Consider the following 213,163-nt stretch of genomic DNA (forward strand, 5'->3'; position numbering starts at 1 on the left):
AAACCAGAGTGACATCCCCCAACAAACTGGTTTCATCCTTGACAGTGATGATGTAATAGGCATGGTATCACATATTAATACTTTACACCCATACGCCCGCTGATGGCTGTTATACACGTATTGTTTGGTGGTGTCTTTTTCATCGAACAAAATATATTTGAAATAATTTAAACCATGGAAATAATGCAGAATAGCAAAGTATCAGTATTTGTACACTTGGTCTATATGGGCATGGGCTGATCCAGCCTTTTGATGCACTTTTGTCATTTTTATTTTCGGGTGGGTCATGATGGGCGGATCCAGCCATTTTTAAGCGGACGGAGGTGTCACTTTGTACATTTAGTCACGAGGGTGGGCGGGTCATTCACATTGTACACGTTGGCTGGGGTGAGAGGGTGATGGTGAATTTTAAGGAGTTGCATATACAATGTGAATGATTCCACCTAAAATTAACGTTCAAAGTAAATGTCCATCACTGCTTGTTATGTACACATTCAATCCCCCCCACCCCCTCCCCCTCCCCCTCCCTGAATATGCGTTCAAAAAGGATGAGCCGCTCTTACACACACTATCCATAAATTATGAACGACGGCCCCAGTACAGCCTATGTTAAAAATATGTAGGTCTGTCAGTATGGGAGAAACAATATGGTCCTCTGTTTGGACAAATAATATTATATTAATACGGGGTAGCAATTGCATCAGTCCAACGCGTGGCGTTCCTGTTGTGCTCTCTTGAAACCAACGCGGCCTTGGCCGCGAAAGAGTTCTGCATCTGGGCTTGCATAGTGTACACGTGGATTCGTTTGACTAGTGCCCGTCTACAAGGAGCTGATCGAGCGTAGTCGGTCGTTGAACCACGTAAAGGAGAACCTGTGTACTTATTGTTTGCCACGGAATGCACAGCGTGGTTCCCAGGTAGCAAGCACAGCGTGGTTCCCAGGTAGCAAGCACAGCATACCCGGGAACCAGCTGTGGGAGACTATATATAGATTAGATGTTGTAGATTATCCCTGGGTGTATGTGTGGAGGACGGATCACGTGGTGTTAAGCGTGGCCTTGAGAAGATGATCTTGACATCAGTCAGGTGACAACGCATATTATCGTGTCACCGCCGTCTGTGGCTTCACCGATATATGTCAAATCGCATGGAGCTGAAGAGAGGCCATTCACGTGGGCATAGTATTATATAATGCTGGCTGAAAACATATGCGGATCCAGAAAAAGGGTGCGCACCCCAACCTTTGTCTTGAAATTATGTTAAATGAAATTCGGGTTAAGGTTAAGTGCAGCCTCCATTCCTTCGTGGCGACCAACTGCATGCCATCGTGTCAATCACTGTGAGCAACTGAATGTATTGACGAGTACCATATGGCTCTAATTGTATATCGATCAAACGGAAGTGTTTTGCTTACAGTCTGTCTGGGAATGCACAATAGAAAAGCGACGTCAGATGGGAGTGCCTAGTACGTAACATGACGTGACGTTAGACTGCTCAATGCGCAACATGACGTAACATTAGACTGCACAATGCGTAACATGACGCGAATTAGACTGCACAATGTGTAACACGACGTAACATTAGACTACACAATGCGTAACATGACGTCGACGTAACATTAGGCTGCACAATGCGTAACATGACGTAACATTAGGCTGCACAATGCGTAACATGACGTGACGTTAGACTGCACAATGCGTAACACGACGTAACATTAGACTACACAATGCGTAACATGACGCGACGTTAGACTACACAATGCGTAACACGACGTAACATTAGACTACACAATGCATAACATGACGTAACGTTAGACTACACGATGCGTAACACGACGTATCATTAGACTACACGATGCATAACATGACGTGACGTTAAACTGCACAATGCGTGACATGACGTGACGTAAGAATGCACATTACGAGACGTTAGACTGTACAATGCGTAACATGACGTGACGTTAGACTGCACAATGCGTAACATGACGTGACGTTAAACTGCACAATGCGTGACATGACGTGACGTAAGAATGCACATTACGAGACGTTAGACTGTACAATGCGTAACATGACGTAATGTTAAACTGCACAATGCGAGACACGACGTGACGTTAGACTGCACATTACGAGACGTTAGGCTGCACAATGCGTAACATGACGTGACGTTAAACTGCACAATGCGTAACATGACGTGACGTTAGACTGCACAATGCGTAACATGACGTGACGTTAGACTGCACAATGCGTAACACGACGTAACATTAGACTGCACAATGCGTAACACGACGTGACGTTAAACTGCACAATGCGTAACATGACGTGACGTTAGACTGCACAATGCGTAACATGACGTGACGTTAAACTGCACAATGCGTAACACGACGTGACGTTAGACTGCACAATGCGTAACACGAGTGGCCTGTGGCTGCATAATACACAAGCACGGCGTGATATGGATGACCACAATACGTAGCACTGAAAGACATGGGAGTACACAATACGTAACCAACGTGACATTGGAGTACACAATAGGTAACATGGGATTGCAAATATGTAACACGACCTGATATGAGAGAGCACTGAATGTCAGCCAACCCAAACTGGTGCGTAGATTCTGCTGTTTATGCACAGGTGCAGTGTTTGTGAATGCATGCTCCTCCTCACAGTGCATCTTTAAGGGTACGTGACGGAATTACACGTAGAGCAATATTGGTATTACGGAATGTGGAGCTAGAGCTGCATGTATATGTACTAACGAAGGTCTTTCTCATACGCTACAGTTAAAACTTACGGCAAGAGACCTATTTCACGGCTTGTTTTTCAGGCTAGTACTTGGCATGCATAATGTTTGTATTTGTGTAACGCCGCACTCCTGCAACAACGTTCCAGCTATACAACTGAATTCTTTAAGGAATCGAATCTGTAAAAGACAATCCAGTGTTTGAAATCATGAGCATAGATCTGCACAATTGGGGTACGATGCCGTGTACCATACAAGTCAGCTAATCTGCATGATCACCTGATCGTGATAGTTGCCAAAGGATAAGTGGATTTAACTGGACAAAATAAATCGTACAGCTGGCCTAAATCAAGACAATTACGCTCCTGACAACAGCTCGTAATCAGTGGGGAAAAGTATTCTTTACTTGTACGGAATACCCGTGAAAATCTGGACTAGAACTGATCTGCAGGGTTGACGTATGTCATCGATTCCCAATTGCTTAGATTTGTACTCATGCTGTTGATCACTGGTCCAGATTCAAAATACACAGACCGATCGAGAATAAAACGAGCGTCGTCAAAACGAAACAGTACAAAATGCTAGCGATCATCCCCGGTGTTCCAGGCCCTTGTGCCCCTCTACCACTACCCGCTTTCAATAAAACATGGTTCAGTGTGTTTACGAGCTGAGAGAAAAAATCATATCATTTGTAATGAACATCATACAATGGTATTTCAATTCATTTACAATAGATACAAAATACATTCAACTTGGTAGTGATTCCTTTGTATGTTACTAAAGTAATGATTGTCTTTCTCGTCGGAGACCCGTGAAGGACCTGGGTAGAATAGGCCTTCATCAACCCATGCTTGCTATTAAGGCGTCTATTAGGCGTCTATGCTTATCGGAGAAGGCGACTAACTGAATCGGGTGGTCAGGCTCGCTGACTTGGTTGACACGCGTCATCAGTTCCCAACTGCGCAGATCCGTGCTCATGTTGTTGATCACTGGATTGTCTGGTCCATACTCGATTATTTACAGACCGCCGCCATATAGCTGGAACATAAAACTAAACTCACTCACTCATTTTTTCGTCTGACAAAATGCTGTTTTCAACATGGTCGCTATGCCGGAATTCGGTGAATAATGACAAGAAACGATTCCGTGACCAACATACCATTTCCTCGATGATATATATTCTAATCATTTCGGCACCATAATTCTAGACAGTATATATTCCAAAACAGAGTCATTCTTGCGGATATGGAAACATTAGAGTTACAATAAAAGCATACTAAACCATTCTGCAGTTTTACAACGCACCTGTACTGAGTATGAAATGTTCACAATATATTGAATCGTACGTGCACATTTACTTCTCAGTTGCTTCTCAGAAATAATAGTCATCATTGTAGGCCCCATTCATGCAAAAATGAATATATCCGAGTTCGAAACAACTAAAACTGCACGCGCTGTCTTGAGTGAGAGAGAACGTGCTTAATCCCACTTAAGACACGCCACCCAAACTGATGCCCACCATTTTCATTGAGTGAAAAGGGGTTGATGATAACAAGACAAAAACTGAACGCGGTATCTGGGACAACCAAGGGACACACCCCCTTCCCGACGGTGGGGTAGCCTAGTGGTTAAAGGGTTCGTTCGTCACGTCAAAGAGCCAGGTCACCGTTCCTGTACACGATTGTAGTGTGACAGCTGTCGCAAATCTGTTTAAAAGAATGACAGTTACGATAATCCTCGCGTTTGTCAGGTGGAACGTGGCCCAGGTTTGTTTCCTCACCCGATTAGTGCCTCATGACATAATGCATTCAAGTAATGGATGTTGCATGATTTAAAGTGACTGTAAAGTATATATTAGCCGAATACTTTTCTGTGTGGTCAGTATCATATGCACGTATCAGGAATACAATTTTTAGGAATGCTGCAACATCTGTGTCGACCCTGCGAGAAAGAGGCCCCAAAAATTATGACATCGAGACTGTAGCACTATTACTTGTGTACAACCCATTCCATTAGGCTGGTTAGCCTAATGGTTGAATCGTTCGCTCGTCCTGCCAAAGACCCGGTTTCGATTCCCCACATGGGTACAATGTTTCAAACCCACTCCTGACGTTCCACGCCGTGATGTTGCTGGAAAATTGCTAAAAGCGGTTTAAAACTTAACTCACTTACTATTTAACTCTTATGAGACTGACTCCGACGTTTTGACTCCTCTTTAATTTATATTTCGGCACACAAAGGGCCACTGGTCTGGGCCCACTTGCACAAAGCGATCTTAGCGCTACAATGATTGTAGCTCCCATTCTCCAATATTGGCTTAAGAGAGCCGTAGCGCTAAGGTCGCTTTGTGCAAGTGGGCCCTGAATTGTATTACAGACATTATAAGTTAACAGGTATTTATTTACTAGAGCCTAATATGTTTTCCTATGTGACACTGTATAGGTACTCGACAAACATTGACAGACGACTTCTCTGATATCTTTTCTTAATTATGCAACTTCAGTTTTCATTTATATGTCATCATGTTGCCAGCCATTGTCCTTATTATCTGTGGTCCTATTGCTTACATGTTTAAGTGCAGAAATACATGTGCTACCAAGATAGTTTCGATGACTCACTGCAGATAACTGTAGAACCCATTCGTAACTACTCGCGTCATTCCGGCAAGCCGGATGGCAATTTCTTCTAGGCCACGGAAAGTGACGAGTAGGTACGAATGCTGTAGAACCACAGCCATGCGATACTGATGCATTTGGGATTGCGTGCACATTGCACTTGATCACGTGATTCATTTGATTCCAACAGAAACGCGTCCGGCATAACATAGCTAGCTCACAGCCATGCAGCTTCCATAACAAACACACCCCGTAAACAGCATTGGGCATAATAGAAAGATGAAGGTTAGTCCTTGGTACATTCGTTTCAAGATCCGCCCAATACTCCTCCAAATGTATCTTCAGGGTCGCCAAACATGCCCATCAACAAATGGTCAGTTAGTTGTTTAAATCTACACTCAGCATGACAGTTTGGTTGGTTGGCTTGTTCTTTAACGCCGTACTCAACAATATTCCAGCTAAATGGGGTTGTTTTGCGAATAATCGGGTCTGGACCAGACAAACCAGTGATGAGCCTCGATCTACGCAATTGGGATACTTGTGTCAGCCAAGTCAGGGAGATCGGGTGGTCAGACCCGATCCCAATCCAACAACATGGACCTTTGCTCATAATAGTAATCACTAGATTGTCTGTTCCAGATTTCATTTTCACATCCGGAATATAGTTGAGCTGAACGAAACTCTGTACCAAGATGTGAGCGTTAACAAAGACACCCGATACAGTTGTCGTTACATGGAAAACTATGAAAGTCCCGAAAATATTACCCACCCTCTACCTAGACTGGTACTCTGCCTATGCTACGCTCAGCAAGCTGGCTACACACTTGTAACCCTCTATCCTGTGTGGAATTTGGTCAGCGTCTTTTTGTGTAATGGCACGGCGTATTGCCGTGCAAAGTGGTACCTCGCTACCATGGTAACATGGCAGGATGTGACGTGCAGCGAATACTAAACAATCAGTGTGCCACCCTTTTTGCAACCACCGGAATGATGACAACAGAAAAAAATATAAAAACGATTCAAGGTCACACACTCCGAATTCCTCGGACTGTCACTGACGGTGTTTCCGCACCGAACGAAGTTCCCCCGATGAGTTAACGCTGGTACATTGTCGGGGGGATCTTCAGCGGAAATGGTCACCAGCTGTTGTGAAAATTGCAAGGACGATTCGAGTCGCTGAAACCATGATCTCCTTGTACTTAGAACATTTGCGCAGTTGGTTTGGCGAGAAGCAGGTCACGATGACATGTGTTGTTGATGCGTTCTGATTCACGGTCATAGAGCTCAGAATACATACAGATGCTGCACATAATGAAACTGATGAGGTTTCGTCGTGATCAGGTAACTGATGGGGCTTGGACCGTTGAAAACAAAGGGATAGAGTAGGTTGCTTGAATGGTGTTTTACGCCGCAATCAGTAATATCCCACCTATATGGCGGCGGGGTGTAAATAATCGGGTCTGGACCAGACCAGACGACCAAGTAATCAATAGCATGAGCATCGATCTAAGGAGTAGGGAAGCTATGACATATGTCGACAAGGTCAGCGGTCGACCACATGACCCCTGTAGTCGCCTCCTGCGACAAGCATGGGTGTGTGAAGACCAGTTCTCACAAGGATCTTCACGGGTAAGATAGAGTTGGCCTGGGGCCAAAGTGAGGACTTTGCTGTTTATTCGTGTGTACTTTAACATCGTATTCAGCGCTAAATCATTGAGTCTGGATCTGTGGTAATATTATGAGTCAAGATTTAATAGGACTTTCACTTTCACCATAAAGTTTCTCCCTGTTCTATCCATTTCGAAGAAGCATCGAAGGACAAGCATGGGTTGCTGGAGACCTATTCAAACACGGAATCCACAAGGATCCAAAGATTCGGCATTGAATGAATGAGTTGGTGGGCGAGTGAGAGAATGAGTTGGTGGGCGAGTGAGAGAATGAGTTGGTGGGCGAGTGAGATTGAACTTCAGGTTATCACCAATGCTCTGTATCCGTGCACCAACCCGAGCTAATTTGTTTAAAACATGCTGTTTTCATTAAACAGTCACATATTCCCAAACAAATATGTTTTATATAGTTACACAAATAAATTCTCCTAATACATGTCTGTTGCTCCTTTCGCTAAGACTGGAAGCATACCATTAATGTGACGAGGCCTGGGGCATAGTGTTCTTTGACCGTTCTGTTTTTAGGAGTATAGCATTATAAACATACCTGAGCATGTTGTACACTGGGTTGTTATTTCCCATGACCCATAACCTGTGAGTGTTAACGTTTATATTATTTAAGCCACATTGCGGTTGTGTCACGCCGACATTTGTCCTACTTCCCAACACGATACTCCCATCAACACGCCCTAAAAAGATTCCTCTTTATCTATCGTGATATTTTTGCTATCGAACCATCTCTTGCACGTGGAAGACACATACCAAATAGCGTTCTTAGTTGTAACTGGTCTGTCGCTAGTATAGGTCATATTTTTCGTCATCCATGGAAATTAGGGCATGTGACAAAAATGATAAAATAAAACCATTTACATTTACAAACCGTTTTTTTCGCCATTTTTAGCAATATTCCAGCAATATCATGGCGGTGGACACCAGAAACAGGCTTCACACATTGTACCCATGCGGGAAATCGAAGTCGGGTCTTCGGCGTGACGAGCAAACGCTTAGATCACCCCATCGTCCACCATTTAGCGCTGACCTCTATACGCATACAAATAAGGGATATTATAACCCTGGATAGCCTAGAGGGTAAATAGTTATAAGACTTCACCCATGGATACAGGGGAAACTTTAAAAAGTTGTTATTCATCAAACTGTGACTCTATATGCTATATTACACAACATCCCTATAAAGTTACAAATGTAATTGGTGTTCATTCAGGCTGAAGATGGACTTTCTAATAGATTTAGATTTATATGAAAATAATTTCCGCTCATTAATTTCGTAATCCAGCAAGCAATGTGATGGTGCAGTGATAATATCTGTTGCCAAAAGACGCCAATGATATTTATAGGGAAAGAAATGAGGCAAGCTTTCAACCCTTCAGTTGACACGATTGCGTCAGATGAGTGCACACTGCCTCTCCTGTTTGTCACAGGTGTTCATACCGGTGAATCATACGTCTTACGATATAAGGTGCACGTGCGCAGGTATTTTTTTTTCACGATCTCGGATTACAATTTTGCACTGAACTAACACGTATTATGTCCGCAGGTATTTTCACAAACTGGTTGTTGTGTGCACGAAATACCTCCAGCCATCATCAGCAAGGATATACAAGCTGTGATTTCACTTAAGAGCAAAAATATATCTGAGCGTCGGTGTGTTTTGCGTATGTGTGTTTTACTTGCGTCGTATATTTGGAGTTTAAATGTATTTTGTAAAATGCAAGGGAGGTGCATATAACGATGTTGTTGGAGGGACATTTGCAGCTCGACATGTCTCTATGTTGACCAATGACTGGTCAAATAAGCAATGTACGGATGTGGAGTCTTTTCAGTTATACACAAAGTAAAGGAAATCATCGCAAGAAAAACTACAAACAAACAAGACACAAAGACATTATTCGCTATTACCCAAAAGATATATCCTGCCTACAGTTTAGATATGCCCTTTGTCCAAGTAATCACAACTGATGTTATAACACTGCTGGGTGCTCAAGCTCAAAATAGAGACAAGCATCCCGTCAAACGTTATTCATATGCATGAGTGCATGTTGCACGTGCATTTCATGCTTGGATGGGTGTACAGAACGTGCTGGTGAAAAGTAGGGCGCCACGTTGACGATTGTAATATTCCTGAAAGTTTTCCTTTTGCACATAGGGCACGTACGCATTCCGCATCTTGAGTCACGTGCATAAGAACCGTGCTGTAAGATTACAGTGCCGCAAAACGAGAACGTACTCAGTGCACGTCTCTTGTTTCTTTGATTCCTTGCGTATATACTCAAAGGCGATAAATAGTGACATACAAAACACGACAATCGGTCAGAAGAATATTCTCCGTGAACGGAATTCTATCACCCTGAAAAGCTGAGTGAGTATGGTTTTACGCCGCTTTTAGAAATATTTAAGCAGTAACACAACGGGGCACACCAGAAATGAGCTTCATACATTGTACCCATGCAGAATCCAACCCTTTATACTGAAAGAACAATGTATGAGTGAGTGACTATGGTTTTACGCCGCTTTCAGCTATATTACACCAATATCACAACTGAGGACACCAGAAACTGGCTTCTCACATTCTAGCCATGGGGGAATCGAACCCCGGTGAACGCTTTAACCACTAGGCTACCCCACCATGCCATCCATATCAGAAGTGGGCTTTGCATATTCTACGCATGTGGGAAATTGATCCGGATCTACGGCTTCATATAAGCGAACCAAATCACCAGCGGTCAAACAGCGCCATGCATTCTTCCGTGGTAGGACGTATTTCCTTTCATTCTGCTTTTTTTGAAACTTAAATTATATCAAAACTGCGTGGTCGCAGTCTCTAAATAAGAAAACAGCTGGGTCAAACAAATAAGGCATTGGTAGTATGGAGAACGTCGCATGTCTTCGAGGTACCAAGACACGGTATCAAATTGCTAGAGGTCAGTCCCAATTTTGCATCCCCGGAGTGATATTTATGACCAAGTTCCGACTTTTTACCAACTTTGTTTCATTGATAGTAGTCGTACCTTGAGACACGTATTACGTAAACAGAAACCTGCCTCAGAGGGCGGATATATCTACACTGTATTGTGGTCAGTGTCTGTTCGAGTCTGTGACTCTGAATATATCGGACCTCAGGATATAACTGGCATCTTACCCCACTACATAAAAGTGTCTGTCGAGCGCTTGCTTCAAGCGAATGAGGCTTGCATTGGTACCTATTTTAAGCGACGCAGGATTTTCATTTCATGTGAGGTCCTTGATGTGTTAATCGCCAATATATACAATGCTAGCATGGTGTCCAAAACATATATTGTGACTATAGTTTAGATCACGTGTTAAGTTTCGTACCCTGGTCCTCCTGTCACAAAGCACTAAGGTGATCGTAAGTCACCAGGGTAATCTTAGTGCAATGTTAAAGAATGGGAGTTAAGGTTAACCTTAGTAAAGGTTGTTTCGCAACAAGAACCCCTGTTCTGAATGAACTTCAACCTCAGCGCCTCCTGTCACAAAGAACCAAGTCACTAAGATAACCTTTGTTCAATGTTAAAGAATCCGAGTGTCGGTTAACCTTAGTAAAAGCTGTTTCGAGATAGATATGATAGGCCGAAATGAGTCGACGTTAAAAGTGACTACGAACATTTTTGCACTTATATAACGACACAATACGTTAATGACTGATAGAACTAGTCATGACTAAGGCCGTTTTATAGAGTTAGCACACAGTGACATCACGCTGTTAAACACACCCTACTCCAGACACATTATACTCCAACACAAAGTATTTCTTTATTCCCGTTATGTAGTGGACAAGACAGCATAGTAATAACAAGTCCCATTGTTAATGACTTAATGTGGACAATGTTAAGGAATAATCCACCGCCCTGGTATCATCGGATAGATGCTCCTCGGAGATGGGTTGACGTCGAAACCAGTGGGTAAATGTTTAAGATGACAAATACTGACAGCTTAATGCTTGAGTCGAGTTTTCGCTTACTTTGTTCCGATCACTACACAAGTGTATTTCTGTGCAGCAGTTATCGAGAGCGAATAGTGAGAAAAAACTCATAAAAAGTGTGGAAATGTCGGTACACTTTATAATCAATTCATGATACAAGACCATTGTTTGGAAACGTGTTTGGGTTGCTAGGAAACACCAATCACATGACTGGTGTTGGTTGGTTTGTTAGTTGGTTGTTTAACGGTGGACGTGAATATGGCAGCGGCCTGCAAATAATTGGGTCTGAACCAGACAATCCGGTGATAAATAGCATGGGCATCAATCTATGCAACTTGGATACGATGACATGATTGCTTCCACCATGTCAGCAAGCCAGACCATCCGAACCCGTTACTCGCATCTTACGACAAGCACGGGTAACTCTGAATGGAGACCAGTTGCTAACAGCGTCGGATCCAATTAATTCCCTCCCTCTAATACCCAAATAAAGCCGGAAACTGGTAAACACGTGACTTTTATCTCCTAATTCTAACCTTAATTTTCACGGGTCAAAGGACAAGTCAGCTGAATTCCGATTCACCTTTATCTTTGAAGTATAAACGTCATTCTTTCAAAATAAAATTGAGTTGCCACAACGTCTCAACAGTGTGTCAGTGTCCCATCTAAAGCTGTGCTGCAGTGACGCTGATAGTCTGTCGTACAGACGCTGAAGTATAAATATCCAAGAAAGCTCACGCAAGTCTAGAAAATGTGGCAAGTCTAGATTTCCACAGCTTCTGAAAATGAAGAAAGTCCCAGGGCTCCATTTCATTATATTATTTTTTTCACTATGAACGTTTTTTCAGTAAAAATATGTTCATTTCAGAGACTAGCTGTTAGTCTATGGCGCTGAAACAAATATATTTTTCATCGGCTGAATGAAGGCTTTCTGTTAGAAGAGAATTCATTCCAGGAACGTTAATTATTTCGGTTGAGCATTTCTAAACACATGTAAAACTCGTCCAATCGTCACGCCGAAGACCCGGGTTCAATTCCACAAGTGGCACGATGTTCAAAACCCATTTCCGGTATTCCCCGCCGTGATATTGCTAAAAGCAATGTAAAACTAAACTCATTCACTCACTTAGAAGTACAGCTCTGTTTCCGCAATGGTTAATGCGTTCGCTCGTCACGTCAAATGCCCAGGTTCGATTCCCCTACTTGTACAATCTGTAAAGCCCGTTTCTGGTGTCCCCGCCGTGTAACTGGCATTTTGCTGAAAGGGTGAAAAAAAATTCTCACAATACCAGTGAAGGTAGACGCGATGATGTTCCGTCACCTTTATCTCATATTATCTAGGCCCAACATGCTATATGCTGTTTCCACAAACAGTCGATGTTAATCGTTAAAGACATGTTTAGAGGAAAGATACGACGCAGTGTTTAACCACCTCTAACATGTAACCGTGGTGAAGCAGGACCCGCGAAGATCCCGGTTAGACTTGATCTTCAGTAGTCCATGCTTATCCTAAAAGGCGACTAACGGGATCGGGTGGTCAGGCTCCCTGGCCTGGTTGACATTGTCTTCGTATCCAAACTACGTAGATTGATGCTCATACTGTTAATCACTGGATTGTCTGGTCCAGACAGACTGCCGCCACGTAGCTATAATATTGCTGAATGCGGCGTAAAACTAAACACACTTTTTTTGCTTTGTTCTTGTACATTGTTGTGTCCTTTTATTCAGACTTTTGTTAAATAGATACTGTATGAAGTGTATTACATTATATACACATAGAAAATGTATTGCGCAACCCGGTATTTTTCTTAATAATCGTCTTTTTGTTTGGCGTTTTGTCTGTGATAGGACTCAATGTGTATGTATTCTCGACTAACTGGGGAGACTGCAGCGCCACATTGTGATCTCATTCTATCAGATATCCACTAAACAAAGGAACATCAAGAAAATTCACCTGAGACTACAGTTGCTTCGTGTGCTTCAGTGCACTGCATTCCTGTCATCCATTATATATCAAAAGTGGTTATTCAAGCCCAAATGTACAAGCAATCTGCATTTCAACTTGCACAAGATATGTTGACGACAATGACGAATTCAGAAAAGATCTTTTCAGACGTTTATGTGAAGGGCAAGGTCGAAAAAGGACGCACAATTACGTGCTGACACGAATGGCCGTGTGGCGTTGTTACAGTTATGGCTCAGGGCCTAGATTTTCGAAACTCTTACCGCCAAGAGAAACCTAGGCCCTGAACTAGTGTTTAGTTTGTCGTAAGAGGCAGTTAACGGGATCAGGGAAGGAAGCGCGGTGATTTCTTTCGTGCAGGCATTGAATCCTGACTGCGAATTTAAGATCAGTGCTCATGGTGTTAACCGCTGCATTGTTCAGATAGGATAATTTACACAACTGTCACATAACTGGAGTGGTGTTTAGAGCATTGTTACACGACAAACAACTTCCCCGGCATTCATCCAGCGTCATATACTTCAGAGTTAGATAATAGAGAAGAATAATAGATTTTAGCTTCACGCCGCTTTCAGCAATATTCCAGCAATATTAAGGCGAGGAACACCAGAAATGGGCTTCACATATTGTACCTATGTCGGGAGTCGAACCCGGGTCATCGACGTGACGAGCGAAAGCTTTAAACACAAGGTCTACCTGCCGTCCCCGGTTATATAATAACTTCCATGAAGATCTACATATGTATTTAAATTAAACTTATAGATAGCCTAGGTACCTTAATATTAAGTGTCTAGCAAGGTGCTTGGTAGAACGAACACCAGAGGAGCAGATATGTTAGAGCTTGAGATGGTTTTTAGAATATCTTGTCCCTTGAGTAGGGCGATCGTAGGCATGGCTGAGTTGGAAATATAAAGCTTAAGGTATATTTACTGTAGCCCTAATATAAACATGACGGCTGTCTATTAATAGTAATGTTCTTCCGTCATCTGCGTGGAAATCTAATCACGAATTTCCCAGTTCATGCCTGGATGACGGAGCCATTAGTCATGCCCTACGTCGGATGTACCACAAAATTTCCACAACTCGAGGAAATTTTATAGCATGTGTGACGTGCGGTAATACAGGATAATATTTCCATAGACCTGTCGGTACGCAGGATTGGATACAGCTCTTCCAGAAAAAGGGGTCAGGGTGGGGTGGGGTGGGGTGTGTGTGTGTGTCTGTGTGTGTACGTGCGTGCGTGCGTGCGTGTGTGTGACACACTTCACTTTTCATCCGAGTTTCTTTGGTTAAATAACAAAATTTCGCCCATGTTACGCATAACTGAATGGCTTAAAATTAACCCAATCGCCAAACTATTTATAGCGTACATTAATATGGCCCGCCACGCCCTGTATTACTGGGTGTGTTTATTGCGCCTCTTATTCCACCGCGACATAAAACCAGAGACCAGAGTGACAGGCCATCGCCATCAATTAATTTGCCCTGTCGATGAAACAGCTGCGTATACAGTGTGTTGACACAGAGGAGAGGCTGTGCAATGGCAATATTCGCCGATGCATGTATTGACCGAAATTCGTACGACGGAGCGTCATGCGGCGCAAGCGCTGCCAACCAGCAGAACCTGTCAGGGATTGCGTCATGCATACGAAGCACTGCGCAACTCCTTTGTTGTTCATTCTTCAAGGGGAATACCCGATAAAACCATATGGCCGACAGCAGGGACCGTGCACTGTAATTATGGCTTTCCCCAGCAGGAGTCCTGGAAAAAATATTTCAAGGCTAAATAACTTAGGAAAGTCGTTATGATATTCTACTCTAAAGAGGTTAAAAAACAATTTAACATGCTTTCGTGTGAGTACAGTTAATCTTACCCATTTCTTTCATATTACTACATTTAATCTTTAATTCCATGTTTCCAGATTCTTTCACATAACCATAATCGATTTCATGAAATACAGATTAATTAAATTAGCATAAAAGAATTAAATTAGCATGAAAGAATTGGGTGGTCTTTAACTTCTTTTGAGCGGTAAGTTGGTGTGAGAGGTTTTGTTTGCTTCAAGGCTTGACTAGGGATCGTATCTTAAGTAGTGTAGACAGTTCTACTTTATGGGTATATCATAATGAGGTGTCTACAAGCAACGCAGCAGGGCCATGCTTGAACCACTTACACGAGAAGAGTGGAACACTTACCCTAGTTCTTAAAAGTCAAAACGTTTTGTTTGTTCGCATTCAGCAAACTTCCAGTTCTATGACGGCGGTCTGTAAATAATCTAGTATGGACCTGCCAATCCAGTGATTGACATCATAAACATGGATCGATTTACACAAATGAGATAACATGACATATGTCAACCAAGTCAGCGAGCCTGACAACCCAGTTCCTCGCACAACGTTCACTTTTCAAACCTAACGAAAATGTGTGCCTGAAAAATAACTCGGCATATAGGGGGTTAACACCCCCGTCAGCGATGTTCCCGACTTACACTCCGGCGGCTTGTGAATATGGAATTTGAGAACAGGCAAACTGGTGACTGTAAGCATGAGTGACGAAACAAGGAGGCAGAGTTTTGATTGAAATATTTGTGGAGTCGTAGAACTGAGGACAGACATAGCCATTCTGGCCCTGGCGTATCAATTAGTCACTGAAGTAACGTGTGAAAAGAGCATTACCTCTGAAGTCAGTCTTGGAGTGACACTGAATGGTTTTTCGAGTGAGTGAGCGAGTGACTTAGTGCCATGCTCAGCAATCTTCCAGCTATGTGGTTGTGGTCTGTAAACTATCGAATCTATGAAAGGCGACTGTGCTTGTCATAAGAATTCTAACGGGATCGGGTGGTCAGACTCGCTGACTTGTTTGACACGCCATCGGTTCCCAATTGCGCAGATCGATGCTCATGTTGTTGGTCGCTGGATTGTCTGGTCCAGATTCGATTATTTACAGACCGCCGCCATATAGCTGGAATATTGCTGAGAGCGACGTTAAATTAGCGTCACTCACTCAATCACTCACTCGAGTCTGTAGCAGACAATCCCATGATCGACAGCACGAGCATTGATCTGCACAACTGAGATACGATGACATGTGTCAACTAAGTCAGCGAGCCTCACAATCCGATCCCGTTAGACGCCTCTAACAATGTGTCTTCGAACAGCATGTCAGCATTCATGCTTTACGAACATGCCATAAATAAACGAGTGTCTTATTTCAACCGAAAGAATATCTGCTTTCAAACGTTATTCTTAGCGAACGTATCCTTTATAATTAAATAGGAAAAAGTTCCGCGTGTGGCTTTTAGAATGGTCATGCTCAAATGTAAAAATTTAAGTCTCAACTGAATAACAATGAACTTCTCAGATCTAAATAGTCAATACACGCATCGTCATAGCCTTGAACAAGTCTCTGCGGTAAGAAGTAATAGTTCAAATGATAATTTCTAAATAAATAATAAATAACAAACTCGGGTCCATGTGCCTTATTCTAAACTTAAGTACAACCTTGGTGAGTGAGTGAGTTTAGGTTTACGCCTCTTTTTAGCAATATTCCAGCAATACCACAGCCGTGGACACCAGAAAATGGGCTTCACACATTGTACCTATGTGGGGAATCGAACCCGGTTCTTCGGCGTGACGAGCGAACGCTATATCCACTAGGCTACCCCACCGACCCCAGCACAATCTTGGAGCATGGCTAACATCTTCACCTCTGTCGACGTTCCTGATATAGGAGAGCGCTTAACCATTAATGCAATGTTAGTGCTGTCCTGTTCAGAGAGAGAAGACGTGAGATTGGTCTTTGGTGAAACCCATAACACCCGTACAGCAGGCCTTGTTTAATATTCAGATAAATCTGGGAGCGAGATCTACCACCAGAGGCTTTTGTCCGCCCCCATGGTACTGTGTTGTGAAGCTTTAGACTCACGGTCCACATGTGCCCACGTTCATGTGCGAAACATCAAAGGGAACCAGTCTTCTGATGTAGGTTATACTGGACTTCACTAACAGTCAAATCGTTAATGCTGGAATTAAGAAAGAAATGGATTAGTCACTTAAAATCGTGGTGTGGGGTCTGTGGGATGTGTTTGTGCTGTAAGAAGTGCTCACACTCCGGAGAAGGGTTGGGCGTGTGCACACTTTTTTCAACTGTTTTCACGGGTCATGTAATACGCGTTCAAAACAAAAGAGGGGTGCGCACCCCTGCACCCACTTCTGGATCCGCCTATGCCGTATTTTCCCCCATTTTGAATATAACGTCGTTTAAAGAAATTTTATTTCTGATCTGGCAATTTGTATTCTAAATCATAGACAAGAACCCTTGCCTCAAAGCAAACTCTGCAGAATCTACAATTTGTTCAGGCAAAAAGAAGTGAAAAACGCAAAAAAAGATAAACTTATCTGTAGAATTGATTCTGTGCTGCACTGATGGACCCGTGTTACTTAATGTAGCACTAGTGTATGTTCTGAGGATTCAGTCAACAGGGCTCTCTGGGAGACCATGGCACAGTTACACAATGAATGGACCAGGTTCAGCATTGTTAATTCATGATATCTCCAGGAAGCCATTGATCCTCTTCATGTTGATCTTACAGACTGCACATAGTTTGAAGAAAGTGAAAAAAATGGCTTTTGAAACTTTTGAAGCCTGACCGCAGGAAACGAATCTTCAATATGAAGTGCATGTCCCTTTAACTTATTTGTTTGAAATTAGTTGCATGGCAACCACTTGTACACCAGATCATATATTAATGAGAAACAGAAGCAAGTTGCATGACTTTTCCATGGTATCCCTAGGGAGTAAGTCAGTTAAGTTTTATGTCGCTTTTACCAATATTGGAGTTATTTTCATGGTGGGGACACCAGAACTGGGCTTCACACATTGTACCCATGTGGGGAATCAACCAGTGTCAGAGCTAACACTATAACCACTAGGCTACCTCACTGCCCTGTAATGCTAAGGGGTAACAAAAATGAGACGTTTCATTTGTTAGCATACGGTAGTAGGATGACAGTGGTCTGTTAATATCAAGTCGGGGTCTGACAATGCAGTGGTTGACATCATGAGCATCAATGTGTGCCATGACCAGACAGTGATAGCATGCAACAACAACTTGATCCTGGTTAAGCAAGCAAGTCAGTATGCCTGCCCTTTCATACTGGACACTCATTACAGTTTTACACTGGGCTACACCAGTAGTCAAATGTATAATTCATAACATAAAGGTGCTAATATGATAAAAGTCTGGTTTCTAAAGGGTTTCCACGTTTCTGAAATTCAGTGGGTACAGAGGTTCTGCAAGGTCTCTAACTTGCCCCTTCCCTTTTGGGCCAGTCAGTGAGTATGGTACTATGCAGCTTTAACAATATTCCAGCAATATCATGGTGGGGAACAGCAAAAATGTGCTCATGTGGAGAATGGAACCCCGATCTTGCCCATGAATTGCCAATGCTTTATCCACTAGGCTCATCACCGCCCTTCTGGACCGGAACCTTAAGTTGCGTTACTGTTTAAACATCAAGTCCAAGCAGCAATAACATAAGGGTAATTTGAGCAGTGAATTTATTACCTTTTATTAATCCAAATATTACAAAAAATGTCTGCCAATTCCTGCTCATGAAATGAAGGATAATATACAAACATTTCTGAAAAGTATCCATGCAAACAAATACTAGCAAACAAGGATAAGTTGAACACAGAACTGACAACTGACCTTTATTAGCATGTATGAGTGCTGCCTACTGGCGCTTGCCATTGTGAGCATGGAGGCAAAAGGTTGTTTGCGATGAAGTGTAGTTGCCACACCAAACATGCGAAAGTCTTATGAGCAAGGAGTGTCCAGTTACGCGCAGTATCAATTTCATCGTCATGCACTGCACGAGCAATAGCCTACATCTGCTCTACCTTTCACAAACCAAAGGGGTTTGCTCATTGCCGAGCACCATCTACGCCTTCTCTGGGCCTGCCCAACTTATCCCTGTTTGCCAGTACATCAATATTGTTGAAAGACAACAACATGGCTATTGCTGGATAAAAATATATATTTATTTAATAATGTTTTGTTCATCAAACCAGTTTTGTGTTGATCACAGGTTAAAGGCCCATACATTGTACACTCATAACTCATGAAATATGTACACAAAACAAGGTTTGTACACAAAACACAATCTTCTATACAACCCATTATGCATAAATTAAATTAACAATGACTTCATTACTTCAGTAAAAAGACATTACAAATCATACAAAAGCTACTCAGGGGATAAAAAAATTTGATACTTGTGGAAATATTTGTTTCAGAGTCAACAATAGTATGGACAGGTGTTGAATAATTAAAACTGTTTGTATATAATCATAGGCATAGATTGCCTTCCAGGTTATTGGTTCAGAATCATTCAAAATATTTCCTTGCTTTTTAAGAGTTGCACATCAGTGATTGTGTACTGAATATAAACAAATATGTTTGCAAATAAGCAAGGTTGCTTTGTAAACATGTGGAACAGCTGAGCAAATAATGATATTCATCCTGTGAACACTAGACTACTAAACATACGTAGATGTCAAATGCATAGAAGGAATGTTGAATGACTATGGGCTATAAAGCTGTTCAAGCAGTTTGAGTGAGTGAGTATGAGTGGTTTTACACCACTTTTAGCAATAATCCAGCAATATCCTGTTGGGAGACACCAGAAATCGGCTTCACACATTGTACCCATGTGAGGAATCGAACCCTGGTCTTCAGCGTGACAGGGTTTAACCACTAGGCTACCCTATTGCCAAGCAGTTTCACTATGGATTAAGGACATAATTCCATCAGCCTGTTGGATCTAAATAGCTGGTTGAAAAAATTGGACCTAATATTCATTAAAGGTGGATAACATAGATTTTTTGCCTTAGAGAGCTGTGCAGTTTTCAACGGTCACTGTTTTCACATCTCACAGCTGTGTAGCCCATTTTCAACACAATGTTACATCAAAAAAAAGCTGTATTTTATTCACTGAGAATTTTTACGTCAATTTAGCAAACTGGATACTAATGCCCTACACTAATAACAGAATTATGATCTTTAACCAGCACACACTTTTGGTAGAGCGAGTGAAAGAATATGTTTTACGCCTTTTTTAGCAATATATTTCACCATTGGAACACCTGAAATGAACTTCACATATTGCGCTATGTGGGGAATTGAACCTGTCTTCAGTGTGATGAGTAAACACTTTAACCACTAGGCTACCCGCTCTGCTCCACACAGACTTTTGAATTGTGTGCTACAAACTTAATCATACTTGACTTTAATTACACTGTTCACTTTCAAGATTTATCTTGAAATATGTCCCAATAATACAACCAACTGACCTTACCAGAAAAAGAGCCAACTGTGAACTTAGTATTGCTGTACATGCATAGCATAGATAGGGAGGACATTTGTTTGGGCTGACAGTTACCTGGACCATATTGGATATACATGAGTGAACGAGTGAGTGAGATAAGTTTAATGCCCCTTCAGACAGTATTCCAGGCTTGTCAGCTTCAAGAGAGAAAAGCCTGATGCGATGCATGTCACAGATATTTACCACGATGGTGCTGACAAACCTTCAAGGCGAACCAGCTTTAGAACTCAGAATCACAGGGTTTTGATGTCCGAGTAGGACACGATGCTGCACGGCGAATTGCAGAGCCTTGTATGACCCAACAAGCATCAGGAAAAATAAATCAACCTCGTAATAATAGGAAAGTGAGAAAGAATAACAGTATGGATGAACAACACTTTGATTACAGTGTGAGTGATGCTTAGGTCTAAGTTCTAATACCATTATCAAGCAATCACTTGCTCTCCTTCGTTACTGCTCAAACTTCTAAATGCATCTCAAAGACGTTATGTGAAAATAAACAACAAAACAGACAGAGATTATGAGCATCATGTTTTCAGTTGGCTACAGGGTCTCAAACTGACACTGTTGCAAGGTAAGACCGTCAAAAACATCTAGTCCAAGACTAAGCACCTCAATGAACAACAGGTATGACCAGAATCTAAAAACGTCTGCCCAGTTTAACACTGGACAGCAAAAATATTTAGAAATAATTTTTTTGCGTGTTTATGACCAATTTGTGAACCATATCAGTTAATGTATGTTCACCTCTCATGACTGTCAGTTAAAGTACCTGCAACCAACAAATCACCAGGATAAAACAATGAGAGTCAAGAAGTCCAACAGCACCCGCCTCATCCATAATCATGTACTTCTTCAATAAATATTTCCTATACACTTCCTGGCTATTTAGAGCATACCATGTTTGATTAAGATGAGAATAGCAGAAGTTTGGCAAGGGAATGACAACCATCTTGTATTGTTGGCAATATCTTTATTTCCACTGTTAGGATGTGCAGTACAGATGCGGGGACAATCGTTTTACATACCTAAAACACTGGCACCTGCATGGTAACATCTAATCAGTGTAAAAAAATGAAAACAACATCTATACAATTATTTACAACTGCCACTCCTCTGTCGATATCATTTAAGTAAGATCTTAGTTCTTGCTACTGCCAAAACAATGATCTGAGCACATCCCAGTGCAAATCAACTCAGAACGACCTATCACAAACTTTGACTAGCCAATGAAATGCTTAATAAGAAATAAGACACAAGCCAATCAGATCGCAGCTTTCCTAGGCTTTCCAGCACTTGTTTCAAACAGGCTACTTCTAATCTGACAAAGTATTCATTGCATAATTGGAATCTGTAACAGGAAAAGAAGCAGAATGAATGCCATAAAGGTCACTCTGACTTTACCCACAATTCTATGTCCACAAGTCATTGTTTAGCAGCAGCAGCTAATATCTGACTTGTACAGGGATTTATTCCACAGCTTGGGTGTTCTGTTCAAGAACTGCTAATCCATTTTCTCATTATACAAACAGGATAATTAGAGTGCAGGATAAATACCTTTCTTCTACATGCACAGTACCAAAATAGAATGTTATAGGAACCACTTTGTGGATCCCAATAAAACATGGAGCCCTATACAAGTGCAGTTATGCTGTTTCAAACACTCGTTATGAAACATACTCAACAGGAAGTCCACACTTCATAAAACATATTCTACAAGCATACATATACCAATACCAGCAGACAACAGAAAACTTCACATAATATTTGCGGACTGGATAGGACTTTCCAAATTACTGTGTAATTAATAGCATGATTATGAATGCTGAATTGTCAGATGGAAGAAATGCACTGATATAAGTTATGTTCCAGATTACTGTGTAATTAATAACATGATCATGAATGCTGAATTGTCAGATGAAAGAGATGCTGTGGCATCAATTAGTAATAGAGAAAAGTACCGTTTATATTTCTGTTTGAAAATCATGCCCCACAGCAGACATTCAGTTCTTGTAACTACTGCGTGACAAGTATTAGATGAGTGACGACCTGAAAAATGACCCCAATTTGCATACAAGGGAACACTCTCCAGAACATTCCATTTTGAAACAAGAGGGAAATAAGTTGTCGTCTAAATACGGAACAGTTCAATTTCCTTAAGTCATGATGGCGTTTTGCTAAACTAATCTCTCTACGAGACGTGTTCAACAGTAGCGGTATTGATTTCACGCCACGGTCAGCGTGTATTGCATGTGCTTAATCGCCAATCTACCTGAAGCAACCAAGTGTATTCGTCCAGATTACATGCCCCGCCTGCTTGTCAAAAATGCGTTTACTACCCTGGCTCATCTAATACTTGTCAAGTACTAACACTAAGTGAATGTTTTTGCTGCTATACTATTTCTGCTGAAGTGGATGTTCTCACATATGGTATTGCAGCTCTTTTTGGTATGCCCAGAGACCAGGTACCGATGCATGGTCTCTGGTATGCTCAAAGTGAAATCATAATACAGAAAGACAGCCTGTCTAACCAAACTATGTTTTCCGCCCCCTAGATCTAGCCCAACTTAGCACCTTTTAGTCAGGTACTTAGCGAGACAGAAGCATGCATAGGTTATCCATAGAATCCACCATCTCACCGGGGCTACATTTCAGTTAAAATGGTGCCACATATTGATATCACATACTTTCATAGGTTGTTAGTCTAAAATATACCCAGCAGAATCTTAAAGAAATTATCGCATCTGTGACTAACATCTAGTCTCATATTTTACAGTAAAAAGGTTCCTAAAGTACAAAAATGGTTAATAAAATATAAGAAAGGAACCCCAAGACTTTCATCAGTCATCACAGGATGACACCTATCCAGCAAACCATTTAAATGGTCAGTGAAACCGATTCAGTTGCTTCTAAACGGATTCTTCCAGTTTCTTTGGCTCTGTTCAGCTCTCAGAGATTTCTGTACGATACTTCTGGTGATGCTTCCTTTCTGTAGGATCCTACACAACAACCCCTTCAGCATTACTTTTGGAGACCATAAAATAATTTAAGCATATTAATTTTGGAAGTGTATTGACAAATGCAACCGATCCTGGCTCTACATCACTTCCAGATACCAACCTGGTCTACTAAGACTACTGTGAGTAACAACAGTAAAAAGATAATTTGCCAATCATCCTAACAAGAATAACAAATATGATCTACAGATCTAAAAGGCACAATCATAGAACATATCCATATTATGTCACAGTCAACAATGGTTTGAACATTTTCAGATTTCAGGATTAATTTCATCATGAACTAGGCAGCTTGAAGGTCAAGACCCAAACTCGGTGGTGTCGGCAGTGATGGGCTTGAACTCGTACTCTCCTCGGCCATCCATTTTCAAGTAGTACTGGAACAAGAAAACATAAGATAGTATCAGGTGAGGGTGAATTTGACTTTACACTCAAGTGGTATATGTTTATTAAACATATACTTTATACTGAAGAGTGAGTGAGTCTAGTTTTACCCTGTATTTAGTAATTTTACAGATATTTCAAGGCGAGGGACACCAGAAAAGGACTTCACACATTGTGCCCATGTAGGGAATCGAACCTGGACCTTTGGTATGACGAGCAAATGCTTTAAACACTAGGCTACCCCACCACCCCTCAGACTTAAGAACAACATGTAGGCCAATTCCAACACTCCTCTTCTGGGTGCCAGAGAGACCCTGGAGGGTTTTACACTCAGGAGATAAACATCATATGTTGGCCATTTTGCAGGTGTTTGTGAGTATTTGAAGTACATGAACTAATTTGGAACCAATGGCATTACCTGAAGGTTTCAGATGAAATGTTCCTGTTCTTCAAATACTCAATAACACCCTGAATTTGGCCAACACATGTCGACATTATAAACACAAAAGTAAGCCAAAAGACCCACATGGGTTTTACTATCTCCACTCATTTACATCCAGTACGGGTACAGCAGTGAAGTGTCATCAGCTGGTCGTTTCAGGTGGTTCCCTTTATAGTAGAACTGCTCATTTGTGACGTCATTCTGATTTTATGTCACAATATGATTTGAATGACGTCACCACTGCTGATGACACAACAATACACTTGTGAGCCATATTTCTGTCAATACACAGCAAACAGTCTTGCAATTAAATACAATTCGATCATGCTTTTCATCCAATCTGATTACAGAACATGACTTTTGGTTTACAACGTTAGTTATGCAAAAGTGTTCTCCTTTACTAGTTAGTGTCAATATTTACACCCAGTAAGGGTACATATTGTCTAGAAGATGATCTCACCTCATGGTGTTTCCACAGGGACTTTCTGTGTGACACAGTGAAGAGTGTGATGCCCACCTGGAACAAAGGGATAGTGAGTGAGTGAGTTTAGTTTTTCGCTGCACTCAGTAATAATCCAGCTACATGGCAGAGGTATGTAAATATTGAATACGGACCAGTCAGCATGAGCATCGATCTAAACAACTTGCATACGATGACATGTCATCAAGTCATCGAATCTGACCATCCAAGCCAGATTACTTAAATAATACCGTGTCACATTTTTCAGTATGGCTCCCTTGGCGGCCATATTGAAAACTTCAGAAAAACACATGCACTTGAACAATGTCAGCACTGGCATTTGAAAATTGAGTTTTATTGGGTCAGTGGTTTCTGAGGTGTTCACTTTGCAAGATGGAGAAGCAGGCCACACCATAAGCAAGTAAGGTGAGATGTTCTTAGCCAGGGGATCTAGGTCACTGGCTCACAAGGATTGGGTCCAAGACACAATATCAACTAGGAGTGACTATTGTTTTCTTTCAGAAATATTCTGGGTGGGAAGTGGGGCAGTGGAGTGAAGAGGGGCGCAAATTTACCTTTACCCATGTACCCATGTGAAGAATTGACTACAGGTGTTTGGTATGACGAGCCATTAAGCAGTCAGCTTGGACATACAGACAAACTAATCGAGAAAAAGCAGAGGTGCCAACTCAAATCAAGAGTTAAGCTTTAATTTCACAGACCAGTTTTGTGTGAACAAACAAAGGGAACAGTCAGTGGTTAAATCATTCCGATCATCATTTTCCACCGGTACACAACAAATGGGTCAAATCGTAAAAGGAATAAACTCAACTTCAGATTTCTGATAGACAGTTTTGCTAAAACCACATTTGCTAATTGTAATGACCTCAGTTCAAATATGTCATTAAGTCTGATCAGTGGAAGGTAAGTCTGAAAATGTATTTTATCAACAAAAATATGTATGTTTTTGTCAATATATACGAATTCTAATGAATTTCTAGTGCAATCATAATGGCATAGTTTGAGGCTAAAATTCATAGCGACTACAATAAAATCGTACAGGTTGGCATCTCTTCATAGGGTAAGCAAACAGGCAGATAATCAGGAACTAACACTATCCGAAAGGTAGGAAGGTAAAGTCTATTATTGAATGATCAGTTTACGTAGTTAATTTAAAAGTTCACATATGAAAAAACATTTCCATAACTGAAACAATTGCATGTATTGCTGCAGTATCCTGCAGTCATGCTTGAAATTGAATTGCAGGTGACTGATCCAAAACATCATAATGAGGATTTTCATTATCAATTGTATCCAATGACACCTGATCCAACAGAGCGATTAGAATTTCAGTGCTTAATCAATGACCCACTAAACATTCCACTGCTGGCTTATCTCTATGCTTTTAACCGTTATGCCTTCTGTGCATACAGTGTACAAAATTATATCGTTTGAGTGAGTGAGTGAGTTTAGCTTTACGCCGTGTTTAGTAATATCACAGCGAGGGATACCAGAAATGAGCTTCACATATTGCACCCCTTTGGAGAATCGAACCCTGATCTTTGGCATGAGAAGGAACTAGTTTAACCACTAGGCTGCCCAATCACCCTTTATATTAGGTGAGAGAACATTATTTAACTGGACAGTGAGCGATAATCCAGTTATATCACAGCTGCCTGTAAGTGTTGGTCGAATTTGTTAGTCTGGTGTTAAGCACCGAACTCAGTGATATTCCTGCTGTATGGTAGCAGTCTTTGAAAAAGACATGTCAACCAAGTCAGCGAGCCTGACAACCTGATCCTGTTAGTTGACTCTTATAAGCGGGGGAGACAGTTTAGTTTTATGCAGAACTCAGCAATATTCCAGCTATATGACGACGATGTGTAAATAATTGAGTCTGGACCAGGCACTCCAGTGATCAACATCATGAGCATCGATCAATGCAATTGGATACGATGACATGTGAACCAAGTCAGTGAGCCTGATGTTGTTACTGTTAGTTACCTCGTATGAAGAGCATGGGCTGCTAAAGACCAAATGTAAGTGAGATTTAGCCTTGGTTTCGGACACATGGGAATGACTGCACCAATATAAGTGACAGAGAAAAGAAACTACCTCTCTTGAGTGGTTGTACATGTAGCCCTCCACGTCCACACTGACGGCACTTGTACACTCATCCAGGATTGCAAACTGTGGCTTGTGGTAGAACAGTCGGGCCATCTGGAAGCAATATTAACATTTATCACTGTATTACTATTGTAGGATATTTATACAGTGCACATATCCCTGCAACTAGTGCTTGCTCAAGGTGCTGGTATTTGTTTCCCTCAATCATTGGATGTCAATCTCAACATCACATCCTACTATCAATCTCAACTCCCTGGGCAGTATACAACTCTTGCTGCCACTAGGCTAACCAAGATATACACATGGCCAATACAAACATCATCTACCTACATTAATAATCAATAAAACTGGTCTAATTTTACATACACCCTACCTTGAGCTGTACATGTGAACTTGAGTGGTTCAAATGTTGATTCTAATTGGAAAGTCTTAAACCCTTCAGAAATGTCAAGCAATTGTTTAAACACATTCTCTATTCTGAGTTCATGACTTGTTAAAAGTTTGTTAAGATTTTGCTAAAGAAAAGTAAAATCTACTTTTAAAGGAATTGAGCAAGTTCAGTTTCATGCCCCTTTCAGCAATATTCCAGTGGTGAAATAAGAACCCGAGGTTTGCCACAATGACCAAACACTTCACTACAACTCTGCTCAACAACCTTGACTGATGTAACAAAATTCAACACATACAACATGGCTGCACTTACTGCTATTCTCTGCTTCTCCCCACCACTCAGCACATCCATCCAGTCCTGTCATCAACAAGAAAACAAAGAATAAGCAAAAAATTAAGAATTATCAGTCCTGAATGAATGAAGTGTGCAAACTTTTCACAATGAAATAACACCATTTCTGATGATTCCCTCACAGAAGGCCACATCAGGTGATCTGTGAGCAAATTTGGAGCACAAACTCTAAGTGAAGTATGCAATGCTTTGCTAATCAGATATCAGCCTCATAAAACAATTTAGGTTTCTTACCTTTCCACATTGGGAGATTTTTTTATTTTAACAAGAATGTAGATCAGAATTTGTGAAGTAAAAGTAACCAATTTTGAAAAAAAAGTAAAAATTCTTTCTTGAATTTGCCATAAAACTGAACTGTCAGACATACATCAACATCTCCAAGCATGACATGTGAAATGGTAAAATCTGATGTGTTCAAATGAAAGCTGAATGCTCTCTTTTTCTACGATGCATTCTATATCAAGTACTCAATGTCTTTACAGAACACATGCAGTTCTAGATTTCCATGTCTGTGACACTCAAGTATTTTTACTGTCCATCACCGACAAGTTTTACTCTTCAAAATGTTTTCATTTTTGATCACATGAACTGTTTTCATCACGATATGGCTGAGATATTGACGATGTGACGTTAAATATTAATTCACTCAGTCACTAAATTTCCATATAGTATCACATAAATCTAATAATTACACCTTTACAAAACATAATGTCTGCCCATGCTGCATTTTCACTGACCTGTATGGAGTTCCAGCCTCCTTCTCTGTCCTGGATGTAGCCGAGCTGGACCTGAAACACAGACACACTGGTGGAGAAGAGACTAAGAGGGTTGATGGATTTGTTTTCCTTACTTTGGGTTATTCATATATTACTCTCCAGTGAAAAATACTGCAGCGTCATGTTTCTAAAGCAATATTACACTAGTGCAGTACCTCTAGACGGATGATGTCATAATGCTTCACAGTTATGATGTCACTATGCTAAAACCTCTGTCACAATGTGCTTGACTCGTGGAAAGCTGAGAGACATCACACTGTTGGCAGTTTCTGTCAATTTATGTTTGAGAATAATATAGAGAATACTGACTCACTTCCATGAAATTTTTAGTAAACTTGTGAAATATGTAGTATCAGTCTTGCTTTCGCTCAGTTGATACCAAATCATTAACTCATTTAATAAGAATGGAATTACATGGAAGTGAGTTAGGTATCCTTCATTAATCCTACACTCAGCAACATTCCAGCAATATAAGCATCGATCTATGCAATTTTCATATGATGACGAGTCAACCAAGACAGCAAGTCTGGCCACCCTATCCTGTTATTTGCCTCTTATGACAAGTGTGTGTTGGTGAAGATCTTCACAGATGTGTCCCAGATCTTCACTAGGATGGAGTGAGTTGGGTGTTTCAGTAATATTGCAGAATTTCACTATGATATAGTAAGAACGCCAGCAGTGATACAAGACTATAAGCACAAGAATGGTGTACACAAACCAGGAACTACAATCTAGTATCAGCACACACAGATTCCTGGAGGGACTTGACAATGAATTGTGGTGTCTCTAAAAACTGGTCCAGAAGATTCCCAATGAATAAGGCAATGCTATGTGGTTTGCACAACAGATGCTCGTGTCGTGGAGAGGATTATGCCAAGATCGTTAAGTTGAACGTCAAAATCAACTTTCAGTCGACTTGTAGAAAAAACATTAAAGAACTGGTAGGTGTCATGAGTGGCAGTCGATAGGCCAATCACCTATGATAATGTTTAGATGAAGTTTTAATTGCATGTGATGGTAGCGTAGCAATAAGCAAAGCAGGCGGGTGGGATACACTGAAGTGTCCAGCCTTGTCTAGATATATTGTACTGTGAAGCGTTTCAAGTCAGGGTCATCTAAAAATTTACAATTTTTTTTTAAAAATCTTTAATCCTTACAATGACATGAGCACCTGTGGTTTACATGTCACAACAGAGTAACTATAGTAATCTCAATCAAATAAGATGGACCTGGCCTATGGATTGTTTTGGCTGTACATGTTACCTTGCATCTGTTATTACAGAATACACTAACCACTGAACTACGAAAAGATAATGATAAAACACCATACACTAATCATTTAGGCATAAGATCAAACAAAATGGTCTTCTTCATGGTTGCAATCAATGCATCAGTACACTGATATTGACAAAAATATGGTGAGCTCTGTCAACAAGCAGCCCCAGATATAGCCTTCACCTTGCTCAGGATCTCAGCAAGGTCACTGTCCTTGACCCCTTTCCTCAGCTGGTCAGTGTGTGTGTCAGGGTAGATGACCTGGTCTCGCAGTGTTCCCACTGTCATGTATGGCCGCTACAAACAATATCATCAATGGTATATATTCATAGGAATACAACGAATATACTATGTGGTGAATGTGATATGCATAGCAAATATTTAGTATGCAAATAATTATTGACAAATACAATGTTATAGTTCAGTGATTGATGAACAATATGGAACGCCCCTATTGACAGTGTTAATTCGTCATAGCAGTGACCATAGATATCACGACACTCAAATTTGGTTTGAAATAGTTATAGCTGACACTACCATGTGCGGCCTTGGCAAACTCACATAACATGCACTTCTGCAAAGCAATTCCATTCTTGCATACCTCAGTTTGAAAAAGGACGTAAGGTTTGAGTAAAACATGCTACCTTAAAAATCGTAAATATTTGTTAATATTTGGTTCTGATGACCTTGAAAAACAAACTGAATTCATGTAAAGCTATGATTCAATTCACTGAATATGCGAGTGAATCATAACAGCTTTAGTATATACTCTCTCCATTTTCCAAACCAACATGGAAATTGTACTCTTAAAACTTGGTAGTTGCTTCAAGTCTTAAAAAACATATTTACTTGTCTGCTAACTAACTGAGAATAGAAATTATTGTACCAGTTAATGATAATCCTGAAAGACAGCACAGTCATGGTTCAATGACAGGAATTACAAGGAAAACAGTGATTGGTATCATGATGAACTATCCACACTGATGACAAACACTGACATGCTATGAACCTGTCATTGACTCTACTCATCAACCCATAAATTCACCTTCTCTTATTACTAGCACAGATTTCTGAAACCCTCACAAGATATGCAAGTTCTAAATGTCTGCTGGATCCCTCAAAACAAAAGCAGATTCACAAGAGTTCATGAGCTACTGTCACTTCAAGGACACAGGAGCTCTGTCCTCACAATGTCAAGCAGAGGCCATGTTTAATAGTGACATAAACATCACAAGCCTTGAAAGAAATGGGCAGTCAACCATTCAGAGCAATGGCAATAAAACTGATTCTCTAGAACCAAAACAAACCTTACCAAGGACATGCAACAAGTGATTCAAACCTTAGTGTCATTCCTCTTTGTTCTAGCTAAGGACCGTTCATAATGTATGGCTGTATAAAGAAAGTGAAGGTGAAACGCCTACATAAACTAACACAACCACACACATACACATAAACACACACACAAACATACCCCCACCGTGACACACCTACCCAAACAAACACATACCTACACCTACAGCTCCCCAACCCCCACCCCCACCTAAACACACATCTACCTACCTACACCTACACACACACCCCTTTCACACACACTATCTACACACACACCTACACTTACAGACACACCTATACACAAGCACACACCCACAAAAACACACACACACACACCTCTACTGGTAATAAATAATGAACAGTCCCTTACCAGCAACTACATTTAATGTGTTCAAGAACACATTGGACAAATTTACTGTATGGGTCCTGTGAATTTTCATTGGGTTAGAAATCTATCTGACTTTGAAACACTATTCAAGAACACTACATAGAGGTTGCTGGTGACAAGTGTGACAAACAACCACTGACCATAAACTTTCCAGCTTGTATGAAAACAGGTTTATGAGTCAGAATTATGCAGTTATTTAAAGCACATGAAAATCTCAACAAAACATGACAATACATCTGCTAGCATGATTACCCGTAGGTGAAACATATTTATATACACCAGGTTTATATATTGGAAATGATTACCTGTAGGTGAAACATATTTATATACACCAGGTTTATATATTGGAAATGATTACCTGTAGGTGAAACATATTTATATACACCAGGTTTATATATTGGAAATGATTACCTGTAGGTGAAACATATTTATATACACCAGGTTTATATATTGGAAATGATTACCTGTAGGTGAAACATATTCATATACACCAGGTTTATATATTGGAAATGATTACCTGTAGGTGAAACATATTTATATACACCAGGTTTATATATTGGAAATGATTACCTGTAGGTGAAACATATTTATATACACCAGGTTTATATATTGGAAATATGAAAGTTACTTAATGCACACGACAAATATGATCTCACCTGAGGGACGTAGAACAGTTTGCCCTTTTCTGGCTTGGTGAGGGTTCCACCAAACAATGGCCATAGCTGCAAGGACAACAATCAACATTAGTCAACACATCACAATGAAACTGGGTTAGTGAGTGACTGAGAATGCCTCATAAAAACATGTTTACATGGACATCCATGTCATAACAAGACAGCTGTTTATCATAGGCTGAAAAACAAAAACTAGTGTTTCCTAATAAAAGTGAGTTTAATTTTACGGTGCTTGTAGCAATATTTCAGCAATACTAAAGCAATGTGGGGAATCGAACCTGGGTCCTCAGAGTGACGAGCTTATGCCTTATCCACTAGGCTACCCCCCTGCATCTTTTCCTTTTAAAAGTGACAAAACCATTTCCTTATCTCCAATGCTAAGATTCAGACTATATAATAAACATTGTTGTCATGATTCACGAGCAAACAGTGTTGATACAATACGATCGGTATGTCTGTGGTGGCACCAATTTAAATTACATGCAAAACCAAAGTATTTGACAATTATAATCAGATTCATAATTCATTTTTCTAGACATATAAAAATGATGGGAACATGACATGCCTGAACATTTTTATCGATTTTTATAACTCTTTACATATTCAGCAACTGAAAATACTCTAAACCTTGAAATGTCAGTTTTGACTTGTACGTTAAATGATGGGTGTGTTAAAATTTAATGTCACCTCTGCCATATTTCCGCCATAAAGTGATGAGAAAAGTACTACATATATAATAAACATAAGCATTGTCACTAAGGTGACATAATCCCCCGTTGTATATAATCAAATCAAACTCAAAAAATAATGAAAGAGAACGTCATAGTTTAAGATGAAGTAAAATGTCAACAAAAACATTACTCTTAAACTCTCTTGACATCTTGCACTGTAGTTGTTCAAACACAAAAATATTTTGAGGAGTCACCTAGACCTTGACCAGTGTATGAAATGCCTAAAAAACACAGTTGCTGTGACCTTGAAAATTAACTGAAGGTCACCAAAACAGACTGGGCCCTGCACCTTCCCTAGGTAAAGCTTGATGTTGTACAGGAAGTAAATCCAGTGAACAGTTCTTGAGATATCTCATTGACAAGGTAAAACGCTAAAGTCACCTTGTGACCTTGAGATGAAGGTCAAGGTCACCAAACCTGACTGAGTCCCTTCTTGTACTGTGATAAACCTAGATACCATATATGAAAAGAATCTAGTCAACAGCTCTTAAGATATTCCAATCCATACATATGTATGGACAAAAATGGTGTCCAAAATTAGCTATTAAATGTAAAAATACAATACAATATGAAAATGGGCTATAGGTCACCAACAGCTGAAGGTAGATCACCATACTAGGTACCACAGGGACTAACAGTGCCTTTGCTGCCTGCATGGACTCTAGGTGGATTTACACCATTCCTTCAGCCACTGGTGATTATAGGACAAATTTATCTGAATACTGCACTAAAAAATCTGGTAAGCTTAAATTCAACTTTGAAACTTTTGGGACTTAGGTACCCTAATTAAATGATGACATAACAGGCCATGTAAAGGCCACAGACAATATCGAGTTTCTGCATATCAGCCTTAGTACAGAACCACAAACCTTGTGTAACCTTGATAAAACCTGAGGCACTGCCCCTCAAAGGGTCAAAAGTGACTGTTTTGTTTTACTTACTATGTCAAATATTTTAGATAGCAAAGTCTGTTATTGAAAACAGAATGTAAAAAATAGTTTAACACTATATGAGGTTGTCTGCGTTGCTTTCCGCACACATGACAATGGAATGTTACAGTGATTTGTTTGCTGTTGTTTATCACTGCACTGCAATATTCCAGCTATATGGCTTTAGTCTGTAAATAATTGAGTCTAGACCAGACAATGCAGAAAATCAATAGAATAAGCACTGATGTATGCAGCTGGAATACAATGTGTAAGCCATGTCAGTGACCTGTCCACCCGATCCCATTATCACCTCTTGAAGCAAGCATGGCCGGGTTGCTGAAGGCCAGTTCTAACTGGGATCTTCATGAATGTTGTGAGCAATCATCAACCGTTGTATGTATATGATAAATAAACCAAGTCAGCAAGCCTGGCCACATGATCCATTGGTAGCCTCTGATGACAAGCACCTGTTAGTGATCTTGGAAGCATTATCAAAGTAAGTCTGGCCAAATCATGATCAAACTCACTTGACATAAGATTTTGAAGACCCAGATCACAGATGCATCAATTACCTTTAAAGGCAGTAAAATCAATACCTTACTGAATCTAATTAAACTGAGTCAGAATCGATATGCCAACATTTGCTGACATATATGAAAAATGCCAATTTGATTTGTGAGAAATATATGGAGGATTATCCTGTGCCAAGTCAGAAAGACTGAAAATAGAGATTATTGATATACTAATTAATTAACGACATACAACAAACACCGTCAATATCACCAACTGAGGATACACTTTTGGCAGTGGTTAATATTGCCATGTTATTCATACTGAGGACCTGCAAGTTTTTCAATAAGTGATAATACGAGTGTAGGTGTTTAGTTATTGAAAGCCTATTACCTCGCCAAGGATTCTGAACAGAGAGCTCTTGCCACAACCATTCGGTCCACATACCAGGATGTTCATTCCTGACCGCACCTGAAACCACAACACAAGAATAAGTGTGAGCGAGTATGGTTTTACACTACTTTTAGTCATATTCCAGCAATATCAAAATGGATGACACCACAAATGAGCTTCACACCCTGTACCCATGTGGAAAAATTTGTTTTATTTTATTTTATTTTATATTTATAGATTTTCATATGGCGCCAATATCCAGATCACCTGCTCAAAAGCGCTTTGCTTCTTTGCTTTCCCCTCAATCATTGGCAGTCACTCTCAAATGGCACAATTGTCAATCTCATAAAACTCTTGCTGCCACTAGGCACATCGAGTTTATTGTGGCTCTCTCATCCTAACCAGGTACCCAATTCACAGCTGGGTGGACTGGGACACATAGTCACAGCATTTTGTCCAAGTTTACTACATGTTGCTGTACCTGCAACAAGGTGTTTGCATGCATTCATGTGTCCACCATCTGGTCATATAACAACAGATTCGTCGGTTCTTTTAAGTGGACAGGGTTGTCTACTGCACACTAGGGATTGTGACAACACTGAAAGAGTCTGCACACAAAGCTGACTCCAAGATTTTCACACCCCACACAGGTGGGCTCTATTCCGTCACCTCAAGCTCCCTATCAACATGTTGTAACTCAATAGTTTTTCAGAGACTTGTGAATGTCGTACTTCTATGAAACCTTTTTCAATCAGAGTCTTGAGTCGTACGTTAATGTTAATGTATGGCACTTATGACTATCTTAGCACTAAGAGGGCTTAAAAAATCTGTGGGTTTCCCTACCGCTGCATGTGACACTACATTCAGCATCAGGCATGGCAAGGACACTTTGACTTTCATGATAGAAGAGGATTGGAGACATTTGATGTCCCTAATGAAATCTACTGACAAGATTTTTCTTATGTACCCCTAATGTGGGCCAGATGTACTTTAGAGAAATTTGACACAGACCTTAGTATACTAAATGATTAGCATACTCTCCAATTTTGTGAAACCAGACAAAGTTTCATCTGAAGGAAAAGCCTGGGCCTAGATTTTGGAAGCTCTGGAGATATAAACCTTAGTATGCCAAATTATTACCATTCACTGCCCTTTTTGTGAAACCAGACAAAGTTTCATTTGAGGGAAAAGCCTGGGCTTAGATTTTGGATGCTCTCTTAGCGCTAAGATAGTCATAAGTTAATGTATGTCTCTTATGACTATCTTAGCAATACGAAAACTTTGAAAATCCAAGCCCTGACCTTCTACACCATCCCCTCCCAAGAGTGAATACTGTTTATTCAAAGTATCCACTTTCTCTAAATGTGAGTGAGTGAGTGAGTTTAGTTTTACGCCGCTTTTTAGCAATATTCCAGCAATATCACAGCGGGGGACACCAGAAAATAGGCTTCACACATTGTGCCCATGTGGGGAATTGAACCCGGGTCTTCGGCGTGACGAGCGAACACTTTAACCATTAGGCTACGCCACCGTCCCTCTTTCTCTAAATGAGTGAGTGAGTGAGTATGGTTTAAGCTGCTTTAAGCAATATTCCAGAAATATCACAGCAGGGTACACCAGATATTGGCTTCACACATTGTACCCATTTGGGGAATCGAACTTGGGTCTTTGGTGTGATGAGTGAACACATTAACAACTAGGCTACCCCACTGCCATCACAAACAGAAGAATAGATGTTGGATTGTGAAGCTCACACAACAAGCAGATGAATAAAGCCTCCAGTTTCTGTTTAGCTGGGTTAGTCATTAAAACAAATCTACCATTAATTGTCACATGTGTCTGAGTCACGTTGTATTATACCATTTGTCATGGCTGACAGCACCATTCTATCAGAAATGATATCACCACTGATGCAACCTAATTCCATTACCATAATGCTTTTCATAAATCACGAGGCAGCAGCTGGTCTATTCCTTTCTGCATTGTATTACCTAACATCATCATCCATTTCAGAATAACAGCATTCTACAAGTTACAGCTACACAGGACTCCAATAACTGCGACTTAGCATTAAAGGGGGAGAAATGACTGCTGTATCATTCAGATCAACAAGACTGCAGTGATTCAATGAAGTGTTTTCTAATGTCATCCAGTAAATAATCCTTGAGTGAGTGAGTGAGTGAGTGAGTGAGTGAGTGAGTGAGTGAGTGAGTGAGTGTTAGCAATATTCCAGCAGTATCATGGGTGGGGGGGTCAACAGGAATGGGCTTCACACAATGCCCCAAAGTGGGAAATCGAACCCAGATCTTCATCGTGATGAGCAAATGCTCTAACCAGTAGGCTACCCCTCTGCTTTCTTCTCACCTAGATATGCAGGCTCTGAATACCATTAACGTATATGAATGTTACCACGTTATCGTATATGCCTTTAGTTCATTCTGATTCATAATATTTTGGAATGGATGATAAACACAATGAATATAACAAATAGGCTAAAGCAGACATAACATACCAAACCAATAACAAAATATATTTACCTTCATCACATTTTCCATTGTCTGTTTGTACATGTGTGACAACAGTTTCAAAAAGTTACGTTTAAAATAAAGATGGACCCTATCTTCTTGTTCTATTGTTGTTTAAATCTCTGAATCCCCTAAAATGTCAACTGTTTATATAATGTTCATGACAAATACAGCTTGACTTTTCCTATTTTCAAACAACGGTGTTCATATAACGACTTGAATAAATGTGGTTTTGCATCAGTGTAGCCCCCTTGAATATTTTGTTGAAGTCGACAAAGTATATCAGCAACTCCATCCTCACATAACAAACAACAGTTCCGCTCTATTTAGCCAGCAAGCCCGTAAACCCAGTTTCTTTTATCCTTGCCAAACTCATTCATCTGTGAACATAAATATAAATAAGTGTGTAAACAAGCTCGGTCTTGACAACCAGCTCATTCCAGATTGGACTGGTGACACATGCATTTCATTCCATAATGAGACCTAAATATATCTCTGTCATGGCATTCTCATTCATTGGCTCAGCAAAATAAACACATTCAAGCAAGGAGCTAGGTCAACAGTGTTGCCCTTGCCTGACCTCGCCTGACCTCTCCTGACCCTTCATAAGAACATGTCAGTATGGCCTCTGGGTGGAGCTGAGTCCATGAGCAGACTGAAGGTCGTTTCATCCAGGCTCTGCAGCCTACATTGTCCCAGGCCAACCTGCCATCCCTTTCAGGTCAATATGGGTCTAGGGCTCTCTGACATCTGCCCTTGTCACTAATGGGTTGGTGTGTACTGACACCTCTTTCCAGACCAGTCCATGTTTTGTGAGGGGAGGAGAGTTTGACATATTGATTGTCACTCATATTTCAACCTGTAAAGCAGGAGGGAAGCTGATACTTGATGCTGACATCCCTATACAACTTAAATCAGAGATTTCACATGTCACTGGAATTTTCTGTCATTTGTACCAAACACACAAATCAAATCTATTTAATGAGAAAGATAGAGGAGACACTAATTAACCAGCCAGAGTTGATATCAGTGTTTATGGTGACATATGGTTTCACCTCCCTCCAAGGGATAAAACTTGTCATCAGTATATATACATATATTTCTGTTCCTCCTGAGTGGTGTCAATGGTTATCAAATCACTAAACTTTTATATCAGTTTTAGTTTTGTCTTGACTAAATGTGTAAGTAAATAAGCCAGAGTTTTATGACGAAATCTAACAGACAGTGTAAGCGTGACACCATGTGCAGACTGCGTCAACTCCTTCACAGACATAAATTGCTTATTCAACAATCAACTATAATGCTCAGGACAGACTTGCACAAAGGTATCTCGCAGTCTTACCTCTCTTACCTCTCTCAGTCCTTAGACAGTCTGAGCAAACTCAGGCTCCATATTATTCATTATACAGCTACACTCTATAGCAGTGTATGGCATAGATAGCAGTGTAACATATAATACTAACTTTACTTTGACCAAGTCCTAGACTGTTTGTCAAACTGGACAAGAGAGAGGGCCCAAATTTTTCATTAGCAGACATATTATTGAAGACATGTTGAAGACACTCTAAATATTCTAATATGGGCCAGACAAACCAGTGATCAAGCTGTGAGCTACATTGAACATTGTGCAAGCATGTGCAGTCCATAGAATGAAAAGGTCAATCATTTAATCCATTAAGTTACTCTCACAATCAGGAAAGCCTGAAGTAATAAAGGCCTTGGATGCTTGGATTGGCAAAAGCATGATTTAACACTGGTTTGGTTTTGTTCAACAACACTTTGAACTTTTTTTGTGTTACATCATGGTGTGAGATCATAAAATGCTATGAAAGTCAGACGTGAGACAGGTCTGGAACATTTATGATTTTAGTGAAACCTACGAGAACGGTCATGGAGCTAACAAAGCTAGACTTATTTGTCAAAGTGAATCAGCGACCACGTCTTCTGTAAAAGTGTGTTCTCATGATGTGCTGGGGCAGTGGGTTAGCCAAGAGGTGTAAGTATTTGCTTATCATGCCAAAGATCTGGGTTCGATTTGCCGCATGGGTACAATGTGTGAGCCCCACTTCTGGTGTCCCTCTGTGTGATATTGCTGGAATTAATATTGCTAGAAGTGGTCTAAAACTAAACTCACTCGCTCATGGTGTGACCTGAGGCAACAGCTTGTACCAACCCTTGTAGTAATAATATAGCTCACAAACATGTTTTAATTAGTATATAACTTGTATCTCCTGAGATTTAAATGAATGACTCAGTAATATTTCAAAGGCATTCTTGGGACAAGTACAAGCTTATGAAGCATGCTTTTTCTTATCTACTTAGCCCAAGTTTATTCAGTTGTGGCTGTGATATGAAGGAGACACAAACAAGCTTTCACCAAGAATTAAAACAAGTTCTGTGTCTTATGAGTGAGTGAGTTTAGTTTTGAGCTGCACTTAGCAATAATCCAGCTATATCTCAGCAGTCTGAAAATAATCGTGTCGGGACCAGACAATCCAGTGATCAACTGCATGAGCATCAATCTGCATAACTGGGAACCAACAACATGTGCCAACCAAGTCAGCAAACACAACCACCCGATCCTGTTAGTTGCTCTATGGCTCTTCAGTTGGCTGCAACAAATATGATGCAACTAGCAAAGGGATGTTGCAACTGTTTTGCATGCTACAAGTTGTTTCTTTAAGTCATACAAACATCTGACAAGACTAAATTCTTCACATCAAATTTCATTTCTGTAGGCAATATGGACATCCTTACCCCAGTGATGAACCAATTCAAGTTCTAGAGAAATTACTGGAATCTGTTGAGTCAATATGTTGGTTGGTAGGTTTGTGGCTTAAGGTCACATCCAGCAATATTCCATCTATACAGTGGCAGTTTAGACCAAACTATTCAGTGATCAACATCATGAGCATCATTCAAAACAACTGGGATACAATGAAATGTGCCAACCAAGTCAACAAGCCTGACCACCCGATCGTTTTGGTCACCTATTAAGTAGAATCAATGAGTCCTGCTGGACACTGTTCTGAACGGGGATCCTTATATGTTGAATACGGTACACTGTTAATCAGAATAAAAAACTTTTGATAGACACTGACTGGAACATGAGCTTCCATAACGCCGACTTTGTTCCCACTGTCTAACCCATTGAAACAGTTTTCATTACTGTCTAGACATGTAAATTCATGCAAATCTTATCACAACTATTTCATAAGCACATCGGATGACGTATAGCATGGCCCACTTGTCAAATGTAGAGTGCAAGGCAGTATATAATACATAATTATGCTTGGGATGAAGATTGTAGTGATAACAACAGGATAGAAGTTGATGATGACAATCCAGATCTATATTGGTTTGAATTTTTATGATTTGACTCAATTTCACCAATTAATGTAAGATATTATGATCCCTGTTCCATCATGGACAGAGTACCATGAACAGTCAATGTCATGGTGAGGGAATGACAGGGATCCTCCATCAAGCCACCTCCTCATCTTATGCATGATTATTGCATGTTCATTTTTCACACTTTCATCATCAAAATGATGCAATAACCATGCAAATAAATCAGAGGGTCATGTGGTAAATTTACCTAACACAATCAGTCAGTTTGTTCATTTAATTTGTATGTCAAATGGAATTTGTCTTTTCTGTCCCAACCTTAGCAGCATTATGTGAGTGAGTGAGTTCAGTTTTATGCCACTTTTTGCAATATTCCAGCAATATCACTGTTCAGGACTCCAGAAATGGGTTTCACACATTGTACTCCTGGGGAATTGAACCTGGGACTTCAGCCTGATGAACGAATGCATTAACCACTAGGCTACCCCACTGACATAAAGTAATGCTTTAGTTTATCAATAGCTGAAGAATGCTTTGCAGATCGGGGCAAAGGATACAAACGTGTAAAACAAGTATTAATAAGTTTGTCTGGTCTAATCATACTACTGATCAGTCTATGTCCAATCTGATCCGTCTGTGTAAGTGATGGGCTGTGTGTTACAATATGATGCCAGGGGGTTTATGCTGGTATATCAGGTTCCCCAACACCAGGAACACAATGGCCACTTAAAGGCAGCTCAACTCAAGGTCACATCTCACTTTAACCAATGCCAGGTATGTGATCTGCATGACATACTGAATGGTTAAATGCCACACTTTTTTAATTAAGTCTAAGTGCCCTGAAACCAATCATTGTTAAATTTGGAACAGATGAGAGGTACCTCCAGTTGCCTAAGTCTCTAATGTAATAATTAACAGATTAAATGATAATTTCAAAAACATATAAGTACACCTCTGACAGACTGGCATCCTTAAATGGTCCGGAATTATGATTCAAACTGATGATTAGTCTATTAGAAATCTATTAGCTTGTCAGCTGGTGAAGGCAAGCCAAACATAGGAGAGCCACTTGTTAGCAAAAACTGACACTGGTGTATATGGATCAACAATCTGTGATGCGTATCTTGCATCATGTATCTTGTGACAAGGAAGTTATTCAAAGTCTGTGCACAACATCAGATGCAATTACAGCTGTGTGACTTGCATCTGCAGATTTGACTGATTTTTGGAACTCATGAAGAGCTGTTAGAAAGCATCCTCAGTTACTGTAAACCATTAAATTAAACCATCGCTGAATAGATAGATTCGTCAACCCCAAGCTGAAAATGCATGATGAAAATAATAAATTTTTTCCTGCCTTTGAAATATAACAACTAATAACACAAGAACACAAAATCTGCTGACTTAAAATTACATGACATAATTTTTTACTTCATCAGTTTGTTTAAATAATATTATTTGCTCTTTCTGTAAATTCAAATTTTACAGCTTAATCTCATTTCTGTGAAATTAAAAGCAGGAAGTTAAAAAAATATTGGCACATTTGATAATAAAATTGTTGTTTCCACTCCTGTAATGAAATTTCCATGGCAAAGTACTACAATAAATATGGGTCATTTTACTGATGCGAATAATGAACAATCACAACACATTTCATTACTTTCAGTTTTAAAAGTAGGATGAACTAAAAAGATCAATAATTGGAAATATAGTATATGAGAAGAATTATTAATGATTACTGACATGAAACTTGGATTATCGATATTGTCTTACATAAACAATTGTGATGAAGCAAAGTTGTTTTAACGCACACAGTGCGGACATGTGAGGTGACATGAAATGGAGTTTAACATGGTACTTAAGATCACATATACTCAAGGAGGGAACAAATCTATAAATCATTCACTGACATCATCATACATAAAACCCCATCATTAGAACTACTCATTTCCACATTTAATTACCTAAAATCAACCTTTCTGACAACAGTGCACAATTCTCTCCCTTGAACGAAATTCCAACCAATCAGTGGGGTGCGCCTCAGTGATGTAATATGAGGTTTTTTAACCAAGCAGTTGGTTGCTGTAGTATTCATGTACATAATCTTGGTTACAGGTTTGTCTAAACCTGCAGTCATGACAATTATTTTGAAAAATGAAAAGTTCATGTTTCCACAATCTGTCATTTAATTTTGTCACTTAATTTTGTCACTTAATTTTGTCATCTACTTCGCTTACCTGCCAAGATACAACTTGTTTTCATAGTTCATAGATGATTCTGTCAAAATCACTTGATGTCATTATGGTTATAAATCGTTCTGTTACAAAAGGTGTCATGCAAAATAGTTTTGGTCATGATTCAAAACATATTTAACTAAGAGTAGGAAGCAGTTTTGATCTTTTAACTTGAAAACAAACCATAATCTAATTGATTCTCAAACTGACTTTACAGGGTGAAACCATGATTTTTTATAATAAAATAGCTGTGCCCTATCAGGAACATCTGTCAGTCTGAGACTAAGCACTATTGGTAGTGAAAAATAATAATCTGCTGGTAGTGAAAATCTGCATTTGATTGCTAGACAATATGATTTTGCCTATAACATAACAGTTTCCCTCTTGGAAGCTAGGTGGTTGTAGGTACATTCTACCATGGCTATGTGAAATGCGTGAATTTGATTGGTCAATCCATAAAAGTAGACACTATCAATTTCGATTGAAAATGCGCCTGTTTTCATGGCGAACGTATACAACACTGCCGGACTACTTCCGCTTGACCACCAACATGGCGGATGTAAACATCGTAGACGCGCTTGATGTCGGTATATTTTCAGTCGGCAGTTTTGCAGACGTATATGCCCCAGACCTGGACGAATTTGATGATGATGATGATGATGAGTTTGACTCAATCCTGGCAAACCTAACCAATTCAGGTGAATTGATCCCCGAAACCTTAATATAACAACATTTTGGATATAAATCAGTTTGAAAGAGTCGTCTGCTAAGAGATCAGTCTGAGAAAAACATCTCTCTTTTTTAAATATTTGTAAATATTTCGTTACAACATAACATAAGTACGTAATCATTTTCAACCTCGTTTATTCTCAGAAATAACAGAAAGTGCCATACCAGGACAGAATAAATATGCACCTAAGGATGAAGAAACAACTGTTAGCGATGGGAACATAAACATGGGTAGGAAGTAATGGAAGTAATGAAAAACATAACAGTCCGGAACTATTAAAAAAACGAAAACAACTTATTATAAGATTTTACGAGCTTTGTTTACAATGTTAAAATGGGGCCTGCAAATTAGTGCAATGGGCCAGCTGATTAAGATAGCCAACACAATAGATCTACACTTGTATCTCGTGAATGTGTTATAGTGTCTACTTCAGGACAGCCATGTCCAAATATTTCTACTGACCAAAAACTATGTGGCCAGGCTATATGATATTTAGCTATTATTATTCAGTCTGCAATCTTGATCTTTATCACTACCGCAGAGTACATTGTTTTGTCAGCTACCTTGTTCCTCTTTGTCACTTCCATTAATTACGGTATATGACATTTATGGCCTTTATTGGTCATCCCCCTTGGCTGTGTCTGTCATCACATCAGCTGTAGAAGGAAGTGCTATTAGCTTCTCTATCTGTCCATTGTTGAATCTTTGCCTGTCTATTGTTGTTAAAAACTATATATATGTATGCTCACATCTGTACTGTACGTGAGAGATGAGAAGTGAGATGTGAGTGTGGAGACCGGCATTCCGACTGTCTTTGTGGGGACGACCGCGAGCAGGATTATGCCGCTCGCAGGAAAGGCCCTGGGGTTTGAGCTGGAAGTCCGCTCACCTCATTCATGTATACTTGTTTGTCATGTCTCTTGAAACCAACTAAAGAAGTTTGAACAACTAAACCATGACTTCATGTTCATCATGGTATTCATCATTTCGTCAAAGTATTGCATGTATATAATCACGTCAATCACATATCACGCCGATGACTACATCCACCCGTTGACAAATGGATTGGGTTTTTTTCTTTGTTATTTTCTTTCAAAATAAAAACCCAGTAAATTATTCCCACAGACACAAGAGATGAGAGACAAACAACTTTTGGGGAAAGCCGCTGCCGCTTCGCAACAATTGATGAAGCTAACTTGGACTCCATTTTTTTGGATGGCCGACCCAAATCAACCCTACAGACAACACACTGGGGTGTTAGGACTTTTCAACGTGAGCGCAAAAGTCATAAAAAAACATGCACTAAACCTTGTCTCGAAAACAGAATAATACGATTATTTCCTCCTTAATTGTGAGAGAACCTCCTACCATATAAGCTTCAACTTGCAATATTATTGACACTTTGACTAATACCTCGATCTCTTCCCAGGCAGAAATCCTTCTCCTGTTACAATTTGTGACATGCAAAATCCTTTTGGTTATCAATCATAGTAAGTAGTTTTGATTTTTTAACTCAATGAAAACAAATCTAAATAGCATCTTCTATCTTGCAAGCAAGGCAGGTGTCCAACCACATGATTTAACCACCTTGATGCTATTTTTTCAGGCGCACATTTTCATAAGGTTTGAAAAGTGAACGTTGTGCCAGACGTGCTCTTGTGTGGTCCTGGATCTGCGTATGGCTATAAAAGGACACAGACATGTAGAATGTTTAATTTCCTATCAGTTGGTATCAATATAACTGTTGTCCAAAACGTCTGTATGAGTTAAAAAACAGTAAATTTCTCCGTTTTTTACTGTGCACCAATAAAAGCACTCAGTTTTTTAAGATTTGTCATCTTTACAAAAAGTGTGAGATAAGAGAACAACATAAGTGTATACCAAATGAATTTATGCGCTAATGCATATTGTCACATGCTCAACATTAAAAACGCCCCGCAATAAATGTCAAAAATGGACATCAAACATCGACAAAGAGGTCATGCACATATAAAGACAAGGAGGCATAACTCTGCTATGCTTTACATTAGGTCAATGTGACTCAGATCACATGGGAGAATTTGCTGTGGATACGGAGAATATGTTTTGGTTGTTTTGTTCACAGTGAATTAAACTATTCCAATCCAAACTTCCCCAAAGAGAGCAGATAACCCTTGGTAGTTTCACAGTATATAAGAAAAGATGCCAATGTACTACATGAGAAAGCAGGTTATAGCAACTTGATGCCCCTTTCTGATACATACGTTAGTTATTCGATTCTCATGTTCTTCAGTTTTTGTGTTTTGACTAATTTTGCATCATTTTTAAGGGAGTAACGGCCATATCTTCAAACATAATGAAAATACTGTAAATATTACAACAATGTAGCTGATATCATGGCATGTTTTGTCCATTTTGTCACGTAGGAAAAAGACGACACTGGATTGCTGATAAACATATATCTCACCTATTAATAAATTGCCATTGAATGTGTAAAAGAATTCAATGCTCTTTATAAAACATAAAACAAATGGTTTTACCATTTAAATGGTGTCCTGAATATATCAACAATTAGACAGTTTTACTACGTACTTTATTGTGGCATCAATTGAGCGTAAATGAAAAATAATATTTCACAACACCTGAATTTATCTTTTTTTCATTATAGGATATTTATATCTCAACTCCCAGGGGAGTATACAACTCTTGCTGCCACAAGTTTTATTGTGGCTCTCACATCCTAACGAGGTACCCAATTCATAGCTGGGTGGACTGGGACACATAGCCACAGTAATTTACTGCATGTTTACTGCATGTTGCTGTACCCGCAACTACGTGTATGCTCATGTCCATGTGGCCACTATCTGGTCACCTACCAACGGATTCGTGGGTTCTTTTGAGTGCACAGTGTTGTGTACTGAACACTTGGAGTTGTGACAACACAGAAAGAGTCTGCAAAGTTGACTCCAAGGTAATTACACCTGGTCACACCTGGGCTCGATCCCAACCTCGATGGATCACTAGCCTTGCCTGGCGCTTTAGCCAGCTCGCCAACCGCACCCCTGAATATTCATTAAATATTAATAAATATTAAACTTTTCTTCTTATGATTGTGTATTTCTTTCTCTTCATTAGTATGCAATGAAAGGTATAGAGAGATCACTTCTTCAATACGGAACTATTAGAATACGGACGCAAGGTTTGTCCAAATTAAGACATGACCTAGTTTATATATTTGTAAACAATTTTCGTACAAATATTGTTTGAGTTAGATATCCTGCCATCACAATATGTTTTAATAAAATTTGAATTGATTGTATTATCAAAAAACACAGATAATGGATCATAAAACATTTTTGACAACCACACACACCTGGTCATTGAATTTTCATAATTGTTTTGTTACAAAATGCATAAATCATTTTCATTAATATTATCAGTTTTACTTATAAGGTTGAATTAAATCGCTGTTTATTAACCTGTTCATATGAAACTGCACATTTTTTAATATTGTACATCACAAGACCAAAAGTACATGTTGTAGTAATGACTGCATGTGATATCATATCACTTGTGTAAAGGCCTAAAATGTGGTATACTACACTAAATGTGTCAATTTCCAATGTAAATATTATTCAAAATATCAAAAACATTTACAGAATAAAAATGCATACACTTTATCCACATGTGATATAATGTTGAACAAGGATATATGTAGATATTGAATTTATTTTTATGAAAAATATCTGAACGATACGCAAAACATACATCATAATACTGAGAGTGCAATCGGAATGATAATGATATGGCCATTGTGTTTATTCTTGTTCAACTGACCTTCACCTCAAAAAATTGCCTAATATGTGCAACAATATTAACATGTGACGTCACTACCGATGACGATTTCTTTCAAAACGGCAGCATTGCTGACAAGGGTATACAGGATTTTTCAAGGACTTGTCCCTTGATTCAAAGATCGTTTACACATAAATATGAGATGTAAGTAATCAGAATGCTTCTGATGTTATATGTTTTTTACCAATCACATTGTAAATAACAGAAGAAGCTAGAAATGTTGATAAGTACTGTTCTCGCTTTGCATGATTTTGCGTCAGTCATGGTGTCACGCTGCACGGAAACTTTGTGTCTTTTGATTTATCAAATGATTGCGTTGTATCTATTTTTAATATGCTATTTCTTGCTACAATACTCTTCCCTGCAATACAGCATATAATGCTGTGAAACACAATTTTGTACAGTGTGAAAGTGTGAAAAGTGGCGACATTTACGATGAAGCATATTTTGAAAGGTAATTTTATGCACTTGGTCCGAGGTAATAGTGGATGGTATCAAGAAACAGGGAATTATCCACAGAATTAAAAACTGTGAAGTATTTATATGTGCATGATACATTTAGAATTTTGCTGGACTTCAAAGTGAGGGTAGAAGAGGAAGGACATACATGTCCCTGTGGCATGGGGTTAATATGTTCAGGCTTCCACAACGTTCGCCTCGCACTTACAAACAACATATTTAGCATGAACTGAGGGGTCCCGTGGAAATTTGTGCATGGTGACACTATCACCCGACACCTGGAAGCATCTGATGGCAACACAGCAATGCAGCATGTCTTTGTTGAGGTCGAGAAATCAGCAAATTGACGAGCTTGTTACACATTTTATACCACTAACTGAAAATCCTTACTCATATGATGTCACTGCAGGGCTCTGGCGACAGAGTTACGTAACCTGTCTGTGGTTTCATTGGCGGGCAAGAGTGAAAGAAGCAACTTTTGGGCAACTTTTTATCACTAGTTATTAATTAACTGAGCATTTTATAAGAAACATATTGGTGTTCTGCTTAAAACTAACCACAAGTCTTTCATATGTAATCGTTAAAAGAGTACAAAAAATGTGCGTTTATTGGAATATCTCTCTCATATGACATCGTGCATGTGTGTGTATATGTGGCTGCTTGTACTAGTCAAGACCCAAGCTGGTTTTCTAGTGATAGTTCACTGAGGCTGATAGTTCACCAGGCTGCAGTTCAGTACGAATTTATATTCCACTATGACACATCATACTGACTCCAAGCTGAACAGTCTTTTTACCCATTAATACTGGGCACCAGGCAGGCACCAGCAAGTACCATATTTTAATGTGTTTTGGTATGACATGGATAGCGACGAAACCCACAACCTTTCACTCTACATGCAGACTTTGGAGGCAGTTTCTGACATGTACGCAGTGTTCTAAAGTGCTGATGAAAAATAAATTCAGTTCTGCTCGTGACAAGAAGAGTGACAGACCAGCATGAATCAGACTCTGTGTAATGAAGTGTGATATATATCTGTCCACAATTCCATTTCTAATTCAGAATAATGTAGATATCACTTTAACCTCCTGCTCCAAATACGTGTCCACCAACCCAACTGTTCTAGTCAGCCTGGCTGTGAATTAAAATGAAGTTAATCCCACATCATAAATACTTGAATAATATGAGAAATATGAATCCATGTGACACCATGCATGATAATAATAATAATAATATGGCCATTATTGCTCACTGTGCAAATATACTGTGAACCTTGTCTAAACCAGCACGGCACAGGACCAAAATAAAATGTCTGTTTAGGCAAGGTGCTGGTGCAAAAAAATTTTTGCTGGTTTTGACAGTGTGCTGGATAAGACAGGTGCATCAGTGAGCAGGTAGATCCTGAGGAAATCTAGACTTGCTTCTATTTAGGGCTTCAGTACTACAGAAAAGGGATAGGCTGTGGGGAAAATAATGTGATTCAGTGTGTGTATAAATCATATGGACTTCTTGTTCCTATCAAAATTATTTCTATTCAGTGACTAATTAAGTCAAACAATTTCAGGGAAAGAATTTTTTTGCACAGTGCCATAGGGCACATGATAGATAATGTGTACCTTGGTGAAGGTAAGTGCACCCATACTGTCTATTGTACACTTGTACTATCAACTTATGTAGACATGCCCCTTCAAGGAATAAAATTACTATACACAAATGGGTTTAGCATTCAGTACAGCCTTGGAGCAAGACTATGTCTGATGATCCAAAATTAAATAAAAACGTCGGAACAATCAGGTAAATTCAAGTTTGTTTATAAATAACCAGTAAACATCATGTAATGAATACATAATGACAAGAATGAGTGAGTGGGTGAGTTTAGTTTTACGTCACACTCGGCAATATTCCAGCTATATGGCAGTGGTCTGCAAATAATCCAAGTCTGGACCAGACAATCCAGTGATCAACAGCATAAGCATCGATCTGCACAACTGAGAACCGATGACACGTGTTAACCTAGTCAGCGAGCCTGACCACCCGATCCTATTAGTTGCCTCTTATGACAAGCATAGTTGCCTTTCATGGCAAGCATGAGTTGCTGAGACCTATTCTACCCCAGACCTTCACGGTTCCACAATGGCAAGAGAGAGCGTAACTCTATACACAATATATGTTACAACTTTTGAACTTGATTACCTGATCACTATCCTGACTGCAAGAATAGTTCCGCTTCATATTCCTTGACTCATAAACCACAAACCATATCATCATTTTAAACAGGATTTCCTGCTATGCTCACAGGCAGTCAAAATGACCAAACCCATGCTAAGTTGTGAGTTTGAGAATGCCAGAGATCAACAGTTTCATGGGGTGAAAAAACTCAGGCTTTGAATCATTTGTGCTGGTCAGATTTATCTCATTTTCCATGAAACCAATCATGGTGAATATCATATCATAAGTTTAGTCATATTTCACCTGTGCCATTTCAATATTTACTGGCATGCAAATTAGGCACTGTTTCAATTCTTGAATATGCATACCTTTCAGATTACTGTTAAATGCAACAGTCCAGATGAATCACAGCAGATTTGTAAATAGTTCAGTCCCATGTGTGGTGGGGTAAAGCTTCCTCATGTCACAATGAAGACCCGGGTTCAATTCCCTATGTGGGTACAATATGTGATGCCCATTTCTGGTGTCCCTGCTGTGACATAGCTGGAATATTGCTAAAAGTGGCATAAAACAATACTTACTCACTCATCATGTAGATCAACCATTCATTCTCTAGCATCTTGACAGTTTGTGATGTCCAGTGCTTACACAGAAGCATGATGGTTGGGTCCACTACGTTACGAGCCTAAAGGTTCTCTCATGACCAGCATGGTTTGCTGGGGCCAATTCCAAAATAGTATAACCCACAATGTGTCAACAGTTACACTACAACAAAGTCATTGGAAACTACAGAGTTTAACCGATAAAAAGCAACGAAAAGCGATCACTTCATCACTAGACCCACATATGTGCATTTAGGTGTCTGTGGACCATCATCCTAACCCATGTCTGTGGACCATCACCCTAACCCATGTCTGTGAACCATCACCCTAACCCATGTCTGTGGATCATCACCCTAACCAATGTCTGTGAACCATCACCATAACCCATGTCTGTGGACTATCACCCTAACCTTGGTCTGTGGACCATCACCCTAGCCCATGCCTGTGAACCATCACCCTAACCCATGTCTGTGGACCATCACCCTAACCCATGTCTGTGGACCATCACCCTAACCAATGTCTGTGAACCACCACCCTAACCCATGTCTGTGAACCATCACCATAACCCATGTCTGTGAACCAGTACCCTAGCCCATGTCTGTGAACCATCACCATAACCAATGTCTGTGAACCACCACCCTAACCCATGTCTGTGAACCATCACCATAACCCGTGTCTGTGAACCATCACCCTAGCCCATGCCTGTGAACCATCACCCTAACCCATGTCTGTGGACCATCACCATAACCAATGTCTGTGAACCACCACCCTAACCCATGTCTGTGAACCATCACCATAACCCGTGTCTGTGAACCATCACCCTAGCCCATGCCTGTGAACCATCACCATAACCCATGTCTGTGGACCATCACCCTAGCCCATGTCTGTGGACCATCACCCTAGCCCATGTCTGTGAACCATCACCCTAACCAATGTCTGTGGACCATCACCCTAGCCCATGCCTGTGAACCAACACCATAACCCATGTCTGTGAACCATCACCCTAGCCCATGCCTGTGAACCATCACCCTAACCCATGTCTGTGGACCATCACCCTAACCCATGTCTGTGAACCATCACCATAACCCATGTCTGTGAACGATCACCCTAACCCATGTCTGTGAACCATCACCATAACCCATGTCTGTGAACGATCACCCTAACCAATGTCTGTGAACCATCACCCTAACCCATGTCTGTGGACCATCACCATAACCCATGTCTGTGAACCATCACCCTAACCCATATCTGTGGACCATCACCATAACCATGATAACCCATGTCTGTGAACCATCACCCTAACCCATGTCTGTGGACCATCACCCTAACCCATGTCTGTGGACCATCACCCTAACCAATGTCTGTGAACCATCACCCTAACCCATATCTGTGGACTATCATTCTAACCAATGGCTTTGGCATTTAAAGCAAAAGCTGAAAACACTAGGCTTCTGCATCATGATGCACTTGTGCTGCTGCTACTGCGATTGCTGCTACCAATGCTGCTGCTGATGATGATGATGAGGCAGTTATCGGTTCTGTATCAGAGCACTGATACACAAGTCAAGCATGTCAACTTCAAAGGATTCATACAGTCACAGCACACAGTCTCATTACCATTATAACTGTAATGGAATGTGGTTCCTCTTTCAGTTGTACTAAGACAACCTTGCCAATTCCAGTGCACTAAAAAACCTCATTAATACACATTCCCCTACTGAATAAACATTGGCTCCCAGCTGCTGGTGGCTATGGAATTATAACTTATATTGCCTGGTATTAACAAAATGATAATTATAGCATCATGACTGGGCTATGCAGAAATCACTTCCATGTTGCGCTTTCAAAGTTGCATTGTAATATTTTTCACAACTTGTAATAAATAACAACAAACACAAAGCTTAAAATATTTTTTACAAAATGATTGAAAGAGTAGGATGAAAAGTAAGAACTTTGTCAATCAGAAAACTAATTTCTGAGAGAAACAAAATGTTAAAAAGATACAGAAACAAATAATTCAAGTTAACCGAATACAGCTAATAAACGTAAGTTTCGCTTCACATAAAAATCGTCCAGAAGGTGGGGTTTCCGGATATGTGGGGTCTGAGTAAACGGGGTTCGACTGTACATTCAATGACAAGAAGTATCAATGATCATCAGTATGAAAATTATGTCATTCATAACACATAAACTATTGTGATGAATAAACTTTTCATCAACCACACAGTACAAGCAGTTCAGGGTGCTGAGTTTGTTTTGTTGATATTCCATGTATTAATAATCACCACTCACTTGTGATGTGAAATACACTGATTTCTTTCAGATTTTTTGGTACTTTTGCCCAAAGATACTTCTCTGATATTTATCAAAAGCTAACCAAAAAGGTGCATCAATGAGATGTAATGTCCATAATACACTGTAATACAACAGACTCTACATTCTAAGCATATCTGTAATTGCTGGTCATGATTGTGAAATGAAAAGGCAACAACATTCTGACAGAGAATTAATAATTTCTTCACATTCTCAGTCTCAGTATTTCACCCATAGATACTTCCCCGATACTTGTTGTCACGAGAGTGTATTTTCTGTAAATTGTATTTTCGATTAAGTAATAATGACTCTTCGGGTCACAATGTTTAAAGTTTTGAGTGATTGTTATTATTGGTCACATAACTGTTCCGTGCTTTTGGTACTTTGGCAGCAGGTTTTATAGTAGCACTCTTGACTAAGAGTTTTATTAATTGTGCATACTTCAGGGAGCCTACCAGAAGATCCTACATTGATGGCGATGGTCACAAAGTGCTTGAAAGTTCAGGAATTAGTAACTTTATATATAAAGGCTGGCTGTCGTGTTGACAACAAGGACACGCACAGATGAACTTGAGTATATAAATCTGCCTGCTTCTGTCAATGCTTCACCTACATAACTGCTGTCCGACCGCTCGCTGAGTTACATTCAGTAAAACTGTTTCTCACACCAAAGCTTCAGTGAGCTGACATTATATTTGTGAATTACTTTAGAATTGACTCAGTGGTATTGTGCATGAAACCTCAATTGTGTACCTTTGCATCTTGCTGTTTTTGCAGAATACAAATTATTGAAAATATCAGACTTCTCAGTGTTGTATTTGGTTGGTTCTGAGGGGATTTCTTATACCTTTTGTCACAGCAAATTATTCACCATAACATTATTGATAATCAATTGTTATTGATTATCATTCTCTATGTCATACAATAGTAAATATCTGGCATGAAAATCATGGGGTCCATGTTAGAATCTTAAAATAATCACCAACAAAATACATTGTGGCAGAATCCAAGTGAGTGAGCGAGTTTCAGTTTTATGCCGCTTTTAGCAATATTCCAGCCATGTCATGGCGGTGGACAGCAGAAATGGGCTTCACACACTGTACCCATGAAGGGAATTGAACCCAGGATTTCAACCCTGACAAGCAGACGCCTAAACCACTAGGCTACCCCACCATCCCAGAAGAATCCCAGGATGGCTCCTTCATGACAGAACATCTATTTGTACCAATACATTGTTCAGCTAAATCCCAAAAGCTATTTACCTTTAGTGTTTGACAAAACCGGTTTGTCACTCAGGTAATATCTAATTTGAAAGTTAACTCTTGATTAGAGACAGATGATTTACCTTTAGAGACTGTCCAAATAAGAGTTTAGAGACTACCAATAATACCTACCTTTAGCATGACATTATCATCATTTGACTGTCCTATCAAGCTCTTTCTGCAGTGCTAAAGTCTTAAATGAAATAAGTCTAGATTTCCTCAGGGTAAGGTTCTGAATCTCTGGTCTCCCTTGGGCTCCTTCTCTGGGTTTGTTTGTTTGCTACTATCACAATTATACATATTCAAGTGACTTTCACGTCAAGTGTTTCCCATGATGCAGAGAACCTGCATATTTAACTCCAAAAAACATGTCCATGACTCCCTCTCATGACACCCAGGAGTCATGATGACTCCAAACATTTTATGCTAAGGGCAAACACTGACTAAAGTTGACTCCCAAAACATGTCCATGACTCCCTCTCATGACACCCAGGAGTCATGATGACTCCACACTTTTTATGCTATGGGCAAACACTGATTAAAGTTGACTCCCAAAACGTCCATGACTCCCTCTCATGACACCCAAGAGTCATGATGACTCCAAACATTTTATGCTAAGGGCAAACACTGACTAAAGTTGACTCCCAAAACGTCCATGACTCCCTCTCATGACACCCAAGAGTCATGATGACTCCGAACATTTTATGCTAAGGGCAAACACTGATTAAAGTTGACTCCCAAAACGTCCATGACTCCCTCTCATGACACCCAAGAGTCATGATGACTCCGAACATTTTATGCTAAGGGCAAACACTGATTAAAGTTGACTCCCAAAACGTCCATGACTCCCTCTCATGACACCCAAGAGTCATGATGACTCCAAACATTTTATGCTAAGGGCAAACACTGATTAAAGTTGACTCCCAAAACATGTCCATAACTCCCACTCATGACAACAGGGTGTCAAATTGACTGCTAAATTTATGCCTTGGGGACACACATGGCAAACTAAATATGACAACACATGTTGTTGATATTTTAAAACTTCCCAAACTCATGTTTTCAGACATCAAACACTTTTGTGTCATTTGAGCAATGTCATTTTGTAAACATCACATGACAACGTCCTTGACTGTGATTGCTTGTGTCTGAATAAAACAAGTTTGACAACAGTTCACACATTAAAGTCAAGTTTGACAAAACTTTGATGGAAAAGTTAGGGAGAGTAAAGACTGATCCTATTTCTTGACAATAGTTTGACAACTCTACAATTGCTGCAGGTGGGAAATCTACCTCGCAAGTAACAGCCTCACACAGCAGCTGACTATACAGTCACTTGATAACTTGTTTGTAATCAGTATCAACTCTATTGGTAACTAACGTTGACCCGTTTCATAAGAAGACTATAAAGTATCCTGTGTTTCATAAGCATCTCAGGTTTACTCGAGTGGTGTACAATGATATCTGATATGTACACATGACATGTTACTGTTGTTAGTGATCGTCTTACAGCAATGCATAATAACATATCTGATTTATTCATTACAAGACTGTGGATGGGCTATTACCCAGAAGTGATATTTTTCTATGTATTATCAATCATGCATGATATCTTTCCAGATATTTATCAACATGACTGACAGAACGCTCTCATCACACACATGAACCCAATAAGGCAGAGAATAGATCACAAACGACTACACCATGTTTGTTCTAAGTTTGACATACACTGTCATTGTTTCCTACTGCAATGTGGAACACACACTGTGCAGCAGATCATGAACAGAATGCATTCTAAGCACTCTGTCTTAACGTCCTTTCTCTCCTTTTTCAGTTACAAACACCCAAGTGACCCGTGAAGGTACCGAGGTAGAATAGGCCTTCAGCAACCCATGCTTGCCATAAACAGCAACTATGCTTGTCGTAAGAGACGACGAACAGTATCGGATGGTCAGGCTCACTGACTTGGTTGACACATGTCATTGGTTCCCAGTTGCGCAGATCGATGTTCATGTTGTTGGTCACTGGATTGTCTGGTCCAGACTCGATTATTTACAGACCGCCGCCATATAGCTGGAATATTGCTGAGTGCGGCGTAAAAGTAAACTCACTCACTCACTCACAAACACCCAAGTAAACTCAATGCAATGTATAGCTTGTCATGATGTATTGTAGTAGCATTTTGAGTAATCGGTCATTTCAAATTTGTTAGATTTCTTAAATCTTTAGTGCTCACAAAGACGTGAGGCCCGTGACTCTAACTGCACCAAACAGGGGATGCTGTAAGACTACCATGGTGTTTTCATCTATACCTTGTACACCCTTCACCATTCAAAATAATGAAAACTGTGCATGTCTTTATCAGGAGACACTAACACATTACTTGAGGACCCGTGAAGGTCCCGGGGTAGAATAGGCCTTCAGCAACCCATGCTTGTCATAAAAGGTGACTATGCTTGTCGTAAGAGGCGACTAACGGGATCAGGTGGTCAGACTAGCTGACTTGGTTGACACATGTCATCGGTTCCCCATTGCGCAGATCGATGCTCATGTTGTTGATCACTGGATTGTCTGGTCCAGACTCGATTATTTACAGACTGTCACCATATAGCTGGAATATTGCTAAGTGCGACGTAAAACTAAACTCACTCACTCACTCACTCACTTGAGCCAACCTGTGTGCAGACACTTTCCATTGTGTCACAACCCCTAGTGTACTGTGCACAACCCTGTGTCACTTTAAAGAACCCATGAATCTGTTGGTATATGGCCAGATGGTGGACACAAGACCACAAGCTAACACCTAGTTGCAGGTACAGCAACATGTAGTAAACTTGGACAAAGTACTGTGACTATGTGTCCCAGTCCACCCAGCTGTGAATTGGGTACCTGGTTAGGATGAGAGAGCCACAATAAACTCGGTGTGCCTAGTGGCAGCAAGAGCTGTACATTCTCTGGGGAGATGAGACTGATAATACAATGTGACATTGAGGTTGACATCCAGTGATTGAGGGAAACAAATACCAGCACCTTGAGCAAGCACTTGTTGCATGAATATGTGTCCTATATCAATATCCAGTAATAATAACATGGCCTACCTCAAACGTCAACTCTTTAACCAACACATCTCCATTTGGTGTCACAAGGGGGACTTTTTCAAATCTGAAACAGAACAGACATATGCATGGGAGTCTCAGCTTGTCAGGCACAAATCATGCAGAGCTGAAGCAAGAGACTGAGTGAGTGAGTTTAGTTTTACTATGCTGATTATGCCGATCACCGGATAGTCTGGTCCAGACATAATTATTAGAAGACCACTGCCATATAGTTGGAAATGTACAGAGTGTAACTTTAAACAGCAAACAAACAAAAACAAACTTACTTGATTATATGATCTTGAATGATGATCTTTCCGCTACCAGCTTTCAATGCTTTGTTATTCTCAAGAGCTGAAAAAATAACAAATTTTCAGATTCAAACTTATTTAACTATCAGCACACAAGTCCAAGCAAGTGAAAGAATACGTATTTGAACAGGATTTTATTCACACCATGGGGATCAGTTCATGGACTGCTCAGGCTATAGGTGCTGGTCACTTTGGCCACACAAACCAGCTTGGACATGGTGCAAACAAATCAAATACACATATGCCTGTAATTGTGGATTCAAACCCATTACAATGGGATAAAAAGTTAAACTCAATGAATAAGAAAGATATGACTCGTCAAGCAACAAAAGTAAAGGGAGATAATCCAATTCTTTGAAATGTAACCATTCATTATGTCCCAGTCAAGTGCACTTACAAGTAATTTACTGAAGCGAGTTTCATTTGTCACTGATGTTAGATAACAGTCTAGAATTTTTGGTTTCACCACTAAAAATATGCTAAGCTAAAGTGAAGGAAGTGTCACATCCATACACTGGCACTGAGATGTTTTAATTGGGCATGAATATCAAAACAGACCATTGAGAAGTATTATAGATAATAACCAGTAACACTACAAAGTTTAGATTCAAAACATATCCGTACATACTGAAAGGACGACTGAATCAACAGAGCCAAAAGTTATTATTTGTACAAAGAAAAATATCATGCCTTAGTTGGTCACAGCAATCAAATTTTGACAAAATTATAAGGAAATGATTGGATCTTACATACTGATACAGAACCCAGGGACTTCGACAGAAGTTTCAACCATTATACTAACTGAAAGTATCTACTGACTGAGCAGAACATGCCTGATGCTGGCTCACATACCTTGAGCTTGTTCTGTCGTCACCATTGTTCTCTCATAGTGTCCTCGGTTGAGATCATCCAACACTTTTATCAGCTGTGTCACTCTCGCTGTGAAACTGTAAATCATTCACAATCTCATTATAAAAACAGGTAATGGTGTAAAATGTGTTTCCAGCAAATTCATAGCAGTTTTCTGAAACTGAAATAAGGCTGTCTTAGAGGCAGCAACTGCTCATCACATAAACAAATGGAGGACATTTTCAGATGAAATCTACACATATTTAGTGCTAAGTGTGAAATTGAAATATTATAATCTATTTAATACTAATATTAACCATCACAAAATATGAGCAGACGTACAAAGTGGGCCATCAATGACAAGATCCAGACATGCTGTCTTATTCCTACTTCCCCATTAGAATACAACTTCATGGATGACAAGTTCTTGCTTAATGCATACAGCAATGTTTCAATGTAGATTCTTACACCATAATCAAGCCGAAAGTGAAAGATTGAGATTCTCACACCCTTATCAAGCTGTCACTGTCGGCTGAAAACAATGTAAGAATCTTATTGAAACACTGCTCTATGATAAACAAGAAGTTGTTATCCATAAAGTTGTATGTTTCATCTGTTACTCGTGAACTTCTAGTATGCTGTTCAGACAAGTCCACATTGGTATGTTTACATCCTTGAAATCTCCAGGGTACACATTACGATAAGTCTCCACTATACCCTGGATGCATCTACTGCTCGGCCCGAAAATTGTATTACCTCCTTTTGCTGACACTGCATTCTCACAGTAGCCAATCAGTTAAGTCGACGTTACAAGTGAACTTGCCAGTGTCAATGAAGATATCGGTCGCAGCTGCGAAGGTTTGTTCGCAGGGCAAGACAGATTTTGAGGAAATCATATAAAGACATTGATAGGTCTGAAAATTAAATAAATATATATGCAACTCCTGCCTCTTTCAGAGAACTTGGATAAAAAGCCAGCCAAGGGAGGTAATAAATTTATCAGGCTTACCTGTAGATGCATCCAGGGTATAGTGGAGATTCATTAGTAGGTGGGGATATCGAGGGCGGTATGTTTATTGCTCATGTTATACTCAACAGTGAAACAGCTATCTGGCAGCGGTCTGTTAACAATCTAATCTGGTCAACATAATAATGACTGATACCCTTATCAAAACAAAAGAGAAAAAAGGACACTGTATCTGGACACTGTATCTACCAGCTCCTATGCAATACAATCCAAACCACTAATTCTCCCCTCTTTCAACAAGAATGTGTTCCTAGGGACTGATTCTAACTTGGCATCTGCCACTCCATTCCAGATCTGCCTCCTCGTTAAACTGTCGTACTGACCCTGCTAGTCTGGTCATCTCTCTCCCGGCCAACACAATTCTTCCAATGGCCTCTGCCATCTTCACCAACATTCGGCCGCTCTTGTAGTAGTCCTGTAAAAAAACATCGAGTGCCTTCAATACAAGCTAACTTGGTCTGCTGAAGTATTCAGCCCTCTCTGACATCAGGTACCTTCAAATGTTAACAAGCGTTAATATAAATGGACACACTGACTGCCACCACAAGTACATGTCAGGCCCAGTTTGCCATTGACAAGTTATCAAACAATGCCAGATGTTTGTTTCTTGTGCCTGTTTTCCAAAATGTGAAACTTGTTTTGAAACACCACTAATGTAGCTACCAGATAATTCTTTATGACAAAATTTAACCAGAACTGATACTATTAATACACTTGTGAGAGGCAGTCAATGTGTTAAAACCCTGCAGGGCCATCCACAATCAGCATCCAGTCTCCATTCAGTCAACACATAACACAACTGACCTAAAGAAAGAGTAATGGTCAAGTCTCAAGCAGCATAGATGGATCCTGGCTATAATTGTGAACGCATATGTATTCTGATGAGACAAAGGTAATAATCAATTGTCCATGAGAAAATCGGGGGAAACAACGAGGAGGCAGTACTGAAGTCAAAACTCAGGCTTCAGTTTGTTTCAAGAAACTGGAGCCAGAACTTTATTTCTGATTTTGGATATATGATTTGTTTTGCCAACTTCAATGTTGTGTTGTTTGTGGTTTGTCATAAAGGTATCATAATTACTGGCTTGTCATCACAAATGTACCATTGTCACTGACTTGTTGTCATCACTGCTGATACTTGTGGCTTGTCAATATTGGGCTATTGTTATTGGTTTGTCGTCATTATTGCTTGTGGCTTGTCATTATTATTCCAATGTTACTAGTTTGTCATCATTATTGCTTGTGGCTTGTCAATATTGGGCTATTGTTATTGGTTTGTCATCATTATTGCTTGTGGCTTGTCAATATTGGGCTATTGTTATTGGTTTGTCATCATTATTGCTTGTGGCTTGTCAATATTGGGCTATTGTTATTGGTTTGTCATCATTATTGCTTGTGGCTTGTCAATATTGGGCTATTGTTATTGGTTTGTCATCACTAAATCAATGTTACATGCATGCTATTATCATTCCATCATTGTTACAGGGAAGAAAAGTATTGATATTAGGCCAATCAGTTTTCACAGCCAACTGAGGTCAAATCTTACCTCTAGTCTCTCACTGTGCGTGCTGTTGAGATGGCGTTTATGCGCCAGATTCAAGAATGGACGACTCACAACCCAGTAACCAACTACAGTGGCTATATCTGTAAGACAGAGAAACAACATCAGGCATCAAATCAAGACAATATAAACTCCACAAGACCAAAATAATGTAAATAATATCCAAAATTCAGAATCATCATTTTCGATTTGTTTGAAGAGGAAATAGTGATTGGTCTTAACCTTCTTCTCTACAGCACAACCACCAATTTCAAAGTCAAACTTGTTGTCAAGGAAACCATAAAAATACAATTCACAGGAAACCCTCAAAAGGCCCTGTAGGGATCATATTAAAACATGGCAAACATGTGCATCAGGTCTGGGAGATCTGGTCCAGACAAGATGGCATCCTCGAAGCCACTGCCAAAGTCATGCTTCCATGGAAACCACAAAAAATAAAATTCACATATGGGTCTAACCCCCAAAGGGCACATCTAGGGATCATGCTTGACATATGTACCACATTTGGTTAAGCTATCACAAACAGTTGTAGGAGATATGCTTCAGACAAAGTACTGCGGACACACGGACGGACAAAAGGAACTTGTTTCTATATCCCCCTACAACTTCATTGTTGCGGGAGATAACAACCACTGTTTGGATGAAAGATTCCCAGTTTAGGCCACAATGTGAAAAATAGTTAGTAGCTAGAAGTCCTGAAATATATCTTTAAGCCATGTAAGCACGTTTAGCTTTGGAGTGAGTATTGTTTTACACCACTTTTAGCAATATTCCACCAATATCACATAGGGGACACCTGAAATGGGCTTCACACAGTGTACCCATTAAACACTTCAACCACTAGGCTACCCCACCACCCGTCTTTGAAAGCCCATCCCAGTGCTGAAAAATAAATCCTAACCCCATGTTGTGGGAACTGTGGCAGCCATGACAGACTGTCAACAACCACACCAGCCAAACATCCTACGTTCACAAATGAAGTTAACTAAAATATTACCCAGTATCAGGCAACTAGGTGTTTTACAGAACTGACTAAATTTCTCATGTTCAACTTCAAACTGACAATTTCAAGGAAGTTAAACAAGGAAAAACTTACATTTTGCAACGACACTGTCAACAAAACCCATTTGTAGTCTGAAGAAAATGAAGTAGCGCAAATGGGATATCTGAAATTACAAAACATATGTTAAGTTTTATTGCATATGATGCAGTGTCCTATGCATTAGTATGTTTTCATAGCATGATCAAATCCAAGAAATTTGAACAGAGAATGCCTATATAATACCACATTGGCAGGCTATCGTCAGTCTTGCATTGTCACAGGCCTTTATCATCCAAAACTGTGTTGAACAGGAAATATTGCTTCGTTTTGACACTAGATTTTGATCAATGTCCAAACAATGCTATGACTTCATGAACTTGATGACGTCACAATGCCATGACATTACTTCACTTGAAGTCTAATGGCAGTACTCAATTCAGAAATTTCTTTGAAAACTAAAGAAGAATGAGGTGCTCTATTCAGCAAGCATGGCTCTTCTCAAGAGATGTCTCATGGGACTGGGTGGTCAGGCTGGCTGACTTGATTGATACATGTCATCATATCCCAACTGCAAAACTTGATGCTCATAATGTCAATCACTGGAATATAAGTTCAACCTTTGATTATCTACAGAGTGATGGAATAGCACAGAGATGGAATACTGTTCAAATATACCACACTTCTATCATCAGTTAACATACCATATCAAATGCATCAATTATACGCACCAATTTCTGGAACGTTGCAAGAATGATGAACCTTTCTCTATGGTTTCCTTGATAGAATGCTATTTCTTCACTGGAATGGAAAAAAAACCACACAAATTTTAAACAATATTATGTAATCCTCTTGGAAGGTATGCTTCAACTGTAAACAATAGTCGACCAGTGAGTGAGTGAGTGTGGTTTTACGCCGCTTTTAGCAATATTCCAGCAATATCACGGCGGGGCACACCAGAAAATGGGCTTCACACATTGTACCCAAGTGGGGAATCAAACCCGGGTTTTCGGCGTGACGAGCAAATGCTTTAACCACTAGGCTACCCCACCGCCCCAATATTCGACCAGACACTGCTACAGTGTAATATATACTTGAGAGATCATACTGAAAGAGGACATACAATACAATACAAGGGAAGCAGCTCCATACTGGGTCACGAATCTGTAGCGATACATTTCACTTACAACATAAAGTTGTCAATATTGTACTTTCAAATGTCTAAAATGCTACTAGAGTAGCCTAAACAAGAAAGCATTTCATAAACCTGAAGTGTGGTTCTCACTATATATCAGGTCATCTCTTGTTTTCCCAGAATAACCGCATCTGAGGTTTTTGCTCCATTGGTAAGACCTCTTCTCGGGTTTTACTGTTTGTATGTATATTTTCCTAACTCTATATGAACATCAACATTCAAATGATATATGAGTGTTTGAAATGAACTGAAAGATGTCATTTAAGATCAAGTTCAAAGTGCAAATGTTTTCCCAAGCAAGACTGGAACTGTGACTCTCAGATAGCAGGCAGACACTCTACCACACAGCCACCGGGCCGACAAAAGAAGTGGGGTTGATTTATCTATTTATAGCTACTGTCATTAAATTGATTTTACTCACGCTTCAATTATTGTTTTGTAGCTTCGTTAAATGATCATCAACGTTGTAATTATCCATCACTGACAGTATATATGTTAGAGAAAACACTTCTCCAAGGTTTTTGAAGACAATGTAAACCCATTGTAGTCCCTCCCCATCCAGTTTTTCCCATGTTGGGGGAACACGATACACATGAAATTAGTAGGCTGGACGTGTGGGAGTGAGAGAGAAGCTGATTTCAAGAGTATATGTGTGAAAGGAATCAATCCAGTAAATGGGTCCAGGTATATGACAGTCCCAGTATGGAACAGAACAAGGTGTACGACAATCCTGGTATAGAACAGGTCCAGGTATATGACAATCCTGGTATAGAACAGGTCCAGGTAAACAACAGTCATTGTACAGAAGAGATGCAGGTATACGACAGTCCTTGTATAGAACAGATCCAGGTATACGACAGTCCATGTATAGAACAGGTCCAGGTATACAACAGGTCTGGGTATAGGACACTCAGGTCCAGGTATAGGACAGGTTCTGGGTATAGGACAAGTGCTGGTTTAAGGCAGAGCTGGGTATAGGGCAGGTCCGGGTGTATGGCAGGTCTATATATGGAAAAGGTACGTATATGTATGTATATATATATGTGCGTGAAAGGTATGGAAATCTGTCCAGGAAATGGGAACAGGTATGAGACAGGTGCAAGCAATGGGAATGGGCTCAAGGTCGTAACATATTAACATATTCACCTGTTTGTGATGAGTCTTGAATTGACATATCTATATTCCCCTTCTAACTTCTGTTCTTGGACTGTGAGACGTCCAATAGGTCTCCGCAGCCTGGGAAATAAAACAAATATGAAACAATGACTAGAATTCAACATTAAATATCAATAATCTTAAATGACATGTGCAACAAACATATTCTGGAAAATAACCAAATCTTCAACATATGTAAGTGCATTTGCCTAAAAAATATTTCTTGTTAGCTATTTCAAAATCTTCAAGTAGTGAGAAACTTTCTTCATGAGGCTTCTAGTGAACTTTTACCCCATGAAGCCCTGAGTTTGAATATGATCAACCACACAAATCTGACTTTGATTGTCGTCCAGTGGATACTGGATGCTGCTCCAAGATGTCAACATGATCAAGATGTGCCCAAATTCCATCTTTGACATAAGTTAACACACATTATCGCTAAAATGGATAGAATTATCATTAAAACAACCGCACGTTATCAGAAATGAGCGGTCCACTGTAACTTGATAATGCCCACAAAATGCTTAACGACGGGCCATTATCAAGCCCGTTGTTAGGTGACGTCATAAGTAGCTCAGCTTTTGAAGTTCATCACCTACGGCTTGTTTGAATTTGGGTTCTTTATTGACCATATGTCTGGCTCACATTCGTCACATGTGCTTGTGCCATTATGCACTTTCCTGCCTGTGCCAACCATAACCATTGTACTATAAATGACGACATACAGTAATGAAAATATCGACTTGAAGTCTAACGTTGTTGATCACGGAAAACAATGGCGACTGGTAGTATGAGCAGAGGTCAAGGTCGAATGTTGTCACTCTCAATAGTGACATCATCTGTGTTGTTCTATGACGTGCCTATGTTTGTAAAATGTGTGTCAGTGACCTCCGTCGTTTTGTTGTTGGCAGTAAATGCTTCTAAACCGATGCCGCTGTTTTTATTCTTATTTTATTAAAAATTCTATTCATTTTAGCTATAATAACGGTAACGCTATTTTTCAGGGCATTATCATTTGCTGAATCCCTCGGTATTTTCAACTGCCCTCCTTCGTCGGTTAATGACAGACTTCAGGCTTCTGCAAATGATAATGCCCTGAAAAATAGCGTTACCCTTATATTATTCAACTAGAATAAATAAGAAGTAATGCATCAAGAACCAAAGAGCTCATACCGTGTAAGAATCATGCCAGATACTGCCAGATAGCCCAACATGTATGCAGGACCCTGAAACATACATTCAACACATAACACTAACATCATACAAGTTCAAAGGAATTCTTATTGCTTTGTGAAATGATCAAGCTAACTCCATGCAAGTATTTCTGTTCTGTAACATTACTGACTAGTTCGAAGCAAGAGTCTAACAGTTCTTTCAGTTAAGCTTGGGTGATAAATGTCCATTAACTTGAATAACCTAAGAACCATTTTCAGACAAGTACACATGAACATTTGTGGCCACAATATTCTTTTCTTAAAGCCTTTTGAAATTTAGGAGCAACACAATATGAAGTAATGTAGACCACATATGCCTATATACACAGTATTTATGATGAAGCTGTCACTTGCCTGAGGTCCAATAGATCCAGTCAGCTTGAAGGTGTACAAAACCACATCTAGGACAGGCTGCACAGAAACAGATCATCAGGTGTGGTATTCAGTCAAAACATACCTCACATGAAAAACATGGAGTTTGACTCTACTGGGACTTTCATATTTTATCAAACTTTTCAATGTATTTAGAATGAAATTCATCATGCATGACAGAGAGTGGGAATGAGTGAGGAAATGTGTGAGCATAGTTTATTGCAAAAGTTAGCTCTGCTCTAATCTGTCACACTGTCGTTGAACCATATTATTTTCCAGACTGACTAGCTCTCTCTGCAATGCTAAAGAGTGTCGACATACATCAAATTTCAACCTGCAAATTAAATCATTACCAATTGTTGAACATAAAATCTTATTTGGAAGGACACAGAGTTTAGTGCAAGTGGATAGTGGTCTGATGTAAAGTTACATAACATTCTAAGACATTTGTCACAGAAATGTTAACCAGTAACGACAACAAATAAATAACAACAACAAATATTTCTTTCAACACAAGAGATGCTGTCAAAATCAAACAGTTAGGAGGAGATAACTCTATGACGTATTTGACTGCTAGCCAGTAGCAGTAACAAAATGTCTCACACCTATTATGGGATTCAAACCACAGACCTTCTGATCCCAAGTCTGATGCCTTGTCCACACAACCAAAGAGGTTAAGCCCATTAATAATTTGACAAAGTAAGGATGTCAACTGTGGGATGTCTCCATGGCCTCATACATAACTTGCATATCAGCCAGGGGTTTAGCAGTTAATAAAACTAAAACTATCATGGTTATCTACTTGTTTTGCATAAATACAACAGTTTGATAATATCAGAATAGTCTACCTTGCTCAGGTTGGAGTACAGCTCAGCCACTGAGTCACAGAATTTCTCTACATCCTGCGTCAGAAGTTGATCAGCATTGGAAATCCTGTTGTCAAGGTTACTCATCTTGTAGAAGGTAAACCCTCTGGAAATGAAGGAGTGAGTTTAGTTTTATGCCGTTTTTAGCAATATTCCAGCAATATCATGGTGGGCGACACCTGAAATGGGCTTCATACATTATGCCCATGTGGAGAATCGAACCTGGACCTTCGGCATGACAAGCAAATACTTTAACCATCAGGTCATTCCACGACCCCTTCTGGAAATGAAGGAGTTGTTGAAATGGTTCAGGGCAAAAAACTTTAGCATATCTTATCTAACTAAATTTTTAATTAGAACTGAAGTAATGTCTGACACTATTCCTTGCTTGAATGGACACAGAAAAATTAATTAGGAAATGTTAATAACTTAAAAGCCGAACATTTCCCATTTTAAGAGTAAGACATTCAATTTATTCTGTCAGATTTTTTCAAATAATCTGTATAATTTAAGACTTAATACTGTGGAAGAATTTGATATCAATTTGATTATGACAATGTGGCTCCACACATCCAGTTGTTATTATCTTGGTACAACACGGGCTAACAATCTAAGGTTGTGTCAGCTGTGTGATCCCAAATGGAAACGTCAAAAGGGCCATATGAAAGTCAAAGGGGCTGCAAACTCGTAGTCAAAAGGGTCCCATATGAAATCCAAAGGGGCTGCAAACTCCTACTCAAAAGGGTCCCACATGAAAGTCAACGAGGCTGCAAACTGCTAGTCAAAAGAGCCATATGAAAGTCAAAGGGGCTGCAAACTCCTAGTCAAAAGGGCCATATGAAAGTCAAAGGGGCTGCAAACTCCTATTCAAAAGGGCCATATGAAAGTCAAAGGGGCTGCAAACTCCTATTCAAAAGGGTCCCATATGAAAGTCAAAAGGGGCTGCAAACTCCTAGTCAAAAGGGTCCCATATGAAATAATAACAACATTCTTTTTTTGAAAAATTATTTGACAAGGGGTTTGCAGTCTTTCAACTTTCTTGCAGTTCTTTTGATTTTTCGGTTTTTGGGCTCTTTGCAAAACTACTTAAATCTGTACAACTGATCACAATCATGACAATCTTGCTTTTGAAATACAACTGCTACGGCCAAATTTGTCATCTATTATAACCCCCAGTGGTAACTCACTTGAGGTAACTGTCATAAAGATGATGGGTCAGTCTGGAGCGGAACCGAACCTTCAGTTCATTAAGCCCGTACTGAAATCACACAGAAGATAATCATGAGGAATTTGTGATACTGATGTTTAGTACTGTCAAATAAAATGCATGATATCTAAAACAATAGTGTTAGATTTCCATCATCCAAGCATATCCAAAATAGTCTTCTTATATACATACATATTTTATATCAATATCTTTATATTTTATACATATTGATATTAGTGTTATTTCACAGATGGAGGCTTGTCATAAAGAACCAGTGAGCCTATTCTTGGAATATTCATAGAGCTAATTCTCAACTGCTGACACCAAAAGAAAAGAATTCTTAGGACAAACTTTTCTCAAAACTATCTTATCGTGTTCACAAACCTCAGCATGATGAAAGAAACTCTTTTGAGGTTCTTTTGTCTCAAAAGGAGATTTAGTAGGTTTCCCACTGACATCACAAGCACAATCAACACATCCATTTTTAATCTGCAGATTTCTTATATCTATGTATTTGTAAGGCTAAGAATGTTTCAACAATAGGACAGTAGAAGTAAGTATTTGCAAAGAAAGGTTTTAAGAAGTTCTTAGGCCTTATATACTATATTAGATTAGTGCACAATGTCCAAGACATTGAGACCATTGCCTGACAATTGAGACCTTTAAGTCACCTCTTACAACAAACACAGGTCATCAGGGAAACAATTCAGGAATTCGAAAATCACCATGGTAACAAATGAATGGGACAAACATTAAGAACACAGCAACTTGATAAATTGTTTAACATTTTACAAAAATATTGTAAATTATAAAACCAATACTAACCTTCAGACAATTATTCACAGTTGATATCTGAAACAAATTTACATCATAAATTGAAACCATTGATAAAATTAACTATACAGATGAAATGGGAACATTTCTTCAGTTATATACTTCATAAGCATTAGGAAGAGATACTGTGTAATGCAATGAAATATGAACACTGGTCTTGTGGAGAATCAAGGGGAAATTAGTGGTCCCCAGCCACAAGTACAATGATCCTAACATGACCTCGCTTATCCTTAGTTTCATTCCAGACAGGAAACAAAAAAGGAATCCAACCTATGTGTAGTATGACTTAGCAAGTCTACACCACCTCACCTTAAGGCTTATGTCCTTGAAGTGTTCCAGAACTGCTCTGAATATAACATTTTTCAAAGGTTTATACTTTTATTTGTGAGTCGGTCTACTTTGTCTACTACTGGTAATGCAAAATAATGTTAAAAATCAATCCAGAAAGTTAACATCACTACTGACATTGCTATGCTCTCTGATAAAAAAACATGTCAACTGAAAATCTCAGAAATTCAGAAGAAAACCAGAAACCTACAAAGTGTCATAATGACAGGTATGAATTTTGGATAATTATACAATAGCATATAATTGAAAGTAAGCGCAGTCATGTCTTGCTAAAAGGAATTCCTGAGCCCTGAAGGTATCTGTTGGGGGTGAGCATGAGAGGCGGCTTGGCCTCTTTATGACGGTAGTCGTCTGGGCAGGCCTCCCTTATGAACATTGTTAAATTTTGCCTGAAATATGCATTTTCTGAGAATACATAACCAGATAATACTTAACTCAAATAAACATATTTCCATGGCTACTGAACAAAATTCTTTCAAACATTCTACATTTATAAACATTCTTGTATTTTCTAAAAAATCAGAGTTTTTTATACACAAATCAAAGAGTGGATTTTGTGACTGAAAATCACGTTTACTCCTCCAAAATCAGAGTGTTTGTTATCTCTGGTATCTCAATCATAACTTACAGCAGGCATAGCATAAACAAACTGCAGCAGATGTTTCTTGAACAGTTCCATATTTCTTCCAATGATTGCACTGAAATGAGACAAAAATCAATACAATCAAAGGACCTCTGCACAGGATGATTGCTATATTTGTGTTTGACGCACCAACTTAGTCAGTGGACTGAAGTAATGCTGCTCTCTAACGAGGGAGTAAAGATCAGACCAATTTGATGGGACCCACAACAATGGGTAGCTGCTCACATTGCTAACAAACCGACAAAACTATACAGAAGGGGTGACTATCGAGGGGAGACAAGTACAGTGCTCTCTGTTTAATTTGGACCAGCTTGGGATTGACTAAAAAGTCCGAATTAGACAGCAGTCCGAGTTACACAGAAATTTCCAATATCAATGAGATCGCGAGGCTATCTAGATACTTACAAATACAGCACATACACCAATGTTTCTTGTAGATAGTATATAGTGTTATTGATTGGAATTGTCTATTTCATTGTCAAATGATCAGTAAACCAATTATCTGTTCGATCAGTGCACCAGTGCAAGGTAAATAAGTGTTCACCGATAGACAAAATATACTATGCAATCAACAGGTTGTTTATTCAATGGTTACTGGCTACGCAGACTTCCTGCTCAGTCCAGATCATAAAGCAATGTTTTCACGTGTTACTACCTTTTCGGGCCGACACTTCGGTCTGAAATCCGAAATAATGAAAGTCCAAGATACAGAGCTTTTTCATTGTGACAAAGAAGGATGATGTCGGGTCTGTAAGTTCAGTGGGATATATACAGCAATCCAAAAGAGTCAGAGCTGAATAGAGTGCACTGTTCTGCAATAGCGAGAATCTGTTGCAACATACTGTTGTGACTACTGCGATAGTTTTTTCTCCTTGAATTGTCTCACTTGAAGTCATTTCCCAAATGTATGTATAGTTTTTATAAAATAAAAACAAGCTGAGGTCTCTTTCAGTCAAGTTTCAGTCTCTTTCAACAACTGACAAGAAACTGAAAACCCAGATAAAGTTTGTTCAAGTGGTAACAGGGCCAGATAACTCTATATCAAAGTGAACGAATCTGGCACTATTTTGAACTGCACATAACAGAAGTCAGTTACTAAACTATTGATAGTCAAGATCAAAATTCAACATATTCTTGAAAGGTATGAAAATATCTTAAACTATCATCATTAAAACATGTGTATTGATGCGTATTTGAAATCTTTATGACACACCTTTCTATTGCTGTACCATTCTGTATCATCCACACATCAGCATATGTCCGAGCTATCAGGGAAAGAGCCACCATCAGCATATACCAAGCCTGTAATATATCAAGAACATCACAATCACTTCCTTCAGTATGTATTTCCCTGATCTGAAAATTTACCTCAAATTTAGCAAATATCAAATAGATATATGAAGCTTTATCAGGCGGTAGTCACTGTTTCTAGTGATTGTCAGATGAGCGCTGGTAAAATGTTGAGTAGAATTAAAGTTACCTCCCTTGGTTATTGACAGTTGTAGCTTTATCAGATGATAGATGACTGACCAATTCACTACTTTTCACTTTATGGTCACACACAAGATGCATGAAATGACAGGTACCTGAATAATCACCCACAGTAGGATATCACCAAACCAGTTGTGTTTGTGCAATCCTCCAATGTAGGCTTGTCACCAAATTTGAAGACATTGAGATATCAAGCTAACAAGAGTTTGAAGAGTGGTCAAAGAATCATGGTGACATTGAAAATAAGGTCAAGGTCTACCAAATTGACCGGTGTCTGCATAATTCCCCAATGTAGACTGTCACCAAATGTGAAGACATTGGGTATAATAGTTCCTGAGATGTCACGTTAACAAGAGTTTGAAAAGCGGTCAGTCATGATGGCCAAGGTCAACTAAATCAACTGGTGTCTGCGTAATCATCCACTGTAGGCTGACAGCAAATTTGAAGACATCAGGTACAACAGTTCATGACATATCGTGTTAACAAGAATCAGGAAGTACTGACATACAGACGCTGCTGAACACATAGTTCCCCGTTCCGCGTTGCAGCAGGGAACTGCAAATGGGCTTCACACATTTGTACCATGAGGGGAATGGAAGCCAAGAGAAACATGATGCTGATGACAGGCCTTCCATGACTTGACAACCAGCTATCTGGGTCCCGTTTCACAAAACACTCGTAAGCCTAAGAACTCGTAATTATGCTCGTAGCCATTGTACCTCCTATACTGTAACACAGGAGCTACGGATGCTACGAGAAAAGTTACGAGATCTTAGACTTACGAGAGCTTTGTGAAATGGGGCCCTGATTTGTAAATACAGACTAAATACCTTTCTTAAAAGAATGAATTACTTCAAGGTCCCAGCACTATTCAAGAATCCACAACAGAAACTGGCTTATTTCTAGAAAATCTACATTGATAAAATTCTTAATTTTTATGAACATGCAGCCATTAATTACTTGCTCAGAAACTTCTGCCATTTATTCTAGCTATGGTACTTTTTGTTTTCAGTGTAAACACAGAGACAGCAAGCTGTAAATACATTGTATAATCTAGTTTAGTATCCATCTTAAATTTAAATGGGGTACGATGGCATGCAGTGAACAAGTCACAAACCTGACCATCCCACCCCTTAAACGCCTTTTATGACAAGCATGGGTTGATGAAAACCAAATCTGACCTGAACCTTCACGGGCTCTCTCTTGTTAACTTGTTTACATCACAGACAATTACTAAATTAATCACTGCTGTCTTACCTCTGGCGTGAACCATCCTGGGATGAGAATTTTCAAAATGTGCATCAGCCTCCTGTGAAATGAAAAGTCAGTGATGTGTAAGTTTGTTTTAACACACTTTTTAACCACGTCAGTGAATCTGACCACCCGATCCCATTAGTCACCTGTTATGACCAACATGGGTTAAAAAACGTGGTGGCAGAGTGGGTTAGGCAGCTGACATTGTGTGAATAAGGGCCTGACTCTGAGAGTGTGGGTTTGAATCCCTGATGGTACTCAACCCAACAAAAGTACTAGAATCTGTACTTCACAGAGGCAGTGCAATCCCTGATACAGTATTAGAAATTAACACTCGCCCCAAGGATTGAGGCAAGTAGAAGTTTGTGTGGGAAAATTAGAACCATGCTCTTGGTCACCCATTGGGTGACATTGCTGACAAGGATGTGTGTCATTGATGATTAAAAACATAGAAAGATAGTTTCCACCCGTATCCCTTCTTCTGATGACTGATATAAAGCCTCACCATAATCATTTACATGTGTTTGCCTCACTAAAGTTGGTTAATACAAAATGAATTCTTACTGCATCATTTTTTTAAACTGGGTAAGTAGAAAACAGGTTGGGTCAGATTTTATGTCTACTGGCCTAAAGATCCTGTCTGAAAATAAGGCTAATTTCAATCACTGCAAATATAACAAGTTACACCTAGCAATAGCCATCATTTCCACAGTGAGTGAATCAACAACAGAAAAATGTCATCTGTGCTGCAGGTTTATCACAACAGTCTGTGAACAATCCAGCTTAAGCAAGGAGAATCAGTGAACCATACCACAAGCATGTATTCAGTCACAATAACATCCAAGTTATCCCCCTTGGATTCAGAAAGGGCAGGGTAACTTAGTTCAAAAGGCCAGTTCATAATCCAAAAGGGCATGTTTTGAAAAATAACAACATAAAATGTTATAACAAAAAAATTTAAATCAAATTTTCTGGGCATATTTATTACTCTCCTCTCACATAAATTTACTGATTCAAATGTCAATTTCGAAATCATTATCAATACAATCTCATATCTCTTCCAGAAAGGGAGAGAATTCCACCATTGAAAAAATCCACAAAGTACACATGGGTATTTGTAAAATCAAGCATTGCAAAAAGAAATCAGACAGGTACTGAAGTGACAACGGCAGGGCACAAAAAACATCAAAAACAAAAGGCAGTGCTGATGTGCCCAGAGCAAACAATATACTTGCTGTGTTGGTGGATCGTGAATCTTTCCCTATTTACTGACCTGGAGGTCCTACTATGGCCCACAGGGATGTTCTTAATATTACATAGCTATAGGTTACTATGGCAGCATTTGTTTCTTATTTAACACCACAGTCAGCAACATTCCAAACCATTTGACAGAAGGGCAAGACAATCTGACATCATCAGCACTGATCTACACAAGTGGGATACAATGGCATACGTTAACCAAGTCAGTGATCCTGATCCCATTTGTCACCTCATTTGATAAGAATGGACTGGCCAAAACCAGTTCTTGCACTGGACCTTATACCTTTGCAAGGTGGGATGCCTCTGAAGATTTCATATCAACGTTAACTGAACAACTTTGGCATACCAGCAATCTGGTTCTTCCTAATTATGTCCATGCTTTTCAGCAATACATATTCATCATATTAACGATTAAGTATTTAACTGAAGAGTTGTGTGTCCATGGCCAACATCATCCCAGCCTTTCCTACCAATGAGTGAAAGAGTAAGTACGATGATTTTATGCCGCTTTTAGCAATATGACAACAAATCACCTGGAATGGACCACACATTATTCCCATGTAAGGAATCAAACCTGGGACTTCAGCATGATGAGCACACGCTTTAACCACTAGGCTATCCCACTGCCCTCTCCCCACATGTTGTGGTATATATGTGATAAATGCTCTAAGAAGTGGCATTACATAAAACTTGCTCGTATCTGTTGACACAAAAACATTATATTTTTCAAACACCAACACACCTTTACACACCCTACCCCCACCCCACCCCTGCTTGTTCTGTATCAAATAGACATAAATTTCCTCAATGTCCAGAATATGGTCCCTCCACTCAATATGGAGGAGTATTTCATAATTTTCAATGCCAGCTGTATGTAACCATGGCAACATATGATTCACATCCCCAAAGACTTTCTATGCTAATTATTTGTTCCTATTTAAAATTAATGGTTGAATAGAATGCAATCTTGTCAAGTAAAATATGGCTAATTCTAACAATCACTACACACAAGAGTTTCGACATACACTAAATCCATTAGGAATGCATCACCTTATCATCATCAATCAAGGAGTCTTCAAACTGAATGTAGAACTGAGCTTCAAGTAATCTCACTTTGACAGATAAACATGATGCACACGGACAAGTGCATCCATGTGTGATCATGTGACCCACCAATTGCCGAAAATGACCTTTTCACTAGCAAATCATGTGAAAGTGAAGAAAAAATGGTGGTTCCACAACAGAACATCTTTCAACTGTGTACCAAAATCACCTCTAAATTTTGAACAGCACCACATTGTTGACTTCACATAATGCCATGCTTATCAGCCATTGACAAAAAAAAAATGTTTGGTCTACTGGTCAAGTGGCCAGAATGTTTGACTGTCACAATTAAAAAATCGTCAGACTATGACAGGAACTATGATAAACCATCTTGACCATGCCCTGGACTTCCACATGTCACAACCCCTGCCCATGATCACTACATCTCTTCATTCATTTGATGAACAGGTTCAAGCCAGAACTCACTACCATTTGTGGAAGAAGGGATTTAATCAGTCCTAAGATGTTCCTGACATTGCCCGTGTGAAAGTTTTGTTTGATGTTCTATCAGTGGTATCATTTATTTATGGTTGAACCTTTCTTGTATTTTCATCTTGAGTGACTTTTTCTGTGTCAGTAGGGACAAGTTGTTTTCTTCATTTATCAGGCCAGAACAATTTCTTGTTTTATGGATCTGCCTGTCATATTTCTTTTCAAAAAGAAAACAAATTCATTAATCCCCAACCACTCCACTCCCCAAAATAGAAAAACTTCAATCTTTTTATTGATCCAGAATATAAAATTACATGGAAAATTTATTTTAGAAGGTTTATAAAATACACTTCATAAATTGCCAAAACTAAAATACTTTCAGAATATGAAAGGAATAATACTGTTATAGGTGAAGTTTTAGGTACATTTTTTCCCTCCTGCCTTTAGGTTTTCCGAGGACAAAAAATCCATAATACATGAAATAAAACTGGTCTGGCCTCAGGTAGATAAAACACTTCTGTTGCGTTTCGAATGGACTTCAGTATATTTCCCTCATTTCATTAACCAGCAGCAATGAAGAAGTCATAAACTATCATGAAACATCACCACCATATGTTCACTTCTTTGTACAAATATATTCAACAGAGAATTGAATGAAATTAATCAACATGTGAATTGTGCAGTGGATTACCTACCTGAGAAACACTCCATCGACTGCAGCTTTTTCCTTTTTCTGGCCATGCTGAAACATAATCATAGTTCAAAGTACACACAGACTAAAAAACTGAAGCAAAGACATGTTCAGTCTTTCTGAACATACAATATTGGCAGTATCATAGGTTACAATTATAAATCAGATTTTCAGAGTGCCGACAATTTTGAAAAATCAGATTCTGCATGCAGTACAATATTGATACAATCTATGCAAAGAAAATATGTTCTGGCTCCACACTGACATGCAATAATCAGATTTTAGCATGGTAAGTTTATTAATTACAATGAAATTTAGAAAGGACACTGAAACCATGGAAATCTTCTGTTACTTACATAAAGGTACTAACACACTTTTATCACCTTAAAAGTTTACTATAAATCAGGTTCACTAAGTGTGATGATAACAATGGCTCACACAACAAGCCTAATAAATTATGTAAAGTACTATATTAATTTCTTCTCATTGCAGCAAGTGGTCAATGTGACATGCCGAAGTTAAGTTTGTGAAGAAATCACATAATATTATTATGAACATATAATTGCTATCACCTTTGCTGCATCAACAAAATCAAATTAAGTATTTGTTTGGTGGGGTAACGTAAAGGTTAAAGTGCTGGCTTCTCATACAAAAGATCCAGCATTGATTCCCACATGGGTATAATGTGTGAAGCCCATTTCTTGTGTCCCCTACCATGATATTGCTGGAATATTGCAAAAGCAGCCCAAAATGATACTCACTCACTCTTACATTCATTTCACATAATATATTGGGATGAGGTCAAAACTATAACTATTGTGGCTTGTTACATCATTATATTTATATATAAGTATTTCATAAACCCTTCAATTTATAAATTTAACCTCCTATTGTCTAATATTAATGTTGAAATTATGAAACATGTTGCAATGTTTGTACAACGTGGGAGCCAATATCGTAACTTCATGGACCAGTGATACATGTACCATGGGCCAATACTGATGTTGAAATTATTAAATGTGCGGCAATATTTGTACTACATGTGAGCAAATATTGGAACTGTGGTCTATGATGTATGTACCATGGCCTGTACTAATGTTTGAATTATGAAACGTGCTACAATCATTGTACTATCTGCGAGAAGATACTTAAACTCTGTTGATCAATGATATATGTCTACTAATGTTAAAATTATGAAACCTATTGCACTGAGTGCACTATCTGCGAGCAAACTGAAATTGTGTGGGCAATACTGTATGCTAATACATTTACATTGTGGAACGTGTTAACCAAACTGGACAGTGACCAATGTACCATGAGCTGATGGCATACATGTGCCATTTCGCAAATAAACAAGTACTTACATCATTATGTAATTTACAGGACGAAAATGTTGGTAATCAGAAATATTATCCATATAACAATAACTTATGATTGAGAATGTGAAATTGTCTGCAATAACATCTTATACAAATACCTGCAATGAAACAAAGAATAAATTTACACACTCAGTATACTAATATATAGAAATATATGTTCATTCCTGGGCTGCTTCCAAACTACAGTTGATGGGTGATGATGATTTTTATGGAGTTGCATGTACTATGTGAGTAATCTCACACCCTACATCCGAAATTAATGTACAAAGTGACTCCCCATGCTTGTCATATACAAAATCAATGACCCATCCCCCAGGAATATGTGAACAAAGTTGATGACCCCCATACTTCCCCAGAACAAAATGGGTGACACCCCCATAAAATCATCATCACCTGTCCCCTAGTCGTAAATTAAGAATGGTCCCCTATGTCTCATTCTCTCTCAATAAGCTGAATTTATTACTTGGTCCCTAGCGATTCGACTCATCAGGATTTGACTATATGTTCATGCAGTTTTGGGTTGAAATCAGTGCATAAATGTGCACCAGCAATGTGAAATTTGATTATTGTGTTTATTTGGTTTAGATTCAGTTACTGAATCAAACATATATTGACATCAATAAGTATTTAGGAAACCAAAAGCAACCTTTATGGTCTGTATCAGTAACTGGACAAAGTTACAGTAAGCATATAATGGCTAATGTACAACTGAACAAATGCAGGCTCGTTAAAGGAACACTCATTACGGTTGGTAGCATTTGTGATTAGTTTGACGTAACCTTGATCAAGAAGATAAATATGGCATTTCTCATGTTCCACATCTCATTTTGCCCACAGTCTTAAAACATGTTATGGTCTGTTGGCCAGTGATTACATAACTATCAGCATGTGTCATACCCATGATTTGAAAGTGGACTCTCCCACTTCCAAGAAAAAAGTCAGTTTGCTTCTACAAATTTGTTATTCCTGCATCAATGCCAACGGTGGTAAGTGAAATGTCTTTCAAGAAAGCAAAGAATCTGATACAGGTGTCACGGGATGTGCTTGGAAGTCAGGAAAAGGCAACCGGATACATCTGTCCATTCACGAAACAGTGCAAAACATACAATTGTTGCCACAGACTGGGACACACAAAAAATGTTCCATCCATGTACTCTGTTTTGGCATCAGCAAGGATATCCAGCATCTCTGTGGTACTGGAGATCAAGGTCCTGTTGCCAGATCAAACAGCAGCGTTTAAGCAAAACAAAATTTGGCTTACACTACATCTACCCTTACACTTATCTATGATACACTTCCAGTGAGTGGCTACCTGTCTGACAACATGGAGTAGGTACTTATGACCATCATGCAGTACCTGTCTTCCTCCTCTCTGAGACAAAATGGAATCTGCTTTCTGTAGTTTAGCCATTGTGACTATCCATACTTCCCAAACTACCATTTTATAACGTTACAATGAGTTATAGAAATGAAATAAGAGAAGTGAGTTGTGAGTATTAGATAATTGAATCATATGTACTCAGGCCCCCCTAAGTAATTGAAGGAATTACAGCAAATTTGAAGGAATTGCATCTCAAATGTAAACAAACGCAGCCCACTCGCGAAACAATTGCAGCGATATCGGTAATTTAGCGGTAATAACAGAAATACATCGGCCCTATCGGAAGCAATGTCGGTAATACTGGAAACACGATCGGCCATCTTCGGAGATTTTTCGGTCGCGAGCGGAAACTCACGCAGCAAAACATGGCGTCGTTGGAAAAAGCACCCGTCTCGGTGAGATTTGTTTTTAGTTTCTACTATTACATTTTTATACTTATCCATCTTTGACCACCCGTGTTGAATGCGTTTAGGTATGAGGTGTTGTCGGGGCAATAGCTTATGTTTTTAGGAAAGGATAGTCACTCTAGGAGAGCGTCACAAGTCATGCCCCATAGTTTGTTTACATCTGAACATCGAAGTCGTGCCGATGATTACGAACGTGCGCCAGATATAACATCATTTTTTTTGTAAAATGTGTTTAAATTTGTCAATTGCACTTCGTAGCAAGAAAAATTATGGCTCATAAACTTCTTCATGGCGCACGTTCATGATGTTCGTAATCATCGGCACGACTTCGATGTTCAGATGTAAACAATCTCCAGGGGCATGACTTGTGACACTCTTCTGCAGTGACAATCTTTTCCTAAAAACATAAGCTATTACCCCGACAACACCTCATACCTAAACGCATTCAACACGGGTGGTCCAAGATGGATAAGTATGAAAATGTAATAGTAGGAACTAAAAACAAATCTCACCGAGACGGGTGCTTCTTCCAACGACGCCATGTTTTGCTGCGTGAGTTTCCGCTTGCGACCGAAAAATCTCCGAAGATGGCCGATCGTGTTTCCAGTATTACCGGCATTGCTTCCGATAGGGCCGATGTGTTTCTGTTATTACCGTTAAACTACCGATATCGCTGCAATTGTTTCGCGAGTGGGCTGCGTTTGTTTACATTTGAGATGCAATTCCTTCAAATTTGCTGTAATTCCTTCAATTACTTAGGGGGGCCTGGTACTGTCCATTTTATTTTAACTAAGTTGTAATTTCCTTTAGGCCTTCACTAAATTTCCTACTCCATTGAAGACCCCTATAACAACACTAAAACAAGATCACTTTGTCCACTATCTCAGAGATGTAGGGAATTAATGACTAATCCCAACCTTGTAGGGCCATCTCATTGTGAGAGTACGGGTGCATTGTCTTGCCTTAATTGACTTCCATTGCGTTTGTGGGCTGATTGAGATGTGGGTGAGTAGAGATGTGGACAAATGGAGACTAAACCAATAAATACATAGATGAACAAAACTGATACATGCTCTTCAAAACAAATGGTCATTTCCAGTACAGACTACAAATAATCTTACATGTCATCCATTACGCATTTATTCATAACCGATATCATATTTACAATTGCCAATAAACCCCTGTGGCACCTGTTACCAGATGTAAATTCAACATCATCAGACTAACTCTTGGTTTATCATGCTTATACACTAAGTGCCTACTCCACAGACTAACACCTAGACTCTGAAATGAACATATACCCACAAAAAAAGTCCATAACAAAAAATTCAAAATTATAATAAAAAGGGGTTCTGATACTTTCTTTATTTTCAGGAACCCTTGCGGTGCAATATTGCAGTCATGTGGTGATGTAATGGTGTGGTGGTCTGGCAGTGTAGTTTAGTAGTTGAAGTATTCGCTGTCAAGTCGAATATTTCAGCAATAATCTAGCAATATCCCGACCGGGGGGCAAGAGTAATGGATGTTTTCTGTAACTTTTCACAAGTATAATGTCAACTTACCTCGGATATAACAACTTTGATATCTGGCTGATTTCTGAAAGTGAAAAGAAGAGGAAAAATTAAAAACATGAGTCATAGTAAATATTTCAGTTTGTCTATTTCACATGTTTGAAACAATTTGATAATAACAAAACAATATGCTAATTTCTGACACAACCTAAACCTGTTTTCAATCATATGAACTATAGTTGTTACTATTCAAAGAATAAACCAAAAGGACAATATGAAGTGCCTAAAGCACCTAAAAACCATAGAAGTCATGTTAAGCACAACAAACTCACCTATACTGAAAGTTTGATCAGCTGAAAAATTATTCAAACATTATTGTACTGATAAGCAGTTGGAAAATGATTTCAAACCCCAACTGTCACATAAGATTCAGATTGTAATAGTCTGCTCATTCAAATTATTGGGCAGTTGGCCATGGTTACCATGACAAACATGTTTAGATGTTGATTGCAATAATGCTGGCTGTAACTTATAGACTGATGACACCACTGCTGGAATGATAAACATTAAATTGTAGCTTTAGAACTCCACAGTGATCTGACATGCACTAAAGTGAGTCAAAGTCCACCCTAGCAATGATCAGAAGTTGTAATGTGTAAAAGTGAGATGAGCCCAATGTCTTCCATAAACGGGAAGTTTATTGCAACAGAAAGAACAGTTTTCACCATAACCCCAACTTTATGTGTTAAGCAAAGTGACTCTGATCATTTGTTTTCACGGCTACTATGCCTAGTTATAAAGAATCTTTCTTTACTGTTTACTTTGTCATGAATCTGGCAGGGTGTTCTCCTCCAAAGCATTTTTTATTCAGTTTAAACCTTGACTAACAATATTTGATTCTTTTGGAACAGAAATAGACAAACGTAACTCCGTTGTGTCTAATCACTGTCGTTACACCTCAGTATTACGAGCAAGACATGACAGGCTTTCTAGTGATGGACCTTACAAACTACGTAACATTAAGCTGGGTCAACATGCCGGTTGCAGGTAGATCATTCGACCTGTCTTATCAAAACTGACGTCGCTTCGGCGACAAATCCTTCACATGAACCGATTTCAAAGTCCCCCAAGCAATACCACAATGCCGAATGTTTTAAAACCGACGCCGAACACGCATAGACAGACTTTCTGAGGCTACCAACACTGTCAAGACGACTAAGAGGCTTTTCCTGGACGACAGTGATCGGTCATCCATGCAAATATTGTCCACAAAATGTCATAGCTGAAATAATGACAAACTCTGATTCTACTTTACTCTCACCTTCTCGACTTCTTCAGGTTGGCATTTTTGTAGATAAGGTATATACCCACACCTATAGCCGTCACTATTGCCGAATTCCTTGGCGTGAGTTTACTGTGCACAGCCATGTTTTCCCCAGGTGAAGGTCAAAGTTTACTTCCGGTGTAAAGTACAATTCTCAGATCAGTCGATCAGTGACCCGAGAGTGACAAGTACTAGACCTATTATGAAACAACGTTAATCCAACAGTACATTTCGTTTTTTTTTCAATATGAGATGTTTTTTTCTAACTCAGAACCAGGAATGCTAACCAAGAAGACGATTTTTTTTCACGAGAGATGAATTCTTGCATTTTCAATGTTTCAAAGAAGGCGTTTTCACTGGACAGGTGACAGGGATGGAGGGCAGTAAGATTAGTGAAAATGACTCAGCGAAACAAGATTTCGCCAAAATTTATACAGACTTGGTGGGGAAGAGCGGACACGAAATAAAACAAAACTGACAGTTTTATTCCTTCACGTAAAACAGCTCTTTTATATCAATTGACAAGAAAAATGATTAAAAATGTGGACAGTATGGATTTGGGACTGGATATTACTGAGTACTGCGTTAAACAACAATCTCGGCGTTTGTATATTCCACCACTAAGTATTTTGACTTTGTGCTCATAAACATTATGACGTATTGAAAAGGTTCAGATGATTAACTATTTTGTTATTCAAAGTTGTATGCCGGTATTTATGACATCAGAGACCATATAATCTATTATATGGTCTCTGATGACATGTATACATTTATACTCATCACCACCAACCACTCATCGTTCAAACCTGTCGCATCCTCCCATTAAGAAACAATTCAACTTCTGAGTTGTATCAGCACCTCTGTGTGCGTGCGTGTGTAAGGGCGTGCACACAAATCACGAAGTTCAAAGGTTAATGGGTAATTAGTGCTCCTCAGGACAAAAACTATGATCAACCCCACCCCTTCTGGATCCCCGTGAATACTAGTAAGAAAAGGGGGTGCACACTCACTTTATTTTCATCCGGGTTTCAATCGTTATTTAACAAAATTTCGAGACAAAAAAGGGGTGGTGGTGTGTGTGTGTGTGTGTGTGTGTGTGTGTGTGTGTGTGTGTGTGTGTGTGTGTGTGTGTTTGGGGGGGGGGGCGGGGGGGGGGGGGGGGGGCGGTGCACACCCTGCTGCTTGTGGTATCCCTGAAGTTGGCGCGTTAGTTGTTAATCTGTACCAGGGTATCAAGGTGATGCGGGGAAGATTCGGGTTAGAAGTAGTCTTCAGCAACCCACCCGCCTAACGGGATCGGGTGGTCAGACTCGCTGACCATGTCATGGTGTCCCAGTTGCGTAGAACGATGCTCATGATACAGGACAAATTTTATGAATTGCAACTTCTTGAGTTTATTTTACGACAATCCGGGGCTTATCCTCGCCCCCTCATCAGGTTGGTTGAGCTGAACTGACTCATAATCCTGTTATAACGACTTATGATCTCAATGTAACGACTTTCAAAACTCGTAATGACTTTAAAATATCGATGAACGACTTTTTAATTAAAATCTCGTAATAACAACTTCTATATCACGTGATAATGTCCTTACATTTAATTAAACGTCCCTTTAAAATATCGATGACCGACTTTTTAATTGAAATCTCGTAATAACAACTTCTATATCACGTGATAATGTCCTTACATTTAATTAAACGTCCCTTTAAAATATCGATGAACGACATTTTAATTAAAATCTCGTAATAACAACTTCTATATCACGTGATAATGTCCTTACATTTAATTAAACGTCCTTTACGAGTTAGGGTGAAACAAAAATCAGGGTTACTCTATATAGGCTCCCTGATAAAATGTAAGGACACTTTCGTTAGTGTGTGGTGGTGTGATTTGAGCTGTGATACATTAGCGTAAGGTTCATCCTTAAATGAATTGTTCCTATATTTATATGCCAGTGTCCGCTTTTTAAAACGAGAGAAATACTTTCATTTCATTGTGCATTGTAGAGTCGGTTAACTAAATTTGCACAGTCTTGTTCTTTGAAAACAGTTTACTGCAAAGAAGTTCGTGCATCATGGGTTATTGCACATAGCCTGTTACTTCATACAGTATTAGGATGGTGGCTACAGTGGAAGCTGTCTAAACCGGCACTCATCTGGACTGTAGAAATAATCCAGTTTAGACAATGTGACGGATTGTAGTGCTAATGTCCTCTCTGCAGGTCTTCAGCTTATAAGTATTTACTGATACGTTTTACATTATGCTGGTTCAGGATGAAATTAGACCAATATTGGAAAAATACAAATTCGAATATGTCATGGTGTATGCAGATCATACTACGAAAAAATACGGTACTGACGTGGTGCTATTGTATGTCATATTGTTCCAGGAAATCATGCGGATGCATCTATTATTGTACAGAGAAATAGTAATGATGTATGTAGTATTGTACTGAAAGTAAAAGTGGTGTACATGTATGGAGAATCTCACCCGAGTGATTGTCAGTATAGCCCATTATTATATCATGTCGTTATTGTAATGGCACAATGAAGTCTTTGTGATATATAGTATTATAGTATTTTATTGACGATATATCGGCTCATTCTCAGAAAAGCGATATCACCGATGGACCCTGTTTTGGGGAGATAACTGTAGTTCAAAGACATAACACAGGTATATGTAGTTTTATACAAAGTCAAAAGACTGTCATGTTTAGATTTGTACAAAGACATAACACATGTCAATGTTGCATTGCAATGAGAAGAAAGACTCAGCACACATGAAGTCAAAGTAGTAGTAGTAATGGTAGTTCTTGGTCAAATGAAAATAATTCAGTATCAATGCCTGATAGGGTCTCAGTACATACACATCTCGTACCCTGGGGAACATGATATAGATACAGTTGGATATGGGAATGAAAATGTGATGCTATCTACAGCTACGGTCATATCGCCACGGGAAGTGAGTGTTGGAGAAAACCAGAAGAAATTAAAAACATTAAAAGTACTTTAGATGAAAAGTCGTTACTACGAGTTTTGGGAAAGACGTTATAACAAGATTTGAAAGTCGTTTTTACGAGATTATAAGTCGTTATAGTGAGATCCTTATTTTGGGGGAAACGCAGTTGTCCCTTCAGGAATTTCATATATAGTCTGGTTCATAATTATTGAGAATTTTTCTTCTTACTTTGAGCTATCCTATCACCTCAACTGATTCACTGATACTTAAAACTAAGTAATGGTATCAGGGAGGTAACTCATCTTTGCCTACTGAGTATAGTACAATTAGAGTTACCTCCCCTGAATTTGTAGCAGACGTCATTTTCCTCAGCACTGTCAACAATGTCTGCTGAAGATAAGAGAAGGTTGATTTTTGAGTTGTGTAATCAAGGAATTGATGATGTAAATACATTGGCAGAGAGAACAGGAACTCCTCTTTCTACTGTGTATAGGATTAGGAAGAATTTTAAAGAGGGAAAGGATTTGGGGCACCAGAAAGGAGCAGGGAGACCCAGAAAATTGGACTTCTCAGATCGCGTCCGCTGGGAATTTTAGCGTCTAAAAAGCAAAGGGCAAGCATCTCCAACATCAGGTATGAAATGATAGAAAGGGGATCAACAGTTGTATCAAAATCTACAGTTAGAAGAAATTTGATTGATCTTGGATGGGAGAAAAAGACTGGAATTCCTTCTCCTCTCATGAAACAAGAATATAAAGACAGGCGTGTTGAGTGGTGTTTGGCACATGATAACTTTGACAGGGAACATGTGATTTTTACTGATGAAAGCTCAATATGGGTATATCCCAATAATGTGAAAATATGGACAAAGTCTGCGTCAGCACCGTTGTATCGACGACCTAAATACAGCCCAAAGTTTCATGTATGGGGAGGGATATCCTTATTAGGAACGACCCCGCTGTGTGTGTTTGAGGGAAATCTGACAAGTCAACGCTACACTAACATATTAGATAATTTTCTCCTTCCAAGTGCACATGTGTTTTATGGAAATGACTGGATTTTGCAGCAAGATAATGATCCTAAACACACCGCAAAACATGCCAAGCAGTGGTTTCAGGAGAAAAATGTGACTGCATTACCATTTCCTGCATATAGTCCTGACTTAAATCTCATTGAGAACATTTGGGGGGTGATGAAGGAATGTGTGAATCAAAAGGGGTTCACAAAAATTGAAGACATGAAGAGAGAAGTGGTCCGATACTGGGACAGCATAACTCACGAGACACTAACCTCTCTGATAGGAAGTATGCCTACCCGTCTTAGACTGTGTCGTGAAGCTCAAGGAGACTTGATAAAATATTAAATTGTTACCTACACAACATGAAAAGGTCAGTTCACTTTCACAATACATTCAGTTTTATCTGATTTGTTCTCGTTTAATAATATGAAATGCTTTAGCTATTCTCAATAATTTTGAACCATACTGTATTACTATTACCGAGAAGAATAAAATATACGTTATGGATTCAAGCTTTCTTTAAAGTCTAGTTTCCGGTGTAAAATAATATAATTGCGTACTCAAACAAATTATTACACTTTTAAATACATCATGACATTTGGATAGGCGCGTGTTTATCCGTTGTTTTGTAGACGACATACAAAGGTGCTGCTAACGGACAGGGTTGACTTGGTACATTAACATTCATGAACGGGACACCTGTTCCAAGAACGATAACTCTGTTTGACCAAGGAGTTCTTCAGTGTTGAGAAACGCAAGCAGACTAACCCAAAATGGTGTAACATTCATGCTAACAAGGTAACTAATCCTTACCAAACGCTTGTTAACTACAATATGTTTATCGTATTCCACATACGAAACCAACGCATGTTCTGATAAAACGAACCACGATGCGTGAATTTTGCGTTTTTATCCTCGAAACTTTCGTACAAAAGGAAATGCTCTGTTGTTGACATGACCACGAATAGTGGACCTGTCCATTTCAATCGAGCGAAGGATTACATGGGCAGCATAAGTCCATTGTGCAACATTTATTTCTTGTCATCTTTTATGTCATGTTCTAAAAATTCCAAATCGGAGAAACCACACATTTAAAACAACAACAATATTTGTCACCAGCACAGAACAAAGAAATACTATCAGCTGATTATGATTGTCAATTTATATTAAAATAACTGATTAGGTCTTACATTGACTGAATCGAATTGTCGTGCGTGTTGCAGTGGTTGGCTTTAGTACATTGATATGTCAGTATTTGGTTTTGTATCATAAGTATGCAAAGATATTGCACATTTTTAGGACAAACATGTTTTGTTGTTGATAGTAATAATGAAGTACAAATCTTAAACAAGATAAAGAAATAACTGTCCATGCTTCTATGAACTTCTGTTTATCATTTTAGTAACTTCAAGTCAGTAAGAGTTCTGCCCGTACCCCCCACCCCAATCAAAAACCAATATTACAAACTGACATGCATGCTTCACCTTAAAGATACATTCAGTAAACTAGTGCAGGTATAGAAAAAACAAACTATTAATGAGCTTATTTCAGCGTTGGAATATTACATGGGGGAAGGTGGGAATATTCTACATAAAAAGAGGGGGATACAGATGGAACTCTTTCCATTAAGTCAAGCGCAAAAGAATCAATGGATGCAAATATGTTTTTGTTTCAACACTAACAATTGTAAAACAACAATCAGTATGTACGTGTATTTACACAGTTACATGCATGTAAGGCATATATTATGGCAGATACAATTAGGCTGTTAATGTGATTTTGTTTCATCACAGTTACGGACTGTTCAACATTGGATAATGCTACTTCATAAGATTCCAAATAGGTTTGCCGTTCAATGTTATAACATGTTAAAATGATGGATGATAATGGGAAAGAATGTTGGGTGTGTGATATATAAGAAATATTCTTTTTATGTCTGTTTTTTCCCTTGCTTTGATGTCTCAAGATGTTTGAATTGATAAAAGTTTAAAAGATTAAGTGACATATTTTCACAAAACTGACAATGTCAATATACCCTCATGATTTGTGTGTCATTCTGAAAAAATAAATTCATTACTTTTTTCTTAATAATATAACTGAGCTACAGGAATGGAGTTTAAGGTGAGCTTTTTGTAAATTACAAGTATCGTCACACAATGTTAAGCGTGTAATCTTAGAAAGAGGAATGTACATGATGAACATGATTGTTTTTGTCATTACTGTAATGACAGCTGTTGAGAATGAGTTTCATGTATTTTTCATTTCTAAAAACTATAAATTTCTTATAAACACAGGCCTTCCTGTGATCTCAACTGTGTACAAGATGATCAAGTAATAAAAAAGTGGATAAGCTTAAGACATATAAGAATTATATTGTCTGTTTCAAGGTTCCTAAAAGAGATTTTAATATGTGATTGTATATTTGTATTTCTATGTGAATGTACAATGTCAAAAAAACACAAATGTAGTATAGGTCATATGGCTGAAATTTTGAATAAAATAATCTGACTGTCTGATTTTGAATTGAACTATCTGCCAATTTGAGTAGGTAAAGAAATGGTTAGCAAGGCTTTGAAAAAATGTTCCTTATGAGAATAATGTAGAGTGGATCTTTACAAACTGATTTTGAAGGTCATTTAGCGTTTTTTTACATAAATGAGCTGACGTTATAAAAGCTTTCTAAATTGTGTAAGCATGGTACAAATATTGAAAGAAGTTTTAATTTGGTTGCCAACAAATCCAGTAACCATGACAACTGATCGGCAATTTGTCATTGTACACTGCATGAATTATAGACTGTGCCTTCAAGCAATAACCTTGTCTTAAAATGGAAATCTGTCAGTTTTGATGATTATATTTTGTGTAATGCCAAACAACTAAATGAGTTTTATTATTTGGATGTCTGTTTAACTAACATGATTCACTTTGGTTTGATGTTTTAGTATGATTGCACTGAATAGGTACTTGAAATGTACTGTTATATACACTTATGATGAACTGTCTTATAATATACTGAGAGATGTGAGGGAACTGGGATGTATTTGTGGGTCTTGGCCTCTTGCTATCTGATTTAGTTGAAATGCAGTTGAAATGCATGTAATTAAATACAGTAATTACAATACTAAAATTGATTGTAACTTTTAGGTTTTGATAACCATAGCTGTCTTTATAACAAATAGGGTTCAAAATGGATCTTAGGTGGTGAATGATTTATTGAAGAAGAGTCAAGATACGCTATCTTGGTAATCATAATAATTGGAATGCATTGTTGAATGTACTTGATTCCTTGAACGTCTTGAGTGATGTGTAACAAATAAGCTTGAATTATGCCTGTCACTGTCAGTAACCCTGATGAATGCAAGAATAAGGGACAGTTTGGTAACCTAGTAGTTAAAACATTTGATCATCACACCAAAGACACAGGTTTAATTCCTCACATGGGTGAAGTCTGTTATGGGTTACTGCACCCTGATGTTGGGACAGTATGGCTAAAGTAGCATAAAAGTGAACTCACTCATACTCATTCATGAATAATTATTTTTCAGTTTTTGATTATTTAAGTAATGCTTCAAGTTTTGTAACTCTGTAGGTTATGTCATATGGTATCTTCATCAATGACTATGAGCCTGTGGATTAATTTAAAAGAAATGTAATTTCATTTATAATTTAACAGTATCAATTTTTCATATAATACTAAAGAAATAATTCACACTGTGATTGTGAAGCATTTCTTGTTGACTTTTAGTGGTGTTTTTTTTGTACAGGAATGCTTTGACGCTATGGCATGTGCTGCCCCTATTGTCTCACCTTCTAAACCAGCCATCAGTGAGGTTATCAACGTGAAACTCTTTATTACCTCCTACACTGATGAGTTCTTCACTGAAAGGGAGATAATCAGGAAAGAGGTATGTATTTATATTTGTTTGTTTGTTGTTTAACACCATCCTCAGCAATATTCCGGCTGTATGAATGCAGTGTCTATATTATCAATATTTATCTGTTTAGGAAGTCAGCTAATGCATGTTGTAGGATTTGCAGTGATTTTCTTAAACTCTGCAAATTGTAAAATATGTTAAAACCATGTCTACCAATCTTCTTCATAATTACTAGCCAACAAATGTACATACTGTATTTCATCTTTTATAGTATTTTCTCCATTATCCAAAAGAGTTTCGATTAAAGGTCCAGGTTAGAATAGGTCTTCGGCAAACTGTGTTTGCCATAAAAGGTGACTGTGCTTGTCGTAAAAAGCGACTAACGGGATCGGGTGGTCAGACTCGCTGACTTGGTTGACACATGTCGTTGGTTCCCATTTGCGCAGTTCGATGTTCATGTTGTTGATCACTGGATCGTCTGTTCCAGACTCTATTATTTACGGACTGCCGCCATAGCTGGAATATTGCTGAGTGCGGTGTAAGACTAAACTCACTCACTCAAAAGAATTTCAAAAAGGGCATCGAGTAACTGATTTCCAAGTATCAAGTTATCCATGCATATGATTCTTAAAGGCACAGAGAGCACAGGAATTTCACTTAACTTCAGTGTACAATAAAATAAAAACAACCAAGTGTTGGTATCAATTATTGTATTCTTTGTACTGAAATTGTTTTGAGAACACTCTGAAAGAACTTGGTCTCATATTCTTCTGTTCTTTGTCAGAAGAGCAGGAAAAAGGGAAGGGCACAAAATAAAATGGGTAGGGTACTGCACCCTGCTAAAAATGAACAGGGAAAGCATTATTTGAATATGGATTACTGATCAAGAACACAGAAATTGACCGTATTATGTTTCAAACCTGTCCAAAATCATTAGCTAATTAAACATATATTTCCAGATACTTCCTGAAGTTCGAGCATGGTGTGAGCAAAAGAAACTAAACCTAATTGAGCATGCAGTCAAATGGGTAAGTAGACATGATCATTCTTGTTATCTAAATAGATGCTATTCTAATATCTATATAATGTTAATTTCAACATTGTGCTTGACTATGATATGAGTTTATCATGTTATTATCATTTAATCATGTTTAATGTAATGTTCAAATGCCAAAATATGTAAGAATATAATAGGTGGGTTTTTGTAGATAAATTCCTGAATATTGCGTCAGTTCTTCTACTTTGTCAGTATATCATGCATGTTATATAGAGGATCCAATGTGTTCACACAGTAGGCAAGTGAGTTTGAGTCTCTGTTCACCCAGCAGAAAATGGGTACCTGGTGGGATAAGTCATGTGACTATTAGGCCTACCTTTAGAATACAGAACCACAAACTTTAAAAACATGTCATAATGCCCTTTTACATAATTGTAGGTGATTAGGGTTAGGTTAGGGTTAGGGTGGGTTAGGATTATTGTTAGGTTAGGGTAGGTTAACATAACCCTAACGCCCTCATGAGATGTTGTGGTGCTGTATTGTAAAGGTCCTCCTATTAAGTACCTATTAGTCTTCTTGTGCTGCACAGGCAGCTTGGGTTATTGGGAGTAATACTATCTAGTTGTTTCCGCTTAGAGTGTGTCCCTGCGGCATGGAGTTCAGAGCGATATAAGTAGCCCGTAAATATATTCAAGGCATTCAGTTTACAATCCTAAGTATTAGACATGCCAGAATTTGCTGTTACTGAAAGTGTTTGTATTTTACTATTCAATAGGAGTTTGAAATGTACTGAAAGTGTTTGTATTTTACTATTCAGTAGGAGTTTGAAATGTATTCAAACTTCTTGTGCTTTCTATTTCTAATGTGATGTGTTGCCATTAATTTCAGGGGGGTCGGCACCCTGACCGCAGGGAAGTGTCGGAGCTGGAGAGAGCACAGACCAGCATTGAAAACTGTTACTACAACAATATCATGCCTCTCTTCATCAATATTACCAGGTAACGTTTTCCTGATGTCTGGAGGAAACATGTTGATAATGTTGTGAAAGTAAAGGTGTACCATCATTATTTCATGGAAACTTTTTGCACTTTGTGTCTTGCACAGTATGGATCAGTTCAAGGAGCAAAATTGCATGAATGGATCAGAGAGGCCACAGTCCTTTTGGAAACATACTAAGAAGTGATATTTTTTAACCCTTTTCAGGTTTTTGGATATTCAACATTGAGAAATGCAATTTCAGTAAGATAATATGATTAAATGGTTGCTGGGCAAAAATTGCAAAATAACAAAGTGTACCCCTCCTTAGTGCTGGAACTGTTGTGCTATGTATGGATCTTAATCACAGTCTGTCAAGTGTGGACTTTATTTTAAGTATTATGATCCAGAACTGCAAAAAGTTAGAGATACCGTTTTCACAACACAAGTGAATGTCACTACAAATTAAAATATTTTGGATCAGTATATATTCATATATATTTCAGTGAGTCCATTGGTTGGGTGCCTATGTGGGGGGAGTATGCTGATGAGGTGATAGAGGACTACATTGAAGCCTATGGCCTTCTTGTGGAAGACCTTCAAGTCCTGTATGGAGCTTACAGGGAGGATAATCTCAACTGTGAGTTACCTCCCCATCAATGTATATCTGTTTGATATTGTGTTTTGCTGTGATTTTTGCATGCATTTATTGCTAGTTGGTTCATGTGAATGTTTTAACACATTTAACCATTTGTTCCATATTTTTCAGCTATTTTTCTCATCAGAAATGATTCTTTTCTTGAATCTGTATGCGAGGATGAAAAGAAGTATTTTGTACAGAGGACCTCGGCATCAGAGAAAATTTGTGGACCGCATGACAAAATATCACAAAAATTTCCAGTAAGCTGCTTCTTTTATTATCTCATCAGTTGTAATTTGGGGAAGAAAGTTCCCCATGCATGTTATTGAAGTCCATCTAAAGTGAAGATTTTTGTCAACAATGTTTGACTAAGATGATTTATATCATAGTATCCATGGTATTTTAATTCCAGTGTTTGATAATGCTATATTTCAGAGTCATCGAATAAAGCACTATAAGTGTGAGTACAAAGGAACTGATCACAAGAAGAGACCTCAAATCAAACTAGCTGATGAGCTCAAACAAGAGGTAAGGGATAGATATTGATGTTAATGACGGGATAATATTGTTGATCATGCCTTCAGTCATTGGTTGCTTGTTCGGGTGTTGGTTGCTTGGTCAGGTGTGATATCCTCCCACTGACTCACTCACTCACTCACTCACTCACTCACTCACTCACTCACTCACTCACTCACTCACTCACTCACTCACTCACTCACTCACTCACTCACTCACTCCTGAAACAATGTGTAGCATGTGACTGGAAATGGTTTGTCAGGCTATCAACTTTCTGAAACTATGTATAATATGTGACTGGTATTGTCTTGTCTGATTATCAACTTTCTGAAACAGTGTATAGTATGTGACTGGTAATGTTCTGTCAGATTATCAACTTCCTGAAACTATGTATAATATGTGACTGGTATTGTCTTGTCTGATTATCGACGTCCTGAAACAGTGCGTAGCATGTGACTTGTAATGTTTTGTCTGATTATCGACTTTCTGGAACAGTGTGTAGCACATGACTAGTAATATCTTGTCACATTATCGACTTCCTGAAATAGTGTGACTTGTAATGTTTTGTCTGAATATCAACTTCCTGAAACTGAGTCTAGCATGTGACTGGTAATGTTTTGTCTGATTATCAACTTCTGAAACAATGTGTAGCATGTGACTGGTAAGGTCTTGTCTGATTATCAGCTTTATGAAACAGTGTGTTGCATGTGACTTGTAATGTTTTGTCTGATTATCGACTTCCAGAAACAATATGTTGCATGTGACTGGTCATGTCTTCTTGACAGATTATCGATTTCCTGAAGCAGCGGGTAGCATACGACTATTGCGGAGAGGAGCCCATGGTTTCCAACCACCCAGACAGCTTTGTGCACGCCGCACACAGGGACTTCCTCCACCAGAAGAGCCACATGGTGCTAGGGAGAAATGAGGTTGTTGTGAAGGTAATATTTTCAACTTGATACCCACATCTGTTCATTGATTTTGATTTGACCCAAGCATTGTTCAACTGATGATTAAATAACGTTTGAAAAAGCATGATTCAAATTTGAATGACTGTTACCTTTGTTCATTTCAGAATAAAGTCTATAAAATCTCATTCACATTTTTTTGAAGACATGCATGGTTTCTCGTGTAGTAAAACACTGTTGAAAGCAGTTTTTGTATTGAGTGAGTGAGTCACTTCACTTTTACTTGGACTTATATTCCAGCAATATCACAGTGCTGGACACCAGAAATGGGATTCACACAATGTACCCATATGGGTAATCAAACCCAGGTCTTTGGCATGAATGCTTTAAACACAGTGCTACCCCACTGTCCCATTTTCTATCACAAATACTGACTCCCAAGCTTATGACTGACGATGTATTGATCGCTTGTTGTACCTTAACATCCTTGATCATTGAATATGATCCATAGTATTGATTACCACACTTGACAACATCCTGAATATTTTGAAAAAATTTGACTCAAGTTACTACATAATGAAGGGACTCTTTAAAACACTCTGTCGTTTATTATTTCATTATTTTGATTAAACTTTTAACTATGATTTTATGTAAAATCAGGTGTTCTTTTATGTTTATACTGAGTATACTTGCATTTGTAACAGCTGATAAAAAGCTACGTACATTCACTGCTGATTAAGGAGTCTTATTTCCAAGATTGTAAAATTGATCCATATAATGTTTGTATAGGTTATATGAAAAAAAAACAAGTTGAAGTAGTTCCAGTCCCTTTTGATAGCTGACAATATCAAGTTTTGTAAGAGGTAACGGGCAGATAATTTTAAATCAGAGTGAACGAATCTGGTATTTCCTGTATTTTATGATGTGCATTTATCAACAGAAGTCAGTTGCTGAACCATCGATAGTCATATTTACTATTTCATTTCTGCTATCATTTGTTATCAGAGACACAACAATTGTAATCTATCGATAATGCATCGTTACATCCCTATTCATTTGTCTATTGCAGATTGAAGATTATATTTTACATGAAGACAAAGATGTGCCTTTGTTATTACTGGGAAGCCCAGGATGTGGCAAGTCATCCATTTTGTGTAAGGCGGCCGATGTCATCCTCACCAAGGTTGAAAAAGGAGAGATTCACGGGTAGGCCAGCGATTTCCAAACTTTTTTGTGTGTTTGTAACTAATCTTTGAAGGTTCTCTGTTTTCATGAACTTAGATCCTGACCAGATTATATGTAAAGATTTGTACAGGTAGATTTAGTTTGCTTTATTTAGTGTTAGTTTTTGCAAGCCATCATTTTTAACTGAAGAAGCAGCAAGCATAATCAGCTGGATCCTTAAATGCAGGATACCTCTGTTGCAGGGAGGGTGGCAAGGCATGGCATGTATTTTATCACTTTGTGGGGGCGGTGCCAGGCTCTACCTCTCTGGAACCCATGTTAAAGAGACTGCTGAGAGAAGTGGAGGCTGCCAAGGTGCGTTCATGGAACAATAATACCTTTGGGTTTCTCGATACTAAATTCGACTTATTGTCTAGTCATTCATATAGAATTCATTGGATGAAGATATCTTTTTTACGCAGTTTAAGTTAATTAAATCAGTTAAGTAAAATTTCATCAAATGGGTCCTTGGAGAAAAAAGTTAAACAGGGCATAATTTGGGATGGAGTAAAATTGGTAGTACTTTAAGGTAGCAGCAGAATGGAAGTGTGTAATCTGAAAGGCTTCACCTCAATGCAGTCATCTGGATTTATGAAGTTCAGGATTTACTAATCAGTAATTGGTTAGAAGTAATGTCCCCACAACTTCATAAAGACATTTCTAACAGCAATTGTCAGGAAGTAGTCCAAATTAACTGACTGCATATGAATGAGGTTGAACTGTATCTAAGGGTGTGTGTCAGCGCAATTTGGTTGTTTCAGGACTCCAGTAACATGCCGAAGGACTTGGATGCTACAGCACAGATGTGTTGTAGTGTGTTGTCTAATCCCAACACACGGCCTCTCATCATATTCATTGACGCTGTCAACCAGGTGAGTGAAAGAAACTGCTCCTCGCTTTGTATACGGTTAATTCACCATTGTATCATCTCAAGGAGACAATCAAGGAGTGTTGATGTGCTTCATGTACCAATATTAGTGCTAGCAGAAAGTTTGGTATCTATTTAGCTGATCATATTTGTCTCTGCTCCACTGAGGACATGAATATTCCAGCTGAGGTAATCAATGTCAAAGTGATGATTACCAGATATGATTGAGTTAGTGATTTGTAGTTAATAAGTGAGGATGAGTTTAGTTTTATGCTGCTTGTAGCAATATTCCAGTCATATGGCAGCAGTCTGTGAATAATCGAGTCTGGACCAGACAATGCAGTGATCAACAGCATGAGCACCAATGTGTCAGCCAAGTCAGCAAGCCTGACCACCTGATTATGTTAGTCGCTGCAGTTAATGCAGTATTGCTGTTAGTTTATGGTGTTACAGTTTACTGTAATACTGAAGCCCAAAGTGATGCACATGTTACTTATTTACTGCCTCACTGAACCCACAAGCTTTGGTATGATGATGACAACCCCACTTTGGGTTTGAACCCAAATTCAATCTGGGTTGCAACCCTTGAAAGTTTGGGTTAGAACTGATCTCTTCAGTAACCCATCATTGTCATAACGACTTGATTAACACATGTCATCTGTTCCCAGTTGATCATGTCGATTACTTGATGATTTACAGACCACCGCCATATAGCTCGATTATTGCTGAGTGCGGAATAATACTGAACTTGCTCACTCAATCTAGTTTATCTAAGGGACACAACCCTGCATAATCAATTCTAGTGCCTGAGATAACTTTGCCACTTCCCGTCACGATACGGCTGAAATATTGCCGATGTGACGTTAAATATTAACTCACTCACTCAGAATTTCAAGGTCAGAATGAAGGTGAATCATTTATTTTATAGGTATTAGTATCTTCCTGAATATTGACTGATACTGCTGTGTTAATATGTTGTCAATTTGTAACCTATACTTGGTTCAAATGTTCATTTCAGTTTGCTGAAGAGCAGGCAGCAAGAGTTTTAAGTTGGTTACCAAGGAAACTGGCTCCCCAAGTACGATGTATATTTTCAATGATAGACAATACAGATCATCATATGGCCTTGATGAGTAGGGAAACAAAACCTATTGAGCTCCACATCAAACCCCTCGACCATGCCTCTCGCCAGGTGGGTTCAGTGCTTGATAAGAGCTATATTCTTTAAGGTATTGCTCACAAATAACATCCATGTCTAGTGTAGAATATTTGTAGATATATGTAGATATTTTTCTCTTGATATTTTTGTTGGAATCTCACAGCATTTACAAAAGAATCTGTTGTACAAACTTGTTGGTGTTTGATTTATTAAATCTATTAAATCTACGTAAATCATAGTCATGGGGAACCCATTTTTATCTGCCATAAATTATTGTACCCTTGGTGTTACTTCGATGTTATCCTTTTACAGATTCTGCTTTGAATCTATCTGACTAATGTATTTCCCAATCCTTAAGACATATATATTGCTCACACTGCTCTTGTCATGGTTTTACAGATTTGATTTTTATCCCAACTTCATGTAATGTGGGGGGATATAGTCAATGCCTCGTCTGTCTCTCCATTTGTCTGCAATCATTTTGTTTCCTGAGCTTAACTCAAAAAACTGTTCCATATTTTTAGACCAAAATTAGTAGATGTATTAAACTCAACCTGTGGTTGTGCCTTTTGCTATTTACAGATTTTTGGCATTTTTATTTTTTTGTTTTCCATGGGAACGTTTTGGTCTTAGTCTAAAGGACGGAGTGTGCTTCATTTTCGGAGCAGAACTCAAAAAAACGTTCAGTATTTTTCTGCAAAACTTGGTAGATATCAATCAGAACCTAAAGTAGTGCCTTTTGTTATTTTTAATATATTAATTTCTCGTTTTCCAAGGAAATGTTTCAAACGTAGTCTCAAAAGGGAGAGGTGTGTTTAGTTCCGGAACTTGAAACTTCTTAATATCTATCTGCAAAGTTTTGCACATATGTGAGTCAGACCCCAAAGTGGTGCCTTTTGCTATTTACAAATTTTTTGCATTTTTATTTTTCCTAGTTTCGATGGAAACAATTCAGACTTGGTCTCAAAAGGGAGGGATGGGCTTCATTTCCTGTGCAGAACTCAAAAACCATTTGATATCATTCAGCAGGTCTTGGCAGATATATGAGACAGGTCTTGAAGTGCCTTTTGCTGTTTGCAGATATATGGTTGGGGATATAGTCGACGCCGCGTCTGTCTGTTCGTCTGCTTGCCCGTCCATAATCATTTTGTTTCTGGAGCATAACTCAGAAACTGTTCAATATTTTTAGACCAAACTTGAAAACCATTTCATATCTTTTGAACAGGTCTTGGCAGATGTATGAGACAGATCTTGAAGTGATGCCTTTTGCTGTTTACAGAAATGTGGCATTTATATTTTTAATGATTTCCATGGAAACGATTCAAACTTAGTCTAAAAAACAATAAGTAACTGTCAGATGATTTGTCCTTTCTAATATGTGGGGGCTGGGGGGATATGTCATTTTCTGTTGACTCTTGTATTTTTAATGATTTCCATGGAAATGATTTGAAGTTAGTCTAATAAAAACATCAAGTAACTGTCAGATGCTTTGTCCTTTCAAATATGTGGGGGCTGGGGGATATGTCATTTTCTGATGACTCTTTCTAAGTTGGGAAGAATGTCACAGATTTGATGTTTTTTGTTTTGAAGATTGGATTGGTTGTTATTTAAAAGAATTTGGTTGTCCTTGACCAGGAACCTTGCTACCATTGTCCGAAAAAGACCAGGCTCTCACAGTATTATTGCTAAAAGGATTGGGCAAGCCTTTTTATACTATCTAATTTAGCCTTCTACTATCTAATTTTAAAGCTTAGCAACCTGTCAGGCTTACACCCAAACATTTGCTCTCTACACACCTTTTCATTGTTTTTTGTGTATTAAATAGATACAGTACTTAGATACTTAGTACTTAGATACCTGTCTGTGGTTGTTTCAGAGCATGGTGTGTGAGATGTTGAGGCGCTATGACAAACGTCTTCCTGCGAGTCAGCTGGAGGAGCTGCTCAACAAGCAGTCCTCAGAGAACCCTCTGTGGCTCTCTGTGGCCTGTGAGGAGCTGAGCCTGTTGGAAGATGCTGACTTCATCTCACAAACTATTGTGGCACTACCTAATGGCCTTCTTAAGTGAGTTGTAGATGGTATTAGTGCATATTGATATTAAGATATCAGGGCCTCTTTTCACAAAGCAACCTTTACAGAGGTTAATCTTTGCTCCCATTCTTTAACATTGTACTAAGGTTACCTTAGTGACTTATGACCACCTCAGTACTTAGTGAAAGGAGGACCAGTTCAATGCTTAGGGGTAGTAATTAATAAGGTCTCATTTTACTGAAATGAGTAAAAATTCTTTGTGTTAGACTTTTCTGTTTGACAAAACATAAGTTTGGTTTGTGCTTTCTCTTTGTAATGGTAGGTGGAATATTGCAGTCTCAAGCAGTCTCAAAATTCTTAACCTGTGAAGGTAATAAGGTTGAAATCCAAATTTCATTCCAGTGTTGTGTGCAATTTAGTTATCAACTGCTTAAAAAAATATACAATTTCAAATTTGCATGTCCTACCAAAGAGTTCTGATAAGAATTATCCAGCCTTGTCATTTCGTGTTTTCAACATTTGTGCTTCAGCTGATTGTTACCTGTCTCTTGTATAAATATGGTGTCTCTTTCAGCCTGTTAGAGCATCTACTGACCAGGCTAGAACATGAAAATGGCGGGAATTTGCTAGTGGCCACCTTGTGTCTGCTGGAGGCGTCTGCTGCCGGACTGTTGGAGTGTGAACTCAGGGATATACTTGGAGATGAGGACTCTCTCATGCCGCCTTCACCTTATGACGAGAAAGGTTGTTTCAATTAGATTGATGTGATGGTCTGTACATTAGTAGAAGGGACACCTGTTAGCCAGTTGTTCAAAATGGGCTTCATACCCTCACTATGCAAGAAATGATTGATTGCTGGTTAAAAACTGAAATGGTGCAGTAGTTCAGATTAGGCATTTTTGTGAAACTTTACATTGCTATGTGATGCCATGAGCTAACTGACATACCATGAGATTGCAGACATGCCATTAGATGACTGACATAACATATAATAACTATCATACCATAGGATAACAATATGCCATGAGGTATGTTGCCATGCCATGAGATAACAATATGCCATGAGGTATGTTGCCATGCCATGAGATAACAATATGCCATGAGGTATGTTGCCATGCCATGAGATAACAATATGCCATGAGGTATGTTGCCATGCCATGAGATAACAATATGCCATGAGGTATGTTGCCATGCCATGAGATAACAATATGCCATGAGGTATGCCACCACATTGTTAACATACCTTGAGATAAATGTCAAGCTATAACAAAGCTGACATGGCATGAGATAACAGTCATACCATGAGATAACTGACATGTCATGAGATACATGATATGCCATGAGATAACTAGCATGCCATGAGATAATCATCATACAATGCGATGTCTGACCTGCCATGAAAAAACTGACATGCGACAAGCAATAAATGACATGCCATGAGATGTATTGACATGTGAATGAGATAACTGATATGCCATGAGAAAATTGACACCATGAAATAAATGACATGCATGTTTAGATAACACAGCTCATTCATCTGGTCATTCCTCCATTTCCCTCTGATCTGGAAATTTATTTGTCCTTATCAGAAATATTCTTGCTGTATCATGGTAGGTTGTACATTATTTAGTCCAGGCCAACCGGATTAGCGAATGATTTTAAGAACAGCACATTAAATGCTTTAGCAAACAAGTCACTGAGCCCAACCACTCCATGTGTTCAACATTTGAAACAAGCATGTGGAACTTGGGTTCCAGTTCTCAGTCACAATGAAAATGACATATGTTATCACGTGAGTGTTTTTTTGGATGGATAGTGTCCTGCATTAGGAGTAAACATTGTAGTAAACATTGTAGTTAGCAAGCCTTGTCGAGTTAAATACATAGTGTTTGTTTGATGCAGGATATTAACCATCCCAAAACACACAAGTGCGATAACCTATTTATCATACAATGTCATTCTTACTTTATAATTTAAAATAATGGGATTTCATTTGCCACAGATCATGAAACTAGACCTTGTGGGATGTTTTCACGTATCTATGATGTCACAAATGTGTGCATAGTAATATGTGACATCACAAGCTTGGTGATGCAATTTTCTATCGATCACTCATTTGACTGTGTTACATCATGTAGAAAGCTTTTGTGTCAAAGCACATATTGTTGTCAACAAATCTTAGCTTATGTTTGAAAAATAACAAAACACCTTGTGTGGTATTTCAGAAATTTTCAATTAACCTTTTCAACAACAAATACACTTTAATAAATTTTCTGGGATCAAAGCGCTGACAGTATCGTAACCACGGCTGTCAATCCGGTCATTATCACCGACCCTTGACTCCGTCTTTGTTTACACTGTGAAAGTAGTCCCAAATATTTGCATATGACCTATCTAATTTGCATTGATATCTGTATATGACCCCAGCTGATACCGAAAATATTAGTTGGCTTTATCCTGCCAAGAACACTATCCATTGTATCATAAAATAGGTATGGAAGGAAGATTTCCATTGTCTCTGTATGGTAATAGTTGTAATATTTGGTCTTGCAGAGGAGAAGGAGTGCTCAGAGAAGGAGAAGGTGAAGCAGAGGGGATCACTGTCAGACAGGAAGTGGATGCGGATCTTCTCCACACTACGTCCCTTCCTGCGTCCCTATGGTGACAGCAAGGAGGGACGCCTGGACTTCTACCACAGAGCTCTCAGCAAGGCGGTGAGGAAAAAGTAAGGTCTCTTCCTCGTTACTATTTGCATTACCCTTAACCCACACCTCCAAGCAATTAAATCTTTTCTTTTTAAATCTTGGTAATCTGACGGATACCTTATTCCTTTAATTGTCAAATATCACATATTCAGAGTGACAAAACGCAGAAAATAAGTCAAATGTATAAAGTTGAATTCTATAAAGTTGTTCCGGATGGGTTCAGGAGGTGGAAGAGCAAGGTTGCACTTTATGTTCCTGATAATGCACGGTACTGAGCACAATTTGCGACAGTTGCCCAGAAGCTGCATCCAGATCTTCCCAACCTTCAGTGTGTTTATTGGATGTGCGGACTTTGGTTGCAGGTACTTCCGCAAGGGAGAGGCAGAAGAGCGAGAGGACGTCCCGGTGCAGGAGGACGAGGACAACAATGAGGGGAGCTTGGAGCGTGAGGAAAAACCTGATGCCTTCTACTGGTGGCACAAGAAGCTGGCAGACTACTTTGAGACGGTCACTAACACAGACAGGAAGGTTGAGGTTGGCCTCATTTCATACCTTTCACCTAACTCGCTGGTGGTATAATATTGAGCTAACTTTATGGATAGCCACTTCTTCCATTTCTTTAGAGTGATGTTTAAATACAGATTCTTGTACCATTGACTGAAAAAAATCTGTACTGAAATGTCTCACTCTCAACATAGAAGGAGTTGATGGATCCATCAAGTTTGTTCGATACTGTATGTCCCAACTTCCAAAATGCCACTCGTAGAAATGTTTGGTGGTGTTACAATGATACAATGTTGCAATGTTACAGTGTTACAGTGTTACATATCTTGTCTTCTTGTAGGAGTATCCATACCATCTGGTGTGTTTGGATGACAAGTACCGTTTAGCTCAGTGTCTGTGTGATTGGGACATTTTCGACCAACTCTACAACGAGGAATACAGCTCTCAGCTGCTTGCCTATTGGAGAAAGGTCAGATTTGTAATGCCACAAGTCCTTTTCAATATAATTCACTTCTACAGGAATCTTATTTCAGAATTTAATAAGAGACCCAAAACATATGCAGTAATGATAAGTTGTTGATGGGGATCTCTTCTGGCAAACAATTCCAGTGTTATAGCTGCTTTCAGTCTCCTTCCTTTCAATTCCCTAGTGGAAGTCGTAATGCTGTGTAGCTAGATTCCTGTAAAATTATTTCTTAGTCAATAAGCCCTCTTTGTGCTGTGGTAATCTTAGCTCAAAAACATCAAGAAAGCATATGATTTACGTTTCGAACCTGTGGGTTTCTTTGTAACTGATTTTCTGACCAGAAAGTGAAGGATAAATGTTTTCCAAAATGTATCACCAAGAGATGAAATATTCGGTTATAATTTTAAGTAGTGAGCTATCTTTTCAGGTTGGTCCTTCGGCAGAGATGATATCGTATTATGAAACTGCCCTGTCCAAGTTTGAGGAGGATGAATCAGTCAATGAAGAGTCTGTGTCTATACAATACGAGAAAGTCTGTAGAGTCGTGTGAGTACTGTGTGCTTGTTACATGGCTACCATATAAAATAATAGCCTCAAGAAAGTCCTTCTACATCATGGCTTCTCAGATGTACTTGGTAGTACTTACGTACAGCTAATGTCTGGTGTCTTATTTCAGCAGGAATGTTTGACCGTTCGATTGGATTAAGACCATCGGATGTAAGAGATAACTAAGATATGATTGCAGTGACAGCAGTGTGTTACCTTGCCAATTGTGATTTCACCATCAGTCCATACACCTATTTAACCACACATCTACCTTCTCATCCACCTACCCTCCCATCCATCTACCATCCCACCCATCTACCTCCTCATCTACCTACCCTCCCGTCCATCTATCTCCTCATCCACCTACCCTCCCATCCATCTACCTTCTCATCCACCTACCCTCCCACCCACCTACCCTCCTATCCATCTACCCTCCCATCTATCTACCTCCTCATCTACCTACCCTCCCATCCATCTACGTCCTCATCCACCTACCCTTCCATCCATCTACCTCCTCATCCACCTACCCTCCCACCCACCCACCTACCTTGGCATCCACCTACCCTCCCACTCACACACCTACCTTGGCATCCACCTACCCACCCATCCATCTACTTCCTCATCCACCTACCCTCCCACCCATATACCTACCTTGGCATCCACCTGTCCTCTCACCCACACACCTACCTTGGCATCCACCTACCCACCCATCCATCTATCTCCTCATCCACCTACCCTCCCACCCACACACCTACCTTGGCATCCACCTGTCCTCCCACCCACACACCTACCTTGGCATCCACCTACCCACCCATCCTTCAACCTCCTCATCCACCTACCCTTCCATCCATCTACCTCCTCTTCCACCTACCCTCCCACCATCTACATTCTCATCCACCTACCCTCTTTACTCTCTTTACCTACTCATCCACCTACCCTCCCACCCATCTACATTCTCATCCACCTACCCTCTTTACTCTCTTTACCTACTCATCCACCTACCCTCCCACCCATCTACATTCTCATCCACCTGCCCTCTTTACTTTACCTACTAATCCAGCTACCCTCCCATCCATCTACCTACGCATCCACCTACCCTTTTTACCAACTCATCCACGTACCCTCCCACCCATCTACATTCTCATCCACTTACCCTCTTTACCTACTCAGCCACCTACACTCCCACCCATCTACCTACTCAGCCACCTACCCTCCCACCCATCTACCTACACATCTACCTACCCTCTTCACCTACTCACCCACCCACCCTCCCAGTATCTTCATCCTCATCCACCCACCCTCCCAATATCTTCCTCCTCATCCACCTACCCTCCTTCATCCACTCACTCACCTCCTCATCCACCCACCCTCCCAATATCTTCATCCTCATCCACCCACCCTCCCAATATCTTCCTCCTCATCCACCCACCCTCCCACTATCTTCCTCCTCATCCACCTATCCTTCCAATATGTTCCTCCTCATCCACCTTCCCTCCCTACATTTACCTTCATCCACCTAATTGCCCATGCCACCCACTCATCTGCTCACACATTTTCTGTATTTTTGCTTTGGAGGTAACATCTTGGAAATGTTGTACATTTGCTTTGCATAATAACTTGAGGAATTAGGGCAAGTAGAGGCTAAGTATTTGTACTTTGTAACACCCACTCTGAAACTCTTTGCCATAAAGATGTCATTGGTTTCTGTGAAGTTCTGCTGTCTGTTTCTTGATGGTTTTGCTGCAAAATATGACATGATGTTTCAGAGAAAAGTTCCTTTGAAATATCAGAACTGAGGTCCCTTGATGTGAATACATTGTGATGTGAACACATCTGTATGTGACAAGTAGACGAAAAAGTAGAAATACAGTGTACTCAATTCCTCTTTAAGAACCCATGAAGGTCCGGGGTAGAATAGGCCTTCAGCAACCCATGCTTGCTGTAAAAGGCGACTAACAGGATGGGGTGGTCAGGCTCGTTGACTTAGTTGACTCCTGTCATCGGTTCCTAATTGTGTAGATCGATGCTCATGCTGTTGATGGATTGTCTTGTCCAGACTCAATTATTTACAGACCACTGCCATATACCTGGAATATTGCTGAGTGCAGCATAAAACTAAACTCACTCACTCCTCTTCCAGAATTCAGGCAGGGAAACACTATGAAGCATTAGAGCTATTAAAAACAGCCATGAAGATAGAGGAAATAGAACTGGGAGCTCGGCCGCATCGCATGGTTGAGCTGTACGCCCTCATGGCTGAGATATATGATGAGGTAAGGTTTGTAGTGGAAGATGTGGAAGGGGAGATAGAAATAAGGTTTCTTGAAACATGTCAAAATCTATATGATATCATTAACAACTTGAATTTGTCAGTAAATCTTCTCCTTTATAACAAGAAAAAATAACTGGACATGCTGTGTGACAGGTGATCATTTTGGATCATTTTAGATATTTTTGAAAAAACATGTTTGTCATTCTCACCAGAACTGCTGATGGAATGAGCTGATGCTAGTGTGCTGATTATACCTTAATGTAAGGGAATCAAGTTTTTTCAAGTTGTCAGACTTTCAATATGTCTGTGTAAAAGGGTTTCACCAAATCAAGTTAGGCAATGGATGTCTTCTGTAGATGGGTGGGTTTGCTTTGAGTGGTGTTGGGGCAGTGCTCTCTCATCACCCTGAAGACGCAGATTTGATTCCCCACATGGGCACACTGTGTGAAGCCTATTTGTGGTATTGCTCAGAGTGATATTGCAGGAATACTGCTAAATGTAGCGTAGAACCATACTTACTCACTCACTTTTAGAGGTATCTGTGAATATAGCTTGTTGCAAGCATGGGTCCATAGGTTTTCATGCATTTAGACATGCAGAAATGAGGTATTAAGTGATATGCCAAGCTTTTCAAAGGCAAAGTCACTGACTCACTGACATGTTTGATTGGTTTGATGTGGGGCAAGTGCTCTCCATTTTCCATGTGTTTACAGAAACTGAAGCTGAATGACTTTGTATCTCCAAGTCAACTACCAGACCTCAGGAAAACCATATACTATGGGCGCAAGTCCATTACAATACGAAAAACACTACCTGGAACATATCATAAGGTGAGACGTCTAAAAGGAGGACTATGTAAAGCACCTGTCCTCACACTGGAAACCATTAGTCTCATTTTGGTAGTGCATTTACTCCAAGCAATTCCCGAGCTATATGTAAAACTTAAAGGTCCAGGGCCTAGATTTTTTACGCTCTCCTGGTGCTAAGATACTCATAAGTGCCACAAATTAACATTACTTTACGACTATCTTAGTGCTAAGAGAGCTTCGAAAAGGCCCTGCAAGATCGGAAGATGGAACAAAGTAAATAATCTCAGGCTACTATGTTTGTTTATAGTGCACACATCTTTCAATAAAACACATCAGTGTGGATGAGTTATGATGGGATATGTAGTTTTCTGTCTGCATGCTATCTTCAAAGCATTCATCAAAATAATATACTGAATCCCTTGAAAGGGTACACATTGTACATGGGTTTGCACTGTTTTCAAGAATATATGATCCATTTGCCATCCTAGAGTGAAGCCGAACTGGGAAATTCTGAAATTTAACCTCTCTCTTTCAATTCCTAGTTTAAGCTATCGATGAGTCTCATGAAGCTTGCGTTCAACATGGAGAGCTGGGAAGCATGTGGTGGGGGTCCTGAGCTGACAGGGAGTGAAGCACTGGCTGAGGGCAACAAGTACATTGACAAGGCACTGAAGATATTCCAGGAGCTCAATGACATGGGGCATTATGCTGAAGCCTTGATGACGAAGGGTGTGCTGGCACCGAGAGGCAGTATGGAACAGCTCAAGGTTCGTTGTACATGTAACTTCCTTCACAGGAAGCTTGAGTTGGCACTTCTTTGTTCATTCTTCTGTGTTGCAAAACCGTAAGTTCGTCACTCAGAAGTGAAGTCATGGAGATAGAAAACGATGACAACATATGAATGATTGCTGGGAATACCTGCAGAATTACTGATACAGCATAAATTAACATCACTCACTCACATATGAAAGATGTAGTTATCTGTAGCATATCAGTTGGATGATGGATGGATAGGTAGGTTTCTGGGTCAAAAATGGGTGGGTACTGGATCAGTGGATAGTGGTGTGGGGTCAGGGTGGATGGATGGTGTTGTGGATGGCTTGGACAAACAGATGAATGGAAATGTCAAGATTGGAGGTGTGAGAGTCAAGATGTTGTGACCATGTTTTGAATGTAAAGGCTCTTTGTAGACAACATTCATGATATATTTCCAGCTGTTTTTAAAATATTGTACCTTGTTAGTCATTACCTCTGTCTTATGTTGTGCCCACTATAAAGACCCTGCTGCACATAGTGATTACTGTGCTATGATAATAAAACCCTCTGTATTACAACGTGGACTTACTACAGTGGTAGCTCCAGGCTTTGTGAAACTGAGCCCAGAATTGTAACTTGTGGTTGGGGTCACTTGAGATATGACAACAAAGTAACATGATTAGAAAGTGATCTTACTACAAACACTTTGATGTCTTGATATCTTTGGACCTATGAAGGTGTGGGGTAGAATAGGTCTTCAGCAACCCAAAGGTGACTATGCTATGCTTGTCGTAAGAGGCGACTATTGCGATTGGATAGCCAGGCTTGCTGACTTGGTTGACACATGTCATTGGTTCCCATTTGTGCAGATCAGTGGTCATGCTGTTGATCACTGGATTGTCTGGTCCAGACTCAGTTGTTTACTGCGATATAGCTGGAATATTGCTGAGTGCAGTGTAAAACTAAATTCACTCACTTGATATTGTGAGGTAGCTACTTGATTTGGGTTTTTACTGGACCTTAGCACATAATTCATAAGTTGGCCAGACCAATTTCAGTTCTTGTTTTACGGATACGCCTGCCATATTTTTTCAAGAATAGGAAAACAAAAATTAATTTTCACTGCTCAAAAAATAAAATCCTAATGTTTTTTTTGGCTGAAAATGTAAACTCACAAGAAAATACTTTTTAGGTTGTTTTTTACCCATATTCACTTCATAAATTTCCAAAAGTAAAATACTTTGAGTATTTAGAAGGAATATTAGTTTGGTTGGAAACTTTATTTTTAATTTTTTTTCCTGCCTGCCTTTAGGTTCTCAGAGGACAAAAATCTGGAAAACAAGAAATAAAATTGGTCTGGCCTTAGGGCTGTTATTGAGTGCTGATAATCTGTGTTGCAGCTCTACAACCAGGCAATGGACCTGTGTATGCAGATGTACGGAGAATTCCACATCCTCACCTCTCGCCTCTACATCAACATCGGCATTGTGTATGAGGACAATAACGACTACAAGAAAGCCTATGAATATTTCAAGAAATGGGCACGTGTCAGTGAGGAGATTCTTGGACCTGATCACCCAAAAACATTACGAGCCAAAGGTGTACTACGAGAATCTCGGTACAAACGTATAGCACAGGAACTTGGCGAATGGGATGCTGAGGAACCTGAGCAGGATGGCATGGCGGACATCGAGGAGGAGGAAGAAGAAAATCCAGACACAGAACATAATTATGATGACACAGTCGGGCAGGTGGAGCTTGTTGTGAGCCGTGAAGATCTTCCATTGGACAGTTTTGTGGACAATGTTGCAAATGGCGAGGCCATTCATATCGCAGCAGAGTCAGGATTGAATGTTCTTGCTGAGGTGGATTCGGATGATAATAATGAGCTGTTGATGAACGGATATTTCGATGGAGAGGATCGAGAATCCATCAATGAGGAACACACAGATAGTGAGAATTTTTATGATGACAATTTTGAGGACTACGATGAGCAGTACATACTGCATGTGGATAATGGGCCTGTGATTGAAGAATTCAATGTTCATCTCGGGGATGATGATGATGATAACGATATTGTGGAACTTGCGTCACGGGAAATAGATGACTGTGACAACCGGTACGCGAGTGATGGGCGAGAGGATGATGATGATGATGTTGGACTGCACCACAGATACAACCGGTCCTGAAATGATGGGCTGATAGGTAGAAATGGTGTATTGTATGATATATTACATTTTTCAAACTGTATGTTAATGAAGAGACCATGAATAATGTAATACTATATGCTATTTTAAACCTTGTGTTATGGATATTATTTGTTACAGGCCTCATACCCAGCTAAATAATATTACTGCTTTCAGCTATACACTAAATTGGATGGAACTTTTAGGAATACTCATCACAGCATTTCAGGAGATGAGAGGCGATGATGTAGCCTAATGGTTAAAACATTTGCTTGTCACGCTGTAGCCCCAGGTTCTACTCCCAACATTGGCAAAATGTCACACAGTTCTGGTGTCCCCCACTGGATTATTGCAAGAATATTGCTAAAAGTGGTGTAAAATTAGATAATAGAAAGTAGATAAATATATCTACTTAAACGCTTGCTACATGTACAAAAACAAACAACACTTCTTGTGAATACAAGTAAGATGTTCACAGGTTGTATTGTTTTAAAGTGTGAATGTTAAAATATTCGTAGAATGGTTCTGTTTGTCACAAACTACTTTTTAAGTTTCATAACTGCCAGTTATTTCTGATATTATTGCACCTGTTGCATTTTTTGTTTAGGAAGTGGATGTTCTGTTTGACAGGTAATAAGTAGTTCTGGAATACCCATGGTTGAAAATCCTTTAGTGGGTTGGTGTTGGGACTATTGTCATAGTGATAGTTGTAATACTTAATGTATGCAGGGGGATACAAGAGATACATACACTTTGATACTTATCAAGATGACAGTATACTAGATTTGTGCTATGAGCATAATGAACTGTATATCATACTGAAGATTGGGGGCCTCTTGTAAAATGTAATGTATTTTGAAAGACACAGTTCAAAAGATAAGAGCATTCACTGCTTGGTTTGTTGATATCATTTTCAAGTAAACAATGGCATATGTAGGTGCATGAATGTTTGTTACTGGTAGATAAAATAGACTATGCTTGACACGAACACAAAGTAGGAAGTTAGTAGTTTGTGTTGTTTTAAAATATGAGCATCACAGTTTGGCAAGGTGTTTCTAGGTATTTGGTGTTTCATAACTGCCAGTAATTTTTGATATTATTGCACCTGCACTATATTTTGTTCTATTTACCAGGTAGAGAGTAACTATTGCTAGTAATATAAGGTATTGAATACTTTAATGCTGAAAAGTAATGCACATCATTACATGTTATACACTTGCTTAGAAATAACTGTATGGCATATATTTTGTTGATATTTCATTATGTACGAATTAAATGAAATAAAAAAAATCAGTACCCACAGTGATATTGATGGCATGGATTTAATGGTGTATGAAACAAGGCCTGTCTGACATCCTGTAACCTGTAAACTTTGGTCTGGGCTGACAACTTTTAGAAGTTTTTGTTTAATTTGGCCATTTAAATAGACAAATTATCACATTCAAATTGGCAGTTTTTCAAACTACTTCAAACTTAATTTTTAATGGTATTTGTGATTCTAAGGAGAGGTGCCATGAAAAGGTAATTCAGTGATTCTTATGAAAATGGTAATCTTTTCAAGGACAGTTATAAAATATGAACTATTAATGTTGAAAATGTAACTAAATTTAAAATAGGTATCGTAATAAGTATCGAACTGTGAAATGAATATCATAATCCGTATTGATTCATGAAACTTATGTATCACAACATCCCTGTATTCTGGATGATATATTATATCTTTCATCTTAGTTTCAGAACATAATGCATACATACATTGTATTTCTTTAACACTGGATTATGTCCCCTGCACGCATGGTTGGATATAAGTAATCTTTCTTGAACTTTCCCAGCTTGTATGCAACTTTAAGGATGAAAAGAACACAGGACATGATGTATTGGAGTTGTAAAAGCCTCTTAAAGGAGGAAAACCATTGCTTCAGTAGTGGTATGTGTACATTTGTAGTATATATCACTATAAAGTGATTACTTTTGTATTTGAAACAATTGTTTTATTCAGTACTATGTTTTGTGTGCCAAATACAATGTATAAAAAAGACTGTCTGGAAATGTGTATTTATGGCCCATCTAGAATACAGCTGGATTGTATAAATGACTGCAAAAATCACTTGAAAAGGGTTACAGTATTGATTCACGACAGCAGTTGCTCTCCAGAATATAAACATTTGTACATTTCAAATTATTATCTTTTTGATGTGCATGGTTAAGACAGTGTTATAGTTCTGTTGTTATGCACAAAGCGTAACTTGCTAACTTTTTTGTCAATCTCTTTTTGTTTATGGTCAGATATTATTTTGGTAGGGGTTGTGTTTATTTATCTGAATCAAAGGGTGGTAAGGGGTTGACAAAGCTGAATAGTGGATTTAGTTGTAGAGCAGGACAGTAAAATCGGTTTACAATTTCATTATGCTAATATATACTTCATAATCATTTAGTGAACTTGTAAAGAGCAGTAGGGGTTATACTTAAGAAGAATGGACTTCTGTCTGATTAGATATATTGAAGCGTAGCTAAGGGTCGAGAAAGCAGGGTCACACCCTATATTGGCTTCACTGGTACTGCTGTTAAATCTCTGTAGGTATCATTGTTTCAGATTACAGCATTCTTATTGGAATCAGATTATATACTTTTTTATTTTAAAAGTCGTTTGAAGTACTGTTTGTGTGAAGGTCCAACAATAACTCCACAGCACGTGCAGTCTGTGTAAACTTAGGCACAGTAATGCATGTATGTGTTACACTGCTCTGCTAATTATAACAGACCCTAGTGCATCGCTTTGGGGATAACAACATCTTTCTGATTGTATGAAAGTGTCAGGGGTTTTCTTAATGATAGGGGTGAAAGGGATGGGATAGCCTTTTTTTTCCGAAGCATTCACTTGTCAGGTTGAAATCTCCACATGGGTATAGTGTATGAAGCCCATTACTGGTGTCCCCACTATGATATTGTGAATCAGTGTACATTATTGCTTCAGTAAGCTGTATGGTAAATGTCTCAATGAAGGCCACATCAAATTATTTTTTAACTTTATATTTTCTCTTGATCATTTTGATCCAAGTGAAATCAACACTTGTTCATTTAAAAAATGGCAACTTTTATACCTTATGTGCTTCCACTGAAAAACATTTCAGCTTTGTCAATTTATTCTAATGCTATGATGTTCCCGAGATAAACATTTGGAATACGTACTGTTACGAGCAGTGCATCTTAGCAGATATTGAACTACTATCAAAATGAAATATTTCAACTTGAGAACAAAAATATAATTACCATTGTGATGTACTGCTGCTTACAAATGATTTTGTTGCCATATATGGTAAGTGCCCATTCATGCGATCATATTTTTGTGCAGTGAAACATATCAGAATATCTTATCAAAATGGCATCTCTTTGGTCAATACATTTTAAGGGGTGATTTTCTATGCACAGTCTGCTTACTTTAAAATTATAACCAAAATTGTCTTTAGGTAGAATGAACTGGACATTTGTACCGGAAGGGAAAATTGCTTGAGGTTGTCGTATGGACAAGTCTCATAGTTACATTGACTTTTGAAAGGACAGATGATAATTTAAACTTGACATAGATACTCAGGCAGTACTTCCTGGTTTAGTAACACTTCCGATTGTTCCAATGACATAACTTAGTAGTCATCTGAAGACGGTCAAGATATTTGATGTTAATATTATATGTTCATAAAATAATCTGTTATTTATTTTAATCAAAAACAAATAGTACCAAAATGTCTAATAGCAATATGAATTGTGAATTTTAAGGTGAGTTACAATGATCTATTGGTATGTGTATAACGTACATGCTTGTGACAAACTCATAGATGTAATGAACTAGGTTTTCTTTGGTTGTCCCAGCCACTGCCTCTATGTTTTAGTAAAAATATGTGTAATAGACAATGGTTATTGTGAACAAAAATTGGTTGTCTTTTTGAGTTTGTTATAACCATTGTTTTTTGGGGCTATAAATGCAATGATTCCCCAACTCTGTCTGGCAAAAACTGGCAGGAAAGACCAGATTTCTTTCCCAAGGTTTCCATGCCAACACTGTTCCTCCATTGTTCTGTGATACTGACAACAGCAATGGTGTGTTGTAGTGCTTTTTACAAGGACCTTGTGTGGAGCTCACCATCATATGACATAGGGCATATTTGCAAGGGTATGGCAGATGTTGTCACACAAAAAATGTTTCTGAGCTCTCATTTCTGGAGGCACTTGTTGGCTCCATTCTCTCACCAGCCATGCCTTCATTAACTTAGAATAATGACACCACCACTGCTGTGTGTATTCATGTGTGATGGTGGAGTATGGTTTACACAAATCAGTGAAGTATATGGTGACCTGAATCTTACTTGGGAATATTTTTGTGCATAGGTACAAAATCCAGATTATAAACCTTTCCACCATCACTTGCGTAATGTTGTTTTATTCTAAACAATAGGATAATATAAATTAAGTTTTTACTCTGGAAGTTTCACAAACAATTATATGATATTAAAAACAGACCTTAAGCCCAGAGATTGCCTTATGCTACAGTCTCAAGGATGCCACCAAGACCCAAAGACATTTTGTAATTGTGCTAACATCAGGGTTGTCTCCCCATTGACCAGTGGGTTCAGCTAAATGTTTAGTTAATATGTCAGTAGTTGTATGTGTATATGCAGAGATTGCACTGAGAAATCTGCTTACATGCTCTGATTTCACATATCAAATTTTAGATTATAATTTACAAGTGTGAAGAATTAAACTCATGATGATTATTAAGCAGCCTTCACACGGCAAATTGACAACCCATGTTGGTAAAGTTTATCAAACTTGTGTTTTCACATGTCAAGCACATGTTGTCAAACTTGTTGTCATTTGAGCACCATGCCTCTATCAGTGCAGTCACATGACAGTTTTGTTGACTGAGATTGATTGTTTCTGAACAAAATGAGTTTGACATCACTTCACTCGTCAAACTTGAGGTTGACAGCACCAAAAGTTTGATGGAAAGGTTCATGAGAATAGAGCGAGATCCTTTTTCCCAACAACAATGTGACAACACTGAAACTGGTATTGATTCCGAGTTGTTGGTATGTTCACACTCTGAAAACTCGAGTTTGACAACGTTAGTTTGCAGTGTGAAGGCTGCTTTGGGGATAGCAACATCTTTCTGATTGTATGAAAGTATCAGGGGTTTTCTTAATGATAGGGGTGAAAGGGTGGGATAGCTGATTGGTTGAAGCAGTCACTTGTCAGGTTGAAATCTCCACATGGGTACAGTGTATGAAGCCATTACTGGTGTCCCCACTATCATATTGCTGGAATATTACTAGTTGCAGTGGAGAGGTAAGAAGTGGCCTGAAACAAAACGTAATTAGTTTCATGACGTCATTGTATCTTATTCAAACAGCACCTTGACAGAAATTACTTAAATAATTTTGTATGTGCCAAATATGGTCATGACCTAGCATGAAAAGGGCAAAATGTCAACTTTAACCAAGTCATTTTTGTTGTAAGACCATTCTTAATCTTTTGATGTGTCATGTCCTCTTCACAACAATCTTTACGGATAACAATTTCATTTATTTTGTGAGTACTTATAGCCTGTTTATTTTTTTCTCAGTATTATTGAAGTAACTTATTCTTTCAGCTGTCAGTTTATTTGTTGATTTTGTTTCTGTAATCTATCTTTATGTGTTTTTGTTAAGTTAATCCCTACTTGCCTCATATGTTTGTATTTGTGTATATTTTTGTTAACTTATGATGCCTTGTAAATACACAGCACCTCAGCTGGGGCCGAGCTCCACCAATATGTTATATCATGAACCCATGTATTATATTAGTGTAAGATAATATCACTATGTGTTGCCTGCACAGCTGTGCTTCAAGTAACATGCAATAATGTTTGTTTTGTTTGTAGGCTGTGCTGACAGATAACCACTAATTTTTTTATTTTTTTAATTTTAGTAGCGTAGGATAAATATGGATTACCTCTTGTCTCCAGGGCCAGTTCCACAAGCGACCTTTGATCTACTTAGATCTACTACCAATGTGTATTTTTTGTTTTAACGTATTTTTTATTTTAACGTAAATCCATGCCTTGGCATTAGCTCATGTTGCTTGCAACACCAAGATCACTTTGAAGAACTTGGTTCAGGAACTCATGTTCTATCATAATGCCAGAGAACTTGTATTGATTATTTAAAACATAGTAATACAGTGGGCATACTGAATGTTTTTATCACAATTTCCTCATTAAGTGTCTTTTTTTAACACACTTACCAAAAGCATAAATTCAGTCTAAGTAAACTTAGTCTCAGTGTATTTCGTTACACTCCACCACTGAGTCTAACAAAACCTAGTAGAAGGTCGCGTCAGGTAACCTTTGAGCGACCAATGACCATCCAATCAAATGCAAGACGGTTAAATAGATTTAACCAATCAGACAACGGCTGTTATTTAGGGATCAGAAATATTCAAAACTGACACAGAACTCTCCACAAACAAAAATCTGCATATAACACAATTATTTGATCTGCAGTATATATGCTTTGGGGTTTCTGTTGACATGGTTACCATTAGCTAATATTTCCGCAAGATGACATCCTTGAATATTGCCCCAAACACCATTTTCAGCGACTGTTTACTCACCGTTGTCATGGTTGTACATAAGCCGTGTGCATCACCCGGAAGCGAGCGTAAGCTAAATACCATTCGGAATCGTTCGGGTACGAACCTTTTCGAGATAAAAAGTTCAAAAGGTATGTGCTAATGTCCACTTTCGCAATTCGGTAAGCTGTGTTCTGATTGGTCAATCTCAAAGGTTACCTGACGCGACCTCACATAAGGTTTTGTTAGACTCATTGGTGGAGTGTAATGAAAAATACTGAGACTAAGATTACTTAGACTGAGCATAAATTTTTCTTAGATAAATTTTGACACTTCTTCATAGCCAATGAAATCGATTGCACAGATGTAACTGAGCCAATCCAAATTTATGAGGCATGCCAAATGTGATATTTTTTGACAGGTAGGTTCAACTAGATTTCTAAAGAGATCCTTTTACAGGAGTTTACTTTACCAGATACGAAAATGGGACTTAGTTTTGAGATGGGTTGTCCTTATATAAGGGGATTTGTTAAAAGGATCACTTAAGTAAAGTAGAAGCTTTGTAAAGGCTGCATTGCACCGTGTTTGTGCCTGTTCTGTTGACAAGATGTATCCATTATTCATGTTTAGGATTTACATTGAATGAATTTGTATATCAATCCTGATGTATTATGTCAACTGCTAAACTGTTCATGCAAGTAGTATGTGTTTGTTCTCAATGCCAGTGTATAATATTAGCTGCAAAACTGTTTATACATGTAGTTTCTTGTTGTTAATGGATCAGACTGTCACTGATGTTTGTACTCTAGATTCTACATTCCCACTGTATATAGTTAAATGCTGTATAGATGCCCCACCCTGTTGCTGTATATAGTGAGGTTAGTCAATTGTGTTGATATCTTGGACTTGTCTCTGTGAGTAGTTGCAGAATTAATAGTGTCTTATTGTGATTAGTTGTATGGCAACATGCATCAGTCATGCAATTGTTGGAAATGTGACAAACTAGTAGAATCAGTGCCAGATATGATTGAAGAATGACAGAATTGTGATAATTCCTGATGTATGTTTATAAAATTTGCAAATAATATATTGATTATATGCCAAATATATATTTTTTACACACTAACTCAAAATTATAAAAGTAATCAAATATGTGTATGTCAAAATTGTCAATATATCCAAGCATGTGAATATGAAAATGAAAATTTATCATTTATACCTTTTCTTTTTTGTGGTACATATTTGAATACATAGACACGAAACGACCTAAAAAGTCCATTTTTTAAATTCAGAGGTCGCCATATGATTTGGGATGGTATCTTGTCTTAATCTTCCTGATGTTTAACACAAACAATATGCTGAAGAATCTGTCCATTATGAACAAGTGTGGTTATTACAGTGGTGGTGTTTGATCAATGTCTTCTGCATGATGCCCCTGTCAGTGCTCCTCTGTGTAAGACATAGGAAAATAATACTATACCACAAGAATAAGCTCACACTGAAGCCAATGATTAATTATCTAAGTGAAGATTAAGTTTCTTAAAGTAGTTTAAAATGTCTCAGAGATGCTTTCAATCAGAACTACTTCACTGAAGTACTGGTATCTTTGTTTACACAGTGAACTGGGTTTGCTGATGCTTTGAGCAGAGTTTCAGTTAGATCATGAATTGTCACTTTGAAATTGAGAAAGAATCCATGATTAGCAGATCCTGGTCCAAGAAAGGACATAACTCAGCAAACTGCAACCTTAGACTACCGGTTCCCTGGTGTCTTAAGTAGATTTGGTGGAAAATCTTTCTCACATAAATGTTGGTACAGGTATGTTTAGACTTGTTATAACAGCGGTATAAATCACTGTAACCCATGAAGATCCTGGTTAGAATTCAGCAACCCTTGCTTGTCGTACGAGGCATCTAAAATGATTGGGTGGTCAGGCTCACTGACTTGTTTGACATACATCACTGTATCCAAATTTCGTAAATCAATGGTCATGCTGTTGATCATTAGGTTGTCTGGTTCAAATTTGATTATTTACAGACAGCTGCCATGTAGCTGAAATATTGCTTAGTGAGGCATTAAACAACAAACCAACCAACCAACCAATTCACCATAATTTGTTGTCCAGAGTTGCATCCCATGTGCAAGCCAGAAACCTGTGATTGTCGGTCCGATTGTGGGTTTGCCCAGATGTTCTTAAGGGGCGTTTGCATCATACCGGTGATCATTGATTCGGCCAAGTGGTAAATGTTTTACACCTAATTGCTGACTTGCTGGGACACACCTGGGATCCACTTTGGGTCCACCTGGAATGCTGTTCAAAGCAGCGTTAAACCAAACTCACTCATTCATTCCTGACTAATCGGATAAATAATTACTTCTCACATTCAAATTTTACTCAAGATGTTATATTCATGATATACTCATTGAAACAAATAAGGAACCTCGTGAAAGTACAAGCTTAAGTGTTCCTTTATTCTTTTTCTGGTTTCTTTACAAGAAATCTATTGCACTATGTGTGAAATTCTTGAATAAAGGGACACTTGTACTTTCATGTGTTCCCTTATTCGTTTCCATGAGAATACTTAGAAAGACAATATGACTATGGTATGTATCAAAGTTTGACGGCACGGTTGTCATGGAATCAAATGATTGTCAATATATAGGGTTGGCTAATGTCAATAAAATTCTAAGGGATGTCTTTAACAAAGGTTGAATGGAGTGTTTTCCCATCAAATGACTTTTTTTGCAGATTGGTTCAGATAATTATGTTCATCATGGTATTGTAAGCATAAGCCAGAATTACACTGTATTCGGTTAATGTCACAGATAGTGAAGTAAATCATGTATTAAATGTGTTGTCCTGTCCGTATTATTTGATAGGAATTATATGTGAAGTTATTTGAGAGCCATAGTCTACACATATTGTTTGAGATATACCACAATGTCTGCAGTTATGTTTTGACCCTGTGTACAGAGCTTAACCACTGTGTGTATACGTCTGGCGATGGCCAAATATTGGTGTGCTTATCTGACCTGTGTGTGTACTGTGTGAAACATACATGTCTTCGTGCATGGCCGGAGTTCATGTCCGACTTGCACATATCAAATAAAATTTGAAATAATTCTGATATTGTTGGGTTGTTTCTTGACCCAGCACGAAAAGTATTCCAGCTAAACGACGCTGGTCTGTTAGTAAATAATCATGATATGTGTGTTCGTTTGCCATTATGAGCATCAATCTTTGCACCTGCAGATAAATATGAAGACCTATTCTCAACCTGATCTTCATACGTCTTTCGTGGAATTGGCGTCTGGATATTTCTCTAATCCTCATGGGTTTGTTGATGCCTTTTTTTCTAATCATTACCGAGGTTTGACGAAAGTACAGCCCAACAGAATGGGACACCTGTTGAAAATTCTAAAGATGTTTAGTATGCATTTATAGTCATAATGCATGACTTATAGCAATGGTTGTAAATAGTGTTCGGAATCGGAACGATTATGATCAAAATATGTACATTTTTATGTCATCACCAGTATTAAAGGTTTCCCCAGGTTTTTTCTAACTGATGTTAATTTAATGTAATTATTCTGTATATTTATACAGTATTTATCACCATATCTCATTATGTTCCCAATACATGCAAAATATATTCATAGACAGGTTATGTTAATATTTACTATAGTGATGAATACGAAACTATGAATACAACCCACATAGCTTTACGATGTTGAGTGCATGTAAAATCGTGAATATTTATCAAATTTCATGGATAGTTTACCTCACTCAAGCGTGTTGTACCACCACAAAATTTGTTACTGGTTATTAATCCTTTTTGTCAGTTGTTGGAACACCTCTGGGTATAGTTCTTAGAAATATAAATGACAATGATGTTGAAACAGGTCTTTTCACCGTTTTGATGAAACTCACAATCATTGGATTTGGGCAAATAATAAATTTGTATAATACATTTGTGGAGCACCTAATATCCACCTAAAAGATGCTCAGTGTTGCTTGCACAAAGCACAGATATTTTGACCCTGATTCACCCAAGTTGCCTGTGTGGTGGTAGTGGTAGAAAGTGAACAGTCAAATGACCATCTTATCCCACCAGGTACCCATTCACTGCTGGGTGGACAGAGGCAATTTTGAACAAACACACTTGCCTAAAGTGAGACCACATATGTTGCATGTGCTTCAATGAGGAAGTGGAAGAAACTTTCAGGTGTCATGTTGCCCAGCCAAAAAGACTCATTTTCAACGCATTTGTGAACAAGGCTTTATGTACATACAAATGCCACTATGATTGTGTAACTGTCTACCACAAATATTATGGTACCTTATTTGAGTGAAACCTTAATCCTAAAAAGCACTGAATGATGCATCCTTAATATCTCCAGAGTATACGGTCCAATGAATCACTATACCCTGGGTGCATCTACGGCTCAGTCCAAACATCTTATTACCTCTCTTCGGTGGTTCCACATTCTCACAGTAGCCAATCAGCTAAGGCGCTGTCACAACTGAACTTGTCAGTGTCAATAAAGATAGTGGCTGCAACTACAAAGGTATCTCAGATTTTAGGGGAAATCATAGACACATTTTAAAAAACATATGCAAGAACTCCTTCTGCCCCTTTCAGAGAACCTGTGCATGGTTCGTGTTGCCAAGTTTAATCAGTTCGATCATTTAAAAAGCAAAAGTGAGCTGTGATTGGTTTGCTCAACTTCCCAGCGTATACACCTGATTGGATAAGAAGCCAGCCAAGGCAGGTAATAAATTCATCGGGCTTAGCCGTAGATGCATCCAGGGTATAGTGGAGATTTATCAGAATGTTTTCCTTGGAGATATTGAGGATGTGACTGATGGTAATATCCCCACTTCATAAACAATTCTCATCATAAACATCACTCAAAATTCTTGACATAAAACCTTTATTTCCTTCTCATGAACTGTTGACAAAATATTCCTTTACAAAATTCTAATTTATATACAATCAAAAAGACTAATTCAGTTCAAACAAAAGAAGAGTTCTTTACAGGATGTCTTGTCTCAGGATTTATAGCCGGCAATGTCAGAAATACATTCCCATTTGTTTGGTTGATACACCAAAGAATGTTCGACTTTCACACAGATAATGACTCCAAAGGAGACCATTTGTACTGGTATTTCTGAGGCAGACACATCCACACATGTCCACAGTAAGAGTACTTTCTTTCACTGAAACAATCAATCTCAATTCTTACAAAACGATTGTGTCCATACGAGGTTGTATCTTATTTCTATGTTAACTTGATGTAAACATTCACAGACCTAATTTTACCTCTTGATTCATAAAGACTGACAAGAAAATATGGTGAAAAAATACTTTCACACATACTGCTTGGAAGTAAAAATCAAACACATTAGTCAGGATGTCAAAATTATAAAAACATTAAATTACAAAACCTGATTCATGAAAGTATTAATTGTCTCTGTTTATGTATACAAATCCCTTAAAATAAGTTAAACTAAATGCACATTTCATCACACCAGGACATTTCTTCGGTTGATTAAACTGTGATGACCCTCTGGTACAAAATAACACACAGCTGTCAGCATTCCCTAGAAAATGACCAACACTGAACTTTAAATAGAAATCACATTTCACACACTGACAACAATACAAAATTTCTAGGTTAAAAATATGTGGGTTGGTTTCTATCTGGGTATCATAATATTTTATCTTGCGTATCCATCCTGGACTTGTGTTGTACACTAACAGGGTCAGTAATGATGACAGAGTATGTTGACACTGGGATGAGAATGTACATTGGATAATGGAGTGATATCTTGTGCTGACTTCACCATGGAGGCTGCATGGGCTGGGGATTCTGGAGGTAGGACATCACAACTGCCGATATTGACAACCTGGAATGGGTTCATTACATCACTGACCATGTTAATTTAACTATCAAACTTTGGTGAAGAAACTGTCCGTTGGTGTTTCACTTTAAGGGATGCAACTCCGAACAGAAAATTACGGTGAACTGGTTGCTGGTTTGTTGTTCAATGCCACTCTCAGCACTATTCTAGCTATATGGTACTTATGCCTGCTTCTGTGACTTTTGACCAATGACACAAATTATAGCTGAACTGAGAAGCCACATTTCTGAATGGTTGCTTTATCTGTTCACCCCAATGTTCACACCACAGAAACAGCAAAAATCTATGGTTTATTTGATTAAAATTACCCCAAACAACATTAACTCAGTATATGATGTTCTGACGTGAGAAACATACCTCAATAACAAGAGTGCCTATCTAATTTATGAAATGTAAATTCTTTTCAGTTTTAACATAAAGCATTGACAGAGGTTATTTCATATTAAATATACCCTTAAATATCTTCTGAATGTCTATTTCATATTCACAATGATACTTACATAAAACTGCTCAACATTTGTTTTGTATCTTCTGACGTCCGAGAGTTGGCAAAACTGATGAAGGAACAATAAACTGCAACCCAGGCACACCATTTCAACTGAAAGTGATGACAAAACTTACATTATTACAAATACCACAACTTGCAAATAATCCATCTACACAGCAGCTACCTGCAAATACTCAAGCATGGGCCAGACAAACCAGTGATTGATACAATGAGCAATCTCTTACTGTTGAGATAAGGGTGGGTGAGTGAGGTGTTACCCGCCAGTTTTAGATATCTTCAGACCATATCAAAACGAGGACACCAGATATTGACTTCACATTGTAACCATGTGGGGAATCGAACCAGAGTTTTCGATGTGACAAGAGAACACCTTTACCACTGGGTTCCCCTACAGCCCTTGTCGAGATGCAAGATGAAGTGCAACAAGTAGTCAAGTCTATATGTAGCATATATGTCACTACACCAGTAATGAGCAAAGGTTCCTTGGAGCCCAATGACACTTGAAACTAGATGCAATTGTAAATGTTTAAAAAATCAGTAAAGAAAAAAGAAAATGATATATATATTGAATATACTCAAGTTCAAGTAACAGAAGTCTGAATGGATTTAAGTTTTTTAACACACTTTACACACCATTCAAAAGGAATGTGAACACATGATTATTATCTTAAATTGTAAAAAGCAAGTATCATCTGATTTCAAAACAACTTGAAAACACTAATTCCCATGGAGGAGATAGATCAGTGACTGACAGGATGAGCAATGTTCAACACAATCAGGGCACACTGACACACAATCTTGTCGCAAGAGTTTGCTTGTCAGCAGATAATGGGGTGCTTTTGACTATGATGTCAAATGAGCTGAAGGCTAAACCACAGGCACACTGTAGTGCAAATGGGGTTGCACAGCATAGAGAATATGGCAAGTCTTCTTATATGTGTGCGAAGCAAGCAAAGGTTGGAAACATACTTTCTTCACTTCGGATCACAAGATATTTTCCATGTCAAAATAAAATATTGCCACAATCAAAGGTTCACTCCCATTTCCCCACTTGGTTGTGCTCTCAGATTTCCGACCCCATGCTTAGTAAAAACTCACATGAAATATGTTTTATTCAACATTTTAAGCGCCACTCATGGTATTCAGATCGTTCTTGGCCTCAATTACCCCTGCCAGCTTCCGGTTAAACAGAGAATAAGCAGAAACTAAAAAGAAAAGCTACTGCCTAATTTTATCATAAACCTGTTGAAGTTTATTTGTCTTATCTGTCGTTGCTATTGTTAGCATTTTCGTAATATTTACGCTACATAAAAACACTTCTGGCGTAATGGGCGAATGAAGCAGGGGAGGTAATGACAACTATTCCATATGGAATAATACCCTTCTGCTCCTTCACTCCGTTGAACCGGAAGCTGGAAGGGGGAATGGAGGCAATGAACAGCATGATATACCACAAGTTGCACTTAAAATGTTGAATAAAGCATACTTCACAAGAGTAATTGTTCAGCATGGAGTTGGAAATGTGAGAGCACAACCTAGTGAAGACATGGGTCACTGGGTGTATACCTTTGATGGTGGCGATATTTTATTTTGACATGAAAAATATTTTTCGAACTGAAGCAAGGAAAGTATGTTGCCAACCTTTGCTCGCTTCGCTCACATGTAAGAAAATAGGTCATTTTCTCTATGCTGTGCAACCCATTTGCACTACAGTTTGCCTGTGGCTAAGCCTGTCACTAGTCCATTACCTTCATCATGAGCCCACACATACTGAAGATCATGCCCAACAGGTTCATGTAGTCTGGTGTTGGGTCTTCTGATGGAGTGCCTGATGCAGGAGGCTTGTATCTGACCATCGACAAAACAATAAACATGAAGAAATGGTAGCCCAGTGAAGAGATGACAACAATGATCAAAATGAATGATTAACTGTGTTAAAATCACAACACAGATTCAAAAGAAATTCTGAATTAGAATTATATAGATCAATGCAAGAAACTTTCAGCTTATGTTTAACACACTGATGCATTTGGAGAAAAAGTTTGTTGCTCAAGCCACTTTCTCATGTCAGAGAGTGGAAGAAAACATGATCATGATGATCCAAAAGAAATAACAAGTTATGTATTTTACCATAGAAGACCAACTGTGTTTAGAATGTTCTTTCTACTCAGATCTTAGACATGATAATGTCGGGCAGCAAGGAGCTCTGAGCAGAAGAGAGATTGGCTTCATTCAACAGCAGCACAATCATAAGGCTACCTAGGCTCTGACTTCTAATCTGACTGGCTTCTAATCTTAGTATTTAGATAGTATTTTGCAACCCCCCCATAAGCGAAAAAGATAAACATGATAAACACTTGGCTTCCAATAAGATGATGGCCAAAACCAGTCTGTACCATTCACCTCAGTTGTTTTGCCATTCAGAGCTCTGTGCATCAATTTGCTTTGAAAATCAAGCATGAATAAATGGAAATTACATCATGTGTGAATTGTAATCACATAAATTAGTTGATGCATTGTCACTTTAAACACGTATAATAACAGTCCTAAGAATTGCCTTTAAGAAATCATTGCATGAACTCCGAGGTGAAGCTATTAACAAATGTGAAACATATAACTTAATGGAAAGACTTTCACCTGCATCTCCCCTAAATTTTAACATTGAGAATAACATTCTCACAATGTCGTTTTTATGTGTTGGATATGTGATTTAGTATGTTAAGATACATTTAAAGAAACATTTTAAAACTCACTGTTATGTGATGAGGAATATATATTCAGGTGATATGATTTGCTAGAATGAAATTTAAGGGGGGATATGGGCAGAAGTCTTATCGGTTAAGGTAAGATCTACCCATAACCTCAGCTTATAAAAAAAATACATGCCTGTATTCTTAGGTATACAGGTAGAATGACTAAAAAGCATTTGGGTTACAGTCGGAAATCCTCCCTTTGTTACACTGAAGTACTGGAAATCTGATTCAAAAGATTGGAACAAAGACATGTATTATCAGTGTTATTTGAATTTTTAACTTCACTGGTCCTGGGGATACTGAGAAGATATTTAGTATCATTACAAGAGAGAATGAATATATCAAAGTGGAATTCATTTGCTAACAGATGTTTATGAACTGAAATTAAAGCAGACCAAGGACATGACAATAATAAGAGAAAAGATCTGCTGTTAGCATGACAAGACCAGAATATCAATAAACATGCAATGACCGCCCTAGCTAGCTTCAGAACCACACGCACGTACAGATGTTGAGATGGACATCGCCCGAAATTGTTCCCGGGGAGCCTGGGTTTCATTTACCTCACAATCTTATTAGGTCTCCTGGGGTCGTTGACATTATTAGTTCCTACGGTCGACATGGTTGGTATTTTGTTAAAAACAACTACAGGTGGCCCTTTAAACTAGATGAAAAGTGTACGGACACTCATTGAAGCCCTTCTGTATTTTCCCTGGTCGTGTCACGACGTAAAACCGGCTTACGGACGGACCAATCAACCGGACTATTCCTTACTCTATTTGTAATGTGTCAAAACTTGGACGATCATCCCGAAACGAACATTGATGCAGCATGACCTGAAAGCTTGTTTTATGTGCTGTAAACTAAAATAACGAAATACAGTTGAAACTAACTTGAACTAGATTCAAGTTCTTTTTACAGATTAGAAGCGTAATGTGAAATCTTTTGAAAAGTACCTTAATTTCCTTTAAAAAAGACTCTCTCTTATTTATGTTTATTCACTTCACACTTGTTCATTTGTTTATGGAGATCTGTGGGTGAACTCCCTACAAGAGATGCATACATATTTTGGGTGTTTTTTTTCATTATTGAATAAGTTAGATCGATTAAGGATTAAGTGTAATATGATATAAATACAGGAACTCCCCAGTCTTATTGAAATAAGACATTGTACCTGAAAATTTTTTGCGCAGAAAATATTTACATGCGAACAAGATTCATATACAGTCTTTATGTACATGTAAATGCTGTAATTTAAACAGAACAAGCACTGTTGCCATAATTTATCGATAATGTTAATTCAAAGAAATGGCTTTATAGAACATGAAATATTAAACATTATTTGCAGGTGGATAGTGCGAAAACATTTGTCACATAATTCCTTACTCTAACCTACACTGTAACGTCAAAAAAAGATGTTTGATGTAAACTAATATCAATTCTAAATTAGCACCACTTTCCATGTTTCCTTTTTACATTTTTGCTACTTCAGACTTGTTGTAATATGTTATTTATTAATTATATTTCCAAGTCCACATTCGTTTGTAATTTGATCTGGGAGCCTATTGTGCAGTTTACTTTTACATTATCCCATCGTGTGTTCCGGCTTTTAGGGCGAAGCTCTTTTGATTTAGAGATAAAATCATTGTATATTCTCCAACCAAATACATACATTGAGTAAATATTTAATCATGTCTGTTGTAACTTGTTGAAACCTAAATAAAAACAAGCGTGGAAGATGGGTGCTTAAGTATAAATTGCTTAGATATTAGTATATCATTAGATAAGCGCACAAACACCAGGAATATATATAGTTATAACTTGAGACTTTGGTTTGTATCTATGTGACAGCGATGGCCGCTCAAGAAGTCGACGCAGGCGGGATGAGTGAAAATGAGGAAGAGGTTTGTACAACGCATCTAGATTGATTTGTGCTTTGACTGTTCCGAATTTAATTGTAATAAACCACAGATGGTCCTGGGATGCTATGGTCTGTCAACTTTCACCCTGTTTTGTAACTGACAACAGTCGTGTGATCTGACAGCTATCGACTGAGGCTGTCACCAGCGAAACAATTGTTGTCAACGGAGAATCGAAAACAAAATCACAGAGAAAAAGCAACAACTTGGATGGTTCGCAACCTATGTCAGTAATGTTGCTTGTGACAGTTATACAAAGATATTCGTATTGCATGGTAGTTCTTCCTAAATTTTTATTCGAGAGGAAGGCTTGAAGTTGAGCCAGCAGAGAAGCAACCACAGCCCTGCTCGCCCCTCCCCCTGTACATTTGACAAACATCGTGCAAAATATGCACTTTTCAGCGTGATTGTCACATGTTTTTTCTCGATCATGAAAAATTATTTGATGCGAATTAATGTGCATTGTCCAATCTGTCTTGATGTACAAATGCCAAAGTGTAATATCAGTGTTTTGTTGGAACTGTTTGCCTATTATTTGGCAGCATTTTCTCTTTACTCATATTCATGACAAGGTACCACTTGAAAGTATCGTTCATCATTTCTTTTGAGATTTCATGATAAAAGTGGTTGCTAGCATTGTAACAGGGAACTTTTTTTTAATTCCATTTCAGTTCTCAGATACATTACTTATGGCATATAAGGCAATATATATCACATCCTTGAGGTATATAGAAATACAGGTATATAGATACATAGGACATCGTGTCAGTTTCTGTAGAGCATATATCATTACAGAAATAAGGTTAGCAAAAGTGAATATATTGTGAGGAGATTTGAAATATCCACTGATATTGTAAGAGCGCCTCAGTGCTCAGCGTAGAACATTGGGAAAATTTGTCCACTTCCTTATAAAGGGATCTAAATTATTACTTTTTCCTGGCTATACACTTTTTGGTTGTACATATATAGTATTCCCAGAAATTATTGAGAATCATGTTGCGTCATGTAACTCATTACGTTTATTAACTTCTGGCGTTTTACTTACATAAACATGTTAAAACATCATCCTTTTACAGTCTCAGTCTTGTTTTAGTGCTTTGTTAGACCTCCTCGCTCAGCAATGCATGCCTGAATACGCCTAGGCACACTACCCATCAAAGTTTGTAGGTAATCGTGTGACAGGGTATCTCAATATTGGACCACCTCGGCCTTCATATCTTCAATATTTCTCAGTCCCTTTTGGTTTATTCTGTCCTTCATGACTCCCCACACATTCTCAATTGGGTTTAGGTCTGGGCTGTAACTGGGCCAGTCTAAAACTTGAACATTTTCGCCCGACAACCACTGTTTTGTGTAGCGCGCAGTGTGTTTTGGGTCATTATCATGCTGGAAAACCCAATCATCTTCATACAATGTTTGTGCTGTCGGAAGAAGGTGACCATTTAGAATGTCAACGTATCTTTCTTTTGTCAAGTTTCCCGTGAAAACACACAATGGCGTCACTCCGCGAGCCGATATGCCACCCCACATGTGAAACTTCGGGCTATGTTTTGGTCGCTGGTAGATAGGTTTGACAGTATCTTTGGTCCAAAGTTTCACACAATTAGGGAAAAGCCAAACAGAACTTTCATCCGAAAAGAAAACATTATCCCAATCTTGATTTTCATGAGCCCGACACCAGTTTAAACGTTTTTCCTTTTGTGCATCTTTCATCAACGGCAAGGGAATTCCAATAATTTTCACCCAATTAAGTCTCTGTAATTCCTGCCTAACTGTTTCATTGCATACCTGAGGACTTCCTCTGCTAATCATTTCATTTCTGATGTTCTCAACACTTTTCAATTTGCCCAAGTCTTCGGCGATCCACAACACTGAATTTCCTAGGCCGACCTGCCCCTGCTTTGTGCTCTATCCCGGTTCCTGTTTGAATATTCTTCAAAGTTCTGTATACTGTAGACAGAGGAATGTCATGTCTACAAGCTAACACTGTAGCATCAGCCTCACCCCTTTCAAAATCATCTAGAATGAGCTTTCTTTTCTCTCTTGCTGTAAATTCTGCCATGTCAACACAGGAAGCCGTCTGCTCAGACAAGGGAGATAACTCTTGACGTAATGAGCTGCCTTCTAATCCTTCAAGAGTTGTCTCCCTTATTTAGTATGCTTAGTGCATAGTGAAAGCCCTTTTTCCAATCTTAGCATCATTAGAAAAAAAAACAAAGATTTTCTCAATAATTTCTGGGAACACTGTATCTTTTAGTAGTCAAAGAAATCTCTCAAAAGAGAGCTCATGTTGTTTAATATTTGAAACATAAATTAATGTTTTGGCTAGAAGTATAATATGATTTAGCATTTTATTGTTTGAGTATACTCCAAACATGATAGTAAAGTTTTTAAAAGAGACATTACACTGGAGTTGTGTTTTTAAAAATTGTTCTACACTGAGCTTAAAGTTTTGAACTAAGTCTCAGTAAAAGAATACATGTGATATTTCTTCTGAGATATTTTTACAGAGATTCTGTGCATTGGTATCCACTAACTTCATCCTCAATAGTTCCTTCTTTGTATAAATTGTTCTGTAGATATATTTGTATTGGAAATCTAACAGTTTACAATCACGTGTACATTTCCCTGTAGTATTTGAATACATCTCTCCAACTTATATCGTGTTGGAAGACAGTATTCCCATACTCAAGTACTTTAGGGGTATTGTGTTCTCAATCAATTTATCATAAAACTCCCTTGAACCTTTAACATCTGAGATCATAGCTTGGTATACATTATTAATGATCTAAACAGAGAATTGTGTTTCTTAAACGTTGTCTCCAGTTTACTGGAATGTTTTTTAACAAATGATGATAATCTAAGAAAGTTCTTCTTATTTTGTAAATCTGTCTTAGCTCATCAAAGCTGAAAAGACCATTTTCATTACGAATATCTCTGACATTATTTTTACTGCAATCAAACCAATTTTTTATCATGTTTGAGGATTTATAGAAATGATTTAACCAGAGTGGCTGAACCAAGATTTGGTCTAAGTCATCACTGTCAAAGGTGTGCTTTTCATACAATATTCTCGAAGCTGATAAAACATGTCTCCAATAAGGCTGTCATTGCCAGATAGGCAACCAACAGCATAAGAGCCATGTGAGTATAAGAGATTTGTTGTAAAGGTGTTGTTTGAAGTTTTCTATAAGTGTCATTTCAATGTTGACAATTTCAAAGCATTGAAGAAACATTAAATGTCAGCCACTCTGAGACCCCCATCCTTGTAGGGTCTAGTGATATTTGACCTTTTAATGTTATCATTTTTATTATTCCATATATATATATAGATTATTTTATTGAGTCAGTGCATCAATGCATGTTTATTTTGTTGAGTTCATCAATGCATGTTTTTGGTGGGTTAGGAAGTGCAGAGAAAATATGCACTAGAGTAGAGATTGCCAGAGTTTTGATAACGGTAATTTTCCCAATTAAAGTCAGCTTTCTCCTTTGCCAACTAGCGTGTAGGCGTTCAGAAGCATTCAGTGTTATTCCTAAGATTTCAAAATCACCACTGTGCTAGTCAAGGTAAAAGTCATTGACTAAAGTTATATTACTACCTGTCATTGAGCCTATTCAGATAGCTTTTGTCCTGTTTATATTCATTTTAAGTCCTGACATATGATAAAATTTATTCAGTGTTTCAATTACTTATTTGACCTTCTTGTTTCAAAGACAACATGACTTATACTTTCACTCATACATCTCCAAGGTATAAAACCTGTTTGATTCTCATGTACAATTGTATCTAATGTTGATTTGATACTGTTGGCTGTAAAAAGTACTTATTATTTTGTAAGGAGAGTTTAGTAATGAAACAGGTCGCCAGTTCCTTAGAAATTTCCTGTCTCTATTTGATTTAGGCAACCAAGTAATAATTCCCCCGTTCATTGTAATAGCTAAAGGTCACATGCAACAAAAAAAAAAAAAAAATAATTATAACACAGTTATATAAAATGCAAGGTATTATGTTTATGTTGCTATTTCCATGATTAATGTGGACTGTTCAGTGTTTTTCTGCACAGTGGGAAAGTTATCTTTGTATGCCTGATAGGGAGGTGTTTCACTGGCAAGTGATGTCTTTCCGCAAGTATCATACATGTCTGTTTGGCATGCATGTGATGTCTTACTCTTTGGATTATGCAGGTGTCTTTGATCGGCAAACAGTGTCTAACCCTAAGGATCACACAGATTTGTTTGATTGATAAGTGGTGTATTGTCCAGAGGAGCGTAAAGATGTGCATGATTAGCAAATGATGTTACACACTTAAGATCTGGTTACAAGTATGATCATGTATGATCTATGATCCCAGTTGCCCTTATGTTTCCGAGGTTGGCATCACCATTCCCATGCGTGAGGAATATTCAAAGTGATAAATGTAAAGAACCGTCATCAGATCAGGCTTTCTTCTAGTTTCAGAATGTTATTCGTGGGTATTGCTGGAATGCTTATGACACAGCAGTTGATAAAACCAAATCTCCTGATTTAACCACATGATCATGGTTGTGCTTGAGGAGTGAATGACTGTGTTTGGTTTTACAGCAACATCACAACGGGGAACACCAGAAATGGGCTTCACACATTGTACCCAAGTGGGGATTCAAACCCAGGTATTAGGAGTGACGAGCCAACGCTTTAACCACTAGGCTGCCCTCACATTGTACCCATGTGGGGATTCAAACCCGGGTATTAGGAGTGACGAGCCATTGCTTTAACCACTAGGCTACCCACAAATTGTGCCCATGTGGGGATTCAAACCTGGGTATTATGAGTGACGAGCCATCGCTTTAACCTCTATGCTACCCAACCGCCCCGACTCACTCTGAACATAAAAGCGCAACAGTGATGTGTGCAAGGGAAATGAAGCTAAGGTTGTCCTAAGACCATATACTATGAAAAATGTCTTAACTGACAATGCAGACATAAGATGCTTTAGTTCAATAATATGATACCATTTGTGTAATTACTATTTTATTCCATAACTATTGCATATTGGTATTTATGTTATGTTAGCGTGGACACTTTGGCCAAATGTGGAAAATGATAATATGTGATTGCTTCAGTTGATGTAAAGATGAAGATTTTGAAACATTGACATTGTTTGAAAGACTAACTTTTGCTGATGTTACAGAATATTGGTCTAACTTTTCATAACAGATAAATCAAAACCCGTGAAGATCCGAGCTAGAATTGATCTTCAGTAACCAATACTTCTTGTAAGAGGTGACTAACACGACTCTCTGGCTTGGCTTACACATGTCATCGGTTCCCACTTGCACAGATCAATGTTCAAGCTGTTGTTCACTGGATTTTCTGGTCCAGACACATTATTTATAGACTGCTGCCATGGAGCTGGAATAGTGTTGAGTGAGGCATAAAACTAAATTCACTCACTCAGATAAGTAAAAAGTCAAAATATGTTTACAAATAGAAGGCAGAGAAAGCCATGTAAATTGTTAGATTCAACCGTAGGCCCATCTATGAAATGAATCTTTGATGTTGATGAAGAAACACGATCATTATTAAAACTGTTGCAAACTCTGGGACATCACTTGTCAAGTTTTCTGTCTACTTTTTGATCTGAAAATTTGAAATAAGAGTATATTTGACCAGGTAGTGTCATTTTTGGTGACATACAATTTACATACATCAAGTTTTTCTTGATTATGTTGATTCTAAACCCATGATATTATTTATATTATTTTATATATCTAGTGTCCAACCAAAAAGTGAAAGTATATTGTATTTGTATCCAGTTACTGTTATATTTTGTAGCATAATATTTACATTCATCAAGTGTTTGTTGACGCTAAACCCATGATATATACTTTTGATAACAATATAATCAATAATTTATGAAAATTTTAGCTTACTAAACAGCTAGTTTACTTTACAGCTACTGTGATGTTGTATTTCATAGCAGTTTGTATATACTATGGATCACTCGCCATGTGCAGGTCATAGATATAGATATAGGATATTTATATAGCACACATATCCACACACTAGTGCATGCTCAAGGTGCTGGTATTTTTCCCTCGAACACTCGATGTCAATCTCAACAGCACACTGTATTTCAATCTCAACTCCCTGGGGAGTATACAACTCTAGCTGAAATCATAATTATAATACATCACATCACATCACATTTTGTTTCACACATCGCAGTACAGTGATAATCATCAGAGACTAATTTAGTCACAGAGTTCTCATGGCTTATTGCCCTTTGTCCTAGTATATAGGGACACAGTGTCATGGCCTGTTAACCAGTTCCCATTTAGTCACAAGAATATCAAATAAAAACAAATAGTTAATTTGATCATCATATTTATTATTACCATCATTGTTTATTATGTTATTATGTTTTGGTTTATGATTGACTGTGAATACCATGTGGTGCATCCATCTTGCATATGAGACTGTCTCACGAATTTGATTGATTAGTATGACAACTATTTGTGTAGATATTAAATTCTTTTCTGTTTGTTTCAGGCATTTGAAGATGCTACAGACAATTTCATCCTGTAAGTACCAGAATATTAGCTAAGAGTAAATGCAGTATAGATACTCAAATGGTTGCCTTTTGTGTTGACCATTAACTTTTGCATTAGGCCAGAAATACTGCTTGATACTCCCTAAAATCTGATTCACTCGCTTGCCATGCCAGCTCACTTTCAGCTTAACATTACTTAAGTTGGCTTGTTACCCAGTGTCCTATTATATTGGTATACAGTATCATGGCCTGTTACCATATGTCCTAGTAGATAGGTACACAGTATCATGGCCTGTTACCCTATGTCCTAGTATATAGGTACACAGTATCATGGCCTGTTACCCAGTGTCCTAGTAGATAGGTACACAGTGTTATGGATTGTTACCCAGTCTCCTGGTATACAGGTACAGAATGTCATGGCTTATTGCCCCATGTCCTAATACATTGGTACACAGTGTACACAGTGTCATGGGTTGTTACCCAGTGTCCTGGTAGATAGGTACACAGTGTCATGACTTGTTACCCTGTGTCCTGGTAGATAGGTGCAAAGTGTCATGACTTGTTACCCTGTGTCCTGGTAGATAGGTGCAAAGTGTCATGACTTGTTACCCTGTGTCCTGGTAGATAGGTGCAAAGTGTCATGGCTTGTTACTCGTTGGCCTAGTAGATAGGTACACAGTGTCATGTCTTGTTACCCAGGCCATGTTGGTGGGGTGCCCAGGTGAAAAAAGCATATGTATAATGTGTTGTACTAGTTCTTGTGTTCTTTGCCATAGTAATAGTAATACAGCCAGTTCTCGTTTATCCGACACTTGTGGTTACAGAAAAATATGTCAGATGAAGGATGTGCCGGATTAATGTATTTGTGTAAAAATATCAATGTTTACTTATGCATGTTGCATATGTATCTGAAACACTACATCTCAGTTATCTTCATCATATCTAAAAATATTCACAGTAATAAAAAAATAACAACAAAACATTCTTGTTATCATTTATTAGCATTCATAGATGGCATAACATACATATAAAATCATATAATCAGTCAGGTTCATATCTACATGCACATGAATGTCATAACTGCATTGGCACAGAACTCACGTTTGTTTCCACACATCAGCAGCCATTTTTACCCGCATGTTGAATGTGTTACTATTTTCTTACAACTGCTTCTACACTAGCATGTGGATATCTGGTGAACAATAATTTATAACTTTTAGAAAAAGACTTTGATGGTTTTTTGTTGTTCTGTTTTTTTCGGAGGTCTTCAGCAATTTAGTTTTCAAAGTTTCAAGGAAGTCGAGGTCACTAACATCAATCACATCCAAGTGCTGTGTCAGAAGTGTTTGCAATGTGTTCAATGATGTTTTGACCTCAGATAGCATGGCTTATTTCTTCATCTGCAGTAGGTCAGACAATCTTGATGATATCATCTTCCGTTCAGGCTTCCTCACTTGGCAGATTTGCATCATATTCCATGAATTCGCTGACAGGTGCATGTGCATCTGGGTAGAGCTTGTCAAGCATTCCTTGTAGATCTTTGAAATATTCAATCAGTTCATTTACGGGAACGATTAAATCGTCTCATTTTATTATGTTGTGTTTGTAAATAACAAATGTGATGTTCACTGACAACATTGTCAAGCAGCCCGTAAGACACACGTTAATTACCACCCATGTGTGATTGTTTGTTTACGGTTGGATTATCTGACAAGCTGTGTTGATTGTCAGATCACCGAATGTTTTTACAATGTATTTACAATAATCACTTGCCAGATTGGTATGCCGGAGGCAGAATGCAAGAATGTCGGATTAGCGAGGGTAATTCCTAATATTTGGTTGGATTAACGTGATTTTCGGATTATTGCTGTATTGCTGTAATATTACTAAGAACAACGGATGTTAAATCTACTCACTCAGGCTACAACATGGAAATATTGTCATATTACAGCTGAATAATTGCTAACACCAATACATATTCTGTTTATTCAGTCAAACAGAAACTTGATGTCAACATGGCTAATCATTTTGAATAACACCAACACATGAAACACCAGCTGACACAGAAAGACATCAGTTTACCTAAAGATGTAGCCAACTGTATACACATACACCACCTGCATCCATGTCTCCACCGGGCATGTTGTATCTGTTAAACCTTGTTGTGACTTTCTGGAAATTCATATCATACAAATTATCATAGTGGAATGGTGTCCAAAATGTTATGAGGGCTTAGATACTTCTACACGAATCCAGTTATCTTTAGTGAACTTGTGATCATGTTTGTGGCACAAGGATATTCAAGTTGGTGCCACAGTAGTCTGTCATACAGACCCTGAAGCAAATATATCCAAGAAAGCCCAGGCAAGTTTAGATTATGTGGCAAGTCTAGATTTCTGCACCTTCAGGAAAATGAAGAAATTTTCAGCATGTTCAGGGCTCTTTTTCGTTATATTATTTTTTTTAGTTTCTTTGCCATGAACCGTTTTCTGTAAAATATGTTCACTTCAGGGACTAGTTTAATGATGTCTAGTGCAACAGGTGGCTCAGTGCAGAATTGTGTTACTTGGGTGTGATGGAAACCAACAACAGTCAGTTCAAATCCATGTTTGTCCCGATGTTGTTTCCAGGTTGTCATCATCATACCTTATCTCACCTGTTTCTCCAAAGTGGCAGATGACTGAACTGCGTTACTTGTGGCGTTCCTGTCGCTGACATTTTGTGATATAACAGATATACAGTTTGAAATTCAAACTCCAGTCAAGTATCAGTCAGTTAGCATATCATCATGCTTGTTGCAAATGGAACAGTGGAAGCTAAATACAAACTGAAGTACGTTTTCATGAGGGTTGCAAAGATTATATATGTTTGTGAAAGACCATCTTTTTGTTCTTTGACTAGCTGTAGATTGATTTAAAGACTAGGGCCCCATTCCTGAAAGCAATCGTAGCGTTATGATAGTCGTAACTCCCATACTTTAAGTTTAACATAGACTTACGAGTGTCGTAGCTCAGTGATCACTTTTAGGAATGGGGCCCTGGAGATCTAATGACCCATGATCATTATACAGTCATGTGCTTTTTCAGACTCTACCAGTCTGTGAAATTAATCTTTTCAAAAACTAGTCGTCAAAGTTAGCAGCATGTCCTGTTTGAATAAAATGTTTACTGTTGACATATTTACATATTCATTCAGTCTTTAGTTCCAGTTATTTCGGACTGAAGCATTACGGTCAAATAGGGCTATTGTCATTGTATTTTGTATTTAATCTGAGCAGGGGGGATGCAACATAGCCAAGTGGTTAAGGCATTCGCTCATCACACTGATGATCTGTGCTCGATGCTCCTCATGGGTAGAATGTGTGAAGCCCCTTTCTGATGTCCCCACCGCCCATGACATTACTGGAATATTGCTAAAAATGGCGTAAAACGCGCTCCCTCTCACTCACTCCTCTGCACAGTGTAGTGCTTTTTGGTAAGAGAATTAGTTTTTAATTTTGATGTTTGGTTTACTCATCTCAGGCCCACTGGCGGTGGGCACTACAATTACTGTATCAAATAAATAATATTTATCCACCAATGCAAAGTTATGTGACAAACTGCTTCCAACCATTCTTCAAGAATCAAGAAATTGATGTAGCTTCCAATGTCTGTGAGTATTTGGATTGAACAAGACCAGTCTGACCTGAAAGCCTTTGCACCTTCACTGAAGGAGATCTTGAAACCATCAGTGCTATTGAATCATGATTATATTGACGTTATCCCACAGTAATTTGCCTGTAACTGCCAAGAGATCTCTGCGAGCCTGAGACATGTACAACTGCACCCTCTCGTCCCTCCAGGGGCACACTGTAGCCAACTACAAAGTGTATAGTATTTATGAAGTATTGATTCCAGTGGGGCGGTTCATCCACCGAGGTGCAGTATGCCCATCTGCTTCAGTGCTGACTTGGCGGCAAGGTTACCATGGAGTGTTCCGGGGACCACATGTAAGATCTTGTTTTGGAAGTACTTTGTCAGGGATATTGGACGATTGGCTTTTGTGGAAACATGGAAATTGTTGTTCCACTATTTCATTGGGATGTGTTTTGGTAACTTTATGAAGGCTGAGTTGATTACAGTGTGTACCAAGCAATTTTGGATGGTTGAAGCATAGTGCTTCTTATGGTATAGGAGGTTGTTATTTCTTGGATTTAAGAGTGGATCCTGCTGGTTGAGTATTGTGATTTGTTGTATGAAAGTAGTATTCGGTCAGAAAGGTATTTCCATGCAACTTTCAGTAGTTATTATCTTTTAATGTTATGGTGAAAACAGTTTCATCATCATCATCATCATCATCATCATCATCATTCAGCATGCTTATATTTTGAAGAGTGGGTGAGTAAGTTTAGTTTTACACTACGCTCAGCAATTATATTCCAGCTATAAGGCGGCAGTCTGTAATCTGTAAAATAATCTTGTCTAGACCAGACAATCCAGTGATTAACAACATGAGCATTGGTCTGCTCAAATGGGAACTGATTACATGTATCAATCAAGTCAGCGAGCCTGACTACCCAATCCCGTTAGTTGCCTCTTATGACAAGCATAGTCACATTTTATGGCATGCATGGATTGTTGAAGGCCTGTTCTACCCCAGACCTTCATGAGTCGCTTATATTTTGAAGTTCCACCTACTATAAATGCATCTGTATTCATTGAGGAATCTTGAAAATACATGGTCTAAAAAACCTTTTGCTGATTCTTGTGAACAGAATTTATAAACAAAAATTTAGTTTCCAGAGTAGATGTTAGAATGCACGAATGACCTCTCAGATGCTATGTGCATGTAATGAATTTCAGGAAGCTGCTGGTACCACATCCTTTATGTTCTCAGGAGACTTCATCTGGTTGTTGCCAGCTCATCAAGATAGGGTTTGTAGAATCAATTTGTTGATTAACACTATTCAGTCCAAAGCAAATGAAGCAATATGACCGGCCTATATATTGAGGCACATGAAAACATGCAGCACTTGTCCATCTCAGGAACAGTACTGTTGATGGCAGAATGTTAGAATTGACTGTGAAAGCTAGGTGATGGAGCTTTGTGCCATTTTGTTGTCAGCAGTTGTCATTTAGTTTTGGAGATATGGCCATTTTTTTTGTGCCAGATACTACATGTGTGTCATGTGAGCATTATAATGTATGAGATAGAAGTGTGTTTTCTTAAAGTGTATTTGAACAATTGTAGGATATGTATATTGATGATCCTGAATATGTTGGAAGAGTGATTACCGGGTCTGCAACAAATACACCATATGGCAAATAAAATATGTGTCACGGATAATGAGTAATGAATACGATAATTATTTACTAATCCAATATTATAGGTAAGTGATTGATGCACAATATAGAGCGCCAATAACCATTTATCTCATGCCTCTCAAATTTGGTATGGAATCGCTATTGTTGGCAGTAGAATGTGTGGCCTTTTCAAACTAACATGACTTGCGCTACTGCAAGGCCGTTATGTGATCTATTCTTGCTCATCTCACTTTGTAAAAGGACATAAGTGTTCAAGCATAACACACTTCTTCAAAAAAATTGTAGATATTTGTTAATACTTGGTTCTTGTGACCACAGATAATGAATTTAATTCATGAAGGGCTACGGTTCGATTCACCAAATATGCGAGTGAATGTAGCAGCCTACAGACAATTCCCTTTTCCTAGTGCCGATTTGCTTTACTCTCTTTGTTTGGATGAAGGTATGAAATTAATAATTATGCATCTTTTTCCATTAATTATGCTCATTTTTAGTGACACATATACAGGGATGAGAAATTTCCGCGGATCCGCGGAAATCCGCGTTTTTTTACATCCCCAGGGTCATTTTTCTGAAACGTCTAAATATATATACAGTGTTAATATTGATTTTAGAAGCCATATTTAGTGTGTAAAATGCCAAAATCCCAGGAGCTTCCGGGGGGCTTCGCCCCCCAGGGCCCCCAACCAGGCTCCGCCCTGGACCTGGCTAGACCCCCGACTAGTTTTCAGCTGTAAATGAAAATTTCCATTCTCATCCCTGCATATAATAGCGTTTGATATCTATTATTTTAGCTGGCTCTTGCTGGTGATATCAGGGATTTACTTCGAGTCCTGTATTTGAGGGTCCTTGGAACTCCTACTCTTAGTTGTAAGAGGTTCTGGACTGGAAAATGCGGGTTCTGGACACTCAAATATTATCAAGTTGGGATATTGTTGTAATTCATTTACTGTTATTGTATTGTGTATTATGATCATCACATTGTTACAATAATTAAGTTGCAGTAGATACCATAACCTGGCAGACTTAGTGATCGAAATAACGGCCTGCCCGACTGCCCGTGGCTGGTAAATTTTGAAATTGAAATTCTGTCCACCAGCCCTATTGTCTGGCTTAAATTTTTAAGGTTGACCTACTTTCAGTTCGCTCTCAGGACGATCATTCCATTTTAATTGTCATGTCATATTTTGTTTTAAGAAAGGTGAATGAAAACTACAAGCATATTCCATAATTATACATGAACAAATCTTCAGCCAGTGAAGATAGCAATAGGACACTAAAACTGGCTGGCTTAGTAAGCTATGCAATGATTGGTCATCTGCAGTCACATGGTTCAGTAAGAACCAACCAAAGAGAGGGTTGATTAATGGTGGGCAGGCAACTTTCAAGATGGTCAGGCAACATTTATGGGCCACCAGCCTGGTTGTCAGGTTGGGCTGAAAAATTATTTCAATCTCTGGGCAGACTCAATTATAACTTTTTGTTACTTGATCAATGTTTTTACAAAAAGTATTTTGATCCTTTCTGCATCCTTGTGGACACTCTAATCAATTTTGTTGCGTCCGTTGTCAATATTTATGAGTATACGAAGCAGGAATTTGTGTCCTGTAAATTCTTGTGGTAATGTTCATGGTGAAGTTCTGATATGCAGGTTGTTCCTGTTTGGTGTCGTCAAATAGATTCCAATGTGTGACAATACAGGAGCTGTGTAGACAACTATTTCTGTTGAGTTGGAGTGTCATAATGTCGGCAATGGCCTTATTTGATTTGTACTGCTCACTGCTTGACCTGACAGTTGTTTGTGACATTGAAACCTGCATCATCCTGAAAGGCAACAGGTGTCATGAACATCCCGGCAACTGAGGCTGCCAACAGCAGGAAGTCAGGTGACAGATGGGTCATTTTACTTGCTTCTCCAAAACTATGTGAATGACTTTCAGATGATTTGGATACAAACTTCTTTTATGCTGAGTTGTATTTTTGTCATCCTGTTGTTGTCCAAGCGTTTTGATGAATACGTACGTACTCTACTGCTTTCCACTGATGACTATTCTTTACATGTATACTGTGATAACTGATTTGTACTATGATGTTGACTCTGTCCTGTGACGTCTGCTTTTTTCTGTGATGACCGCTCTGTACTGTAATGTCTGCCCAGTGGTGTCATCTCTTTTCTTGTGATGTTGCCTTTTTTCTGTGATTTCAGCTCTTTTCTATGATGTCTGCTGTATACTGTAATGTCTGGCCTGTGATGTCAGCTCTTTTCTGCGATGTCAGCTCTTTTCTGTGATGTCAGCTCTTTCCTATGTTATCTGCCCTGTACTGTACTGTCTGTCCTGTGATGTCAGCTCTTTTCTATGATGTCGCTCTTTTCTATGATGTCAGCTCTGTATTGTAATGTCTGTCCCGGGATGTCAGCCCTTTTCTGTGTGTTAGAGCTCCAGATGAGACTTAGCTCATGTGGGTGCTGTACCCACTGTATGTTTTTGGAGTGGGTATTTTGTTTGTTGAGTGGGTATTTTATTTTCTGTTACCCACTGCTTTCAATTGTGTGGGCATTTCTGTGATTTTACACACCTGAGTTTATGTCATTAAGTTTACAAAGCAGGTATGTACTGCCTCATGTCATACCTAATCAAATCAACATAAATGTAACGGAAATGATTTCATAAAAAATCACTGATCTTAAACTGATAGTACAACACTAGTCCTATACTAACAGTACAACTTGACAGCAACCAGTGTCTTTTTCATTATGCAAGCGATTTTTATGAATATAATCTGTTCACACTTTTTAAAACTTTTTTGCGTTTCTAACATTTTAAATGCATAATTGGTACTCAAAAGTTATTCTCAGTGCATATTTTACCCTGATATGTAGCTTATCTGCGCCTCTGCTGCGTAGTTTTGATTTATACAGTTGCCATTGACTTCCAAGTTTGTCAGCAGCCCTGCTCAACATGTTTGTCTTCCTGGTGGTTGATTGAAGAGGCAAAGAGGCAGTGGAGAACTTCATGTGGACAGCTAGTTGAACAGCTCAGTGTTATCATAGTATTGATTACTTATAGCAATAGACGATGTTGTTGACAATTACATCTGGTGTGACATTTAAAGTTCTTTCAGAAACTTATTGATATTATATGACATTTAAAAGTGCAGTCAGATTTCTGTATTACTGTGTGACATTTGAAGTGAAGCCAGATTTCTGTATTACTGTGGAAATGAAGTCCGATTGCTGTATTACTGTGGAAATGAAGTCAGATTTCTGTATTACTATTTGACATTTGAAGTGAAGTCATATTTCTGCATTACTGTGTGACATTTGAAGCTAAGTCAGATTTCTGTTATTCTCTTTAAAACTAATTGTAACATAGTTAAAGTATTGTCAGAAATTGGAGGAAAAAAATGGTTTTAGGCTGTTACTCGGTATCCCTAAATGTACACAACTGCAAATAGGATATGTCGAAATAACTCACTTTGGCTCAGCCAGGTATGACAATGGACCGTTGGCTCACCTATCATGAATGCATATGCTGCGTACTGCCATAAGGAGCCATCTCAAAGGTCTTTTTTGCTTTGTCATGTGTATTGAATATGTATCATCTATTGATTAATTGATTGATCTTACTTGTCTTTCTTTCATAAAGTTTATCTTGATATAAGTAAGGTGTAGTATGATATCTGATAACCACAGGAAAACGTTGTATTAAATGTCTCAAAATCTATAAGTGGATAGATTGGATACTGGATACTATTTGTAAATTGTTATGACATGCCGTGTACTCAAACAGTTGAATGCCCTAAGGGATTATCATATATTACCTGATGTGTCTGATTCTGAGCCAACCAACATCTGCTACACCTGTCCTGGTTTTGCTTTTGAGATGCCCCCTCCTACCTGATTATTTTTATAGTGATAGTGAGACTCCATGGTAGCTACATGCTTAATAGACTCAGCATGGAAGTTATTATCTTTTAAGTCAGCTATCGTTTATTATGAAGGTAAATCTAATTTCAAAATGGTCATTTAAAAAGTGTCCATTGTAATACATCATCATCACACACTAATTTGCAGAACGACATGGTCTGCTCCACTTTGAAAAAGTCTGAATTGCTCATTTGTGTATTAGTTATCAGTAAAGTCCTTTTATTACATTTCTTTTCTCCCTACCACAGGATCTGTAGTTATGCTGAACTTAGTTTAACACATATGTCACACTTTCACATATCAATTGCATAAATTGTAGAGATAAATTTGAAACAAAACATTTTTTCTTATTTCCGATGATACTTTAATCAGAGTCTTACATTCTCCCCAGTTTAGAAATAATGCTAAATGAGAAGAGACCTTAAATGTCCTTGTCAAATTCTGCAGACGAACAAAACTTAACAAAATGTGAATGTTGATGTACCTGACGGTAGAAGACTTAAAAAACAATAGCATATGCACGATAATGCAGGATGTTATCTTTACAACCCACACCTGTGTATGTTCAATATGGCTGGTGCAGGGTGGCTTCAGTAACAGCTTGCACCTGGACAAGCAACAATGAATCCTAGAACATCTTATAGCTGATATTTTGTGTGTTTTAACTTGTAATAAGAGGCATAGGCGGATCCAGAAGGGATGCAGGGGTTCGCAGTCCCCTTTTGTCATGAAACTTTATCAGGTGTCCATTGAAACCATGAAAATGAAGTGTGCACCCCCGCTTTCGCAAGAGTGCATGTGCACCCCTCTCTCTCCAAATGCTGTATCTGCCCCTGAGTGGCTGGAAGTAACAAGGCTTGTTACAAGCATAAACATTTATGTATTCATTGATCGGGTATGTAGCAGTAATCATATCACTGAGATTGTTAAATAAAGGTAAGGCAAAATCAAAGTTAACAGAATCATTCATTATTATCATCATGAGGTCTGGTTCTGTTGAATGTTTCTGATAGTGGGTTGTTGGTTTGAAAACAAGTACATTTATGTTCCATTTTAGAATCAGTGACATCGTTTTATGGTGCAACCACAATTTTATTGGTGCAGCGAAGACCTATAAGCCAGGGTGTGCTCGCTTCAGATAAAAAATAATACCATTGCACCTGTAATGTCGGTCAAAAATCCCAGCACTTTATTGAACCAAGTTGGATATAACAATAGAGGTTTGTGCTGAAGATTGATCCATTAAACAAATATAAGTGTCTCAGTGTAACAAACAGTGTGATGATGCTCTGGTGACAATAAAATACAGATGCCATCATTGGTTGGTCCTAAATCATTCCTGGCCAAGTGAGTTGTCTGAAATGGCCCAAAGGACTCAGTGTCATATAACACAAGTGATTCTATTGGTCTGTGGTAGTAATGCTATAATTTGGATCGGATAATAACGCGCCCATGATGGCATTCGTGCTGAAGCTCTTACTGGTCCTTTTGGAAATGCTGCTCATGTTACACACATTTGTGTGTGAGGGTGATAGGTTGTATCTTGCCCACACATTTGTGTGTGAGGATGATAGGTTGCATCTTGCCCACACATTTGTGTGTGAGGGTGATAAGTTGTATCTTGCCCACACATTTGTGTGTGAGGGTGATAGGTTGTATCTTGCCCACACATTTGTGTGTGAGGGTGATAGGTTGTATCTTGCCCACACATTTGTATGTGAGGGTGGTATGTTGTATCTTGCCCACACATTTGTATGTGAGGGTGATAGGTTGTATCTTGCCCACACATTTGTATGTGAGGGTGGTATGTTGTATCTTGCCCACACATTTGTGTGTGAGGGTGATAGGTTGTATCTTGTCCACACATTTGTATGTGAGGGTGACATGTTGTATCTTGCCCACACATTTCTGTGTGAGGGTGATATGTTGTATCCTACCCACACATTTGGGGTGATTGTTTTCAAAATCTGTTCTGTTTGTTGTCGAATGGTTGGAGTTGTTACTTGTGGCTGCTTGTGGTGTTCCTGTCATTTTTCTAACTGACTGGCTTGTTTCTGATCCCAACAAAAATGGTTGGATAAAAATGCTCCTAAGCAGCCAGTGCTTATTGTGCGTGCACCTGTGAAGATAAGGTTTAGACTTATGTTTTAGTAACCCACACTAGTTGCAAAAGGCGACCAACAGGGTCTGGTGGTCAGGCTGACTGATTTGGTTGACAGATGACATTGTGTCCCAGTTGCATAGATCAGTACTCATTACTGGATTGTCTGGTTCAGATTCAATAACTCCCAGATTGCCACCAGCTGGAATATTGCTTGGTGTGACAACAAACCAACCATGTTTGTTGTGAGAGGGATTGGGTGGCCATACTTGGTTCATGCATATTATCACACACTTGCTGCTTAGATGAGTGCTCAGCTCTAAGCCAGTCATTGGCTTGTCTGGTCCACACTCAAATATTTCTGAGTGATCATCATATAGATTAAACATTGCTGACTGGTGTTAAGCATTAAACAAGCATGTTCTCTTTCTCATAGTGATGTTCATAATCTCTTTTGGTTTTGGATAAGTGCAATGAAACTGTTCAACATGTTTGTTTTTGAAGATTTTTTAAATATAACCAAGGAAGTTGTTCTTAATATCAAACTCTAGTTTATATATAGACAGACATTGATGATATTGATGGTCATGCTCTTAGTAATCGGTTGCTTGTTCTGCTGTTGATTCTCACTCACTCACTCACGCACTCACTCAGTCACTCACTCACTCAGTCACTCACTCACTCACTCACTCACTCACTCACACACACACACACACACACTCACTCACTCACTTACACACACACACCCACTCACTCACTACCTCACCTCACGTCATTGAGCATTGTTGTTTCAAACCAAACCTCCACTAGTCTAGAATTTTATCTCTAATTTTTTAGGACTATATGAAAATCAGTATAGTAGAAATGACATTTCCAGTATCGATTAATAGCATCTGTCTGCTTTCAAAAGAAAGGATTTACTAATCTGTACAGCGTGTTTGTGTGTAACAGTACCAGACTATAAGGATAATGCAGTGATTTATGGTTTCAGTCTAAATGTCAGAAACATCTTACCATTTACTGATTTGTGGGTGTTTACCAGACAAAAGGTTTCAAAGCCCAAACGATGTTATCATGCTTCTTGGAGTTGATGTTCATCTGACAATAAAAAACATTGGTCTACATATGACCTGAAGCTGTGAAGCCATGAATCTTAGATTTAAAAAAAAGTGTTGCAGAATGTTTTGTGTCAAACAAAATGGAGGGTTTTTTTTTTAGGGAAAGATGTAAATTTTGTATGTGTTTATATTGATGTGCTGATTTGCTATAAAATGGCACATAGCATGTATATTTTATTGTGTTAAAGTATCAAATGTTTCATCAATGTGTGATGGGAATATTTTATAAGGTTGAACAACCATGAAACTTTTAAGTAAAACAGTTCCCATGGTGAATGAGTTTCATTTATGTCTTCGTTTGCCCCATAAACAAGCATAGATGAAGCATCTATTGTGTGGCGTCAAGACACTTGTTCAGCACTGTTTTAAGTACCTTGCACTGTACGTTTGGGAATAGTGATTGTTTGAGTAGCCTAGGTTAAAAACACAGTATTAGGAATGATCAGCCCTTGCATCCTATTCACAATCAGTAAAGTCAAGACTAGATAATATACCTTCATCTCAGAGGTTGTTCAGGTCGTGCATTTATTTATGCACATTTGCCTCCCTTGAGTGTGCAAGGTTCCTAAGTCCATAGCATCAGTTGTCAGATTCACTCTGATTATATTCTTTAGCATGTCAGCTCCATACCTGTGCTTTCATGTGTCATGATCGGTAGTCATGCAATTTTTGTGGAAATAACGAAATGAATGACAGAAAGTGTTATGCTTTACCTTTTATACACCCAGAAACCTATAAAGTTTCCAAAATATATTTGTTTCATATGCTTCGTTCTGTTAAGAGATTTCCATGTATTCAAACCCATGAAAATCCAGGTTAGAATTGATCTTCAGCAACTCATGCTTGTCATAAGAGGCAACTAACAGGATCAGGTGGTCATTCTCAATGAATTGCTTGGCACATATTACCGTATCCCAGTTCTGTAGATCAGTGCTTATGCTGTTGATCACTGCATTGTCTGGTCCAGACTTGATTATTTACAGACTGCTGCCATATAACTGGAATATTGCTGAGTGCAGCATAAAACTTGTATTCAGGTTAGCTGCGGAATGTTACAGTTATGTTGTATATGTTTCATTTATTGTTTATTGTCACAGACATTACTGTCTCATCAGCTGTAGGTAATTGTTGATGCCATGATTGTGAACTTGAGCGGATAATGGAGTAAGCAATTCAGCTTTTCATCCATGGCATTTTGGACTTCAAGCTAGCTGTGCACAAGTTTTTGATATTAATGATGGATATGGTAATTGTAATTAAATTCTGATATTTCTTCCCAGAACCTGACATCCATTGATTCTAGACAGGTTTGTGGGGGTGTACTTGTGGTACACTGAGGCAACGAGGTAGCAAATTCAGAGAAATTGAAGATTTTAGTCTTGTCTGTTACATGTAATTCTCGGCTACATTGGATTTCTGCGGAAGTGGTGCGCACAATCAGATAATCATGTAACTAGACCTATCAGTCGATTTCAGCTTCTTACAAAATGAACATGGGGAGTTCCCAGGCCAGATTAGGTTCCCAGTGCCTCATTAACCTAAGTGGCTACTAAAATGAGTATTGAATGTCCACAATGGAAGTGAGTGGATGAGTTTCAGTGATTGCTGATGAAACATAGTGAAGGACAAAACACTCAAGCACCTTGGGACAATGGAAAATGTTTGCCTGTACAGGGCTCTGGATAAGGGCCGTATCGGTGTATGTAAGGATAAAGAATATGCACTATATTTAAGAAATAATTTATAAAGCGTAGCAGATACGCACCACGTCAATGGTGTACAGTGTTAAAATCATTTACAGACATATTTATCTGCAAAAGTATTATTTTATTGCTTATTGACCTGTTTACACAAGAGTGGCAATGTTGAGAGTGCATATATGAAATGAAACACAAGATTACTGATGCTCCATTAAATTCTATGCAGTACTCTAAATGGACTCTTCAAGTTTTTCTATTACCCTTACATTGAAAATCTTAGCAGTAATAAAAAATTATCAGAGCCCTGCTTTATCTTGATGTTAAACATTTGGGAGATCCCGGGATTCAAACATCTGTATATTTTAACACAATATGAGGTCCTTAGTATGGGCTAAAGTATTGAATAACTGCTTCCAGTGATTATACTGGAGACAAATTTTGGCAATTCTAAAATAGTGTTTCTCAGATTTTATATAAGATCCTTAACACTTTTTTAGACCTAAACCACCAGTTTGTGTCCTAGACTTATCTGCCATAATTAATAATTTAAAGGCTTGGCATAGTTGGGCATTTTCAAGTTATTAAACTTGAGCATGTTAAAAGACAGCTAGGAGCATGTGATTTCATCAGCATCTGCCACTCATATCCATAACTTTACCGAGATGTGGACGCAGCAATCAATAACTTTAAAGCTTTCATTATTATCACTGGTTCTGCTAGAGGTTAAATAACAATGTGATAATTCAATGATTCGCCATCGTTTGTCAATAATGACGACTCTCGAGGACTCCTGCATTGTAATCAGTTTTTAAAAGGATGTTCTACTGAAAGGCTGGTTTGGGGAAAAAAAGTACAAAGATTTATTTGTAGTTTGAGTTGTGGGAATGATTTGTGCAGGGATGGCTTGCTTAGTCGGCTAAACATATTGACCAGCTGGTAGCAGGACAAACACAGTGTGCAGTGGAGAGGTATTTCTGGTAACAGTTTCAATACAAACCTAGTCGAAACAGTTGGATTTTGCAAAGTTATTGCAGATGTTGATGACGTTTTCAGAGGATTTTTCAGCTGGTTGTTGTTTTGGTAGTCGCACTGACATGAGTTGAAAATCGTTCTGGCACCATGGATGGCAGGTCACCGTTCCGGCACCTGAGCTTTCTGTCTGGAGACGTACGACCCAAAACTACTGCTGGTTGGTAAGTTGAAAATGTAACTGAAGGCATGCTGTTGAGTAATTTCTGTTTTGGCTTCTGGTTTTCTTTCTGTATGAATACATTTGGTCACAAAGCATTTTACTTGATTGGTTGGTTCAGACTTTTGACTTGGTAGATGGCATTATTGCAGCACTGTAGTTGACATACCCAAAAGAAATTATCACATTAATAGGTACAAAATATATATTGTGGTACATTTGTATGTGCTTATTTGTTATTGTGTCTTTTGTGCATGAATTCAGCTTTAATGGCCCAAATTCTTTCAATTTGTTCAGTATAAAATGTGAGCATTGTCAGATATATCAGTCAGCCTTAGGTCTCTAAACCTTGCAGGACAACTTGTGGATGATATTTGCATATTTTGATCCATGAGACAGTGTTGGGTAGTTGCTTACATGATTTAATTAATTATTAATGAGGTTTTTAAATCAAGGGGATATTTGGGGCTTTGTGTTTGCTCCTGTCATAGTTCATTCCTGGGACTATATAAGTTTCTGCCTTCATTATGACACAGGCTCTGTTTTTTATTGCTGAATTTCAAACACTGAATATTTGTGTTCTTGTATTTTTTCTTTCTCCCTGTGCCTTTCTTTCTGCCTCTCCCTCTGCCTTTTTTCTTATTCTTTCCCTTTCTGTCACTATCTTCGCCTTCTCTCTCTCTCTTTCTCTACCTGTACCTCTCTCTGTCTCTACCTCTCTCTTTTTCTCTACCTCCACCTATCTTTCTGTACCTGTCTCTAAGCCTTTACCTCTCTCTACCTGTACCTCTCTGTCTCTACCTCTACCTCTATACCTCTTCCTCTCTACATCTCTCTCAGCCTCTACCTCCCTCTATGTCTACCTCTACCTCTCTGTCTCTCACACACACATACACACTCCCCCCACACCACCACCAAACAAAACAAAAGAAGACAAAGCAGAAAAAAACACACACCATTTCTCCCTCTCTCTCACTGTTAGACTCTCTTTCCGTATCAAGAACTCATCTAAGGGTTATTGCCCCCTGTGTTACTTGTCTGTGAGAGCTACTGTCACTGTTTTGTACATGTGTTCTGTTCAGTTTAGCTATTTCCCACCAGTGGACAAGCTTCAGTTTCAAAGGCTGTAGTTACGCTGGTCAGCTTTCAGTTATGTAGGAATGATAATTGTAACTCACATAATCAGCTTAGTTATCATGTGTCCTACATGGTAGTTTATACATATTTAAGTACATGATGTGATGTGCTGTGACTCATGTCAGTTAGCTTTGTGGTGCAGTGTTTAATTGTTAAAATGTTCAATTAAACCCTGAGGGGCAGAGGGGTGCTGACCAATTCAAAAATTAGACTTTGGCTCCTTGTGGTTCAGCATTTTCAGCTTGGGTAAGTATTCAAACAACATAAGCACCTGGAATGATTTGAACAAGATTATTTTACTCACTGGATTTAAAAGACAATTATGTACAGATATAGCAAAAAAACAAACTTGCTCGCTCACTCACTCACTCACTCACTCACTCACTCACTCACTCACTGCTCACACCAATTGATCTCCCTCATGGATGCACTTAACAGTGACATTACAGCAATTATTGGATACTGTTGTAGTGAAGACAAATGTAGAATTGTCTTCAATGTTTTCAGCATTAATGGAATTTTGGGGATTACCATGATTATTGGATACTGTTAAGTGAAGACTATTTTCGTATTGAATGCAATATTTCTTGCATTTATAGAGATATAATGCAAGAATGGTCTGCATGCTATGTCGGGTTCAGGATTATGTTTTAAAAGCTTTCAAGTTACCGGGACATGAAACAATGGCCTAAGAATTGGCAGATTGACAAAGTGTTGAAAAGGAAAATACACTGTATATTCCTTATCTTGCTGGTGGTTGTTTCAGCAAAGCGTTAATGACCCTTTCATTTGTGTTCCACATTTGTTCCTAGTGTGTAACTTAACATTTAGTTTGCAGAATTTCTGCCGCTTCTTAGCCATCCTGCCATATGGTGCTTTAAAGATGGTGGGTGATTTCAAATATTCAAGGTTTCATTAAACAGGGATTCATAAGCCAATATCTTGCACCGTTATTTCTAAGAAAGTGTGCAAAAATATACAATTATAGACTCTTGTAGAGGTTGACATTATAAGTTATCACATCATGTCTTGGGAAATACAGTGTTTTATCAGTCACGAGTAAGGTTACAAGGGACTAATCAAACGCCAAATTTCCCGTGACATGATGTGATAAGACATTTATCTAGTCATATGTTTTTACTAAATCAAAAGAAAACAATACACTTCGAATCGACATGGTTTTAGTAATGTGAGATGCCACATCTGATCTATTGACCTCAGTGCAGCACACATTACTAAAGACTTGGTGAAGCACACTTTTCTCACTTCATGTGGTCACTGAGACATGGCGGGATGATATGACTTTTCTACTTCCTGATCGAGGATCATGACGGGTGTACATGGTATTTTACCAGAGTCACGTAAACCAATCAAAACTCGACATTCTTACATGAGGCTAGATAACAGTTTATATTGACCTGTTGTTCACATAGTCTGCCTAGACAGCTATCCAGGTTTTGATAGATCCTGTATGTGCGACTATTGATGCTTGACAAAACCTCAATTTTTATTGGGTTGAGTTTGTTCTGAAAGAAACTAAAGCTATAGTAGCAGAGAAGTGAGTATACCATGATAATTTAATCCATTTCATTTTATTTGATCCCAGGTATGACTTCATATTGAATATACTATCTTTCTACTCCACTAAACATTCTTTAACAACAGTCAGTCAAGATCACTATAGCCCTGGTCAGGCGGTTTCATTATAAGAGTGGGGGTGCATTTTTTCATCCTAATTAGTCAGTTTTGTTTTTGTTGGTGAATGGAGACATAGGCGAATAGAGATGTAGACCATTGGAGACTAAACCATCCGAGAAAGGTAGGTGCATGTTGACTTGATGTGCAAATATGGAGTTAAAAGGGTATGTTTGCTTGTCGGGACCATGAGATATACGAAATATCAATGCATCCATATTGAGTTAAAAGGGTTCCAATAATGGTAAATAATGAAGGCTTTTGCTGGAACCAAGACATCATATCGAGACAACCGAGATATCGACTTATTAGAGTTTGACACAATGGTGTTCGACTGTAATTCATTAAACATCAAAGACAACTTTTAAGTAAGAAATCTTTACAGAGATGATATCAGTGAGAATATTTGGATGATTGTTCATCTAGCTACTTTATTACTGCCAAGAGTTGATGTTATAATTGATGGTCACATTACAATTATTAATAACTGGTCTTGGCATGAGAAACATGAATGTATTTGTCATGTTGTGATTACATACATGCATACTGTTATCAGATGCAGAAACAAGTGACTCAGGTACAGGATAGTTTTGAGGATTACATCAAACTCACAGTCAGTCCAAAAAAATCATGATCACTGAAGATAGGCAATGAGTTTTTCATCTCCCTATTAGGCTGAGCACAGGTCATATCACTGATGGCAATGGACATCATTTTCATGGTCTAAGTTTTCAGACTGGTGTTTCCTTTATGTTCTGTGACTGTCATAATATGCTGTGATGGTACCTGTGCAGAACCCAACATTTGGACAGTTGTAGCTGGTGAAATGGTGAAAGACCTGCTTTTGTGCTAACCATCGCCATCATGGAATAAGGCCAGTTGTGCCCAAGGGGAACTACATGATATAAACTTCCATTTTCCCTTTCTGAATTTGGTTGTGGAAAAGGTTTGGACAATTTATATTCAAGTGATGAATGTAATTGATGAAAGTCCTCCCTGGACATCTGGGATCATCTGTAAGATATAAACCATATAAGTGAACATACGTATATTTTGTTCACACTCAGGACAATGTCAGCTAAATACACTCTTCTAAAAAAGAAACTATACATTGGAAGTTCAGATGGATTTAATGAAAGTTAACAAATGTTAGGTCAACAAAATGAGGAAAATATGACAGCAAGGTCATGTCAGCATAAGACACAGCAAACAAAACCAACGTTAACGTCAAAGAAACACACATTATGCAGTCACATTGATGCCTGGGGTCAGTGAAAGTCAATAGCAGGTATGACCACCATAAGCGGTGATGACAGCATGACATCGCCTGCCCATAGATGCAATGAGGGTCCGAATCACAACCTGGGGTATGTTCTGCCACTCTTGTTGAAGCGCCAAGGAGAGTGCCTGGATTGTCTGAGGTGGTGGCTGTAGCTGACATACACAGTGGTCAAGCTCATCCCAGAGGTGCTCGATTGGGGATAAATCCGGCGAACGTGCAGGGCAGGGTAGAATAGGCACATTGTGTTGCTGCAAAAAGTCCGCAGCCGAGCGTTGTCATGCTGGAACTCACCGCCATTGACGTTGATGAATGGGACAACGTGTGGCTGCAGGATCTTGTCCCAGTAATGTACGCCAGTTAAAGCTCCTGCCATGCGAACAAGTGCTGTCCTACCACCATGTTGAATTCCTCCCCACACCATGACACTTCCTCCGCCAAAAGGATCAACATGCTGAATACAGTTTCTGGCGTAACGTTCGTTCCGACGTCGATACACTCGGGCACGTCCATCAGCATGCTTCAGCAGGAGCCCCGACTCGTCGGTGAATAAGACACGTCTCCATCTGGCCAGAGGCCACCTGACTCTTGGACAACACCACTGAAGACGTTGCTGGATATGACATGGCGTAAGGACGTTACGTCGAGCAGGCCACCTGGCGAAAATACCGGCTGCCCGCAGACTATTAAGGACAGTCTGATCAGAGATTCTGCACATACCCGGAATCTGTGAGTCTTGTGACGTTGCTGTAGTGAAGCGATCCTGTAGGTGTTGTACCCGGATGTACCGATCCTGAGCAGGTGTCGTTACTCTAGGTTGTCCTGACCTGGGTCTGTCACGGACATTACCAGTGTTGTTGTACCGTCTCCACAGGTTAGTGATGGTTAACCTTGTCACACCCATAGCCCTTGCTATTTGCTGCTGAGTATGGCCTGCTTGTAGACGTCCAATGGCGTTGTTCTGTTGTTGTTCTGTTAGACGTGGCATATTGATGGTTGCACTGTGGATTTTTGAAGTGTGTGACAGCAGTCATTGTTCTGCCCTTTTAAACCTTTTTGGCAGCGACATCTTCATGATTGTTCATGAAGATGTATGATGCACGTGCAATTCGCTATGGCTGTGTTTTGGCTAATCGTAAAGTTTGACGTGAGGACGTTATGCTTCGGCATCATTTGGTGGTTGGGTGATGATGTGGTAAAACAGCATGCCAACTTTCAAAACTGACAGTTACCTATGCCACAGAAATACCTTGTTTTTGCATTTTCACCATATTTATGTATCTAAAGTTTCTTTTTTTTGAAGAATATATATGCTGCAAATAATTTAATAGCAAGAGTTGCTTCCCTTACCATTACAAAGCAAAATGAGTGCCACGTCACAGTTTCCGGTTAAGTATCTTTCCAGAGTGTCACGATAATGTATAGCAAACCTAATATTTGAATTGAATATCACTATTTGAAAAGTTAACAATATCCTTTTCTTCTCTTACATTCGCCCTTGAGCCCGAGCACCATTCTCCAGATGATTTTTTGCTTTGTTTATTTCGGGTCAAGTAAACATACTTGTCATGAATGATCAGCATTTATGGTTATGGCCAAATTGTTTATATTCAAACCTGAGAGATTTACTCTTCCCAATATTCTGAAATGAAGCATGATGTCAACGAATACCTGAAATATGAAAACATGCATGTCTTATTTAGGAAATTTGTAAATTGATATTCAGTGTCTTATTTGTGTCGATTTTTATGCATGAATCCATAGTCTAGATCTAGTTGCCTTGATGCCATGTGTCCGTTAGGTTTAATTATTCACCTTATACTATAGTAGTGGGGAATTGGAGCTGCACACATAGTTCTAAAGCCTGGCCTGGCCATATCAGCCTCTGCAACAAGTGGGTAGTGTTTGATGTCAGAGCAACTGAAGAGATGTTGTCAAACTAAGTGAAGCATGGGATTCCATGTCTCAATATTGTAGGTATTTTCAAAAACAGTGAGGTTGCGACAGATGCAAACAAACCTTCTTGAATTTACATAATAATGTGATTCAAAATTAAATATGTAAATTGGTAAAACACGATTCAGGCCATGTTGGTTTCAAATTACATACTTGAAAAGAGGGTTTCCAACAGAAGTAAGTCCCTACCTCATGTCATGGATAATTTTGGCAGTTCAGTTTTAAACATGGAGACTTTTCAAATGTTTATACTACTTGTGTGTCTTTCCCTCTGATCCTGGTGAAATATCCCTGACAGGAAAGTTATGGAGAATCATTTTATTCATGCAGTTTTGTTTGGTGATTTACACTGTATTCAGCAATATTCCAATTAAGTGGCACTGCCTTTAGATAATTGAGGTTGGACCAGAAAATCCAGTGGTCAACAGAATGAGTATCAGTCTACACAACTGGAATACGCTGACGTGTTTCAACCAACTCGGTGAGCTTACAAGCCTGGGTTGCTTAAGACCAATTTTAACCTATATCGTCAGTTCAGGACCTTCCTTAGTCTGAAAGGAAGAAAGTCTCTGATTTGTGATGCCCAGACTATAGTTGAACAAGCACGTGTTATGTGGCCAATCCTCAGTAACACTCTAACAAATGAGTAAAGGCCATGAGGTATGTGTAGAGATGGTTAATAAAGTCATGTGAAAGCCATGCGGGCAATAATCAAGTCAGTGATGTCTGAGTAGAAATCATTCTTCTTGTGGTAAGTTATTGGCTACAGTGATAATCTCTTAGATTCCTTTTGATGAATAATCACCTGTCTGCTTCATCTCATAGCAGATGCTTGTAGGAAGACTAACTCTAGACTCTGGTTAGACCTTCAATGGAGCAGAACCTATGATGTCAGATGAACATTTAAATTGGGAACAATTGTAGACGTTCCTCTTGAAATTAATTGTGAAAATTTTGAAAACTCATTGCAAACAAAATCAGTACAATAGTAGCTGTTATTACAAGATTAGCAACACCAAGACACCAAAACAGACTGTTATTAAGATTAGGTCTTAGATCTCACTGCCACTAAACACTAAACCCTGGACATCAAATTATAGGTCAGAACAAGCTTTGGTGATCTTTAGAAGAGGGAAAAGACTAACCTGATGTTGACATTAATTAGCCAATCAGACAACAGTTTTCTTGAGCAAACTTAACAAAGTCTATTAGATGGCTGAGATTGTATTGCAGTATGTCCCGTTGGTAATAGAGAGCAATTGCAAATACCACAGAAGCACGAGACACACTATGACTGAATCATTTGTACTGCAGTTGTTGTCAGTAATGTTAGGCATTTTTAGGTTGGCATGAACTGAAAACACAACCAACTGTTACTTTCCCTGATCTGGTAATGGTAAGCCAAGATCTGATTGGTTAACTGGATTTGGCATGAAATGGAATGTCTTCAGATGTTTATTTTGTGTTACCATGAACTAAGATCTGTTGAGATTGCCTACAGTCTTTCTCGTCCTATGTCTCATTTTGCTTATGGTAACACTGATAGTGATGTTTTTCTTAAGAGTAAAAATTCTATGTACAGTTGGGCAGTTTTGTGTTTCAATATTTCACTACTTTGAAGTTTAGGAGGTAGGACAGAGGGCTTAGGATGAGTTGAAAGTGTTCAGGAAGGGTGTTTTATTCAGCATGGTGCAGAGCTCGAGATAATTTAGCTCATTGGGTACTGTACCAACTGTATTTTGTTTTTGAGTATTATGAATGTTGAGTTGGTATTTCATTTTCTGTTACCCACTGCTTTGAAGTTTTAAACCTTTTGTGTATCTAACATTTTAAATGTGTCATTGGTATGCAACAGTTATTTTTCAGTACATAATTGGACATTTTCTGTGCATATTTTACTCGGCTACGCAGCTTATCTGGACCTTTGTGAGTGGTCGCAGGTACAGAGGGGCTGGTTTGGGGTGGGAGGTAGTTTGGCTGAGTTAGAGATGCAAATGAGTGAGTCCATGATCATAGACATCTGAACACATTAAACTGGTTGTATTATTTTCCCTTGCAAAACTGAAAATATAAAAAGTATTATGTCTCTCAACAAAACAAAAAAATTCTACTTATTAGTGAGTGAGTGAGTTTACTTTTACGCCGCTTTTTAGCAATATTCCAGCAATATCATGGCGGGGGACACCAGAAAATGGGCTTCAGACATTGTACCCATGTTGGGAATCGAACCCGGGCCTTCGATGTGACGAGCCAACACTTTACCCACTAGGCTACCCCACCGCCTTCTGCTTATTAAGTCATAATTTGAAATAAGATTGGAACGTGCCATATGTTGAGTATATTTGGAAAATAATGCTAAAATGTTATATTTAAAAAGAAATTAAATATGACTTTTTCTTAACTTCAAAGGTATTTTAACATGTTGCTAAGACTAAGCAAATTAAAGTAAATTATGCATTACTTATCATCCTCTATATTGATACTGTTATCTTAGAAATTAATAGCTATTGCTATGTTAACACACATGAAAAAATATATGAATTTTTAATTGACATTTATAGTCAACTTTGGTCTGAATGTCTGCCTTTCAGCAAATAATCACTGTTAATGTTCTATTTCTAATTAGAGACTTACATAGATGAAAATATATAGCGACAGTTCATGACATGACGTTGTCTTGAAGCTTTACGGATGACTCAATGTTTACATCCATCCTTGGTATGAATGTGTTTATTTGTACAATAAACACAAACATTTTCAGCGCAGTAAATATGTTTCATATGCAAGGATCCTTACTCGGGGTTTTAAAATTCAGTATTCAGTCAAAATGTTGGTTAAATATGTATGCCAACATGAGGAATGGTGCTCCCAAGGTGTGAGGTTTTAAAACACTCAACCCTGTGGGCATTATCAGTTGGATAGGTTCTCAGCACTCTGTGATTGTCATGTGATCTATGAAAAAATGGTCACTTTTGTTTTGTTTTGTTTAAAGCTTATTCATCAATATTCCAACTATATGACAGTGACCTGTAAATAATCAGTGTATCTGGTCAAGACTTGTGTTTGGGGATGAACATCATAAAACCTGTATATTTCTGAAAGGTGACTTGAAATTCTTCAAAGGTATTTAGAAGTGAGTGTAGTAATACAAGGTAAATCATTTGGATAACCACTTCTCGATTAATTTTTCTAAAACATTTTGGATTTAATAATCTAGCCCCTTCATCAGGTATCCATGTTGTGAAAGATAATCAAGAAATTGTAATCCATAAGATTTGTCTTCGTTAGATACCAAATACTAATATGAAGGTATAGATACAGTAAGTTACAGTTATTAGAAGCTGAAAGGGGCCACTATCTGTTTATTTTATGCATTTTAAGTAAAATATACTGAAAGTGTGTGAGTCAAAAACAGACAAGTTTCTTATATCCCATTTGCATGATTATATACTACTTAGAAAAAACCAATAACATTACAGACGCCTTAGCAAGTCATTATACAGTTATGTTAAATGTGTAAAACTGGACATGTGTGATATAGATTTCAAAATGTGTCAGCCAGTTTATTGATTTTCTTCCCAAAGCCAATAGAAGCTTAATATTGCATCTTAGAAAACAGAAGAAAACTGTTATGTTATTGTAAAATGTAAAACTTAATTGTTTTTGTGTGATAGTCACTAAATATCATGGCAGTATTTTTGACAGAAACATAACCTTTAGTGACTTATTGAGAACATCTTTGAGTTGACTGCTCACTGATATATATGTCTTTGAGTAGACAAAAACACCTATATCTTAACTTCCTCTTCCAATACAGTTTTTATTGATTTCTTATGTTCACAGTGCTACTTAATTCAGCCAAACATGGTAAATGCTTGAATAAGTGAAAAGAACATCAAGTATGCTCAGGGATTTACATTGAGTCCTGTATTTGAGGGTCCCTGTGACTCATACTGACAGTTTTCAGCAGTCTTGGATTACAAAATGGGGGTCACTGACACTTATATATGTAATTAGTAATATTGTGTTTTAATTTTTTGTAATTCAGTTACTGGTATTGTATTGTGTATCATAACCCAGCTAGCAGCAAACTGAGAGGTAAGTTAATGATAGACAGATTTATTATAGCCTGAAAAGAACCACATAAACATTTACATTTTGACGTTGCATGCTGAACAACATTTACTTGTCTTACTAGTACTCAAAAAGCAAAAAAAATCCAACTGAACATGAAACAACAATTTCTTTGAATAACAGCTTGAATCCAAGAAGTGTAACAGTAAGAATACTAGTATATAAATATTATTGGTACTGGTGCAGATGCACTAATAGAATTTCTTGCAAGCATTGTCAATTTTTATGTGTATATGATGCAGGAATTTGCGTACTGTAAACATGGTAAATCCCTGATGCTTGTTTGTTCAGGCATGTCCAACCTACTTGAATATCCAGACTACTCAAATATGCTAAAACAAACTATCAAGGCAGTTGGTGAAATGCTTTTGTGTACATTACTGCTGTGGAAGGAAGCTTTTGTCTTTTTCAATGGAGAGTTTTCTTACAATAAGACATTACTATTACATTTAAGACATGTGCAACAAACAGTCTTAAATACCAATAATAATTCCAGTTGAAGACACATTGTGTCTAGTCAGTATATCTTGAACGGTTGCTGATTTGTGGTTCTATGACAGCTTTCTTTTTTTTTTTTTTTCAAAAAGTGACTTCCTGGAAAGGTTGCCTCAAGTATGCAGACTGGTCAAAACAAAGATTGTGACACCTAGCCGAAAATTGGATATTCATAACTTGTGTATCTTATGGGCATATATTGTCCCACCTAATGTATTGTTTTGTCTTTATATATATTAACCCTAAGTCAGAAAATTTGGTTTGATTGTTGTTTAACACTACTCTTAGCTATATTCCGGCTATATGGTGGCGGTCTGTGAAGAGTCGAGTCTGGGCCAGAAAATCCTTTGATCAACAACTTAAGCATTCATCTACAAATTTGGGAAACAATGACATGTGTCAGCGAGCGTAACTACTCAATCCTGTTACTCACCTCTTACAGCAGGCAAGGGCTCCAGAAGACTAATTCTAATGCAAATGTTCATTGGTCAGAGAACAGAAATGAATTGTTTCCTCTGCCCTGATGTAAGTCAAATTGGGGATGTTAAGGTTTTGACTCAGTGCAAAATCAGTGAAGATGAGAGATGTGCATATGATTGAGTTTCAAAATCATCATTGACAATGTGTGTTTGACAGCTGTGGTTGTTAGACAAACAGGAAACTCAAACAGATGGTTTGATCGTAGAAGAGGAAACTGCATCAAATTGTTGTTCTATGCTGTCACGAGGAAATATAAAGTTATATGGTTCATTATGCACTTACCAACTTCAGGAGTGTAGATCAAGCAATTAGTTATTGTCCTTGCTTGGAAAACAATCATCAGTAATTGATAGTTTACAGAGTTAATGCTCTTGCTTTATGTTTTTGGACAAAGCCCTCTGAGCCCCAAGTGACACAGATATTGTGGGAAACAGATATTGATAGAGAGATGACATTTGTATATATCAGTTACGCATAACCATGTAGTGATGTACAAAGGGTTGAAAATCATCATAAAAATTCATCTTTGACAGGTCTGGTCACTATTTAGTTGTTTGAACATGATGCAAATTTTTCTGCAACCATTATAGATAGCATTTGCAATATGTCATTAATTGCTGAATATGTTATTCAGTTTGTAGATATTAATTCCTAAGGCAGTTTTCAGAGTTACAGTCCCTCCTTGTTTTTGTAAAGCTTAAAACAGTGTAGGGAAAGAAAAGACCTCATGTACCTCTTGTCATATCTGCACAAAACAAGAATTTATATACCTCTTGTCATACCTTCATGAAACTCTGTATGTGTCAGACAAGTGTTGAACTGATGCCTTTGATGTTGAACTTAAGTAGTTTTTATCTTTGGCTTTTCGAGTGCAACAAGTTTAGATGATAGTGTGATTTTTTTATCTGATGTTTATGAGGCTCAGTTCCACAGACTAAAAAGACAACTGTGCTGTGATGCTATGTTGATGATATAACAGTGTTTGCATTAAAATATGATAAAAACATTCGAAATAAAATTTCGTGTGTGTGTTTTGGATGCATTGATTCTGATCTACTTAATTTTATAAAGTATCATAAAACAGCAGAAAAACAGCAGCATATGTAAAACAAAAACAAAAAATTTTGAAATGATTCAGGATTGCAATGAACATTTCACATGGAAATGATCTGGGCTACATATTGTAATCTTGTTTCTGCACGCACATTTTCTAAATTTACCACGTTCCGCGAACACTGATACAACTCAAGTCAGTGAACATAGTGTGCATTTTGTATTTGTAACACATTATTCAGATTGAACATCATGTTCTTAACTGTCAGATACCATGATCGACCATTGGAAGAGAATTACCAACTCATTTGGATCACAGGCATATGATGCATAGGGTAATATTACACTGGAAGCCCAGGTGTCAGTTTTATACTTGTCACTGTTCTTGTACAAGTATTGGCATTTATTCGTTTTCACCTGTCACCTTTGTGAAAAAAAATTGCTTTTATTCTGAGCATTTTAATTGTCCATTTTTGTGGGTCGCCATATGGAGATTGTGGTGAGAATAGGTCCCCTGAGTACTGCAGACTGTCAAGTGTCACAGAACTGACAAAATTGGGAATTTGGTGGTCAGTTATTTGGTGGAATGTATGTCTTCAGAACAAGATAGACAGTTGTAGCTCATGTTTCAAGTATCATTTAGACACATGTGAGACTATGCACATCTGTGACCAATGTCTCAACTGAATTTCCGGTATTCAGTGTGTATATCGTTTACATGGTATTTTCATAGCTCTGTAATATGTAATGCATTATGATACATAGACTTAACTTCCTATGCTGAATATGGTAATGTTCAGTGATAGGCTTTTGTACAAGACTACTGTGTATCCAGTCATGAAGCTCCTTTGTGTTATGTTGATTTGTGTTATGGGTACAATGTGTGAAGCCCATTTCTGGTGTTTACCTGTTGTGATATTGCTAGAATCTTGCTAAAACTGGTGTAAAACTACACTCACTCACTCTTCGTGTCATGGTCTATGTTTCACAGTTTTATGTGATGGCCATTTATAAATGGGTGATAAATATGTATTTTGTCACAGCTGGTTAATGATCAAAAATATTTGTTACATACATAAACATGAATATTGGAACTGAATATGTCAAGTATTCCTAAAGGCACAGAAAATGTCTTTGATCCTCTTGATTGCTGATTTTGATGATCTCATGCTTGATGCTTGGATCATAGATGCATTGTATAGCTGGCCTTCATGAAGGATGGATGTTAGGTGAGATCAAGGGGGTTTAATGTTTGTTGTTGCTATACAGCCATGTTCATGCACATGCTAGTTGCTACTCCACCGAGGTGCCATGCAACAGTTTTAACATGGATACCCCGCTCTGACACAGTGTTTTGTATTGGGAGACAGTCGGTCCCTGTTTTATCCCTCATAATGCACTTGTACTGTGGTGTAGTACAAGTGGGTTCAACGATGAAACTCCTTTATGGTATGCGGGTTGTTGTCTGGAATAAGTTCAGCCAAGAGTCTGAAGGTACAAGAAGCTAATCACGATTTTATTTACAGGAACAGAATAACAGTGTTAGCATAGTGGCTAGAGTAGCAATGTAGCATAGTGGCTAGAGAGTCAGTACAACTCTGTTGGTTGAGAGATGTAGTTATCATGTTGTGTGTTGAAAGCCTTCTGCCTAACATCTTCGTTTTATATCTGTTGAACTAAAACATAAACAATATAAAGAATATTAGTATCTATTGCTATCTGATTGGATGGAATGACCAGATAGAGAGCACTCAGGATATTGACAAGGGAAATCTGCTGTTGGAACTATGTTTTCAGAAATTGAACAGTTGTGAATGAACTTACTTTAGCATGTTCAGACATTACTGTCAATTAGAAATTATGCAAGCTTTGACATGCAGAAATTAGGGACTATGTAGGGACTGTCACTTTATCTTCAGTTTTATATGGGATAGTCTATCAAGATTAGTTTCAGATGTAGATTGATAAAGATGTTGATCAGGGGACACTGAGTGGGCTACACATCTCACTTTGTGTGCTGGCAATTAGATGCCTGACTCTGACAGTGTTGGTTCAAATCCCCAATGGAACTCAAAACTCAAAATACTAGAATTTGTACTTTACTAAGAAAATGTAATCCCAAGTGCAACATATGTTACATTTGACCTCTCTCTAATGGCATTGTGTAAACGCATAGGAGCAGGTGCATAACAGGCAAACAATTGGTAGACCTGATATTATTGAAAGGTCATTGATCAGCAAACAAACAAAAACACTTGTTCATTCACAGTATGATATGATATAGCTAGATCACTGCTGGCTGTGCACAACATTCACCCACTCACAAGAAGGGAAATATAGGCCATAGTGGTATACTGTGTTACATGTTTCCAGGCTGAAGCACTGCTCAATGTTAAATTAGCATTATGTCTTCCTGCCTTACTCCCCTGTGGGGTTTCTGGGCAGAATAGATCCCAGAAGGCCTTACTTGCTGGTAATTACAAGGAAATGGTCAGATATGCTGATCTGTAGATGCTAAGCAGATATTTTGTTTCGGTGACTGTAGAACTGTTTCTTTAAGACTTATGGGGTCATTGGCATAGATGTTGCTCTGATGTTTTATCTTTTATTTTGTATTCAAGGGTTTGTCAATTTGCTTTGTTGTAACAACATTACTGAAAAGGTAAATAATCGTGTCTACTGTCTAGTGATTTTTTATTGCAAATTTGGCATCTTCACTGAAAAGTTGTTTTCTCATTGTCCCTGGCCGCAATGCAGAATGGGGGACAAGGTATTCAGTTGCGACTGTACTTACATATGTCCCATTTCTTTTTAACGCGATATCTAATGAGCTGTTGTACCCAATGTCTACAAATGTGATGGCAGCCTATTTGGGGATTACGCAGACACCAGTAGATTTGGGTGACCTTGTCCTTATTTTCGAGGACACCCTTACTCTTTGACCACTCTTCAAACTCGCAATATCTGATGAACTGTTGTACCCGATGTCTTCGAATTTGGTGACAGCCAACATTGGGGGATTACACAGACACCTGTTGATTTAGTTGACCTTGGCCATATTTCGACTCTACGACTGCTTTTCAAACTCTTGTTAACACAGTATCTCATGAACTATTCTACCCAATGTCTTCAAATTTGGTGACAGCATACATTTGGGAATTGCACAGATACCAGTCCATTTGGACGACTTTGACCTTTTTTTCAAGGTACCCGTGGATTTTTTACCACTTCAAATTCTTTTTAACGTGATATCTGATGACTGTTGTACCCAGTGTGTTCAAATGAGGTGACAGCCAACGTTCGGGAATTAGGCAGACATCAGTCGATTTGGGTGACCTTGATCTTATTTTCAATGTAATTTGTCCACTTTTCGGCCTTATGTTAATGCAACATTCCATAAAAGATTGGAACCAATGTCCTCAGTTTGTCAACAGCCTACACTGGGTGATTATCCAGACACCCGTCAATTCACACATCTTATGTGTGAGTAAAGAGTAGTGAATATGTTGTAAATATTTCATTCTTCTTTAGTGCCGGGGGACAATGCCATGCTAGTGGCAAATACTTGTTATACGTGTTCGTTCTCATGAAGCGATACCATGTTGTAATCCTACGGGTCACTTGAACAAATGCTTGATGAAGGTGTTTCAGGTAGATAAGCCAACCCCACTTCTACAGGCTGCTTTTTTTTCTTTTTATTTTTTGTATTAAAAATTCGGCTTATCTACAGTTATATATTGTACATAATATTTCCTGTACCATTGATGATTGTGATAATTTGAAGTATTTAATATGCATTTTCATGCCATACTGTCATGTGCTGCTGTTGCCAAGGTGACAGTTTTATGCTATTGTACAGATGATGTGCTCACATATTGTTCTGCCAAAGTTTAAAACCATTCAACTGAGTGTCAAAATAAGAAATAATTTGGTTTTCCATCTGTTGGTTAATTGAAATGTTGATTGGAGATTATGAATAATGGATAACATTAACTGTCCTTTTTGCTAAAATGGAATGAAGTATTTAAACAACAGAATAATGTCACAGGTGGGTCAATGTTGAATTTCAGTACTGGCTGTTTGATCTTTTGTCCGCAGGAATAGCATTGTGCAGCACTGGGTTATCAGTTGCTAGGCTATGTCCTACTTAGTTGTACCTGTAAGCACTTGACTGCCTCCTTGGTGTAGTGGTTAGAGCATCTGTCTAGAGAGCAGAATGTTGCCAGTTTGATCCCCGGCTGTGTCATAGCAAAAGATGTTAAAATATGGTATATATTGGTCCCTGGGTACAAGAAGGCTTGAAGTCAAAATAATGTGTCTGTTTGGGGTATGCATGTTCAAATGGGGCATTGTGTCTCAGTCAGCTGGCACTATAAAACCAGCCTGGGGTAGTACAAGCAGCCACACATTGTAACACACTCATGCACATTGTCACATGAACGAAATATTCTTTCGTGCGCCAAAATGTCACGCTATACCCCCGCTATACTATGCACTTTTATGCATCCTTTGGAGATGGCAGTGTATGAAAATGATCCTATTTTGGTATGTGTTGGGCATCTAGTAATAGAGCACTCAATGGTTGCAAGTGCTCAACATATTTTATGTGAAGAAGACCAATTAGACGATGGAACAGTGTTGTGTACCTGAAGCCATGGTAGTATCATCTACAATGTGCAGGGAGGTAGGATAGTTTAATGGAAAAGGTGTTTGCTCATCACCCCAAAGATTGCAGTTTGATCCCTCACATGGGTACAATGTGTGAAGCCCATTTCAGGTGTGTCCTAGCTGTGATGACTCCACCCCGCTAGGCCGCTACCCGCTAGTCCGCGACAGGTAAATGACGTAATTCAGTACCGCTAGCCGGCTAAGCTGCTGTGCTGTTCTAATAATTTACTCCCTCTGTTACCGCTACAACTGATTAATGCAGACAACACCTCGGATAAGGAAAACTAAATTAAAAGGAACAAAAAAACCAAAAAAACTATATTATTAAAACTCTGTATTATATCACCATTTATTTCACATTTTCACATGACCACTTAACTCCTTTTACATAAGCTTTTATTGACATTTCAATCTCATCTTCGGTACACACTGTCCATCATGTGTCCAATAGCACCCAAGTACGAAGCCAGGCTACGCTCACATTATAACATTGCTGAGACTGATCTGTACGTAACAAAACATACTCATCTTTACCGGAAATCATAAAAATAACATACCACCCGCCGTAAATTCCATGATAGGGTATCTATTATAACATTGCTGAGACTGATCTTACCTAAGAAAACACACTCTACTTACCGTCTATCAAAGCATTGCAGAGTAATGAGATTAGAGTAGGGAGGGAGTAATGAGACTGGAACAGCCACATCGCGGACTACCGGCACACATAATCAATCGCGGTCTAGCGGGATGATGCCGCTGTGATAGTGCTGGAATGTTGTTAAATGTGGCATAAAACTAAACTCACTCAGTCACCTTAGAACCTGCTACTGACATATATAACCCACTGCACTAAAGGTGTCTAGAAGCATCGTTTAATTACATCATGCCATTGTTACTTTGGTATAGATAATATTTAAATTATCACTTGGTGAGTTTTCAAATGAAATAATGATAATTGTCTTAAATAGAATAGAGACTGGAGGAGTTACCGTAATGGTTGACGTGGCATACTGCCTCCTGCAGGAAAGGGGCAACATGAAGATGTACATGTAACAGTGGACTAACACACAGCATTCAAGTCTTGAGCTGAGGCAAAGTGGGAGTTTGATAAGTTTGACTGTTGTGTCATTAGAATCTGGATCAAACCATGGCTTAGTAATGGTGGTGACTCAAGGTCTGTTTAATGTTAAGGTTAAAGTGTAGGAGTTGTGAAAGTCTTAGTGGTAAGAATATTGCTGTCCTCAACAGAATTTTAACGGTTCTGTACAAATTGTGTCAAACATATAATTATATCTTACTTGCCAACACATGAACCATGAAGAATTCATGATGTTGTGCTGTATCAGCACTGGGGCAGCCTACGTTTGATTCCCACATGTGTAGATTGTGTGAACCCCTTTTTCTGGTGTCTTCCGCCATGACATTAGTGGAATATTGCCAAAGGCAGAGTAAAACTAAACTTTCTCACTACTAGCAGTATCATCATTTTGTATGATAATCTGTATCTTTCTGTTAAATCTTAAGTGATACTTATCGGTAGGATGTGTAGAACACATTGCTTCATTTTGCCCTCACTTCCGGTTGACTCACTAGCTTCAGCAATACATTTATATGTTGTCTGTAATCCAGTTTGATGTGTGGTTAGAGCTCCTATTACATTTAATGTGGTAATCTGCAGGATAATGCCTTCTGAGGGAATAAGTCCATCAGCTAATTTGAAATAGACAATTGATCATTACACGGAATGATAATCTTGCTCTGTAATTGAGGCTGCAAATAAGACTGCTGTCAGCAAGTCCTTCTTTATAGCACTTAATCACAGTGATTGCCTAGGCATTAGCCAGGAGATTGTGTCTCATCATGGAGGTAGCCTGTCGCTGCCTGGAGCTAATGTCTTCAGTTGGTGGTAGAAGCAATGCCTTGGAAATAGGAAATTGGGGGCCAGCATCTTTCGTTGGACTACCAATACCTGAGTAGCTGTAGTGGGGTTTAATCTATATAAGTAATTGCTTCCTGTTGGATCGACAAGGGATGATGGTGTTTTATGATTAGTTGTGTGCAGGTATGAGTGGATCTGCCATTTGAACAGGTATCGAAAATAGGTTGAGATAGTTTTTTACCTTTTTTAGCATGTTACATGTAAAAGGATGAAAACATGTAATTTAGAGGATTGGTTCTGAAAGATTAACCCTGTTTGATATGATACAGCTGTTTAGGGACTCATGGGTTTCTGGAGTGCTACCTGAAAGTTACCAGTCTTGGAATGGCCACATTTCATCACTGTTTTTGATTGGTCAAAAAAACTCCATTGCTCTATACTGCAATGCAAGTATCTGTATTGGGACATGTAGTGTACTGGCAATCTATCTGGTGCTTTAGGGGTCAGCAGTGACAGACACTGATTGTACGTGCTGATCCTATTTTCTACTTACTTAAATGCTACTTAGGATAGTCAGTCACTACCATATTGTAGTCTTGGATACAGGGAGTATTGACATGTGACATAAAAAGTGTTCCCTATTTTCTGTTATATCAGTCATTTTTAAAAGGAATATCATAATTTGTGGAGGAATTCTGTGAGGATCATTCAATTTGTTATGAGCATGTTTGCTGTGAACATAGTTGCCTGAAGTGTCTTTTAAACAGTATTGCAATCTAACTGGTAAGGCCATGCGGTCCTACTGCTTTTTAGAAGTATAGGTAACATTTGATCTGAAGTATAGGTAACATTTGATCTGAAGTATAGGTAACATTTGATTTGATCTGAAGTATAGGTAACATTTGATCTGAAGTATAGGTAACATTTGATCTGAAGTTGAAACAAACCACCAAGTGTAGCAACCATAAAATTTCCACCCCCCATGCCCGGATTTGAACCACAAACCTTCTGGTCTGATGTTGGACTCTTCTCCATATGACCAAAGAGGTTAACCCTGTCATCAAGCTGACAAGGTAAGGAGGCCTTCTGTAGGAGGTCTCCACAGTTCCAAATGCATCCTTGATTAGCTAACATGTCCTGTACATAGTATTTCCATACTATTATGATTAAAATCATTAATGCCTTTGACCCCATCAAACATTTGACATTTTTGTGTCATAAGCCTTATATGAGCCTATTTCAAAGTGAAGCTTGGTAAACTTGGACTTCATGGTTTTTCTCCCTCGTTCATTCTTCAACGGTTTAGCCTGACAAATACAACTGTTGTCCCAGCCAGACACATTTATCAGGCCATTGCCAAGAGTCTCCCACACAAACAGACGGTGCTGTCACCAGACCTAACTTTGTATCCATCATTTTGAAACAGTTTTGACTCAAGATTACTTATTCAGTTATTCCTATGAGTGCAATCATGACCATTCATCAGTCATAACTTCCTTGAGTTATACTGCGATAATGTATATGAAAATATCAAGAGGTACAACAGTTGAGTTTTCTCAGTCACAAGGTCAAGCTGTCTTGACCAAACACAAGGATAGACATATCATCAATTTGTTTTCAGAGTCTTTCTTATGTTAACAGTGACGCCAAATCTAAACAAACCAACATTGGACCCTGCACCAGCAGAAGTTAAATGTCTTTGGGGTCTCATATAGTTCAATCATATTTTGTGAGTGTATTCCAACCAATGAACCTTTATTCTGCTTGTACTGCATGTACATCCAGATGCTGTTGGTTCACCTGTGCTGTATGGAAAGTGAAAAGTAATACTTTCATGCACTGTTTAGTTTATATACTTGTTTGCTTATCATAGGATTCTCCTGTCATTAAAGACATTTAGTTGATAGTAGTTTTGCATTGTGATGAGAAGGAAGCTTTGAAAATGCAACGGTTCTAGTCTGCTTCCTTCTGTTCATTAAGCTATACCAATATGTTGCGGTGAAGTATAATCACTCATCCTCTGTTAAGTGCTTAACTCTCCAGTTTGGACGAGTCTTTTCTGATTTTGAATGGAACCCGCAGTAAGGCAAATTTAGTTTGTGTAGTTAATGTTTTTCTCAGGTTTGTTTCTTGCATTCCAGCCCAGCAAGTGATCTGAACCTGAATGCCTGCCTGGAAGATGTCGGGATTGCCCTCAAGCTCTTCCTCAACAACAAGTTCACAGAGGCAAAAGAGAGGATGCAACCACAGTGAGTTCATCTGCATGTTTGTGCATTAGATCATACAGGTTCTCTTATTTACAGCCTATTTCAGGGTCACAATTTTCTATGCAGAGGTGTGTCCCTTAAGGGTGCCAGCATCTGTTATCAGGGTTTGAATCCGATATACTTCTTGCTTTACGTATGTTCACGATGTGTCAGCACCATACTAGACTCGTGAAAGTTTATAAGGTAATAATTAACATCCATGGACTTAGCCTTCTGTAGAATGCCATACCTGTTCTCGGGTTTGACCAAGGTGTTAAACATATGAGATCCACATCAACACAGTGGATTACCATTGGCATAAAGTTTAAGGATTAGGCGTAGCAAGGTGATGTAAATTAGTGAGTGATACATGTTATTTGTATCATAAATTAATTGTCAAGTCACAGTTTGTCACTTGTTCACCATGTTAAGATGGCTAGACCAGTCAAGCGGATGGATGGGAAATGTTCACTAAACCAGCATGCCTTCTGTACAACATTTTTTGGCCAGTCCCAATGAATGCTGGTTTAGAGGGCTTCCACAATATCCTGTTGTTCCTGTGGAACGAGAAAGATCTGTGTTATGTTACTGTTGTTTTTTCAGTGCTGAGACCAGCATGTACCATGCCCTGGGCTATGGCACTATCATGTACATACAGGCAGTCATGACATTTGATATGGTAAGTATGTGGTGATCTCTGTGATCAGGAGAGTGGACTGGCAATAGCATAGAGGATATGTGGGTATGATTGAGTAGGTGAGCTGATAATAGTGTGACAGATGGTATGATTGCACGGGTGAGCTGATTACAGTGTGATGGATGATTGGTATGATTGTGTGTGTGAGCTGGATGATATGCTTGTGTGAATGAGCTGGTAGCAGTGTGATTGAGGGATGGTATGATTGTGTGGGTGAGCTAACCAGATCAGTGTGATGGGCGAATGATTTTGTTACGTTTAGTAAATTGCAGTGGCAAAACCAACAAAATATAACACAAACAAGCCTAAAATTTTCAGTAATGTATTGAGCAAACAATGAGCAAATTACATTGAATCACAATACAGATTTCTAGTACAATGAAGATAAGTCACAAACTAACGTATGGGTCACAGATATGAAAGTATCAACTGAAGGTAGGCAGAATGATGTATACAATGCCAGCAATATGAAAAGTCCAGTGTAAGTCCATGTCCGATTCCGTCAACTCAACAACCAGCCTTTATATATACTGACACAGATTCTTCAATGTTCCAGCAAAGCGTGGCTGCATCAATATTCACTCAGAAGTTCTTTGATTATCACCAGTCTTGTACACAGATTCTTGTACAAGATGCTGCCAGAAGGGAAGCAACTCTAAAGTGCTATCTTAAACAGCATGCCGCTAAAATGCTGCTAACAGTGTGTTGGATGGTATGATAGTGTGGATGAGCTGCTAATAGTGGAGGAGATGGGTGAATCTGTTGGTGAATAAGTTGAGGGAACATTATGTTTGAAGAATATTGATGCTTTTCATGGATATACAACTCTTTTGTTTCGAAGATGACATTTCGACATAGATTATTCTAATGTTGTCAAACAATTAGAATCTTTGTCAAAAGGTCGCCTTTCACTATGAAGAAGGTGTATATCTTTAAAAAGTATTATCATTCTTCATCACCCCAACTCCTAAAATACTCATCATCGAAGACAATTTGTTTGTAGAAATGAATTACTGTGTGGATGTTTGGGAGACATGCGTTTTGAAATAAGAATGGTAAGTAATACAATCAGATATCAACAGTGAAACTTTTTGGGAGAATTTGAGACATAATATTTATAAAGTCATTGCTGTAGACAAGGATGGATTGGATTGGAGATGTTGTGATGGTTGTTACTGGCACTACTGGCAAGTATAATGGAAATACAGCTATATATATGTCAGGGTAGAGACTGCGATCTGGTAGAATCAGAGATTCTACCAGTAGAGATTGCGATCGGAGTCTGTACTAGTAGAGATTACGATAAGAGTCTCTACTGGTAGAATCTCTGATTCTACCAAATTGCAGTCTCTACCTTGACATATATATTGCCAAACAAGACTGATATATTCTATTCCCCAGATACCACTTTTTATGAAATTTGGATTTCGTGTGAGATCAGTGACAAGTATTATATCCACTACAGTGTGACACGTTTTCTACCAGGGCGACATTGAAGCAGCTATCCAGGCAATCAAGAGGTCAGTGATTGTGTGTAGCAAACATCGAAAGAGGACTTCCATGATCGGGTCCATCACAAAGGCAGCTAACAAAACCGACTACAACAGTTTTACAGAAGGTAACAAAGCACTGTCCTTTACTAAAATTGTCCTGAGCACCTAAGATGCATCAGGTGTGTCTCATGGAATGACTGAGTTTGGTTTTACGCTTTTAACAATATTCAAGGATTATCACTTTTAGGAACACCAAAAATGGGCTTCACACATAATACCCATTTGAGGAATCGAACATGATTGTTTTGCGTGATGAACAAACAAACTGGGATGGTGATGTTAACCTGTGGATATCAGCTTGTGATATTGGAGACATAGGTTGAGATGAATTATGACTGTCAGCTTCTGATGTATGTATTGTTTTGCTGTATTTTCTTATTCCTTCGACCCGTGAAGGTTCGGCGATGTATAAACTGTGCAGATTGATGCTCATGCTGCTGATCACTGAGCAGTATTTTTAAGTGATAATCCAAAAGGGGAAATGTTTCAGAGTGTAGTGTTTACTGCTCCATCCACCATGATGTCTACATGTATTACACGTGATCGAGGAGTAAGAATATACTCAGAAATGAGTTCCTTATGACATAGAAGTTTGATATATATAATACTTCCCCATCTTTACGTGTATCAATTCTAAATGTCAACCTCATTGCACCATCATTGTGTGGTAGTAGTGAAAGACAGTATTTTTATGGTTTGGCTGAACAAAGTTGTGAAAGATCAGGCAATAAGATGGCAGTTTATTGCCTAAAGTGGACTGGTTGCAGACTATAACTGTCCACACAGATACTTACGCTTAAGGTCTGCAGTACTTGATTCTTGCAGGAAAAGCTGATGTGAAGGAGGTTTTAATGGCAACAATGATCGACCAGGATGACTTTGCTCTTACCGAGTACACAAAATTTCTTGAAATTGTTGATTATGCAGACAAACATTGGTGTGCATGGCCCAGATTTGAATACTGGTATTGTGATATATTACATCCTGATTGTTCTAGAAAGACAGCAACAGATAATGATCAGATGCACAGGAAATCATCCAGAAGACAGTTAACAGATGCCAATCAGTTCCATATTCCACAATGCTATCTTAGCTTACAATCACATAATCACAAAGACTGCACTGTCCCCAGATACTTAAATCTGATACACCAAGCAGTTGTTAATTATGTACATAATAGGTACTTTTCTGGGCCAAGATTTTCAAACCTCTCTTCGCACAAAGGTAGTCACAAATTAATGTTCACTGCATGGCACTTACGACTGTCTTAGCTCTGAGAGAGCTTCAGAAATCTAGGCCCTGGGCCGTACTGCAATGAGTTAGTGAGGGAGTTTAGTTTTACGCAGCTTTTAGCAATGCTCCAGCAATATCACAGCAAGGAGACCAGAAAATGGGCTTCACACATTATACTCAGGTGGGTCATCAAACCCTGGTCTTCAGCACGACAAGCGAAGGCTTTAACCACTAGGCTACCCCTCCGTACTGGAGGGATCTGTATACTGTAATGAGGAAATGCCTGTCCCAGTAGACTGTCACTAACAAATAACCGACAACAGCCCATCGGTTTAACTAGCAGAAGTATCATCAAAGCTTAGGTCTCACCACAGCCACTTCCACTCTGGTTCAATACATACAGCCCAAATCAATAACTGTATCATAAGATAGTGACTGTTGGTTGCTAGGAGCCATCAGGCTCTCTCAAGGATATAATCATTTCCTTCACATAGGTTTGATTGATGTATTCTGATTGAACATCATTTATTGATGGTGATGATTTACAGACTTGATACCTGGGAGTTATCTCCCTGCTTTTGGTGCAGGTCTGAACTTGTTTTTTGAGTTTTGAGATTTTCAGCTTCTGCACTGGTTCTGAGTTACCAAGCTTTTTATGGATTATGAGCCAGTTATATTATTGGCACTTCCATTCATGCACCCGCTACTATACTGAGCAACTGAGCATTTAAATCAGTGTATGTTTTGACTGTTGATCATCATTGTTGACAAAATTCAGAGGATATGATGATATGATGAATTAGTGAGTAACTTATTCAGGGTTCAGTGTACCATTTATCTAATACGAACTGAGTTATGTATCTTCCAAGTAGTCAAATAATTAGAGATGTAACATATATATTGCAATACAGGTGCTGTAAATCAATATATTGTATCAAGCATCTTGTATCGTTATACAGTACTTTATGGCAGTACAACCTAAACCACTACAAATTATTGTGAAATCATTTGTATGAAAAAATACCTTCAGTACAAAATTACAGTGAATCATTCAGGCTTGCATCAACATGAGTATCATTGGTTTCCGTGGATACCACACATCTCCAGGGCAATGGACAAATAGGTACAAGGAGGGAATGACAACTCTGAAGACTACCTTTCACGACAATGGTTCCCAGTGAGGATCTGAGTTAGAATTGGTCTTCACCAACCAACGATTGTTGTAAGAGGTGACCAAAGTCAGGCTTGCTGACTTTGCTTGCAAATACCATCATATACCAGTTGTGTAGATGCATGATCAAGATGTTGATCATTGGATTGTCTGGATCAGACTATTTAGAGACTGCTGCCATATAGATGGAATATTGCTTACGCTTTAAAAAATAAACTAACAAAACCCTGTGACCAATGTTAAGTGTGTGCGTGTGCCTGCCTGTCTGTCTGCGTCTGTCTGTCTGTCTGTCTGTCTCTGTCTGTCTGTCTCTGTCTGTCTGTCTGTCTGTGTGAGAGAGAATACTGTGTGTGGCACATGTAGGAATATTCCAGCAACATCATGGTGGGGGACACCTCATATATGGGCTTTACACTGTACCCATGCAAGGAATCAAACTCAGGCCTTCAGCATAACAAGCAAATACTTTAACCACAACACTACCCTACACTTAAGGTGATACCAACAGACTTTCTGTTCTCATTTTGTCACCCTGATAAGGATCCATGTTCTATTGGTGGAAAGGCCACTTCAGCTGAAATACTGAACTAATAACTCATTCAGTCAAATTTGGTACTACTATATTGGGGACACGGGATGAACCGTGATCTAATTCTTTATGATTCAGTCTGATGGAGCTAGAAGTCCATTGCACAAGCCAGTGTCTATCTACATGAACCGTTTTTCTCGCTTCAAATTTAGTTATTTTACCGCTATGCAGAAAAGACCTGACAGATGGTGTTTGTACTTGCTGAACAGGAGGAGGCCTATATGCTTGTCAGAGATCTCTGGTCAAGGGTTAAGTCCATGGTTTTGCTCTTTTTCACCACCTTACCATGGTCATGTTTTCTATCATAGAGATAGATATTAAAGACCTGTGTCACTGTGGACTAACATGCCATGGAATAATTGAAATGGTGAATCTAATCAGTTTAGCGTTGCAGTAAAATCATCCAGTCACTGACTATTAAATGAGGAATTTGTTAGTTGTTTGGTTTTTTTTGTTGTCTTATGCTGCCTTCGTCAATAATCCAGCTACATGGCAGTATACATAATCCATTATGAGATACAGCATGATCATTGACACATTGGAATATTATGACATGTGTTAACCAAGTCATCGATCCTGACCACCCAATTCCATTAGTCACCTTTTATGTGTTACTATAGTACGGAACTAAACTCTAGTGCTCAGTCTATTATATGATGCCTTAAAAGGCGACTATCCTTGTCGAAAGAGGCAACTAACGGGATTGGGTGGTCAGGCTCGCTGACTTGGTTGACACGTCATCGGTTCCCAGTTGCGCAGATCGATGCTCATGTTGTTGATCACTGGATTGTCTGGTCCAGACCGCTGCCATATGGCTAGAATATTGCTGAGTGCGGTGTAAAATTAAACTCACTCACTCACTCACTCACTATCATGTGAAATTTGTTTTATGCACAGTATGCACCAACAGCGCTTTTTATTGAAATATTTGTTGCCGATGTTTAGATTGCAGCAATGGGAAGAAGCATTTAACCATTTGACCGGTTCCCCATTGATTTTATTCCGACAAATCGGTTAAATCATGAATACGTTTGCAATTATTTTGAAAAGAATATTTTCATGGTAATAGCATTATTATATCAACATCCAATGCTGAAATGTCAGTAATTATCACACATGGTGTATTTAAATCTGGTCAGATGCAGATGTTTAGCCCAAAACATACACTCTGAAACAGTCCCTATGACATCTGAAAATCAGGATTGGATTTAGTTTCAGTGTATGACATTATAGAAGCATATACTTTTTTAATGCTACTTTCACTTTTACATCTTCAAAAGATAACTGTTAATTTTTTAAAAAAGGAGAAATGTTAGAATGCTTTTCAAAATGTCAATTGCAAAGAAACTGACGGTATTTATATTTTCTGGCTCAGGCAGAGACTGATTTTGAGCAGTCAGAACTTGCACTGCGGCAGCCAGAAGCTGTGAAATGGAACCTGAAACTTATACCAACTTGCCCTCAGCGCATGTAAATATTTTGGTGTGAAAAGAACACTGACTTCAGCTTAAAAATAGCATGAATGAGAAACTGTTCTACGGCAGTGACTCTGAAGGCCACCATCATGGAACGCCTGTTACTGTACAGTTCATTAAATTTGGTGAAATAAAACGAAGTGATCTTTTCAAACCCAAAATAATTTTATTACATTGATCCTCTAAATCATCAATACCAAGACACAATCATTATATTTATTTATGCAACAGGTGCAATCTGGTTTTATCTGAGGCAGTGAAGATATTACCTATGGTTGCACCAGGAGCAAGTAGATATCATTTCCTTAAATGTGATCCAATATGTACATTTGTTTTAGACAGATAGATAAATCTCGCTATTGTCATAATAATCCCACATGAACAGATAGCTTCACATCAACTTGTAATTACCAGACATTAATCCAGGACATTGATGCCTTGTGAACAGTTTTGTTGTAGTGGCAGATGCGTTCGTCTGTGTATGGGTGTTGCACATGATCTCAACTTGTCAATATTGTTTGCCTAGGTTACAGAATCTCACTTTCCATTTATCGGTCTCATGTCTCAAAGTCATGATTAAACAGTTTCCATCTGCATACACAACTGTAAACGATATGTACCTTGTGATCCTTTACAGTTTATGGTCACTATCAGAAATACTGTGTTTATTCTCAGCAACAGCTAGGGTCCATGTGTTCTTAAATGTGTTGCAAGTGATTCTGTGGAATTTGATTGGCTAACCGAGCAAAGTCCATTTTGATTTTGGTGTTTACAGATTTCAAACAAAAGAACTTGTGTGGAGACTTTGTGAAAATTCATGCCTTGTATTACACATGTACATTCTTGTTTTTATATCTATACATGCATAAGCTAGACATGTGCAATGGTTGTGATTAAAATGCAAATCATGGCTATGATTGTCTTCAATAATGAAAGGATCTTGATTTTTGCACGAAAGAGACTGGATGCTTTTGGGTTATAGATATGTCTTCAGAGCTGTAGAGTCAATGTACTATGCCATGAATGAGTGAGTTAGGGTTTAATGCAGCTTTGATAAATATTCCTGTCGTCAGCTAAAACGGGAGGAAATCTCAGGTACCACACTATAAATGTATACGTCACATGTTTCATTGTAAAGTGCAGTCAATATGGTAAAGTTACATCTGTCATCCACTATCACAGCTATGGCTCCAGCAGCAGCTGAGACAAGGCAATACAAAGCTTAAAGGATTTATTGCACCACCACGTCAGCTTCTTAGCAAGGTTAATGTGTTCTTTGCTAAAGTTAGTTTCTTTCTCTGTTTGATATTCACAATGATCCCATTGTTGATTCAAAGGTCAGACTGATTCTAATATCCTCTCTTTTCTGTGGAATATGGGGTGATTTTAAAATCATTTTTTGAAATTCTATTCTACCATTCATCATTAAAGCAATCCTAAAAATGTCATTGGATAAATCAATGTGCAACCAATCTGTTAAACTGGAATGAAAAGAATTTGAAGTGAGTTATTACTTCACTATCGATGCTGTTTTCTAGCATTATGGACAAGGATAGAAATTTGCTCCACCCAGCCTGTCTGGACCATTTTTTTAATGGTACAGTAACCTTGGGACTTGCATTTTTTTCACATAATGCTGTATGTGGTTTGTTACAATTTGGGCTAGTAAAATCTGGTTATGACTAGTAGTGCCTGTAGGTGTTCTTTGTTGCTGCTATTTAGGCTAGTAAATGAAATGGGTTATCACTATTTGGGCAAGTAGATGTTCTTTATGAGTTAGCACTAGTTGTGAAACTGGAACATCCTTTTGCAATTGTTATGATAGGCATATAGTTGTGTTAAACTGATGATTCTTGAATTGTGTTTTGAAATTGCATACATTATGTTCGAGGATTTATCTGTACTTGCTCAGAGGCTGATGTAATTCTTCACCCATTGTTCATAGGATGCTCAGTAAATTTTCTCCAGTCATTATAATAGTATATCTCACAAAATTCTGATTTATTAAATTATCTAACACTGGAGAGATCATGGTAAATGGATTTAACAATTTCACATGTTACCCCGTTACACCAACTATCATTTGATATTGTTGCTGTTTGTAGGCAATCTCATTACAGTTATAACTAGTCTAAATCAGCCAGTCAGTATGATGGAAATATTTTTTCTCCTTATTGTTCCTGATTGAAAATTTTATGCTGGTTTTGACAGTGTGCTGGAGAAGACAGGTACCAGTGTTGGCAAATTTCACTGTAATTCTTAAAGAAACAAATAAGTCCAATGAAACTGGGAAGGAGCCGAGGTAAGAAGGGAATTTCTTAACCTGGATGGATCTAGTCTTGCTTCATCTAGAGCATTTGTGTGACTGGACTGAATATGAAATAATGTGGTCCAGGAATTGTGAGACAGACATCACTAGGTTAGCACGATAAGGGCCTGTATGGACACTGACATGTGTATCTGCCAGTGGCTCTAGCTCATCCTTATAACAACTGGAGGAACCTTTAGAGATTTGGGCACTTTGAGAATGTAAGGTCTTTCAGGATGCTGCTAGCTGACAGTTCAAGCAGATGACTCAGAAATTATTCCCTGGGGGTTTACATAACTTGCAGGCTCTGTAATTGAGACATATTGACCAAAATGTAAATGGTTCCTGAACAGTAAAGAACACTTATATGGACTTTTACCAAGATATACATGGTCATGAATGTGTTACTAAAATTTTGTCATTTAAAATTTGCAAATTGTATCAGTCATAATGTGTATTTTGACTGAATACAGATTTTCTGAGCAGTGTACACAGAATAATACTCTCTCTCTGATATTCATAGATGTCAAGGTGACACAGAAATGGCATTAAATATTAATTCTGTCAGTCTAAACAAACTATCTACTATCAAGACAACTCATTAACGCTTGAGTATCTCTTGGTTTTATGTGACATTTTCAGCAAGAATATTCAATACTAAGTGATAAGGTGCTGTCAGGTATTGTATTTCATGAACTTTGATATGCAGCCAATTATAGTGATAGTTTTATCAAATTTTCATGATGAAAGGTATATTTGTTTCATGAAATGCACAATGCAAAATGACAGATGTAAATATTAAATCTAGTAGCAAGTAAGACAACCACAAATACAACAATAAAAAACAGATAATTATTTGCAAAGAGAGAAATCATTAATTGAATCCGTAAGGTGGACCGGTAAGAGTCGGAATGTAGAAATAGGTTGTAAGGATTTCTGAATTGAAACAGACATGAAGCTTAGGCTTCTTGATGGTGGGAATCTTTTCCATGACGCTTTTAAAAAGAACAGAACGTGTCAAAATGTGTCAGAACATGTCACTATGTATGATGAACACGAAGTTCAAGTGCAAAGTCTTCATGTTTGTTTTTGGCGAAGGTTCATATTTTATAAATTTGGTTCTAAGGACTGACCAATTAAGTTTCTTGTTTTATATACTTTTGTCCACCTGAAGGCAGGATGGAAATTTAAAAAAAAAAAGAAACCTCAGTCACAGTATGTTGATTTTGACATTTCAGTGGGACAAAAAAACATTCTACCAAAAAAAATGTCTCATAACTTTAGATTTTGACCATGAAAACATTAGATGTTATTGTTTTAACAGGGAAAATTAAGTATTTAGATTTGTCTCCTTGAAAACATATACCAGCAGATCTGTAGAACAAGAAATAATATTGGTCACCTAAATTATGAATGATACTGTGATGTTGAAATCTGTATGTAGAGACATTTCTTTTAAATATAACTTTTTATTACTAATGATTCAAATAATATAATGGCTGTAATGTAATGTAATGCTGATGCAGCATTCAATTTTAATTGACTCATTTACCTTGTGTATTATAGTAATTCCCACCCACAAATAGTGTCAGCCATAACTGGTTATTTAGATTTGAAACCTCTGACCAATTTTATTAGAAGTACTCAGAGGAATATCTAACAAGTTCATTGAGTGTTCACAGATCTAGATTTCAGGTGTTACTTTTTATCCATCTGGAAAATATGTTTGTCTCAGTCCATTGTTAACTGTGGCAATTAATTATGCAAATCCATATCAACAGATTATGATGCAGAACAGTTGCTGTAAAGAGTCAGTTTGATGTCTGCTCACTCTGGTCAATGTCCCAATTAATCATTCTGATAAAGACATTTCACAATCCTGTCCAGCAATTTCACATTTGTAACAAAACGACAGAAGCGCCACAGCTAAACATTTTGGCCGATTTTTAGCCTAATTATTTTTAAAATGATTAGGATGAGAAATGGCATTGATGTGTTAAGACAGATTTTGGTTTTTGTCTTCTTTACTCTGTCCATCTTTGTTCCAAACTACATCACTTTGAATCCTATAATTTTTTGTCTGAGTGGTTGATGAATAAATCAATGTAATCAATGCAATAACCATCGTAACCACTGGAATCGGTAATCTTGTACAGGAAATCATTACCCTTCATGGGAAAAGAAGATCTCAGTGTGCTGAGTTAGGTGAAAACTATCTGTTCTGTAAGAACGATGGGTCTGGATGCCTTCAGTTTGACAATACCATGTAAGAGAGAGATTGGGTGCTGGTAGCAAGGCAACGTTACAGTCTCAAATATCTAGCTCGTCATTGTGCTTGAGGTAGCAGCAAGATGATGTTCATAGGTTATTGTCCCAAAAGCAAATGGTTGGTTTATTGTTTACTGTTGTTTTACGGACTGAAAATGTACTGATGGAGAGAATTTATGTAGAAGTGATCAGAAGTGAAGAGAACTAAACCAGGACTGATTACTGAGACTTCCTTTGTAACAGAGAGAGACCCATGTAATTCTCAGTGCTGTGTTTGCTTCTCATTTTTCTTATGTATTGTAAGCTTCTCTGTAGCTTATGAATTTCTTACCAGAAATTACTAGTCAGTACTCAAGTCAGTAAGGATCATTATATTTTTTCATTCTTTGAAGGGATGAACATCAGTCAACACCATGTTTTGGTGTGAATTCTTCCTCCATCTTCAGTTGACAGAACACCAAAACATTCTGTTAACAAATAGAGAAGAAAAATTCTTTGACTCATTTTGTCTAATTGGATGTAGAATTTAATACCAGCCATTAAAGACAAATCTGGGTTAGAATTGGTCTTAAGTAATCCACGATTTTCATAAGTAGTGACTGATGGTACTGGGTGGTCAGGCTCGCTGATTCGGTTGATCTATGCCATTGCATCCCACTTGTGTAGATCAGTGCTTATGTTGTTGATCACTGGACTGTCTGGTCCAGACTTGATTATTTACAGATTGATACCATAAAGCTTGAATATTGATGAATGTTGTGGTAAACAACAAATCAGCCAACCAATGGTAATGGTGACAAAATTGGTCAGACTCAGTTACATTGTTGATTGCATGTCTACACACCCTGATGGAGTGGATCGTTGATGATATTACAAATCACTGGGTTGTTTTATTCTTACTAGATTCTGTATGCTCTGTCATCATGTGAATGGAGTATTATTTTTTTTGTGGTGATGAACAGCAAACACATTTCTTTGATTAGAGCATTTAAAATATGACACATGGTACATAACACTCTTTATGGGTGACCTCTTTTTACTTTTTATACGATGTGCCAGAGCCAATTCCTGCTCCTTCATCAGGTGAATGCTGAGTCAATGCACAGAGTGAATATGTGTATAGATTTAATATATTAAGAGAGAGCATATGTAAAATATGAAACGTGTCATGTATTCATATTCATCCAACTTGTAAATGCCTTTCAAGACACTTTAGGAACTACAGCATGTGCTATTAGCTATGAAATTTGGTGTAATGATATTTATTTTTTGTAAATTACATTATGAACAAATTTAGTCTGCACCAGTGAAACAGCATTGCATGGCAGCATCTGATTTCAGTTTTGATTAAGAAAGTGAAATTTGTTACTTCGGGGAAAAGAACATATAACAGAAGACAGACTCAGCCTAAATAACATCCTGTTACCCTTTTTTGGATGTTCTTTTATCCTTAAGAAAAAAGACGCTTCAACTTTAAAATCAACTTTATTGATCATCAGTGATTTCATATCAATCAGGGCTGATAGAAATATTTCACTGAGTTTAGGCCTTATAATCCAATTTGGTGTGTTTGGATATAAGACAAGAACTGAACATTCCTTTGTTGATGGCACCAGCTTCCTCCTGAGATTATGCTGCAGCGCCAAGGAACTTGGCGTGGTCCGTTATGATGTCATGAGTGACCTTTCCAATGTAGATATCGGTCTACCACTTCTGTGTATGTAATCCTATACCCTGCTTGTGATGTCACAGTGAAGAGGTTAGTAATGATATTATCCTGGAATATATTGAATTATAGAGGTAGCAAGGGAAGCTTGCCATGAGAGGGGAGCAGTTGGATAGATTCTTGGTTTAAGTTATCTCTTACCTAGCAGATTATTTGGTTTCCATTAACAAAATGGGAACTATTTGTGAGGCTGGTGGCATAAGTTATGTTTTGTTTGATGCCATTATGACCTGATTAGTTTTTAGCCTTTTTAATGTTTGTGAATTCTGAAGTATTGTTAGTTTCCAGTGTAAAGAGATCTTATGAGCCATTGAATAGGAATGTCTTTAATCATTTTACATTAGGAATGTAATTATAACTAATACACTGTAAAGAAATGTTATTAAACATGGAATCATTGAATAGAAGTGCTACAGACACATGTTAAGGTGATGTTATTACTCATGGTAAAGTAATGCTTTTGTCCACTGTGAAGAGAGTGAGTGAGGTTAGTTTTATGCCATGATCAACAATATTCCAGCTGTATGGCGGAAGTTGAAAATATTGATTGGTCTACATGAAGAGTGTTTTAGTTGCTTTAAAATAAGTGTTCTTTATAAGAGAAATATTCAGTCAAACAGTCCAGATAAATGTGTCATGCATTTCCATAGGCAGACCATACTATGAAAGCATAAAGGAAAATCTCAAACCATCTGAAAAGTTGACATGTTGATATCTATTTATTATGAGTTGATGTGGTTTACGTATTTCGCCACAAAATCTGAGAATTCTGACAAACATAAACAGCCTTTTATGAGGGTTTAGTGTCTCGTACATCAGATATATTAATCTTTCCCAGAAATAGTGTATATAAATATCCTTTTCAATCCTTTTCTTATCATTCTTTGTGTAATGATATCCTACATGAGATTTGTCCTTTGTTCTGATTCTCCATGATCAAAGCATCAACAGCAATGCAAAGGCCAAATTCATTTCAAGTTATGATTAATAACTTCCCTTTTGATCTTTCGTCATTGAATCACATGACTTTCTTAAAGCCATGATATGCTGAAGAAGAATGTGCCTACCGATGATATTTGGCTTCTAAACATTTACTGGAATTTCACTTTTGAAAAGAAATATTATTTGAAGTTGGATCAGAAAACTGTATAAGATTCACTAGGTTTTGCAGTAATTCAGAGACAGAAAAATCAATAAGTGTAATAACTTGCAGGACATTAAATACAGATAATCGTCACATTAACAAATATGCTGAAAACATATTCCATATCATTATTCAAAATGTGATCTGGCTATAACTATCAGGGCATAAACTTCAAATTGTCAAATTGCCAAGACAGCTTTGTACAAAGAAAGCAAGAAAAACATAGCCAAATAAATGCTTTGTTTAAGACATTCTGCAAAATAGTTTTAACTTAAAACCTTCTATGGCTTCATGTGATTTTCTTTGTTATATATGCCTCCAAACCTGTATGCATGTCTGTTTGTAATACTTTTCTCACCTGCCATGATATTTGCTGGAACCCAAGTTTCTTATATTGATGCTTATGATGTCAATCATTGGATTGTCTGGACCAGACTTGATTCTTTACACCTGTCATCTAGGTGGAATATTGTTGACTACAGTCATATCAGGACCTGTACTTCATAAAGAAAGTTGCACTGAGTGAATCCATAATATAACGTATATTACAGTTAAAACAACAAGCATTTAGTGATTGAGTGCATAATGAAATCCCTGCCTAATCTCGTGAAACTTGATAAAGTTCCCAGATTTGTTTGAAGATGACCTTATACACTATAGTACATAGAGGTGGTATCTCTCTATAGCCATTGGATAAATAGAGGATATTATATGAGTCCCCATGTCATACAATGTTTATGACACAAGTTCCCAGATGTTGGCATTAGGCACGAGGGCCATAAACATAGTATGATATGGGCACAAATATAATATTCTGTTTATTACTGAAGTCATCAGATTGAGGTAAATGAGCCCAGATCTTCTTTCAAACCCAGGCTGGCTACCCGCCGTCTCTGCATGTAGAACGCAACGTCACAGAAGAAAGGTGATGTCATAGCATTGTTCATTACAGAGTGATATTTGCCCCTAGAGCATCGTATAAAAATGTGAACCCTGATATGTTTGTCCTTGTAGGTAGTAAATCACAATAAGCCATGGGAATTAACTTTACATCTAATGTCTTTAACCCTTACATGAACGCTCTTTCATAAGGCACATCACTCCAACTGAAAGAGCAGGACTTAATGCCTCAAGAGCCACTGCAAATCAAATCAGAATTTAGACATGAAATGAATTAGTGAAGCTTCTTTGAGTATTGTCATGTAAAGGCCAACAATAACAGTCTGAGCTTGCTTCATTTCTGGTAGGGAAAGTGTAATGATGCGAAAACAATGTTAAAGAAGCTTTTAACCATCAATGGCTACCTACAGTGTTACAACAGCAAAACACAAAACAGATATATTACTCATAATATATGCGTCTTAGTGACTCTTGCTTAACAGGATTTGTAAAATATTTATGAATCTAGACAGGCATTTCAGTTAATTTGTGCTAACGATCTGTGTTATGCCTTATTTCAGATTGTAAATCATTCAAGTCATTGAACTTAAACCAAGTTCTCTCAGTGGCTTTGCTAACATCAAATAGGTTTTAGTTATGGTATAACAGTCATCACTGCACCAAGTACCTGTAAACATTAACATTAAATTTAACTTTTGAAAATTTCAAATTCAATACAGTATGTTTAAACAGGACTGGAAGCACAGCATATTCATTTTCTAGTTTACTAACATTCTTCATAATGAAGCAATTACCTCAAGCTAGTTCTGCCAATGATATTGCTGGAATATTGCTGAAAGCAGCATAAAACTAAACTCACTAGGCCACCACACTGACTCTCTTTTTCGTTCTGCAGTAGGAACTATCTCCCTATCACTCTATCTTTACTGATGTAATCATTGTCTATGCACCCAAATGATTATTCATGCTCTTAATTATCAGTCTTACCATATGTTGTTACACTGTCATTGGAAAAATGAAAACAAAAGGGACAGTTACAAGGGCAGTTCATCATGTTGAGACAGTTCTACTAAAGGACCCAAACCTTAGACGCCATATACACGTCTGCTGTCTCTAGAACCCCCAGGTCCATAGCTTCACCAAACATTTGTTTTCTCCCTGTGACAAGGGCCAGACAGCTGCTGAGCTAACATTGATACACATGATCACCATGATTCTTTATGTGTGGGAGTTTGGGGTATAACATCACCCAGATCTCTGCTGAGGCAGCAATACCTCATTGATGAAGTGACAGAATGGTCTGCTTTGGAATTAAAATGCCTGGTAATATTGATTGTACTGAGCTGTGGAGGTGGGACTCTGAATTTGAGAGACTGGAAGGAATTTCCAGACAGCAAGAAATATTGTTTAGGGAAGAATTAAGCAGTTTTATGTACTTCGATTGCAATAAACAGAATCTGTGGCTCAGGGGGTAATGTGTGTGTGCAGATGAAGGAAGAGGCACTGTCATTATACTGTTGTAATATAACACATCTCATTTGATTTGTATCCAAATGAGTTATCTGATTTTTATTTGACATTTAACTTTTTTATGCCTTGCTCAAGGAGATGTGGAGATAAATGTCACCCTTGCTTTGGTATTGATTTGGAAATGTTGCTTTTCTACTTGACGAAATGGAGTGATTGATTCGGTTCTGTTCTGCGTTTAGCAATATTCAAGCAATACCATGGCCTGAGACACCAGAAATAGACTTCACTCATTGTACCCATTTGGGGAATCAAAACTGGGTTTTCATTCGATGTGCAAACACTTTGCCCATAGTCTATCCTCATCCAGTGATAAAATGGAGCAATGATTTATTTCAAGGAAGGTTTTCTAAATTATCAGTTTTTGTACAGAGGTGAATAATGAAGATTAAGAAACATATGCTTTATCAGACTTCTTGTATAATTACTCTGCTTTATATCTTTTTTAGTCATACCATCCTATGTTGTACAGTTTCCACTCTTTCACATTCACCTTGTTTTGTTCCGACCTGTTGTAACTCAGTTACTGTCCAAAGTGGTGTTCTGTCAAACTCATTCAAAAAAGATAGACCCCAGCTCTGATTAATAGTATATCGTCTTTACTTGCATTTGCAGATGAGATGCATGCAGAGTTGTGCTATGCAGAATGTCTACTGATTCGAGCCCTACTCACGTTCATACAAGATGAGAACCTTATCAGCTTTGTCAAGGGAGGATTGAAAATAAGAGAGTGCTACAAAATATACAAGTAGGTTTATTAACTTGCTTTCACAGTAAAAAAAATGCTGAAATGTAATTAGAAATGCCATTGCTTCATTTTGCCTCTTCTGTGACCAAAGGTCCTAATCTGTCTATCTTTAAGAAATGGATTTATTGTTACAATTTGCTGATCATAGTGATTGTTTGGTTGGATGGTTGGCTGGTTAACACCACACTCAACAATATCCCAGCTATGTGGCCACAGTCTGTAAATAACTGAATCGAGACTGGCAAATCAAGTGATCAACAGCATGAGCATTGGTCTACACAATTGGGATATGATAACATGTGTCAACCAAGTCAGCGAGTCTGATCACCCAATCCCATTAGTCTTCTCTTACAAGACAAGCATCACTTGCTGAAGACCAGTGCTAGCCTGCATCGTCACAGGTCTGATCATGTTGGAAAGTACATGACCAGATATATGTCAATGTGAATATGTTCAGTTGCCTTGGTTGTCTCATTCTTAATGTCTGGTGATACTGTGAAACTGGATGATAATGGAGAGGTTGAATAGTGTGTGCCCACTAGTGAGGATAGTGGTTTTGAAATCCTATACTTCCTGGCATTCTATGCAAAGTCTATCATGATCTGGCTTCAAAAACAATTTTCCTTTATGATATTACACTTGAGAATGACTCTCTGATTGAATTATTACAAAGATATGCAAGGTGAGCTTCAGTACCTTAACACCATCTTTCAACTTCTGATGCAGGGAGTGTAACAAGATGTTGATCAAGAGGAAGTGGGATGGTGGAGAACACAGAATCCACTTTGAGAGTGGGGTCAAGATGGGTGTGGGGGCGTTCAATCTGGTGAGCTGACCATACAAATGGTCAAGATTGTGGCTTGTTCACTATAGGAATATTAGCGATAATATGAAGTGTCCAATCTTCTCTTAGGATGTAAAAAAGTTTGTGGAAAAAGTCGTCGGAAGTTTGCTGATGTTTAAATTTCATTTCAGTGCCTCCATGTTTGTTTGTTTTTCATTTTAAAAGCTGTTGTAACTTTGTAAATGTTACTGAATAACTCAAGTTTGTGTCATTTGGTTTACAAACTTTTTGCCCAGACGTCAAAGTAAGTGTTTGAAAAAAATAATGAAATTACAACTTCCAAAACGATTAGCTGTCGCAAATCTGAAGGGGTAGTTGTCAGCACAGGTACTGTTGACTTAAGGTACATAATATAGAAATGTACCTAAACAAAGTAAAAATACTGAAATGTACCCAGTACCATAAATGATGGATGAGTTCATATATTTCTCACCCCAAAACCAAAACCGTATATACTGTAGTTGTTCTCGTTCATCTGATTGGGAGTGAAGAATAAGGGCAGTTTTATGGATCTCCGCTTTCTTTATTCTGTACACGTGGCGTTTCAACATAGATTCTCATGTTTTCAAGCAAAGTGTACATGAGACGTACCATTTGCATGACGACACGTTTCATGGTTTTGTAGTCGACCATGTAGAAAAACAGTATCCTTGTTTCAAAGGGTGATGTTTGTGCACATGAACATTGTTTGATGTTGTTTTCGTTAAAAATGTTTTGTCACATTTCAGATGATATCTTTGCTGCCAAGCAAGATCATGAAGCTGTTGGAGTTTGTTGGATTTTCAGGAAATAAGGTTTGTATGGAAACAATTTGTTGTTGACAAATTATTGATTGTGAAATTCTGCATAGTATAGAAATGAAATGCCAGTTGTATTCATCAAATTGATTCTTTATTGGAAAACAGTAATGGAATATGCATTTTGATAAATATTTTTGTTTACTATTGTATATAATGTGTCAGAAAATCTATATGGCATGTTTGAATCCATTTGCAGAAACTAGGCTTAGCAGAGCTCCACAAAGGCAGTGAGGTGACAACCAGTTTACGAGGACCTCTATGCTCCATCATGTTGATAGCATACCATACTGTAGTAACATTTGTTCTAGGTAAGTTGCTAATGCCAGTCTTCAGGAAAATAGTTCCTGATTTGGTCTGCTATAGTAAAATTAGTTCCCATTATAATTTTTTGGGAGATATTTTACAGGGGTATATGTTGGTAATTGCCTTGTATATGATTATCGAATATAGGTATTATCCCCCGCAACACGTTTAACTGGGTATTAAAATGCACCCGTCCGATTGTCCATCCATGCACATTTATCTTTTCCGGAGCAGAACTTTAAAACTATTGATATTTCTTCACCAAACTTGGCACATAGATAGATCTGGTGGTTTATTAGTCCCTTTTGGTAGTTTGGGTATTCTTAATAAAATATTTTTCGTGTTTCCATGGCAACAAGTGTGACTTAGACTGGAATTGGAGGTAATATGGGGGATATTGATGACTGTGTCTTCTTGTTAGATTTAGTATGTTTTCAGAGTTTTGTAGTTGTAGCTTCTATCTTTCGAATGAATCAGAGATTGAATGATCAAACATATAAAAGTAAAGAAAATGTTAGTTCAAAAAGATTTTAGTTTATATTCCTTTCTTCCAATAGTTTTATTAAATCACAGCTATAAATGGCATAATGACATTCCTATTCCAAACTTTTACAATGGTTTCAATGTAGACTGCTGAACAGAATAATTGCAAGAAATGTATATTTGTGTAAAATTGGTAAGGCAGCTTAAATAGCACAATAACTTTGTCTTATTCCAAACTATTGATTGGCTAAGCATTTATCTTAAACCTTTCAAAGCACAAGACACAAAACTACTATGGTTTCAATATAGACTGCTGTACAGAATAATTGAACAAATGCATATTTATTTAAAATTGGCCGAGAGTGTTCTGTGCAGTTTCTGTAATTCTGAACAAGAAGGTATTATGCATATTTTAGGTGAATCTCATGAAGTTAAAAGCGTTTTGGACTAAGTTACTTCTTTGAATAACTAATAGCTGTTACCATATTTATACCATGAGTTGAAGTGCAGAACTCATTTTATTTGGTAGCCATATTTCTTGGTCAGGTGTGTATTAAAGCTGTGAAAACATTCTATCTTAGCTTTACTTGATCTGCACATGTGTATTCACACCCACTGCTTATCAATATTCAAGTGGTTCCTTTGTACAGTGTGTTTATACAGTGTGTTCTTCTGATATGCATCTGTGTGTGACAGTTTTATCTTGTTAAACCTCTGAATCCTTCAGTCTTTTTTCTTTATTCTCAAAGAGGACAAGGAAGTCCTCAGTTCCTTGTGCCTACCTGTAACAGGGTTTCAGTAATAAAATATCAATTACAGAAAAATATGGTAGCCCCCCTCAAACAAATAACTGCAATTTTCATACTGAGTGGGTGGATTTATAATAAATTGTATTTATTTTTCACAGGTTTAGCTGATGGTGATATAGACTATGCGTCTGAGTTACTCAAACCGTGTTTAAGAAACTTTCCTAAGGTGAGATCTGGTCTCTTATTTTCATGATTTACATAATAATTATGTTTTCAGGGCTTGCATGAGTGTGACTGTTAGTGATTTTAGGATAAGTCACCTTAAAGCACTTGTATAATGATAAAATGTACTGTGCGATGGGCCATACATTTGTATATTTTAGTGGATAGAGTACTTGTCATTAGGTTTGAAGGGTAGTGGTTTGTCATACTGTCATACTAAAAGATGTTATTAGTGGTACTTCTTGTAACTGAGTAATGCTTGGCATTAATGCATTCATACATTCATGCATGCTAATATTTGTATGGTGCCAGTGTCCAACTCAGCAGCTGAAAGGTGCTTTGGTTGTCGATCATTGGACCTCAGTCATAATTGCACATCATATTTTGTAATCACAACTCCCTGGGGAACATACAACCACTAATGGTACAGAGTGAAGTTTAGAGTTTCTGAATGAGTGTCCATGTTAAACTGCAGAATGGGATAGTTCAAGTAGCTGAAAGTGAAATGATTTTGAATGTGATGTTAAATCTCATTTCATGACCATCACTGTGTCCAATATGTGAAGATTCTGGTGGTCAGACTTGGTGACTTGTTTGATACATGTCATAGTATCCCAGTGATGTCAGTCACTAGATTTACAGACTGAAGGGGGTTGTGGGTTAGCCTAGAGGTAAAAGCATTTGCTTGTCACGCCAAAGCCCCATGTGTGATTCCCCACATGGGTACAATGTGTGATTCCCCACATGGGTACAATGTGTGAAGCCCATATCTGGTGTCCCCTCTGTGAAATATTGCTAATAGGTGTAAAACCATGCTCCCTTGTCACTGGTACAGACAGTGGCTTGTTGTGACAGTCCATATTCAAGTTATGTTTATGTTTAATGAATAAAATATGTTTATAGAAAAAGAAAGAAAAAAAGATATTCATCTATATGTGAATTGAACAGTGTGTATTGTGTTCCAGGGCGCTCTATTTTTGTTTTTTGCTGGTCGTGTGGAAGAAGTCCGTGGAAATATAGATGAAGTAAGTAGATGTCCTCATGGATTTTTTCCAAGCCATGTCTGTTGCAAGTCTGAAACAGTAATGACTTATTTCCCAATTTGTTTTAATACAGAGCTTTCTATCTAATTTGGACTGGCTTGGGACTGACCAAAAAGTCCATATATTCAGTAAGTTCATTCCGGTATGCAGCAATCTGAGAATGATAGAGTGTGTGTTGGACAGGGTGCCCTGTACAGTAGTGTGGCAAATATGATTGTTGAAAAAATTATTTTAAGAAAAGAATGACTTTCAGTCACTAGTTATGCACATGTGAACTCTTATTCCTAAACTTCTGCCATTCTCTAATGTTTTAAATGCATATAACCTTGTTTTAAATACTTTTATTCACCCTGTTATAAGTACATTGTACGTCTATGATCTAACGCAAATATTATCCCCAGATCTGTAGGTGAGCGTCAGTGCCTCGTTTTTCAGGCTGTTGTTTTACAGATACTTGTTCATGAGCATCAATATAGTCCAATAGGATCTTATTGCTAAGACTGTAGCTTCCATAATTATAGCACCAACATGCAAGTGTTTTGTAAAGTGATATCTCTGTTGCAGGCTGTATATAAGTTTGAGGAGTCCATCGAGTCCCAGTCTGAGTGGAGGCAGTTTCATCACCTGTGTTTCTGGGAGCTCATGTGGTGTCACTGGTTCGTATATACATTTCTTACTTTATAATTCCTTTTTATCGCCCCAGCATGTAATCATTTTTTTTCCGGAGCATAAGTCAGAAACCTTTCAATATTTTAAGACCAAACTTGATAGATATAGTAATCTCAGCCTATGAGTAATCTACAGATTTTTGGCATTTATATTATTATCCCCCCGTCATGTAATGCGGGGGGATATAGTCGACACCTCGTCTGTCCGTCCCCTGTCCTTCCGTCCATAATCATTTTGTTTCTGGAGCATAACTCAGAAACCGTTCAGTATTTTTAGACTTAACTTGAAAGATATAGTAATCTCAGCCTATGGGTGTGCCTTTTGCTATTTACAGATTTTTGGCATTTATATTTGTTTGTTTTTCCATGGAACATTTTGGTGTTAATCTTATGGTGGGGTGGGCTTCTTTTCCGGAGCAGAACTCAAAAACTGTTCAATATTTTTCTGCAAAACTTGGTAGATATATCAATCAGAACCTAAAGTTGTGCCTTTTGTTATATACAGGTTTTTGTGATTTTTTATTTTCTCGGTTTCCATGGAAACATTTCAGACATAGTCTCAAAAGTGAGAGGTGTGTTTCGTTTCTGGAGCAGAACTCAAAAATTGTTCAATAGTTTTCTGCAAAACTTGGTAGATATATCAATCAGAAGCTGAAGTGGTGCCTTTTGCTATTTACAGGTTTTTGTGATTTATTGTTCTCTCGGCTTCCATGGAAACGTTTCGGACATAGTCTCAAAATGGAGGGAGTGGCTTCGTTTCCGGAGCAGAACTCAAAAACTGTTCAATAATTTTCTGCAAAACTTGGCAGATATATCAGTCAGAAGCTGAAGTGGTGCCTTTTGCTATGTAGAGGTTTTTGTGATATATTATTTTCTCGGTTTCCATGGAAACGTTTCAGACTTTGCTGATTACAGATATATAGCATTTATAATTTTCATGAATTCCATGGAAACAATTCAAACTTAGTCTGAAAAAAACAATGAGTAGCTGTCAGATGATTTGTCCTTTCAAACATGTGGTGGCTGGGAGGGATATGTTATCTTCTGATGACTCTTGTTGATTTGATGGAGGAAGGTCACCCTTTCAGTTGATGGGTGAAAGTTACGTTTGTTCGATAACCAAGGTAGGGATGGCAAGTGGAAACTTAAAACATTGTTTGTGTCATAAATCCAAAATGTTTTTGTCCTCCAGCTACCCTCTATTTGCTGATGACAGGAACTCTAAATAGAAAGAGGCCATATTCTTAGATCTATAGTTTTGTATTAAATGCATTTTCTAACTACAATTTTGGAATACCTCTGAATGTAAGCAAATGGCAAAACAATTCCACTTTTGAACAAGTTTTCTTTTTTCTCTCTCTCTAAATCCCATTGTTGATATCACAGTTAGTGAAAGTATTAAGATACAGTAAATTGTTTATATATAAGTTTGAACATTATATGTAGGGTTTGGGACCAACATGGTTCCTAGCACATCAGCTGATTGTCACTACAAAACGTTGGTAATCGTAGACGTGTCCTCATGCCGTTTGTCTCTACCAACTCCAGCTTCAAGGGGGACTGGCTGATTGCTATGAAGTACGCCGAGCGGTTGTGTCGTGAGAGTCGATGGAGCAAGGCAACCTACACATATCAGAAAGCATCCTTCCTCATGATGTGTGATGACCAGACAGAGGAGACACATGCACACATCTCATTCCTCTTCAGGTCAGAATTGCACCAGTGTACAATCAGGTCTTGGTAATCTCTGTTTCACAAAGTTCTCGTAAGCCTAAGATCTTGTAACTTTCCTTATAGCATTCAGACCTCCTCTACTGTAACATTGACTTATAGTAGCTGTAACGAGGTGAGAGCTTTATGAAACGGGGCCCTGGCCTCTTACAGGTCCAACTGGATTAGCACACTGTTCAACTATCGTTTCAGGATCTTTTGGGTTGAGATTGTGAATTTGTACAATGAGGTGTCTTCATCAGAAGTTAAAGGTTTTTCTTGTTACAGTAGTTACTGGTGAAATAGATATATTTATGTATTCATGTGTGCATATATACATGCAAACACTCATTCAGTGCCACACATACAGTCAAACCCTGTTTATCCAGATGTTTTGGTTTCGCTTGAAAATTGCCCGGATAGCAAGGCATCTGGTTAACTGGATCAAACAAGCAAAACATGAAAATTAAGTGAAAGGTAAAAGTTTCATGTACATATATCAATAAATCAATTGTCAATAGTGTGACACATGTCCCTAGTGTTTTGATGGGTAATTAAGCAATTCACATCAAATGCCGTCTGATAGATTAAGAATGAATACACTTAATCGTGCACAAATCTTTCCAGCTGGATAACAGGATAATTTTTTAATGGAAATTTATGGGAATGGTTTGAAAATTCGCCGTCTGGGTCCAGAAGCGCAGGCTTCAGTTAAGCGAGTACAGTGACTGAATGTAAGTTTTGTTTCTCATAAAAATCGTCCGGAAGGCAGGGTTTCCGGATATGCGGGGTCTGAGTAAACGTGGTTCGTCTGTATTATCCAGTGGAGAGCAGGGACCTCATGCTCCTTGTGATCTTAACGCTACAGTGATCATGCTGTAACATAGACTTGAGATGACCATAACTCTGAGATTGCTTAGTACAAAGGCATCCTGATATAGAATCCAAATGGAGCCTAATACAAAGTTAATAGCTGTTTAATTTATTTTCTATTTTTTGTAGACAGACTAAGTAATTGGATCTATTAAGCCTGAATGACAGTTACCTCAGCTAATTGACAGCTCCCACTGTATAACTAAGTGAAGTGTGATCCTTCTACACACTCACAACTGACATGAGGAAAACTTAACACTCGTCAACTGAGTCTTTGCCTAATACATGTATTGTGAAGTGTTCATTAGAGAAATGGCCCAGATTGTAGAGTAAATCAGTATAGGATTTCCACATTTTCAAGTCAGTCAGGGTGATACTTTTGTGGTAATTTTAACACTAGTCTGATGCTCTTGACATCTCCATGTGTGAATTTCAGTGAAGTCCCTCGTCTAAAGCAGAGAATAGCTGGTAAATCTCTTCCTTTTGAGAAGTTTGCTGTTGCTAAAGCGAACCGATTTGCTGAACAAGATGGACGACTCACATTACCTGCTCTGGTGAGTTTTGTGTTTTTCTCTTGGCATTACAGAGATCACATTAAGGCAAGGATCTTTCAATTAAAATATTGGTTAGCCATTATTTTTATGTTCATTGGAAAGAGGCTTACCCCTTTTCTTTCATGTAATAATGATCCAGATATCGCCTTATTTTATGCAACCTAACAGTAACCTTGCCTTGTTATTTAGTTGATGAAGTTACTTCACAATTGCTAGCACAATACATGTGGTTGACTTAATGGTTGTAGTGCTGCCTTGTCAAAGACCCAATTTTTCATCACCGGATTATTGATCATAAAGAGCACTGACAATGACATCATTCCTGACTCACCCAAGGTGTCTGGGTAAGATGAGTGGTTAAGTGTTTTCTCATCACCCCAAAGACACGGGTTCAATTCCCCACACTGGCACAATGTGTGAAGCAAACTTCTGGTACTTGCTGCTATGATGTTGTTGGAATGTTTTCCAAAGTGGCCTATATCCACACTAAAATTTAGAAGTATGTTCCTTGTCCTTGTTTCACAGACCTGGCAATTATTTTCTCCCTATTGAGGAGTGAGTGAGTTGGGTTTTTATGCCACTTTTAGCATGGTTCCAGCAATATCACAGTATTCGACACCACCCAATGTAATAAAGAAATAATACCAAAATTAGAATCTGCTAGATCGCTTGTCTTACCAGTAATTTTCAAAATTTTTAACTTACCTTACCATAGGTCTTATGCATATTACCTCAAGCTTCGCTAGTAGAGATCAGACAGACGTTGATTCGCCATTCCCTGAATGGCTACCTCGTATAATCTACGGATGTAGTCACGGAAGTGACGTGATCTCCCTACTCGCGGGAAAGCGAGCCATCCCAAAATTCACTTTTACTTCTAGCGTTCGTCTGATCAGACGTGTTTGTTTCGCTCGGAGTTTTCTATTGTGTTGAATAAAGTTGTCGTTCAACAGTTAACTGTGTATGACTCGGCAGTTTTGTACTGTCTGCAAGGGGCAGAAGTCAGCCAAGGATCCCCACCCCTGGTGTCCGGATTGTGCATCGCAGACCTGTTCCCTTGACAGCCGCTGTCAGCATTGTACTAGTCTTTCTGTGGCGGATTTCAAGACCTTTTTAGCTGTCCGTAGAAAGAGGTTTACTCAGCGGAAGAGGAGAATGTCTTCCCCAGCTTCTTCTTTAGGTTCTTTACAGGACGACCCGGAGCTGCCTACCTTTACAGCACCAACGCCGACGTCTGGTTTGGAGCGCTCATCTACGACGCCGGTTCGATCGTCTCCGGAGCCACTTCGCTCGGACGCCTTTGTTGACTTATCCCGTCCGGACGCCTTAGCGCACCCAGAAGTTCAGAGGCTATTACGGTCTCTCCTGACGCCCAGCACTTCTACTAGAGAGCCAGCGCCGACCTCAGCTACTGTGCCAGCGCCCATGTCAGCGCCTGCCTTGATTCCCGAACTAATTTCAACGTCAACGCCTACGCCTATGCCAGCACCGACACCTACGTCAGCGCCTATGCCCACGTCAGCGTCTACAGCCTTGATGGGGACACCTTCACTGGTTCCAATACCAGCACCTATACCTACGCCAGCGCTTGTTCAGACGCCGGCTCCTGTGCCTCCGCCAGCGCCTTACCGGATCCCCAGGATCTCTCACACGCTATCTAGAGAAGAGGTGCTACAACGTCAGCTAGACGAGGAGCGCGCTCGGCGCTTAGAAGCTGAGCGCTCGAGACGCAGATCATGGTCCAGATCTCCGAGGAATCGGCGCTCCCGTTCTCCTCACCGTAGTCGGCGCCGGCGCTCGCGCTCATGCTCACGCTCTCCTAGACGACGGCGCTTCCGTTCGCGATCCAGATCTCCTCGGCGCTCTTCCAGAACCCGGCGTTCACGTTCACCAGAGGCCTCGCGAGTTTCACTGAAGGATTCTTCTACTCGGACGCCTTCTACCTCTTCCACCCAGCGGCGGGAATCGACTTCAGTCTCTTGGGAAGATTTGGAGGAGCAACACTTCTGCCCTGACTATGAAGAAGAGGCAGGTGTAGGCGAGGATGATGGCACCTATCTACCACTATCGGCAGTGTTTGAGTGGATTGCTGACAGGCTACCTGACTGTCCTTCTCCGTCAGTCGATCCTAATAATCCGGCGTCCATCCGTTTGTCCCCGGAACTACTAATTCCACCTCATCCTATGGTGGCGGAGGCAGTGTCTCTCCTGGACGAGGATTTTGCCAAGCTGTCTCTGAATCCTACGATCAAGGCGTCTAAGTCAAGGAAGTCGGATTACAAGATCCACAGCCTAGACTTCACAGATAATGGTGCAGCCCAGGACGACTCACTCAAGCGCTTGTCAAGTTCTTCACTCTCAGCTTATAAAGTGCAGGACTCCAAATTAGCAGCTATTGACACGGAACTCAAGCGTATGCTTAAACCCATTTCGGCGTTAGCCTCAGCTACTTCAGCGGCTGCAGCAGACCTATCAGAAGACAACGCCTCCAGGGTGGATCATCTCACGACGATCTTCCAGTGGCAGGGCAAAGTTCTTCATGACTTACTCGGTCACTTACGTGCAGCGTTGGCTATGACAACTTCGGTTCGCCGCTCCGGCTTCCTGGATACATGTAATTGGCAGGAGGAATTTAAGCGCCAATTACTTCGGGCTCCCTTCACTTCCAAGTTTCTGTTCGCCGACAAGATTCCAGATATTTACAAGTCGCACGCGGAATTAACGAACACTGAAGTCGCGCTGTCTACCTTTGAGGCGCTTGGTTCTGCCTTTCGTGGCAGAGCCAGAGGAAGTGGAAAGAAGCGCTATATTCCCAGGAGGGAATCCATCCGCTCCTCCTTTGGGAGGGGACGGGGCCGCACCAAGGATAATGACACTCAGCGGAAGCCCCAGGAGCGCAGCCGGGACACCCCCTCGATGCCAGGGCGAGGCAGAGGCAAGCGCCCCTACTCTGGTCGCTGAAGCCGTGGATGTCTCCGACTGGGACCTCCCACCCCCAGTCGTACCTGTCCATCCGACTCCAGTAGGTGGGAGACTAGGGATCTTCTGGCCCAACTGGTCATTCCTAGAGGATCCGTTTGTAAGCAAGATTCTGAAGTCCGGCTACAAACTACCATTGGTCGAGACTCCACCGCTGACATCTACTCCCCAGTCGCGGATATATCCTCAACACCAACTAGCTCTCCTAGAGTCCAATATCGACATTCTGTTATCCAAGAGAGCCATAGAGACAGTGCTGGAACCCCACCGCTCCCCGGGGTTCTACTCACCCATCTTCCTGGTGCCAAAGAAAGATTCCGACAAGATGCGCATGATTCACAACATGGCGGTCTTCAACAGACAGTATCTGGCCGACCCTCCTCATTTCCGAATGACGTCCCTAGAGCAGATTCGAGCCAAATTGTCTCCCGGGGCTTGGCTAGCCAGTCTGGACCTACAGGACGCTTACCTACATGTTCCCATACATCCGCGTCACAGGAAGTACCTGAGGTTCGTCTTCAACGGAATACATTACCAGTGGAGGGTGCTTCCGTTTGGCATTTCTACGGCCCCGTGGCTTTTCACACGCATCACGCTTCCGGTTACCAGGTTTCTTCATCTAAGGGGAGTGGACTTCGATCCATACATAGACGACTGCCTTCTCAACCACGGCAGTCCTCTACTGCTACGCAAACACTTGGACTTCTCCACCCGCCTGCTGCATCAACTGGGTTGGATGGTCAACACCAACAAGTCACATCTGGAACCAACTCAAGAACTGACCTTCATCGGGGGATTATTTTTAACAAAAGACAATCTTGTCAGGGTCCCTCCAGATCGATGGCTAAAGATTCTGGCGTTTGCGGATCGAGGTCTCTCTCAACCCATGACCCTCAGAGAGTGGCAGTCTCTGTTGGGTCTTTTGACATCGGCGCAGGATCTTACTCTCAGAGGGCGCCTTATGCTACGGCCCTTACAGAGGTTTCTGTCACCATTCATCCAGATGAACGACCTCAAGTCACGGGTTCTTCTACCTCCACATCTACATCAGTATCTCCGGTGGTGGATGGTAGAATCGAATGTCTGCGTCGGCGTCTGTTTGGAAGACTCCAGTCACGACCACGAGTTGTTCGTGGATGCGTCTCTACTAGGGTGGGGCGCCCATCTGGCGGGCCGAACGACCTCAGGGCTGTGGTCCGACGCCAAAAGGTTGTGGCACATCAACAACCTGGAATTGCAAGCCGTCATTCTAGCAGTTCGCCGCTGGCTACCGATTTTGTCCAACACCAAGCTCCTGGTGGCGTCGGACAACTCCACAGTCGTCTGGGTTATCCGGAATCAGGGCACGACCAGGTCCAAGCAACTTCTAGACCAGATGTTCGTGTTAGCAGATCTGCTAGACAGCAACAGGATCACAATCAGGGTTCGACACATACCCGGCTGCAAGAACATTCTGGCAGACGCGTTGTCGCGCCCAGGCAGACCTTCACCGACGGAATGGATGCTTCATCCAGACGTGTTTCGTCAGATTTGCCTTCGCCACGGGAGACCCTTGGTGGACCTCTTCGCCACCAGCTTCAACCATCAGCTACCAACTTACGTGTCTCCCGTACCGGATCCACAGGCTTGGGCAGTCGACGCTCTATCTCTGTCGTGGGAGGGTCTAGACGCGTACGCTTTTCCACCACCCGTTCTTCTCCCAGAAGTGATTGGCAAGATCAAGCAGACACAGAACCTGAGACTGCTTTTGGTCGCGCCCTGGTGGCCAGCCAGACCGTGGTTCCCCGATCTGCGACGCCTCGTCAGCGGAGATCCGGTTCAGCTTCCAGATTGGCCACACCTCCTTCGTCATCCGCACAGCCAACAACTCCATCCAGATCCGCTGAGATTCCATCTGCACGGCTGGACCATTTACAGAAGGCATTAAGGGCGAAAGGCTATTCCTTGCATGTGGCGAATGCCATAACCCGAGCTCATCGGACATCCACCAGATCCCTCTATGATGACAAGTGGCGCTCATTTGAAAGCTTTTGTGCTCAGAGATCACAGGATCCCATGACAGCTTCCCCACAGTTCGTGGCGAATTTTTTGATGTTTCTACGTAATTCCAAGCATCTCAAAGGGAGTACGTTGGGTACCTACTTGTCAGCATTGAACTCCGTCTTGGCGGTCAAGACGGATCGTCAGATTTCTAAAGTTCCAGAACTGGTTGCCCTGCTGAAGGCGTTCAAGTTGGAGGACCAGAAGGTCAAGTTCCGCCCTCCAGCTTGGGATCTGAATGTTGTTTTGCAACACTTGAGAGGCTCCCCATATGAGCCCCTAGAGGATGCTTCCTTCGAGCTGTTGTCCAGGAAGACGGTCTTCTTACTTGCCCTAGCTACGGCAGCTAGAGTTAGTGAGATTCATGCCCTGGATGTCACACAAGTGCGTTTTGAACAAGCTAGGCATGGTCGAGTCCACTTGGGATTGCTGTGGGACTTCATTGCCAAGAATCAGCTTCCCGGGCAACCAGATAGACGGTTCTCCATCCCGCCTTTATCGACCATCCTCGGACGACATGATACGGAGGAGGAGTTCCTGTGTCCAGTCAGGGCCCTTAGATATTACATCCAGAGGTCTGCCTTGAAGAGACATTCCCGAAAGAGACTGTTTATCCCTTTTTCTTCATCGTGCAAGGGGGAAGTTAATAGAAACACTATTGCTCTGTGGCTTCGTGCGACTATCCTGGCGGCGTACGATGCCAAGAAACTCCCCCATCCGACGGCGAACAACCCCCATGAAATTAGAGCCCTGGCGTCCACTATGGCCCTCCACAGGAACTGTACGGTGCCACGGATTATGGAGGGTTGTTTTTGGAAGTCGTCCACCGTTTTTGCCTCACACTACCTGAGGGACTTGGCTGTCGAGGACATGGAGGGGCTTCAGTCTTTTGGCCCGTTGGTGGTTGCACAGCAACTCACCCAGCCTTCCGCCCATTAGGTAATTGTGTTGTTCTTACCTTTGGTCTTAAGATTAACCTCACCCTCTGGGTGCGTCGGTTTCTCTTTGGAGTTCCCTTGGGTTATCCTTTGTCCTGTTTCCAGGTTTGCCCTGTGACGTTGGCATTGGTCTCCCGGGTCTCCTGTGCATGTGCTTGGTCTGCTGAAGATGTGAAGGTCCTCCGGAGTCCACACCACCGTCCTCTCTGTCGAAGCCATATGCATAAGACCTATGGTAAGGTAAGTTAAAAATTTATTAAAATCTAAATATTTTAGATATTTAAATACTTACCTTACCATAGGGCGGTGACTCCCTCCCAACGCTGGATGCTCCTCCCCACTTTGGACTCATCGGACCTTTCTTTCCTGCTGCCAGTAAAAGTGAATTTTGGGATGGCTCGCTTTCCCGCGAGTAGGGAGATCACGTCACTTCCGTGACTACATCCGTAGATTATACGAGGTAGCCATTCAGGGAATGGCGAATCAACGTCTGTCTGATCTCTACTAGCGAAGCTTGAGGTAATATGCATAAGACCTATGGTAAGGTAAGTATTTAAATATCTAAAATATTTAGATTTTAATAAGTATTTAGGCCAGAAGTTATATTAGGTTGTCAGCTTTCTGGTATGGCTTGACAACACGTCAAGTCTCTCAAATGTGAGACAATCATGATTGTATAGGATGGTAAGGAGGTGGATCAATCATTCAGTTTAAACTGATTCTGTGACACATGTGTAACCTTCCAGGAACTGATCTATGTATGGAATGGATTCAACATTATTGGCAAGAAGATGGAGCTGCTAGAACCGATGCTGATGAAAATAGAGGAAGTCATTAACGAAATTCTTCAAAATAGAGGTGAGAGGGTTAGATTGTTGATTTCTGATGCTCACACCCGTAGATTCAATAGCAATGATTCAGCACTATGGGTATTGATGACAGATTCTGAAAAAGGCATTTTGGGATTCAGTGTTTGAAAAGGTCAGTGACCAGGGCTCCAGGTAACAGCTGAATCAGCGTGTGTACAGGTGAAAAAAAACATAACAGATACACACCACAACAATAGTGTATGGACTCATTTTCGGGTGTATTATCTGTAAAAGTATTGTTTTATTGTTTACTGACCTGTTTACACAATGTAGCAATGAAACGAAACAAAAGATTACTGATACGCCATTAAATTCCTTTCAGTATTAGTTTTTCACTTCTCCTATACTGAAAAAGGAAGGAGTACATACTCCTGATGTTGAAAATCATTTGGAACCCTGAATGTGATCCAATACATGTCATCGAGGGCGTTTTAGAGTGCATCACAACTTATTTTATCAGTTTTTCTGACCTCACTTCTGTCATATACAGGTGGGGATGGCATTAAACAGCCAACAAACAAATCATAAACTCCATCTTTCTCAATGTGATTCAGATACCATATGATATAGTTATATATCCTGTATGTTGTGTTACAGATACATACAGTAATTTCTATGACGACTACTCCCTGGCACTGCTCTTGAAGGGTGTGTGCCTGCGACATCGAGGTCAGGCATTCCAGGCAGAACAGTGCTTCAAGGAAATCCTCTCATAGTGAGTCTTCCATTGTCTAGTCATAAACCAAATTTATCATATAATAGAGAGTGTTATCAAGGCAATAAACCCATCTAATAAACTTGCTATCCAAATCTAATAAATATGCAAATTATTTATGAAACGAGAACTATTTTCACAATACTCCATACAACGTCATGCGAATCCCACAATGTAAATATTGAATGATGATGTCGTCAGGAGTTTTCGAGGGGTTTTCTATTGCGTTAGCAAGTTTGTAAACAAACATGGCTGCCCCCAAGTTTAATGGTGGCGATTCTGTCTGTTACTGCAGCCAAAGGCTTGCATAATACAATTTTTATCCTTAATAATATGATATTAATGATACGGAAACACACTCAGTCAATGATCTCTGTATACTTCTAAAATGATTATGACAGACAACTACAGCAAGAAGGAATCAGATTGTCTTTAGCTTCTTTTGAGACGTACGTCACATAGCCTGCAAGACTGTCCTGTTAAATCTGCAGCCACAGACTGTAAAGTATTTACTGTAGTCAATATGACCAACCCATGCTTATTAAGCCATAATCACAGTACCACAGTCATCTTTATAAACATGCTTAGACTTTTCCACAGGGGCACTTATTCTAGCTATAAGCAAGTTATTATTTTCAGAGATTGGGCAAAAATAAAGTTTAGATGTCAGTGTAATTCAAACTTATTCATGAGAGAGACAAGGCAATTGTATATCCATTGACGCTCTAACATATGCAGAAAAATGTAGAGTAATGTTCTGGTCTTACTAAGGAGTACTTATAAAAATATACATACAGATTAGTCTAGAGGGAAGCTTATCAGAGCAAGTTGCATATTATCATACATACCATAGATGATTTTGAGATTCACAGGTAAGGCAACAGATAAAAAGCTAACGCTGGACAAAGGAAATGTGGTCTAATATACAGTTTGATCAGCAAACTGATATGTGTTTCCTTGCGTTATCAGTGAGTCAAACATCAAGATGGACACCTACCTTATACCCTACGCTTTTGTGGAGGTGGCCATCTTATATCTACAGGAGGACCGACTGGATGAAGTCAAGAAAATGCTGGAAAAAGCAAAGTAAGACATTTCGTTTATTGATACTCAGCTTTCTTTTTTTTTACCTGATTAGTAGTGTGGCTGCCTGTACATTTATGCCATCTGAGGCTGAAACGTTGGTGTGATTCAAAGTACACACAGCCATAACATGTGATTTTGAACACACAGCCATAGCACCCATTCTTGTTCTTGGGTTATGATTTGTGGATTATCCTCTGACTTACACCATTTATTCACTTGGGACTGACTATAATTCTTTTTGTTTGGTGTTCTCTGTGCCTGTTGTGGGACTGGTGCTATAGGTTTACTTTCTTGAGACTTGATCCAACTTTACCGATTGTTTCACTTTCACTAACTAGACCATTCTCTTTTCTCCAGGAAGAACTACAAAGGTTACTACCTGGAGTCACGGTTACACTTCCGCATCCATGCAATCCGTCTGCAGCTTGAGAGTGCAAACAGCAGTGATGCTGAGGCATCATCTGCGCCACAGTCACCCACACCCCAGTCACCATCCATGGGATCAATGACAAATTCCTTTGACTATGGTCCTGAAGATGAACCTGACAGGTTCTCCACCGACTTGTGATCAGAACTGTTCATGTTAAACAAAGAGTACATCTTGTACTGCAAGCTCTGCTGTCTGAGAAGGGAGTGTCAGGCAACAGACTTGGGTTTCTCCAACAGGCTTTAATCATAGGGACCACAAGGACTTCATCCAACAGCAAACTGGACAAGTGTCCTGTTTTGTGTGTTAGAAACAGATGTTGTCCAAAACATTTTATCAAAAGTCATTCTGTGTATGTCAAGAGACACTCAGTTATGTCATCATATGTTTTGCTTTAACATCCCAACTAGCATGGTCATCAGGCACCTCCAATAGGAACCATAGGATGTACCACATCCTTCTGTGGCTCTATTTCATAAAGTGCTCATAGCTTTGATGATACTATCTTATTGACTTACATCTGTCACATTTGCGGTAACTTTGTGGAACAGAGCCTATCAAACAATAGACTCATTGAGCATATGAGCAACTGAACCATGGACTTCATCTAATGACCACAACTTTTTGCGAGAAGGAGGAACCGTCACCTTCATCTGTCGTCCAAGAGCATGACAACCAGTCACATGACCTGTACTTTCAAACCAAGGCAAGGATGTACATTCATCCTCATTAGTCAGGATTTTTAAATGAAAGATACATTCCTCTTTTATGTATATTTGTATCATTTTCTTGCATGATTGTAGTACACAGTGTATTAAGTTAAAACCCATTGCCTCACATCTCTAGTCCACTGATGATACGCTTGTCGTAAGAGGCATCTAATGGGATTAGGTGGTCAGGCTTGCTGACTAAGATGACATTTGTCATCGTACCGGTACCCAGTTGTGTAGATTGATGCTGTTGATCTTTGGATTGTCTGGTCCAGACTCAATTATTTTCAGATAGCCGCCATATAATTTGAATATTGCTGAGTGCAGCATAAAACTAAACTCTCACGAACCCCATGGATGGTATCTTTAACTTTCAGTGATATCATGAGGATAAATATGTATTCAAGATTCAGCTGTTATTGCATATATGTAAGTTATTGCATATAAGTCTGTATAATAATATCTATAGTTCAGACTAGGTGTTCATTTGTTTTAATCAGACTATCAGAGCAGAGGGAAACTGTTTGTACACTTGTAATTTAATTGCTTTGAATTTTGTACAATGATATTTAGAATTCATTGATGAATTCAACATATGTCAGATTTGGTGCAAATTCTAGTACTATTTTGGTTGAGTCCCATCTGGGATTCAAACCCACACCCCCAGTGAGGGTTGCATTTGACCACTTTCTAAATGGCATCGTGTAGTCATTGATGAATTGGTTGAAGGAAAACTGAAGCTATCATTTGTGCCACCAGTAAACATGCCATTACACTTTGCTTGTGATCAGTCTCACTCCCTCCTGATGCAAATGTTTCAAGACAGCCTTTCATTGTATGATTACAGTCATAATATTCCATGACTGGTCCACTCACATGCATGTAGTGTGTATGTAGTGATTTTCCTATAAGATTAAGATGCAAGATTTATCAGGTTTGTTGTAACAGTTAGTGTTATATGATTTAACAACTCTTTAGATCACTAGCATCACCACACATTTTACGATTGTCAGCTTTGTTTAACCATATCAATGATACATAAGCTTTGGTTTGGGTTCTTTCATTGTTAAATACACATGAGCATTATTTTTAGATAGATGATGAGAGTTACTCTTTGTTAGACATGCAGAAGGGTAGTAAGGTGATAAACAGAATGCCTGGCACTATATCATGCACATAATGAAGCTGATGCTATCATTTGGTACCAATTTACCCACATTATTTGATGAGGATAATGTTATGACACTCATCATATTTTCAGTCTGCACCCAGCCAATCATATACATTGTCACTTTACAACGGTCACATTATGCAGTGAAATACTGTTACTGTCAACCTGGAAAACATGTCTCAACAGATCTCTGAGTTTTTCCCTATTTTGTGCTGCTTATCAGATGGCCAAGGCCTCTCATGCTGCTGATCAGATGTCTGAGGCTTCTCCTCATTGTGCTGATCAGATGGCCAAGGCCTTCCGTCATGCAGCTGATCAGATGTCTGAGGCTTCTCCTCATTGTGCTGATCAGATGGCCAAGGCCTCTCATGCTGCTGATCAGATGTCTGAGGCTTCTCCTCATTGTGCTGATCAGATGGCCAAGGCCTCTCATGCTGCTGATCAGATGTCTGAGGCTTCTCCTCATTGTGCTGATCAGATGGCCAAGGCCTTCCATCATGCAGCTGATCAGATGTCTGAGGCTTCTCCTCATTGTGCTGATCAGATGGCCAAGGCCTCTCATGCTGCTGATCAGATGTCTGAGGCTTCTCCTCACTGATTTTTATTAAAAGCATCCTCTGCTACAATGGAGTGCCTGGATCAAATCACCAGAGTTTTCAAATTGGGGCAGTCGGTGCATACAACCTACATACAAATTGTTTGTCAGGATTTTTTAGAACTGGTTTTTGCATCATTTGGTGATTAATTAAGGCTTATGTGTACATACATGTGTATATACTGAAATGTTAAATTTACAAATGTACATCATGAACAAAAAACCTTAATTTGCTCTTGTTACAGTTCATATCATTATATAATGTAGTCATCATCAACAGTGAAATGTCTTCACTTTCAAATTAAATAAGTATTATGACAGAAACAGAAATAAAGATGTTTTGTAAAAAAAAACAATTTAAAAATGTAATGTTACCTAAATGTGAAAAACATATTGGTCTTGATAAGAATTGTCTTTCTTGAAAAATAATATTTGGAACTATAAATATGTTTCTGTTATCTTGGGTTGTTTAAAAATATTGACTGTAAATTAAACTCTGTGGAAATGTTGTTAATGAAAATGCATAAAAACACAGTTTACAGGGATGCATCCATGCCACGGTAGTGCAGGAATTACGCATTTGGTGGTCCTTCTGGCACCATATGTAGCCTGTTGTGACAAAATATTCCATAATCAGTTGGTATTGACATGAATTCACTGCTAAAAATTCTACCGTATCGAGCGTGAATAACAAAACATGAAGGCAATTTCGTTTAACCATTCAGTGGGTTATATCATAGTATGGATATTTAAGCAACTTTGCTTAACCATTCCTCAATGAATGCACATGATTTGGAGAAAAAACCCCACATAATTTACTCTTTAAAGTAAGTACTTCATCAATTTGTTAAATTTAGCTGCTTAGTCATGTTAGTATCACTGTTACCATGGTAACACATATATACATAACGGATGATACAATAAGACAAACAGTCATTTAACTTTGACCCATGTTAACTTGTGTGTTGGCCCACTTTCTCAAAGAGGGTGGGCCAAATGCCCTACTTTGACAAAAAACTGGATGCAACCCTGAGTTTATAAGAAGATTGATTAGATACATTGATTAAATTTAATCTTGTTAATATAAGGCAACCTGATATGCCTGTCAAGTTTGAAACATAACATTTAAAAGGTTCAGCTATAAAGTTATTTGTATTCATTTATTTATCCTTTCATAGATACATTTGTTGAATCTGAATACTGTCCAAGAAGTCAAGATAAGCAGGGTTCCACTCTATGTACAGAAACAAGAATGTTTGCATAAGGCCAGGCCAATTTTATTGCTTGTTTTACAGTTTTGTCCTCAGAAATCCTAAAGGCAGGAGGGAAAAAAATAAATTAGAAATAACCAGTCAAAGTAATATTCATTTTAAATGGTAATTGTATTTTACTTTTGACAGTTTATGAAGTGTATATGGGGCACAAAACATTCTTTCAAGAAATCTTGTAAGTTTACGTTTTTGGCCAATAAAACAGGATTTTATTTTTTGCATGGGCAAAAACTTTTGTGTCTTATTCTTGAAAAAAATACAGGCCATGGATCTGTAGAGCAAGAAATAGATTTGGTCTTTTTTAAGCAAAATATGTCAGTTGAAATAAACAGTAGAAGTGGCAGTTCACAAGGCACAAGTTTTGAATGTTTGTTTTTCAGTAAATAAAACAACAATCTTTTCGTTATTAGACACTCCAGTTGAGATGAGTATGTGTAGGAGGGACCAATATGTTTGCACATACTAGTGACTAGTGCTTTTAAGCATCAGCTTTCTTAAGGGCATTAGCCTCAATAAAAGTTACCTGTTGAATATTGAGCCTGAACGTATGGAATTATGTGTAGCTGTGTCTTTGATGAAATCTGGATATGGGATCATTATACAGATGAACAACTATTTATGTTTTCAGTTATTTATTGGTGTACATACATTTGCAAACCATTTTGTGCAAACAAATGCACATTTGCTTCTGTGATAATTGTAGATAAGCATGTAGTTATGGAAAATGTTTTACACAAAAATATGTTCCTGTTATATTTGAACATGTTTTTAAACATATGCATAGAATGGATGTTGTGTGTAAGTCATATTGGAAGGGGTTTCTTTAATATACTACTAGTGACTGAAATTAGCTATGTTCACCTTTAACTTAGATTTTACAGAACACTTGATTGTACAGCAGTATATTTTACTTCCTCAGCTGGGTACTGTGTGAAAGAAACATGTATTGTTTTGATAAGAACCAAGAGGATAAGGGCTTTGTGTTTTTTAAAAGAACTGACTCATCAGCCTGTGCCTAGAAACCTGGCCCCTGATTTCTCAGAAGTTTCTAACTCAGTTGTTTTTGAAAGACCACAAAGTCCAAATGGCTCAAGTAACCTATCTCTCAAACTCAGATTGTTTACAAAGTTTACATTCAGTATCAATTCCAGTTCAGTGCATTCCAGTGAAATGTATTTTCCTCAAACTTAACTGAAAACTGTAACTTAAGTGAAAACTCAGACTTAAATCTTTTTTGAGAAATTGGGGCCAGGACAGGGGTACCCAATGTCAACAGTGTACTGGCACACAATTTAAAAAAAACATATTTATGTGGGCAGCATCAACATGAAATTACGTACAGACGCTTTTGTTTTTCTTCCATGTCTGCAAAGGTGTATTACAGAAGTTACCTCCCCTGATCATGTCCTTGCCTTTGGACTGGCTCCAACTAAATCCCACCTGTGCTCCAGCACCTGTGTGATCTCTGAAAACTTTCATTAAATGGGTAACATGGATCCTGACAAATGTCATCACACCCAGTCAGGGTAGAATCATGCTTATAGTATCAATCACTGGTTTGCCTGGGCTGCATTCATATAGCTGGAGTGTGATGTTAAACTACAAACAAACGTTATCCTCCAGCTAAAAACTGTTCAATTTCAGGAAGTGGTTAAGAATCATGCATATGTGGTAATTAGTAATATTTTATTTTTGTCTCGACTTCTAATGGCCAAATTATTTTTGTGATGTTATGTTCATGTTGTTGTTATCCTATCCAAGATCCCATCTCCTATCTGTATATCCTGGACAATCATGAGGGAAGTGTAGTTCCTTTTCTGTCTCAATTCTAATGTGTTCCTAAACCCAATTAGTCATGTATTTCAATTTTCATGTATCTAGTAATACCAGTCAACTTTGTTTATGAGTGGGTGAGATTTGCTAGACTTCTATGCAAATGTCCCAGTCTCCATCAATGAATATAGCAACCTTGCTTTTGTACAACTTTAACTTAAAAACAGAGAATTAGTGCATTGTAGTCTCAGCAGAGCGCAGCCCAAACAACATGGAGGACAGGGAGAAAAATGTGAAGAGACTTATGAGCTGTGAGGCCCTTCAGGCCTTTAGAGCATTACCATTAAACCTTTGTTTTACTGAGATTCCCAAATCCCCAACATTTTGAGAGAATCACCCCATATGTGATGTTGACATTTTGAATGATACTGGAGTTCATGGATCTGAAGTCTTTGTTGCCTGGTAAGGCCATTTATACATATGTTACTCTGCTGAAGTAAACATGGGCAAGATTGAGCACAGTGTCTCTATATGGTGTATCACAAGTCATGTTTTAAGCTACCACTGGGATGTGTGCTGCCAGCAAGCTTGATGTCTTTGATGTTGAAAATGAAAGAATATGTTGATTTTTTTCTGTTGTTGAGTGATTTGAATTGTGATATTCTGTGGTCAGCCATCAAAACAGTGTTTCCCATTTTTTGCCAAATGAAGTTGGATATATGGCTGTGACTTTACCGTTTGAAGTGCATTTGACTTTTGTGAAGTATACAGTTGATATTTCTTTTTCTGTTTTTTCTTCCTTGGATTAAGTTTGTAATCCTTTAAAAGCTGTGAAGTGATAATGATTGATTTGATATCACATTTATTTATTGGAAACAATTACTGGTCATGTACTATATTCTTTGAATTTAGTTTCAGTAGTCCATATTCAAGCAAGCTGTGAAATCATAGCTATGTATTGTTTGTCCCGGCACTATCTGATCTTCAGATAGCTATTCATTCATTTGAAAGGTCCTATAAGATCTGATGCTTATTTGCATAGACCCCAACAAGCTCAGCATGTACATTACCAAATATTGCACATATTTATACAGTCTTCTTCATTTTGTTAAAAAATATAATGATTTCTAAGCTTGCAAACCTTGAAATTGTCTAAACACATGTGTTATTGTATATGTTTTCTGCTTGTTGTGGATGTTTGAAACAAAAATCCAGCTGTTAAATATTTAATACTAATATTTTTTTTCATGTTTTAGCAGAATCGATGCTCAACTGCTCAATGTGTCTGTAACTGGATCTCATGGCATTACCACAAAGTATTCAATGACTCTCGTTTTAAGCTAATTATGTTAATTTATTCTTTAAATTACTGGTACTAAGTTTGTATGTTTAAAATTTGTTGTAATCATTCTTTATCTGTTTTACCAATCTCATTAAAATCACTATCTTGGAGACCGTCAATTTATCCATATTTATTTATCAGGCTGTTTTGTTTCATATTCTCATCTACAATATGTTTCATCTTAATATTTGCATAGCCATATTGTTAGTTGTATGTGTATAAAAATTGTGAACAAAAGCATTCGTTACATCACAAAAATACTGATAAGAAACATTAAATGGCGATATGGTTTCTATATGTGTATGGATAATGCAAACAAATGCCTCACAATTTACTGATAGGAAACATTAAATGTCATATTGTTGCTTTTATGAATACAGATACTGGAAACAAAAGCTTCCTTTACATCAATAATTACAGATAGTAAACATGACCATGCTCCTTCTGTGAAAGAGGGCATTGATGGAATGAAGGTATGGTCAAGACAGCTTTACTTGTTAACCATTTTTTTTAAATATATGAATAATTTCATCTGTGCAGATTAACTTTTGACAAATGCGTTTCACATAATGCATATGCATTAGTGTTTGATAGGGTTTGGAATATTGTGTGTTCATTGAGTTAAGAAGACATCACACATTATGATTTTGTTGGTAGGGACAGTGAAATAATGAGACAAGGTGTTATATAGTGAGGTGGGTGGGATGCAAGCTTTCCAGTTTACTTTTTAGTTAGTTTTACACAGGTTATCACAGAGTTGGTGTACATGATTAAAGCACACGTGAACTAATATGAATAAAGTACATTTATTAGTTTCTTATACATGTATATGCTTCCTGTTTAGTCATGTTAAGTGTACAACTGAAAAGAGGTTAAAGAACACAATCTTATGTTGCTGACTGCAATAAGTCTTACAAAAGATTAACCAGTCATGGATGAAAAATATCAGGTGTTTAAATTGTTTTGAGTAGTGCATTGTCATGGTTGGTTGATTCCTTCAGTGTCATGCATTTGTTTAAAGTCAAAGTATATAGTTGGTTTTGCCATGCAACGTTGAATATATATAGAGTGAGTGAAAGTTGTCAGTCATGAATAAAACAGACTATCAAAGCATAACATGATTTTGTTATTTTGTGGATATCTGACCCATCTGCAAGACACTTGATGTTTACAAATAGAAAGGAGGGTGCATGATGGAAGCAGATAAAGACCCTGTGGCCTGGCCTGTACATAAATCATGACATCATAATTTCATCTTGCTAATGTTCATGGGAGAGCAACTGGGTTTTATGCTACATTGAGCAATCTTTCAGCAACATCAGCAGAGAACACAAAAAAAGCTTCACTCATTGTTCACATCTGCTCAAGAGTTGCCATAGTGAGATTATGGCAGTGACAAAAAGGATCTATCTGTCACAGGCGACATCATTCTATGAATGTCTTTCCAACTAGGGGATAGAACTACCACGCTAGTAAGCAAAGGTTTGCATGTTCAAAACCAGGTATCAGCACAATATACTGGCAGGTTTAAAAAGGGTAAATGCGTATATTCAGGTGTTGCAACACAAAGTTATATCAAATTTTACAACTTGTGGTGATAAATGTGTTATGATGTGACTTGAATGTGAGATAATGAGCGGAACATTTGAGAACCGCCGTTAACGTAAGGTCCTGCTGGTGGTGTCATGAATATCATAAAA

The 213,163-nt window shown here is 38.6% G+C and overlaps 6 protein-coding genes across 6 annotated transcripts; 3 read left to right on the forward strand and 3 right to left on the reverse strand.

The window, feature by feature from the left end:
* Nucleotides 1-18,961: 18,961 nt before the first annotated feature.
* Nucleotides 18,962-82,068, reverse strand: LOC137290701 (ATP-binding cassette sub-family D member 3-like). Its single transcript, XM_067821784.1, has 27 exons — nucleotides 81,935-82,068; nucleotides 80,665-80,698; nucleotides 75,940-75,986; nucleotides 72,452-72,503; nucleotides 70,917-71,005; nucleotides 69,689-69,758; nucleotides 68,704-68,730; nucleotides 67,859-67,929; nucleotides 66,654-66,777; nucleotides 65,788-65,844; nucleotides 65,393-65,445; nucleotides 64,211-64,300; nucleotides 62,601-62,670; nucleotides 61,927-61,996; nucleotides 60,816-60,913; nucleotides 59,593-59,684; nucleotides 58,246-58,340; nucleotides 57,370-57,436; nucleotides 57,086-57,149; nucleotides 34,512-34,589; nucleotides 31,931-31,996; nucleotides 29,738-29,851; nucleotides 28,241-28,291; nucleotides 27,465-27,509; nucleotides 26,750-26,854; nucleotides 24,635-24,691; nucleotides 18,962-23,725 (listed from the first exon to the last, which is right to left on the reverse strand). The coding sequence occupies exons 1-27, from the start codon at nucleotides 82,039-82,041 to the stop codon at nucleotides 23,648-23,650; spliced, it is 1,971 nt and encodes a 656-aa protein (XP_067677885.1). The 5' UTR covers nucleotides 82,042-82,068; the 3' UTR covers nucleotides 18,962-23,647.
* A 4,608-nt stretch (nucleotides 82,069-86,676) lies between these two features.
* Nucleotides 86,677-109,353, forward strand: LOC137290985 (TPR repeat-containing protein DDB_G0287407-like). The gene is made up of 22 exons (XM_067822219.1): nucleotides 86,677-86,711; nucleotides 89,678-89,818; nucleotides 90,748-90,816; nucleotides 91,674-91,783; nucleotides 92,267-92,400; nucleotides 92,530-92,660; nucleotides 92,836-92,928; nucleotides 93,702-93,857; nucleotides 94,894-95,030; nucleotides 95,252-95,363; nucleotides 95,810-95,920; nucleotides 96,935-97,108; nucleotides 98,952-99,139; nucleotides 99,681-99,850; nucleotides 101,660-101,831; nucleotides 102,174-102,345; nucleotides 102,656-102,784; nucleotides 103,209-103,327; nucleotides 105,468-105,600; nucleotides 106,313-106,429; nucleotides 106,951-107,175; nucleotides 108,565-109,353. The coding sequence occupies exons 2-22, from the start codon at nucleotides 89,693-89,695 to the stop codon at nucleotides 109,351-109,353; spliced, it is 3,567 nt and encodes a 1,188-aa protein (XP_067678320.1). The 5' UTR covers nucleotides 86,677-86,711; nucleotides 89,678-89,692.
* Nucleotides 109,354-120,801: 11,448 nt separating this feature from the next.
* LOC137290955 (PAT complex subunit Asterix-like) lies at nucleotides 120,802-125,939 on the reverse strand. The gene is made up of 4 exons (XM_067822179.1): nucleotides 125,704-125,939; nucleotides 124,136-124,235; nucleotides 122,380-122,477; nucleotides 120,802-121,864 (listed from the first exon to the last, which is right to left on the reverse strand). Exons 1-4 carry the CDS (start codon nucleotides 125,760-125,762, stop codon nucleotides 121,798-121,800), a joined length of 324 nt encoding a protein of 107 aa, XP_067678280.1. The 5' UTR covers nucleotides 125,763-125,939; the 3' UTR covers nucleotides 120,802-121,797.
* Nucleotides 125,940-127,003: 1,064 nt separating this feature from the next.
* On the forward strand, nucleotides 127,004-205,368 carry LOC137291664 (tetratricopeptide repeat protein 39B-like). Its single transcript, XM_067823090.1, has 18 exons — nucleotides 127,004-127,044; nucleotides 133,595-133,626; nucleotides 169,855-169,962; nucleotides 170,563-170,638; nucleotides 172,142-172,274; nucleotides 187,166-187,298; nucleotides 188,025-188,124; nucleotides 188,871-188,936; nucleotides 189,139-189,250; nucleotides 190,636-190,703; nucleotides 191,665-191,724; nucleotides 192,307-192,398; nucleotides 193,959-194,117; nucleotides 195,430-195,547; nucleotides 202,251-202,362; nucleotides 202,971-203,088; nucleotides 204,058-204,174; nucleotides 204,532-205,368. The coding sequence occupies exons 1-18, from the start codon at nucleotides 127,024-127,026 to the stop codon at nucleotides 204,740-204,742; spliced, it is 1,836 nt and encodes a 611-aa protein (XP_067679191.1). The 5' UTR covers nucleotides 127,004-127,023; the 3' UTR covers nucleotides 204,743-205,368.
* Nucleotides 196,526-198,512, forward strand: LOC137291665 (uncharacterized). Its single transcript, XM_067823091.1, has one exon. The coding sequence runs from the start codon at nucleotides 196,703-196,705 to the stop codon at nucleotides 198,506-198,508; it is 1,806 nt and encodes a 601-aa protein (XP_067679192.1). The 5' UTR covers nucleotides 196,526-196,702; the 3' UTR covers nucleotides 198,509-198,512.
* A 1,293-nt stretch (nucleotides 205,369-206,661) lies between the features above and the next one.
* Nucleotides 206,662-207,096, reverse strand: LOC137291932 (uncharacterized). Its single transcript, XM_067823486.1, has one exon. The coding sequence runs from the start codon at nucleotides 207,094-207,096 to the stop codon at nucleotides 206,662-206,664; it is 435 nt and encodes a 144-aa protein (XP_067679587.1).
* Between the last annotated feature and the right edge of the window lie 6,067 nt (nucleotides 207,097-213,163).

The sequence above is a fragment of the Haliotis asinina genome, chromosome 7, assembly GCF_037392515.1.
Source record: "Haliotis asinina isolate JCU_RB_2024 chromosome 7, JCU_Hal_asi_v2, whole genome shotgun sequence".
In the NCBI taxonomy this organism is placed as follows: domain Eukaryota; kingdom Metazoa; phylum Mollusca; class Gastropoda; order Lepetellida; family Haliotidae; genus Haliotis; species Haliotis asinina.

Coding starts and splice junctions, on each gene's coding strand:
- LOC137290701 (XM_067821784.1), bottom strand. CDS start 82,041: ATGGCTGTGCACAGTAAACTCACGCCAAGGAATTCGGCAATAGTGACG. Junction 71,006..72,451: donor CAGGATGGTTCACGCCAGAG/GTAAGACAGCAG, acceptor GATATATTACAG/GCTTGGTATATGCTGATGGT. Junction 65,446..65,787: donor CTGGATCTATTGGACCTCAG/GCAAGTGACAGC, acceptor TGTATGTTTCAG/GGTCCTGCATACATGTTGGG.
- LOC137291664 (XM_067823090.1), top strand. CDS start 127,024: ATGAGTGAAAATGAGGAAGAG. Junction 127,045..133,594: donor TGAGTGAAAATGAGGAAGAG/GTTTGTACAACG, acceptor TGTTTGTTTCAG/GCATTTGAAGATGCTACAGA. Junction 170,639..172,141: donor CAGTCATGACATTTGATATG/GTAAGTATGTGG, acceptor GTTTTCTACCAG/GGCGACATTGAAGCAGCTAT.
- LOC137291665 (XM_067823091.1), top strand. CDS start 196,703: ATGTCTTCCCCAGCTTCTTCTTTAGGTTCTTTACAGGACGACCCGGAG.
- LOC137291932 (XM_067823486.1), bottom strand. CDS start 207,096: ATGCTTTTAATAAAAATCAGTGAGGAGAAGCCTCAGACATCTGATCAG.
- LOC137290985 (XM_067822219.1), top strand. CDS start 89,693: ATGGCATGTGCTGCCCCTATTGTCTCACCTTCTAAACCAGCCATCAGT. Junction 92,401..92,529: donor CAGGGAGGATAATCTCAACT/GTGAGTTACCTC, acceptor CATATTTTTCAG/CTATTTTTCTCATCAGAAAT. Junction 95,031..95,251: donor GAAAAAGGAGAGATTCACGG/GTAGGCCAGCGA, acceptor CCTCTGTTGCAG/GGAGGGTGGCAAGGCATGGC.
- LOC137290955 (XM_067822179.1), bottom strand. CDS start 125,762: ATGTCGACCGTAGGAACTAATAATGTCAACGACCCCAGGAGACCTAAT. Junction 122,478..124,135: donor TGTGTGGGCTCATGATGAAG/GTAATGGACTAG, acceptor CATCACTTTCAG/TTGAAATGGTGTGCCTGGGT. Junction 121,865..122,379: donor CAAATGTTGAGCAGTTTTAT/GTAAGTATCATT, acceptor AACCCATTCCAG/GTTGTCAATATCGGCAGTTG.